The 288,358-nt window shown below is 41.4% G+C and overlaps 2 protein-coding genes and 1 long non-coding RNA gene across 5 annotated transcripts; 2 read left to right on the top strand and 1 right to left on the bottom strand.

The window, feature by feature from the left end:
• Window positions 1–9,048: 9,048 nt before the first annotated feature.
• Window positions 9,049–186,241, bottom strand: LOC122461270. Of its 3 annotated transcripts, none has more exons than XR_006283149.1 (4): window positions 186,035–186,241; window positions 115,072–115,214; window positions 10,359–10,447; window positions 9,049–9,122 (listed from the first exon to the last, which is right to left on the bottom strand). It is a non-coding gene; the product is annotated as an uncharacterized LOC122461270 (long non-coding RNA). The 3 variants fall into 3 exon arrangements; XR_006283151.1 differs by lacking the exons at window positions 115,072–115,214; window positions 186,035–186,241 and adding exons at window positions 111,614–111,615; window positions 113,379–114,163; XR_006283150.1 differs by lacking the exons at window positions 115,072–115,214; window positions 186,035–186,241 and adding an exon at window positions 18,169–18,313.
• Window positions 45,519–58,465, top strand: LOC119860772 (regulator of G-protein signaling 18-like). The gene is given in 6 exon segments (XM_038414882.2): window positions 45,519–45,965; window positions 46,681–46,782; window positions 53,113–53,137; window positions 53,139–53,175; window positions 54,430–54,596; window positions 57,405–58,465. Coding segments are annotated over 6 exon segments (711 nt in total). The 5' UTR covers window positions 45,519–45,846; the 3' UTR covers window positions 57,666–58,465.
• Window positions 186,242–274,863: 88,622 nt separating the features above from the next.
• Window positions 274,864–278,868, top strand: LOC119860721 (regulator of G-protein signaling 1-like). The gene is made up of 5 exons (XM_038414788.2): window positions 274,864–275,226; window positions 275,644–275,724; window positions 276,464–276,525; window positions 277,083–277,246; window positions 277,978–278,868. Exons 1-5 carry the CDS (start codon window positions 275,126–275,128, stop codon window positions 278,161–278,163), a joined length of 594 nt encoding a protein of 197 aa, XP_038270716.1. The 5' UTR covers window positions 274,864–275,125; the 3' UTR covers window positions 278,164–278,868.
• Window positions 278,869–288,358: the final 9,490 nt, after the last annotated feature.

Genomic DNA, 288,358 nt, shown 5'->3' on the forward strand with positions numbered 1-288,358 from the left:
CTGGAGGAAAAGGGATGTGTTCCCATAAACCAGGCTGATAGAACCTCCGTCTGGCCTCAATTGCAGTTTACAGTGTTTAAGAGAAGGCACAGAGCCCAATGTCAGATTACACTCAGGTCATTGCTTTGATGAAAAGAAATCGACAAGGCTTGTTCTGAAGAGACTATAACTACTGGGTAGATGAGTTTGTTATAATGCCCATAGACATGACTGAATAGAGATAAATAGAATCAAACTAGCTTAAAAATGGAATTTTATTTTAAATGCTGCCGAGAAAAAACAATTTAGAGAAAATATGTACCTTGTTAAACCAATTTCCAGCTAAGGTTATATTCAGCCTAATTCTCTTAGCATGTGGGGAATTTACTGAATCATAAGGAGGCAAAGTACATTTATCTCCTCACCTGTTTTAAAACAGAATGCCTGCCTTTACTCTCTGTTTAAGCAGCAAGACTTGCATGGCTACTCTAAAATTGGTTTAGTATGCCAGAATGCTGTCCAAACAAATGGCGTAGCACAGTTTAATGTAGAGAGGCTGAGATTTTTTCAAAGCCTCCTAATGGGAACTGTGAATCCAAATTTCTTCCTTTCAATGGGAACTGGGCACCCAAATCCTGTAGATGTTTTTGAAAATCTCATCCATCATAACTAGTTCTTAGTGGATTAGCCAAAAAGCATCTGAGGTTTGTCGGCAGGGATATACCCAAGCAGATGTTTTTGGACTAATGATAATACCCTTATCCTATCTCCAATTTGTTTTAGAGATTACATTAAATGTTCCTGGACCAATTATGTCTGACAGAAAAATTGCTGTGTCTCAAGCTCTATAAAAGGGTGCGGGAGAGTTCATAGTCTTTCAAGTTAAGCTAAAATCCCTTACCACCTAAACAGGATGATATTGAGGATACTTGTGAATGTTCCTGTTTCTGTATAAACTTGTTAGATATGTTATCTTTCCTGGTACTTTTAATATTTATTACTACATTATATTATTGCATCTTATTTTAAGTAATTTTTTTTCAGTAAATTAACAGGGGAGTTGTTAAACAAAAGATGTTTTTTCTCTTTTTAAACCTTTTGGCACAGTTATGAAAAGCTAAAATATCATATTGTGTACACTGTGATGTACAGTACATGTTATAGCCTCTCCATCATACCCTGTTATTCTAAAGGCACCTCAACTGAGATTCATAAATCTGTTTCTGTTGGCCTTGATCAGTATATATGACAAGAATGGCAAAACTTACTGACTCTCCAAGCCACATACAGTAATCTTCAGAAGTTTGAGAGCTGCAAGACAAACACAACCTGCCCCATGGGGTGGCACCTGCCAGGATGTGGGGCTTCTTCCCTGATGTGGTCACCAGTGGGCTACAGCCCCTAGTCCCATCACCCCACCACAGGGCAGAAGCCCCTAGCTTCCCACTGCCTAGTCTTGTAGGTAGAGAATGGGGGCAATATGATGGGGGGGCCTCTGGGAACTGCACTTTAAGTGTAAAAGATTTGTGTGCAGCTCACGAGCCACAATTTGGCCATGCCTGATATATGACCATTTCTCAGACACATCTTGGATGGCCTGATGCCAATTCAAGTTCAACATGGTTAAAGTTTCTTATTTTCTCTCCCAATGTCTCTCCCTATGACCTTCTACATTACTGTGGACAACAGCAGCCACCTATCCCTTAGACTCATAACCTCGGAATAATCTTCAACTCCTCAATCTACTTTTCCCCACACAGCCTGAAAATCTAGCCTTTTCGTTTTCCATATCAATAATCCACCTCCTACTCAATCTCTACCTCCTACTCCATGACATCAATTATCCTCACTCTGTCCAAAATACTACTGCAAAGATTACCTTCTGCATTACTTATTCCCCTCTCAAGGCTCCCCATTGCCTACCATTCTGAGTTCTTGCCCTCAAGGTCCTGCCAGAATTTCCTAGCCTACATTTCAGATCTCTTACTGTGTCTTCCTTCCACCCCAATGATACCAGATTCAATGCCACGTTTCCTGTCTTTCTCCCCCTAACATCTCCATTTTGACTTCAATACTCACAGTGCATAAAGTCATACATATAATTAGGTGTTTGCAGGATCAGGGCCAATGTTAATGACTTTTTTCTGTGTAATTTTTTTTTTGGTGGCTATAAGGATTGATTATCAAAACTTTCCCTCCTTCTTCTTTTCACATGATTTATTCCTTTTTATTTAAATTTGGCTACTTACTCTCATGTGCCATTCATTGATAAGAGTTCAACACAGTCAATACTGACAGTAAGCCTAGTAACTAGGGCATTCATCTGGAAAGTCCTCCACATGCATGAACCCCAATGTTTTATAAAATCAGACTCTAGTCTATCCTGGGGTATTCACTCCCTCTCCTGCACTCCAGTGAGTATGCATGACATTAGGTGGTGCTTCATCATTGTCATTGAACTTACAGAATGGTAGAAGTTCCATGTGTTTTCTGCCCAAGAGACTCTTCTGTCAATGAAAGACACACTATTCTCAACAGAGGTGCAGTGATGCCTTTAATATAGGAAACTTTCAGCTAACTCTCTCCAGCAAATACTCTGTTGTTACTCTTGTTATTATGTATGTATATATTAAACAAATAGTGATTGGTATAAGAGCATGTATTCAGCTTCGATTGGTAAGGAACAGACACATCTAGTTGTGTAATTAACCAAAAATTTACACAGTGATGAAAAGAGTAATTCAGAACTTATTGATGCATTAAATTCGAAGGAATGTTTGGGAATGTAATGGGTATTTAACAAGATGGCCACAGAAAGATAATAGGATAGCAATTAACTTTCTATTTAGGAGCCCAATCCTACAAACCTTTAGTTACTCAAGTAAGAGGTTGAACCTCAATTAGAGTCAATTTGACACCATATTTTAATTAACTAAAAAGAAAAGGAGTACTTGTGGCACCTTAGAGACTAACAAATTTATTAGAGCATAAGCTTTCGTGAGCTACAGCTCACTTCATCGGATGCATTTGGTGGAAAAAACAGAGGAGAGATTTATATATACACACACACAGAGAACATGAAACGATGGGTTTATCATACACACTGTAAGGAGAGTGATCACTTAAGATAAGCCATCACCAACAGCGGGGGGGGGGAAGGAGGAAAACCTTTCATGGTGACAAGCAGGTAGGCTAATTCCAGCAGTTAACAAGAATATCAGAGGAACAGTGGGGGGTGGGGTGGGAGGGAGAAATACCATGGGGAAATAGTTTTACTTTGTGTAATGACTCATCCATTCCCAGTCTCTATTCAAGCCTAAGTTAATTGTATCCAGTTTGCAAATTAATTCCAATTCAGCAGTCTCTCGTTGGAGTCTGTTTTTGAAGCTTTTTTGTTGAAGTATAGCCACTCTTAGGTCTGTGATCGAGTGACCAGAGAGATTGAAGTGTTCTCCAACTGGTTTTTGAATGTTATAATTCTTGACGTCTGATTTGTGTCCATTCATTCTTTTACGTAGAGACTGTCCAGTTTGGCCAATGTACATGGCAGAGGGGCATTGCTGGCACATGATGGCATCTATCACATTGGTAGATGCGCAGGTGAACGAGCCTCTGATAGTGTGGCTGATGTGATTAGGCCCTATGATGGTATCCCCTGAATAGATATGTGGACAGAGTTGGCAACGGGCTTTGTTGCAAGGATAGGTTCCTGGGTTAGTGGTTCTGTTGTGTGGTGTGTGGTTGCTGGTGAGTATTTGCTTCAGATTGGGGGGCTGTCTGTAAGCAAGGACTGGTCTGTCTCCCAAGATCTGAGAGAGCGATGGCTCGTCCTTCAGGATAGGTTGTAGATCCTTGATGATGCGTTGGAGAGGTTTTAGTTGGGGGCTGAAGGTGATGGCTAGTGGCGTTCTGTTGTTTTCTTTGTTGGGCCTGTCCTGTGGTAGGTGACTTCTGGGTACTCTTCTGGCTCTGTCAATCTGTTTCTTCACTTCAGCAGGTGGGTATTGTAGTTGTAGGAATGCATGATAGAGATCTTGTAGGTGTTTGTCTCTGTCTGAGGGGTTGGAGCAAATGCGGTTATATCGTAGCGCTTGGCTCTAGACAATGGATCGAGTGGTATGATCTGGATGAAAGCTAGAGGCATGTAGGTAGGAATAGCGGTCAGTAGGTTTCCGATATAGGGTGGTCTTTATGTGACCATCGCTTATTAGCACCGTAGTGTCCAGGAAGTGGATCTCTTGTGTGGACTGGTCCAGGCTGAGGTTGATGGTGGGATGGAAATTGTTGAAATCATGGTGGAATTCCTCAAGAGCTTCTTTTCCATGGGTCCAGATGATGAAGATGTCATCAATGTAGCGCAAGTAGAGTAGGGGCATTAGGGGACGAGAGCTGAGGAAGCGTTGTTCTAAGTCAGCCATAAAAATGTTGGCATACTGTGGGGCCATGCGGGTACCCATCGCAGTGCCGCTGATTTGAAGGTATACATTGTCACCAAATGTGAAATAGTTATGGGTCAGGACAAAGTCACAAAGTTCTGCCACCAGGTTAGCCGTGACAGTATCGGGGATACTGTTCCTGACGGCTTGTAGTCCATCTTTGTGTGGAATGTTGGTGTAGAGGGCTTCTACATCCATAGTGGCTAGGATGGTGTTTTTAGGAAGATCACCAATGGACTGTAGTTTCCTCAGGAAATCGGTGGTGTCTCGAAGATAGCTGGGAGTGCTGGTAACGAAGGGCCTGAGGAGGGAGTCTACATAGCCAGACAATCCTGCTGTCAGGGTGCCAATGCCTGAGATGATGGGGCGTCCAGGATTTCCAGGTTTATGGATCTTGGGTAGCAGATAGAATATCCCAGGTCGGGGCTCCAGGGGTGTGTCTGTGCGGATTTGTTCTTGTGCTTTTTCAGGGAGTTTCTTGAGCAAATGCTGTAGTTTCTTTTGGTAACTCTCAGTGGGATCAGAGGGTAATGGCTTGTAGAAAGTGGTGTTGGAGAGCTGCCTAGTAGCCTCTTGTTCATACTCCGACCTATTCATGATGACGACAGCACCTCCTTTGTCAGCCTTTTTGATTATGATGTCAGAGTTGTTTCTGAGGCTGTGGATGGCACTGTGTTCTGCATGGCTGAGGTTATGGGGTAAGCGATGCTGCTTTTCCACAATTTCAGCTCGTGCACGTCGGCGGAAGCAGTCTATGTAGAAATCCAGGCTGCTGTTTCGACCTTCAGGAGGAGTCCACCCAGAATCCTTCTTTTTGTAGTGTTGGCAGGAAGGTCTCTGTGGGTTAATATGTTGGTCAGAGGTGTGTTGGAAATATTCCTTGAGTCTGAGACGTCGAAAATAGGATTCTAGGTCACCACAGAACTGTATCATGTTCGTGGGGGTGGAGGGGCAAAAGGAGAGGCCCCGAGATAGGACAGATTCTTCCGCTGGGCTAAGAGTATAGTTGGATAGATTAACCTTCCACACAACCTTCCTCTGGCTGGACTTTACAAAAACTAGACAAGCCATTTACAAAACACACTTTGCTTCTCTACAAAAGAAAAAGGACACTAAGCTATCTAAACTACTATATGCCACAAGGGGCCACAACAATGGTTCCCGTAACCCACCCAGCAATATTGTTAATCTATCCAACTATACTCTTAGCCCAGCGGAAGAATCTGTCCTATGTCGGGGCCTCTCCTTTTGCTCCTCCACCCCCACGAACATGATACAGTTCTGTGGTGACCTAGAATCCTATTTTCGACGTCTCAGACTCAAGGAATATTTCCAACACACCTCTGACCAACATATTAACCCACAGAGACCTTCCTGCCAACACTACAAAAAGAAGGATTCTGGGTGGACTCCTCCTGAAGGTCGAAACAGCAGCCTGGATTTCTACATAGACTGCTTCCGCCGACGTGCACGAGCTGAAATTGTGGAAAAGCAGCATCGCTTACCCCATAACCTCAGCCATGCAGAACACAGTGCCATCCACAGCCTCAGAAACAACTCTGACATCATAATCAAAAAGGCTGACAAAGGAGGTGCTGTCGTCATCATGAATAGGTCGGAGTATGAACAAGAGGCTACTAGGCAGCTCTCCAACACCACTTTCTACAAGCCATTACCCTCTGATCCCACTGAGAGTTACCAAAAGAAACTACAGCATTTGCTCAAGAAACTCCCTGAAAAAGCACAAGAACAAATCCGCACAGACACACCCCTGGAGCCCCGACCTGGGGTATTCTATCTGCTACCCAAGATCCATAAACCTGGAAATCCTGGACGCCCCATCATCTCAGGCATTGGCACCCTGACAGCAGGATTGTCTGGCTATGTAGACTCCCTCCTCAGGCCCTTCGTTACCAGCACTCCCAGCTATCTTCGAGACACCACCGATTTCCTGAGGAAACTACAGTCCATTGGTGATCTTCCTAAAAACACCATCCTAGCCACTATGGATGTAGAAGCCCTCTACACCAACATTCCACACAAAGATGGACTACAAGCCGTCAGGAACAGTATCCCCGATACTGTCACGGCTAACCTGGTGGCAGAACTTTGTGACTTTGTCCTGACCCATAACTATTTCACATTTGGTGACAATGTATACCTTCAAATCAGCGGCACTGCGATGGGTACCCGCATGGCCCCACAGTATGCCAACATTTTTATGGCTGACTTAGAACAACGCTTCCTCAGCTCTCGTCCCCTAATGCCCCTACTCTACTTGCGCTACATTGATGACATCTTCATCATCTGGACCCATGGAAAAGAAGCTCTTGAGGAATTCCACCATGATTTCAACAATTTCCATCCCACCATCAACCTCAGCCTGGACCAGTCCACACAAGAGATCCACTTCCTGGACACTACGGTGCTAATAAGCGATGGTCACATAAAGACCACCCTATATCGGAAACCTACTGACCGCTATTCCTACCTACATGCCTCTAGCTTTCATCCAGATCATACCACTCGATCCATTGTCTAGAGCCAAGCGCTACGATATAACCGCATTTGCTCCAACCCCTCAGACAGAGACAAACACCTACAAGATCTCTATCATGCATTCCTACAACTACAATACCCACCTGCTGAAGTGAAGAAACAGATTGACAGAGCCAGAAGAGTACCCAGAAGTCACCTACCACAGGACAGGCCCAACAAAGAAAACAACAGAACGCCACTAGCCATCACCTTCAGCCCCCAACTAAAACCTCTCCAACGCATCATCAAGGATCTACAACCTATCCTGAAGGACGAGCCATCGCTCTCTCAGATCTTGGGAGACAGACCAGTCCTTGCTTACAGACAGCCCCCCAATCTGAAGCAAATACTCACCAGCAACCACACACCACACAACAGAACCACTAACCCAGGAACCTATCCTTGCAACAAAGCCCGTTGCCAACTCTGTCCACATATCTATTCAGGGGATACCATCATAGGGCCTAATCACATCAGCCACACTATCAGAGGCTCGTTCACCTGCGCATCTACCAATGTGATAGATGCCATCATGTGCCAGCAATGCCCCTCTGCCATGTACATTGGCCAAACTGGACAGTCTCTACGTAAAAGAATGAATGGACACAAATCAGACGTCAAGAATTATAACATTCAAAAACCAGTTGGAGAACACTTCAATCTCTCTGGTCACTCGATCACAGACCTAAGAGTGGCTATACTTCAACAAAAAAGCTTCAAAAACAGACTCCAACGAGAGACTGCTGAATTGGAATTAATTTGCATACTGGATACAATTAACTTAGGCTTGAATAGAGACTGGGAATGGATGAGTCATTACACAAAGTAAAACTATTTCCCCATGGTATTTCTCCCTCCCACCCCACCCCCCACTGTTCCTCTGATATTCTTGTTAACTGCTGGAATTAGCCTACCTGCTTGTCACCATGAAAGGTTTTCCTCCTTCCCCCCCCCCCCCGCTGTTGGTGATGGCTTATCTTAAGTGATCACTCTCCTTACAGTGTGTATGATAAACCCATCGTTTCATGTTCTCTGGGTGTGTGTATATATAAATCTCTCCTCTGTTTTTTCCACCAAATGCATCCGATGAAGTGAGCTGTAGCTCACGAAAGCTTATGCTCTAATAAATTTGTTAGTCTCTAAGGTGCCACAAGTACTCCTTTTCTTTTTCCGAATACAGTCTAACACGGTTGCTACTCTGAAACTTTTAATTAACTGTAACTGTCAAAGATACCTATTGGAAGTTAATTTCCAATCTGTATGGAAATTATATATAGAGGCTCAGATATATACTTCCTGAAGAGTATGGAAAACATACATGTATATTATGTGTTCATGGGAAAAGACTGTGGGGAGATAGGGAGGGGTTTTTCGCAATGTTGATTTTTTTAAAGTCAATAAACAGTACTTTACATATGTGGAAAGCTGTCCTTTTTGCTCGTGATTTTGTGGTTTTGCATAACCCTAATTCTCTTTCTTCATGGTCTACTATACCATTTTGGAACTTGCATGCTCCAAGTGAGAAGCATACCCAAGGCTACTTCTTAGCCAGCAAGTGGTGCCAGAGTAATAGGTATTCCATAGTATAGCTAAACTACCACCATACTGTGGGAATTCAAAGTATCACTAGCACAATCACCAGGATTTCGTCTGTGCCACATTCTTAGCATGCCTATGGTGCAGTCTGCTGTTTAACATTTATATAAAATTCCAACAACTGGAAACCCTCGAGTTTCCATTACACTAGCCCCACTTTTATCATTCTAAGCAACCATCCAAACAAAGATAGGATGGTTAAACTGTACGCTCCTGCTGCTTGTAAATTGGCATCTTTGAAACACCACTCTTTTAATCCAGGTGAGGTCTTGTTCTAGGGTCACTGAAGTCAACAGAAGTTTTGTCATTGATTTCAATGGGCAAAATATCAGGCCCATGAAGTATAATTTAAAAATGTACCCAAGCATATTCCTTTTGTAACTAGAGGCTGTATAAAAACAGAAATACATTTATATGGCTCAGCTGAAACAAGGCATTAAAACTGCACAGCATGGATGTAAGAAACTAAAGTCTGATATTCATCATATAATTAGCTTAACAGCTAGAATTCATATTTCAGCATCAGTAAATGTTTTCTCATTCTTGGACTTCATCTCCAGTAACAGTCAGCACCTTAAAACAATTAAAAAACTCTGGTCGAACAAATCTTCTAGCTTCTCAGCACTTATTTTTTGGACTCAATGCATCACCCACTGTTTGTCTCTCAATGCTTTATTGTTTAATAATCTTTCTTCACAGATGGTGACATACAAATTATATTAGGCCAATCTAAATAGTGCTTGGAATACAAATTTAAAAGTGAATTAATCAGATTTATGGAAGGTGGCAATGAGAGCATATGTCAAGGACACACAAAAGTGCCAAAGAAACTTCTAGTCTCAACCCACCCCTTCTGGCTTTTTGATTCCAAAGCAGGTGGGGAATCATCCAAGCAGATTGCATCTCATTGTTAACTCAATCTCATGAACTGCTTTCATTCAGTTAGGAGTAGGTCTTGTCAGTCTAGGTAATTATTTTAAGGAAAATCCAAGTCTTCATTCTGGTGTTTGGGAAGTAAAAACTTTCAGAAGGAATACAGATACTGCGGGAACTGTTTTTCTTTAATACAGTGACATTCACTGTTGTTTCTTCTGCTCAGCATTTTCCCCCACATGCTCAGGAATTTATTCAAAGGAAAGAAAATGTTACACAGACTTTAACATCAAGAAGAAATGTTTCTTTATTTCCATAGATGCAACTACATTTGTATGTGTCTTGAACGTCCATTATGTGTGCCATGAGCTTATAGAAGCTAAGTCAAAGAGAAGAGTTTTGCATCTAGTTCTGAACAACAGCAACTTTGTTGGCCATGTTTTCCTCTTAAAGGATTGAGTTCTATATGATATGTCCTGTATCCTGTGCTTAAGAGCTTTCCCTGAATGATCAGCTGTTTAACAGTTTCAGTGCAACATTGTATCAACATCAGCGGAAGTTCTTATACTAGGTAGCACAGTTCAGGACAACTGCACCTGTATTACCCCTCATGGTACACCAAGGGCATCACACTAGGCTCCTGGCTCCCCAGCTATCCCTTTTCTTGGGCAGAAACCCACATCTCTTTCCCTCCTAACAGGGGTTTCTTCCAGACTTCACAGTTCCCTGCCTTCATTGTGATAACCCCAGCAAGTCAGACTGCCTCAGCAGTTCAACATCTGCACTTTGCTTTCTCTTTGAAGCCTTAATCACTAGCAGTTGTTAGTTACCACATAGCCCTGCATAAGCAAGCACATTTATTCTTAAGGAGAAAGTGTTACAGAGAAAACATATTAAAAACCAATAAAAGCTCCTATACACATGCTAAAAACTTACTAGAGATCACCCATCAGTCTTATGGGGCCTTAGTAGGCCAAAGGCCAAAGGATTGGGGACCCCCTTTGACAGAAGAATGTGCCTGTCTGCTGGATGAGAAAGAAGGCCCTGAGTCAGTTTAAACTCAGGCTACATATCCAAAAGTCCTTTCTTTGTCTCTTGGTCACTGGATAATCCAGTTTGAACCAGTATATGTGAACTCTCCAAGTGGTGGTATTGCTCTGCAGGTCTTACTATTTGAATGAATTTACCTAATCACCCCGCACTGTTCTTAGTTCCTGGAGGACAGTTACCCTCCTCCACGGAATTTCATGCAATCCCTGGCCCACAATGGTACACAACTTAGTATGGTAAGATCTCCCAAAGATATTGCAGGAAATTGCCCTATCTGACACACAAGGCACATGGAACAGGGCCCAAAGCACATCAGATTCGGGTGTTAGTATAGTGTTGGGATGTTCAGTTAAGCCACTGCTGCCTCTGGAAAATGGTCCCTGAAAAGGCGATGTGCTGCCAATATTTTAATATGGCACATTGCTTCACACAACTTGTTGCTTCCTTAGCCCATGATAACCCCTGTGTTTCAGAGTGCGTGTGTTTGTAGATGGAGAAAGAAAAGGGAAAGAACTGGGGGATCTCTTCATTTGTTTTCCCATTTAACCATAACTCAGGACCATAACCAACACACCGCTGGGTAAACAAATGCATATTAGCTGTCTTTGACTGGAAATGTTAATATACTGTTCCCAAAAATGACTTCATATATTGACAGTATTGCACAGTTTTAAATTGGTGTAACTGGAAGAGTGCAGGAAGTGAAGAGCTAATATGTGGAGGATTTTTAGTGGGGAGACAGACAGGGTAGCATTAATATTTGGAAAGGGGGAAAGTGGCAGAGGCATCATCCTCTGTGAAAACTTTTCAAAAATACCTGACACCTGATTGTGACATAGAATCCTGTCGGTGCCTATTGGCAAAGGATTCACTCCTCTGAGTCAGCAACTCCTAATAAGCCTGACAAACTCGCTATACCTAATAGATTGTTTTCAGAGTATCTATCCCTAAAGACTGTCATGTGAAAACTTAAACGAAAGCCAAGATCATGCCGGTCATTAATATCATTGCATGAGATGTATATAGATGATATTTAAGGAGTTGTGTATATGTACTGGAAAATATATGAAAATATATCCTGAAAGTCTGTATTATGGCAGTGCTGACAAAAGGATTTCTTTCAGACTGGCAATGAGAGGTGTATCTTTCTGTCAAATGTAAATTAAACATGGTTAGCCAAATCTGCATATGGAGTAAACGGGGGATGGGAAGATACTGGAGACTAAACCTCAGTGAGTTGTCCTGTCTCTGGGGTGCAAAGACAATTAATTTGGGGATATAATCAGAAGGCAAAAAGAGCATCATTGTAGCCTTCACTGAGGAAGCAAAATGGACATTGCTTTTTGCATTCATGAAAGCTGAATCATGGCCATGTGACCTAGTGACACTGGGAGGTGCATGCAACCAGATCCATTTCCAAAGGCAAAAACTTTGCTCTTCAAAAGCATTTTTATGAGCCTGAGCCCTAGGGATGAGTCAGCTTTGGCAGGAGTAATTTAGCAGAATCTTGAGAGGGATCAAGCTGGAGGAATTTTAGTAAGGAACTCCAGAGAATCCCAGACCAGAACATTACTGGAGCTGCTAAAGATGCAAGTAGGAGGCAGGGAGCTGACATCTTCATTTAAAGGAGAGCCACTGGAATAGTCCCTACAGAGAGGAGCTATTACACCCAGTTGATGAATGAAATCCTAGAAACAAGACTGATGACCTACAGGTGATCTCTGATGGAAAGGTCAAATACACTTTCATTATCATTTATGTTTTTAAAATATTACTGAGAATTTCTGGAATCACTGCCTCAATTTGTAAATAACAGATGAAAGGGGAAATTACTACCCACCCGCTGCACTGACTGACCCAGATTTGTGCCATGTTGTTGTATTATTGTGAGCAGTAGCTAGTACAAAAGTTTGCCTGTAAGGTTTGTACTGGTGGTGGGAACAGAATGGTAGCATCCGAGAGGAGGGTCTCTGAGTTGACTGGCATGCAAAGATCATTATGGATCATGGAGGCCAAGGATAATGTATACCAAGGATAAGGTATTCCACTGTATACCCTACCATTGTTCTCAAAAGCAGCAGCATGCTATCTTACTAGCATCTTGCTAATGGCAGCATGTGCATAAGAGAGCTAGGTGCTTCTCCATGCTGCCCACTACAGATGGTTACTACCAGCATGGATGTTCAAATAGGTGGGGGAAATGGAAAGGATGAGACTATCCCTAATTGCCTTTCCTTGCTCATAACCTCAGGCAAGACACACAAACATTACCTATACAACAGCTTAGGTTCAGACAGAGAAGCCCATCAGTGGAGTCCGGATTCCTGAAAGGGGTAATGGAATAGATAACTTCACCTCAAGGTTTCAGAGTAGCAGCCGTGTTAGTCTGTATTCGCAAAAAGAAAAGGAGTACTTGTGGCACCTTAGAGACTAACAAATTTATTAGAGCATAAGCTTTCGTGAGCTACAGCTCACTTCATCGGATGCATTTGGTGGAAAAAACAGAGGAGAGATTTATATACACACACACAGAGAACATGAAACAATGGGTTTATCATACACACTGTAAGGAGAGTGATCACTTAAGATAAGCCATCACCAACAGCAGGGGGGGAAGGAGGAAAACCTTTCATGGTGACAAGCAGGTAGGCTAATTCCGCAGTTAACAAGAATATCAGAGGAACAGTGGGGGGTGGGGTGGGAGGGAGAAATACCATGGGGAAATAGTTTTACTTTGTGTAATGACTCATCCATTCCCAGTCTCTATTCAAGCCTAAGTTAATTGTATCCAGTTTGCAAATTAATTCCAATTCAGCAGTCTCTCGTTGGAGTCTGTTTTTGAAGCTTTTTTGTTGAAGTATAGCCACTCTTAGGTCTGTGATCGAGTGACCAGAGAGATTGAAGTGTTCTCCAACTGGTTTTTGAATGTTATAATTCTTGACGTCTGATTTGTGTCCATTCATTCTTTTACGTAGAGACTGTCCAGTTTGGCCAATGTACATGGCAGAGGGGCATTGCTGGCACATGATGGCATATATCACATTGGTAGATGCGCAGGTGAACGAGCCTCTGATAGTGTGGCTGATGTGATTAGGCCCTATGATGGTATCCCCTGAATAGATATGTGGACAGAGTTGGCAACGGGCTTTGTTGCAAGGATAGGTTCCTGGGCTAGTGGTTCTGTTGTGTGGTGTGTGGTTGCTGGTGAGTATTTGCTTCAGATTGGGGGGCTGTCTGTAAGCAAGGACTGGTCTATCTCCCAAGATCTGAGAGAGCGATGGCTCGTCCTTCAGGATAGGTTGTAGATCCTTGATGATGCGTTGGAGGGGTTTTAGTTGGGGGCTGAAGGTGATGGCTAGTGGCGTTCTGTTGTTTTCTTTGTTGGGCCTGTCCTGTAGTAGGTGACTTCTGGGTACTCTTCTCCACCCCCCACTGTTCCTCTGATATTCTTGTTAACTGCTGGAATTAGCCTACCTGCTTGTCACCATGAAAGGTTTTCCTCCTTCCCCCCCCTGCTGTTGGTGATGGCTTATCTTAAGTGATCACTCTCCTTACAGTGTGTATGATAAACCCATTGTTTCATGTTCTCTGTGTGTGTGTATATAAATCTCTCCTCTGTTTTTTCCACCAAATGCATCCGATGAAGTGAGCTGTAGCTCACGAAAGCTTATGCTCTAATAAATTTGTTAGTCTCTAAGGTGCCACAAGTACTCCTTTTCTTTTCACCTCAAGGTTACAGAGCTGGTTCTAATCCTGCTTATATTGGTAGGAACAAAAATATTGTAACCATCCCCATTGCAGGGAGTGTCTGTGAGTGCTGCATTACACCAGAATCCTAGATGATTGGCAGCATGTAGGGAGTACTACACACTCAGAAACCAGCTCTGTAGGCACTCCCCCTAGTTTCTTCTCCTTACTAGTGGTCTTGCAAAGTCAGGCTTGAGATTACAGCTGAGTGAATACTAAATAGGTCCAATTTTGTTGTCTTTTCTGCTTGCAAAACAGTTTGCAAACAAAATACAAAAGTCTCGAGTTTGTTATGCAACACAGTGAGCACATTTCTTCATGAGATGTTCCTTTCCCCCTCCCCCTCCATATGAATATCCTGTTAATACTACTTGGCAATTATTCCAAATGTACACTGGTTTTGTTAGCTGCATGTGTTGCATGTTGTAGTCACCATTCCTTGGGGCAACAACTTATGTAGCTCATCAATAAAGTGAAAATTGATCATTTCCCTTAAAAGTACAATAGGAACTTTTCTTGGGATGAACGTTCAAGCTTATTAGAGAGCAAAATGAGCACAAATATGGCTTGTGCCAAAAATCAAAATTTTCTTTATTACATTTAATTAGGATCCATGGAACAACATTTCCTCAGGCCTAATTGAGACACATGGAAAAGATTGTGCTGTTGCTGCTGTGTTGTACGATATCTAGTCAATGAATTAAATGTAGGGTTGCAGCTCTACAAAGCTGCTCTTTCCAAAATACACTAAAGTCACTTAAAATATCATTAAATTTACTGCAAACGAGTGTATTGGGCTAGCTTCACATTGGTATATTTGTGTATTGGTGTAGTTGCACTGAAGCCATTAGAGCTATGCAAATTTACATCAGATGAAGATCTGTCCCATTGCTGGTAAATATTCATGGTCATTAGTGGGGGAGAGAAAAGGTCATTCTTGAATCCTGCTTAAATTAATTCTTTGTGAAAAGATTTGAATTTGCATGCTTGAGTTGAGTCTAAATTCTGATATTGTGATGAAAGCCCGATTTCCTGTTTGCCCCAAAGTCCTTTTTCTCCTCAGTGGAGATGAGCTTCTTCGGCTTTTTATTGTTTTCTTTGAAACCTACTTTATTTCCAGTGTTCATGTAAAACAAGGACTCCTATCATGTGTGATTCCATGAATGGTTTTCAGGGGAAAAACAAATACCTTTGGCTAATTATTTTTAAATCTAGTGAGTTTCCCACAAGGAAAACATATGTGAAGCCAATGAGCATGTACTAACACCCTCTGTTCTTTTCAAAGTTATACGAATATAGGCAAAGGAGTGATTTTAAAATGTTTATTTGCTATCATGAAAGCAATAAAAGAAAAAGAAAGAGGGATTCCCTAAATCTCACTATAAATCCATATAATAAAACCCAAGAAAACATTTTCAATAAGTTGAAGCATAGTCTCTTCTCTTTTTGATATCAAACTCAAAGAGACAAATCAAAGCATGCATTTGAGGATATAATTTGCCTCACTGTGGTGATAAAAATCAGGGTAAAAAATTATAGTCTACTTTGGTATGAGGTCTGATATCTGTGTAAAACACTAATGCAAAATTTACATTGAAATGTGCACGGAAGCATTTCTGTCTCCATCATGACTAAGATGATCTATTCCACCATATAGTTGGGGACATCCTCGTTTATGGTTTCCCCAGTCTGAACAATACATGACAGTGTAAATTATGGGAAGATTATTAAACTGATGTTTCTAAACAAGGTGTTTATGATTATGTGTTATGAACATCTCCACATAGTACTAAAGAAAAATGCTCTTCTTCTTGCATTGAGAAGAGATGGCTGTGAACCAAAACTCCAGATCTGAATAATCCGGATCTTTGGGGAAGTTTGGAGTGTAAACAGGATCGAAATTTTACAGATGGATCTTATCTGTGAATTGGCTTGAATTAAAAACCCAGATCCTACCATGCCAGACTCTGGAAAGCTTTGCATGCAGATCTAAATGTTCATTGCAGAATAGTTATGAAAAAAGATCATACATAGAAACTCTACATTCCTCCTGTTGTAACAAATCCATGTGCTGCACACACAGATGTCTTGGAAGTCACCTAACGGGCCTTGGGGCTAGAACATAGGTTTGAAAAAGCAGACCCCTGCTCTCCTACTTTAACTAAAAGAGCAACTTCATTGCTTTTCTGAAGAAAAGTAGTAGCAGCAGTAGAAAAAATATATCTACAGTAGATTAGGCACTTTCTGGCAGTTCATATACATCAAAATGTCAGCCAATATATTTGCCTGCTGGAGTGCCTGCTAACAATTACATGCCATCAAGCAGAGGAGGAACATCATATGAATAGGACCACTCCTTAGCAATATTGATGGAAGGAAAAGAGGGTTGGTCCTATGTGAAGCAACACATGTGGCACTCCAACCAGCTGTGTCATCATCTATAAACATGAAAACTGGATGCAAATTAGCAAGAGGGTCCTGGCTGAATCTAGGATTCAAATACTTTTACTGCTTAAACTTCACCTGCTACATAAAAGAACCTTCCTCTATAGCTACGCTACCAAAGCTTAGATTGTGGTAGACAGCTATGCAATTTACCTTTATTTCCATTAATTCTCTATTTCCATTCAATGAACTTTGCTTTCTCTGAGACAAATTCCAATTAATATCTTTTTCTGTGAGCTATCTCCAAGAAGAGCTCCAAGGAGAGGCTGAAGACAACTGAGCCTCAACTTAAACCCAGCACAGGTTCTCAGTCACAGAGGTACATCTTTTAAGGTATTATTTATGCTTTAGCTGTTGTTGGATTGAAGCAAATAGAAAGCTGAAAGCTCCACAGTGAGTGCTGAGATTTGAGCGTTAATGGTGGTATAGTACAATAGAGCTGCTTAGGTGTAATTGAGAGCAAAATTTGGTTGGGAAAATACACTGAAAACAAATCACAAGGAAATAAAATGGGATGATGGTTATAGCACCATTGACTACATAGGATCAAACAGAAATGGTTGAATTCTTCATAGTACTGTCACTGTGATCTATAATTCTAAGTCCTCATTCTATTCCCCTACGCCCCATACACTCATAATCATGGGAGTCAACAGGGCTTCAGGGATATGACTGAGGGCAAAATTTAACCTCAGGAGGAAAAGGTAATAAACAGCATTGCAATAACCATGTACTAGGAAACTGGATAAACTGTTCATTTAGCAATACAATAAAAATAAAGCTTTAACAAAAATATCATTACCTGAAATGAAAAGATTAAGTAGGTTTCATTTGTATTTAGATCTAAAGATGAACATTAATTCCACTGTAAAACTATCTATATCTAGAGAGAGAGATCAACATTCATCTCTCCACTATACTGGTGCACACCCATTTGACGTCAATTGAGTTCACTTGTATAAATGAGAGGTGTGTTTGGACCTTAACTGACAACATTAACTGTAGTACCTTAGATTCTAGGTTATAATAAATAAAGTAGTTACAGCTATAATTCTTGTGTTGCTCCATGTACATAAAAGCACTTTGGGATTGTTACACTAAAATCTGATATTCATAATATTAGCAAAATCAGAGTTGAAATATTGCATTACAAGCCTTGTTTTTCTGGTACTTTTGGGCACTTTAGTAACTTGCCTGGCCATTTTACTTTTGGAATACATAACTAAAAATAGTTGATATTTTAGAGTGTTTCTATAGTAACAAAGAAAATGGCATCACACAATAGAACAGTTACAGACGAGTTTAATGTTGCCTTTAGATTGCCTACTCAAATCTCTGCCATAATACTTCTCCTGTTTTCTCGACTTTAAAGAAGCATGATGATATTGTTCCAGTCTGGGTCTTCTCCTGGCATGAAGGGACATCCACATTTAGGGCATATTGTATATAATGTATGCAACAATTCCAGCCAGCAATGTAGAAGATGATATGAAACTATACTCACAAAAATAATCCCCAGGGCAGTTGTTTCCTGCTGTTTTCCACACAGTCAGCACCAACACACATCCAAAGTGTCACAAGTCATAGGCATATAGCACAACCTCACTGTCTTAGCTCCTACACCCAGGGCCTGAACCAATGCCCATTGCAATAAACAGAAAGACTGCCACTGACTTCAGTGGGCTCTGAAGTTGGCATCAGCCTCACGTCTAACTCAATACACTGCAAACATTTTAAGAAGTCATCATAAGAGGAATAGAAATGTTTGGCCTGCCTAAAGGTTGCCACTGAAGTGGTCTCAAAACTCTGCACTAAATGTCAAGCAAATTTGGGGGTCACATTTCCCTTCCACCATTAATTGATGTTTTTTCTTTTTAGAGCAATAAGAGGACCACTAACTTTATGCAATAAATATTCTTAAAAAGATATATGTCTAAAGTCATTTTCCAAATAAACATCCCTGCTACTTTAGTCCTTCTGTTACTATTGGTACCTTGTTGCTTAGCATCACACACAATCATCTTTAAGGTAAAGACAGCAAATGCAGACATACAAACAAAGCGTGCCTTCCTCCATGTAAATTCCTTCCTCCCCTAGAGCTCAAATAATCTCAGGATATTATCCTTTGATAAAAGGAAAAAAGAACCAACAAGTGTCTAAGTCAAATGTAAAATCTATTCACTCAGAGAGACAGACAAACTTTTCATTTACAGCATTTTAAGCTTTTACCCTCTAACAACTTTTACCTTTTCACCTACAGTCTCTTCTAGTTGCAAGGAGGCCTCTCCTTGGCTTTTTGTATATTGTTTGTATTTTTTTTTAAATGGGAGTTCAATACAAGTTTCATGTAGAACACATATCTGTCATGTGACACTTTGTAATAGAAGCCCAAATTGAACCCAAGACAGGTGCTTCATTTTATCTGCAAATCAAACATTTAAAGACTTCTTACACTGAATTTTAGACCTTAGTCCATCCCATGCTTTGCTGCACATTGGGCTACCTTACACTGAATACTAGTAGTATATATAGCTATGGTGGAGCTTAGTGTATTCTTCATTAGTCGAGTTGTGTCAAACTTTTATTTCACCAATACAAGTACTGTAAGGCTCATTTTGGGCCTGAACTAAAGCCCATTGAAGTCAATGGAACTTCTTCCATTGTCTTCATTAGGTGGCCCTTTATTTTGTATGCCTCTATTTAGGTGGCTAAGAGACAAATACTGTGATTGAACCATAAAAACTGTATTTTTGGCCATTTAAGATTCCATCATCTACCACAACTGTGGGACTCAAAACAAAAGATCAGAGTTTTTCAGCCTGCACTGTACAGGACTTTAGATACTGCATTCCTGGGCTGGAGGGTAACACACTTCTATTTGCACTTTCATCAAGCATGGTCCAGTCCACATTTGTGACAGGTAACATACAGAAATAAGTAATATTGATAACTTCATGAATTTGTTTGTTAAAAGAGCACTGAAGCATAAGACAGATGTATAACTTAATTTATCCAGTAATAGCCATCAACTATTTAATATATAACCTGTGATGGGAAAGATTTACTCCAGTTCAGGCACAAGCTATAGGGCTCAATAATGTTACCTTACACAGAGCTAGAGCATAACCTAATATCATGGGTCAGCAGTGCACACTGTATACATAAGGAGAGGAAGGGGCTTCCCTGGTTTTCTGGATGTAGTAATGCTGCCATATTTGGTATTGAGATCCACTAAACCTTAGGTCACCTAACACTGCCACTGCCTGCCACTCTTGTTATACAGCCTCCCTCCACCCCACTGTGACCCTCTGTGTGTCACACAATGTACACTTCAGCCAAGCGTTCTGTTACTTATGGTTCTCAGTTGTACTGGTGACAAGGAGTTGTCTGGGATCAGCTGACCAATGCACCTCTCTCTGGGCACTGCATTCCAGACAGATGGTAGGTGCTCCAACTGTACTGGCAGAGCAGTTTACAACTGTCACAGTGCCCTTTCACTGGGACAACGTGGAACTCCTACATAGAAAGGTTATTTGCATGACCACCCCCTGTTGCAATGAATCTCCATCTCCATATGCATGTTGGTCCCAGCTCTGTCATTGGCCTAGTGCAGAAGCTGGGAATATGGCTGCACAATTCTTTCTGTGCAAACAGCACAGTTGCAAGTTTCCTTCATCCTGTGAGCATGTAGCTCATTTCCCTACACACTCTAACACACTTGTATAAGTAAGGTCATGGTTTGGCCTATAGGAGTGAAAAAATAATTCCCTTCACTGCAGGAATTTATGGGGGAAATTCTATGGCCTATATTATGCAGATCTGACTAAATTATCACAGTGATCCCTTCTGGCCTTATAATCTTTGAATCTACATTAATGTTGAATAGTCACCATGGTTAAAAATTATCCCTCTCTCCATCCTGCTGGGATATGCTATACAAAACTCTCTGCCCAAGAATAATTTCTTTAAAAAAAAAAAAGGCCCTACTACAAAGGAATTTTTAGAGACTGAAAATCCTGTGTGCACGTATCATTCAGGCACAGCTTTGTGGTTCTGAATGAAGAAGATTAAGGGCATTCATTCGCAAAGAGTCCCAATCACTTTCACTATTTTGAAGTGGGGAGAAAAAAGAGAAACTTTCAACAGAGGAATGCATTGACTAGTTGTGGCCTTTAATTCTGGATGCATCATTTTGGAGGTGCTCAAGTTCAGACACTTGCAGGTGTCTTATGCCTTGATCCTGCCTACAGAGGTTTAACTTTCCCCCCCAAGTAAACATATGCACATTTATAAGCATTTGTAGAATCATAAGGTGAGCAAAGTTCAGCAGATTATATATATATGTGTGTGTGTGTGTGTAAGTGTGTGTTTGCAGGATAAGGGTGTGATTTGGACATCCAAAAAACAAGGCACTTGAAATTGGATCCTACCTCTGAAAAATTCAGCTCCTTAACCTTTCTTCCTCAGTTTTGACTAGGAGGAGGATTTATGGGAGCAAGTGCCCTTGAGGGTAATCTTGTCTTCAAAGCCTATTCAATGCACAGTCTCTCTCCTTGGACTGGCAACAAGGGTACTAACTGTTGTGATGTTGATATGTGTTCACTGCGTACTGGACTGAAATTCATTTCACAAGGACAGCCATTAAATTGTAACAATTTTCAGTCATACGGGGCATGGTTTAAAGCAGACATTTAAATTCAACATTTTTGGTTAGATTGTTGAAAAATTACCATCAACTGTTAAAGTTTTTCTCTGTAGTAACTTTTTTTTAAAATCAGCAATGTAAACTGATGCATGATTGTCTTGTTTAGTCAGCAGACAAAAATACTGAGACAGCCAAAAGAAAAAAGGGGTGGGCTCTCTGACAGACAATGAAATTTCAAAATTGAAGTAAAGTCCTGTCTATCCTATGTTTCTTCCATGTTAAGGAACTCATTATATATGCTTTGTAAAAATGATTCTGACAGAGAAATGCGTTCCAGTTGGTAAGGGCAAGGTATATCTTTGTTTAAAAGTGCCTTAAAAAATGGGTTTTTAAATGTCACGCGAGGACACCAGTTAATCTTGAAAACTTAGTTAGAATGTTTTTTTTCACAAAGTTATACTGAGTCCACTCCACTCAACCCTGCAGAAATCCATTTAAAATGGCAGTCAAAATTAACTTGCCAGGTATACACTTTGAGAAATGGTAAATAACTTGAGCCCCAATTCAGCAAAACACTTAAACACATGCTTAAATTTAACCGTGTGGGAGATAACAGGATGTACTTAAGCATGCTTACATGCCTGGCTGAACTGAAGCCTCGGAGAATTATGAACCAAAGAACACATTCGTTTTCTTCAGAGAATCCACAGAGAGCTACCAGGGTTGCTCCAGGATCCAGGATGGCTAATTAGGTCATATTATCCCTGAGATCTTGCAGTAATGTAACTGAATGCAATGGTCGCAGAAGCAGCATTTGCCTTTATTTTTCCTCCTTTCCCCCCTCCCACCCCATTCTTTGTCCTGTGTTCTTACTTAATACGAAATAAAAAGATTCAAATATTAACACCAAAATCTAAAGGCTAAAAGCAACCAACTAAGTTGTCTTGATTTTCCAAACAAAAACATATACTGCCATTTAGACATTATAAAAAATACCATACAAAGAAAGAGAGAAGGAATAAGGGAGTTTGCTAGAAGCAAACAATCTTAAATTTTAAACATTTAACAGCTATTTCATTCTTAGCCATGTGCGATCGATGCTGCTCCTGTTTTTCCCTCTGCTCCTGCTCCCCACCTCTCTCTCCAAAGGTTCTAGAAAGATCAAGGGGTTTGTACCAGCATTTGATCCTAGACTTGGAAATCTACCAGGCTCACGGAGGAACAAGCCATGCACAGTGGCTGCTCACTGATATGGGTGGTCCTGCACACAGAGTCCCAACTTAATAGTAGCCCTGAAGAAGGACTTCCATAGGCTTGGGGAAGAAGAAATAAGTTGCAGTCACTGATCCTTCCCATCTACCTTCCATGCCTCCTGTCCAGTACAGTGCAAATAGTAGAGAGCATTTGGTCTTTCATGGACAAATTATATTCCTTTAGATGAAACCCAAACATCAAAAGCTGCGTACATTAATCTCCAGGAGTTTATTTTTTCTCTGTTTTACGACTGTTTTATACTGGATTAATTCCACTGACTTCAGTTACTCCTCATTTACATCAGTGTGCATGAGACAAGAATCAGCCCCCTGGCGTGCTCAGACCCTGAGAGATTAGCTTCTTCTTCAGTGTAATTAAACCTACTCATTATACAAGACACATGAACTTCTGAAGAAGAAAAATCTTAATCAAGATGTAATGTCGTTTCATGTCCCAGGAGAATGAGAGAAGGCTTGTTCAGCTTAACATCCCCAAAGCTTTCAAAACACTCAGATAACACTTATCAGTAAAATCAGCTCAGTAAAATTGACAGTAAAATACTGTCAATCAGTAACATGTTCTTTAGCGAAGGTGTTTCTGTAATTGTGGTACATTGGGAAAGGACAGCTTTAGTAAAACAATAGTTGCAGGCTTCCACTCTGTAAATGGTCAGCAATGATGTTGAAGCAAGCGTAGGATGAACAATTGTTTTTCATGATTTGCATTATCTAATTGAGCAAAAGTGCACGTTTTGCTTCCACATTGACAGTGTCTTCATCCTAGAAATAAGCTCTTAATGGTACACATGCATCATGTTTGGTATTCTTATTTATGACCCTGAGTTGCTAAAACATGGAATAAATTATATGCGAGAATACTTTCTAGGTCTACAAAAAAATAATAACAGTAATTTTCAAATGAATTCTGTAGTCAATATTTTTTCAGTACAACAAATATGTGTAATCTTTGTTTCATTTTTTCTGAAATGAATCAAGAATAGTGAATACATGCTTACTTCAAATAAGACCCAGAGCCATACTGATAATCTGGTGTAGGTAGACACAGCTCCATTACCCTCAATACATACTTCTGTTAGCACGAGAAGTAAATTTTGGTCCCCAGACTACAGAAAGAAAACCTTTGTAGCAACAGAATTCCATTCTTGGTATTGTCCCTGTGACCTGTAACTGTGAAAGGCTCAATAAAACAACATCAAATGACTATTTCAGATGATTTATACTCTTTAGCAGAGCTCTGTTTATCCTAAGGAAAGAGTTCATTAGGCTCAGTGAATCAAGAACGAAATGAATTCATGCTGAAATTCTTCAATTCTGGTGCTATGAATTAGTTCATGTAGCAGAAAACTAACAAAACTTGGACCATTGCAAAATGATTATTACACTCACTTGGTGAAGGTGACAAGTTCTTTTGATCAAGGATAGTGTCTTCTTATGTACTTGCACAGCACTGAGCCCATGGTGCTGTAATATTAATAAATTATGTTGATTATTCATTATGGTATCGTGATCCAAGTACATAGTGCCAGCTTTATCATTGTCTACTGCATTCAAGCGACTTAATGACAATCCTCTTGATATATATTTTGACCTTTTATATGGAAGAGTTAAACTGTTTCTGTACCAATGGATGGATTTTTAATTAGTACATTTTAGGTTTCTTGAATGAATTAATTTTGGCTACAAGATTGAAATTCATTAATCTTAAACATTCAGATGACCAAAACTTTGATCATAAGAATGTGGATAAACAAAGAATGATACAGAAAAATGATCTAACTGAATTGACACTAAGCTTCCAATTTGCTGAACTATTCAGAAGTAGGCTATTATATTATCTGTCTAGCCTTAATCATAATTTGTCTCTCCTTAATTTTGGTTTCTTCATTCAGTGTCTATGATTGTTTCAATTTGTTTCTCCATTTGCTGTTACTCCCGTATCATTCATTTATTTGTTTATAAAATTTAATTAAATGAAAACTTGGATGCCTACTGTCTATAGATAAGATGATTTATTTCTTTCCCTGTTTGTCTTTGTCACTGACAGGATTCATAGAATCATGGAAGTGTAGGACTGGAAGGGACCTCAATAAGTCATCTAGCCCAGTTCTCTGCACTCAGGTCACGACTAAGTAATAATTAGACCATTCCTAACAGCTGTTTGTCTAACTTGTTCTTAAAACTTCCAGTGATGGAGATTCCACAACTTCCATAGACAATTTGTTCCAGTGCTTAAGTACCCTCACAGTTAGGAAGTTTTTTCCTAATGTCCAACCTAAACTACCCTTTCTGCAATTTAAACCCAATGCTTCTTGTCTTACCCTCACAGGTTAAGGAAAAAAATTTTTCACCCTCCTCCTTGTAATAAACTTTTATATACTTAAAAACTGTTATGTCCCCTCTCAGTCTTCTCTTCTCCAGACTAAACAAGCCCAGGTTTTTCAGTCTTCCCTCTTAGGTCACGTTTTCTAGACCTTTAAGTATTTTTGTTGTTCTCCTCTGGACTTTCTCCAATTTGTCCACATTTCTCCTGACATGTGGCACCCAGAATTGGACACAATACTACAATTGAGGCCTTAACAATGCAGAGTAGAGCAGAAGAATTACTTCTTCTGTCTTGCTTACAACACTCCTGCGGATACATCCCAGCATGCTGTTTGGTTTTTTTGCAACAGCGTTACACTGTTGACTCATATTTAGCTTGTGATCCACTATAATTCCCAGATCCCTTTCTGCAGTACTCCTTCCTAGGCAGTCATTTCCCATTTCGTATGTGTGCAATTGATTGTTCTTTCCCAAGTGGAAAGCTTTGGAATTGCCTCATTTAATTTCATCATATTTACTTCAGACTATTTCTCCAATTCATCCAGATTATTTTGAATTTTAATCATATCCTCCAAAGCATTTGCAACCCCTCCAGTTTGGTATCGTCTGCAAATTTTATAAGTGTACTCTCTTTGCCATTATCTAAATCATTGATTAAGATATTAAACAGAACCAGACCCAGGAGCTATCCCTATGGGATCCCATTTGATATGCCCTTTCAGCTTGACTGTGACCCACTAATAACTACTCTCTGGGAATGGTTTTCCTACTAGTTATGCACCCACCTTATAATAGTTCCATTTAGATGTATTTCCCTAGTTTGTTTATGAGAAGGTCATGCGAGAAAGTATCAAAAGCCTTATTAAAGTCAAGATATACCTCATCTAACCCATCCAGAAGCCTTGTTACCCTGCCAAAGAAAGCTGTTAGGTTGGTTTGACATGATTTGTTCTTGACAAATCCATGTTGATTGTTACTTATCACCTTGTTATCTTCTAAGCGTTTGCAAACTGATTGCTTGATTATACGCTCCATCATCCTTTTGGGTACTGAAGTTAAACTGACTGGTCCATAATTCCCCGGGTTATCCTTATCCCCATTTTTAGAGATTGGCACTATATTTGCCCTCTTCCAGTCCTCTGGAATCTCTCCTGCCTTCCATGAGTTTTCAAAGATAATCACTAATGGCTCAGATACCTCTTCAGTCATCTCGTTGAGTATTCTAGGATATATTTCATCAAGCCCTGCTGACTTGAAGACATCTAACTTGTCTAAGTAATTTTTAACTTGTTCTTTCCTCGACTACTCTCTAATTTATGGTTGCAGGAGAAAATGAGAGACAATTTTTAAAATACTTTAGAACTTCTATCTCACTAAATTTACATCTGGGAAAGTATTGATCCCACAATACCCAATTGATTGTTTGTCATGTGTTTACTTGATGGGTATTTAGAATTTATATCTTTTGTGAATGGCAGGGAGCCCATAAGAATGGAAACAGACATTAAAATCCTTTGGCCAAGTGGCCCCAACTTTATTATACCTTTAACTTCAAAAAAGTTAATTGGTAAAGGTAATATGATCTGGCAGCAGCAAAAAGGAAGAAAGTAACAGCTGCCCTCTGCTGTTACTGACCTCTGTCCCTTTCTGTGCTCAGATCCAGAGAGCAGTCTTTCATGTCCTGGGTTTAACCCAACTCACATAGGCTCCAATCCAGCAAAGTACATTAATTCAATGATACTTCCCAAATGATTAAAGTTAAGCATGCATGTCAAGGTTCCTTCCCCACTCTAGGGTACAGATGTGGGGACCTGCATGAAAGACCCCCTCAGCTTATTCTTACCAGCTTAGTTTAAACACTGCCACCACTGAAGTGTTACACAAAGAACAGGGGAAGTGCCCACTTGGAAACGTCTCCTCCCCCCCCCAGGCACTACACCCCCTTTCCGGGGAAGGCTTGATAAAAATCCTCAACAATTTGCATAGGTGAACACAGACCCAAACCCTTGAATCTTAAGAACAATGAAAAACAATCAGGTTCTTAAAAGAATTTTAATTAAAGTAAAAGAATCACCTCTGTAAAATCAGGATGGTAAATACCTTACAGGGTAATCAGATTCAAAACATAGAGAATCCCTCTAGACAAAATCTTACGTAACAAAAACAGGAATATACATACCATTCAGCACAACTTATTTTATCAGCCATTTAAACAAAACCGAATCTAATACATATCTAACTAGATTGCTTACTGACTTTTTACAGGAGTTCTGACCTTGCATTCCTGCTCTTGTCCCGGCAAAAGCATCACACAGACAGAGAGAACCTTTTGTTTCCCCCGCTCCAGCTTTGAAAGTATCTTGTCTCCTCATTGGTCATTTTGGTCAGGTGCCAGCGAGGTTATCTTAGCTTCTTAACCCTTTACAGTGAAAGGGTTTTTCCTCTGGCCAGGAGGGATTTAAAGGTGTTTACCCTTCCCTTTATTTTTATGACAATGCATTTAAGTGGTTTCCTGGAGCGGGGCCATAAACTTAAGACCCTAGATGCCCTGCATTAGTCCAGAATCTACTCAGCTATGCCTCCAGCCTTTCTCAGGCTAAGTTAAGGTCATAGCCCCATGTGCACTATTGCATGGAGCAACCAGTGAGATTTTCATGATAATCAGACCCTCTTTGCAAATTGAGTTCAGAGCAGGCTGGTTCCTAATATGTGGAAAAGAAATATTACCCTAACTCCTGACCTCTGAAGCCACTTGTTAGTAGTGCTGGGATTAACGAATAATGAAGGACTGCTATTGGTTGGCAGGTATGTGGTTTACCCCATAATCCAGAGCTTACTCTGATAGCCAGCCTCTCCTTCATAAAGAATATACAGCAGATTATGGAGCGATAAAGGAAATTACTTCTATTAAACCTGAATCAGACAGGAAGTAAAACTGCCTCCATTTATATTTTGGAATATAGTTTATCTTGGTACTCAGATAACCTGTTGAACTTTCCTGGAATATTCTTCAATTCTTCTGAAGACCTGACACACGGTCAAATGTGACCCCTACTTCTTGTTAAATTATATATATATAATTTTCTCTGGTGAACTTTCTCAGGTATGATACTGAAGAAAAGAATAGAAGGGAAAGTAATTGGTAGCTTTAACATCCCCAAAAAGTTATCTTCATTTTGTGATGGAGAGAGATTTTTGAAGTTCATTTTATGTTTAGAGAGTACTAAGAGCTAGACAGACTGTTATTTCTGACATTTTTATATTAAAATTGTTGCTGCTCTTAAGAGAAATCACCATTATCCTCTCTAAACCTTAACACAGGTTGCACCAGACAGCTAACTATGCACTTAGGACATGAGTAATTCTATGAAACAGGGTAATTCACTTAATGTTTGAAAAATCAAGAAATGTAAAAGGAGTATCCATGCTCTAAATAGTCAGTACAGAAATAAACTTTCCCATTGTGTCAACCAAGTAATCTACACATTAGTGTCTTATTTTGTTTGAAGCTATAGTATAGTACTACTTCCACTAAATGCCTGATATAAAGCCCACTGAATTCAATGTGAGTCTTTCCACTGAGTTCAGTGGGCTTTAGAAGGGCCCTAGATGTGAAATATTGATTGGTTGGTGAGCACTTCATGTCACTGTTCTGTGTAAGACAAAACCTATTTGTAAACAGTGTGATAGCCAGGAAAACTGAGAAACTTCAGTTTCCTGTAGATAACTTGGCAAACTGATATGTAAACCACATATCTAGAACTAATAGGAGACATAGGCAATATAAATATGAGGCATACAGGAAATGAACAAGTTGAATACTTTGCAGACTCATTTTCTTATATTATTTTTTAAACATTTTTTAAAGAAAAGTGAATCCAGCTTTAGCATGTCCATATTTTCCGTTGCAGAACTCTTGGAAACTACAAAGGCAACCCAGAGAGTTTCAAGGACTAGTTAATTTGTATTATGATATTAAAACAAGTTGGCACACATTAGTTGTAACATACTGTCAAATTAACTTCCATGGAAGTTGTGAGGTGGAGAGTTTTAAATAAATAGGCTAAACATTTTAAATATTTCCAAAACAATGAAGTCTTTAAAAAAAAAGTTTTAAAAACCAGTGTTCCTTAAATCAAAGAAAGTATAAATCCAAGTGAGACAGTAATTAAGAGAGGAGTTTGATCAAGTGGATAAAATAGTGGACTGGGTAAAAGGATCAGCAGGTTTTCCTTTACAGGAGTTTTTATACAAACCATCTTGATTATTTACCCATAATAGTTATATCTTACAAATTTCATTCTCAGGTAGCCATGATGTATGGATTAATCATATAGACAGATTTGTCATTTGAATGAATCTCCAAACTCCATCACAACTGCTGACAGTTTCACCTACTTTCAGGATCAAAAAAAAAAAAAGAGATTTTCATGCTTTGGGCTCTGCCACCCTTATCCATATTGGGTAGCATCTTACTACCCAACTATTTACGAATACTTGCTTACTACTATGCACGTATTACTTACTATTTACTGCTTACTACAATGTAAGTAGTCCTGAGAAAAGCAATGGGGTCCTTTGCCTTAAAATACCCATAATCCAGCCCATATTCTCTCAAACTGGGTTTAGTAAAGTAAAGTAAAGTTTGTCCACAAACATCGCCTGAGTTTCAACAAAATGCAGGACCAGATGAGGGGTGGTTAGATGTTTCAATGTGAACATTTTGCACAGCTGTTTTTGAGATCCTTGGAAGAGAATGAGCAACCTATTATATTTTTTGTAAGTACCATGTAAATGAAGCAATGAAATTTTGCTTTCTTCATTTTAGACAACAGCAACAAAAGAATGTTTGTAAAATGAACTATGTTGAGTCAAGTTAATGCATTTCTTATATTAACTTTGAAGAATCCTGCATGTTAAGTTCCTTCCTTGTAATGAGTCTCTTAAGAGTTGAGCTATAGAAAATTACTGAATTACCAAACTGCAGCTTCTCTACTTGAGATTTACAATAAAATTATTTTCACTCTGGTATTGTTCCATGAAGCAAAAATGGGTTTTTATCTGAAGACAAACAAAACAACCATATGTTGGCTTTTCATCACTATCATATCATTATGAAATGGTTGGTCCAATTATAGTTTCCAAGAGTGAGTAAATTCATCATATATATTCATGATATTTTGATAAATTGTTGAAACATTTCCTATGAGCAGTAGAATTAGTTTCCCCAAGCAAATTCATTCTAAACATGTAATTTAATTTCTTCAGTTTCTGTTGCAGTAAAAAGAAAAGGGAATGTGTTTAAGATCATCCTTCATAACACTTTAAATGAAGGCTCTTATCGCAATCAGCAGTCTCTCTGTGTTCTCTCTTTAAGAACTCAGCATTTAATATAGTGTATGTGGAACATACTCTCTTGTGATATGGGACAACTTGGGGTTGCTTACTTGAAAATTTTCCCTTCTTCAAAGGGGTAAGTGCCCAGATCCTCAGTGTGGATCCTGTCCAATCGGACGTAGGGTACAGAATCAAAGTTGATTGGACAGCTGACAAGGGACTAGCTCCCACCTTCCAGAGACTCCCTCAGTTTTGAGAGGCTTCCAAAGCTCTCTTGGTTCTGCATTATGAAACAAACCACCATTCTCTGGTCCTGAACATTGCAAAAATAATACTCAACAAGAGAACATTCTGATCAACAAGAAAAAAATTAAACTACTACAGACAACTTTAATCATAAGTTAAACAGATCTCCCTTTTTCAGGGAGAGCCAAATCTGTGGACCTCTCCCTTTGAAGAAGGGAAAATTTTCAGATAAGCAACCACAAATTCTCCCATTCTCTTTTAGGGCTAGTTCCATAAATCCTCAGCGTGTGATTTTCTCAGCAGTGACAGACTTCCTAGGGAAAGAACAAATAATGTCACTGAGAAGAAAGATGTAGCAGCTGATGACTGAGTATTTATCTTATAAAACTTGGAAAATGTATGCAGTGATGATCGAGTTGCAGCTTTACATATTTCATCATTACAGCTTTACAGATTACATCATTAATGGTCTGTCCTTTCTGAGCCCATGATGCTGGCACAGCTTGTACTGAGTGAGCTCTGATGCCCATTGCAGGAGTGAGTCTTTTTGCTCTATGTTCCTCGGCAATGCACCAGTGTATACACCATAAGAAGGATGATTGACATGTCGTAGAACCTTTTTCTTGGATGAAATAAGACCAGTAAAGCTGCTTGTTCATTTGTCTGTTTTGATCTCAGTTCTTTTTAGATGAAACTTTTAAGACTCTACTGGCATCCAGCAAATATTACAGCTTCTCCTTTGCATGAGAAGAATGTAGACACAAAGAAGGCAATGAGATCTCTTGTGCTCAATGAAACATCAAATTTACTTTTATAATAAAAGATGGAATCCAGTCTCCAAACCACTTTATCTTTGAGAGACATGCAGCAGGATGGATCAACAAACAAAGCTCCCAATACTGACACCTTCTTGTTGAAGTGATAGCGATCAAAAGGGTCATTTTGATAGACTGGTAATACAATGAAACTGATTTCATAGATGTGACATGCCCCGGGATGCAATCTGGACTGTGGAACTGCTGTGCCCACTTTTCCTCTCCTGCCCAGGCTGTCTCCTAAACTGCTATGCCAGTGAGTAGCAAACTCCTCCAGGTTCTGTTCACTCAGCCATCAGCATGCAGAGGCATACCCAGCTAAGTTGCATGAAGGCTTTCCCAAGCCACTCATGAACTATGTATATAGAGAGAGACTAGGAAATTCCCCAAGTCCCAGCCTTGCACCCCAGAAATGTATGTCTTACACTGCTCAAGACCTTCTTGATCAACACAAACTCACTAATTAGTTCACCACTCCTTCAAAGGGCAGTGGCCACGCCCCAGTCTCTGTAATCTGAGCAGATCCCCCAAGCACTTTAGACAGTGCCCATAAGGAAACCCATTGACTTCAATAGGAACTGCACATGGTTCCAAGGAGTCACCCAGATGCATATCATTGCTGAATGGGGCCTCACTCAGTCCTCAGCACTGTCAGAATTTAACATATTGGCTAGGTGTACCTGATCATGGTTGTCCTACATACAGATTATGAAGCTTCTGGCACTGTCCAATTAATGGAATCCTTTTACTTAAGTGTCAGAGGCCTGTGTCTTTGGTACTGGTTAAAATGTCACTGATAACCAACGGAAGGGTGTCATCGCAAAAACATAGAGGATGATACAGTTGTTGCCCCAAGGAGCATATACTGTTGATGAACTACAAACATAAATGCAAACTCAATTATCATTAAGAAAACAATACCCTCCCAATAGCTCTTTGGTGAATCCAGCATTAATATAGTGCTGATCTCCTTGATTTGAGTCTGTAGAAAACCCGTTTAATACTGCTTTTTAGCAATCTCCACTCTAACTGTCTCCTGTGGCTAAAGTAATTTGGAGACAGAAGCAGCTGTAAATATAGGGCAATTATAGGATGAATTCTCAGTTCTTTGTCCAGTACCATTTTGAATAACATAATTTTAAGGAGAATCAACTACAGCATCCTGCACAACTGCTATATGCATCATTTCTATTCATTTAAGTAATCCTTATGCACTGATGGTGAATTTATGCATGGAGGGCCTTTTTGTAATTCCTAAATAATAACTATAATAAAATTGAAAGTTTATGCACACTCTCAAATTAACCTATGGGAAGGTTCAGAAAGACGTACTTAATGTCAGTTTAAGTTTTGGTTTTAAAATAACAGCAATTCCTGGCTGCTAATTGCATTCCTCTCAAAATCAGGAAGGTGAAGCAGACTGTTGAGAGAAGGGAGAAGAGAGAGATGGAATACACTGTCAGCCTATTCTCCTCAAGAGAGTTTCTTTCCATTCTTGTCATTGACAGTATAGCCAAGACTTGGTGGCATGAGAATTTTCAAGTCTTAGCACAACAGATGAATGTTGTTTCCTACCCTGGCAGATAAAACACACACACACACACACACACACACATCACTGAAAGTCAAGCAAGCCATGCAACTGGTACAAACTGATCTGAATGGAAGCAGCTGCAGGATCCCGCTGTGGATAAACCTGTACTGGTGATGCAACACAGGCACTGGAGTAAAGTAGGCAAAGTTAACATTTTGGCTGGCAAGAGGATAAAAACGATTAAAAGAAGGACTCAATCAAAACACAAATGACTCAAAGGGACTTCTATAATTGTTTATTCCACTGTACTCCCAGTGCCCAACTGAACTCATTCATGTAATCAGAGCTGTGCATGTACCTAGAGTGAATTAAAATTCTGCTGGTTTCAAAGCTGTAGCATAAAAAAGAAACATATGTTCAAATCAAGAACTTAAGCCACATATTCCATTACTAATGTTATCTACCAAATATTTTTTAATAAAGACAATGTTCTGGTCCTATGGAAATCAATTATAGTTTTGCCATTGCCTCTCCTGGTCCAACCCATTAAAATCAATGGAAAGACTCCTATCAAAATCAGCACATGTCCAAATGGACCATGATTTCACCCTAAAAGAGAGTCTTAAGGAACTTCCTGTATTTGTGGGATCCTCAGAAGCTTTTGCTTTGTCATCGGAGAAAGATTCCTCCAGATGAGGTCCCTTACAGTTCTATGATTCTATTTGGACCTATCCAGAATCTATGATCCTATTTGGACCTATCCTATACCTTAACAAGGGTATTTGTGCTCTTCTAGCTATAATAAACTATTAAGGAAACATTGCTTTGACTTTGCAGAGCTGACTTTGTGTTGTATAGCTTGAGGGCTTTTAAATAATAAGCCTCATTCACAAAAGGCTAATTTGTGATTACAATCTAGTGATTAGAGAACAGAAATGGTACACAGAAGATTTGGTTCTATACCCAAATCCCCCACAGACTTGCTCTTGTATGTATATGACCTTCAGCAAGTTACTGAATTCTCTGGTCCTGAAATTATCTATCTATAGAATGGATATAATAATACTTTACCCACCTTTGTATGGCATTTTGGGGTCCTTGAAATAAAGTTATTATATAAGCACAAAGTATTATCAGAAAGAAAAGGAGTACTTGTGGCACCTTAGAGACTAACAAATTTATTAGAGCATAAGCTTTCGTGAGCTACAACTCGCTTCATCGGATGCATTTGGTGGAAAAAACAGAGGAGAGATTTATATACACACACACAGAGAACATGAAACAATGGGTTTATCATACACACTGTAAGGAGAGTGATCACTTAAGATAAGCCATCACCAGCAGCAGGGGGGGGGGAGGAGGAAAACCTTTCATGGTGACAAGCAAGGTAGGCTAATTCCAGCAGTTAACAAGAATATCAGAGGAACAGTGGGGGGTGGGGGGGAGGGAGAAATACCATGGGGAAATAGTTTTACTTTGTGTAATGATTCATCCATTCCCAGTCTCTATTCAAGCCTAAGTTAATTGTATCCAGTTTGCAAATTAATTCCAATTCACCAGTCTCTCGTTGGAGTCTGTTTTTGAAGCTTTTTTGTTGAAGTATAGCCACTCTTAGGTCTGTGATCGAGTGACCAGAGAGATTGAAGTGTTCTCCAACTGGTTTTTGAATGTTATAATTCTTGACGTCTGATTTGTGTCCATTCATTCTTTTACGTAGAGACTGTCCAGTTTGGCCAATGTACATGGCAGAGCGGCATTGCTGGCACATGATGGCATCTATCACATTGGTAGATGCGCAGGTGAACGAGCCTCTGATAGTGTGGCTGATGTGATTAGGCCCTATGATGGTATCCCCTGAATAGATATGTGGACAGAGTTGGCAACGGGCTTTGTTGCAAGGATAGGTTCCTGGGTTAGTGGTTCTGTTGTGTGGTGTGTGGTTGCTGGTGAGTATTTGCTTCAGATTGGGGGGCTGTCTGTAAGCAAGGACTGGTCTGTCTCCCAAGATCTGTGAGAGTGATGGGTCGTCCTTCAGGATAGGTTGTAGATCCTTGACGATGCATTGGAGAGGTTTTAGTTGGGGGCTGAAGGTGATGGCTAGTGGCGTTCTGTTGTTTTCTTTGTTGGGCCTGTCCTGTAGTAGGTGACTTCTGGGTACTCTTCTGGCTCTGTCAATCTGTTTCTTCACTTCAGCAGGTGGGTATTGTAGTTGTAGGAATGCATGATAGAGATCTTGTAGGTGTTTGTCTCTGTCTGAGGGGTTGGAGCAAATGCGGTTATATCGTAGCGCTTGGCTCTAGACAATGGATCGAGTGGTATGATCTGGATGAAAGCTAGAGGCATGTAGGTAGGAATAGCGGTCAGTAGGTTTCCGATATAGGGTGGTGTTTATGTGACCATTGCTTATTAGCACCGTAGTGTCCAGGAAGTGGATCTCTTGTGTGGACTGGTCCAGGCTGAGGTTGATGGTGGGATGGAAATTGTTGAAATCATGGTGGAATTCCTCAAGAGCTTCTTTTCCATGGGTCCAGATGACGAAGATGTCATCAATGTAGCGCAAGTAGAGTAGGGGCATTAGGGGACGAGAGCTGAGGAAGCGTTGTTCGAAGTCAGCCATAAAAATGTTGGCATACTGTGGGGCCATGCGGGTACCCATCGCAGTGCCGCTGATATGAAGGTATACATTGTCACCAAATGTGAAATAGTTATGGGTCAGGACAAAGTCACAAAGTTCAGCCACCAGGTTAGCCGTGACAGTATCGGGGATACTGTTCCTGACGGCTTGTAGTCCATCTTTGAGTGGAATGTTGGTGTAGAGGGCTTCTACATCCATAGTGGCTAGGATGGTGTTTTTAGGAAGATCACCAATGGACTGTAGTTTCCTCAGGAAGTCAGTGGTGTCTCGAAGATAGCTGGGAGTGCTGGTAACGAAGGGCCTGAGGAGGGAGTCTACATAGCCAGACAATCCTGCTGTCAGGGTGCCAATGCCTGAGATGATGGGGTGTCCAGGATTTCCAGATTTATGGATCTCAGACTCAAGGAATATTTCCAACATACCTCTGACCAACATATTAACCCACAGAGACCTTCCTGCCAACACTACAAAAAGAAGGATTCTGGGTGGACTCCTCCTGAAGGTCGAAACAGCAGCCTGGATTTCTACATAGACTGCTTCCGCCGACATGCACGAGCTGAAATTGTGGAAAAGCAGCATCGCTTACCCCATAACCTCAGCCATGCAGAAAACAGTGCCATCCACAGCCTCAGAAATAACTCTGACATCATAATCAAAAAGGCTGACAAAGGAGGTGCTGTCGTCATCATGAATAGGTCGGAGTATGAACAAGAGGCTACTAGGCAGCTCTCCAACACCACTTTCTACAAGCCATTACCCTCTGATCCCACTGAGAGTTACCAAAAGAAACTACAGCATTTGCTCAAGAAACTCCCTGAAAAAGCACAAGAACAAATCCGCACAGACACACCCCTGGAGCCCCGACCTGGGGTATTCTATCTGCTACCCAAGATCCATAAACCTGGAAATCCTGGACGCCCCATCATCTCAGGCATTGGCACCCTGACAGCAGCACTCCCAGCTATCTTCGAGACACCACTGACTTCCTGAGGAAACTACAGTCCATTGGTGATCTTCCTAAAAACACCATCCTAGCCACTATGGATGTGGAAGCCCTCTACACCAACATTCCACACAAAGATGGACTACAAGCTGTCAGGAACAGTATCCCCGATACTGTCACGGCTAACCTGGTGGCTGAACTTTGTGACTTTGTCCTGACCCATAACTATTTCACATTTGGTGACAATGTATACCTTCAAATCAGCGGCTCTGCGATGGGTACCCGCATGGCCCCACAGTATGCCAACATTTTTATGGCTGACTTCGAACAACGCTTCCTCAGCTCTCGTCCCCTAATGCCCCTACTCTACTTGCGCTACATTGATGACATCTTCGTCATCTGGACCCATGGAAAAGAAGCTCTTGAGGAATTCCACCATGATTTCAACAATTTCCATCCCACCATCAACCTCAGCCTGGACCAGTCCACACAAGAGATCCACTTCCTGGACACTACGGTGCTAATAAGCGATGGTCACATAAACACCACCCTATATCGGAAACCTACTGACTGCTATTCCTACCTACATGCCTCTAGCTTTCATCCAGATCATACCACTCGATCCATTGTCTACAGCCAAGCGCTACGATATAACCGCATTTGCTCCAACCCCTCAGACAGAGACAAACACCTACAAGATCTCTATCATGCATTCCTACAACTACAATACCCACCTGCTGAAGTGAAGAAACAGATTGACAGAGCCAGAAGAGTACCCAGAAGTCACCTACTACAGGACAGGCCCAACAAAGAAAACAACAGAACGCCACTAGCCATCACCTTCAGCCCCCAACTAAAACCTCTCCAATGCATCATCAAGGATCTACAACCTATCCTGAAGGACGACCCATCACTCTCACAGATCTTGGGAGACAGACCAGTCCTTGCTTACAGACAGCCCCCCAATCTGAAGCAAATACTCACCAGCAACCACACACCACACAACAGAACCACTAACCCAGGAACCTATCCTTGCAACAAAGCCCGTTGCCAACTCTGTCCACATATCTATTCAGGGGATACCATCATAGGGCCTAATCACATCAGCCACACTATCAGAGGCTCGTTCACCTGCGCATCTACCAATGTGATAGATGCCATCATGTACCAGCAATGCCCCTCTGCCATGTACATTGGCCAAACTGGACAGTCTCTACGTAAAAGAATGAATGGACACAAATCAGACGTCAAGAATTATAACATTCAAAAACCAGTTGGAGAACACTTCAATCTCTCTGGTCACTCAATCACAGACCTAAGAGTGGCTATACTTCAACAAAAAAGCTTCAAAAACAGACTCCAACAGAGACTGCTGAATTGGAATTAATTTGCAAACTGGATACAATTAACTTAGGCTTGAATAGAGACTGGGAATGGATGAGTCATTACACAAAGTAAAACTATTTCCCCATGGTATTTCTCCCTCCCACCCCATCCCCCACTGTTCCTCTGATATTCTTGTTAACTGCTGGAATTAGCCTACCTTGCTTGTCACCATGAAAGGTTTTCCTCCTTTCCCCCCCCTGCTGCTGGTGATGGCTTATCTTAAGTGATCACTCTCCTTACAGTGTGTATGATAAACCCATTGTTTCATGTTCTCTGTGTGTGTGTATATAAATCTCTCCTCTGTTTTTTCCACCAAATGCATCCGATGAAGTGAGCTGTAGCTCACAAAAGCTTATGCTCTAATAAATTTGTTAGTCTCTAAGGTGCCACAAGTACTCCTTTTCTTTTTGCGAATACAGACTAACATGGCTGCTACTCTGAAAAGTATTATCAGGTAATTGAAGCTAAAGCAGGCTACCGGCTTATACATTTACAATAAAAACTGTAGCTTTCTGGCACAAAATAGGAATGTGCTCTATTAGCCATGTGTCAATCCTTCTTTTTCCTCCACACTAACTTTTCCTACTACTGGATAAGATTTGTCTTGGTTTCCCACATTAGCTGCTGATTCAACAGGAAAAGTGAAAATGCACCAATTAGCTGATGCATCATAAATGAATAAATTCCAGTAATTATATGTAGTTCAGTCCCTTTGGCCTTTTATGTATATTCCCAACACCAACAGAATTACTCAAATCTAAGCATATACTCACTGTCTAGCTAAACTGTGGTTAGCCTGGCTTCTAACAGTAAATGCCCAGGGGAAGTTGAGAGGAAGTTAAATTTTAAAACCTGTCAAATAGCTTGTATATGAGAAGATAAGGAATACAAACAAATTCAATGAAAGGATCCTCAAATGGGCCTTATCCATTGGAAAGACTTCCATTGATCTTGATGGGCTAAGGCTCAAGCCCTGTATGTATACTGGGGGGAAATCAGTTAGCAAGCTAAGCTTCTCACCCAGTTTCTTTAGTTTGCAGGTGATCCCTATTGTCTAGACTTCCTGAGCATTTAGTCAGATATGCGAAGTTACAAATAATAATAAGTGCTTTGCATTCTTGTCAAATTGCTATCTGGTGCATTAGCTTTAAAAGGCATTTCCCCCCTCATTTAACCTCCAGAATGTCGATAAGAAATCAATATTAAATCTTGTAATTGATGTTGTGTATGTGAAAAGAGAGAATTTCTGTTTTAGCTACAGGCCATTTCTCAGTAAGATCACTATCAGACTGAGACAAATGGGTATATGTGACACCTATCATACCCTGAATAGGGTGCTAAAATACCCCTCTAAACCAAATTTTCATAATTCGAAATCATATATGGTTAGGAACACAAATTAACAAGCATGCTGTCTGAATCTATCAAGTATTGTTAATAGCACATGTTCAGAAGTGGATTGATGTATTCTTCACATTTACTCAGTGAGCTTTGGTATTACATTCATTAAATTAGATTATGTGCAGATACCTTAAGTGTGCAAATGATATAAAGAAGATACCTGCAGAGGGCAGTTTGACACAAGGACTCAAGGATTTTAGTTACTCAAAACTTTTATTGAAGTCAGGTAAACAAAAGGAAAACTTTGGCTTCATGCACAATTATAAAAGGTAATAGGAAGGACAGATCTTAAAAGATATCCAAGTATGTGCCAGCTAATAAAGGGCTGAGCACTAGAGCCTGATTCATCAAGGTTTTTAAGAATATACCTAACTTTAAGTATGATAACAAGCTGGACAGATTTCAATCACATGCTTAATATTAGGCCTTGCTGAATCAGGACATAAAGATCCAGTCCAATGCCCACTGAAGTCAGTGGCATCAGAGTAATGGAATGTACATAGAATTTATTTTTGTAATGGTGAGGGTTAACCCTAGCTGGGTTCCCAAATACCAAATTGGCAAAATCAAATTGTATGAATCAAAGATTTTGGAGTAGTTGTAGGTCATTTAGGAGGTGAGAAGAGGGAAAAGGTGCACTAGTAGGAATGGAGCTAGCAGCTTTTGGAGGCTTAGCTAGATTAATGATGAGTCAAAGCAAGGTGAACAATTAACCGCACATAACATACTTGGGCTGAATAAACAAAACTGAACTCTTTGCCTGCCAACAACTGTGCGCTATTTTGGTTCATGAAAAGTAAGACATGGGATGTTGCTGGAGTGTTAGCCTCTGACTTATCTGTACCACAAACAAAACCCCATGAGTCTATTTCCTGTCAACTCGTTAAAACAGACACGCTAAATGCTGGTTTCACATGTCGCTTAACCATGCCTGCGTTCTTGATCTTCTTTGTGTATGCGAGTTCCCTTTTCTCCTGACGTACTAAACATTTGGTTTCTGTACTGTTCTTCTCCCTCTTCCATCACCACTTTATTTCTGTACCATAAGCAAACCAGGGAATATATATTTTCTATCCTTCACTTCTCCCCAGAAGATCAAACATATTTTGAGAGCTTATTCTGAAAACTGTCTGTTTTCCTAAGGCCTCTATTGAACAAAGATAGTGACCATCTAAAGGTGTTTCCAATACAATGAGAACAGCTGGTTAAGAACGGTCAGAGAATATAAAATACTGTGAATTTGGGGAAGTTTTGGCTCCATAAACCAGTCTGGTTATTGCTAACAGATATCAGAAAATATTTGATGCATGTTTCTGCATAGAATCTAGCCTTCTGCTCCTCCTCATTGCTGCTGCTGAGAATGACAAACACAAGAGCACAGAAGACCTGCCCACGTTTTCAGAAATGGCCTTTGGTGTTTGCGTGCTCAAATCCGCAAAGCTGACTTTCCATCACATTTGTGCCCTATGGATTCTTCATTGCTGTCGAGGCTGAAATGGCCCCCAAAGCAAGTTAGAGCAACCCTGAATTCTTATAGCACTCAGGATTATGTGCATACATCCTCTCACCCTGGAGTTTCCCGGGGAAAGCAGCATAGGGCCATTTACATCACCCTATGCAGCTTCTGTGCTAGGGGAATTCTGCCCCAGTGCCTTGCAACTCCTGTACAGCCTCTATCCACCACTAGAGCAGTCTATAATAGACAAAGCAGGAGCCAAAATCAGCCCCTATTATTTAGGGCAGAATATTTAGGGCAGAAGGGAGGGGAAGAAAAATGTGACAGAATTGCATTTTCACACTGGTTGGGCAGCTGGGGAGCATACATTGGAGCCTTTCAAAGGATGGTGGACCTGCCATTGCAGGAGATATTCCCCAGGATACTAGGTTGTGCCAGAATTCCTCCTGAAGCTCCACATATGGGGCAGCCTTTCCACAGCCACTGGCTGGGCTGCAGTTAACAAAATACAATCTGGGCTGTATACAAATTGGATATTTCATGGAGCTGGATTTTAATATTAATTTTCCATTAATGAATGCATTAAAAATAAGAGTTGATGGTCATTCCATGCTTTCTTTCAATAATTCAGAATGAATTCTCAGGAGCTGCATATTACAGTGCCATATACTGTACTCATGCTATTGGCATGCTTTACTAAACTAAAATTTTAAGACTCTACAATGTAACCTCCTTGCTCCAACTCATTTAAAAGTCCTTTGGGCAAGCCATTCAAAATATACCAGGGGAGAGAAACCAACACTGGGTTGGGCTTGGAACAGATGACTTAATGGGTAAGGCCACCAGAAAGTAATTCAGTTATGGATGTAGTTTGATCTTATACACCTTTCTTAAATCCATCCATATGAACTATTAAGTCTACAGTTGCCAGCATTTTTATTCATGAATTTAAATTACCATGAAATAAAATTGTGACAGATTAACATACACAAAGTATTACACAATCCTTAATAGGTGGGAAAGAGCTATGACTAATATTGCCTCAGAAAATTTAGAACAAAGTTTGACTTTTTTCGTGACAGGCAGAAACCATTACTAAAGGCTGTTATGTGGTTAAACGTAATTTACAATAAGCAGGATGTGATGTACAGACTAACACTGAAACTGGAAATACAGGTTAAAAATGTAACTCCCTCTCAAAGATTCATAAATATTAGAATATGGTTTCTAACTGGATATTTTCCACCCAACTTTTGTGACATACATTTCACATTAAGTACTTCTATGGCAATAAGCAATATGATGCAGAATCACAAAAGTGAACCTCTTTTTCTTCTCCTTTCTGGGAACTTTATATTCCTAATGGAACTATGTTGTCCTTTTCTCCTCACCACTTTGATTACCTCAGACCATTCCAACCCTGCTAAGGAGGCCTTTGGTGGACGTCTCTTCAAAACTCTTTACTGATCACATAGGCTGTTACTGAGTGATGATGAGGCCCTATCTTTTTCCCAAGGGTTGGCATGTCTCTACAGCACATGCAGCCCTGGTATTATGGGGACCAAGAGCATAGGACTCAGTGTTAAACCTGGCTCCATTGCCTGGCTGTCCAGAAAACTAGAAGTAGACCAATGAGCTCACACTATTGTGTAATTTTTAACTGTATCTTGTAGACATTTTTGGTAGACATGTCTCTTGATAACCTCCCTCTTTTGCTTTCATTCCCATGGGATCTGTTTTAGCTTAGACCGGGGTGAGAGGATAAACTACATGGTTTCACGTACTGCTACTGCTTGAGACATTTACTTAGTCTCTCTTCTGAAAAGTCACTGGAGTTTTACCTGATCATATATTTCTGTTTTTATTTTAACCCTGTTTAGCAAAGGTAGGCCATCACAGGACCTCTAGCAGAATCTCATCAAATCCTCCCCACATGATGGACTGCATCACAATAGCACCCTTGCCAAGGAGACTAGGACAAATATTCCTCCGAAAGCATATCAAAGTTACCTGAAGAGTTGCAAGGCTTTCTGTGCTGGATGTGGCAACCCTGTGACATGTCCAAATCCCACCATCGTTGGGAGTGAGAAAATGAGATAGGCATTGAACTTGGATCACTGACATGGTCATACAGAACACTATTTGCAAGCTACCAGGTGGCTCAAAGGAACGCTAACCTATAGTTGTCCCACATTGTGCTATGATCCTCACACAGCTCCCAAATTATGCAGTTCAGACCTATTCAGCAAAAAGACAACAGACCTTGTAGGAACACATATATGTGAATAATTTAAAACATAATTCCGTGCTTGTGCTTCTCAGTCAGTACTGAAACGGGGTCCTATCATGTGATTGAGGGGTACTGTGCTTTTTGGGGGTGATGCAACTTGAATGTGAGATAAAACCAAGATTCCCATGACACTATTTGAGAGAATATGGATGCTAACCCTGGCATCCTGGACAAATTCTAACTCAGGCAATGACATTCATCTGACCTAAATCCCCCCTGCAATTTAATTTATTTTAAGGTAGGCTTAACTTTTTCATCTAAGTTGTTTGTAGTTTTGCTGTGTTCTGCTAAACAGCTATTGTTTCACCCCAGAGACAGCAGCATTTTCATGGTGGATTAGATGATTTTTGTGAACTGTGTACAAGGAAAATTCTTGAGATCCTTGGGGATGAACTGTAAGATATTATCGCTATTATACTTTTAAATAGCATTTCAGAAGTAGTATGGTATTGCAGTAACATATATGTTTGTTCTTGCTCTAAGTGAATACTGAAGCACTTACATTATACAAAACTCAGGTAAATATTATAATATCAGATAATGTGGATCAATCTTTGATAATTTTCCAGATGTCTAAATCACAAAATGAATAATACCATAGTGTTCATATAAGCCAAGACACAGCCAAATAGAAGGTTGTGTCTAATCCCAGTCTACAATCTCAATGATTCAAACTACTACTGATAGCTATATTCTCCAATTACCTTCTTCTTAGCCAGTTCCCACAGCTTTGTTTTCAGGGTAACTGGGCAGTTTGTTCAGTAGGGAAGATGATGGTTGGTATGATCAAAACAAATATTCTGATGTAAATTAATGAATCAGTGACTATTTAATGACAGGATTTACTACAGAAAATGTTTTTCTTTTTTAATTGGTGTAGAAAAATATCCACTGGTTTAAAAAAAAAATCTCTCTGATTTCTTGTGGGTACTTCATGGTAACACACAGATCCATCTAACCACTTGCAGGAATATTACTAGTAAAAGCTCAACCTGGTTTAAATGGGTCACCCATTTGCCGGGGTTTTGTGTCATTTAAAGAAACTTAAGCAGAACTCACTTTTTTGACAGCATCTGGCTTCCAGGCCAGCTGTCCATGCTGCACTGCGGCTGAATGCACAACCAGATTTCTTTATCAGTTTAAAAAAAACACACATTTTCTAAGAAGTGTAAATAGTGTACTCACTCCCAAAGGAAATGATAAAAGCCTCAATCATTTAAAAGAAGATTGGACAAGACACTGGAAAATGTATAGTAGAGAACAAAGTGGGATGGGCAGGAGAATTGATTTGGGGGTTTAATAGGTCCTTTCCACCTCTAACTTCTGTGATACTATATTGGAATGCTTTGTTCCAGGCTTTTTCCAACATCACATTTTGATCAATCAACTATTTTTTCTTCTCTTCTGGTGTTTTCCCGCATGGTAAGTGCAGCAATCCATTTAATTGTATCTGTTTCAAAAACTATTTATGCATTTAAGTGGGGTTTTCTGTTATTCAGTAAACAATTAACCAGAACGGCTAATACAGACAGATATATGGGAAAGGGTTGGGATTTTCCAAACTGATTCAATGAAGCAATTGATACACTTATCAGGAATGCAGTTAACTGTTCAGTTGTATAAAAATCCAATTCCTGATCTGCCATAAGATTCTATGAGGCTTGCTTTTTAAAAACAAATCTAATTTATTATAGTGCGTAGATCAAGGGATTAGAAATTGAGTAAGAGCTTTTTACTTCCAGGTAACTAATTCACACCTGGACCTAGATGACTAGTTACCAAAATTAGTTTTCTAACCAGTAACTTTGGTGTCCATGTGAAACTGGACCTGAAGGACATGAGTTCACACAACAACAAATCACCATTGTAGTAAGTCTCAGCAGAAAAGCCCATGATTGTCTGAGCATGGAGTCTGAACATACTGCAGAGCCAGCATATGGAAGACTGTGCTGTAACTCAGCAGAGAATTTCACCTACGCAGGGCTGCCAATACAGTCTTAAAACCAAAAATGTCAAATGTAGGTGCCTAAAATTAGGCATCTAAGCTTATAGTTAGGTACTAAGGGTTGGATTTTTAAAGGCATTTAAGTGATTAGCTCCCATTGATTTCAATGGTAGTTATGATCCTAAATACCTTTGAGGATATGGGCATTCAGGTCCTACTTTTCAAAGAATCTCACCATCTGTAGCTCCCATTAACGTCAATGGATTTTGAGAGTCTCAACACTTCTGAAAAGTCACCCCAAAATAAAGATCTGTATTTTTAGGCATGCTGAGCAGCTCCAGCTTCTAATGATTTTAATGGGAGTTCTCAGCACCTCTGAGAACCACGCCACTTTCAGTTAGTAACTAACATGGATTTATGTGCCTAGTGTTAGGTTCCCAAGATGAAAAATATTGGTTTAGGTTTCTTTAAAATTATTCCAAGCGCTTAGATAATGTCATGTGTTATTTTGTGCAACACGGTGCTCCCCTGCAGACTTTACTTAAAAATAAAATTCTATATTTTATGAAAGTATTTAGGGGGAAATGATGCTGACAGCTAGCAAAATATCATGTTCCACAAGCATAACCATAAACTGCACTGTAGTAACTGCTGTATTTATCCTCCTGATCAACAGCCATTTGCAAATTTTTAATCTCACTTCCCTAAGTGACGGCTGTAAGACAGAACTCTGCTTGTGTACGGGCAGCTTTCATTACAGAGGAAGTGGAGAACCCCCTCTTTTCTGCTACCTGTTTTGGGCACCTATCAACTACCAATTGAAAAGCAACTCGGAGTCAGTTTCTGTTCATGAGTATCCTCCTAAACTGAAACATAACAAGGTACAATAATGGAACTGCTGCAAGTAAACTAGAGAAACATTTTGAGATCATTAGAATCCTTGTCACAGGAAGATGGAGAATCCACTGTTTTTATTTCCCCATCTAAATATTTCCTCTTTGAAGGAGAAGACCTATTGTAAAGTTATGAAATCCACAAATAAAGAGGAGACAAACAAAGAAATCAAGACCAGGTAAGTTCCAAGGTTTTACTGATACTCTCAAGTGTTCTATGTAGACAAGGGATTATTATTGCATAGTTGATAAGTGTGAATTTAAGGTACAGTCTTTTTATTTGTGACAGATATTTGTAAAAATTAATGAACTGCTAGACTGGAAATGTACACATAAAATATTCATTTACCAAGGGAATTTTTAAGGGCAAGAATAAGAAGCAAATCAAACAATATATCAAGCAAAACAAATAAGAAGAGGAGTTATTAAGGTGAAGCGTAGAGAAAATGCTTTTTGAAAATCTGACTAACTTTGATCCATGAACGTTTCTTTTTAGTAGCTACAATTGATGGGAGGAAAATCATTTTTCATCCTTTATTAAAAGTGAACAACAGAAGATGTTGACCCACTCTTACAGATTCATCAGCATTAACCCCCCTAAAAAACCTATCTTCAAAATAAATAGGGAAAAATAAGCCTGAAAATGAAGACTTTCATTACCCTTTTATACGTAAATAATTTGATATGCTTAATGTTTAAATATTTAAAATGTATGGAAAGATAAAGGAAGAAATTCATTAATCTGCATGACAAATAAAGAGAAATGGCACCAACATTAGTGTAATTGTGTGTATGAGGAAATGATCAACTATGCCGAGAGTAAAAATTAGTCAAAGAGGAACATTTTAAAACTTTCACAAAGGTTGCTTTAAAGCTGCTAAAACTCTCTTGCAGGTCTAAGGAAAAAAGAAATAGGCTGAGCCTTCTCCTGCAAAAGGCTGAATTCCATGAAAGTGTCAGTCTTGAGAAATTTGAGAACTTGACAAAAACTTCAAGGTGAGCATTGTAAAATATAAAGAGACTGAGAATTCCTATCAGAAAATGGCTGTCTCTGATTCGGCGTGTACATTCAAGCTTTGCATCGAATAATGCTTTTAAGATCTGTGTTATTTTAAAGTTTAGCATAATGCAATGCAAGTTATCTAACCTGGCATACATACAGTATATATAAAGTTTGCTAACAAAGAGTGTTTTTACACTACAGTGGGCCACACTGTGATACTGGTATTCACAGAGAACAGTACTTTAGTCCCCAGTAGTCCCATAGACTTCAAAAGGACTATTTCATGTATAAAGTATTATTCAGAATGAATATGATCATAATCTAATCCACATGTTTATTTAACTCTATGATACATCAAGTTTTCCTCAATTGGGGGAAGGGGGAAAAGTGCAGGGATGAAAGAAAATATACTGGGTACTCTTCATATCACCAATAATTTTCATGTAATCTAGGCCCAGTGGAATTTGTCCTTGTGTACCTAGTGCTTATGGGCCAGTTTATTTTTATTGTTTATTTTTTATATGTAGTACCAGATAGTCCCACCTTTATTCACATTGATGAGCACCTTAGTTTGCAAGTCACTGTACTGATTGTAGGGTGGCATGCTCAGGCCCTTTTGTAGCTGACAAACATTTCTGTTTTCTTGGAAATCTTATGGTTTCTGAGAAAGATCTCAATGAAATAATTTAGTGACCAATGACCCTGTTGACATAAACCACCAAGTGTCCTCATAAAAGCTCTGAGTTTACAGTATCATGCTGTACTATTTCCCTTACAAATCCTTAGCATGAAATGCAGGCTCCAACAAAGCCATTGGGAAGTTTGCCAGTGACTACAGTTTTGCCAGGGTTTCACCGGTTATTTGTTTGAGAATTGCCTCTGCAGCTCCCTACTATTGGGAAACCACAAAAACTCCATGGCCAAAAAAGTTCCATCCTTTCCACCACAGACAGTTTCAGAGCATCTAATGACTTCTATTTGTTTTTCTCTCCTTTCTTTTCATTTTTTTTGTTATTAATCCTAACCAGTTTGGACAAGACTCAGGCTTCCAGCAGTGAATAACATGCCAGGGAAGCTGTCCTCTTTTGACCAGAACACTGCCTGTTTGAGTAACTGCTATCTTCACCTTTCAAGCCCATACTGAGTGGGACAATGGGCTGACAAGTATCTTTATGGAGGAGGCTCTCAAGGCCTAAACTATGGTTCTGGGTCTATAACAAAGGTTCCCAGGGGGCTGAAACCTAAGCACTTGAATCTGTCATCTAGGTATTTGTAACTATGTTTACTACTATAATATCCAAGCATTTAAAAATCCAAAGACTAAAATCCAGCAAATCAATACTCTTCTTTCCATACAAGAATGGCAGAGTGATTCATTTGTTCGCTGGATTTGGGTGGATTTGGGTTTAGTTCCCCGTCTCCCCTTCGTTGTTGGTAAGAGAAGGCTAAGCTGAAAAGGTGAGTTTTGCACTTTATTCAGAGATCCAGGGCCATTCTAATTAATTGCAGAAGTGACCCAGATGCCTAGAAAACTTTTCCTACCACTCTTTTAAACTCCCTCCCCATGCACCTAAAATCATGCCAAGTCGGCAAGTAACAGGATGAGGAATAGTTTCCAAGCCATCTGTAGCTAGAAGGTTGCATTTTAGCAGCCACGACTATGTGGGTAGTGGATCACATTTGGGTATCTAATGTAAAGGGAACTGAGGCATCAAATCCTCTTCATGATTTATGGACAGAAAACCTCAAGAGAGGGCAATGTCAAAATAGTGGTTGATAGTTCTCCAAAGTGTTTCTCTCTTCCAATAAATAACACTATGTCCTTGTTATGGCCTAGTTATGGCTCAGTCAACTGCCTTTCATCCATGTGTTGATCTCAGGTAGGGATGACAGAGATGGTATTGTTTCTATTCTATGTGAAGTACAGCTGGTCAAAGTTTTCTAAAATTTCAGAATTTAGATGGGATATTTGTGTGTATGTATATGTGTGTGCGAGAAAATTCACCCTTTTGACTAGTTGTAGTATAAAGCTGAGTAAAATCCTTATATTGCTGGCATTTAGTCCATGTCTCATGATTTTAAATAGTAAGGGGAGAGAACTGGGTCTTACGGAACTCCACAGCTGAATGGCCTGATGGCCATGAAGATGCCCATTACTACCAAGCCAACTCAACATTTAACCAACCTGCTGCCCTAAAACATGGCAGAGCCTAACAGATCTTGGTGTCCATTCTCCTCAGGCCTCTCCTGTCAAAGCATTCATTGCTACTCCAAAGGTTTGGACCTGTGAGCCTTCTGGTTTGACCCAGGGAGTCCTCAGATCTGAATGACTTGTTCCATATCTAAACCAGCAAAAATGTAACCCACCATCTTTTGGCATTACTTGTGTTCTGGACTACATACTTGGTCTAAAGAAGTCTAGTTTATCTTTCACTATTACTAAGTCCCTTGAGCAGCTATAGCAACTTATCTTCCCCCTGACACAAACAGACATATAGGTCAAGGATCTGTAGTTTTTCCTACAACTGAAAGATTCCTTAAGGGCTCACTTATCTATTTCCTCCATTATATAATCCCCCCACTTCATTGGCCTTGCATTCAGTTCTTACAAGACTAATTTCTTCAGTGCTTGCACCTCTTGGGAACTGTTATGCTCTTTCTATCTAAAAATTACATATTTAGTTGCAATGACTCGCTCTAGGAAGGGGAGTAATATTTATGACAAAGCTTCCTTCAGTTTTCTAAAGAACAAAATGGTCATTACCCTAAATTCCTTCCATGTGACTGGAATTTCACCTCATCCAGTCTTTCTGAATCCACACAATTTGTCAGGGAAGCCAGACCACATAAACTAGTATTAAAGAGATTTAAGTTAGAAAAGGATCAAGCAATTTTGGAAGCCATCTCAGTTTTCCACACAGCATTTGGGACAAGGTAAAAAGACAGCCAAACTTTATTCTCTATTGGGAAGAAATTGGGTCCAGTTCAGTGTTGTAGTGGTAAAAAGAAGGGGGTAGACTAACCTAAATTAAACTCCATATTCCCCAAATGAGAAGTGGGCAAACTCAGTTTATCTAAATTTACTTTTGACTACACTATTGGTTCCAAGGCACTGGACTGGGAGTCAGGAGACCTGATTTGGTTCTATGTCCAGCTCTACCACAAATCTACTAAAAGAAAAGGAGTACTTGTGGCACCTTAGAGACTAACAAATTTATTAGAGCATAAGCTTTCGTGAGCTACAGCTCACTTCATCGGATGCATTTGTGGAAAAAACAGAGGAGAGATTTATATACACACACACACAGAGAACATGAACAATGGGTTATCATACACACTGTAAGGAGGGTGATCACTTAAGATAAGCCATCACCACAGCACGGGGGAAGGAGGAAAACCTTTCATGGTGACAAGCAAGGTAGGCTAATTCCAGCAGTTAACAAGAATATCAGAGGAACAGTGGGGGGTGGGGTGGGAGGGAGAAATACCATGGGGAAATAGTTTTACTTTGTGTAATGACTCATCCATTCCCAGTCTCTATTCAAGCTAAGTTAATTGTATCCAGTTTGCAAATTAATTCCAATTCAGCAGTCTCTCGTTGGAGTCTGTTTTTGAAGCTTTTTTGTTGAAGTATAGCCACTCTTAGGTCTGTGATCGAGTGACCAAAGAGATTGAAGTGTTCTCCAACTGGTTTTGAATGTTATAATCTTGACGTCTGATTTGTGTCCATTCATTCTTTTACGTAGAGACTGTCCAGTTTGGCCAATGTACATGGCAGAGGGGCATTGCTGGCACATGATGGCATCTATCACATTGGTAGATGCGCAGGTGAACGAGCCTCTGATAGTGTGGCTGATGTGATTAGGCCCTATGATGGTATCCCCTGAATAGATATGTGGACAGAGTTGGCAACGGGCTTTTGTTGCAAGGATAGGTTCCTGGGTTAGTGGTTCTGTTGTGTGGTGTGTGGTTGCTGGTGAGTATTTGCTTCAGATTGGGCGGCTGTCTGTAAGCAAGGACTGGTCTGTCTCCCAAGATCTGAGAGAGCGATGGCTCGTCCTTCAGGATAGGTTGTAGATCCTTGATGATGCATTGGAGAGGTTTTAGTTGGGGGCTGAAGGTGATGGCTAGTGGCGTTCTGTTGTTTTCTTTGTTGGGCCTGTCCTGTAGTAGGTGACTTCTGGGTACTCTTCTGGCTCTGTCAATCTGTTTCTTCACTTCAGCAGGTGGGTATTGTAGTTGTAGGAATGCATGATAGAGATCTTGTAGGTGTTTGTCTCTGTCTGAGGGTTGGAGCAAATGCGGTTATAATCGTAGCGCTTGGCTGTAGACAATGGATCGAGTGGTATGATCTGGATGAAAGCTAGAGGCATGTAGGTAGGAATAGCGGTCAGTAGGTTTCCGATATAGGGTGGTGTTTATGTGACCATCGCTTATTAGCACCGTAGTGTCCAGGAGTGGATCTCTTGTGTGGACTGGTCCAGGCTGAGGTTGATGGTGGGATGGAAATTGTTGAAATCATGGTGGAATTCCTCAAGAGCTTCTTTTCCATGGGTCCAGATGATGAAGATGTCATCAATGTAGCGCAAGTAGAGTAGGGGCATTAGGGAACGAGAGCTGAGGAAGCGTTGTTCTAAGCAGCCATAAAAATGTTGCATACTGTGGGGCCATGCGGGTACCCATCGCAGTGCCGCTGATTGAAGGTATACATTGTCACCAAATGGACACAAATCAGACGTCAAGAATTATAACATTCAAAAACCAGTTGGAGAACACTTCAATCTCTCTGGTCACTCGATCACAGACCTAAGAGTGGCTAACTTCAACAAAAAGCTTCAGAAACAGACTCCAACGAGAGACTGCTGAATTGGAATTAATTTGCAAACTGGATACAATTAACTTAGGCTTGAATAGAGACTGGGAATGGATGAGTCATTACACAAAGTAAAACTATTTCCCCATGGTATTCTCCCTCCCACCCCACCCCCCCACTGTTCCTCTGATATTCTTGTTAACTGCTGGAATTAGCCTACCTTGCTTGTCACCATGAAGGTTTTCCTCCTTCCCCCCCCTGCCGTTGGTGATGGCTTATCTTAAGTGATCACTCTCCTACAGTGTGTATGATAAAACCCATTGTTTCATGTTCTCTGTGTGTGTGTATATAAATCTCTCCTCTGTTTTTTCCACCAAATGCATCGGATGAAGTGAGCTGTAGCTCACGAAAGCTTATGCTCTAATAAATTTGTTAGTCTCTAAGGTGCCACAAGTACTCCTTTTCTTTTGTGAATACAGAGTAACACGGCTGGCTACTCTGAAACCACAAATCTACTGTGTGACTTCAGGCAAGTTACTCCACCTCTTCGTGCCTCAGTTTTTCTATCTGGGGATAATGAGACCAATTTCATTTGTACATGCTTTTAGCTCTGCAGAGGAAAACTGCTATGTGGTATGTAAGTATATTATTCAGAAATTGACTAAATATATTGATCTCCAGATTCAGACTTAGGACCAGGTCAGAGACCTGGTACAATATCGTCTCAGACCCTACTCCATTTCTTTTTTCAGAAATAAAATACAACCTAGCTGTGTGTTCAAAGTTAATCTACAAAGTGTTACAAAAGTAATTTTACAAATGGTTTTATCAAGAAATGTGAATAGTTGTCTCTATTGTCCTAAACAGTGGAAAGTTTGAGATCAATGAAAAATACATGCAGCTTGACATGTTTGATAAAGAATACATGGAGTTTTATAAAAAGAACCCAGTCTCTCAAAATAACATGACATTTGAAAAATGTTTGTGGTAAACAAACCAGGCTACGTGTGTTATTACCTTATGAGGCTATTGCCTTATCATGCTGTGGTGACTGTGTTCAAACTGGTTGTATTTCCTGTATTCTGTTAAAAAATAGACCATGGTAACATAGCCTCAGACTGATTGCAATCAAAATCACATCTCTGAAAGTTTAGCTACTAAGCCGTCATGTTTTCAAACTTAAAAGGTACTTGACCTGGTTTCAATTATGATCTTTACCCTTGCATGATGTAAATTTTCCTTAAAGATTTGGAGCACAATGCAAACAAGCACTCAAGACAGAATGCTCTGCTTTAAACATTTTCTCTAACAAGTGTTATTTCAAGGGCAAAACATCAACCAATTTTCTTGAAGTCTCTAGCAGAAAAAACTTCTTTTGTAAAGTAATCTAATCAGGACACCTTGTGCAATAAGACAAAGTGAGAGAAATAGCAGGTAATATATATTACAATACCTTCATAAATACACGAAACACACACTTCATGAGAAGCACTTTTTGTGTCTTGTATAGTGTGCCCCCTGAAGAAGCGGTGAGATTGGGGTGAATCCTTTGACAAACTGCTTTCCCAGAAAGGTTAGTAGTGTTTTCTTGATGGAAACTGACATTTTAGAGTTTTTTTTCCACCAAATGCATCCGATGAAGTGAGCTGTAGCTCACGAAAGCTTATGCTCTAATAAATTTGTTAGTCTCTAAGGTGCCACAAGTACTCCTTTCTTTTTGACATTTAGAGTAAGTAGTGAAAAGTCAAATAGATACTTGGAGAATTTGCCACATACATAAGGCTGGATAAGGCACCCTGAGGCTATTTAGGCTTTTATGGAGGTGTAGAAGGCAAAGGTTTGTCCGCAGATTTGGCAGGCCAGGATGGACGTGACCAAGGTGTTAATACCAATGTTTACATCAAATGCCATCTTTCATTGCAACATTGCTCAAATGTTCATGGAGGGCAAGAACAAAGGCCCAGGGATGGATATAGACAAAATAGACAAAAGTGGTCAGCCACCCATGACACATTTAATTGCCTAATGCCTGACACTCAAGTTACTGATAAAAGATTTGTTTCATTTCCTCCCTTTAAAGATAAATGCTGTACATAGCAAAAACCAGTCTTCCTGTATAGTGGTGACCATTACAATCTTTATAATTTTCCCATTGCAGGTAATTGACAGTAGTAACATTCCAGTTATTTCTGCACATTAAGTATATTTAATAAAGGGGATACCATGAACAACTTGGCAATGCTAATTATATGCAAATGAAAAAATTGTAAGGTTCTATTTACGTTATCTTTTAAACTATCTTCTGAATTAGGCTAATTTCTGGGAAACAGCCTATTTGTGAATACAATCAAGATTTAAATGGTATTTGAGGCATCCTAGGTCTGATTTAGAAGCAAAACTAAGGCCAAAATGGTCAATAATGGCCACATTTTTTGGGTGCCTCTGTCAATTTGTGACCACGTATGGTCTGTTTTTTTAAAGATTTTGAGCACCCATAGTTGCTATTAAGATCAAGAGGAGTTATGTGGGTCAGTATCTTTGAAATTAGGCCCTGTTGTGTCCCAAAGGGGCATCCAAAATCAGAGGCCATATTTAAAATTTATGCCTAAGCCTGATATCATTACCTCTGGACTGACTGCAAAACAATTAAATTGCACTTATTTGTGATGTAAAAGAAAAGTCTGTAATATGGAGATAGAGAATAGTTCAAAATGAGACCAAACATGTGTTGTTACATAATTTAAATAGAGGAACTATGTTCTAGTGTCTAAGAGGGATGGTCCTTTAATGCTTCTGTGAATTAACAATGCAATGCTCCCTTTTATAGCCGGACTGGATGCCTTTACAAGGTTTCTGAAAACTGAGTTCAGCGAGGAAAATATTGAGTTTTGGACAGCCTGTGAGAATTATAAGAAGAACAAAACATCTCATCAACTTCTTCCTAAAGCCAAGACAATTTATGAGACATTCATAAGAAAAGATGCTCCAAAAGAGGTACAGTAAAAACTGAAGATATACAGTTATTGATACAAGCTGCCTCTGATAGAATCTGTCTTTCATAAATGCATACACGGAATCATCATCCATTCAGCCATGAAGGTTAACATTTGATGAAGTTGCAGCAGTTTATCATGTGTACCTTGCCACAGGAATGCTACATCTTAAATATCAAATAACTGCTTGGAAAAAAGTATGGGACCCAACACCCACAAGAACTTTCTCTTTCTCTCCTCTCCGCTCCACACTGCCCCCATGTTATTCTTTTAACCCTACAAAAAAGACTATAGGGTAAATATGTCATGCTAGATAAAGGAATTTTCAAACTTCTCATTGCTATATATAAACATCTGATTTAACATCATGTTGAATAAATTAAGACATGTTGTCATAATAATGCACCCACCCAACAGTAACGGTCATTTGTCAAACACTGTTTTGTGTACGTTTAACTTTGCTTCTAGAACAGTAGAATTATTCTGTCTGCTAAACAGCATTACAGATTATTATATTGTTGAGATTTTCTGATGATTTCTTTAATATGCCAAATGAATAAACAAATCAATAAATTAAACATACCCTTCGAGGTAATAATTATAACATTTTAAGCAGAGAAAAGACCTGATTGGCATAGGTTTGGGATTTCTTTTTGTTCTATTTTTTCTGAAGGAATCTCTGAGTGATGAGTGTATAGTATGGTATGTTAAAGACAAACACATACAAGATACATTTGGGACTGATTCTCATTTACACTGGTCTGGAAGTGTAAAGGCTTTTAAAGTAGATGCAAATTATATTAATATATTAAATATATTAAATATATATATCAACTGTCAGAGTGTTGTAAAGAATCCTTCGTGTAAATGAATAAAATAATTATTTTCCCTGCACTAGCAGGAGGATGGACTGACTGGCAGATGATAAACTCCCACTAAAGTCAATGAGGGTTTGGGCCGAGTAATGACTAGAAGATCAGGCCCCTAATAGGCCTTTTGCATCTCTATTACCTATTATTCTATATAACAGATTAAGAATAGGTGGATTGCCTGTGCTCCTATTTTCTGTGTTCTTTTCTTATTGTTGGTAGAGGAAATGTTAAATGTTGACAAATCTAAAAATCATCTGCTGATGTAGTGCAGAAAAAGTATCACTGCTCAGTACAAGGAAGTGATTTAAAGAATGGTACAAATTAGGCTCATCATTCCTGTATGATCTTGGGGTTTTACCACTGCTCCTGCCAAGGCAGAGAACCTATTTGGTTTGGTCTATTCTCAAAGAGTAATGGCCCCATCCTATGAGATGCTGAGTGGTTTCAACACCCTTTACATTCTATCATGCAGCACCTATGCAGGATCAGGCCCTGCGTGAATCCAAGAGTTTTGAATTTTCTGAAGAGGAATATTATTTTGCCCAGTGTGCCATTATACCAACCGTTTGGGGTGAACCAAGCTATAGCAAGAACTATTGATACAGCATCCCTAAAAGCTCCCTTCATTTTATATATTGTTCATAGGTTATCTTGCTACACTGATGACCTGTAAGGGATGAACAGGAAGGAGGGAACCTAGAACAAGGTGGTGGAAATCACACATTGCCTGATAGTGTCATACTGACCAGTTAACTGATATGCTGTTACTTTGATACCAGCAAAGACGGATTGTGTTCTCCGCTATACCATCCCGAATGTGTTTGGCCCTGTGTATCCTCTTGTCATGCTTCAACCCAGCTGTTGAGATCAGTTGGGATGCTCAAGCTGACTGCCTGTAGATTTGTTCATTGGTGTGCTGAGAACTCTCTCATTAAAGAGCTCTCAATTTTGGAACTTGTTTCCACCAACAGAAATTAAGTTTACTGTCCAGCAGGGCATATTAAAAGGCCTTTTCTGAGAGGATAGTTAGGAAGGTTCTGAAAATTTGGGGACTTGGTCGTTTAATTATCATTAACTGATTTTCAGTTTTCACATACACACTATGTGTTAAAAGAAAAGGAGTACTTGTGGCACCTTAGAGACTAACAAATTTATTAGAGTATAAGCTTTCGTGAGCTACAGCTCACTTCATCAGATGCACTATGTGTGTTATATTTTGTAAATGCACCAAGAGGAATTTGAAAAATATAAAATAAATAAGTTACAGAAGACATTCTTGAAGCTGTATGGAATTTATTAATTTCTATCTAAACATAATCCTTATACTAATCCACCGCTCCATGAGAATAGCCAATAATAATATAATTTGTATTTAAGCTGTAACCGAGCTTGAATATGCCTTTTTTCCCTCCAAAGTAGTCAAAAATCCATTAGAAAATAATTTTGCTGCACACTTTAATCATTAGAATATTCTAACCTTCCTGTTACTAATGCTCCACAGACATGAAAGATTAAAACAGTATCTAGTCAATTTAGATGATATAAAGCTTTGAACCTGCAAGACTGAGTGTCCTTGATTCCAGTTGGCTTCAGTGGGAATTCAGATACCTCAGTACTTTGCAGGACTGGGCACAAAATCTCTCCGTGCCAGTATCAGCAGCAAATGTGCAGTGGGTACCATTAGTAAGTCAGCCCTAAACAAAAGGTACCGCCAAAAAGTGACATATTTTTGATTATCAGTTTTCCCCTGTTCTTAGTAGAGATCTGTGGTGATTCTTTGGTAGCAGTTAACAAATGCTGACTCAGTGGATTTCACAATACTTATATGCAATTAAAAGTATTTAGTAGAAAGTGGTTTTCCCAAGTTAAGTATTATTGTTATTAATGGCCATATATAAAATGAATTAATGTACTGCATGTTTTTTGGCCTTTTCCAGGTTAATCTTGACTTCCACACGAAAGAAGTCACTGCTCAGAACATTACTCACCCTACACTGGACAGCTTTGATGCAGCACAGGCCAAAGTCTACAGGCTGATGGAACAAGACAGTTACCCCCGCTTCCTGAGATCTGACATGTATTTAGACCTGATTAAGGGAAGGGAGCAGTCTGGCCATCCTGCTCTTAGAAGGCGATCACGCTCTTTTACCTTCAGTGAGTTCCAAGATGTGCAATCAGACTTTACCATTTGGTTATAAAAAAATTTAACCTCCTTGGATTCTAACTAATGTAGCAAAGTATAATACACAGCATCCTAAACACAAACCTTCAGCTGGTGCAAATGGACATAGATCCATTGGCTTCAATGGTGTTACATCTATTTACCCCACTGAAGGACCTGGCTCAGAAAGCTGTAGTCAGTGATTAATTTAACTTATTGTAAAGAGATATGCAGCATATTGGCAAGATGTGTTAGATGTAATGTATTCAGACAAGATATTATGCCTTTTAAACTCAACTACGAGAACGTACGAATTCTTTCCACAAAATCATATCTAACAGTGAGAACTTTAAACTTTATCTAAAAATATTATTTTAAAAAATTCATCCTCTCTCCTGGGTCCATCGTATTTAGAAAACATAATGTTGTCACCATCAAAGTCTTTACACTTATCGTTTGCACATAATTAATGTTACTGCAATAGTTCCTACACTAAGCACAGGTTTTTGTACCACAAGCACACAGGAACATTAATTAAGTAAAAGGAAAAATGTGATGATTTTTAACTACATATGATTTTTAACTATATAACTGAAGAATTTTAACTACTGCATATTTTAATAGAAAAATGCCTATTTAATTAATTTTATAGTACTACATTTTACGGTATTTTCTTATTCCATTTATCTGTTCTCTCTATTTAAATTAAGCTGTATAGTTTAGTCTTTGCACTCAAATATTTGTATTATATTATTTGCAGCTAAATGAACAGCAATAAAGGGACAAGACTAAGCAATTTAGTACGTCTTTATGTCATTAAATACCAAGTGGAATGAACTTTTAATTTGCCATTCATTTGTAAATTTTGTGTCATCCCAGCTTCTCTGCTAAACTTTGAGGGATAAATTCTGGCAATCTTTGGGATAACACGCAAGTGGGGATATGCTACAACTGAAAGGTCAGTGACATACAGGCCTCCATTCAGCAAAGCACTTAAGATCATATTAAGCACTTTAATGGGTCTTACACACATATTTTTAAGCATGTGTTTAAGTGTTTTGTTGAACTGGGGATGGAAGCAGGATTCATTTATACAGAATGTGGGTGGGTGTTACTCATCATGGACTTATAGCACTTTTGTCCCAAACACTTGCACCCTGACCATTACGTTCCACTTGGTATTTGCCCCTTTACTGGGGAAGTTCTATGGGAGACAGCATTTCTCAGAATTAGACCCAGAACATCTTTGACTGGGTCTCCCTTGCTGTATCGAGCTGCTGGTTCTGCCACTGTAATTCTTGTTTATGTGCAAAATCTTTCCCCTCATTCAAAATCTTTATTTAACCAAGTAAACTCCTTTTGGGGAAAAGTCTTCATTTAAAATAGGGACCTGGGCAAGGTGTCTCACTACTGCTTTGCATGACTTGCTGTAGTGGTAACTGGCAGCCTAGCATGAGTAGCCAACCTTCTTCTCTGATTCTGCAAACATGCACACAGACAAATGCATCTGATGAAGTGAGCTGTAGCTCATGAAAGCTTATGCTCAAATAAATTTGTTAGTCTCTAAGGTGCCACAAGCACTCCTTTTCTTTTTGCGAATACAGACTAACACGGCTGCAACTCTGAAACCTGGCATAAATAATTTAGAGACATAAGCAGTGCCATTGAAATGGAGGGAAAGAGAATGAATCTAATGTGATGGATGTTAGCCATGTTGCTCAATGCACTAATGGAAGGCACTCAAGTCCTATGATGATGAGGGATATAAGAACCTATGTAGAACAGAATAGAACCACTTGCTTCCAAGTTGTAATGGGTCTACTCACATCTCTAAAGTTACTCATCTGTTGAGGTGCTTGTAGGTTCAGAACCGTGGCTAGCATAAGACGAGGGCACAATACAAACGTAAAATAAATGGCCAATGAACAGATTCCTAATGAAAAATTATACTGATCTACTATATTAAGGAGCTTCTTTGAGGAGACAAGACAAGTTTTTGCAAAGCTAGTATGTCAGGGAATGACAGTGAAACCACTTTAATCAGTTGTCATTGAGAATAAGACCAGATGTTCATGGAGCCCATATGCTAGTAAGTGCTAAAGGTCTGATTTTTAAAGGTATTTTGGGTATTTCAATGGGAGTTAGGTGCTCAAACTGCCTAGGCACTTTTGAAAATCCCACTAGGCACCTATCTGCATCTTTAGGTGTTTAACACCTTTTTAAATCTGCCCCTACATTACTATGCCTTTTATTTTGAAGGGGTAATCTTAAGAATAAGAGTCAAGTCTTGTCTGAGTTTGAAGTAGGAGATCTTAATGGGGATGCAGTTCCACTTGTTAAATTAGGTCTCTACAGGGAAATGAGAGGAGAAAGGGAGAGTTTACCTTTTAAAATCTTTACTATTCAAGTCATCCTCACAGTCCCATCATTGGCATGTGTCAAGCCTTTTTTGCTTGGAGAATTCTGGTGAAGATATCTTGAAGCACAGGGCAATTCTTAAAATATTAAACATTGTTTTAGTTTAATAATTCAGTGACTACAGGATTTAATAAATGTGTGTGACTGGAATAATCAATCACCTTTCATGGAATTTAAGCTTTCATCTTTTTATTAACCACACGTGGTGAGGCAGGTTGGCCTCCTGAGGACCTGGAGTGGGAGGGCCCCTGCACTAAGCCCTGGTGAGCAGAACTAGGGCCTAGTTGCCCCTCCCCCAGGAAGTAGGTAGGAGGGGCAGGAAGTATAAAAGGTGCCCCAGAAAGCTCAGTAGGGAAGCGACCACCGGAGAGACCAGACACCTCCTGTGGCCTCCCGAACTGGGAAGCAGCGGAGGGTGCTGAGGGAGCAGAGGACTGGCCTGGGCCACTGCGGCTGCTAGCTGATTCAGACCTGGAGGAAGCAGACAACTGGCCCAGAACACCCGGACTGCCATCAGACCTGATCCTGGAGAAAGAAGACGACTGGCCTGCACCACCGATGGATCAGATCCCCAAAGACTTGTTTGCGGTCCCAGAAGCCACCGTCAACTTTGACCCCTCCTCACAGCAACAAGTACACCAAGAAGGGGAGTGTGGAATTGGCCCGGGGTAGCAGACCCCTATCTGGCAACAACGCTGACAGAGAGTGGGTCAGCGTGTTGTGGTGTGGATCCCTGCTGACCCAGTGGCAAAGCGCTTTGTCACTGCTAGGGCCATGGGCCGGACGCAGTGGAGTAGGTGGGCCTGTGTCCTCCCCTGCCACCCTAACCCAGGGGTGGAAGTCTCCCCTTCCCCACGCCAGAAGCCTGAGCCTCAGACTCTGGGTTGCCCACCTTGATCCAGGGCCTGAGCTAATTGACTGTTTATGTGCTGCTCAGTCTGCACACCGGCCTTAGCCCCAGACTCTTTGTTGCCCTGCCTTGATCCAGGGCGGGGGCCAATTGACTGTCTGTTTCCTGCCCAGCCTGAGCACAGGCCTGGGCCCCAGCTGCGAGTGGAGACTGCTTCGTTCCCCACAACAGCCAACATATCAGTGACGTAGTTAGGTGGAGTGGCCTCCCGAAGACCCAGAGTGGGAAGGCCCCGATGCTGAGTCACTACACAATCAAAGAGAAAAGGAGCAATTCTTGGCAACAGTTCTTTATGTTGATTACCAATGTAGGGTGTATACAAGCTGTAGAGCCAAGAATCTCTCACTGTCCACTCAGTAACTTTGAACCAAAATGAAAAATGATCCATTTAAAAGCTGGCAGGATGTAGCTTAATGACAGGATTTCTATGCATAAAATTACTGAACTTGGTAGTTATGGGTCAAAGTAACAAAGTTCGACACACACACACCCAGCCCCACACCCAGAGCCAAAATTTCCCAAGATTTGTAGATGTTCAACACTCAGGTTTTAATCGAGGCCTGTCTCTAATGCCCCATCTACACTGGCAAGTTTCTGCGCTGTAACTCCCGAGGTGTACACACTGCCAAGCCACTTAGTGCGCACAAACTGCACAGTTGTAGCGTTCTAAAAAAACAACCCAAACGAGAGACATACAGTTTTCTGCACCGGAGCTACAGTGCCAGTGTAGACGCTGTCGCGATTACAGCGTTGCAATTGGCCTCCAGGAGGTGTCACACAATGCCTGTTCTCACCTCTCTGGTCATTGGTTTGAACTCTACTGCCCTGCCCTCAGGTGACCAACTGTCATCTCGACCCCGTAAATTCCTTTGAAAATTTGAAAGTCCCCTTCCTGTTTGCTCAGTGATGCATGCAGTGGTCTCAGTGCATCTTTCCAGGTGACCATGCCTGCTCCACACACCAGGCGATCCCCTGCTTGGATCAATGCAGAGCTGCTGGACCTCATCGGCATTTGGGGAGAGGAGGCTGTGCAGTCTCAGCTGTGCTCCAGCCATAGGATTTATGATACCTACCGACAGATTTCACAATGCATGATAGAAAGGGGCCATGACTGGGACACATTGCAGTGTAGGCTAAAAGCGAAGGAGCTGCAGAACACCTACCACAAGGTGCGGGAGGCAAACTGCAGCTCCGGTGCTGCGCCCATGAGCTGCTGGTTCTACAAAGAGCATGATACTCGGTGGTGACCCCACTTCCACTGAGAAGGCCCCTGTGGATACTTTGTTGGCTCACTGCCAGGCAAGAGTGGACTGAGCCAGGAGGAGGAAATCTTGGACGAAGAGGGGAAGGGGGACCCAGAGGCAGAGGATTGCTTTGAGGCCAGAGATGCATGCAGTCAGGAGCTCTTTTCTACCCCAGAGGACCCTAGCCAGTCAAAGCAGTCGGATCTTGGCAAAGTGCAAACAGGAGAAGAGGCCCCTGGTAAGTGGATCTGATTTTGTGAATTGCTGAAGCAATTTGTTGGGGGCAGGAGGGTTGCAGAAAGCAGGCTTGTCTCCCACCACATGCCTATTCTGAGCAGTGGAACAGGCTGTTGATAGACTCCCTCACTTCATGGGAATCTCCCTCAGAGATTTCCAGGAAACTCTCATGGAAATACTGGGCAATCCATTGCCGCAGGTTCCACTGCTTTGTTTTTTGCCACATTAATGGTAACTTTCCCATACCATTGTGCCATCACAAGGGAGTGGGGGGCAGGCACCATTGCTGCAGACAGGCGAGCTGCATAGGGGCCAGGGTGGAAGCTGCAGACTTGGAGAAGACCCTCCCTTGATTCCCTGCTCACCCTCAGCAGCAAGATATTTTCCATAATGATCACGTCCTGTGGAAAGTGTGGGGACAGAAATGATTATCAAGCCCCCCCTACAGTGCTGGCTCTCCCCAAGAGCCATGTGCCCAGTGTATAGCGGGGTCTGGGAAGAGAGATTCACCCTGTCCCTCCCACTACTCACCATTTTGGGGGTCTAGCTCATGTGTACTTGCCTGGGGTCAGCCAGTTAGTGACAGGTGTGTGAGTGTTTTAAAGCACTGAATCAGTGTTGTCTGTGTTGCAAACAATACTGCTTCTGTAAAATGTTGCATTTAAACTTCACAGAGATGACCTTGGGAGGCCAGCCTCCCTTATTGGCGGCAGTACAGCCACGCAGAATTAGAAAGTGGCCAAGAAGAACTAAGGAGGACTTTCTCCATGAGGTTATGATGCACTCCACTGCTGAGAAATAGGAATTGAAGGAGTGGCAGGACAGCAGGAAGAGGGACCGAAAGGAGAATGCAGCTCACCAGAATGAAGCCATGGAGCAACTCTTAAACATTATGGAGCTCCAAGTGGACACACTCCAGGCGACACTAGCTCTTCAAACTGAGCAGCTCCGTGCCAGCTCTCCTCTGTAGTCACTGTCACAAAACTCATTCCCCATGCCTCCTCCTACACCCCATGCCCACCTCCAACACACAGTTATCAACCTCCTGGCTCCACTTTCTACCCGCAGCATTCCAGTCTTCCCTCCTCACAGTCCACCACTGTCCCACTACCCACTGCACTCAACACCCATCCCCCTCTGCAGTTTGGCCCTGCTGAAGTACAACACTAATCGCATTGTACTCCAAAGGAGAAGTTTGGGTATGATCCCTGGACATACATAAATCTGTAGCTGTCCCAGGACCACTCCTCCTCTAGAGACCTTCTCTTCCCTCATCCCCCTCTCTGCTGATGTATTTTTGTCATTTCACTCTCTCCTCTGGTTGTTGTCTTTTAATAAAATAATTGTGCTGGTTTAGAAGCAATCTTGATTCTATTAATTGAAAGCAAACGAAGCCCTGCAAAGCAACATGCAATTATATTAAATCTCCTTATTGCATCATATGCACCAGTCACCTCCTAGCATTACAAGTACTGCAATCTTGAGCATAGCAGCAAATATTAGTGGCTTTCCGCTTCAAATTGCTGCCTCAAGGCATCCCTGATCCATATGGCCTCCGTGCTGTGCCCCTCTAATAGCCCTGGTCTCTGGCTGTTCAATCTCAGCCTCCAGGCACTAAGCTTCTGCGGTTCAGCCCTGAGAGAAGCTTTCACCCTTCCCTTCACAAATATTATGGAACGAGCAGCACACAGCTATAAGCATAGGAATATTGTCATCGGCCTTATCCAGCTTCCCATACAGGCATCAGCAGCGGGCTTTTAAATGGCCAAATGCACGCTCAACGGTCATTTGGCACTTGCTCAGCCTGTTGTTGAACCGCTCCTTGCTGCTGTCAAGTTACCCCATGTATGGCTTCATAAACCACAGCCTTAAGAGGTAGGTGGGGGCTCCCAGGATCACAATGGGCATTTCGAATTCCCCTACAGTGATCTTCTGTTCCGGGAAGAAAGTGCGTCATGCACCTTTCCGGACCAGCCTGCGTTAATGTCCATGAAACGCCCACAGTGATCCACAAGCACCTGGAGAACCACTGAGAAATACCCCTTGCAATTAATGTACTCGGTGGCTAAGTGGTCTGGTGCCAGAATTGGAATGTGCGTGCCATCTATCGCCACTCCGTAGTTAGGGAAGCCCATTTGTGCAAAGCCATCCACAATGTCATGCACGTTGGCCAGAGTCACAGTCTTTCAGAGCAGGATGCAATTAATGGCCCTGCACACTTCCATCAACACGACTCCAACAGTCGACTTTCCCACTCCAACTGATTAGCGACCGATAGCTAGCACTCTATAGTAGCCAGCTTCCACAGTGCAATCACCACGCGCTTTTCCAGCAACAGGGCTGCTCTCATTCTCGTGTCCTTGCACAGCAGGCTGGGACGAGCTCGTCACATAGTCCCATGAATGTGGCTTTCCTCATGCGAAAGTTCAGCTTGTTATCCCAGATGTGCATCACGATGTGATCCCACCACTCAGTGCTTGTTTTCCGAGCCCAAAAGCGGCATTCCACTGTAGTCAGCACCTCCGTGAATGCCACAAGCAATCTTGTGTCATAGCTACTATGCATGGCGAGATCACTGTTGCACTCCTCTTGCCTTTGTAGTTTAAGGAATAACTCCACTGCCACTCATGACGTGTTGGTCAGAGTGAGCAGCATACTGGTCAGCAGTTCGGGATCCATTCCTGCACCCTGAAAGAGGCAGGGCGTGTAGTACACAAACTGTTGAAAGATGGTGCCAAATGCGGACAGAAGCACAGGGATTGCTGGGATGTGAAGCAATGCATGAGGGGGCACAGGGACTGGACCCAGGATGTCCCACGACCCCCTCCGCGGCAAGTCTTAGCAGCAAAAGAGAAAGAGGTGCTCTGTGGGATAGCTGTCCAGAGTGCACCGCTCAGAATACCGCTGCAAGTGCCTCAAGTGTGAACACACTATTGTGCAGGAAGATGACAGTGTGAACACACAACAGCAGTTTTCCTTCTGCACTCTCTGAGCAGTGCTGCAATGTCGCCAGTGTAGATGTGCCCTAATCCCTTAAAAACCAAACAGGATGATATTACAAAACCTTTATAATTAAAAAACTCTTAGCTGGAGAAGCAACAGTTATTTCAAAATGAAGTTTTTCAACCTGAAAGAAGAGGAAAAATTGCTATTGTAAATGAAGCATGTAGATTCTACATTGATTAGGTACAATGTTGATCCACTATGCCTCAGAGAGACACAACTCCCTTTAAGCACCCTAGTGAACTGTGTAAGCTGCATCATCTTGGCTGTAAAGGGTATGGACTAATGCTTGCCTGGTTTAATTAATTACCACCACCATCACCCAGGCCCATGCCAGAGCTCTGGCCAGAAGTTGGTGCACTGTGTCAGTGGTGAATGATGCAGTCACAAATTATTGTCATTTAACTGTGTAAGTACTAAGATACTGGCCATTTAGCCCTGGGTTTTCAGGAATACAGTGACTGTGGTGGTGATGTTGAGATAGTTATATGAAATTTTGCAGTAAAATCAAGTGCATGCCTTGAATTCACCAGTCTCCAATTTCCTATCAATGTTCCCACAAATTACCAATTGCATTATGCAGGTATATTTACAGTGCTAGTTGGAAACACTGAGGCTAGGTCCCTGTCTGTCTGTCAGGAGTCTGGGGAGTAAAGCAGTGCCTATGATGCTCTTTGCTGGTAAGCATAGCCCATGAACAATAATAATTAATATATAATATACTGTACCAAGAACTTTTTTAAACAAATCACTTTCCAGTTCTCTGTCATCGACCTCTATGGTCATTGACAAATAGTAATTATATCATATGCATAGTTCATATGTGAAAAACCCCAGGACAAGGGCCTGGGGTATAGATCAACAGGTCTGCCCTTCTGTTTTATAATTGCCTTAGCTGGTCATCAGCACATAAGAAAGGTAGAACAGAAAGAGGGATCTATCCCAAAAACCTGTTTAGGCTCCAAGGGACTGTATTTATATGGATACCAACAGTATAGGCTTGTCATTAAACCTTGGCACATGGGCTAGTAGCAGACCATCTTGCTTTGCTGCAAAGAAACAGTACATTGAAAAAGCAGAAAGTCTATTAGTTTTATTTCCTTCCAAATTGAATTTTGTTTTATCATCAAACCAATTTTGGCTACTGGCTTGAAATTTGTTTACAGCGAATATCCATAAAAGCAAAACTTCGTCACCCATGTGTTCGTAAGAAGTGAATAGAAAAAGGGTCATTAACACAGTGAACCAAATATTGATGTCTACTTTGCTAAGATGTTGGTAAATTAGTTTACTAATTGTTCATGCTGCTCTAATCACCAGTAGCAACCACTGTTAAATCAAATAATCAAGAGGAGGAACTAGCTGATACAAGAGGAATTTCACACTACAGGAAGAACAAGGGCTAGTTATGATACTAAAGAGAAAAGCCAGGTATCAGCATAAATCGGACAGAAGAAAAGATACCAAGGGGATAGGGTTGTGGAGCAGTTGCATCAAAATTCAGCCTGTTACAGACAGTTAAGAAAAAATTCTCTTAAAAAGTGAATTCTCTAAGGATAGCTGCATAAAAACAAGAGACAAAAGGAAGAGACTGTCCCTTCCTAAGGGAACGGAACCCCCACAGTAAGGGGCACCTGGGGTGAGGAAAACTCCACAGAGTTCCTTTCATGCAATTTTCCAACAGCTGTTCCAACCATAGGAATACAATTTGTCCCTCCTCTTCTCTTGCTGAAAAGGCACTGGGGTTTAGTTCCCCCAAATCCAAAGGCTCACCTGAGATTCACATTTGAAGCTTCTGCTAGGAGCACAGGACCAGCTGCATGAAGACCTGTGTCATCGCAGTTCTGAGGCCACTTGTCTCCCAGTTGTGTGGTCTCAATGAAGCCATATGAACAAGGGTTGCTTTTCTGGTCTCTGCTCTACCAGGTAAAGAGACTATCACAACGTGAGCTGTAGCTCACGAAAGCTTATGCTCTAATAAATTTGTTAGTCTCTAAGGTGCCACCGGTACTCCTTTTCTTATCACAACTTGGACTCCCTCCTCACCACACCTAATGCAGCCTATTATATTATTATTATTTGGTGAATTTATCACTGTTTGCCAGCTTAACTTATTTTATCAGCCATTTAAACAAAACAGAATCTAATGCATATCTAACTAGATTGCTTACTAACTCTTTACAGGAGTTCTGACCTGCATTCCTGCTCTGGTCCCAGCAAAAGCATCACACAGACAGAGAGGACCCTTTGTTCTTCCCCCCCCCCCTCCAGCTTTGAAAGCATCTTGTCTCCTCATTGGTCATTTTGGTCAGGTGCCAGCAAGGTTATCTTAGCTTCTTAACCCTTTACAGGTGAAAGGGTTTTTCCTCTGGCCAGGAGGGATTTAAAGGTGTTTACCCTTCCCTTTAAAGGAAAGTGCATGGTATGTTGCAGACTTTTCTTGTCAAAGTGATTTGCTAACTAAAGGAATTATGCTTGCCAATAAGTGCACTGAAGTTCACAAACTTTTCAACAATCCTTTGCTCATTTGTGGTGTTAGGTGGAAACTATGAGAAACATAATAAGTTTGAGAGTAGCAGCCATGTTAGTCTGTATTCGCAAAAAGAAAAGGAGTACTTGTGGCACCTTAGAGACTAACAAATTTATTAGAGCATAAGCTTTCGTGAGCTACAGCTCACTTCATCGGATGCATCCGATGAAGTGAGCTGTAGCTCACAAAAGCTTATGCTCTAATAAATTTGTTAGTCTCTAAGGTGCCACAAGTACTCCTTTTCTTTTTGATAATAAGTTTGCATAGTTCTGAATAAACCTGATGCTGGAGGCTTTGGCTGCATTTTAGTTTGAGATGTAGGGTTCATTCAGGTCTCAGAGATCAAGAAAAACTCCACGGATGGCAACGCAGCCTCTTGAACTGAAACAATAGATGAAAAGTTCACACAAAATCATGTGAAATGAAATAGCCCAGTAATACGCAGCAGCAGTGATAACCAATCCTGAAGGGAGTGGAAGCTTGATTTGAGGAAGCATCAAAGAGCTGAATTATGAAAACCTCATAGCTTTGCAAAATTAGGCTGTGGTTCCCATGAGAACAGAATTTAATGAGAAGTCCAGTACATTCTGCTTTCAGCTGAGCCATAAAAAAAAATGAGGAGTCCTTGTGGCATCTTAAAGACTAACACTTTTATTTGGGCATAAACTTTCGTGGGCTAGAACCACTTCATGAAATGTATGGAGTGAAAAGTATATTTATACCTGTCTACTGTACATGAAAAGATGGGAGTTGCCTTACCAAGTTGGAGGTGAGTGCTAACGAGGCCAATTCAATAGGCTTATGCGGCTCATTCCCAACAGTTGACAAAAATTCACTCTGACGACATTCACCCTTTCTTGTCAACTGTTGGGAATGGGCCACATCTGCCCATTGAATTGGCCATGTTAGCACTGATCCCACTTGGTAAGGCAACTCCCATCTTTTAATGTGCTGTACAGTAGGCAAGTATAAATATACTTTTCATTCCATGCATCTGATGAAGTGGGTTATAGCCCACGAAAGCTTATGCCCAAATACATTTTAGTCTCTAAGGTGCCACAGGGATTCCTCATTGTTTTTACTGATACTGACTAACACAGTTACCCCTCTGAAACCTATGAACACATACTTTCTTGCTACAATTCAGTACTTCTGCTTTCAGCCCTGAGCTGAACCCAGCATTGCAAAATGAAAACGGTAATTTTCAGTTTAGTTTGAACCTCAGTAAAAGATTCAGAAAGTTCTTTTCTTCTCCAAAAGCATTTCACCTACCCAACTTATTTTTCTTAGATTACTCTTCCTTTTGTACTTTTTAGCTCCTCTGTTACCTTCCTAAAGTCTTTTGTTGCACTTATTCTTTGAAAGAAAGACTAATATTTAGAAGATGTGCAAAAAAGAAAAAAAAACCCTCATTGCTAGTGAAGCAAAAGGAACTATTAACTTCCATTTTAGCTTGGTTCACAAGAAATGATAATGTTGGAGTTCAGCCTCATTTTATTTCTGTTTTTCAAAGGAAAGGCAATTTTTGCAGACAAACATTGGTGACTGAAGTCTTGGTATTCTTTGGCACTCTGCTATGGTCCTGCTTCTGCTCCCCTTGCTCAGGCTGAGTGGTACTTCACTCTGACAGCAGTCCCATTGATTTCAGTAGGACTATTTGTGGATCAACATATTCTAAACATCAGAAATGATGGCACAGGATGGCCCTAAACAACTGGCAAATAGCCAAAAATCTAATTAGCATTTTTTAGCTTTGTCTACCTTCTAGGTTTCATATTCTTCTAGGACACCAAGGAAAGTAAAATTTGCCTCCTTGTCTAATGACATCTGAGGTGACTTGGGGCTATTGCATTCTATACTATTTTTTCTATGACTGTAGATATGAAATAAAGTTATATTAAAAGTGGTACTATTTTCAAGAATAAATCAGCTTTTAAAAAGGAATTTCACAATTTTGCACAAAAACTATTTATATTAAAACGAGTAAAAATATGTATTGTCATATGTTTCAAATGTAAAAGTTGCTATTTTGGGAACCTGTTCTCACGGATAAAAATACCCGGGTAATGGAAGGCCTAGTTAAATTGTAAAAAAGAATGGTCATTTCATATCTACTCTTGGCTGCATAAACACATGTATTATTTTTATAAATCTACACACTGGCAAACCCTGCCTATAGTATATGCTTTTTAATAATAATACTTACATTTATCTAGGCCGTCGGGTGAAAACAACAATATTTGCGTGGTATGCCAAGACAAACTACTTAAAATTTAATGCTTCCAAAATGTAAATGTGCTATGTAAGCAGTTTACTATTGTAAATGTTATGGAATGTCAAGGCATATTAAAATAGATAGTGTGGATATACAGATTCCCTGGACAAGCATATCTGCCTGAGATATGTGGTATAGCACTTAGCAGATAAATAGATCAATGCTGTCAACTTTTTGAAAACCAAGGCAATTCCTATACATGATACAGCATGAGTGCCTTGCCACAACAGTAGAGAAATTAAGTTACTAATCATATTCCATCTTATTTTCTTCATACTTGCTTCTCTCTGTCTGCTAAGATCTGTTCCAGCATTTGTGGTGTTGCACAAGGGTATGTCTGACAGACGTAAAATTAGATGCAATAACATTTGTGTCTTTTCCTTCATTTCTTAGCATGCTTATAGCACAGCTTGGCTGGCTGGTTTTACAGCTGCTAGGCTGCCTGTAGATATATTATAAAGTGAAGATGCTCTTAGGTTCTCTTGCTTGTATAGATGGAAGCTTCCTTTAATTCATCATCTGATTAGAAAGTATCCACTCTTCATTGTTCCCATAGCTCTCAAAAGGCTATTCTGTGGCAGAAAATGAGTTTTCCACGAAAAACATAAAAAAATGCAGATATGAAATGAAAGGAGCTAAATATAATTTTCTGGGTGTTTATTTTTAAAGTATATCAAGGATGTATATGAAAAATAATCCCCTTTGCAGGAACAGGTTAACTTGTTTATATTTATATAAGTCTCCTGATTCTGCCATGTGATACATATGGACAAACGGAAGTCACCATCATTCATAGAAGAAAGGGATATTAGTTTGTTGTGCTTTTTAATTCTGATTGCTTAGTAACCTTATGCAAAATTATTGAAATATGTTATGGGCTCTGTTATGCCACCCTTACTCAGGATGAGTAGTGCCTTGCTGCCTTTGATTCTAGTGGAATAAAGTGTTACCCAGCATGAATAAGGATGGAAGAATAGCCTTACATCGGGGAGATATTTTTGCATGTAATTCCCAATCTATTATTAAACTTTCCCTCAGCTTTTTCAGTTTGAAAAGCAAAGTCACCCAATTCTAGTGGCAGTTCAGCTTACATGGTGATTTGCAAAGAAAGCTTGTAACTATACTTTTTTTCAGGGATTTTTAATAGTAGTTTTGTGCTCCACATGCAAAATACAGACATTATCTAACTGATGCAATCATGCCATCTAGAAGTTTGATTTCTGTTACCTAGAATTTATGTTGATAGATACCACAGCTAATGGATACGAGTCTTGGGTGAGAAGTGTGACATAACTGTGAAATTAGATTAAATTGTGCATGGGGAGTCTATAATATTGCTGACAGAAATCTCCACACCCACTGAGAGATCATCATGATCTTTAGTGAGTGGTGATGATTTTTATGAGCAGAACATTAAAAAGTAAGCTAAACTCAATGCTCTGTCCCATTAGACCTGGAGCATGAAAATAACAGTTAATGAAAAAACAAGCAACAAGTACAATATAACAAAAGACATCAGAATAAATTAGTTTATATTTATTATTGATAACTAGATGTATATATAATCTTGCCCTTCTAGATTCCAGGTGATCGATTTATCACTTACACCTTTGGTTTATTTTGTCTGAATGAGTAGGCAGTATAAAATGGAAGGTCTAGAGTGTGCAAAAAGCCCAGCTGTGCAAGTGTAATGTGAAACAAGACAATATGTTGAAAAGGGAAGTTGGTAGCACATCAGCTGCAAACATGCCAGTGAAACACCACATTTATCACTCTTCTTGCTCTCTTTAAAATCCCTTCTCTTGGAAATAATGCAAATAAGTTCTGAATGGTTTTTCCATTGCATATGTCTAATATCTGTTTTATAGCATCACTTACAAAAGCTAAAAGATATTAATATGTATTTATTAAAGATGGCACAAAAATGGAACCTTTCATCAAATTTCCCTTCTGAGGCCCACTCAACACTTACATAGTTCAGAGAAAATGGAACCAGGATCAGAACCACACTATGTTTTTGGCAATGATCAGCCACTAACTGCTCAGGTTCTGCATAACTATTAGACATGGTCAGAATATTTTGGATTAATGAAATTTCATATAAATACATCATTTGAAGAAGCTAAAATGTTTCACAGAGATGTATCAGTTTGGATGAAGTTTTGTCAGGAAGGTTTTAATGTCCAGGGCTCTCCAGTCACTTCTGATAAGAAAGGGTGAGAGAGACTCAAATCAAAAACTCAAGTTTTCAATCGGAACACTGACAATTCAACAAAAATCTCAATTTACAAAAATGTTGGAAAGGTTTTGCTTTTATTCCAATGCAAAACAAAAACCTTGAAAGTTGTTGTGGAACAGAATTCCATCTTCTGGACAGCAATTACCCTAGTTGGCCCATTTCAAACACTTATCTGTAACCTCAATGTATTAAGGCGACAAGATCTATGACACCGCGTGGAGATGTATTTTTTTTTGATCCAGTGTGTTGGCAGGAGATAGAACCCTGCATAGAACTGCTGACTCATGTTGTCATGTGCTACTTGTTAACTACAGACTATAAAAGGTAGACTTGAAGGAACTATGAGAGACACAGAGGTCCTGCAGGAAACCGTAGGAGCAGCCTGGCTTGGGAGGAAACTTTAGGACGAAGGTTACATGCAGTTAATATTATCTGGGTTACCATTAAAGCCATCCCACTGGAAGGATTGAGTTTGATCACATTCAGCATGTGTAGGCTTTATTTGGAGCAGGACAGAAACATCACCAGGTCGCACCACACTTTGGTCGTTCAGATAAATTGAAACTTTAATTTGAACCACCAACTCAACACTCAGAACTCAGGAAAATTCTCATTTAATTGAATTTCAAACCAAACCACTGAAACAGTAGGTTATTATTCCCTCTAATTCAAACCCAGAGAATTGCTGGCTCTAAACTAATTCCTGGGTTGCAGTAACCCCTAACAAGAGCCTCAGCTCCTATTTGAAAGATTCTGGCTCCTCTGGTTCTCAAAGTATTTCATATGAAAATTACAAAACCATTTGGATGTATGCTGCCATGAATGGGAAAGGTGGGTTTGGGCCTTTAGGAATTTATTTAATGTGAGACTTGTAAATCATGAATTCGGTGAAGACGAGAGAATATCATGTTGGAATTCCATTTTTACACCACTGAATACATATAGTAAAAAAAAAAAAACTATGCTCCTGTCATAGATTCATAGATACTAAGGTCAGAAGGGACCATTCTGATCATCTAGTCCGACCTCCTGCACAGCGCAGGCCACAGAATCTCACCCACCCACTCCTATGAAAAACCTCACCCATGTCTGAGCTATTGAAGTCCTTAAATCATGGTTCAAAGACTTCAAGGAGCAGAGAAGCCTCCCTCAAGTCAACCATGCCCTGTCTTTTTCATATTCATCTGTTCAAGCAAATGCTTATTTATTTCTGGCTTTAAAATAGATGATAGGTTTCTTTGGAGGCTGGAGAACAGGGTTATGTTTCATCTTGAGAAATATTTTGTGCCTTGCATGTTTGCCTAATTGCAGGCAATGGCGTAAATCTGTGGCATGCATCTCAAAAGTTTTCATTTTTCACATACAATAATAATCTAGATACAATATATTACTTTAACCAGAGTTTCATGATTCCATTACCTCAGCTCTGCTCCAGCATGAGTTATGGGGAGATCTTGGAAATCTCTTCTCTAGACAGTACAGACAAGGTGTGTGGCTACAGAAACTATAATTAATTACAGAACTTTCTGTAAGCCATTAGAGCAGCACTGTTGAAGTCCAAAGAAGACATTGTTTATCCCAGCCCCTCCCCCTACTCCACCCTTTCCCTCTCTTATGGTTTTCGGAGCAAATCCCAAGACTGATGGAAAATAAGAGAAACCTGAAGATAAATTGTGGATAATGATAATGATTCCAAATGTTGTGATTCATTAACCACAACCAAGGACCATTTTTTAAGTTTTCGTCAAACGTTGTTCCTCCATTTTTAAATGTGGAGAATTCTCTCAGAGAAGATATTTCTCTGGAGCAGAGAAATAGCAGTATCTTGAACAGAGTTTTGTTCCGCTTGCCTGTCCTTCCATCCTTTGTTTTGCTCCCACAAATGCACACAAACACTTATACCTTCACATTTTTGTTCTTAAAAATAAATAAATAAATAAATAAAATCTATGTGCCATACCTTTAATTTTAGTATAATATTAATGGACCTCTATAGGCAGTCATGCCAGACCCTTGGAAAAGACTACATATTATGAGTAGTTGAGGCTATAAAGGTGAGACGTGTAATTTAATATGACACAAATAGAAGTGGCTGGAAACAAATATAAAAATATAATCCAAACAGGTGTTATACAACCTTTCCCCACACAATTATGGTCACCATTAAAAGTTACCACAGTATGGTATCCAAAATGCATGTCTTTAGGACAGATCAGAAATGCATGTATTCCGGACAGAATATTGCAGATGCTACAAAGTGGAAAGAGCTGGTAAATCTTGGGGTTTTAATAGTTACCATTATCTAGCTCATTCCATGTATAGCTAATGCAGTACTGTATTTAGATGGTTAAATATTGTTATCCAGTTTTACAAATGTACACACAGAGGCATAGAGAGTAAAGAACGAGGTTATCACACTCTTCACTGAATTGTATCTTGCACTACAACTACTCCCTTTGAAGTCAATCTAGCTCTAAGGGCATATGTACACTGCAATTAGACACCCGCGGCTGGCCTGTGCCAAATGACTTGGGCTCATGGAGCTTGGATTAAGGGGCTGTTTAATTGCAGTGTAGACATTCAGGCTTGGGCTGCAGACCAAGCTCTAGGACCCTCCCACTGCTCAAGATTCTAGAGCCCAGGTTCCAGCCAGAGCCCAAATGTCTACACCACAATTAAACAGCCCCACGAGCCTGAGGTCCATGAGCCCAAATGGGTTTTTAATTGCAGTGCAGACATACCCTAAAAGACTTGGTCATCGTTATGCAACAAACAAAGTACAAACTCTAGGTCAGAACAGAGGTCTGTTGGACTGGATCCACTGCTCCACTTTGAAGGCAAGATTCTTCTGCCCTTACATATACTGAGTAACACCCCCCAATCTGAAGCAAATACTCACCAGCAACCACACACCACACAACAGAACCACTAACCCAGGAACCTATCCTTGCAACAAAGCCCGTTGCCAACTCTGTCCACATATCTATTCAGGGGATACCATCATAGGCCTAATCACATCAGCCACACTATCAGAGGCTCGTTCACCTGCGCATCTACCAATGTGATATATGCCATCATGTGCCAGCAATGCCCCTCTGCCATGTACATTGGCCAAACTGGACAGTCTCTACGTAAAAGAATGAATGGACACAAATCAGACGTCAAGAATTATAACATTCAAAAACCAGTTGGAGAACACTTCAATCTCTCTGGTCACTCGATCACAGACCTAAGAGTGGCTATACTTCAACAAAAAAGCTTCAAAAACAGACTCCAACGAGAGACTGCTGAATTGGAATTAATTTGCAAACTGGATACAATTAACTTAGGCTTGAATAGAGACTGGGAATGGATGAGTCATTACACAAAGTAAAACTATTTCCCCATGGTATTTCTCCCTCCCACCCCACCCCCCACTGTTCCTCTGATATTCTTGTTAACTGCTGGAATTAGCCTACCTGCTTGTCACCATGAAAGGTTTTCCTCCTTCCCCCCCTGCTGTTGGTGATGGCTTATCTTAAGTGATCACTCTCCTTACAGTGTGTATGATAAACCCATTGTTTCATGTTCTCATGTGTGTGTATATAAATCTCTCCTCTGTTTTTTCCACCAAATGCATCCGATGAAGTGAGCTGTAGCTCACGAAAGCTTATGCTCTAATAAATTTGTTAGTCTCTAAGGTGCCACAAGTACTCCTTTTCTTTTTGCGAATACAGACTAACACGGCTGCTACTCTGAAACATTGACTTCAATGGGACTATGTGAGAAGTAATGAGCATTCATAGAGTAAGGGACTATTCATTGCAAGTAAGGGTACTGGAATCTGTCCCTACACATTCATTAAATTCCCCGATATCAGATTTCAAATGAAAGGCAAGAAAAACTATGGACTCCTTCCTGTTTAGTAGGGATTATTGGGGTAGATGACCAAGGTGGGACCATCTTTCGTCTCTATCTTCTGTGAATCTATAAACAAAGTCATGCTAGTATATTTGGAATGCACCTGGAACTTCCTATTCTTTCCTTCTTAGCCTGTTGTATATGAAGTAATGTGTTGTTAATTGCTTGTCATATGGTGGTGGGCAGGAATACATGAATATAATTAATCCACACTCATTTTAATTCTTCACATATAATTATATTTATTGTTACACTTGATAGAGTATAACAGATTAACAGAAGTAGAGAGGCAGCATTAGAAATACTGAATGTGATTATAACATATTAAGAAGTAGCATGCATTCGATTTAATGAGGTTATCACTGAAAACAAAACTATTGTAAAACATAGAAAACATTGTTTTTCACTAATTACATAGTATACGGTATCTAAGTGATCTTATTTTCTGTTAGAACTGATGCCCTCAAGCAAACAAAGCACTTGTTATTGAATATGGCTCCCTAATTCTCTGGTTTGATAAGAAATTTATCAAAGCTATGTTCATCATTATAAATGGTCTTCATCTTCCATTTCCAATGTGAGGTGAAAAAAATTGTTTTCTCAGAGTGAAAAGGAACAAAACTGCAGTAGCAAATTATATATTATACAGAAACTGCACTAACATCCTTCCTCATTTTGAGAGCACTAGAAAACTTTTCCTTTTCTAAAGTTGTTTACTTTTATAGAACTCTTTGTGCTCATATTCTGAGTTTACTTTTTACCTCCTCCCATTTGTTTTCCTGATTTTTAATTTAGAGGGATGTGTGGTTGTTCAGCACATTGGTACTGTTACTCTGTTCTATAATGTTCTTATATTTATCAGTAAGTGTGCAGCTCCACAAGCATCTCTCATTTAGAAAAAAAACGAAAGGGATTTCTTCCTCAGCGTTTGCCACCGTGGGGTGATGAAAAGAATGTGACAAAATGCCTGAATGTTTTACTCACCCACTGGACAGACAATGGCTAATAGAATTCATGTATTTCCAAGATACACTAGTGTAGTATATTAGCTTTGTACTAAAAAGTAAGGGAGACTTAAGTGGGTTTTTCTTGTAAACTCTCCAGGGTGAGGAACTCATCTTCCTAATGCACTTTTTTTTTTTAACAGCACCCAGCACAGCTTGGCTCTGATTCTGACAGAGACCTTTTAGCATTAACCCAACACTAATGTCAAACAATAATAATAATAATGATTTCCGATGAAGTGAGCTGTAGCTCACGAAAGCTTATGCTCAAATGAATTTGTTAGTCTCTAAGGTGCCACAAGTACTCCTTTTCTTTTTAATGATTTCTTTGTGAAACTCAATTTTCACAAGTTTCTATCCATAGCTGAAAACAAACTTTAGGATCATTGGGTCAAAATTCAGCCAGCATTACTTGTGTTGAATAGTGTCTTACCCTGCTAGATGTCTCACTGATGTCATCAGTAAAGTGCTAGTGAAAGTGAAGCAAGTTATTTTATCCATAGAGCAGTGACAAAACAAGATGGAAAGATGGAAAGCACTCTCTTGGGTTAAACAGCGGAGATAATTAACTTTTAAAAGTAAGTTCTGAACTTACGGTAGTTACTTTTTATAACATTTTAAATAAATCATTAGCTCCTATTCACCTTCAGTTATGCACATCATAGGTAATATGTACGGGCAGTTTTAATACAAGCTTAGTCCACAGAGACTTCCTATGATGTCAAAACAAGTCACTCTACCATTAATAAAAAATGGTTTGGATAACGTAATTGTTCTTCTAAAAAATTCACAAAGACAAACACTTGACTTGATCCAAAGCCCCTGAAAGTTAAAATAGAAACCTTTCCATTAACTTCAGTGGGCTTTAGATGAGGTATGTTAAGCCTGCCCTGTTCCGTTCATATAAAGCACTACAGATCACAGAACCCTAAAGGTGAAAGATGTGAAAGTCTTGTTAGATCATCTAGCCCTGCTCTAGCCATTCTGAGATTCCTTTTATTGATACAGCTCACAGCAACACAGCCCTGAGACATTAGGATTTCATTAGTCCTGTAGACTGCAAGCATACCAGAGTTGAATTAAGATCTAATGATTTTCCACTGCTGTAAGAGAGGTCAGGTTGTGCAATTAAGAAAAAGGGAATTCTATCAGGCTATAAGTTTTATGTTCCTATTCCACAGAACAGTGTTAAAATTTCCTTCCACGTATGCCTCTAGTTTGAATAAACTTGTTTTCATTCCTTAACCTAAGTACTGGCCTGACTTCAGGCAATATCATGTTTGCAACAGAGGGCCCAAGAATATGAGTTTTGAGATTTCCTTCTAATGCTTTCGTGGTTCCAATGATGGCTCCACACACAAATCTGCAGATGGGTAGAAGCACCATTAACTCAAATAAAAATGCACTGGGGCCTGAATGGTTCATTCTGTCCTATGCAGCATCCTCCTGACTCCACTTCTCCAAGACACCATGCCCCCTGAAATCCTATCGAATATTAGTCCCGTGTAGTTGAGCAGATGGAACTCCATGGCTGAACAGAAGTGTCAGGGGATAGGTTTCAGGCTAGGAAGCTTGTTTTTTGAGAATGTTTACTTTTTCTATAGCTTTAGGGACTTTTCTCCTCTATTTTACTCTATTTGCTTGCTCAAAACTTCACAGCTATGGGCAGCATGTTTGGGTTGACCATATCTTGAGTCATCACAAAAGATAAAGATGCATTTTATTATAGATTTAATGGTATTTTCTGTCCATGCAAAGAACATTTACATGTGTGAGTCTCAACAGCATTACCAGGAGTTACCCCTAAATATCCTCCATTGACTGCTGGCAGATAAAATTGTACTTAACTATTTTAGGTTTCAGAGTAGCAGCCGTGTTAGTCTGTATTCGCAAAAAGAAAAGGAGTACTTGTGGCACCTTAGAGACTAACAAATTTATTAGAGCATAAGCTTTCGTGAATGCATCCGATGAAGTGAGCTGTAGCTCACGAAAGCTTATGCTCTAATAAATTTGTTAGTCTCTAAGGTGCCACAAGTACTCCTTTTCTTTTAACTATTTTATTCACTCAGTTATTTTGAAGTTCCACATATATTTTAAAATGAATCAGATTTTAAAGAGGACACAAAAAGGACACTGTAGAATATCACAGTGTAATTTCTGTTCAACCATGTGACATATTCTGCTTATATAGTCATACAAATTCAAAGTAAATTATTAATTGCCCATATTTTGCTCTGTTTTACAATACTTGTTTAAATAATACAAACCATATGTGAAAATTAGTAAATGAGGAAATTAACGATTGATCCTGACAGCTTAAAATTAAAAACAAAAGAGCTGCAGATATTATATGAATTTGCAAAGCAGTCAAAGCATCTGAATAATTTCTCTAACTATTTAAGTAAGGCCCCATATCCTCCAGTCAGACCCATGACATCGCATCCACAGATATAGGTGCCCATGTGTCAACGGGACTCTGTGCAAGCATGAAAATCCAAAGTCCCTAACAAATAGATCAGGCCTGGAGGGGTAAGAACTAATATTAACTCAGGACTGGGATGCAATAGCAGAGGTGTGTAGGGAATGTTTCATGTTGCATGACTCCATTATGACTGGTTCTAGCCAAAGATATTAGACCCACAGTTTTAAGAGAAAACACTTAATTTTGAAAAACCATTGACAACAAATAATATTCAAAACATATCACTATTTACCTTAGAAAAATTAAGCGTGTGGTCAAATTAGCTTTCATAAATCATGCCTCATTATGCATAGACTGAAATTCATCAAAGATTAATCATAAGGATAATAGGGAGATATTTTTCTCTAAGTTATTTTAATTTTAGAGAACAAATGCCCTTCCTATTTCATATCCTTTGTCATTAAAATTTTAATAAATAGTTCAGGTAATAATTACTGATCTTCCATAGAAAGCATCCCTAGTTTTTGTACTGTTTACAAGTGCAATAGAAAATAAATATGGAATAGAAGGGCCATCTATTCATTAAAATTCCATTGCATACCTCAAGTATCTATATTTACTACCTGTTCTTATCAATAATATGTTCCTATAATATTCTGTTGGCCTCACCTGAAGGCCAGTACTGTGAGTTGCTGAGTACACCTTTGGATACTGAGTCCTTCATTAACTCACAGGATTGGGCCCCTACAGTAAATAATTAATTTTTTGCCTTCTTCTTGTTATCTCCTTCCTACTTTCTGGCCTATCCTATTTTGTGGCACAATTTAAATCAAACCCCAGAAGAACTATACTGTACACATGCGTGGGATGACGAGATATCCGGATTTCTACCGGAAAAGGGATCCTGGTGGCTCCGGTCAGCACTGTTGACCAGGCTGTTGACTGTCCAATTGGCGGCGCCATACAGCGGGGCTGGCAGGTCCCTGCTAGCCTCTGCGCCGTGCAGCTCCCAGGAAGCAGCCAACATGTCCCCCCTCCGGCTCCTACATGTAGTGGCAGCTAGGGGGCTCTGCATGCTGCCCTGCCGCAAGCACTGCCCCCTCAGCTCCCAGTGGCTGGGAACAGGCTGCGGATAGGGCAGCGTGCAGAGCTGCCTTGCTGCACCTTTGTGTAGGAGCCAAAGAAGGAACATGCCGTTGCTTCCGGGAACTGCCTGAGGTAAGTGCCGCCCGGAGCATGCACCCCTCTCCTCCTCCCAGGCCCCAACCCCTTGCCCCAGTCCTGATCCCCTTCCTGAGAGTCCGGACTGCCAGCCAGAGCCCACACTGTCAGCCAGAGCCCTCCCCCACTCTCGCATCCCAACCCACTGCTTCAGCCTGGAGCTCCCTTCTGCACTCTCAACTCCTCATTTCTGGCCCCAGCCTGGAGCCTGCACCCCCAGCCAGAGCCCTCACCCCCTCCTGCACCCCAGCCCCCTGAGCAGCCCGATGAAAATGAGCAAGTGAGTGAGGGTGTGGAGAGTGAGCAACAGAGAGTTGGGGGGGATAGAGTTGGGGCCTCAGAGAAGGGGCAGGGCATGGATGGGGTCTTGGAGGATGGGCAGTGCAGGGGGAGGGGCAAGGCTGTTCAGTTTTGTATGAGTAGAAAGTTGGCAACCCTATACATGAGGAACACACTGGAAGCATTTGATGGAAAGTTTCTCTTTGCAACATTCCGAATCTGTTCTATATGAGGCAGCTTGATTAGGAAAACATTCAGCTACTATGGGCTGGATTGTGACTGCTCCAGGGAATTAGAGGGAGTAAGAATTTCCCCTACACCCTTGTGCCCTTATGGGCACTACACAGGCTTGGGCCCACATATGCAGAAATCGGGGGGTTACTCCCTACACTTCTTATTCCCTCCTTAGGGAAGGTGAGTGTAGAGTGGGTTGGAAGGAGGATGGAGATTGAAGAGAAACCTTAGCTCCATCCCCACACCCTACCATGGTGGTAAGTGGGTGGGTAGGAGTGGGGCTAGGAAACATGCTGCTCTTACAGGTCCATAGAAGTTTGCTATTCTTTGAAGCAAGGAGGAAACCCAGGAGGAAGTATGCCTCAGAGGAGTGTGCCTCCAAAGCATAATGCCTTCCAAGACTACACTTGGGATCATGCAGTTTACATATACCTCCTGCTGTCACAGGCTAGTCCTACGTGGTGTGTCTGAAGAAATAACTATAGAAAATCTTTGTTCTAAAGTGAGGAGAATACTTAGCTTTTGATTATAAGGAAACTATTCTTACATTTTTTATTCAGGATTTTGGAGCAATTATTAAATGACCCCAAAAGCATTAGGAGGATTAGAAAAGACTTTGTTTTAAGTCATAGGCTTTTATTATGATATTAATTATGATGATTTATTTGAATTACAAACTTTTCCTTCCGTAAGAACCCATTCTCTATGAATAAATTATATACAAGTGAAATGGAAATATTAAATCTTTAAGGCTTCATAAAACAAAATACTGTGGGCAATATTAATCCAATATATCAATCTACTAATGTTTGCATGATTTCGTGCTATTGTGAAACCAATCTTATTTCTAATTTGTGTTGCAGTTATTTTAGTAGAGGTCTGAAAAAACTCCATGGTCTTTAGATTCTGAAAGACATGAAGTCTCAATCTCTGTTTGTGTGGAATTAAAGGTACAATTGACATTGCTAATAAGAACTGCAGATATTAAGAGCATACATGACTGAGATTGCAAGGTTTTTAAAAGTGTCAAATTTAGCTGGCTCGCATTATTTGTGACTATTCAAATAACCGCTGGGTATTTGTGAAAGGCTTTGTGACTCTTGAAAGTTTCATGAATTTTAATACAAGTGATTATCATTCATTTGAAAATTCAGACCAAGGTGTTCATTCATTATTTCCTATTTCAGAGTAGCAGCCGTGTTAGTCTGTATTCGCAAAAAAAAAAGGAGTACTTGTGGCACCTTAGAGACTAACAAATTTATTTGAGCATAAGCTTTCGTGAGCTACAGCTCACTTCATCGGATGCATTTGGTGGAAAATACAGTGGGGAGATTTCTATACACACACAGAGAACATGAAACAATGGGTTTTATCATACACACTGTAAGGAGAGTGATCACTTAAGATGAGCCATCACCAGCAGCCGGGGGGGAGGAGGGAAGGAGGAAAACCTTTCATGGTGACAAGCAAGGTAGGCTATTTCCAGCAGTTAACAAGAACATCTGAGGAACAGTGGGGGGTGAGGTGGGGGGGAGAAATAACATGGGGAAATAGTTTTACTTTGTGTAATGACTCATCCATTCCCAGTCTCTATTCAAGCCTAAGTTAATTGTATCCAGTTTGCAAATTAATTCCAATTCAGCAGTCTCTCGTTGGAGTCTGTTTTTGAAGCTTTTTTGTTGAAGGATAGCCACCCTCAGGTCTGTAATCGAGTGACCGGAGAGATTGAAGAGTTCTCCAACTGGTTTTTGAATGTTATAATTCTTGACGTCTGATTTGTGTCCATTTATTCTTTTACATAGAGACTGTCCACTTTGACCAATGTACATTGCAGAGGGGCATCGCTGGCACATGATGGCATATATCACATTGGTAGATGCGCAGGTGAATGAGCCTCTGATAGTGTGGCTGATGTAATTAGGCCCTATGACAGTGTCCCCTGAATAGATATGTGGACACAGTTGGCAATGGGCTTTGTTGCAAGGATAGGTTCCTGGGTTAGTGGTTCTGTTGTGTGATGTGTGGTTGCTGGTGAGTATTTGCTTCAGGTTGGGGGGCTGTCTGTAAGCAAGGACTGGCCTTTCTCCCAAGATCTGTGAGCATGATGGGTCGTCCTTCGGGATAGTTGTAGATCCTTGATGATTCATTGGAGAGGTTTTAGTTGGGGGCTGAAGGTGATGGCTAGTGGCGTTCTGTTATTTTCTTTGTTGGGCCTGTCCTGTAGTAGGTGACTTCTGGGTACTCTTCTGGCTCTGTCAATCTGTTTCTTCACTTCAGCAGGTGGGTATTGTAGTTGTAAGAATGCATGATAGAGATCTTGTAGGTGTTTGTCTCTGTCTGAGGGGTTGGAGCAAATGCGGTTATATCGTAGAGCTTGGCTGTAGACAATGGATCATGTGGTATGATCTCGATGAAAGCTAGAGGCATGTAGGTAGGAAGAGCGGTCAGTAGGTTTCCGATATAGGGTGGTGGTTATGTGACCATCGCTTATTAGCACCGTAGTGTCCAGAAAGTGGATCTCTTGTGTGGACTAGTCCAGGCTGAGGTTGATGGTGGGATGGAAATTGTTGAAATCATGGTGGAATTCCTCAAGGGCTTCTTTTCCAGGGGTCCAGATGATGAAGATGTCATCAATGTAGCGCAAGCAGAGTAGAGCCATTAGGGTACGAGAGCTGAGGAAGCGTTGTTCTAAGTCAGCCATAAAAATGTTGGCATACTGTGGGGCCATGCGGGTACCCATTGCAGTGCCGCTGATTTGAAGGTATACATTGTCCCCAAATGTGAAATAGTTATGGGTGAGGACAAAGTCACAAAGTTCAGCCACCAGGTTAGCCGTGACATTATCAGGGATATTGTTCCCGACGGTTTGTAGTCCATCTTTGTGTGGAATGTTGGTGTAGAGGGCTTCTACATCCATAGTGGCTAGGATGGTGTTTTTAGGAAGATCACCAATGGATTGTAGTTTCCTCAGGAAGTCAGTGGTGTCTCGAAGATAGCTGGGAGTGCTGGTAACGTAGGGCCTGAGGAGGGAGTCTACATAGCCAGACAATCCTGCTGTCAGGGTGCCAATGCCTGAGATGATGGGGCATCCAGGATTTCCAGGTTTATGGATCTTGGGTAGCAGATAGAATACCCCAGGTCGGTGTTCTAGGGGTGTGTCTGTGTGGATTTGTTCTTGTGCTTTTTCAGGGAGTTTCTTGAGCAAATGCTGTAGTTTCTTTTGGTAACTCTCAGTGGGATCAGAGGGTAATGGCTTGTAGAAAGTGGTGTTGGAGAGCTGCCTAGTAGTCTCTTGTTCATATTCCGACCTATTCATGATGACGACAGCACCTCCTTTGTCAGCCTTTTTGATTATGATGTCAGAGTTGTTTCTGAGGCTGTGGATGGCATTGTGTTCTGCATGGCTGAGGTTATGGGGCAAATTGCTTTTCCACAATTTCAGCTCGTGCACGTCGGCGGAAGCACTCTATGTAGAAGTCCAGTCTGCTGTTTCGACCTTCAGGACCTCTCCAACGCATCATCAAGTATCTACAACCTATCCTGAAGGACGACCCATCACTCTCACAGATCTTGGGAGACAGGCCAGACCTTGCTTACAGACAGCCCCCCAACCAGAAGCAAATACTCACCAGCAACCACACACCACACAACAGAACCACTAACCCAGGAACCTATCCTTGCAACAAAGCCCGTTGCCAACTCTGTCCACATATCTATTCAGGGGACACCATCATAGGGCCTAATCACATCAGCCACACTATCAGAGGCTCATTCACCTGCGCATCTACCAATGTGATATATGCCATCATGTGCCAGCGATGCCCCTCTGCCATGTACATTGGTCAAACTGGACAGTCTCTACGTAAAAGAATAAATGGACACAAATCAGATGTCAAGAATTATAACATTTAAAAACCAGTCGGAGAACACCTCAATCTCTCCGGTCACTCGATTACAGACCTGAGGGTGGCTATCCTTCAACAAAAAAGCTTCAAAAACAGACTCCAACGAGAGACTGCTGAATTGGAATTAATTTGCAAACTGGATACAATTAACTTAGGCTTGAATAGAGACTGGGAATAGATGAGTCATTACACAAAGTAAAACTATTTCCTCATGTTATTTCTCCCCTCCACCTCACCCCCCACTGTTCCTTAGATGTTCTTGTTAACTGCTGGAAATAGCCTACCTTGCTTGTCACCATGAAAGGTTTTCCTCCTTCCCCTCCCCCCCCGCAACTGGTGATGGCTCATCTTAAGTGATCACTCTCCTTACAGTGTGTATGATAAACCCATTGTTTCATGTTCTCTGTGTGTGTGTGTATATAAATCTCTCCTCTGCTTTTTCCACCAAATGCATCCGATGAAGTGAGCTGTAGCTCCCGAAAGCTTATGCTCAAATAAATTTGTTAGTCTCTAAGGTGCCACAAGTACTCCTTTTCTATTTCCTATTTATTACTCACTGTTAGCGTTAAATGGTTCAGTCATCCACTCATATGGTAGAAACAGTACCAAGTGATTTAGGTGACATACCACACAATAGGAACAGTGGGTCTTCAGAAAGTATACGATCTCTGCTCATTATCAGCCAATATTTTCTAAGGCTCATCTTTTGAAATAAATGATAAATTAAAAAGTACAATCACATCTCTGATTTCCGTCCTTCAGTTTACAATAGACTCAGTCATCCAATCAGGTAGCAAAAACAATGCCATATAAGATGGATGATCAGTCATCCATCACACATAATCAAGTGACTCAAAGCAAAACAAATTGCACTCTTCATGAACACACTTTGAGTTTTACAAATTTTTCATATAAAATTGTTCAATGGGCACTTCATTTAAGACTACATGTTGTTTGCAAACACACAAACCCCCTAAATCTCTACATAAATCATCTGCTATAAATAGTTCATCCAGCTCCATTTACCAACCACTAATTTATGTAAATTATGACTAAAAGTAATTATCACCTAACCGCTAATCTGATGAGAATTCCTAGTTTATGTATTTTACATAAATTATGTTTACTTAAGTTGGGCACAAGAATGCTCATAGTGATACAATCTCAGGCACCGGAACTAACCTGCCCAATCTAGCTTTACAGTTCTCTATTGACTCAACAGATCGGTGATATTGTAGTTATAATGCAAAAACAGTAAAATTTTAATCTTTCTATGGACACTGAAACATCTGGAACTATTCATTAAACATGGCACTACTCAGTTTAAGTAAGGGTAGCATAATCTGGCCCTACTTAAATAGCCTTGTTTGTCTGTGCAATATATGTGTATAACATATCATCACAATATGATTGCACCAGATGAGAGATCTCCTTAGAAGAATTTAAGGTGCATCAAGGTCTCAGATGGTGTCTGTGATGCCATTTTAATGTGTGAATTAAGATTGCATTTTGGAGTGCATTGCAAACCATGTGATGAGAAATGAAATGATTCAAACAGAAGAGGGAGAAAGCGGGGGGAAGTGAGAGGACAGAAGAGGATCAGAGGGGCCTTACATCTATCACATGTGCACCATTTAGCATAAGCTGCTCAAACGGTAGCAGCAGCAGAATGCAAGGAGAGGAGGTGGAGAAGAGAATGTATAGATCAGGGATTGAGCCCACACTGATATGGGCTACTGTAGTGTTTAATACCTTAAACTGCTACAGTACTGAATACAGCTACAAGCCCGTATAGGCTTCAGCCTATAAAATTAAACAGGCTTTTGCAAAGATTTCTGCAATAAATATTCTACCTTCTATGTTACAACAGGTAAAATTCAGGTCAAACTCATCTTTAAAGTTTCTAATATCTATGCAGATTTTATGATAGCTCCATTAACTATGCTTCTGGTAAGTTTGCAAAGCCTGAAGCAGTTTCCATGGTCCCCGCAGAGTAAATTCAAAAACAACTGCAACATAAACACAGCAGTTATGGTTCTATGGGGCTTGTTGCAACTGTTTCATGTCTCTTCTTCCATTTATTACAGGAAAAATTATCAATAGCAGAAAAATCACAGCACTCCTTAACACTTGGGTATGTCTCTTAATTCAAAGCAGTTCTGAGTGAAACTCACTGGATTTGGTTCACAGAAGGTTCAGTAACATTTTTTTTAATTTGGTCTGTAGGTTTAGCGCCAACTGAATTTTGGTTTTGGATTTCAAGTTTGAATGAAATCAAACATTCAAAGAAAACTCACTGCATCCCAGTCACCAGACTTTTAGATCCCCAGTATGACGGGGAAAGGAGACAGTTTGTGCCTCTCAAAACTCAGACAGACTTACCTGGAACTCTGCTTGGATTCACTTAGAAGATTTGTGAACTTTTACGGTGAGAGTGAGAAAACTTTAAACAATTAGGTGGCTCTTGTGGTATGCTCTACTGATCCTACTATAGAAACTGACATGAATTAATCTCTGAGGGTGAAATCCTGCCCATTGACAGAAATTTTGTCATTGACTTTGGTGCGGGCATGATTTTACTGCATATAGCCAAGTTCTCTTGTGAGTTACAACAATGGAAACCTGGAGTGACTCTAAGGCAATGGAGTTATTTTGAATTTACCCCAGAGTAATTGATATGGAAATCTGGCTAATAGTACACATGGGAAAAGATAAAGGGGGAAAGGACCATTCACTAACATCCAGTTTAGTGAAATTGTCTTATTTAAACATTATAGTACAGATAATTAACTAAGCTGCACAGAGCAATATCACTCATAGTAACAATATTCTAATCTAAATGAATTTTGTGACAGAATCAGGGAACAAGAAAGTTAAAGGCATTTCAGAAGATGCATTAGAAAAGCACTCTTTCTTCCAGAGTATAACAAATATGCCTAATGGTTTACTAGAAAAAATGCAAAGGTAATTCAAGAAGCAATTAGATGTTGTCTTGGGAGAACTAATACATTAAAAGGAATGAGTTTTAGATGGTCATATTGCCACTACTCTGTCTAAATAGTACTATGTTCTTATATCTTTATCTTGGAAATGTCCCTAAACATCGGTTAGTGTTATAATAAAAAGTTGCTACGTAAAGTGCTATGAAGGTTTGAAGATCTTAACATGATTAAAACCTAATGTTGTTCACATTGTTGCAGAACAGTTAGATGATCTAGTCGTATTAGATGGAAAAAGCAATAAATGCAGTTATACAATATTTGAGTTTCATGTATTCATGCAGTACTACTAGATCTTATATACTTTTAACTAGAAAATTATATCCCCAATTTGAGAGGGTTGTTTTGCTTTATTCTGTTTCCCCCCACCTTTGTGGTTTAATGAAAGCAAATGTATCAATATTCAAGTTCAATATAGTATAGCAGCACTTGACATCAAAAAGACGATTCTGATAAATCATATGAATTCAAAAATATGCAATCTAGAGAAGATGATCATGTAAGGATCCAGGCTGGAAAAAGTTAGTACCCTGGTGCCTCCATGATGTTGATGTTTATTGCTTATTGATGCATGATGCTTATTGATGTTCCTCAGTACCTAGTTTTTCACCATATAAAATAAAATAAGAGCTCTAAAAAGGTGGTGAAAAACCTAACAGAATAGAATTGTACTTATTAATGTCCATAACCCTTAACTCAGAATTGTTAATATAAGCTAATTGCATTCATTACTCAGACAAGTACAAAAAGAGTTGTATTATAAAACTAAAGAACCTTTTAAGAATTTCCTCATGCATTCAGGCTTCTTTGTGTAACAGCACATGAACAAAAATTACCTTAAAGCCAGCACCACAGCTTGTCCAGGAGGATCAGTCCAATATAAGGAGAAACTTCTGGTGGCATGGAGCTACTACAACAGCTCCTACACCAATCTCACCAATATTGAGCCCAGTGTTGGGAATGTGGTTTGGAGAATGGAGTTGTTCAGGGTTCCCCTTTACACCAGCAATCCCCAATTACTATAATGGCTCGTTAGGGCTAATAACAGTTGGTGTAATTTAGGGCAATATACTTTGACTTATGCTGAAGCACGTGCCTGGTGCAGAGCCAGCCAAGATTGGAGAAGGGCACTGCTGGCTTATAACCACATTTGCATACATTCCTGAGTTGTACTTTGGCCTCAGCCGAGGATATGAGCCAAAACCTTTTTCCAAGAAAGAAGTAATATCCCCTTACTGAACATGGATGTACTTACAGGGACAAATCCTGATGTACTCAGGCAAAACTACATCTGATCCAAATTCTATTCTCTTTTACACCACTGCAAATCTGGAGGCAATTCAAAGGACTCTGATTACTTCAGTGGAGTTACTCCAGATTTACACAGATGTAACTAGAAAAGGAGTACTTGTGGCACCTTAGAGACTAACAAATGTATTAGAGCATAAGCTTTCGTGAGCTACAGCTCACTTCATCGGATGCATTTGGTGGAAAAAGCAGAGGAGAGATTTATATACACACACACACAGAGAACATGAAACAATGGGTTTATCATACACACTGTAAGGAGAGTGATCACTTAAGATAAGCCATCACCAGCAGCAGGGGGGGGGAAAGGAGGAAAACCTTTCATGGTGACAAGCAAGGTAGGCTAATTCCAGCAGTTAACAAGAATATCAGAGGAACAGTGGGGGGTGGGGTGGGAGGGAGAAATATCATGGGGAAATAGTTTTACTTTGTGTAATGACTCATCCATTCCCAGTCTCTATTCAAGCCTAAGTTAATTGTATCCAGTTTGCAAATTAATTCCAATTCAGCAGTCTCTCGTTGGAGTCTGTTTTTGAAGCTTTTTTGTTGAAGGATAGCCACTCTTAGGTCTGTGATCGAGTGACCAGAGAGATTGAAGTGTTCTCCAACTGGTTTTTGAATGTTATAATTCTTGACGTCTGATTTGTGTCCATTTATTCTTTTACGAAGAGACTGTCCAGTTTGGCCAATGTACATGGCAGAGGGGCATTGCTGGCACATGATGGCATATATCACATTGGTAGATGCGCAGGTGAACGAGCCTTTGATAGTGTGGCTGATGTGATTAGGCCCTATGATGGTATCCCCTGAATAGATATGTGGACAGAGTTGGCAATGGGCTTTGTTGCAAGGATAGGTTCCTGGGTTAGTGGTTCTGTTGTGTGGTGTGTGGTTGCTGGTGAGTATTTGCTTCAGGTTGGGGGGCTGTCTGTAAGCAAGGACTGGCCTTTCTCCCAAGATCTGTGAGCGTGACGGGTCGTCCTTCGGGATAGTTGTAGATCCTTGATGATGCGTTGGAGAGGTTTTAGTTGGGGGCTGAAGGTGATGGCTAGTGGCGTTCTGTTGTTTTCTTTGTTGGGCCTGTCCTGTAGTAGGTGACTTCTGGGTACTCTTCTGGCTCTGTCAATCTGTTTCTTTGGCACCCTGACAGCACGATTGTCTGGCTATGTAGACTCCCTCCTCAGGCCCTTCGTTACCAGCACTCCCAGCTATCTTCGAGACACCACTGACTTCCTGAGGAAACTACAGTCCATTGGTGATCTTCCTAAAAACACCATCCTAGCCACTATGGATGTAGAAGCCCTCTACACCAACATTCCACACAAAGATGGACTACAAGCCGTCAGGAACAGTATCCCCGATACTGTCACGGCTAACCTGGTGGCTGAACTTTGTGACTTTGTCCTGACCCATAACTATTTCACATTTGGTGACAATGTATACCTCCAAATTAGCAGCACTGCGATGGGTACCCGCATGGCCCCACAGTATGCCAACATTTTTATGGCTGACTTAGAACAACGCTTCCTCAGCTCTCGTCCCCTAATGCCCCTACTCTATTTGCGCTACATTGATGACATCTTCATCATCTGGACCCATGGAAAAGAAGCTCTTGAGGAATTCCACCATGATTTCAACAATTTCCATCCCACCATCAACCTCAGCCTGGACCAGTCCACACAAGAGATCCACTTCCTGGACACTACGGTGCTAATAAGCGATGGTCACATAAACACCACCCTATATCGGAAACCTACTGACCGCTATTCCTACCTACATGCCTCTAGCTTTCATCCAGATCATACCACTCGATCCATTGTCTACAGCCAAGCGCTACGATATAACCGCATTTGCTCCAACCCCTCAGACAGAGACAAACACCTACAAGATCTCTATCATGCATTCCTACAACTACAATACCCACCTGCTGAAGTGAAGAAACAGATTGACAGAGCCAGAAGAGTACCCAGAAGTCACCTACTACAGGACAGGCCCAACAAAGAAAACAACAGAATGCCACTAGCCATCACCTTCAGCCCCCAACTAAAACCTCTCCAACGCATCATCAAGGATCTACAACCTATCCTGAAGGACGACCCATCACTCTCACAGATCTTGGGAGACAGACCAGTCCTTGCTTACAGACAGCCCCCCAATCTGAAGCAAATACTCACCAGCAACCACACACCACACAACAGAACCACTAACCCAGGAACCTATCCTTGCAACAAAGCCCGTTGCCAACTCTGTCCACATATCTATTCAGGGGATACCATCATAGGGCCTAATCACATCAGCCATACTATCAGAGGCTCGTTCACCTGCGCATCTACCAATGTGATATATGCCATCATGTGCCAGCAATGCCCCTCTGCCATGTACATTGGCCAAACTGGACAGTCTCTACGTAAAAGAATGAATGGACACAAATCAGACGTCAAGAATTATAACATTCAAAAACCAGTTGGAGAACACTTCAATCTCTCTGGTCACTCGATCACAGACCTAAGAGTGGCTATACTTCAACAAAAAAGCTTCAAAAACAGACTCCAACGAGAGACTGCTGATTTGGAATTAATTTGCAACTGGATACAATTAACTTAGGCTTGAATAGAGACTGGGAATGGATGAGTCATTACACAAAGTAAAACTATTTCCCCATGGTATTTCTCCCTCCCACCCCACCCCCCACTGTTCCTCTGATATTCTTGTTAACTGCTGGAATTAGCCTACCTTGCTTGTCACCATGAAAGGTTTTCCTCCTTTCCCCCCCCTGCTGCTGGTGATGGCTTATCTTAAGTGATCACTCTCCTTACAGTGTGTATGATAAACCCATTGTTTCATGTTCTCTCTGTGTGTGTGTATATAAATCTCTCCTCTGCTTTTTCCACCAAATGTATCCGATGAAGTGAGCTGTAGCTCACAAAAGCTTATGCTCTAATAAATTTGTTAGTCTCTAAGGTGCCACAAGTACTCCTTTTCTTTTTGCGAATACAGACTAACACGGCTGCTACTCTGAAACAGGTGTAACTGAAAGTTGAATTAGTGAGAGTTTTGCCTGTTTAAAGACAGAGTAAGGTCTTTCAAGATTTGGCACACAACTATGCTGTACCCTATATACAAACAGAATGTAACCTACAAACACAGGCCAGATTGTCAGAAAGTGTAAATTTACATCACTCTATTGACTTCAATGGAGCTACAATGATTTACGTCCACCAAAGATCTGGACTTGTAAAAGGATAACAATAATACTGTGGTAATATCAGAATATACAATATAAGGTGTAAAAATTGATCATCTCCAAAATTTGCTTTTATAAATGTCTTAAAATATTAATTGCAATCAAATAAATTCATAAGATTCAAAGCAATTATTTAATGCATTTTTTAAATTATATTATCTGTGTAAGACATCATTAACGTAATAACTGTTAATTGCAAGTCCAAAGGTTAGCAGGTCATGGATTGCCAGCCCCACTGAGGCTTTCAGCAAAGTTTTCTTCAGCTTGAAGGGCCATTCAGATCTGCATTATGTAAAATCTCATATATTGATGGGCTTCAGGTTCACAGAACAAAAACATTGCTTACTTATCTTAGGAGCTATGATTTATAAGACAGGACAGAAACTCATTTACAATCTAATAAATCTATTGATGAAATTAAAAAACCCTATATTAACAGAAGAGGAAAACCAATGTCTAATGCATATTCATAATTAGCATTTGAAGTGAATAACGTATACACTTTATTTTGAAATTAGTAAATTACCCAAATGACTCATGCAGCTTGTGATGCACATTAATAATGAATGTTAATGTATTGCATTGGCCTGCATCTTTCAACCTCATTTTTGCAGAATTAAAGAGACATTTTATTTTGTATTTGCAGCGCATTGACTCATAAACTACATCTGCCAAATTTTGAGAAAGTTTTCACTATGTTTCTGCCTTTGATACTTTACAGGTTGTGCTGGCACAATCAATAAATTCTTTTTCTCCGAGGGCATATTTTTCAGATTTAATATGGAAAACTCTAGAATTAACCTGGCACAATTTTCTTGTGTGTGTTTGTCAACAAGACTATGTAAAGCACAGTGGTCAGAAATGTTATGAATTCTGTGATCAAGCAATATCCAAATGGATTGCCTCATGTATATGTAGATATACTGTAATAAGTTATATTTAGGCATGTGCTTATATTAAATTTCCATAATGGTAAATGACCTCCAAGTTCTTTTCTAACACCTGGTCCTAATTAGGTCTTGTGACCTATTGGGTCTCATCATAACAAATAGATTTTAAATATTTTCAGCCTGATTCTCTTCTCATTTGCCCCCACAGTAAACTATTTTAACTCCCAATTTACATAAGCATGAGAAGACCTTTATTTGAAATATACATGAGATATTTCTGGTATATGGGTATACAGATACAGCCTGGGGACTTGATGAGGGTAGATAATTTGCGATACTTTTTTTAAAAAATTCATTTCCAGCTTGTGCAAGGATTTCTACTGGCTGTTTCTCCCCTTACCCATACCTACTTCACTGGAGATAGTCAAGTACAGCTACAATATTTTGATGCATCCGTGTGCTGCAAAGGAAATGTACATGAAACTATGCATATATACTATACATATACTATACATATATACATACCATGCTTATATAAGTAGCCCAGAGACGTATCAAAGGTATGTTATTTCACCACCAGCAAAAGGTAGATGACAATGTCACTGATACCTTCTCTCAGGAGTTTTGCTTGAGGTATGTATCACTAATTTCCACCAGGCACTCCATACAAAGCGAGGTTGTAGGAGGAATAGTAAATAGGAGAGAACGGAGACAAAGTAGCTCCCTACTAAATTATTTTACAGCTTTTTACAAACATCTGCTAATTGTTTTTCCTTTCATTCCTGTGGCATGCAAGTTACACAAAATTCCACCTACTCACTGACTTGTAACGTATACCAACATTTATATGTTACTTCGAGCTTTGATATTTTGCAGTCAAGACTTTCAAATCTTGTGTGTCACACTGTAATTCAAATGGGAGTGCTATATAGCACAATGGTTCTCAACCTAGGGTCTGCCTGAGCAACTCAGTTTCGCAGGGCGCTCTGTGACCCTGGCAACTGCCCTGCTTGCTACCCCTTAACTCCAGCCCTGGCTTTTATATGCAGAAAAACAGCTGTTGTGGCACAGGTGGGCCATGCAGTTTTTATAGCATGTTGGGGGGGGCTCAGAAAGAAAAAGGTTGAGAACCCCTGATCTAGCAGACGGAGCAGGGAGCCAGGTCCTGTTACTGATTTTGCCATGTGACTTGCAATGTGAACTTGGGCAAGTAACAAATTTTCAGACATGTTCGCTAATTTTGTGTGCCTCAATTTTTGATTGAGCAACCCTAAGACAACATAGGCCAGATCCCTAGCTGGATTTCCTCTGGAAATCTATCACAACTTAGGGTCACATTCTAATAATTTTATTTATACTGAACAATTCCTTGCTGTATGAAGAGTCAACTTAATTATGAATGTCAGAATTTGGCCTTAATATTTCTGTGTTTCAGCTTTCTCATTTAAGAAAGAAAAGAAAAAAATATATAATAAGACCTACCACTGGTGAGTAATGAGGGTTAATTTAATTTGTAAAAAGTTTGTAACACCCTTTGAGAGCCTTCCATGAATGATACTTTATAACTACAAAATTACAATTCTTATATTTTTAATAATGTAATGCATATATCATTGTTGTAACATCAAAGATGTACAACAGAAAGATAAGTAGTGAAGGCTAGAAACTTACCAGGCTAGCATCTTTGGAGAGCTGGGTTCGAATCTTATCTTGGGTTCCAAGTAAAAACAAATTCAAATGTCTCATTTCAAAGGTTTCAACCTTTGTCTCCCCCAAGAAGGAGACCACTAATGCACTGGTTCTTTCTGACTCTGTGCAGTGCTATTTCTCAAACCACTTTAAAATGCAATACATTTATCCTCTATTTTATTTGCTTAAAAGAAAGACGAACAGCCACAGTAATATTTAAAAAGATAACATGATTAACTAACAGATAAGACACAGGTGTTTTCCCCTTGAGTTTGATTAATCTTACCTTGAGTTACTTTTTGTAATTAACAGCTGGACTGTTGCCATATACCTTGATGGAACTCCCCTGTTACGCAGCTAAAATGGTCCAGGTGCATGCTAACATTCCATTCACTCCAATGGAGCATTAATGGATGCTACAGCAGAGGAAATGTAGTGAAATTAGAACAGCAAAAGCACTGAAATAATGTAAAAAAGAGATTTAAAAATAAAACCACAGCAATGTTAACACTTAGTAAATGAAGGGGATTTTGTTTTGTGGTGAGTTCAGGGAAGTTGATGTGGCTCTCAAGCAGGTCATCATACATAGAAAAGTTTGTAATCATTAATCAACCTAAAGACAACTTTAATTTATGTTTCTTTTTTAATCAAATGCTTGTATTTCAAAAAGCAGCACAGGGATTACTGCCTACAGATTCTTATTAGAAAGATTCTCAGTGACTTCAGTAGGCTTTGGATCAAGTCCTGTTAACGTATTAGAGTCCTCTTACTTTTTGGACTTCTGATTGATGTGTTCCCAATGATACACAGTCCCTCCAAAAATTGTAAGTGACTACTCCACTATCACACATGAAAGAATTCATAGAGGTATATTAATTAAGGCAAGAGAGATAATTTGGACTATTTCATTTTACCACGTGCTAGGCAATAACACAAGAGGCTTCCCTGTTTCTAAAACGAATTCTTCATCAGAATTCTTCTGATTCTTCATTTAGAGAACAATTTTATAGAGCTGATACAACTGCAGCTAGCATACAGACTGACTTCTTGGTGCCTCTTCAAAATTCTTCCCTCTCTCAACTTGTTTTCCTCCCTTCTGTTGTATCCTGGGGGGCAGTGGTTTTAGGAAGAAATCACTTGAGACACAGAGAGCTGTGAGACATGAAAGCAGCCATTTATTTTCACACACTGAACTAACCAAGCCAGCCAAAATTGGCTGGGCTATCCCCTAATAATCCAACTCAGTTGCCATAGCAACAACAAGATGCTATTACCACGACAACCAAACACACAACATATTCCTCCCCCCTTCATAAGGACATCCCCTAAATAAAACAAACACTAAACTAGAGAAGGAGGGTAGACTGCCTCCATTCCTGGCTAAACCCCGGGGATTATTTTGCCCCATAACCGTGGATTCACTCTAGCTAAAGATCCAGCCATTGAGGAGGTCTTCTGTCTCTAGGTGGATTACAGTGAACTTTTGATGTTGTTGTACCTGAAAGTACCTTGGGCGCAGGCCTGACAATGGGCTCAGGGTTCGTAGCATGAACATGTGAGGAGGTGGTATCAGCTTGTTCCGGGCAAGAGGTATCTCAGCTGCTGGCAGTAATGGAGGAGAACAGTCAGAACCAGGTGATTCTTGATTTGGTGTCTCACCAGAAGAGGTGAAGTCAGACAACCCAACTGAAGATGTGTCCTGAGGACTGGCATGACCTGGCAACAGCTGATCTACATGTCGCCGCCAGCTGAGATTCTCTGTAGTCCAGACTGGGTAGGAAATAGGTCCTGTTTGAGCAATGATGATGGCAGGGACCCATTTAGCTCCAGAAGTATAATTCCGAGCCAAAACTGACTGTCGCAAGCTAAAGGTTCGGTCTTTTGCTCTGGGTGCACGTCTGCTGACTTGATATTGCTGCTGATGTTGCACAATTTGTCTGGGTTCAGAAGATTTCAGCAGATCAAAGCAAGTGTGCAGTTGTCGTCCCATCATTAGAAAGGCTGGGGATGCCTTGGTCGTAGCATGAGCTGTGTTTCTGTAGGAAAGTAAAAAGGTGTCCAGATGCTTTTGAATGGAGTGTTGTCCCCTTGCTGATTTCAAAGCTCGTTTCATTGTCTGCACAAATCTTTCAGCTAATCCATTGGTGGATGGATGATACGATGCTGAAGTGATGTGGTGTATCCCATTTACCTTCATAAAATTTTGAAACTCCTGAGAGACGAATTGTGGTCCGTTGTTGCTTACAAGTTGTTCTGGCAGACCAAAACAACTAAAGAGTCCCTGTCGTTTTTGGATAGTACTCTCTGCAGTAGTGGACTGCGTTATAGAGTCCACTACTGGCCATTTAGAATGGGCATCTACCACCACCAAGAACATGCTTCCTTCAAGGGGGCCAGCAAAGTCAACATGACTGTGTTGCCACGGGTTTTCAGGCGAGCCCATGGATGTAGGGGTACCCACTGGGGTGCATTCCTGATACCCTACATGACATACAAGCTCTTGCCTTCTCTTCAATAGCACTGTTCAATCCCGGCCACCAAAAATAGCTTCGTGCAATTTCCTTCATGCGCACTATTCCACAGTGACCAGAATGTAGCTGTTCTAACATCTGTGATCTCAATGGTGGTGGATAATGACACGTCTCCCCCACAACAAACAACCAGATTGGATCGATAACTCCGTCCTCCTAGACATGTAGGTAACCAGTGTGACGGGACAAGGCCAGATGGCTATGGAAGAGTAGTCTTATTGGGATCCGGGAAGTGGGCGGGCAAAGCCCGTCCACTGCTAAAGGATTCCCCCCAACCTAAAAGGGGGATCCACAGGACCTAGATGCCCAAAAAATTCCGGGGGACAACTAATAAAATAACAGGGATAGGAGTGCGGTAAAAGGGTCAAATGAAGGGAACCGGATGGGGACACTGAGCAGAGAACCCCGGACAGCGCCCACTGCTCCTCAAAGGCGTCAAGGGAGTCAAAGGACACCGTCCAGAGGAACTCTGCCCGGATACGTGAACGGACCGAGGATCGGAAATAGGCCCTACAGTCACAGGAGACTCCATCGGCCAACCTCCTCACTCTGGTTTTGTAGATGGCCATTTTAGCTAGGGCCAGGAGGAGGTTGACCAGGAGATCCCGTGACTTTGTGGGGCCACGGATAGGGAGTGCATAAATGAGAAGGTGAGGGGAGAAGTGCAACCAAAAACGTAATAAAATATTGGTGAGGAGCCGGAATAGGGGCTGCAGCCTGGCACACTCCAGGTATACATGTGCCAGGGTATCCCTCACGCCGCAAAAGGGGCAGGTGTCTGGGATTGAAGTGAACCGTGCCAAGTACACGCCCGTGCTCACGGCTCCATGAAGGAGCCGCCAATTGACATCCCCGGCGGGCCTTGGGACTAAGGTGGAATATAGGCTGGCCCACCGGGGCTCCTCACCCTCCAAAGGTGGCAGGAGGTCCCGCCATTTTGTATCGGGGCGGGACACGAGGGTGCGGGCGTGAAGGCTGTGGAGCACAAGCGTGTAGAGATGTTTTCTTGGCGCGGTTTGAAAGCAGACCGGCTGCATCTCGTGCAGCCGGCTTCTAGTGAAGGGGTGAAGGGATCGGTTGGGTCCACGGGGCAGGGGTCCAATTAAGAGGTCCGGCGGGCCTGGGGTAACGGGTGGGCGGGGCGTGCCCTCGTGCAGGACCCGGTCGAGATAAACCCGAGCAGTGGGCGGCAAAGCGGCCTTCACCTCCTGAAGTATGCGCCGGGGAGTACAAGGTCTGGAAAGCCCCATGCGCTGAGCGAAGGTTAGGGGATCCAGCCAGTCTCCCCGGTCATAGTCCAGGAGGTCTCCGACTCTTATGACCTCTGCCAGGACCAAACTCTGGCGCACGGAGTGGGACTCTGCCACCTGCACACGGAGCTCGGGGTTGTGTAGCAGGGGCTCCGCGAGGAGATCTGCCCCCTCGGTGGCCGCCACGGACTTGCTCGTTGTAAAGAGTTTCCAGGTCCGGAGGAGGTCCTGGTAGAAGACTGGCAGCCCGGAGAGGTCTCGCGGAAGACCTCTCGGATGGAGATAAAGGAGCTGCTGGTCGTATTGGAGCCCTCGGAAGCGGCGCAAGAAGGCGTGCGCCAGTATACTCCACGCCGGAATACCTGCACCATAAAGGAGCCTCTGCAGGGTCTGGAGGCGGAAGACATGGACCTGAGTAAGCAGACATTTTAGGCCCTTCCCTCCCTCCTCCACAGGTAGATGGAGAACCCCTGCAGGGACCCAGTGCAGTCCTGACCAAAAGAACTCCAGAATCGATGTCCGGAGGTTGGTCAGGAAAGCCGGGGCCGGGACCAGGGTGTTGAGCCGGTACCAGAGCATGGACAGGACTAGTTGATTAAGCACTAGCGCTCTCCCTCGAAGGGAGAGGCACCGGAGTAGTCCTGTCCATTTCTGGAGCCGCTCTATCACCCCGCCCTCTAAATTCTGCCAGTTCTCCGGCGGAGAGGGATGCGTGGCAGAAAGATAAATGCCCAGATAGAGCAGCGGACCTGTGCTCCACCGGATGGCCTGAAGCGCAGGTGGGAGGGAGCTCGCCTGCCGCCAGTCCCCTACCACCAAGCCACAGCTCTTGACCCAGTTGACCCGCGCAGAGGAGGCTGCTGAATAGATGGCCTGGCAAGCCTCCACCCACACCAAGTCGCCCGGGTCCTGGACCACGAGGAGCAAGTCATCAGCGTACGCCAACAGGACCAGCCACAGCTCCGGCTCCCGCAGCACCAACCCTGTCAACCTCCTTCGGAGGAGACAGAGGAAGGGCTCGATCGCCAGAACGTACAGCTGGCCTGAGAGGGGGCACCCCTGCCGTACTCCTCGCCCGAAGCTGACCGGTTCGGTCAGGGTCCAGTTGAGCCTGACTAGACACTCTGCGGAAGTGTACAGCACCCGGAGAAAATTCACAAACCTGGGTCCGAATCCAAACGCCTGCAGAGTGCTCAGGAGATACCCGTGATCCATCCTGTCGAACGCCTTCTCCTGATCTAAGGACAGGAGGGCGAATGACAGAACATCCCTACACCCAAGTTCCAATAGGTCCCGGACCAGATATACGTTGTCGAAGATGCTGCGGCCCGGGACGGTGTAGGTCTGGTCTGGGTGGACCACGTCCGCCAGCACGGACCCTAGCCTCAGGGAGATGGCTTTTGCCACGATTTTGTAGTCCGTGCTGAGGAGCGAGACTGGACGCCAATTTTGTAAATCGCGGAGGTCCCCCTTCTTCAGCAATAAGGCCAGCACGGCTCGCCTGCACGAAAGAGGGAGGACCCCGCTCTGCAAAGACTCGGCCCAGACGGTGACTAGGTCTGGGCCCAGGACGTCCCAGAACACGCGGTAGAACTCCACGGTCAGCCCGTCCATGCCCGGAGATTTATTGGTGGGCATGCAACGGAGGGCTTCTGAGAACTCGGTCAGAGTGAGAGGCAGCTCTAGCCGGTCTCGGTCGCCCATGCTGACCGTCGGGAGCTCCTCCCAAAGCACTCTGAAAGCGTTAGGATCGGTCGGATCCGGGGAGAAAAGGCTTGCGTAGAAGGCTCTCGCCCTCTCGCACATCTCCACCGGATCCGTGAGGGGGGTGCCATCTTCTGTCAGTAGGCAGATGATATGTTTCTTAGCCCCCCTCTTCTTCTCCAGGGCGTAGAAGAAGCGGGAGCCGCAATCCATCTCCCGAAGGAGACGGATGCGGGATCGAACACAGGCACCCCGGGCCCGATGGTCTTCGAGGGTCCGGAGCTCCTCCCGCTTCTCCCGGCATGCTCCGCAGAGGGGTGGATCCTCGGGGCTGGCGGCCAGACGCCTCTCCAGCTCTAAGACCTCCCGTTCCAACTGCTCTATCGCCGCATCCCTCCATCGGCTGGCGCCCCGGGTGTAGTTACGGCAGAAGAGCCGGGCATGCACCTTCCCTAAGTCCCAGCACCGCCGCGCCGAGGGAAAGGCATGCCGCTGCCCTCGTCAGGCCAGCCAGAACTCCCGGAAGGACGCCACGAAGCCCGCATCCTCCAGCAAGCTGTTGTTAAAATGCCAATAGGCCGGCCCCGGCCTCTCGGCGCAGAGGGAGGCTGTCACGGTGGCTATCTGATGGTCAGAAAATGGGGCCGGCCGCATGCTGGAGGAATGGGCTCGTGAAAGATGAAAGTGTGATAAATAAATGTGGTCCAACCGCGAGTGGCACGACCGATGGGCCTCCACCCGGACAAAGGTGAACGTGGAAGTGTCATCCGGGTGGTGGTCGCGCCAGACGTCCACCAGGGAGTGGCGTTCGACTATCTCCTGGAGGACGGCGACGGCGGCCGGGCTCTGCTCGGTCCCCGAGCGATCCCGCTCCTCAAGGGTGATGTTAAAGTCCCTTCGCAGGACCAGGCACTCCTGAGGATCCAAGGTGCCGAGGAAGGCGGACGCCTGCTGATAGAATTGCAGCCGCTCCGGGCTCGCTGCTGGGGCATAGATGTTGACGAGGTTGACTACGAGCCCCTCCATGTGGACCCGGAGGTGCAGCAGGCGACCCGGCACAGCCTCGTCGACCCCCAGCATCTCGGGCCGTAGGTCGGGGGAGAACAGGTTAAGGTGGTACGCCACTCCAGCCGTACAAACTGTGAGGTGGCTAAAGTAGACCATGTCCCCCCAATCCAGCCGCCAGCTGTCTTCGGCGGTCGGATCCGTATGGGTCTCCTGCAGGAAAACCACAGAGTACCTCCCCTCTCGAAGGAAGGAGAGCACCTGGGACCTGCGGAGACCCATCCTACAGCCACGGGTGTTCAATGTTGCGATGGTAAAGGGTGCCATGAGGACGGCTGGGGGGGATCCTCACCGGCAGGCATGCTTGTGGTTCCCGGCGGGCCGCGCAGCAGTCCGTGACCCACCCCGTAGGGGAGTAAGGAGTCACGGAAGTGGCGGACCCGCTGATAGGCCGCGGCGCCCTGCCTCCCGGTCCTTTTACCCTCCCCCATGAGGGCTCTTGGGGCCCGGAGGATTTGATTAAAGTACCCCCATCGCTGGAGGGCAAGCTGGACTTTGTTGCGGGAGCCACGGACATCTTCTAGAAACTCCCGCAACTCCTCTCGCAGCGCATGGGGGGCTGGGGTTATGGTCTGGTTACTCCCCAATGGGGCCCTTGGTACAGCCCCATGGCCCACCGAGACGGGCAGACAGGGTGCGGACCCCCGACGGGGCTCCTGATGGGTTGACCTGAATGCTGGGGCAATAGGGGGCGGCGGAGGGAGGATAGCAGCCCCTGCTGGGTCAGGACGGGTAAACAAAGGACACTCCCTGGGAGTCATCTGTTGGAAAGGGGAAGGAGACAGTCCCAGGGGTGGCAATAATATCTCGGGAGGTGGGCGGGATAAGGGCAGGGGCAGGGGTAGAGGTGAGAGTCTGGGTCGGGAGAGGGCTCTCACTGATGCCGGGCGCAAGCTCTCTGGTGGATTTGGCAGCCACGGCATCAGGAGGTGGACTTTCTTCTGTAGGGTCCTCTCCCGGGAAGGGGGTCGAATGCTCCTCACCAGCGAGGGATGCCCCTGGTGGCTAAGGTTCCAGCCATGTGGCACTGGCCGTTGCCTCAACTGGCTCGGCGGCTCTCAGCGGGGTGCCCTCTGCAGCCGGGTTGATGGAGGAGTCCAGGGGCTCCTCGGAGGTGGGAGCAGAAGCAACGGTTAGGGGGAGAGAACAAGGGGAAAGGGGGGCTGGAGTGAAGTCGCCCAGATCGAGGCCCGCTGGCATAGGATCGTCCTCCCCCTGGGTGACCGGAGTCAGACCCAGGGCCTCGATCTCCTCATGTATAGACAGGAAATTGTTTTCCGCTACCCTGGGATTCTCCCCGCCGGCACCTGACGCGACGGTTACTTCGGGGCACACTGGGGTTTCAGATGGTGCCTCGGGGGTCTTGGAGGGGAGGGACTCCCGTGGAGGGGAGATACTGCCTTCCAGTGCTGCCACGTCTTCCCCAGCCGGCTCTGGTGGATGGAACACACCCGTGGGTAGAGTGGAAGGCTCGGCATCCGTGCCCCCCTTCCTGGTCTTCTGGGGGGCCTCCACGTCAGATGGGAGGAGCGGAGCTCGAGCCTTCCGCTTGCCCCGCTTCCCCTGGACTAGGGCCCAGCCCTCCATGGCATCATCCAGGGGCTGGCTAGCAGGGGTTGTGTCAGGGGGCCGAGGCGATGGCTCAGGGACTCGAGGGGGTAACGGTGGGGCAGCACAAGGGAGGGAAGATTCCCCTTGGGGCGGGCCCTCTCCCATGCTTGGCGGTGTCCCTGCCGCACCCTCCTTCTCAGGCCTCGCCAGATTGCAAACAGCGGGGGCGGGGTTCTCCCGCTCGTCCGGGCATAGTCGGGGAGGTGCCCCTTGGGCCTGAGCGGAGCAATGGTGGACTGTGAAGGAGGAGGGGCGGTTTCGGGCGCCGGGCAGCCAGGGGCGTCGGCGATGACGGGGCCGGTGCCCTGCCAGGGCTCAGGGGTCCTGGATGCCCCTCCTTCCCAGGCCAGGGGGCAGTCCCTCCGGACGTGCCCCATCGCCCAGCAGAGGTAGCACCGGGCCTCCCCCGTGGAATAATGCACCCGGTAACGGGCCCCCTGGTAGGGGACTAGGAAGGACCCTTCCAGTGCCTCTCCGTCGCGCGCCGCCAGCGGCAGCTGAAGCTGCACTTGCCGGTGGAAGGAGAGGACGTGACGGAGGGCGGGGTCTTTGCAGCCCAACGGGAGAGGGCTGATGACAGAGATGGGCTTCCCCAAGGTAGAAAGGGCGGGTAACAGGGAGGCATTGGGGAGAAAGGGAGGGACGGAGGTTAGGACCAGGCGGACGCCCAGTCCTCTAGCGGCTCTAAGGGGACGAACACGCCCCCCACCGCCAGGCCCTTCTCCACCGCCTCCTGGGCGGCGGCCTCCGATGCTAAGAAGAAGACGACCTTGCCATACATTTTGGAGGCCGCCACAATGGCCATGGGCCCCACCACCCTCCGCAACGCCCGCACATAGGTCTCCACGTGGGGCGAGGCGGGCACCAGGAGGCAACGGACGCCGTGCTTCCTGGTCATGGTGGGAAAGGAGCCCCGGCCGCTATAGACGGTAGCGGAGGCGGTGGGCTGGAGAAATGACGTAGCGGGAGGCGGGGGGGCTGCCGCCACCTGGGCGTATGCTCTGGGGGCCGGGGGAGGGACACCTGCAGAGCTGGTGGAGGGAACAGCGGGGAGGGGCGCCCCAACTGGAGATGGGGCCGGGGCATTGGGGGCAGCCCTTGCCATGGAGGGCCTGGTCTATTTAGCGGGACCCTTCCCCTTCTTCTTCCCCTGGCCCTTCCCGCCGGCTGGGGGGACTCCCCCCAAATCTGAGGGGGTGAGAGACGTGGCAGAAGCAGAGGTCACCCCGGTGCCCGTCGCTGCTGGTGCCCCAGCGGGGGCGGTGGCAAATGGTTCGGCAGCGGAGGTAGAAGCTTGGGGGGGTGACGGAGGGGTAGGCGGGGGAAGGGGAGCTCGGGCTGCTGGAGGGGTCTCACCCGTCTCATCCCCCGCCATCATGAGCAAGGAGGGAAGGGGGACACCAAAAGGAGGAGGGGAGAGGGGAAGCAGGTCGACCACTCCTCCCCGCTAGGCTGCAGGCAGGGGAGGAGGGCGCCAAAAGGGGTGGGCTGGACGGGGGGCAATCAGGGTTAGGGGTCAGTCACCGAGTGGAAGTCACAAGGTGGAATTCCGGCTCCTCTTGGTGCACTACGGGGGGGGGGGATACAACAACATTGAGGGTGCAGTGAAGAGGGTTGCAACTAAAAAGGGGAATTGCATGGGAGGGGGCATGGGCACACGGAGCGAGGGCCTAAGCGGTCTGGGGGTAGAACAGGGAAACCAAGGGGCTAGCTTCAGAGGCTGGGACGGGGCAAACAAACAAAGGCTGCAGAAGGAAATGGGAGGGGCAGGTAAACAAACTGAAGCTAGTAAGGGAGGGCTGGAGCAAAAGAGGAGGCAAAGCAAGTGGCAAATGGGGCAGGTAGTAAAGGGCAAAGCTGGGGGTTAGGCAGTCCGGGGGGGGGCAGATGTGCCCATGTGCACTTGCACAAGTCTTTGTTAGCTGGCTGCTGCTTCTGGCCCAAAGGGTGGAAATAGGGCGTGGCAAGCCAAGCAAGCAGCTGAGTCCAGAGGCAGGAGCTGAGGAAGATGGTATACAGTCAGTGGGGGTGGTGGAGGGGGCAGCGGTGCTGGTAATAGTGGTGGGGGTTGGGGGGGGACACACAGATGGATCGGGGGGCAGCTCCACGCCACACCCCCTGTGTCCCTACAAACACAGTCAAAACCCCCACCACAAGAGCACAGTTTGAAAATTACTCAGTCTTAGGGCCCCCTCCACGGTGGACTGCAAAGTCTCTAGGTGTTGCCCCACTGGCAGATGATCCTTTTCTTCTCCTCCTCGGGCTTCAGCAGCTCTAGGCAGCGGCCTCTGCAGCAGCAGCAGCTCCAGGAACTCCAGGTGGTGGTCCAGGCAGGCAGAATGAACCCCTCTCAGGTGGTGGTGGTATCCACAACAGCAGTGGCTGGGGTCCCTCACTCCTCCTCTCTGGGGAGTGGGCTAGCAGCCCCCTCCCCACCCCAGGGCTGCAGTTGGAGCAGTAGCAGCACCCAAGAGTGGGGGGTCCAGCAGCCAAGTAGCAGAGAACGGGGGGGTGGGTGTCTGGCCCAGCCAGGGGAGCAGCTGGAGCAGCAGGGAGAGCTTAGAGCCTAGCAGCAGGAGTAGCAGCTTCCTACCTCCCTCCAAGCTAGAAGGCTATGGAAGAGCAGTGGGAGATAGATATATTAGCTCCAGACTAAACAAATCCCTGGTACTAGGATAAGTGAAATGGCAGCTGCTCCAGGTCAATTAAAACACCTGGGGCCAATTAAGAACTTTCCAGAAGGCAGGGAGAATGCTAATTTGATTGGGACACCTGAAGCCAATCAGGGGCTGGCTGAAACTAGTTAAAAGCCTCCCAGTTAGTCAGGTGAGTGTGCATGTCAGGAGCTGTGGGAAGAAGTTGCGCTGTTGGAGAGGCTGAGTAGTACACACTATATCAGGTACAAGGAAGGAGGCCCTGAGATAAGGGTGAAGTGGAGCTTGAGGAAGTGAGGGCTGCTGTGGGGGAAGTAGCCCAGGGAATTGTACATGTCATGTTTCTAAAAGGTCAGCTACCATAGCCGATACTATTAGGGTCCCTGGGCTGGAGCCAGGAGTAGAGGGTGGGCCCGGGCTTCCCCCTCCCCCACCTTTGCCCCTGATTAATCACTGAGACTGGGAGACAACAGAGACTGTGCAAGAAAAGATAACTTCTCCTCACCTCCCTCGCTAGCTTATGATGAAAATGGCTCAGTAGACTGTGACCCTTGTCTCTAGAAAAAGAAGGGTTCCGTGGAGGGTCACAGTGAGTCTCTGAGGCTAGTGAAATCCGCCAGGAAACACGGGACCCACAGAGGCATGGACAGAGCTTTGTCACAACTGGTGTCAGGGGTGGGATTTCGTTCACAGCGTGGCGGAAGAAAGAGGTTTTTTTTTTAAAAAAAAAAGTGCACTGGGGGTTTGAATTTTGGTTTTGTTTTGGTTTTTGTTTGTTTGCTTTGTACCACAATGGAGGAGGTGGTAAGATCTCTGGTACAAGCCATGGCAGCCCAGCAGGAGGTCACCCGGGTTCAGGCAATGGCACAACAGGAGTCTATGCGGCTACAGCAGGAAACCAATCAATTATTGATGAGCCAGGCGACCCAAGATCGTGCTCTCTTGAGAGAGGTTGTGGACCAGCTGAAAATCCTCACCACCCAGGCCCAGGGGTCCGATGGGATGCAAAACCTGAGGGCCACTGGTTGTCTGCCAGAGATGATGTCAAGAGATGACTTAGAGGCATATCTCTTCTTATTCGAAAGGACTGCTCAGCACAAGGCGTGGCCCCAGGAGCAGTGGGCCAGCATCCTCGCCCCTTTTTTGTGTGGAGAGGCCCAGAAGGCCTACTTTGACTTGCCTGCCACAGATGCCACTGACTATACCTGTCTGAAGGCAGAGATCCTAGCATGAGCAGGGGTAATGGCAGCGGTAAGGGCCCAGAGGTTCCATGAGTGGAAATACCAGGAGACAAAACCGCCAAGGTCCCAGCTATTCAACCTCATACACCTCGCACAGAAGTGGTTACAACCCAAGGTGTGCAGGCTGGAGGAGATTTTGGAAACCCTGGTCATAGACCATTACATGTGGGGACTGCCACCAGATCTCCGCAAATGGGTAGGCCAGAACGATCTGTCCACATATGACAAGATGATCACATTGGTGATGACCCGACTACCCAAGGAAGGCCCCTTTCGAAGCAAGCACCCGACCCCAACCCTGGAAGGTTGGGCAGCCAAACCCCTGGGGAGTCCTAGGTGGAAGAAGGGGGGGGGGGGCGTAAACCAGCGGGGATCCCAGAAGGAAGGGAGTGGGGGAGCCCCGGGACTAAACACCCTAACCCCTGGGATAGGGCAGTGATTGAAAGCAATTATAGATGTTATGCATGTGGGGAGTGGGGACACGTAGCAGCACAGTGTCCCAGCACCGAGGAGCCTATGCAATGTAACTTGGGGGATTGGGAGGTGCCATGCTCCCTTATCCACCTTGCAGGGATCGCATTAGCCCCGCATAATTACACCAGGCCAGTGAGGATAAATGGGGCAGAGTCTACAGTGCTTATGGACTCTGGGAGTGCTATCACCCTCATATCAGGTGAGCTGGTAAAAAATAGTCAGCTGCTACAAGCCAAACGCCTCTGAGGCTAGCGAAATCCGCCAGGAAACGCGGGACCTATGGAGGATAGGACAGAGCTTCGTCACACCAGGTTGGGTCAGACTGGAGAGGTTTGTCGAGATTTTCCATGCATCACCAGGTCCATAACTTGGGACAATACTGGGTCAACACGAGTTGCCTTCTCTATCTGAGTAGCAGTGATGGGTGTATTCTCTACGTGTTCAAAGTGGAAGATTTCCTTTTGGGCAGTATCTTGATGTTTGACTGGCAAAGGCAACCTTGAGAGACCATCTGCATTGCCATGCAGAGTGGATTTCCGATATTTGATTTCATGTGTGTGCGCTGAAAGTAACAATGCCCAACGTTGCATAGGAATAGCAGCTAATGGAGGAATGCCTGTGTAGGGTCCAAAAATTGTTGTCAGAGGTCAATGGTCTGTAAGAAGAGTAAACTTCCACCCAAACAGGTACTGATGAAACTTCTGAATTCCAAAAACGATTCCCAATGCCTCACATTCGATTTGGGCATAGTTAGTTTCTGCTTTGCTTAAAGCAAAAGCAATAGGTCTCTCTTCTCCTGAAGGCATAATGTATGACACGACTGCTCCCACTCCATAATGGGAGGCATCTCAGGCCAATTGTAGAGGTAAGGATGGATCAAAGTACATTAGAACTTCAGAATTTAGCAATGCATCTTTAGCTTTGTTAAATGCAACATTACAGGCTTCGGTCCTTTTCCAGGTCTTGTTCTGCCCAAGGAGTTTGGTGAAGTGGTTTTAGCTGTGTCGCTAACTGTGAGATTAACTTTCCATAATAGTTCAATAGTCCTAGAAACGAGCGCAGCTGGCTAACATTTCGAGGTGGGGGAGTCTCCACAATAGCCTTAACTTTTACAGGGGCCTTATGAAGACCCACAGCATCAATAATGCGTCCCAAATATTCAACAGAGGTCTGGAAGAATTCACACTTGTCTTTGCGGACTCGTAGGCCATACTCTTCCAGTCTTTGTAGGGTTGCCTCTAAATTCTTTAGGTGATCCTCTTCATTCCTTCCAGTGACCAGAATGTAGTCCAGATAGCACTGAACTCCTGGCAAGCAACACAAGATTTGGTCCATAGCCCTCTGGAACAGAGCGGGAGCAGATGTTATTCCAAACGGTAGGTGACAGTATCGATAAAGCCCCTTATGAGTCACAATAGTCAACAACTCTTGGAACTTTTCATCAACATGCATCTGTAAATACGCTTGACTCAGATCGATCTTACTGAACTTTTGTCCCCCAGCCAGGCCTGCGAAAAGGTCATTGATGCGGGGAAGCGGGTATTGCTCTGCACACAACACCAGGTTGACAGTGACTTTAAAATCACCACAAATCCAGAGGGAGCCATCTTTCTTCACTATTGGAACAATAGGAGTGGCCAATGGGCTATGGGTAACTGGTATTAGGACTCCATTGGTGACCAGGCGCTCCAGGTCTACTTCAACTTTCGGCCTGTGTAGGGAGCCAGGGTGGCTTCCCTCCGAACCAGAGGGTAAAGAGCCACCCTCTCAGCCTGAGTGGGCGGGGCCAGACCAAGCTTACTCCAATCCCTGGAAGAGGAGGGGTGAATAGGAAGTACAAAGGGCGGGGCCCTTTGCCCAGTGAGGGCAGCACCAGGGAGGGAGACAGACACAGGCTGCTGGCTGTTCCCTCAAGACCCTGCTGCCAACCCAGGGGAGTCCCTGGGCCAGGAGAAACCTGATCTGGAGGAAGAACTGAGGTGACCAGGACTGCCAGCCGCCGAGTACCCAGAGGACCTGGAGAGGCCAGGCTGTAACCCAGGCCAACGTGAGCCTGACACAGAGCAGGAGCTGGAGCTGCCAGCAGCTGAATACCCGGATGAGCTGGAGGGACCGGAGAGGTCCGCTTGAGAGACTGGGTAGGAAGTAGCCCAGAAGCAGAACTGCACAGTGTGGTGGGTGTATTTGGTCAGCGTGGTGCGGATGGTTCCCTGCTGACCCAGCGGCGGGACCCTCTCCTCCCACCACTGTCAGGGCCCTGGGCTGGAACACAGTGGAGTTGGGTGGGCCTGCATTCCCCTACCCCGGCCAACCCGCCTTGGGTAGCAGAATCCTGAAAGCTGCAGACTCGTGCCAGCGCTCCCCTGCCTGAGGGGCGTGCTGCAGACTCTGGCCGGCACACCTTCTTTGCCAATTCCCCAATGACCGAAAGGTGTGACTAAGGCCTGCCAGTGGGACAGTAGCTCTCCATCACCGCCTAGAGGCTTGGTCCACCGATTGAAACCTGTCACAGCCTGATAGCATATGGCACAGTTCGAGCTTTCAGATGTTTTGATTGACTGTCAGGTTTAATGTTCAATGTCACAGTGATTCCCTTCATACTTCCCAGATCCTCTCCAAAAACAGCAGCATGTTTCCTTAGTGTAGCGGTCAGACCGGTTTCTTCTTTAATCATTTGGTGCACTTCTGCCCAGTTCAGCTGAATCTTCCCAAGCCAAGACCTACCCATTAAGGCTGGGTAACTACCTCTCACCACAAACAGTGGTAATTTAGCAGCCTGTCCATTGAGCTCCACCTTAACATCAATAGTGCCCAACATGGGCACAGCTTCTCCCATATATGTCTTCAGAACAGTTTTTGTTGTCTTAAGCGGAAGATGCTGTAGCTTTTCTTTATACACAGTCTCGGAGACCAGCGAAATGGATGAACCGGTGTCCATTTCCATGCGTATAGGTTTGCCGTCCAACAATGGGGTTACCCAGTATTCACGTGAGCCCACTGCCAAAGACAAAACATGCAGTGGCACTTCTTCTTGCGATGAGGTGTCACCTTGGTCATCCTGGGTCTGCTCTAGTATATGCAGTTTCCCCTTTTCAGTTGGCCAGACCACAGGCCTCTTTTTCTTTTGTTTACAGGCATACTCAATGTATCCCTTTTTGCCATAGTGTCAACACAGCAGGTCCTTACACCAGCATTCTGATGCCTGGTGACCCGGCTTACCACAGCGGTAACATTCCTGACTCCCCACAGTTTTTTGGGTAGGTTCTTGTGACACTTTTTGCACCCTAGGGGATGCACTGATGTATTGTGCTTCCTTTGTAGCCAGTTCCATGGAGACTGCAATGTCAACAGCCTTCTGTAAGGTAAGCTGAGCTTCTGTCAATAGGTGCTTCCATATAGCTTCACTGTACAGGCCACGCACTAACTTGTCACGCAGGGCATTATTTAGTATCTCCTTAAATCACAGTGTTCTGCTAGCCTTTTTAAAGTTGCTACAAATTGTACAACTGTTTCGTCTTCTTTCTGGTCTCTTTTGTGGAACCTACATCTTTCAGCAATTACCAGTGGTTTGGGGGGGAAAATGGGACCCCAGAATTTCCACAATGCCACTGTAAGATTTTGTCTCAGGCTTAACAGTGTGTAGTAAGCTGCGTAGCAGGGAGTAAGTTTTAGCCCCCACAACACTTAAGAATATTGGCACCTTCTTCTCTTCTGTAAGGTCATTTGCAATAACAAAAAGCTCAAAACACTCAATATATACTGCCATTGCACTATATTCTCCTCAAAAGGTTCCAAAGGCCCTGTAAGTGTAGCCATGGTTTTAGTTTTAGGTTTCACAGTCAGTGCCAAAAAGCCAGTTCTCATCCCCTTCCAACAGCTAAAAGATTTTGGTAGTTTTTTTTCTTTTTCCTTGACTTCTACTTCCTTCTGTTGCTGGGGCAACACAGGGATCCCATCCTCGTCACCACTTTGTTGTATCCTTGGGGGCAGCAGTTTTAGGAAGAAATCACTGGAGACACAGAGAGCTGTGAACCATGAAAGCAGCCATTTATTTTCACACACTGAACTAACCAAACCAGCCAAAACTGGCTGGGCTATTCCCTAATAATCTAACTCAGTTGCCATAGCAACTACAAGATGCTATTACCTCAACAACCAAATACACAACACCTTCCAGGTTCCATGCAGGTTGGTTCCATGCAAGTTGCTGCATGCACAGTCCTCGCCGATGGTACCTTTGAGTCCTCTGAGTGCAACTTGTATAAACAGAGACATAAAATTACACATTTTGGGTCAGAGTCTCAGCTGGAGCAAATATGTGCAGCTCCACTGTATCCAATGGAGTTATATTGACTTACACTAGCTGAAAATCAAGACCTTTATTATTGCTATTGTTATAAAAAATGAAAACAGTTTTTAGTTTTTTTTAAATATTGATGAAACAATATGATGTATGAAAAATAAACCAATCACCCAACTGTGTCAACACATTAGATAAATGCTTTTTCTTCCCAAGCAAAAGACCAGCTTCCTCAAGTCAAAGTGCTCATAATCAGAAGTAGCAGTCATCAGACACCTTTTATTTCATTTCCAGTGTTAACAGTGGAGAGTCTGGCTGTTCCCCAGGAAGGCCTTCAGAACTCTCATTTTGTTCCCTGGCAGCACTAGCCCCAGTTAGAAGTTTTATAATCTAAACAAACAAGATATTACTGGTACCTATTTATGTATGTATGTTTTTCAAAGATAATTATTAAGTATAACTGAGTCCACAGCCAACCAATACCAGGAGAGCTACTGTAACAGCAAAGTCAAGGTAAACCCAAGGGAAGGAAAGCAGAGTGTGAGAAGATAAAGTAGAATGACATCATTGTTTAGCACAGAGTCTTTACTTGAAGAGGATGCTTTTACACATAGAAACTGAAGCCAGAAGCCAGTGGCTTCAAAAATAAAATTACCTTTTGAGACTTTGATCTCCCCTATTTTATATCTATTGTTTAAAGGAAGTTTTAGTGCCTTCGTTTAAAATAAACATAAAAAGCTGCTTAGATTTTGTTTTTCTTGAATCATTCTTCAATAGGGTTTGTGTTTAAACAGACCACAGAGAAGGACAGTTCCAGCTTTGAGAAATAAACCCATAAATACAAATGCTACAACATGTCAGGCATAAATAAGTAAGCCACAAACATGGCAGACCACAGCAACCATTAAGAAAACTTCCTTCCAGTTCCCACATTAATAACAATTATACAGATCACAGAAATACTTATACATTGAGACTTGTCCAAAGCAACAGGAGCCACGAAAACACCCTACCTCTCTAGAGAACATATTCCAGCAATCTAATGAACTCACTGTAAAAACACAGTTATGTTTCAGATCTACATCTATTAGAAAGAAAGAAAGAAAGAAAGAAAGAAAGAAAGAAAGAAAGAAAGAAAGAAAGAAAGAAAGAAAGAAAGCAAGCTCAGATGATAAGGATGAAAAACATACAATAGAATTATACTTCCTATGTTGAAGCACCAAAGTGTCTAGGGTACCAAAACAATGCCCATGAATGGGGGGGAGTCAGTTGGAATGTAAATGGCAGAAGGTATGCATATGGAATATCCCTTAAACATGAATATTGTATTCAGCAGGTGAATTTAACTTAACAAATAAACAGCATATGCATTATTTTAAATTTACAAACTAAAATGTAGTTCTTCAAGTAAGGAAGGAGGGGAAAGACTAATAGTTTTTTCCCAACTCTAATTATGATGATCATATGGTCCTAAATTGAATCCATAGACTGAATATCAATGTAGCTTGATAGAAGTGAATGTGAAATAGATGCAATATGAATTATTTCATTCAGAAGAGTTCATATATATTCAATCTCTGTCCTGTCTCAACACAATGTCTACAACCTGAATACTGGATGCCTTCTATTAAGTAGCTGAGTTTTCTTATCTTTTATTTTTTTGTTCTCTTCTTTCTAAAAAGCCAAATATTCTTTTTAGTCCGCTATCATAACTGTACACTGTCATAACTCTGCATATGAACTAACCCCTCCCCTCAGTGCAGACTTACTGGAAGTCTGTGATGCTTTTATAGTGTTCAGGAAGCCTTAATCTATCAGAGTAAAACCTTAACCTTGCAAAGATTTATGCACAGTGTTTAACTTTAAGCATGTGAGTAGACCCTCGAAGAGGTCTATTCTCATGCTTAAAGTTTAGCATGTGCAAAAGTCTTTGAAGGATCAATGCTGTAGTGATGTAGCAGCCCTGTGCTTAGCAAAGCTATACAGATATTATAAAACGTTAATAGAATTTGCTCCACCATAGTTGCACAGCTTTTGAGTCTGCTTTCCTTGAACATTCAGGCATTTGGGTCTCACTGCCACAAATGTTTGCACAGAGTAGTTTTCTAGGTTCCATGTCATCTGATCCATGCCTGATCAGATAACCACAGAACTGAAACAATATATCATGACCCAAAATCACTACTAACCAATGATAGTTTGAATATTGAGTATTGAATACTCAGAATTGTCCATGATCAGTCTACCCAATACATTTGGGAGGAAAAAAATCATCGAATAATTTCAAATAAATCTATGGGAATCACAATATGCTTGTGGACATTCTAAAAGCAGAAAAAGAAGATAAATCCATTACATACATTATTTGCTCAATAGACCATGTAATCCAATTAGATGTTACACGTACCCATTAGCTACCACTGAAATGTTAATTTTTCCATTACATTAACACCATTTTCCCCAAAATATCAAAAGATTAAGGTTAAAGGACTAGAGTTCCCAGTAAGTTTTGCTTTAGAAATTCCAGCCATTTCACTGGATAACTATTCAGCCTACAAAATGAGCTAGTAGTCCAGTGCAGTTCTAAGTGGATGTGTGGTATTAATTTCACACTCTCACCAGAATCTAAGGACTGAATTGGTAACCAGGCTTATCGTCTTACCTTCTGGAGGTGGCCCCTTCTTCAGAATAGGCTACAAGAAGACTGGGGAGGCAATGAGCTTCTACAGACTCTGTCCATACTGTCTGGTCTTGTGGATTGAGGATGCCAGTCTCCAGAGCTCTCAAGAAAACACATTTTTCCACCTTTAAATTCACAAAGAAAACAGCTTTTAACCAAGAATTTCAACTCCAACACTTTTGAACTTGCCCTGTGGGCAGTAAAAGAGTTGCTAATATCAGAAATGTTTTCTTGGCTGTCTTATTAGCCAGCCTGAAAAATTCACACACTATCAATCCAACAAACCTCAGTCATTACAGACTCAATATTGTAGCAACATTGAGCAAAATTAAAACTTCTGCTGTAGCTTCCACAATAAACCAGGATGTTCAATGATATAACTTGCATTTGTAGGTAAATAATTAGCTCAGAATAATAATTTTAAATTAATGTTTTTGATTGGCAATTTAATTTTTTATTAGACTAGATTGTTTTGAATCAACCAACATATCTTGTGTGCAGAGTTGTTGTAGAAGAGCTCTGTGTAAGCTCCAAAGCCTGTCTCTCTCACCAACAGAAGTTAGTCTACTAAAAGATATTTGCTCACTCACCTTGTCTCTCTTATGTATCTTAGGCATTTACTCATTTGCATTATTGGGAAATTATTTACAATACCCATTTTCAAGCATTTAAAGAAAAAATCCTCCCAGAAAACCCTAAAAATGTAATTCGCCCCTTCTTTTTGTGTTGGGGACCTTTCCACAATAAAATATTTTAGCATGAAAATTTCCTTAGTGCAACCACCAGTGTAGCTGTCTCAGAGGAACCCTAAGGTGGACACAGTTCCATTGGTTTCTGGTGGCTTTCAACTCCATTGACACAGCACGGTGATTCACACAGTAGTAAAAATTCTGAAGGTTGCCAGAGGCTTATCTATGCCAATGCTCCCAATGGCACTACCACTGATGTAGCTGAACTGGTGGTAGCACTGGTGAAAATATTTGCTGCACTTCCCTAGTGGACACAAGGCCGTATATGCTATTTTGAGTAGGGAAGGGAATGCTATTTTAAGCCTCTTTCTACCTCAGTTTCTCAGATTTCCTTTAATACAAAAGAGCAAGTTTTTCAATAGGCAAAGTTCCAATAGTTGTGAATATCATGGGAGAGAGGATTATTTTGCCAAATAAATGTCTTATAAAACAGCTCACTATTCTCTGAACTTTTGCAGCTATCTTAAACAATACTCTCTCAAATGGTGAGCAATATATAAAGAGGTCCTAATTCAACAAGGTACTTAAGCACATACCTAACTTTAAGTTACAAGTGGTCCCAGTGAAGCCATTAGGACTATACATGAAAATAAAGTTAAGCATGTGCTTAAGTGCCTAGCTACATCTGGCCCTGACTGCAGGAAAATGGTCCACTGAGGAAATACCAGCCTTCTACTATGAACTTTGATCATTTGGCAGTGGTAAAGTTCTGTTGCTAGGATTTTTATTTTGTTGCTCAAAACTAGTCTGCATTTGTTATGTTTACTGACTTAAACTCTGCTCTCTACTGTGATAGGGCCTGAGTCATCTCTCAGTGAGAAGGGTAATAGGGACAGAACACAAGTGGTAAGAGAAACTATACAATAAAGAATGTTTTTTTTCCCTTCAGAAGCCTATTCTCCCTTCATTACACTCAAGAGAGTCCAAGTCAAGACACGTTAAAGAGGCATTATTTTCTTAGTCAATTTATCTGCCTTTTTCCTCTTTCACTTTTTGAAGCAGTCACAATAACAGTCATAAGAACATATCTCCCCTCATTCGTTTCCAAAAAAATCAGTGAAATGACCTTGTTTTGAAAGTGACCTTTCACTTGAGCAGCCCAATTGGCTCTTCCCACTTCTCAAATGCTAATCTCTCACATGCTCGCTGGTGCAAATTTTAAATTTTCTGCAGGCTCACTCTTCAGTGTGAGCCTCGTAGGCATAATTCAGTCATCCAGAGCAGAGTGCCACAACAATGCGGATGGCAGAAAATATCTCAGCTAAAGCTCCTGGGCCTCAAGAGACTTGTTTGTACATTTCACTAAGGCTCGCTCTTAGAACAGACTCTGCAATTTTAACAACTGCTAAAATTGTATGCATCTCAGGGATCTTTTTTTCTATGCAAACAAGGAGGCATCATTAAAAGAGAATGAAGTGTAAACAAAAAGACGTGCATGGGACATTTCTGAACAAAGTTACAGGAGGTCTCCTGTTTTAAAGGAAACTTCATCTATTTTCCTCGGCAGAATAGCCTGAGAGTAGAAAAGTACTTGTGATCATGAATGTGCTATACATAAAACTGCATCCTGCATTAGTACAGGTATTACCATTGCATTAACATTAATAAAATGTTTAAGAATTATAAAAAACTGTAGTGCTGTCCCTAAAGGTCAAATCCTGGTTCTGACTGTGGGCTCTAGAGGGCCTTTATGGAACAGCTCTGCCTCAGGGGTGCCATGGAACCACACCATCCTAGTGGGAGCTACAGGAGTAATGGTATCTCTGGGAGGGGAGAATGGGTGGAGTGCAGCTGCTACACTTCCTTTGAAGATGGTACAGCATGTACCTCCCTCCTCTGCTCCAGTGTAGTGAGTTGTGCAAGTAAATCGAGGCACACACACAGATACATGCTTAATGATGGTTATTTGCAAAGCTCCAGCAATCTGCTCCACATTCTGATGACTCAAGCACTCCACTAACTTCTAGCAGTGCTGGATTTTTCAAATTACGGTACTCCAGTAGCCCTGAAGGAACACATCATTGCATTCCTTCCCTATTGCTTTTACAAACCCACCAGAGGCAAACAAACATAAACCTGCATTGTTTTGTCCTCACAAAAAGCCCAGTAACTATTATAGTCATTTATATACTTTCTCCTCTGGCCTTATCCTTACTATGGTCACATTCAACACACCAGAAGTCCTCTTATCTCAAATGCTTTTAAATAAATCTGTATTGTAAAAGTATCTAATGGCCTACTAAGTCTTGGATTCCGTTTACTGTCATAAGTCTTTTGGGATTCTCTGTGGCTTCATGCACCTTTTTTCTCCATAAAGAACTCTCTTCCTGATGTGATCTGCAACAAAAGGCAGGATGTATCTGTCTTCCTAGATCTGCCTTTTCTCTGTTTATTGTCAATGCACAGCCAACAAGTTTTATCGTTCCTTTGCAAATCTTTACCATGACAACTGCACTTGCACTCAGAAGTCCAGATTCCATGCTGCAGTGCATCACTGGGGTGAAGTGGCCTTAAAGCTGTCATAACTGGCAATGGAAAGATCTCCCCAGTGTAAGGCAATCCTGTGGTGGCATAGTAGCTCTAGCTTATGTTTTCCCTGATGCCGTCATTGGGGGTCAAGACAGGAGCAAAGGGGCATGGGCTGGGGCTTCCTTATGCCCAGCTTCCTTCAGACTCTGCTTATGTATGCAGGTGAAGCAGCTAGACACGCAGCCAAACCAGAAATAGGGGAATTCAAAAGTGAGCTCTATGCCTCCTTCACACAACTCTCCTGAGATGTGGTGTGCAGTTTTTGGTGTACTCCACTGTCTCTCCTTGCTAACAGAATTTATCTTTCATCACAGAAGCATGGCTGACTAACAACAGAGTAAGGCCCACACAATTTGTTTCTAAAAATTAACACTGAACAATTACATTTCTTATTCTGTATGGGAAAGAAAATATTAAAAGCTCCAGTGTGCCTCCAAGTTCAGAGCTCTCATTTACAGCATTAGGAGCTCTGCACAAAGAACAAAAACTTAATCTAGACTTAAGACTTTTCTTTTGATGACTAAACAAGTTCCTTCTCCCTAACTGATAGTATTACCAGTTTCCTATCTAGACTGTGCTACAGCCAGCTCGCTCTCACCCTATCTCAGTGAAGCACTGGTAAAGCAGAGTAACTGTGCTGCTCACATCCTCTGAAAGAGAGAGACAAAGCTTATGTAGGTCAGTAATTTGGGGCACTGCAGCCCCAAACTTCTCATATGTTTTCTCAGGGGTGTCACATACTTGTTGAGGAGTACACACACAAAATAGCCATCAGTTCAGCTGAGCAATTTCCCAATATTGCATTCTGGGACCTCATCAAGAGGAATTAAATCACCGAACAGGGAATCTATTCAGCCCTGAAAGCTTCTGTAGGCATGTTAACAGTGCACCTTGCAGCCAACTCTTTTAAACCTAACATATTCAGAATAGACGCCTCTTATTTGCCCACTGAGAGAGAAGATCACTGACTCAGAAAATAAATCCATTTTCTTCACCATACCCGTGTCTCAAACCAGACTGAACAGGGTCAAGGAAGTCAGAAGGCTCCAGATTCCACCAGCACTGCTTTACACGTGCCATTACCACATAGGGAAGGTATAAGACCAAGTGGTAATTGGGGAGACTGTAAACATCAATTAATTATATTTTGTGCAGGGACTTAATCATCAGTTAAAGAAACTGATCCCATTCCCACCAAAATGGAGGCATTAGTCCTAGATTCCTCCTGCTTACTTCCACCAGCTATGATTAACACAATGGAACTCCTTCGGCATTCAGAGTCTTGGTAAGTGAAACCAGCTGTATATCATCCAGAAAGACAATGCATTTTTCCCTGTTGGTATGAATCTGCACCTATGCAAGCAGACAATCCATTATTAATGCAATCTGTTCTTATCTGAGGAAATATAAAATTCTCTATAGGCCAAAAGAGTTGATCATTTCTGAGAGGAAACATCCCCAATTCCCCAAGCTGCCCACCACTCACAGCAATCCATTACTCTAGACTTCATGCATGCTAAGAGTTGAAGAATGCTTTCTTAGACTCCACCATACTTTTGTCATAGCTTGCAAGCACTCCCTGTGCTGCAGTCACTGAAAAACTCTGAGCTGAACAACAGCCAACAGCATTAACCTACTCCCCGTATAACAGATCATCTGTAAAGCAATGTGACATATAAAGACAGGGTAATGAAGGAGGATATTTAGGAGCCACTGCATCAATGTCTAAGGACAAATGATCATCTTACGCTCTGACTAGACCATTAGTACAGTGCTTCAATGGCCACACAGAATTTTCTTTCAGATTTCTGTAACCCAACAGGGTCCAGCAGTCTTCTCAGAAAGATCTCAGCTGAAAGGCCATAAGCAAATAGACTCCTCCTCACTATCATCAGAAATATTCCTCATCTTTGTTAATATATTTTTCATTCACAGGTACTGTATTGAAAGGTGTTAAAGGAGAGTGAATAATAAATAGATTCCTCTTCCAAATGCTTTGGCTCACTTTAATAGTTGGATAAAAGTGCTGCCAAAACTGAACTGTATTATAAAATTGACAAAACATATTGCTACACAGATATTTTCCACTTTAAGAATATGCTCTGTTTCTTACAAGCCACTTAAAGCAACTCTATTGTGCAATCAATATGTTACTACAATAACAGTTTAATCTGATGTCAGTTTGAGCTACCTGGGCAGATCAAGGGCATTCATTATATGGTCCTAAGTTTGTTCCTATTTCATAGAACAAAAGAGTAAACAACCATATAAAGTTGACTTCATTGAGACACTGCTATTTTAGTCCCTGCGCTCTCCTGAATTCAGGGACTACTCCCTGGTGGCACCAAGAAGTGTTAGACAACCTGCATAGGAGACAAGGGAAAGTAGTGATGTTAGTTGGCCCCCTCTCCACAATGGCAAATAGAACTGTCTGGACATGCAGCGTTGGCAATACTGCACTCTCGTATAGAGTAAAGCAGAATCCACCCCCCACAATCTTCAGAGGGATTGTTCCCTTCTCATAAGGTTTTTTGCCAGACTGCCTAAAAATAAATACTAATTGTGAATTGCTTGCATTGCACTACAAGGCATGTCCATGTTGCAAAGATGAAAAAGGACTTTACACCAAAGAAAATGCATATTCTGAAGTGTGCATGTTATAATGGAACTTTTATATGATAAATATCCCAAGGGTTTTATTTTATAAGTAATCCTTAAATCCATGGGGCATGTGCATTTATAAAACAAAATTACATCAATAAAATTGCACATGCATGCATGTAACAGGTGAAAAATGAGATCAATTCAGTGTACATTTCAAGTTTTTCAGCTAAGTTTTAACCCTGTTAAAACTGTAATATTGCACAAGATCATATTATAATCAAGGAAAATTCCCTGTCCTATCCTTTTCTAAATTAAGGTCTTCACAGAAAGTGAAACCACAGTGCTCAAATGCAGATTGAAATTAGCTCACTGAACTAAAGTGATTGACTAATACCTGTTAGATGCTCTATTGATTTTCCTGATAAAGACAATCCTGGCAAGATACAGAACAAGTAAATTGTTTACATATTCCTATTCCCAACCTGTGCTGTATGAGAAATTATCTGCAGGATACATTTAATGTAAAAGTTAATTGTAAGCATATATACATTTTGATATGTAAACAGATATACATGGTTAAGAGTTAATTATTAACATATATACATGGTAGTAGTTACAAGCTTTCTACAATAACAATGAGCCAAATCTTGAGGACTCTACTCCATTATTACTCAGTCCTCACCTGGGTGTACTCCTATTGGTATCAGTGGAATTTGCCGACATAAGAAATGAGTGAAAACAAAAGGCCATATTATGATCCCCATACTCACACTAAGTAGCACTTCAGCAAGTAACAAGTAGTCCCACTGAACTCAATGGGTTGATGCCAGCAGAAATTCTGGTCTCACATGGTTGAGATGCTACCTACTTCCTCCTTAAAACTAACACAGGCAGAAACTAATCTTTGTAACAGGAAAAATGTCATTACATTATTCAAAAATCCTTCATAAAGAGATGAAATAGGAACTTTTGTTTTCTCTTTCTTTCTTCTATACCAATTCATGAGCCACTAGTTTACTGTTTTTGTTATAATGCAGAACATGTCGCTTATTTGCTTAGATGGCTCTTATTGATCAGCTTTCATTAAAAAAAAACCATTAAACCCATCCAAGTAACCATAATACATTTTCTTGGACATTTAAAGCAGTTTACAATAAATACATTAAAGGAAGCTGGTCCGTGAAAATCCCAAATTATGTGTCCTGTCTAATTATTGACCTTAGAACCCATTTAGAAGAGATCATTTAAAAATCTGTATTCTTAGAAGAAGAAAAAACTCGTCTCACATTATACCTCTTTCTGTCTGATTTATAAAATGTTAATTAAGAGCCTAGAGAAACCACAGCAGGAGTCAGAACTGCTGAGCATCTTTTCCTTCTAGGGTATGCTCAGAATAATGTGAATTAGAGCACTAGATACTGAAGCTAATAAATGAAACACAACATATTGTGTCTACTTTTTTGACTTGTGGTTTCATTTCAAAGACAAGTTACTTTCCCAAATGTGCACACAAAACCTGGTCCTGAGACAGTAGCTGTTGAAAATTATTTTCTTCTCCATTATTCAGTTTTTTCCCTCTCATGTAGGACTGGTAGATTCTCATAAGAATAGTTTACTTCTTTGTTAATTGCTATATTTCTGAATATTCATTAGCCGTATTTTAATAATTCATAAAAACCTGCAATTAGCATCAATTTTCATACTTATTCTGTTAGATTTAGCTGTAAATTAGGCCTCCTGGAGTTGTTTGCCTTTGTATCTGTTATTAGTTTTCCAGAACGTTTGTTTTCAAATGGTGATGAAAGACACCTCTCTAGGAAACAGCTACACACACTTCCAGTTGGGATTTTGGTAGCACTATAACTACTCCATCATGGTGCTAGTTTGGGTGTCCCTGAGTAATAACATAAAAGTGAGGAGAGAAATTTCTATACAGTCATCAAAATCAGGGTTGATACAGAAGGGGAGCTACAGGGAAATCCAATTCCCCTTGTTACATTTAATTAATTCATTTAAATATCTGCTGTAAAAGAAACAGAGAAGAATAGTTACACTGCTTAAGTATTTTAAATTCAAACCATGATCTATATGCAGCATCTTAAGCTGACTCATTGGAAAGACAAAAAGAAAAGGAGTACTTGTGGCACCTTAGAGACTAACAAATTTATTAGAGCATAAGCTTTCGTGAACTACAGCTCACTTCATTGGATGCATTTAGCTTATGCTCTAATAAATTTGTTAGTCTCTAAGGTGCCACAAGTACTCCTTTTCTTTTTGCAAATACAGACTAACACGGCTGCTACTCTGAAACCTTTCATTGGAAAGACAGGTTCTGAAAACTTATATGAACTGTGGAGACCCTAGCAATAACTATCTCCCTCCCAAAAGCTTATCACAGTCATATTAATTAACAGAAGTCAGGCAGTTTAGGACTGTGGCATGCAAGTGGACAGGAAAATAGGAGCACAGGATTCAGGATATTGGCTCAGACTATTTCTCTATTAGTTGGTTATCCTCCCAACTGCTCACTACCCCGGCATATCCAGCTATCTGATGCTTCCAGGGAAGATGACAAAAATCTGTATTTATACTCCCAGAATGTTGTGTACTACTGTACATACTGAAGAAAAAAATGTTTATTCCTGATCCCTATGACATCAACTGCCTTATGCTTTGAAACATGAGTTTTGATTACCCAGTTATTTTCGTTTCCACAGATTTGGGAAATGTTTTTCATTTGCAACCCTCCTCCACTATTTTGCAGCTGTATTACTTTACATGTGATCCTACATTTTTTATGTGTACCTTATTTTTTGCCCATTGAGCGTTGAACTCTTTTACAGATAATATACTGAATTACTGGATTTGTTTCTCTGATCCCAATCTCTGATGATAGCTATACAAATTGAAATATTATAAAAGGTGTAAAGCTATTAACTTTCCCACATCAGCTGAGATTTTCCTCTCAAAAGAGTTTCCACAATTTTGAGCATCTAAGGCCATACTGTCTTCTATACTGTCTATGCAACATTTTAAGCCTTTCTTCGATCCCTGTGAAAGGACTTCCATAAGGGTTTCGCAAAGGGACAGCCGCTGTCCATGGCAGCATCCTACCACCAAACCATAAACACTTCAGTGGATAGGTTAATAATGTTCCTATCAGAATAATTCACCAGAACGACCTCACTGCCCTGTGAATCTAACCCCTAGAAATAAGTTTGAAATAAGTGACTGGGGGGAAAGCTCCTGGCCATATGACTTTGTAGGATCTGTATTCCCAAAGGGTCAGAAGGGGGTGGAGGAATTGGACATTAGCTCAAGACATAGAGGCTTCTCCACAGATAGCTCAGGTTCCCACTGCTCCTCTGAGACCTGTATAGACATCGACGGGTGGGGTCAATATGTCTTGGGGGAACAAAGCACACCCTTTAGTGGAAGAATGAGAAGAAAACTGAACACATGCAAACATACTGAGTTTCTTGCTCCTGTTGTGAAGGTAGATGGAACCTTTAATATTTCTGAATTCTTTAATCATGACAGCAGAGGTCCCAACTTACAGAGCTGATGGATTTTGAACTAGCATAAATTACTTTGGACCTCGTGACTTCAGTACATTTATAAGTTTTAAGTCAGGGTATTTTCTGAAGTACTCTTTCAGTAAGAGATCTAAAATAGAAAACCTATTGTAGGTATCTTGATAATATTAATGATAATCTCTCACTATCATATTCAATGACATAAGCTTCCACAGGTTTCAGAGTAGCAGCCGTGTTAGTCTGTATTCGCAAAAAGAAAAGGAATACTTGTGGCATCTTAGAGACTAACAAAGTCTCTAAGGTGCCACAAGTACTCCTTTTCTTTTTGCGAATATAGACTAACACGGCTGCTACTCTGAAACCTGTCATTATGCAAGGCACTGAATTTAGCCGTATGGAGTGGAAATCTATCAACTTCATGAAATGCTCAAATAAATTTATTAGTCTCTAAGCTTCCACAAAAATCTTCAGAAAAGCTAATATGAGAGCATTCTGTTTTATTTCATATTTTAATGGATGGTGTGTTGAATAATCCTTTATTCTAAGAGATCACCTTCTGATTACATGAAACACTTTAATGACACAACTAAATATGTCAAATGCCTCCTCCTCCACTTTTTAGCTGAAGTAGGGCCAAGGCCAAATACCTTAAGAAAAAGAGAGCTGAGCAACTAATTCACAACTAATAGCTTATTCAGCACATTTAGACTTTTTTCTTCGTCATCTTAAAGAACATTTGGAATTTGAATTATGTTGCAAAATTGTGATTGGTAGAATAAGTCATATGATACTGTTTCTGTTTCCTGATTGGTTTGTCACTGATACACAAGCTAACTACTACCTTCACTCTACACAAGAGTGTGCTGAGACTTCTCACTGAGGAACTTTGTAGTGGGCAGGGAAGGAAGGCATGAAGGCTTCACCTGGAGATGCCTACAAGAAGGGAATAGCGTATTGAGGTTCTCCCACCAGAAGGTTAGGAAAATGTAAACAAGCAATGAGTAAAGGATCCATACTGAGCTGAGTCTATGTAGCTCCAGTACAATTATTATCTTGTAAAACAGGGCAGACACTTAAGTGATAACCTAATAGAGAATTAACAAATATAGTGCCGTACAGTAATTAGATAGTAAAATTTCAATAAACATCTTAATAATCATCTGTATTTAAATACTATCAGCTACATTGTCAACCTGTTATTCCCCCTGGTAAGTGTTTATTTATGTGAGTAAAATACTGACTTCACCCAGTGGACAATGGGTTCACAATCTGGCCCTTTATGAATATTCAGCCAAATCTTTTATAAATGAAAGAAGGTACGTGTTTGTAAAGTACAAAATAATTCATAAATAATATTTGAAAAATTCTTCTTATAACACTAAGTGATTTTTGTAATGGTGAAATGTGCTGGATTGACAGCAGTGGACAGTGAAGTCTACTGAATCAAAAAGCATCTTTAGCATGGATAGTATAAGCTTTTCCTATATCACCTTGCCAACACGCTATATCCCTTCTCTGGGCAGTACATTCTCTAAGCACCATCAGGTCTTGGGCACTCTGACTCTCTCTGGTTGCAAACAATGTCAAGTACAGTCATGATCACTGTAATGCCCACACATTTACTCAAATTTAACCTCCAACTAATAGATACATGTATCTGGTTATGTGGCTAGAACCCTTCAGCTCAATATGTTTAATACAGCTATATTTTATCCATTCATGGATGAAACTCTTTATTGCTGAAGGCCTACACAGGGCCCCACATACTCCTTAAGCCTCATTTAAGTCCTTAAGGCAGAATATAAAGGTCAGGTAGAGTCACTCATCATTGATGTGACTTCACACTAATTGATCAAGGAGGTAAATATTTATTTATCATCACTATAATTTTAGTGGTAGAATAATAAAAACATATTATACTTTCTGGTACTGTAGCACAGAATGCTCTAAAGTACATTGTTTCATCAATGGCACTGAAAATGCACATCAGAACATTGTTTTATCAACTGTATTGAATATATTATTTCTCAGATATATGATGTGTCTGGATGAAGGATTAATTAAGAAATGGAGTGGAGTGGTGGGACAAGCTGACATACAAACAAAAGGCAAAATTAAAACTGATGGACTCCTTTGGCCATGCAGCAGATTCACATACTACACTTCTGAAAAAAGAACAGGAGTACTTGTGGCGCCTCAGAGACTAACAAATATATTAGAGCATAAGCTTTCGTGGGCTATTGCCCACTTCATCGGATGCATAGAATGGAACATATAGTAAGATTATATATATGTTGGAATTTACCATACAAACTGAGAGGCTAATTAGTTAAGATGAGCTATTATCAGCAGGAGAGAGAGATTGCACGTGGTCAGCATCTTCCTTTCTACAACACTAAAGAGATTGATTATGAAGTATTTAATTTGGGGAAAAGCATATATCTTCAAAAATTCTGGGAAGTTTAAATCAGTGAGATTCTTTTAGACCACAATAGTCACAAATTACTGGCAGTACCTTAATAAAAAGATATTGTTACAAATGCTTCCTAAAGGTGACATTTGAGGGGGGAGAATATTTCTCTGGAGCAGAAGGCGGCTTTTCTAAGAGCCATATAACAAGATGAGCATTTGCTGCAGCAGGTTTGATTAGATAGCCTGTCACTGACATCTATTGGCAAAATTCAGAGTCAGGAATTTTATGTCAAGTTAAAATGAGTTAAAATAGAGCCAAACTTTTAGACCCAGATCCTCAGGTGATATAAATCAGCATAGCTCCATTTAGTCAATTTACATCTGGTGAGCATCTGTCCCTCAGTCTCTTTATAAATACAAGTCATGGTCCTGCCAGTATTTACAGACTTAATGAGACTTCTTGCATGAGTCAAGTTCTAAATATGCATAATGTTGGAGTAACCTAAGAAACCTCTTCCACACAGTTCCTCAATAACTCAGTTTGACTCCAGTCTTGTTACTCAGGTTCCTTTATTTGGCCTACAGCAATGTTATGCTGAGTTGATCAGTCCTCATACATAGAGGGTGGATACAAGGTACTACACACACCTAAAGTTACAGAGAAAACCCCTTCCTTTACATAAATGTACACATCACATTACATTCAATACACATTGCATCATGTTTTGGGATTGGCTTGGTTACTTTGCAGGAACCAATCCCTGTACAGCATGCTCTGTCCATGCACCATCTCCATGTTCTACTTTACCTAAACATTCTGTTTTCAGCCTGCTGATCTAGTTACCTCCCTAATCCAGTCTTCCAGGAAATGAGGCCTCCCCCCATGTTTAATTAGTCATGGCAAGCCAGGCCTACATTTCACTGCCTTTCTTTTTCTTTTATATATATATATATATAAAATTGTTTTTATTTGCATTACATTTTTATTTTTGTGCTTTAAGTTTATTATTTAACAACACATTTTTAAGATTATAGTAGTTGTACTTATTTGAACTATTATAATTACTAGGCTAAAGTATGAACTGAGGGGTGCAAGCTTACCTTCTATGTGATAGCCCACCAGATTGTGATTTTAAATTATAAGCTTGCTTTGCCTTTAAAGCATTGTTTTTTATTTTAATTTTGCTTTTATTTTAATTACATTACAAAAACTGGTACAAAATTTTTTATTTATTACCATGGGGGTGTTAAGGTGTGAAACAGAACACAGGCCAATTAAAATACAAAAAGTCTGGGTTGGTACAAAAAGTCAGGTGGGGAAAATTAATGGGGCCGGTGGTGAAAGGGGGACAGTCCTAAAGGCAAGGGAGGGAGACAATCACTAAGAGACAATAGGTTGCTTCTCCTCATTAGGGTCTCAGCATTCCTCAGCTCCCCGGATTTAGCCTAACACAGGGGCCATGTGAATACCGTTTCAGCTCTGTTCCAACATTCCACTCTATCCACCAAAACTAAGAATGGGAACCTAGTCTGACAGGTACTGCAGGTCAAGATGATCTCCTGTTTACAGGGTCAGGAAGGATTTTTTTCCCCCATGGGCCAATTGGTGAAGGATCAGGGAGGTTTTTTGACTTCCTTGAAACACCTTCAAGCCACAGTGGGTTAAGTAGGAACAAAATTAGTACCTAACTGAGGTACTGGGGTGTTGTTTATTCATCACAGCCACTTTCCAATGCAGTTAAGAGAATAAACTGAACGGTTCTCTGAAGTAAAAGACTGGAATTTTGGTTATGGGCCTTGGGCTTAAGTGATAGGGCGAGAGCTTGTGGCCTTCATGGACTGAGGTCAGATCTTGTGCCCCTCACAGGCTGAGGTCGCCCTCCCCCTGCTGAACCCTCTTATTTCCCTCATGAGGAGAGAGTGTTAGGACTCTGAGAGAGCTAATTTCTCGGGGGGGGGGGGGGTGAGGGTAGGCTAAGGACAACCTACCCCATGTTATGTTACCCCTCTTTATATAGTAAAGAGCCCTGTAACCCTGGTGTGAGTTCTGGGTTATATGGTAAGAAACCCTACCACCTCCACACTGGTTAATATTGTGCAGCTCTTTAGCTGTTGCTTCATTACTGAAAAAGGTATCCAGGGTCTTTTCCAACTATTCTGATTTTGGACATCCTTTTAGTCCCTATTTTTATTTATTAATTTATATTATTTTTTTAAAAAAAAATGTTAAAATTTTTAAAAGCATTGAGATACCAAAAGGGTTAACTAACAAAATTAAGTCTGCCAGGAAAACACTGGCTGCTTCTGGATAGATTTTTAGCAGCCTCCAAGATTACTATACAGTCAAGCTACATTTGAGTTGATCACACTCAAACATAGGATCTGGGTACAGTGTATACCACACATCCAGAGTTACACAAAAACCCTCTTCCTTTTTATACATTTACACATCACATTACATTCACTACACATTGCGTCTCATGTTTTGGGATTGGCTTGGTTCCTTTGCAGGAACCTATCTCTGTACAACATGCACTGTCTACACACTGTCCATGCTATACTTTAATCATTATCTAAACATTCTAGTTTTCAGCCTTTCGATCTAGTTACCTCTCTAATCCTAATTCCAAAAAAAAAAAATGAAGCCTCCCCCATGTTTAACTACTCATGTCAAACCAGGCCTACATATAAGTGTGTGCAGGATTGTGCTCCCACTTCCAAGCTGCTCAATTTAACAATAGTGGAAATAAAAAGAAACAGGCACAAATTTAAACAGCTTCTTTCATTCAAATATTAATCTAGTTTGTTATATTTGGAGCATGATTGATTTCTTTTTAATTCCTGAAAATGTTGACAAGAAAAAACAAACAAAAATATTTGTCAACATTGAAGGGTTAAAATCCATGCTGACGTAATAACCTGGTATATGGATTTGTGTACAGGCCCAAAGTCCAGAGTTTGGTCAAGAGGTCAGAGGCCCAGCAATAGCTAAGAGAAAGCAGAATAACCAAAGATAACCTTGCTTTTGCTAAGATACACCTGGTCAGCAAAACGCCAGATGCTGGGGGCAATAATTGTGTCTTATTCAAAGTTGCAAATAGAACAAAGAAGCCCTGTGTTAGTTTCTTCTGTAGGGAGATGTTCTTCCCACACATCCAACCTTGAATTTATGAAAAGGCTGGAACATGTCAGTATAAGATATGGCCTCCTCTCACCTTCCTTTCCCAGGAACCAATGCCTGCCTTAAAAACACAAATAAGCAACTTGAAAGACCATCTTTATTGCCATATACTTTCACCGTTTCTTTGCTTTTACCCCTAGATATGTATCTGTTGGACAATCCAAGGAGCTACTTCATTCCTATGGACCCCAAATTAAATCCAACATATATTCTATAGTAATACATTTATTAAAGTACTAATTAAATACTAAATGTTAATTTGTTAACATTGAGACCATGGGCAGAGACATTATGTAACCTTTTGACCATTGGCTACTGTGCTATCTTGTCTTGCAGCTAGACCTATCTGGGGGTGTGGGACTGCCTACCCCATCACTTTCCCTGCCCATGGAAAATCCATATATTCCATTGTAATCAATTAATTGACGGTGTCTCTGAGCCTAATAAGCAAGGTGAAACTCTGTCAGTGCTGTAAATAATAAACTCCTATGCTTGACCTCTACACAGTGTGGATTTATGTCTTTCAATTTGGGGGCTTGTCCGGGAGTCAAGCTTCTGAGCTGATTGAGGATCTGAGACTAAAATCCAAAAAGGAGGTGAGTATGTTTCCTTTACCACCTCATTAGGCCAGGGATAGAAGTCTCTCATCCCCTTCAGACACATTTTGTTTCCACTTTTAAATTTAAGTGTGAAGGAACCTAGACACGTGTAGTCCAAGCAAAGGGGTTAAATAAGGGTACCCATTGGAAGGGAAGACGAGTGCAAGAGACTCATGTACTGTTTAAATTAAGGGGGTGTTATGGGGGACTTGGATAAACCACCAGCAAGCGATTGGCCATGAGGTAAGCCCAGGACTGGCTAGGTATGCAAGCAGTAGGCAATGCAAACTGGTGGTCCCATTTCATCATTGCATGTAACATTGCAAGTCCTAGGGGAGTGCCCCCGACAGGCATGTGACTGTCGAATAGCACAAAAGTCTCAAACCAATAAGGCAGGGAGCTGTGTGTAACATAAGACCGTGTGCCAGTTAACAAGAAGGGGACGACGTCCCCATCAAGGCTGTGGAACTTGAGACCATAGCATAAAAAGGGGGAAAGGTAAATCCCCATCAAGGCTGTGGAACTTGAAACCATGGCATAAAAGGGGGAAAGGTAAATCCCCATCAAGGCTGTAGAGATTGAGACTACGGCATGTAGAGGGGAAAATGTAAGTTCCCAAAAACAAGGTCAGCAGCCGGGTAAAAGAGTAAAAGCCCATGGCATCATTAGGGGTGGCGACAATCAGCCCACGAGAGTATTTGGAATATAAACATGTCAAAACTCGACAGACAGCAGCTAAAAAAAACAAACTACTCTGCAGCCGGACCAGAGGCGAATCTGGTTACTTGGTAAAATAATCAGAAAAGTGACAAAACAGACAAGTCAGTAATAGTGTTATTAAATATACTCAACGTAAAAGAAAGAGAAATTGCTACTTTAAAATCTGAGAATCAGGCTCTAAAGGATAAGAGCTTGTGCTTTAAATCATGTAATGGTCAAGAAATTGGAAAAGATCCAAAAACAAAAGAACTACATTCACCATACTCGGGACACATGCCCAGAGCAGGTGCGGGAGAGCCCACTCCCGGCATTTGTCAGCCAACTGCACCACTGGTTAACTATCTAGGGAAAAACTCAGCAGCACAAGGCAAAGGGGAGGAATCAGAACCTCCTCCATACATTTCTTCGTGTGAAAGGCCAAATTTGGGCACCCCCAGAGACAATAAAGGGGCGTCACAAGGATTAATTGTCTCAGGGGAGCAAGTACAGCGTATGGCTCCAATCAAAACGCAGTTAAGGAGGTTCAGAAATGTTAATGCGGAGGGTGAACCAGTAAGGGGATTCAGGACAAAAACAACTGAAATCTACTGTCCCTTCACCCCCCAGGAAAAACAGGTGTTACTGTCTGATTAACCCAAACTCAAATGAGATAACAAGAACACTGAGTTCTGGGACAAGCTGGATGGTCTGGATGAAATACACGGCCTCCATAGGAAGGATGTTCACATCCTGGTCAAGTGTAAATGCCCCAGGGATGTGTGGGACAACCTAGAAGATAAATGGAAGATGGGGCACTGGGCTGAAGATCATAACCCCAACCCTGCGGGAGGGGATCAAGCTGGAGAACCAGAGGAATTCCAAACCCAGAGGCAGACACTGTAACAGAATTTGCTGTTCTAGGAGCCCAAACCACCAACTGGGGGGCTCTGCAATCGGTGGTTCAGGAGAAGGAGGAGTCTGCCATGTCTTACGCTGAAAAGAAATGGAATGCATTCTGAGCTTATTCAGGTCTGGAGAATATAACATTCCGAGACCATGATGTATTCCTCAAAATCCTAAAGCAAGGGCTATCTGCAGACCACCAAGTGGTCCTGGCATTAGGCATCTCAGTGGAAGAGACATACTCAGCAGTAATGAAATGGGCCACAGAAGTAAAAAAAAGAAAAAAGAGGAAGATAACAGCAACCACCCCCTCTGAGGAAATTACAGCAGTTCATGCAATCAAAACCACTACCTGCTTCACGTGCAATAAGCTTGGACATCTGGCACATCACTGTAAAAATAAAATCAAAATATGCAGTAATTGTAAAGGGAGCAGCCACTTAAAGGAAGACTGCTTCTGCCCCGGGGGTGGTAAGGAGGGCCAGTGGCCAAACAAACAGAATAAACTTGATACAACTAGCACCCAAGAACAAGAAAAAAACAAACAAATCCAGGAGTTGCTCAAACTCCTGGCTAGCAAATAGGTATTAGCGGCCTCTGTGGCTGGAACCGAAGGCGACCCCAGGATGTTTCTTAACACACGAGTTGGGGGCCAACCATGCAACATGTTAATAGACACAGGAGCCTCGGTATTGATAACCAGCCAAGATCTCCCCCTCACCCGTCGAACCATATAGATTGAAGGAGTGAAAGGGGGAAGATTAAAAGCAACCCTAAGCCAGCCAGTAGAAATAGAATTTAAAGATATAGTCACAGCCCTGGTCTACACTAGGAGTTGAAGTCGAATTTAGCAGCGTTAAATCGATTTAACCCTGCACCCATCCACACGACAAAGCCCTTTTTTTCGACTTACAGGGCTCCTAAAATCGATTTCCTTACTCCACCCCCGACAAGGGGATTAGCGCTGAAATCGGCCTTGCCAGGTCGAATTTGGGGTACTGTGGACGCAATTAGATGGTATTGGCCTCTAGGAGCTATCCCAGAGTCCTCCATTGTGACTGCTCTGGACAGCACTCTCAACTCAGATGCACTGGCCAGGTAGACAGGAAAAGGCCCATGAACTTTTGAATTTCAATTTCCTGTTTGGCCCGCGTAGCAAGCTGCAGGTGAGTGCAGAGCTCATCAGCAGAGGTGATCATGATGGAGTCCCAGAATCGCAAAAGAGCTCCAGCTTGGACTGAATGGGAGGTACAGGATCTGATCGCTGTATGGGGAGAGGAATCCGTGCTATCAGAACTACGTTCCAGTTTTCAAAATGCCAAAACATTTATCAAAATCTCCCAGGGCATGAAGGACAGAGACCATAATAGGGACCCGAAGTAGTGCCGCGTGAAACTTAAGGAGCTGAGGCAAGCCTACCAGAAAACCAGAGAGGCAAATGGCCACTCCGGGTCAGAGCCCCAAACATGCCGCTTCTATGATGAGCTGCATGCCATTTTAGGGGGTTCAGCCAACACTACCCCAACCATGTTGTTTGATTCCTTCAATGAAGATGGAGGCAACACAGAAGCAGGTTTTGGGGACAAGGAAGATGATAATGATGAAGTTGTAGATAGCTCACAGCAAGCAAGCGGAGAAACCAGTTTTCCAGACAGCCAGGAACTGTCACCCTGGACCTGGAGTCAGTACCCCCCGAACCCACCCAAGGCTGCCTCCCGGACCCACCAGGCAGAGAAGGGACCTCTGGTGAGTGTACCTTTTAAAATAGTATAGATGGTTTAAAAGCCAGCATGTTTAATGATTAATTTGCCCTGGCATTCGCGGCTCTCCTGGATGTACTCCCAAAGCCTTTGCAAAAGGTTTCTGGGGAGGGCAGCCATATTCCGTCCACCATGGTAGGACACTTTACCACTCCAGGCCAGTAGCACGTACTCAGGAATCATTGTAGAACAAAGCATTGCAGTGTATGTTTGCTGGCATTCAAACAACATCCGTTCTTTATCTCTCTGTGTTATCCTCAGGAGAGTGATATCATTCATGGTCACCTGGTTGAAATAGGGTGCTTTTCTTAAGGGAACATACAGAGGTGCCCATTCCTGCTGGGCTGTTTGCTTGTGGCTGAACAGAAATGTTCCCCACTGTTAGCCATGGGGAGGGAGGAGGGGCTAGCCATGCGGTGGGGGGAGGCAAAATGCGACCTTGGAACAAAAGCACTTGTGCTATGTATGTAATGTTAACAGCAAGGTTTACCATGAAAGAGTGTAACCATTGTTCTATAAAATGTGTCTTCTTAAATACCACTGTCCCTTTTTTTGACTCCACCAGCTGCATGTGTTTCAAGGATCACAGGATCTTCTCCTTCTCAGAGGCTAGCGAAGATTAGAAGGTGAAAAAAATGCACTCACGATGAAATGTTCTCTGAGCTCATGCTGTCGTCCCACACTGACAGAGCACAGACGAATGCGTGGAGGCAGACAATGTTAGAGTGCAGGAAAGCACAAGGGGGGTTCATCAAGGAGAAACAAACAGAACTTTCACACCATAGCCTGGCCAGTCATGAAACTGGTTTTCAAAGCTTCTCTGATGCACACTGTGCCCTCCTGTGCTCTTCTAACTGCCCTGGTGTCTGGCTGCACGTAACCAGCAGCCAGGCAAATTTCCTCAACCTCCCACCCTGACATAAACGTCTCCCCCTTACTCTCACAGATATTGTGGAGTGCACAGCAAGCAGTAATAACAGTGGGAATATTGGTTTCGCTGAGGTCTAACCGAGTCAGTAAACTGCGCCAGCACGCTTTTAAATGTCCAAATGCACATTCTACCACCATTCTGCACTTGCTCAGCCCGTAGTTGAACAGCTCCTGACTACTGTCCAGGCTGCCTGTGTATGTCTTCATGAGCCATGGCATTAAGGGGTAGGCTGGGTCCCCAAGGATAACTATAGGCATTTCAACATCCCCATCGGTTATTTTCTGGTCTGGGAATAAAGTCCCTTCCTAAAGCTTTTGAAACAGACCAGAGTTCCTGAAGATGCGAGCGTCATGTACCTTTCCCGGCCATCCCATGTTGATGTTGATGAAACGTCCCTTGTGATCTACCAGTGCTTGCAGTACTATTGAAATGTACCCCTTGCAGCTTATGTACTCGCCGGCTTGGTGCTCTGGTGCCAAGATAGGGATATGGATTCCGTCTATGGCCCCACCACAGTTAGGGAATCCCATTGCAGCAAAGTCATCCACTATGACCTGCACATTTCCCAGGGTCACTACCCTTGATATCAGCAGATCTTTGATTGCATTGGCTACTTGCATCACAGCAGCTCCCACAGTAGATTTGCCCACTCCAAATTGATTCCCGACTGACCGGTAGCTGTCTGGCATTGCAAGCTTCCACAGGGCTATTGCCACACACTTCTCAACTGTGAGGGTTGCTCTCATCTTGATATTCTTGCGCCTCAGGGCAGGGGAAAGCAAGTCACAAAGTTTCATGAAAGTGCCCTTACGCATGCGAAAGTTTCGCAGCCACTGGGAATCATCTCAGACCCGCAACACTATGCGGTCCCACCAGTCTGTGCTTGTTTCCCGGGCCCAGAATCGGCATTTTACTGCATGAACCTGCCCCATTAGCACCATGATGCCCACATTGGCAGGGCCCGTGCTTTGAGAGAAGTCTCTGTCCACGTCCTCATCACTCTCGTCACCACGCTGACATTGCCTACTCGCCCGGTTTTGCTTTGCCAGGTTCTGGTGCTGCATATACTGCTGAATAATGTGTGTGGTGTTTAATGTGCTCCTAAATGATCTGAGCGGGCTCCATGCTTGCCGTGGTATGGCGTCTGCACAGAAAAAAGGCGCGGAACGATTGCCATTGCTTTGATGGAGGGAGAGGTGACTGAGGACTTGGCTTACAGGGAATTAAAAATCAACAAAGGGGGTGGCTTTACATCAAGGAGAAACAAAAACAACTATCACACAGAATGGCTCCCTCAAGGATTGAACTCAAAACCCTGGGTTTAGCAGGCCAATGCTCAACCCACTAAGCTATCCCTCCCTCTGGTATGTCAGGTAGGATTTAAACTCCATTAAAGTTTTCAAGGTGCCCCTGACAGACCTCACCAAAATGATTGTTGGCTGTTGAGGAGGGAGGGAGGGGGGAGCAAATGAATACAAAACAAATCTAGTCTATTTCTTGTTTTGATCCACTCAAAACTAGATGACTTGCTAATTGCCAGTTCAAATGAAAAGGATCCACTCCATCTATCTTTTACATCTTTGGCTGGTAGCAGATGGTGCAGTAGGACTGCAAGCCATCCACATCTCCTGCCTGCATGGCAGAAGATGGTGCAATAGGACTGCTAGCCATCCTCATCTCCTGCCTGCTCACCATAAGATGGTACAATAGGACTGCCTGCAGGACTAAAGAGAATGACCTGATTGAGTCACTCCTAATTTAGTCCCTGAGCCCATGTCTGCCCAGGCGCTCCTGACCGACCTTACCGAGGTGGCCAGGAGCACCTCGAACACGATGACGATGGTTTTCAGGCCTATTGCATCGTCTGCTGCCACAAAGCAATGGCTTGCTGCTGCTGTGTAGTAATGCAGTACTGCGTCTGCCAGCACCCAGGAGACATACGGTGATAGTGAGCTGAGCGGGCTGCATGCTTGCCGTGGTATGGCGTCTGCAAAGGTAACTCTGGAAAAAAGGCGCAAAACAATTGTCTGCCATTGCTTTCACAGAGGGAGAGAGGGAGAGCCTGACGACATGTACCCAGAACCACTCGCGACAATGTTTTTTGCCCCATCAGGCACTGGGACCTCAACCCAGAATTCCAATGGGCGGCGGAGACTGTGGGAACTGTGGAATAGCTACTCACAGTGCAACATCCCGGAAGTCGACGTTAGCCTCGGTACTGTGGAAGCACTCCACCGAGTTAATGCACTTAATGCATTTAGAGCATTTTGTGTGGGGACACACTCAATCGACTATACAAAAACGATTTCTAAAAAACCGACTTCTATAAATTCGACCTAATTTCGTAGTGTAGACATACGCACAGTCAGTCAAATTTGGCTGGGGAGGGAGACACAATTTGCGGCATAGATCTCCTTCAGGAGCTCGGGGAAGTAATCAACCCCAGAGCTAGCTGCATTGAATGGGCCAGAGGGTCCAAACAGGAGAAATTATCTCAAAATAGAGCCATGATTGCCAGTAGTAAAGCAATAATACCAGAGTGTGTGTGGGGGGGGAGTCCAGTAGAAACACTGTGTTCCCTTCACCCTGAAGTGTGGGCAACAGATAAACAAGATTGTGGGCTAGTAAACATGAAGCCCATATCTGTAGAAGAGTCAACTCATAAAGCCCACAGGCAGTACCCAATTAAACCAGAAGCCTTAGAGGCAGTTACAATTATAGTCACTAATTTAGAATCTAAAAAAGTAATTAAAAAACCCCACCTCCATAACTAACTCCCCAATTTTGCCTGTCTGGAAGCCAGATGGGACCTGGAGGTTAACTACAGACTACATCCACCTTAACCGGGTGACTCCAAAGGCACATCCTGTTGTGGCAAACCTCGCCACTATCCTTAATTTGCTAAAACCAGGACTCTCAGTATTCTCAGTCCTGGATATAGCTCATGGATTTTGGAGTATTCCCCTAGCAAAAGAAAGTCAGGAAAAATTTGCATTTACAGTGGGAGACCAGCAGTACACTTGGACCCGAGTACACCAGGGTTTCCATAATTCTCCCTCTATCTTCCACAGGGCAATGGCAAGAGTAATAGCACAAATGCCTTTGGAAGGGGATACTGTAATATTGCAAAAAGAAAAGGAGTACTTGTGGCACCTTAGAGACTAACAAATGTATTAGAGCATAAGCTTTCGTGAGCTACAACTCACTTCATCAGATGCATCTATGTTTCGGATGCGGATGTAATATTGCAGTATGTAGATGACTTGCTAATTGCCAGTTCAAATGAAAAGGACCATTTAAAAATGCTAAACAGACTGTTTATATATCTTTGAGAGGCAGCATTTAAAGCTCAAAAGAAAGCTCAATTGCAACAGCAGCAGGTTTTATATCTAGGGCATGACATCACAGGGAAAGAAAGCACTCACAGTAGACAGAAAGCAGGTGACAGTTAAGGAAGTCCGGAAGGTGCTGGGACTCCTCAATTTCTGTATAACATACATTTTGGAGTACTTTGGAGTACTCAGAGATGGTAGAGCCAGTTCAAAGCCTCACTAGAGGAGGAAAGCCTGCAAATGAGTTAGTAATATGGGGCACAGAACAAGAGAAGGCATTTATAAAAATCAAACAGGCTTTAACCTCTGCCACCAGGCTGGGTTTACCTGATATGGGAAAGCCGTTCCACCTTTACTGCAGCCATAGTGAAACTCAATACTCAGCTGTATTAACACAACTTCAGGGAGATAAGCAGCATCCAGTAGCATACCTTAAGACCCCCTGTATCCCAGGGACCATCAGAGTGCGTAGCAGCTCTGGATTGTGCTATGTGGGCGGTAAAAGCTTGTGAATCATACATCCTGAAGGGAAATTAGTGTTACATACACCCCGTACACTTATTGATCTCCTTAATACTGGGTGGCTAAGATCTGTAACAGATGCCCACAGAAGTCAGTGGGAATCAACATTGTGCTAGCAAAACCCCAACTTCTCTATAATAAGGGATAAAGGAATAAATGTAGCTAAATGTCTAAACATAGAGGGAGAGGTACACAAATGTTTTATAGTTAGGGAAGAGGAAGTGTTGGGGAGAGTTAAGAAGAGCCATTAGAGAATTCAAATATAATTCTGTATGTAGATGGATCAAGAAAGTATAAAAATGGAGTGCCACACACCGAATGGGCAGTGGTACTCAGTGATGGGACAGTGATAGCGTCAGGTCAGATGGAAGGATCAAAGTCAGCACAAGAAGCGGAGCTAACAGCCCTCACTGAAGCTTTGAGAGTGGGGGAAGGCAAGAAGCTCACTGTATACACAGACAGCAGATATACAATCAGAGTAGTACATGACTACATGAACGTGTGATCACGCAGGAGTTTTACAACAACTGGCAAGCCAATTAATAATATGGAGACAGTTCAAAGAGTAATAGAAGCTGCCAAACTACCATCAGAACTGGCAGTAGTAAAGATAAAAGCATATAATAAAAATCTCAAGCGAGGAACAAAAAGGAAATTACTTGGCAGATAAACAGGCCAAAGAAATTGCACAAGCAAGTCCTATTAAGGTTTGTGCAGCTGTAGTGCCCGAAGAGGAAGTAAATTTAAAAAAAATATATATGCAACCATAAGCCCAGAAGAAAAAAGTAAATTGGAAGAACAAGGCTGTGTGTATAAAAATCACCTCTGGTATGAGCCGGGGGAGGTGGGGGGGAGGAGCAGGTAGCCTTGGAGTGCATATGGGCTCTACTGCTCCATGCCATCTAGCCTCCAGCTCATCTGGGGTGGAGAAAAATGAGAGCTGCCCTGAAACACTGGTGATAGCCCTCTATGAAAAAAGATGTTTTACTATTTTAAATCAGCATCTGTCAATACTAACAATGTTTCCACAGTGTCTCCACAGGTAAACAAGAGAAGGTGAAGGAGGAAGGACTGAAGGGTGACCAAGACAACCTCCAAGGTGGCTTGGGAGGAAGCACACAGACCGTGATACTAGAATTTGTGTGGGATTTTGTGGAAAGAAACCAAACACTCATGAAAGATTATGTGCCAATTATACTGACATGGTACCAGTGGAGGTTAGGCCTGTTAATTCAGAATGGGGCTTACCACTTAAAGCACAGACAGAGGTATCCCCAAAGGCATGGCATAAATTTGTTAAATAATGGCCCAAATTAGAATGCCTATGACTAATAACAATTAACCAAGTTATCAGAGACAGAGTGGAACCACCTGACTGTGTGTCATGCCCTGTACAAATCCCTGTTCCAGAACCAGGATTGGTAATGATAGGACCAGCACTACTGGTCCTCACCTCGGTGGTATTCCACACTTCAGGGTTGACGTGTGTATTCCATTAGAGGAAGTGAACAGGCAGTGTGGTTAGTGGTTAGCCAGTGGAGGTTAAAGCAATGATCATGGGCAATGCCATCTCAGGTGATAAGGTCCCCTGGGGATGGATCTGGGTGCTGTTTTGTCAAGTTATGTGAGGAGTGTCTATACAATAAGCATTCAGGCCTTGAATGAGAAGAAATGTTACTAGCCTAACAAACCAAATTGATGAATGCTTAACCAGACAGAAGAGGGGATTACTAGATACCCTTGCAGGATGGTTTGGTGCAGATAATTCTGTTGGCCACACCTATACCATAGCATGCCAAGCTGAGAGGAGGGACCGACTTGAATCAAGGCTGGCAGACACTGTAATCTCTAATGCCCGGGGAGGATTGGATACTAATAGGGCCAGCCAATTGATCCTAGACAGCTTGAAGAATCTGTCCATCTCTGTATCCACCTCATTAGATATAACAAAATACCTGGGTCAAGAAGTCACTAGCCTGCTAATAAATGGTACTAAAATGAAGGCACTAGAGGAGAGTTGTTGGAGAGCAGGACAAACTTTGGCCATTACCACACAGGGAATTGTAACCGATCTCCTTGACAGCCAGTCCACCCAGCTCTTATAGAGGTGGCCATCACTGAAAAACTGGTGCATATGGAGCTGGTCCAGATGAACTGTACCTACTGATGTGTGACTGCCCAGAACCACTCCATCGAGCTAAATGGAAAGCTCTGCCCCTCAAGGCATCCATCCATGTGCATGACAGTTCCCCAAAGGGTAACCCTGACTGTTGACGGGACACGGCTCCACCGTACTCAGCCAATGATGGGTAACCTAACATGGGATACAGAATGGCACTATGGCAGTAAGTATTTAGAGGAGGGTCTACAGGCCCTGCAAGCAAAGATCGAGGAGTTGGTGGCCAAGGCCCAGAGGCATATTGGGGAAGGCCGTCTGAGGTACACCCTGATAGGGGAAACTGTGAAACAGGCCGATGTGAAGTACTCAAAGGCGCAGAACCAGGCAGTGGAGGTTAAAGCAATGATCATGGGCAATGCCATCTCAGGTGATAAGGTCCCCTGGGGATGGATCTGGGTGCTGTTTTGTCAAGTTATGTGAGGAGTGTCTATACTGACATTCCTAATGGTATTGGTGCTTTACTGGTGACTCTGAAATAGACTGGATACATTAAAATTGGTATATTTGACCTGATGGGTTAGGGAACCCTAGGTCAAGAGGAGGGACTGAAGGGTTAAAATCCATTGCTGATGTAATAACTTGGTATACAGATTTGTGTACAGGCCCAAAGTCCAGAGTTTGGTCAAGAGGTCAGAGGCCTAGCAATAGCTAAGAGAAAGCAGACTAACCAAAGATAACCTTGCTTTTGCTAAGATATGCCTGGTCAGCAAAATGCCAGATGTGGGGGGCAATAATTGTGTCTTATTCAAAGTTGAACAAAGAAGCCCTGTGTTAGTTTCTTCTGTAGGGAGATGTTCTTCCCACACATCCAACCTTGAATTTATGAAAAGTATAAGATATGGCCTCCTCCCACCTCCCTTTCCCAGGAACCAATGCCTGCCTTAAAAACACAAATAAGCAACTTGAAAGACCATCTTTATTGCCATATACTTTCACCGTTTCTTTGCTTTTACCCCTAGATATGTATCTGTTGGACAATCCAAGGAGCTACTTCATTCCTATGGACCCCAAATTAAATCCAACATATATTCTATAGTAATACATTTATTAAAGTACTAATTAAATACTAAATGTTAATTTGTTAACATTGAGACCATGGGCGGAGACATTATGTAACCTTTTGACCATTGGCTACTGTGCTATCATGTCTTGCAGCTAGACCTATCTGGGGGTGTGGGACTGCCTACCCCATCACTTTCCCTGCCTATGGAAAAATCCATATATTCCATTGTAATCAATTAATTGACAATGTCTCTGAGCTTAATAAGCAAGGTGACACTCCGTCAGCGCTGTACATAATAAACTCCTATGTTTGACCTCTACACTGTGTGGATTTATGTCCTTCAAACATTTTCCATGGAAAGCGGTTTTCCTGAAGAAGAAAAAAAATTAATTTGGTCAAATTCCAATTTTCCATCAAAAAGAGTTTTAACTGAAAATTTTCAATCAGCCCTAGTCAGCTCTAAAATTCTTAGACCAATTAAAAAATTTATTTGCACTGAATATTTGCAAGTATTTATTTTAGGGGGAAAAAAACCCTAAAGCTGGCATTGTGCTGTTTTGTTTGTTAGTTTTTAAAAAAGCTTTTGTAATAGCTTTTTGAAGATTTGTCATTAAAATATCTGGTGAAAGTCTTTGTATGACCATCTCTCAAATACAGTAATCTGCTCTAAAATAAACACCTTATTTTATTCCATTCTATATGATCAAGTCCTAAAATGCATGGCATCTGGGAAGAAATCTACTCAGCTGGATATCACAAAGGTTCAGCCCACAGTTTCATGAGCCCCTAGGTTTGTCAGCTATGAAACAGAGGTAAATAAATGTATTAAATTACATATTTAAAGTCCCATATAATGTTTGTTTGTGTGCATGCACACACACACACAATTTTCAGGCTTTGGACTCAACATTAAGCCTGAAAAACTGTGTTTGTTCTTATTAAAATCTCCGTATATCATGGGCAGCTAAATTATTTTATTAACCAACAGTAGGGAATGTTTGAAGATTAATGGAACCTCATCCTGTGATAACCTAAGAACAAGACAGAGATCTCCATCTCCCATTAATAATGAAGGACTTTGATCATTTGAAATTTCCCAAAAGCTTTACTGTGTACTGCCCATATATGCCCTTTCTCCAAGTGTTCATGGCTGGATCACCTCACACTCACATGGTAAATCCCACAGGGGGAGCTCAGTGGAGGAAAACTGTGTGGATGCTTTTACAGATTCTTCCTACTGGATAAGAGTGGAATATAGGACACTCCCTGGAGAGTAAGCCGTGGAAAATGCTCACAAACCCTGCAGATTCCTGAGGATAAGCGGGAAGTCAGGGCCATGTATGTAGAGACCCTGTACCACAATGAGTAACTCCCTTTGTGCCAACTTAATAGGGATTCCCTGTTGTGAAGGGGACTCCAAACAACAGGTAACACAGCCCCAGGCTGTAATAACTTTAGTTTGTGAGCAGTGCTGTGTTCAGTGTTTCAGGGGGATGGAGGGTGGACCAGACCCTCTCATTCCTCTTCACTGACTCCTCCTCCTGCAGGGATCTTCAGATCACCACCGAGGATAATACAGAAGAAGGGTGGATCAATACCATACAAGTATCTGATTTCACACAGGAAGGAAGTGATGGGCACACAGAATGTCCCTCCTTTGCATGGTTCGGGGGGCAGGAGGAACATTCCACCAAAATAAGGAGGGTAGCAAGTCTGCAGAAGCTGCGCTGTAGGAGCATGTAGAGAAGCAAGTGGCCACGTGGGATGTTCCTACTCCCCCATGTCTTTACATATCCACTTACCCTCCCTCAACAAAACCATCTCTACAGGAGAAGCAAGGGGGGGGCCAGGAGGAGATAGGGAAAATCCGTGCTAAGTGGCAGTTCCCTTCTCTCAGCAGGTAAAGTCTATGCAAAACTAATGCTGCCTGAGGCACTATGCATTTCACGGTTAAGACTTCTTAGAATCAAAAAACTCTTCCATTAACTCATTTCCCTCTTCATGGTTTTACACAGTAGAGTAGCTCTCATTGGCCTATATCTTATATTTCTGGAGTTTTCGTTTTTGTTCATTTGAGTACTAAATATGTACTTCCATTGTGTACAGAAATATAAAAGAAAAGGAAACCTTGACCGGCTAAGATTGTGCCTGTTAAACAGTTATGCTATAGATTAATTTGGACCAAGCTGTCTGTTAAGAGCTGATGTAAAAAAAATAAAATAAAAAAAAATAAAAAAAAAATCTGAAATCTCCCCGGATCTCTTTCCTCCTCACCTCTCTATCAAGGTTTGTACCTTCATTATTCTCCCTGAGGCTTACAACCCAAGATTAAATTTTTTTCCTCTTATGATTCAGCCTCCAATCCCAGGCTCTCCACACAATCTCCCTCCTTTCCATCTATCCCAATTGCTAATAGTGTGGTCCATACCTTGATTGAACTTGCCCTAGCTCATTATCTTCTCTTTTCAGATTATTTGCCTCTCATATCTCCAAACTAGCCAAATGCCTTAGCTAAAATAAAGAAAATCACTCATCTCATGATGGTCTGTCTTGACTTCACTCTGAAAAAAGGTGTGTTCTTAACTCAAGTTAACTAACATGAGGCAAAATTCGAGGGAAGACAGGGCAGGTTGTAGTTTTCACTTGAGTGAGCAGGTCAATGTCAGAACACACCAAAGACAAAGCCTTTATGGTTTATTTTCCAAGATGTATGTAAAGGGACATGAGTAAGAACCCTTCCTCACCCCACCCACCCACCCACACACACCCTGCACAGACTATTGGTTCTGGGCCCACAAGAGAAGTCAGGAGTTACATACTCAGTGCTCTTTGGCTCTGGAGCACTTGGATGGGGAGGGGCAGGGCATGGGTGGAACCCTTGGCTTTGCTCTCCCATGTATTAGCTACTACAGCCTGGGCTGTATAGCCCATCTATAAGGTACTACCCCTGAAGCAAGAGGGAAGCAGGGAAGGAATTATGGCTCAACAAGGTGTCTAGGGAATAAGACACAGCTACTCCTGGGTTGATGTAGTTTTCATCTTGCTCAGAATTATCCCTAAATGCACATTCTGGCCCTAAATATTTGTATTGTGTTGAGGTTCCTGTGCAAATTGCATGTATTGTTAAATGACATCCTATATAAACAACAGTGTATATATCCTAGGCATTAGCTGTGTTGGCATTTTGATAGTTGAAAGTCAATGAGAATTCTGAAGGACATGTTTTCTTGTGAAATTTTTCAAATTCCTCTTTTAAAAATGTGTTCAAAGAAAAAGTATTTTGAAATTGTTTATTTTATTTACACACTGAGAGAATGCTACTCAATATTCTTGAAATATTTTACTTGAAACCAGAGTTCTTTTCATTTGGCTTTCAAAACATTTTACCTGAAGGACATGCATTTCTTGAGTGCAAAATAAGAACTCATTTTCCTATGCAAAAGTACTTTGTGACATACTGAAGACAGGCAAATTATGCCTACAGAAAAAAAAATAGTTTTCTAAGTTGACCTTGCTCTTCTCAATCTGTGCAGTGCAACTGCAATGTGGAGATTTGCACAGTGTTTTGACAAAAATGTATTTGAATGGCACATGTCATGTGGCTCCACATTGCTAAGATGCTAACTGTGTCCTGAGCATCTAGTGCCTCTTTACTTTTCAATGGCATAACAAAGGCAGTGAAGGTCTCATGGTTCACTTGATCAGTCGGGGCAAATAGAACATTTCCTTTAATGTGAATCATAGACAAAAACAAAAATCTAAACAACCCTGGGTATGAAATAAAAATTGGTCTGACCCCAAATGGCCACTATTATGTTCTTATGAACTATTGGTTCATAAATTTAACATTATGTAGATACTGTACATTATAAACAGGGATTATTCTCTTTCATTATTTTCATACTATTCTACTAATAATAAAAATAGTTCTTAGAACAGTTGGGTTCTGCTTCACAGATAATTTCAGTAAAGTCCTTTTCTAAAAAGTATTCATTAAATTCTGAATAGAGCAAATACATGACAAGGATTGTTAATGTTATTCTTCTAGGTTTTTGGATTCTAAAAGTAAATAAATTTCATATTACTGGTTACTTTTTCATAGGATAAATTGATTAGAATTAACTTTGTCACGGTACACATAAGAGCTCTACTATAATAATGTAGCCATATTATCTACTATGATATTTGTGACATATTAACATGTGACATGCTCAATTGAGGAATCACAGGATCACCAAAAAAAGTAACTGAAAATATTCCACATTGCTGTTTAGCCTGAAATGCAATCAGATTTCTGCTCCTGAGTGCATTTCTAAAGCATAATCAGATACTGTACTACATTTGATAAAATTATGGGAACTTCTGATGGCTCTTTGGCAGCCTATGTGAATTGAGACTAGGGTCCCAGTGGTGCTGAAACTGGGGGTGTTGCTGCACCCACTGGCTTGAATTAGTGATAACAAATACTATTCCCGTGGGAATTCTGCGCCACTGCACATGCACAGAATTTCCCCCGGTAGATTTATTTGTTTCCCCCTCAGAAAAATGACTAACAGGGAAGCCACAAAAGTAGTCACGCAACCCTTCTCATCAGTATGTTTTGGGTGCCCCGGACAGCCGGCAGAGAGGTAAATCACTATGGGTCAGGGATGGGAGTGGGGAAGACATGAGTGGTGGCTCCTACCCCGTGCCGAGCTCAGCTGCTAGTCCCGGCTAGGCTGGGGAGGGGAGGACTTCCTCTTCCCCTGCATGGCATCTGGGGTCAAGTCAGACCCACCCCCAGATTTATCCCCAGGCTGTAGGACAGTCTGCAAACTTCTCCACCCCAGCACTTCCTGTACCCATCGCTCCTCAGCTGCAGGGGGAGGGATCACTATACAGGGAGCTGCTCCCCCATCCGTCCAACCCCCGTGCATCCAGAACCCCTCATACACAAACCTTCCCACCGAGCCTCACCCACCCCACACCCAGAACCCCCCCACACAAGAGCCCCACTCCTCCTGAACCTGGACCACCGACGAGTCACCCACACCTGGATCCCCAGCCTACCAAGCCCCAACCAGCCGCACCTGGATCCCAACCTCACTGAGCCCCACTCCCCCAGCATCTGGCTTCCCTTTCTGAGCCCCCCACAATCAGACCCCCAGCCACCTTCTCCTGGATCCACCCTGCAGCATCCCATGACCGTTGCTCCCAGAACCCCACAACAAGCCCCTGGAAATCCAGATTCCCCCCGCACCCAGATCCCCCACTGAGCTGCCCGTACCCAGATTGTTCCACACAGAACCCTCTCAATCGAGACCTGGATCGCCCCACACTAAGCCCCTCCACTCTTGGATCCTGCCTTGCTGAGCCTGCCTGCCCACACCTGGTGCATGTAGCACAGAGGGCTGGGCTCTGGGGTTTTTCTGGGGCAGGCTAGTTACATGCACTGTGTCAGGGTTGGGTGCAGCCTCATCCTACATCCATGTCCTGGGGAAGCTGCACAGTGATCTCCTGCCAGTACGCTGTGCTCCCTAATGCCATGCTGGAGCCTCCACATTTGACAAATAAAATTTGCAGAATTTTAACATATTGTATGCAGAATTTTAATTTTTGGAGGCAATTTTTAATTTTGGCGCAGAATGTCCTCAGGAGTAAAACACCTCCACTATAAAAATTGTTCCAGCACCTCTGCCCAGTCCAGTTCCTGGTGGAGCTGCACCTACTGCCCTAAACCACCACCACAAATGGCACGGTTGCTGGCAATCAGAGCAGGGTCAAGGACTAATGGGCTACGGATTCTGAACAATCCTTTCCACACCGGAGATGTTCCTCCACAATCAGGGCTGAGGCATTTCACACACTGGCAGATAAAATGGGGAGGCTTTCACTGTGCTGCCCCTGCTAGATCTGTGGAGTGAATAAAGTACTTTATTCTCTAGAGCAGTCAATCAGGCACCACTCACCAGCACAAAATACAGTATAAAATGTAACAGTAATCTGATTATATACAATGTTGTTAAATAATTAGTTGTACGCTATACAACATGTTCATGGTTATTAGCATCTCACCATGGCTGCTATGACAATTTGCTGTGCAATTAATTTCATTCACTGGAATAGCCTTAGTGATGCTTGAAAGGTTTAAAAACTATGGAAAATCATGTGAGGAGAAAGAAAAAAAAATGTAACATTTCTAAATGCATTTAATTCCAAAATATCCAGGCTATCCGATCCCTCATCTACAGTACATGCTCAACTATGTTCCTTCCGGGATTTGGCTCTTCTTCCCAGGCTTCTCTGGCTATATCCAATATGCCAGAGGGGAGGCGCCAGTATAGTAGTTTGAATGGAGAGAAACCAGTGGAGGCTTGTGGAATCTCCCGGATGGCGAACATAAGGTAAGGCAATAGGGTATCCCAATCTTTCCCATCCAGCTCATCACTTTCCTGATCATGGCCTTGAGGGTGCTATTGAACCTTTCCACAAGGCCATCTGTTGGTGGGTGGCATACAGGGGTCTGTAGAGCTTGTATGTGGAGCAACGAACAGAGATCTTTCATCAACTTGGACATGAAAGGTGTCCCTTGGTCAGTCAATACCTCCTTGGGTAGCCCAATCCTGGAAAAGATGTGTACTAGCTCCTTAGCTATTGTTTTGGAAGCCATGTTGTGTAGGGGGACGGCTTCCAGGTATGCATAGTCTAGTACAACAAGCACATGTTGGAGGCCCCTATCTGTCTTCTCTAGGGGCCCAACCAGATCCAGGGCTATGTGTTCAAATGGTACCTCTATTATTGGAAGAGGTATCAAAGGGGCCCGCAAGTGTGGGCAAGGGCTATGTAGCTGACACTCTGGACAAAAGGTGCAGTATCGCCGGACATCTTCGTGTACTCCTGACCAGAAGAACCTCCACAGGATCCGTGCCTGAGTTTTCTCTACCCCTAGGTGTCCTCCAAATAGGTGACTGTGGGCGAGGCTCAATATGGCTTTTTGATGTTTTTGTGGCACCACAAGCTGATGCATCTTTTGCTCCTGCATTTGCACCATGCGGTACAGGAGATCTTTCTTCACTATAAAGTAAGGTCCTGGACCTTCCCATCCATGGGTATCCCATCTATCTCAGCCACCTCTTTCCTGATGTTATCATATCTAGGGTCCTCCACCTAGTCCCGCCTGAAAGTGTCTCTCCCAGGACTAAGCTGCCTGAGCTCCAAGGGGCTGGCTTCTGCTTCCTCCAGTGGCTTGTCGCTGTCACGGCTGGAGCCAGCCTCCGGCTCACCTTCCATGGTGGTAGTTTCTCTGCTCATGTCCATCTGTCTACTGGGGCAGTCTTCTGGCGCTGGGTCAGGATCCGGGTTCACAGCCTTCCTCTTTTTTTGTCTAAAGAAAAGGAGTACTTGTGTCACCTTAGAGACTAACAAATTTATTAGAGCATAAGCTTTCGTGAGCTACAGCTCACTTCAGCAAATGCATCCGATGAAGTGAGCTGTAGCTCACGAAAGCTTATGCTCTAATAAATTTGTTAGTCTCTAAGGTGCCACTAGTACTCCTTTTCTTTTTGCGAATACAGACTAACACGGCTGCTACTCTGAAACCTGTCTTTTTTTGTCTGGGTCTTTTGGGGGCTGAGAACAGATCCTGAGAAATCTCAGCAAACATCGGGGGTGGGGGTTGACATTCCCCCAGCGACAAGTCACTGCCATCAGGGTCCCCACCTCCCTCCAGCCTCTGTGGGAAGTAAATCAAACCCTGAATAGTCCCTCCCAATGACTACAGGATATGGGAGTTTAGGAACTATGCCCACTGTCACCTCAATGGGGTTCCCCTGAACCTCTATCTCCACTGGGATGGTGGGGTAATGGCTCACGGCCCCATGTACGCATGTCACTGCTATATGTTTGGCTTGTAGCAGTAGGCTACTTTTTACCAGCTTACTCAATATAAGGGTGATAGCACTCCCATCGTCCACAAGCACTGTAGACTCTGCTCCGTTTATTCTCACCGGCCTAGTGTAGTTATGCGGGGCTAATGCAATGCCTGCAAGGTAGATAAAGGAGCACGGGACTTCCCAATCCCCCAAGTTACATTGCATAGGCTCCTTGGTACTGGGACACTGTGATGCTATGTGTCCCACTTCCCACATGCATAACATCTATAATTGCTTATAATCATTCCCCTATCATGGGGGCTAGGGGGTTTAGTTCCAGGGTTCCCTCCACTCAGGCCAATCCCTTCTTTTTGGGGTCCCTGCTGGTTTTCAGCCCCTCCTTTCTTCCACCTAGGATTCCCCAGGGGTTTGGCTGCCCAACCTTCCAGGGTTGGATGCTTGCTTCAAAAGGGGCCCTTCTTGGGTAGTTGGGTCAATTTCCTGGCTGTCATGTGTCTTTCTACCAGAGTGATCATCTCATCATAGGCGGATGGATCATTCTGGCCTACCCATTTGCGGAGATCTGGTGGCAGTCCTCACATGTAATGGTCCATGATCAGGATCTCCAAAATCTCCTCTGGGCTGCACACTTGGGCTGTAACCACTTCCACACAAGGTAGATGAGGTCGAATACCTGGGTTTGTTCTTCTGGTACTTCCATTCATTGAACCTCTGGGCTCATACCACTGCTGTCACCCCAATTGTGCTAGGATCTCTGCCTTCAGCTGTGTATAGTCAGTGGGGTCCGTTGCAGGCAAGTTGCAGGCCTTCTGGGCTTCTTTGCACAAAAAAGGGGCAAGAATGATGGCCCACTGCTCCTGGGGCACATCTCACACTGAGCAGTCCTTTCAAATGAGAGGAGATATGCCTCTATGTCATCTCCTGACATCATCTTTGGCAGACAACCAGTGGCCCTCAGGGTTCGCATCCCATCGGACCCCCGGGCCTGGGTGGTCAGGATCTTCAGCTGGTCCACTACCTCTCACAAGAGGGCATGATCTTGGGTCACCTGGCCCATTAATAATTGATTGGTTTCCTGCTGTAGCCGCATAGACTCCTGTTGCGCCATTGCCTATACCCAGGTGGCCTTCTGCTTGGCTGCAGTGGCTTGTATCAGAGGTCTTACCACCTCCTCCATTGTGGTACAAAGCAAAACAAAAACCAATACAAAACCCCAGTGCATTTTTTTAAAACCTCTTTCTTCCGCCACTCTCTGAATGATAATTCCACATCTAACACCAGTTGTGACAAAGCTCTGTCCTTGTCTCCATGGGTCCCACATTTCCTGGTGGATTTCGCTAGCCTCAGAGGTACACTGACCCTCCATGTAACCCTTCTCTCTCTAGAAGCAAGGGTCACAGCTTACTGAGCCATTTTCATCATAAGCCAGCAGGGAGGTGAGGAGAAGCAACCCTCCCTCACACAGTCTCTGTTGTCTCCCAGTGTCAGTGATTAATCAGGGAGGGGAGTGGGGGAGCCCAGGCCAGTCGCCTACTCCAGGCTCCAGCCCAGGGACTCTAATAGTAGCAGCTATGGTAGCTGACTTTTTGGAAATAGGACGCGTACAATTCCCTGGGCCACTTCCGCACAGCAGCCCTCACTCAATATTTCCTTCATTGTTACTTCAGGGCCTCCTTCCTTGCACCTGATATGGATTTGTACTGCTTAGTTCCTCCAACAGCATGGCTTCCTCCTACAGCTCCTGACACGCACGCCTCACTGACTAATTTGGAGGCTTTTAACTAGTTCCAGCCAGCCCTTGATAGGTGTTCCAATCAACCTAGCTGAAGCCAATCTCCGCTGCTTTCTAGAAGGATCTTAATTTGCCCAAGTGTCTTGATTAACCTGGAGCAACTGCCATTTGGTTACCATGGTGCCAGGGATTTGTTTAGCCTGTGGCTAACATACCTGTTCCTCACTACTTTACTATAGCCCCATCACAATAGGTAAATTGGAATATGCAAATACATTGGAATTTTGTAGTTTTTGCCTATTCCACACAGGTTCTATAAGACACAATCTTGAAAATCAGCTCTTCACATCTAACCAAAAAGTTTTAATTTCCTTTTGATTATATTCTCCCCCCTCCCTTTTTTTACCTTGTGCCATCAACATAATAATGACTCTTTAAATTCATTCTCCAAAATTTCTTCAAGTCCCATAAATTTTGTAATAACCATTGCTACTCACAGCAAAAATGTAAAAGATAGATATTTTCAATAATAAAACCACTTATCAATGGTTTCAACAGTGACTATTGATTTTGGGTGCCTTTGTTTTTGGTGTTCAAATTGAGAGACCAAGAACAGGCTCAATTTTCATGAAGTGTACAGCCTCTACCTTCTGGAAATCAGTGTGAGCAAGTGGTGGATGATCCGCAATCTGAACATTATTGATCCAAATTATTCAGCAATGAAATTTATAAGTTTGAAGAAAATCAGGATCAGTTCACAAATGTGTCTAACCACACAAATCCACAATTTTTAACAGATGTTATTTGTAAACAACAATAGGCTGGAGCAAGCTCTAACCACCACTGGAACATTTCTGTCACTTTCATTTAGTCAGATCTACAATAAAGGTACAGAAAATAATGAAACTGGGGAAAAAATATAAAAGCAAAAGAGTTACTGTAACAGATCTAACCATTGTCCAACTTGGGTGGCATCCTGCCTACAGCAATGACCAATCCCTTATGCTTTATGGAAAAGAAAATGCAAAATAGGCCTTAAGTGAGCTAGTTTCTCACATTTCAAAAGGGTCATTGAAGCTTGTGACTTTATGGAGAGACTGGGTGGCTAAAGTTATGCCCTTAAATCCACAGTGTGGACAGAGTTTCCAAGCACAGATCACTCTCTTAAGCATGGTGTGATCTCAGCATCTCTGATAAAAACAGGCCAACTTTCATCTAAATACAGTGGATCACATCCTCAGCTGATGCAAATCATCTTAGTTTGATTGAAGCCAATAGAGCTACATCAATTTATTCTAGCTGTGGATCTGGCCTAAAGTTTTAGTTCTTGATTTGCAAAGTTAGTCCATCTTCTTTTGCTCTCCACTCCCATCCCTGACTTGATACACATTGACACACCACCACATACTCCAAGTACACATTAATAAGTATTGGCAGATTTAAAACTTACTTTGAATCCTGAAAGCTTGATTAAAGACAGCAATTCTGCAAGCATAGAGAAACCTGTTCACCAGACCTTAAGTCTCTGGGGAACAAGATACAGGAGCTACTCTGGTTCAATTAATTTTACTTAAGATGACCTAATTTGGTGGACTGTGGATGCCCACTCACATTTTTGACTTAATTTTACTTCTTAAAATATATGCTAAAGTTAGATTGATAATTAACAATGAGACAGCCTAGATTCAGGTAGAACATATAACAATGCATACATAACTTTGATGTGGCACACAATTAAGGGAAATGACCATAGTTTTTAAAAATGGTGAAATATACCCATTTACTATCATCAATAACAGCAGTATCACCATAGCGCCAAGGAGCGCCTGTCATGGATCAGGACCCCATTGTGGTAGGTGCTGTACAAACACAGAAAATGACAATTCCAGTCCTAAATAAACAATCTGGTCATATATGTTTCTGTTATTTAGCTGTGATATTCAAACTGAAGTGTATAAAAGATGCCAGAAAACACTATTATGTTAGGAATTGTATAGCTTGCTCAGATATAAATAGCTATTCTTGATAGGTGAAATTCACCCACATTGGTCCTATGTACCAATTAAGACCTCAAAATAGGGCTTATGTGGGATTTGGTACACAGGACATGTGCAGATCCTTTGAACTGGGATGAATTTCACCTCATCTGATTTACCCATCAGCCATTTTTACTATGCCACCAGAATTATTTTTATTTATACAGATTCCCTGATTAGTGAAGTCAATATGACACCATTTTATTTTTCAAAAAAATAAAATCATCATCTATTTGGAAGACTCCCTACATTAAGTATACCTGCCATTGCATCTGGACCACTAAATATCACTATTCATTAATATACAGCTCTGGATCAAACTTTTTCAGTTCACTGCTCGTGAGAAGGCATTCTTCAGGTGCTGTGCCATGCTACATGTAAATGCATTAAGAAAGTAATTTTTAATGCTTGAGCAGTTCTGTCATCCTGCATGACTTCATTTCACATCTCATCTTGTATAATGTTCTAGCTTCTTCCTTTTTTCTCTTGCATTTAAAGACTTAGAAAACTTCTGCAGTTGTATTCAACGTCTTTTGCTTTATTTCAAAAGATATAGAGAAAAATTTTCAGAGGTACAAAACACATGTAGGTGCACAACCCTAATTAGACATCAATGGAAGATAGATGCCTAACTCCTTTTTGTGCTTTTGAAAATCTTCCCCATGAAGTATATGTATTGCAAATATGTATGCACCTGAGATTGTTCACACACATTTAACACTTCAAAAGCACACTCTGCCCTCCCTGAATTTAATAGCTTAATATCCAAACTATGACAAGCTAACCATTTAGCATCTTTTCATGAAAAATATTGATTGTTGGAAAGCTAATTGGTCAAAAATAAATACATGTACAGCTTTGCAGAGTTTCCTGTTTGCAACCTGGAAAAGGCCATCCAGGGATCACAAATCAGAAGATTAGAAAACCTAAAGTGGACAACAAATGACAAAATCGATTGAAGGAGTTGTTACTGCCTGATTCAATGGAGTACTCTGACTTGATGACTTCCAGTCTTCTTTATAATGTTAAAAACAGTGAGCTATTCCAGCAGTAATTGACAAATTAAGAAAAACTCATTCTCACTCTGTCAGAAAATTAGACTTGTGACTATTTACAGGTGCCTAGCCAGAAACCATACCCATAAATGCTGTTAAGGGTGACTACCATATTTTTCCCCTTCTCTCACCAGAGCCTCAACCTGGAACTAGAGTCACTCAGGATTTAAAGTAAATAAAATTTTGTAAGCCCTCCAATTGGAAATAGCTAAAGCTATTAGCACTGTCAGCATGTTCCTTGTACTTTAAATAAAAAAGGAACCAAAGTTTTTGATCCTCTGTGACTGGACTGCCCTTGGTTAATTACTGCCATATGGGGTGCCATCGATAAGGGGGGGGAGTTTAAACAGAATAAGCACTACAAAATGACATATCAGATCTTTTGTTCTTATTTGTTTTGCCCCTTCTAGAAACAGAAATATGTTTTTTTCATAGAGCACTGTACATCAAAAATATGTCAGTAATGTCAGGGAATGGACTACTTAGACTTAAAATCAAACTCTCTTATCAGAGAAAGGTTTTTAGATTTAGTTTCACAAATGGCTTTTTTACTCAGCCATATTTTGTTCTATATCTGCCACTTCACAACACTGCTGTTGTGATGCTACTACTTCTGCCAGCTAACATAAAAAAGAAGCTTTAAATCAATACAAGCAATTTTACAAAGTGTACTTTTCTTTCAAAAAGCCTCTGTTCTAGTCCATAATCTACTGTGTGCTCTTTTTGAAGATCCTGTAAAGAGGATGCCTGCTAGATTTGCTTTCAGATTTTTTCCGTTACAATTCCAAAGCTACATTTCTGCCTTTACACAAAATTAATTCTGTCCTTTTCCTACAGAGTAGGGCTGAAGCTACTGTAATGAGAATTTATTTACAATGTAAAACAGGAATCAGATAATAAATAAAACATTAATTGTGACATGATTCTGAAACCCTGACAGTCACATTGAGCTTACTTACTTATTCACACAATTCACACAGTTAGTCCCACTGAACTCAATAGAGTTCAGACACACACACACACACCCTTGATAAAGGTTCAAACTCCAAGGTCCTGCATGGCAACCCAAGCTGTGTGATTAGTCCCACTGAATCACACACTTGGGTTGTTTGCCTATATAAGTATTCTTTAATGTGAATAAGGATTATACAATTGCTTTTTTCCATTCTGGTGCTCTGTTAGTGATATTTTTAGCAATTGTATCTTTAGGAAAGAAATACAGCATACTTAGTATAAAGAAAGAGAAAAATAAATATAAAGGAAAATAGTAATGCTTAGATGTAATAGAGATTATAATCATTTAGGTATGCACTATATGAATAAAATCATCTCATGCAGTGGCCTAGTACAAGGCCTATACATCATTTCATTTCCCATTTACACACTAGTTGAGAATTTAAGTGGTACCCAGGCCTTATGTTAGCCATCTTGCCAGGGATGCACGCACCTATTAAGACTATATGAATGAAACTCTGAACTTTTGAAAATACCAATACAATAATTACATGACTGGGGTCTCTTCATTATCATCATCATTATAGCAAAAACGTGCTGACAGTGTCCCTTGTGTTGACATACCTTTGTGACAAAGGAAGTGTTACTCTGCAGAAGAATGACTGAGATATGAGGTGCTTAAAATGAAAACCCCTTTTGCAACAGTGAAACATTATGGGAAGCTGGGGAAATGTGCTCATTTTATTTTTTTTTTAATAATTTCCAGGGTACTATCTGTGCATGCTGTAAATAATTATTTATTGAGTACCCCCAGTGTGGTTGGGTCTGTATAAACAAAAAGGAAAATACTGTCCCTCCCTAAAAAGATTACAGTCCATATCAAACTCTACACTTTGTTATATACCTGTTAAAGGTCCAGACTTGGGTCCCTGTCCTTCACATGAGAGCAAGGGATGAAAAGAGGGAGGAGATCTTGAGTGACAGGTGTCATTTTTCTCCTATAAAACAGTTAACATTAAACTGATTACCACTTAAATTAAATCAATCTATTGCTAACAAAAATGTCATTCTAATAGATAATGAAATACTCCAGACTGTAGTCATTCACCTGCTGGGCAACACTTCCCTTCTCAGAAACTATTGGGCAGAGTTCTTCTCTCTGATCCCTTTCTCCCAAGCACTTACTCCTTACATTTACTGTTCATCTTTGTTTAGCTGGATAGTAGCTCTAGTTTTGCAACATCCTGTGTCAATTTCCCTTTGAGAATACCTTCAGCGTGTTTATTGCATTCATTTTAATTTTCTTCAAAGATTAACAATTCTCATTAATTTTGTTATGTAATGTTGCAGCTGTTTGCTTAATTATGGATCATTTACCAAAAATGATTTAAACAATCATTAAGGACTTACACATTTTTGCAGACAAAGTGATTATTTTATTAAATGTTATTTTAAAAATGTTGGGGGTAATAATGCACTTTGCCTTTTGATTCGTTTTCCAGTAACTTACCATTTACAGGGGGCATCCCCAACTTTTGTGTAAGATCAGTAAGATTTCCTGTAAAGGTTTCTATCATGTTCTGTTAACATTTCCTGTAGTTACTGAGCAAAGAGATTGTAAGAAACAGTTCCACACTGTGAGCAGAAATCACTGGGCCAAAATCAGTCTCCACTTCAGCTGAGTTTCATAGATGTAAATGAGGACAGAACCTGGGTTGAAGTGATTTTTTTTAATCACAATGCTATGCTTCTGGTATGAACGCTTCTGCTCAATAATTACATAAAAAATACATTGAACAAAATACAGACCTTTCTATTGTCTGTTTGACCTGATGAAAGCTTTTGAGATAATCAGCTGGCCTTGTATTGGGCAGGTCTTCGGTCCTGAGAAAATTTAGATGCCTGGATAAAATGGCTATCATTATCCAGCAGCTGCATAACGGCAGGATTGGAGAAGACTGTACAGATGGATTATTCTCCAATTCTTTTGACAATCTCAATGGTGTTAAAGAGGAGTGCTCATCTCATCACTATTTCGACTTTTCATTATTGTCAACAGAATTATCTTATTATGTGCTCTCCATGCAGAGTATTATCATGTTTGAATGCACAAACAAAAGGAGACAGAACTCTTACTAGAGGGCTAGATCTCGATTCACCTGTATGATAAGACTGTCTAGCTTAACCGGCCAGTGTGTAAGGGAAGACTTAGGTGACATAGAGCTAACATAGTAGCTCCTACACCACTTCATGAATCTTGTGCTGGTGGCCAGGATTGGGGATAGGGAAAAGGAGACATGGTCATAGAATCCCAATGAGTCACTGTATTCTATTGTCATATCAATAACCAATTAATTTTATAGCAGCCCTTAGGCTGTTCTAATTTATGTTGGAGTCTGTCCCAGGGCCCAGACAGCTCCAAGATCAGAAAGGAAAATCATCACACAGACCATCCCTTCCCTCTCCCCCAACCCCCATACTCAATCCAGCAGATTCCTGACAAGCACCCCTCAGAGAGATCAGACAATTGGAAGGCTAGTGTGTGTGGAGGACTGTGCATTTGTATCTCTCTGAAGAAAGCCTGCTCATAGTGAAATCTCATTCTATTTCCTCTGCAAACTTCGGTTTGAGAACTAGCATTTCAAACACTGCCATATAGCTCAGCCTGCACCTAAATGCACAGTGAGCAAACATTAGGATTAATGGCCTAGTGCTAAATAAAGCGACAACATTTACTTGCAGTTCACTGGAACTGTTCTCCCCTGTAGTGTGCTCAATAGATGGCTTTTGTAAGTCATGCATATATAAAGCTAGCTCTACATTTGATCATGTACATATTGTGTATGGAAGAAGCAGGACATTTATGCTGGCACAAAAATCTCACCCTATCACATTGTGCAGAAACATGGATGTGCTGCCAGTTTAACTTAAAATGCTAAACAGCTTCCATGAGAGACATCTCCCATCATTCAAAGTGAAAAAGAAAGAACCAGATAAAAGTACTAAAGCATATTGGTCTCCACAGAATGAAAGTAACATTTATGGAGAGCAACTTAGAGCTTGCCTACATGGCCCCGCAGTGCAGACTATAGGAGGATGAGCTGCAGCAAAAGCTAAAGCACTGCACTATGACTTCCCCATCTTGACCATGCTAGCGAGAACTCAATGTTACTAATTCACATTAATGTAGTCCTGTATGGAACAGGACTACATTACTGTGAACTAGGTACGCTTTTATTTTCCGCTAGCAGAGCCATCAGATTAGCACGTGCGCGCTGCAACTCACATTCCTTTTTCTGCAATGTGGAGCCATGTAGGCAAGCCCTTAGACTGTTAAAGTCCTAGAAATTCATGAAAATTGTATAATAAAGCAAATCTATGAAAAACATAAAACTAACACAGGAATTGCTTTGAAGGTATTCTCAAAGGGAAAGTGCACTTGCGTAGCATTGACACAGGATGTTGAGAAACGAGCTACTATCTAACTAACTAACTAACTCAAGATGAACAGTAAATGGAATAAAAGTGTTTGGGGGAAGGAAGCCATAAGTGTGATGATTGTGAAAAAGTATCAATGACAACTGAAATAGTCATATCAAGTATATTGGGCCTGTTATGTACAGTTTTAGTACCAGTACAACTATGTCAGTTGAAGTGAGATTTTACCCCCGACATAGTTACATTAGTACAACTCCTAGTATGGATGCAGTTATACCAATATAAATGTGCTTCTACCACTGTAGCTTATTCCCTTTCCCATATGGAAATAAACTATACCAGTGGTGGGCAACCTGCGGCACACAGGCCGCATGCTGCCCATCAGGGTTATCCAATTGGGCACAGCCCATGTCCTTATTCTCTATGCACATTTTTATCACATCATTTAAGCCGGTATCATGCTTTTGACACCTAACACATGATTTTTAAATGTTTAGGATTGGCAATACTGATAACTGTAATCAAAATTTGGTCCCTTGTCTCCCAGAAGTCCTTGAAGAAAACATCACTGTGCTTGTGACAATGGAATAAGATATGGAGAAACTCCTATATAAGCTTTGGAATATACCAATATTAACTTTCTGAGTTGCTATCCCTGCGCCGTTCACACCCAAGAACAGAGCTTCAAGGCGAGATTCCAAAACACTTATGTGTTTGTCTGTTTTTAGTACAACATTTTTAAAAATTTATTAAAAGTAAGCTTAATTTTTGAACTAAACATATAGGTATTCGAAAGCAAAAGAAAATCCTTGTTTATCCATATCATTTGAATACTTTCCTTAATATTTTTGTGTTTTCCCTAACTACTGTCTAACTCTCATTTTCTTTATATATGTATACGTAAAGGTTCAAACTCACCCCTGCGGCGCCTCTTGCTGGTAGTCATTGGGAATTAGCTCATCTAGCCACCGGAGCACCCTCTGCAGGCCAGTGATCCACCTTACCGCTGGCCCCCGTGTTCCTCCCAGGACCCGGATCCCCTTTCTCTGGGGTGCTGCCCCCCTGGCAGTACCTCCACCCTCTCAGGTTCTGGGTCTCCCCACCCTCTAACCCCACCTTGCCTAGTCTGGGCTACTGCCAGTCCCCACTTAGCCCCTTAGATCAGGAGCAGACTGCAGTGTATACACCACTCATCACAGGCAAGGGAGTTTGGGACCTGCTATCTCCACCTACCGATGGGCTGCCCCTCTGCAACCCTGCACCTATTTGGCCTGTAGTTAGGCCTGCAGCCTGAGGCTTTCCAGGCCGGAGCTCCCAGCACCTCTGGCCCTTCCCTAGCCCTGCTCCAGTCTGGGTGTCCTGCTCAGCACCTTGCAGCCAGGCCCTTCTCCCTCTACAGGCAGAGGGAGAATGACTGGACTCCTGGCTCACAGCCTCTTATGGGGCCAGCTAGGCCTGATCGAGCTGGCCACAGCTGCAGCTGCTCCCTTAATGGGCCTGGGCTTTTCCCCACAGCCCCAGCCCTGTCAGGGCCGGAGCAGGTAACCACCCCGCTACAGTATATAACACAAAGACATATTGCAATGATTTTTTTTTTACACCAATAGCCTGTGGGAACCAAGCTGCTTTTTTCAAACAAACGAAATACTTCAGAATACTCTTTAAGCTCACTAATGAGCCACTATTTATATGGTCTTGGGCTGATAAAATTGCAAAGAATTTCTAGACAATGTTGAATTTTTAGATTTTATAATTATTTTTTCATAAGCTTTTGTTGGTGTGTGTGATACATTTGCATTTAACTTGCATTGCCATCAAAATGACAAGAATCTACATTTTCTTATCAATGAAAATATCTAGTATCTTTGTGCTGAGGATCTTGTTAAGTATTGCTGAAGTACTTAATACAAATTCAGTTAGCTAAAGTAATTTTTAAAATTTTGAGATCTTAAATTTTCTTGAATAAACCGACATTAAGAACTAATAAGGTTTTCAAAATATTTAAGTAGTTCTAAGGGGAATATTGAATCAAACTTCTCAAAATACTAAACTAATCTCTCCCAGGGTAAGTTATTTAAGGCCATCTTACAGTTACCCTTTAAAAGCCAATACAATAAAACTTGTCTCAATTGATTTTCCAGGATACCAGCAAATATTGGTTGCCTAGCAGAATCTGTCTTTGAATAAAGGTCAACCAAAATTGTACTGGAAACTGCATAATAGTACTTTGAAGTGCTCCCTAATGCAGGGAGTTACTTATTTAAGACAGTCCTTAGTGCAGGTCTCACTTGATTAAAAATTACTCAAAACAATGTTAATTAATTCATACAGCTCATATGCGCAAGAAAACCTATCACTGAGCATTCAGCTGGGCAGAATGAATAGGGGATGACACAGCAGGAGAGCATGAGGAGAGGAGAGGAGAAGAGAAGGAAAGCAGTCTGCAGACCAACATGTTCAGAGGAGTAGGGGACAGAGAGACCAGCAGGAGGACAGAGAAACGTATAAGAGGAGGAGGAGAATCAGGCAGTATGAAGAACGTGCAGGGAAGCTTGGGGATAAAGAACAGAGGGAAAGGAGAGAGAACACGAAAAGCAGAAGGAGACAGTGCAATTAATTTTTCCAGAAAGAAAATACACTTATAGCACCATTGAAAAATACATCAAGAGTTTATGTCGAAAAGAGATGTATTCCGAAAGAATTGCTGTAGCTGCAACTGGGATGTTGCATGATCACATTACTAGTAGTAGAAGTAGTAGTAGTAAAACTAAATACTTATAATTATTACAGTACGCAAAGGCCCAAGGCCCCATTGTTCAGGATGCTGTACAAACACACAAAAGGAACAATCCTGTCTTGGAGAGCTTACAATGAATTTGGAAAAAAATTGGCACAGCTTTGTTAGTTGCATGCAATATAGGGTTTGTTTGTTTTGTTTATTGGGGCTAGAATTAGGTAGGAAGGAAGTAGGAAAAGGAAAGAGGAGCAAGAGGAACAGGCACAGCTTGCCACCTTTCTCTCTATGATTGGTAGCAACTGATAGCAACAAGAGTTCAAGACCAGGAAGTGACCCACAAGATGATGTCTCTGTGAAGATGTTGCTCAGAGTATAAAGAAAGTTTGAGATGTTTCCATCTAAACCATGTTTAATTAAATAGCTATTTCTTGCACTGGGGGGATTAAATTAGGCTGGCCATGATCAAAAACAAGCCATGATTGTGAAACAGAAATAATTTGAAAGAAAGTGGTAAAAACAGAATGTCAATTTGCAACCCGCTGTTTGGTTATTTGCATACTAATTGTAATGTTCCTGCTGTCATATTACCTTCAGCTTGAAGATCAGTCAGAAAGAAAAAATCTGCATTACCTGTGACAGTCAGACAGTGGAACGAAAAATGCCAGTGAAGTGAGTTGTTGTTTATGGCTATTTTTATCTGAGAAGATGTATGGAATGGGACAGCTGACGTCTGATTAGCCTGGACAGTTTTTATTTCCTTCCTCATTTATAATTAATATGCTGATTTTCGTCCTTGGGGCAAATTCTGCTCAAGATACTCATGAGAGTAATCCAACTGAAGTCAGTAAAATCAGTCTGAGTGAAGCAAACAGCACTACTCTCAGGAGGAAAGTATGCAGGATTAGGGCCATTCTTTCTGATTTGCCCTGGTCTGTCATTCTGCTTCCCCATGAGATTTGAAAGCAGTTATATATTCACTGAACTTCCCACATATTTGTTATATATTTGATTAAAGTTGTTACATTTACTGATCCAATTTCTCTGCTGGCATAACTCCACCAAAGGGAGCAAAGAGGTGACAGGCTCACAGATTGTCTGACAATTGACAATGTCACAATTTCATATAATATATTCTATGGTTTTGATTTGTGTTTTAATATATATTGACTATATTTAGATTCCATTTATATATATGCAATTTTATTTATTTTGTGTGCATTATTTTGCACAGTTATGATGCAACTAAATTGACAGCTACTTCAAAATAATGCTTGCGATTTTATAGTATCAATGCACTAACCTTATAGAAAAGCCTCTGAAAACAATGGCACTTGAATTATAACATATTAATGCTCCCATGTTGCATCTTGATAAGTATGCAATTAATGAATACTATTATTGTCTGTAATATACTTCCATATCTCTGTGTGGATTAGAACTCACAAACTCCCCTGTGCAGCTCAGTACTAGCTGTGAGAACCTAGCTCTCAGGGAATATTTAAGAATATCAAATATATTTATAGTAATCATGACTGAGTCAAAAATTTTAAAAAGCCCCTCAATATATTATTCAGAATGAAGAGTTTGACCAGTTTTAGCCATTACTAGCTGTTTAGTGTCTGGAAACATATATTTTTAAGTCAGTATGTATAGTATATATAGGATATATATAGGAGCATCATGATAGGAGCATCAGTCCCTGCTAGGGTCAAGGACTGGCATAAAGAATGTTCCTTAGATGATTTCAGAACAGATTTGTCAGTCAAACAAGAGTATCATAAACTTCACATTAAAGGTTACTATAAAATGTCCAATCAACCCTGAAAGGATCTGCCCTCGCATTTCTACTCCTCAGAAAGAAGCAGCATAGAATTCTTGATTGGGTGTTATGCAGCTGCAGAGGAAAGAGATTCCTCCCCATTAAGAATTATGAATAGCCTCCATACCTGATAGACACAGGAGGCCGGCAGTGCTTTGGTGAGACAACAATAACCAAGTCTAATTTTAGCTGGACTGAGCTCCTGTCCTCATTAGGACCATAGCTTCCTGGTCTAAGCATGAGGTAGAAAATAACTAGACTTGCATATTTGGAACCTAGCTGGGTCAATTTAGACCCTTCATTGTTCTGAAGAAAATGAGTGATTTCCTTTCCCAATTTACTCTGTGGGAGTCTTTTGGATGAGGACATTGTTACCAATAATCTCCTCCAACTCACATCTCCTCCTTGGTCTTTTGATTTCCCACCTAGAGTAAGTCTTCGCTGCATAGTTAACCCAGGTTCCTACCAGGTTTAGCCCAAACTATCTTACCATCCACACAGAAGAACCTCTGACCAGGGTTTGGAGGTGCTTAAACCCAGACTAGCTTACCTAGAACCTAAGCCCCAGCTATACCTCAGGCTGGAAACTGCCCACTTTGCAGTAAGGACATAGGCTAAATCACTCAAGTGCTGATAGTCATACAATCCCCTTCCCACAGTTCTCTGGAAGGACATTTTGTGTCTCCCACAACTGATATAACTGACTGGGAAAGAATACGAGAGAATCACAGCACAAAGAACTGTGAGATGTGTTCCCTGACACACACAGGCAAGTGCAGAAACGGTGAGGATATAGTAACACAGTTTGCTATAGAGGTGCTCACACCCAGCTTACACTAACCTGGGTGCTCAGAACTGGGTGCTAATCTTGGTATTACGAACTTCAAGAGATCAAAAATCCTGAGTCAGTTGCCCAAAAAATCTTGAGATTTTTTTCTAAAGATTATATTGTGGTTTAGATTTTTAAAATATTTTTAACACACCTCCCTTCCTCCCAGCCCATACCTTGTGTACGTGTGACAGATAGTATTGCCCATTATCCCAGCTATATCGGGTACAGTGAATTCGGCCACTGCTGCATGAGCTTGCCACATCTGCCCATCCCCAGCACAGAAATTACTTCTGCCCCCAACCTCCAAGACAATCCTGTCACCCAGTCCCCTCCTCCCATCAATTCACCCCCACTCCTCCTGGGGTTTCTCACACACACACACACACACACACACACACAGGCTTGAGGGAGCTGCAGCAGGGTCCCTTCCACTCATTCCAGGTGTCAACACGGGATGAGTGTGGGGTGGAGTCACTCTGCAATTCCTTCCCTAGGCCTCCCACCATCCTGGGGGCAGGACCCATCCCCACTTTAGCCACTTGAAGGGTTGGGAGGTATAACCTTCCCAGGGTTGGGGGAGGAGCAGAGGTGTTGTGCCATCCTTGTTGATCCCAGGAGGGAGTGGGGATTAGATAGCAGAGCTACCCAGAGCTACTGGGTTCTTTAGCTCCCTGCTTCACCCTCCCCTCTGTGAGACTGGCTTTGGGTTGCTCAGGGGAGGTGGAAAAGAAACGAGGTCTTCCTATAGCAGCTCTGACTGGTTGCTCAGCCCAAGGAGGTGGGCAAATGGGACATGCAGTGAATCAGATGGGGGTTTTCAGAGAGTTAGCAACTTTGAAATCACGCAGGTTAACTGTGCACTGAAGATATACTCCTAGTGTTTGCCAGCAGTAGCCTAGTATCAACAAAAATCAGTGGGATAAAACACCTCTGTCCAGACTAAGCCAGAGAAGGGTATAGGTTCAAGAAACTCATCACCCTTCAGCACCTTTCCTTAGAGGTGAGGAGGTTTTCTTTTCTCCTGTGGACATGAGAGTGAAGTTACCCAAAGACCAATAATATTAACGAAATTTGTAAATAATTTTTACAAAGAAGGAGATAAAATGGAATTAAAACAAGCTGTTTGCTTAACATATCTTGATTTACCCTTCTGATAAGCTAAACCAAATATGGCCATCTCAGCTTAGCTACAGAGGTAAAAGAAGTATTTTATATGACTAAAGAGCAAGTTCCTGCTCTGACATCTCTTTGTCTGTGAGATCCTGCTGTTGTGCCCAGAGGGAGGTGAGTGACTCCCCACCTCACTCAGCCAGTTTATTAAACCCCACATCTTAGTCAGCTTGTAGGTCCAACAAGCCCACCTTGATCCAGAGCACCTACCTCAGCTTTGCAAACCAGTAACCTACACAAACAAGAGAATTTGGACTCTCTGCTTTCTCTAGGAGCCACTGAGGATACCAAAACCTTTTAACAATGCCAAATAATTGCTTTTGAAAGGCTTAAGAAACTAGCTTACATACTTCAGACACCAGATTGCACGTCTGCCCCAGACAGTTTCTGCATTGTCCTTTCAAATAGGCAGATTGGCATTTTGCTCAGTACAACACACTTCTCCCACTAATTTTTGGTTATGAACTATGAATTAGGGTATGAGGCCTAGCTCCGCTCTCATGATCGTTAAAAATTGAGCCTTTAAAAATGTCATGGAAATTTTAGTAAGAGTTTTCTCTAGTGCATGTAACCAAACTCCTCCTCATGCCAATGTGATTCTGTGTGCTTGTGGTTTCTCTTAATCCTAGGAGTCGTCTACTTCTTGAGTTCACCAAGATTTTTACCTTGAATTTATTAACTCAGAACAATTCCCACTTGAAAAGGCTCATACTGACACTCCCCAAATCTTTGTTGTCATTTACCTAGGCTGATCCCTTGGGCAGGTCACAACCATTTGCCATTTGCAATCAATTAACTAATAGAAAAATACTCTGAGGCTATGTCTACACTTAAAATGCTACAGAGGCACTGCTGTAGGGCTTCACTGTAGACACTCACAACAGTGACAGGAGGGGTTCTCCCATTGCTATAGCTAATCCACTTCTCCGAGAGGCAATAGCTAGGTTGATGGAAGAATTCTTCTGTTTACCTAGTGCTGTCTACCCAGGGCATCGGGTCAGCATAGCTATGTCTCTCAGGCGTGTATATTTTCACACCTCTGAGAGGTGTAGCTATGTGGATGTAAATTTTCAGTGTAGATCAGGCCCAATTTACACATATCCTCATCTTCACTACACATAGCGTGGTCTTCACTGGGGGGAAAATGCTATTTTAGACAAGGAAAATTATAGTTTTAAAATTTTAGCTGATTGAAGAAAACCCTAAAGTGTTAAATCTACAACTTGCCTTGTCTATGCTAAGATTATAACATTTTGGTTAACCAATAATCCTTTTTTCCTAGTGTAAACATGGCCTCAGTGTAGACTTGGCCATACATTTGAGTGGCACAGTCATTCCACTCTGTATATCAATATGTAAAGCACATCTTGATGAAATGTTAAAATATAAGTGATAGGTGGCTTAAAATTATCTAACTAGACAGATTGTGCTATAAATATTGCTGTCCAGTAAAATCTTCAGAAACTGAACATTTAAAAAAAATGGAGCCAGCCTAATAAATAGAACATATAAACAAACAACCACTTGACTGCTCTGCATCGGATACCCCCTAGGGTGGAAAATTTACATAATAATGGGTTTTATTCATTGGAGAAACAATGGATAACAGTTCAGGTGTGCAGCAAGTCTGTTTTAGACCATATGCCACATGCACCAAGTCCGGAAGGAAGGAAAGAGCACTTAAAATTATTAACTAGTTTGGAAAAGATCTTATTCTGCCCTGACAGGTTCCTAGATTTAGATACATCAGCCCAGAATTGAAATTTTATTGAGTAATTGTAATCTTGTGCTTTCTTAGAAATGGGAGAGGGGGAGCCTCCAACACCAGTGGGAAACAAAAAAGACAGCTTATTACAGTTTTAACAAATACTTAATCAAAACCTTGTTAAGAAGCAAAACTATGAACGGATCCAGATATTTATACTAGTAAGAAACTGAGAAATAGCCCATTTATCACACCATTGCTAGTGTGATAACCTTTTAGATAATTTTAGTTATTGCAAGCAAAAAGTGTCATATAAATTAATGGTTAATCCATTCAAAGTTGAGAAGAAATCCAGCACTGCACTACAGAACAGACTAATATCTCTCCTGCACCTTTATTATAGTTCAGCCAATTGCAAACATTATTACTACTGTCTCCTAGATTAATAATCAAGTTGCCAGTGTCAAATTACATTCTACTTTGCAGTACTCTATGGTTATCTGTACGCTAAAAAAAGTAAGACTTTCTTTTAACCTTTTACTGTTTGATATATAATGCAATGCTGTAAGTTACTCATCTTGCTTCGTTAATGAGGTGATGATGACATGTTCCAAGCAACAGAAAAACTAACATAGATGGCATAGGCAAAAGATCACAATGTTATTTTCAAGGGTAGATGGTGTTTCCACAGGTCAACCCCAAGGAAACAATGGCATGGTCTGAGACTGTGGATACACTACTGGCAAATAAAAGTAAGAAGTACTGTAAAAACATATCTACTGACTGTTTACCGGAGGTCATGGAGAGCTTTGGCACCAACTTCAGTGGGAGCAGATTCCAGCCCAGAGATGTTATAATTATATGGCAGTTTGATCTGAATATGACACCTATGGTTAGTTTTAAAAATTACTAGCATCATTTAAAAAAAAATACACAAATTAGAACCTCACTGAAGAATCTGGACCTATTAAGATTATTTCAATGGTGTTGCTCCGGCAAAATGGAGGGCAGAATTTGGCCAACTCTTACTTGAGTGTCCTCCACTTTGACTCCAGTTTTCCTATCCAAGGAAATGGGAGTTTTCTGCAGTTATAGTTTCACACCTGAGTATAGAAGAGTTTCTCTACATTTACAGGATTAGAATAATGCAGTAGATAAGTAGTCTGTTGCTGTCCATTCACTTGTGCAAAAAATATTTTAAACAATGGCACCTTGAAGATCTGGGAGTATATTCTCTGGAGATGTAACTGGTGATTCATGTTCCATATTAACTACAGGGGTCTGATCCAGGAAACAGTTATTCACATACATTGTCTACAGGTGAATAAAGGCTACTCACGAGTAAGAATTTACAGGGTCAGGTGTTAAGTTGGTCAGAAAGATGGTGTAAGTGCAGTGGTTAAAGTAGATTCAGACTGGGTGGGGAGCAGTGGTGTAGCACTCCAGCAAGCCAGGGAGAGGAGAGGGGTTTTTCCTCTGATTTTAGCAGAAGGGGGAGGTATGCTATCCTCATTCACCTTACACACACACACACACACACTCCCTGTGTAAGTTTTAAAGTAGCCTAAATTCTGCCAGCTTGGAACTTTGCAATTATGCAAATTAAATACGTCTCCATTCAGATGCCCAGAAGTTAAAAATAGAGCTGGTAAAGGAGGTGAGGCTGGTCTTAAAGGGACAGGTCAAGGGAAAAGTCCTACTCAGGTGTGTAGTCAGTGGTGCATGTGGCCAAAAAGTGACTAGGATTAAGGCACCAGATAAAGCAGCCTTCCCTACCACTCACACATTAACTTACATCTGCACCATAGATATAATTAGATGATCACATACTATTTCTCACATAATATGAGGTAATACCACATCTTTTTTTGCTTCCTACAACCTACAAACTTAGCTATTCCCGTGGAATTCTTGGTTTTGCTCTCTGGGCAGTATTTGGTTTTTTTAGGCCTCTCTGACAATGAAAATATTGTAGAGAACATCGTGTCTTCATCATAGGGCCGGATTCTCATTCGCACAGTGTGACAGTTCTACAGGTACCCAGGACTGAGAGTCACCTTGTTACTCTCCTGCCTCCAGAGAGAGAGAGAGAGAGAGAGAGAGAGATTTGCTTGTGCTTAATTGGGTGTTGGCTTCCTGACACCACCAGCCTGCTAGCTACCCAAAATCTCCTCTGGGCGATGTCAGCCATTACTCTGCCTTGCAGGACAACAATAGGTGCACCCTAGTCCCCAAGTCCCTTTGAAGCATTCCTCTGTAGTATAGGTTTCAGAGTAGCAGCCGTGTTAGTCTGTATTCACAAAAAGAAAAGGAGTACTTGTGGCACCTTAGAAACTAACAAATTTATTTGAGCATAAGCTTTCGTGAGCTACAGCTCACTTCATCGGATGCATTCGGTGAAAAATACAGTGGGGAGATTTATATACACACACAGAGAACATGAAACAATGGGTTTTATCAGACACACTGTAAGGAGAGTGATCACTTAAGATGTGCCATCACCAGCAGCAGAGGTGGGGAAAGGAGGAAAACCTTTCATGGTGACAAGCAAGGTGGGCCATTTACAGTCCCTTATCCATTGAACAGTCACTGAAATACCAGGTCTTCTGTCCCGAAGGGAAGAGTGTACAGACCAGCAGCTCTGTTGATTTCACATCCCCCTCTTGACTTTGTATGTAGATATGTAGCCATTGTGTTAGTTTACATTGCTTAACATGCTGGCATCGAGACAGGTCAATAAACATCTTTTGTGTGACAGAAAGCCTGTTTGTCAACTGCCTTGTTACAGACTTTAAAACACATTTTCATTATACATACGTAACTCCTTACATATACCTGAACATATATTTCACAATATTGATGACCAGTGTGACCCTGGCTTTCATTTAAGACTTTACATGATAGTCTTTGGTGAACCAGAATGTACATACCAGGATCAGGATATTCTTGTAATCCCCTTGCTAGATGGCACAGAGGGGTTTATAGGTCACAGGATCCTTTACGTAGTCAAAATGATGTAAATGTAAGGACTTTTGTAGAATTGAGATTTAAGCTGTTAAACCCTTAAAGTGATATATTCTGTTTTTCCTAAGGTCTTTCTTGTAATACAATGCTTAATGTATAGTAAGCAGCTATGTACTATTCATTTTCTTTTCAATCAGTCTTCCGCAGGTGCCATTGAAAGAACAAGGAAGTTATATCACAAAGACAACATAGGCCCTGATCTTGCGAACTCACAAGCTTCAATTTATACACTTCAGTAAGACTACTCACATGCTCACAGTTAACCATATAAGTTAACAGGATTGAAGTTTTCCAAGATAATTTAGGTGGCCTAAATAGACCAATTAATTTTTCCTGTTACTGTTATTTCTAAACTATGCTCGTAAAGTAGCCATACATCCAAAGAGAATCTTGTCTTAACTGCTCACTTTACAGCAAAGTGGAAAGAAATCTGTGTATGCTCCGTGCATTGATATGCACTGGTAACTCCAACCAAACCAATTATCTTTGGAACATGCAAAGGCACTTTTCTTCTGACAGGGCTATTTCCACATCAACTTTAAACCCCAAGCCATTGTGACTGTTGAACTTTTCAAAAATTACTTACAAGTTGTTGTTTTTTAAACAAGAAAGGATGTTTTCCACTCTCCTTGCCCATCCTTTATTGCAGTTGAACTGATTTTACTCAACCCTCCCTTCCAGTCATCCTGCCTGCTCCTTTCTCCCCAGTTCATCTTCATGCAGAGATAGAACAAAAACAAAACATTCAGCCAAAAAGGTGAAAATTTAGGGAAGTTATCAGTGACTGAAAGCAAGAGGATAGGCTGGAAACAGTTAACTACAGGGGTCACTCCTGCTACATTTCACCCATACATTGGCCTATGTTGTTCCTGGGTTGTGTGGTTTTTCATGGGGCTCCTTTCTTTGGTGGCTTCTTTGTATGGCAGGTGGAAGAGGGTTTTTTTTGTTTGTTTGTTTGTATTTTTTTGGCCTTAGTTCCTCAGGATTTAACGAATGCCTGTCTCAAAAGGTACACGCTGTGTCAAGCAGCAGCTTTCCAATTGGTCTCTGCAATTCAGATCATACACCGCTCCTAACTTATCAGTCAATGTTTCTGGCCATCCTTTCCCTTGGCCCAGGACCTGATTTAGTACAGATAATGAGAGGTGCTATGTGCTATCTATACAGAATAAAAGACAGCGCTTGCCCCAAAGAGCTGCCCTTTTTGTGCCATCTTGGCTCTTCCACTGGTTGTGACTTAGCAGAAGGATTTATTTTGCTCTCACTGAAATTAATTGTAAAAGTCACATTGACCTCAGTGGGAGCAGGATCAATCTAGAGTTCTGTAACAAGGAAACTACTGGTAGACAAAATTCCCATCTTCATTCCCATCTCGATGTCAATTTCAATACAAATCCGGTACAGCTTTCAAGAACATAATGAAATTCTCTGTGTTTAAAGTACAGTTGCCAGATGGAGTTTTCAACTGAAAGGCATAAAATCTTAAAACTTGAATTTAAATTGCATTCTTAAATATTCCCTTTTCATTTACATGGACTTTAAATAAAATTACAATTTCACTCTCCCCAAATAAGTTTTCAGTTTCCACAGACTATCTCAGGATCAGTCTGAAATGGATTTCCTGAATGGGAGAAAATTCTTTTCAAAGGACAAGATATGGAATACAGGATTATTACTTCTTATCTGTATTACCTAGTAGTACCTACAGGCCCCAACCAAGATTAAAACTCCACTGCAGTTGGTACTATAGAAACATACAGAAAGAGAGACTCCAAACCCAGGAGTTCTTGTCAACTAAATAGAGAAAATGAACTGTGTTGAAAAGAGTATGATGGCAATTTCCCTACAGTCTATCTGCTTGTGGAAGTGAGGCTGCCTGTAATAAATGTGGCTGCCACCTCCCACAGGCAAAATGGCTCCCACTCTAGACAAGACAGTTAGGAAATGGACTGTGAGGTGCATCAGAGACCCTATAAAAGGTTCATATGCAGAATGTGGGAGGAGCAGGACACTGGCAGGTGGGGTGGGGGAGAAGCAGACTTCCTCTGCAATTCTAATGAAGGGTAAAGGGAGGCTGAAGAAGGTGGAGTGATAGTGATGGGGGTAGGAGAGAGATTAGATGGCAGCTCCCTCATGTTAGGGGTGGAGGAGGGCAAGAAGAGCCCTCTCCGAGTAATCAGGGGAAGGACACATTTTTGCATGTGTCTCTAAGGCTGAATTTTGACCCTTAAAAGCTCTCACACACTTTGGGGGCAGGTGACATCCCCCTAAAGCTTCAAAAACCCATAAGGCACATAAAAACCCTCACAAATTATTAGTTTACAGCATCTCATAATTATTTAGCCAACCTCATGATTTTTGAAAGGTTGGGGTTAGCAATAGTGGCTGCGCATTTACTTTTCTTGGCTTTTCATTGACTATATGCTTCTTTATGATACAATAAACTATATTCCTTCCACAAAGTAAATTAAAATTAAAGCTACTGGCTACTATTTGTTCATTTCCTTTAACAGAGATTTTTGATGTGATGAATATTGAAACATTCCCTTTGAAATACTCCTTCCACAATGTTCAATTTGATCACAAAAGAAAATGTTTTGTGTGAATGAAGAAATATGTGAATTAATTATCTTATGAGGTGTGCTCCCTCCGTGGCCTTTGCACTGATCCCTCTGCTTTTGATAGTGACAGTGTTTTGAATGTCCTGATGTCTTATGACTGATCAAAGCTCTTTTATATTATTATTATTATTATTATTATTATTACAAACAAAATTACAAAAATGATAGGCCAAATCCTATAATTTTTGTCTTGCTGAAGTCAATGACAGTTGCAGGTACTCAATACCTCTGAATTTGGAGCATGAAAAACATGAGTGAAATTATCTAGCTGAAACTGCAGATGATAGCAAAAAGGATATTATTATAATTAAATGCTGGTAGCGCCAAGTAGGAGTAACTAAATGACAGGGTCTCTAGTTTAGTACTTATCTGCTCATGAATCCCCCTTTTTAAAAATTATTTTATGACATGTCCTTTCTTCTGCATGAGATAAAGTAACACTCAGACTTTATTTTTTTAAAAAGCAAAACAAAACATTAAAATGTCCTTTAAGACTACATTGTATATAAAGGTCCTTCATTTTCAGTTTTTACCCATTTTTCCTGAAAAATTCCTGGGTTTAAAAAAAATTATTTGACTTTTACTAATTTTCACCCAAATTTTGGACATGCCAGAAGTCCCTGGCCCCAACTCCTCAATCTGGAAGGAGAAATGGTGGCTTGGTCCCTCCATGCAGAATCCCTGCCAGATGGCACAGTGTGCCGCTGCAGAGACGGATATTCTGGTTGGTTGCGCTGCTCTGAAGTTAGTAAGCAAAATGAGCAGGGAGCTGGGTCCTGGCAGCAAAGACCACCTGACCTGATCTTTGCAGCAACAGGTCCACAAGGAACAGAAGGCTTTCTTAACTGCTGAACTGTGGTGAGTAACAGGCACCTCTTCTCTGACGCCCCCTGTGAGTACTGAGCACCCCTTCAACACCCTCTCTCCTCTGGTTGCTGCCCCTTGTGAGTACCAGATACCCTCCTCCCCTTTGAGGCACTTCTCTCCTCTCACCCACTATCCCCGGGCACCACACCACCTTATGCTCCCTTCCTCCTCCGGGCACCCCACAGTCCCTGCCCACTGCCTCTCCTGACACTGTTCCCCTCCAGACATTCCCCTACCACCTGCCTGCTGCCTCCCATGAATACAGGGCACCTACCTTCACTGAGCAGCCCCTGCTTGCTGCCCCCCTTGAGTGCCAGATGTAACAGAATGCTAAACCGTATTATATTGTTCACTAGGAGGTGTCATGTGTAACATACTTTCATTAAGCTCACAACAGCCATCCTTTCTAGCAGTGCAATAGAGTATCTTTTAGGGAACACATCTCTGGTGTGGCTCTCTAAGAAGGGAACTCTGTACCCAGTCCATATCTGGTGCAAGAGTCTGACATTCTAGTAGCAGCCCTGCAGCCTACTCAGTACAAGAAGCACATGACATTGTGTCAGAAATAAAGGTAGTCTAACTGGTGCCCGAGGAGAGTACAAATAGAAGAAAATTAGCAACAAGGTTGCAAACAGAAAGAACAAAGCAACAAATATTGCAGGATCAATCTAATCAAGAAGCCACTCTTCAGTGCCCCAGAGAAATTCTGTTTTCAAAGAACTTTAGAATGGACAGATTGGAAGCAGTACTTGCAATAATTTGAACTTCTACAAAACTCCACCGGAAACTGGAGATATTCAGGTATCTTCTTTAATTTATGCTATGGGGAAGCAGGCAAAGCATATCTTTAAATCTTTTCCCTTTACCGAAGATTGTCACAAAGATTATTATGAAAGGGTTCTGTATGTGTTTGATTTCATACTTTACACCTCAGAGAAATGTGGCTTATGAAAGAGCATGTTTTCACCAGAGAATTCAAGAACCAGGAAAAAATGTTGACCTTTATAAGAATTCTGCATACATTGGCTGAAAACTCTGATTTTGGGACTGCAAAACACGAAAACATCAGAGACAGACTAATCATTGAACCTAGAGATAAAACCATTTCACAGGAACTAAAATTAAAGACAGATTTAAATCTACAAACTGCTACTCCCTTAGCAAAACAGTCTGAACTAGTCAAACAGCAGAAGAAGAGGCAGGAGCAACTTGAAAAACCTGAAACTAGCTTAGAAGCTATAAACAGACACACAATGAGAGCTAAAAATCATTAATATAGAAACCCTGAGGCTATGAGGGAGTCCCAGGCTACCAAGAATTTCAGACTAAATGCAGAGGATTTGGAAAAATTCATAGCTTAAGATGCATGTCATGCTAAACATGAAATATATAATAAATGCACAAAATATGGACATTTTGCAGCTGTTTGCATACCAAGGCAGTCAGGGAGTTGACTAATATTTCAGACAATCAAAAGCCATTGTTTCTGGGATCTATTACATGTGGTGACACATAGCCTGCCTGGAAAGTGAAACTGAATATTCATGGAAAGATTATTAACTTTTAAATGATTAAGTATTAGATGTAACCATCCTCTCAAAAGGGACTTAAAATCACCTATAATCTCTCCCAGAGCTGAAATTAACTGACTAGCTTGACTAGCTCCGGAGGTAATCTGAACTGTATGTGCCACCACAGAAACAATTTACAAAGACAAAAGTTTTGCATTCAGAATGTACATGATCAAAGGATCAAAGACCAACAATCTTCCCAGACACATCATGGCAGTCATGATGGGCCTAGTGAGAAAGGTGTGAGAACTGAAAATATTTGGAGATATTGGGCTTTTAAAAGGAGATCCAGTACAAATAACCTTAAAAGACAATGCTGAACCATATATTGTACATATAACTTGCAGGATTCGTATCCCGTTGCTTCATAGAGTAGAAACTAGATTAAAGAGAATGGAGCAGATAGGCATTATTGAGAAAATCTGAACGAACACCATGATATGCTTTAGTAATCCTGCTTATAAAGAAAAATGGAAAAATACAAATCTGTATGGATCTTAAAGATTTAATTAAACAGTTGTGAGAGAAAAACAGATCCTCCCACAATGGATGACTTCCTCCCCAAAGCAAAGGAGCTACAGTATTCTCCAAACTGGATGCCTCAAACAGAGTCTGGCTACTTCCTTTAGCCAAAGAGTTCTAAACTGGCTATATTCATCATACCCTTTGGGAGATTTTGCTTTTGAAGATTAGCTTTTGGGATTACCAGTGCACCCGAAATTTTCCAAAGAAAGATGGCAGAACTGTTAAGAAACACAAATGAAGTTGTAGTTTTCATGGATGATATTTTAATATATGGGTCCTTTGATGGAAGAACACAACAAAACCCTTAGTAAAGTTTTAAGTCTAATCAGTCAGTCTCGACTGAAGCTAAACAAAGAAAAAATCATTTTCCAAATATCTCAAATTGAGTTTTTAGGACAGACAATGAACCAAGATGGAATCAGTCCTAACTCTGAGAAAGTAAAGCTATTTGAGAATTGAATGCACCAACAAATGTACCTGAACTGAGACGTGTACTGAGGATGGTAAATTACTTTGGTCGATACCTAGATGACCTTTCTATAGTAACAAAACCACTGAATGAACCTTTAAAATCCACATCTTTGCTATGGGGGTCAAATCAAGAAATTGCCTTCAGAAAGGTAAAAGAAATTACCTCAACAGCTCCAGTACTCAATACTGTGATGTGACCAAACCCACAGTGGTCAGTCAAAATGCAAGCAGCTATGGGGTAGGTGGTGTATCATTACAACAACATGGATCTGAGTGAAAGCCAGTTGCATTTTGCTCTCACACACTCATAGAAGCAGAAAAACTATATGCACAGATTGAAAAGGAGTATCTGGCAAGCCTAGGATATGTGAGAATTTTTACAAATATCTGTATGGACTGGATTCTTTTACACTGATAACAGACTAGAAGCCACTTGTAACTCTCATTAATGGAAAAGACTGGGATCAAGCACCTCTGTGATGCCAGCATCCATCAATAACGTTAATGCAATTTAACCCAGTTGCTACATGTGTTCCTGGCAAAAATCAGGTAGTAGCAGACACACAGTTCCAGAGCCCAGCATCACCCGTGATCTTGAAGATGATGTAAGGGCACACATGGATGCTCTGGATAAGAGAGTCTCAGTATCAGAAAAGAGATTACACCAGCTACAAAAAGCAATCTTGGCAGACACGCAGCTTCAAGAAGTTTTAAGTTACATTAGCTACTTGGGCCAGCTGGCCTTAAACAGCATGAAGGAAGTGACAGGAGGCTAGTTTGCAGTACATGGACAATTAAGCGAGCCAGATGGACTAATGATTAAAGGCGATTACACTGTAATTCCAAACAAAATGAGAGGTGAAATCCTAAACCTCATCCATGAACAACATCAAGGATTAACTAAATGCCATGAGCAGGTCAACCAGTCAGTGTGGTGGCCGGGCATCAGCAAAGACAAAGAATAAAGTGTCTGTATGTGAAAGCTGCAGAACTAATAGACCAAAACAATACAAAGAAGCTTTAATAAACCCTCCTTTACCCCAGACAGACCTGGGAAGAGAATAGCTGCAGATATGTGTGATTTCAGAGGACATCATTACCTGGTTGTAGTAGACTATTTTTCCAAGTATATAAAAATAATGTATTGAAAAGACATAACATATCACGGTGTTATTGAGAAACTGAAGTGCACTTTTGCTCATTTCAGTATTCCAGAACAACTAGTGATGGACAACTGACAGCAATTCATACAGCAGAATTCAAATCATTCTGAATGATATATGATTTTGATTGTATTACTAACAACCTACAAGTGAATGGAGAGGCTGAGACTGCTGTACAGACAGCCAAGAAAATCCTGCAACAGGAAGATCCACATTCCTTGCTCTTCTGAGCTATAGATCAACACCAATAGCAGCTATTGGATATAGTCCAGCACAACTCCTGGTGGGAAGAAAACTCAGAACTACTGTTCCAACTTTGGAAGAGAGTCTATCTCCAAAGTAGCTGGACAGAAAGAGAGAAGCCAAATCAGATAAAAAGGCAAAAAAGAGCTTCCAAACAATTTCATAACAGGTGACTCTCAGAACTACCAGATCTAGAACCTGGCATCCGTGTTTGTGTCAAACTGGATGGAGAAAAAGGATAGACAATTCCAGCTGTCATAAAGAAAAAGAATTAATTACCCAGATCATACATCATTGAGACAGACAGTGGAGAGTTCAACAGAAACTCAACATAATATTGACTTCGCTACCAGAGACCACGTCTCACAGAATATCTCAGAACCAACCCTGAAATGTTTTAATGATGCTCAGAGACTGATCTACAGTCTCATGGCCAAGGACTCTTTCCCTAGGTTTCTAAGGTCAGAAGTTTATAAGGAACTGGTAAATAAGCAACAGAATGGAAACCAGAAAAGATGGCTCTCATTTTTGTGAATAAGGTAAATATCAAAGACACAAAAGGATTATGAATCTACTCAATTGCAACTAAGTATAGCATAATATATTGTTAAAATGATTATGCACACTACATACAAGAATTCCCATTTGGTTTTGAAATACAAATGCACTATACTAAAATGAACAACAATATTACTACTAACAGAGTTTGTTGGGAATTTTTCGATGAAATGTTTTGCAGCAAAAATGCTGATTCATCAAAACTGAAACTTTCCCTGGGAAAGTTTGTCAACTCAAATTTTTTTTGAAAAAGGTACAAAATTGTTAGTTTGAAATGACTTTTCATTTTGAATTTTAAGCTTAGTAGGACACAAATAGAAAAATGGATGAAATCAAAACAAACCAAATATTTTTGGTCAGTTTTGATTGACCCTAACCAAAATTTGGGAGGATATTTGGATCAGGAAAATTTTCAATATTTTGACTTTTCATCTCAATTGAAGACAGGAAAATATTTTCAAATATCAAAATTTTTTGCAGGATTGAAAAATGTTTCCTGGATAGCTCTAATTTATGATTTTACTCCAAAAAGTTTAAAAATCTAGTAAAATATTTAAGTTCATTAAGCCCTCTCAATTCACCAACATTCTGTCTGAGGTAGCACCCAAACCTGAAGAGGACTACTTGCTCAACACTGGGAGCAACCTGGATAGAAATTTGTTGGGGAGAAGGTACAGACAGAACTGTATAAAAACATCCAACATATTATCTATAATTAAGAGCCTGTATAAATCATGATTTTATGGACTACACAGAAATTGTAAAATTAGCTCAATACTGCAATTTTTCCAAGGCATAAGTAACCATCCCTGCTTTCACCTCCCTGATGAGGCCAGGGGGTCATGGAGTAGTTAGCAGAGTAGTTCCAGAAGGAAGATGGGCAGGGAATAGACCAGATGTATCCCAGAAGTGGGTTGTGCACGGGCCACTCCTATCCTGGTGTGTTCCATGCTCAGCTCCAGTCCAGGCCCCCACTGCTGCTTTCTGTCCAGCTGGCAGGAAGAAGGGGGTGGTGCTGACAATGCAGTAACTAGGAACCCCAGCCCACCCCACAGTAGCCCCCACAGGCTCGGGGGCAGACACCAGAGCGCTGGCTGGCAAGGAGCTGAGACCAAGATCCACTCCCCTGCTATAACCAGCATAGTAGCCGGACTTGCTGCTGTTTGAAACAGGAGCAGGTATGTGAGGGGGCCCTGCCCTACTGGGGTATAGATATTGGTCTCAACTCCTTGATAGCTGGTGGGCCTGTGGGGGGCTGCTGTGAGGTAGGGCAAGCCAGGTTTCTGAATCACCAGGTTGTCATCACCGTCCTCTCTTCCCACCAGCTGGACTGGAAGCAGCAATGGTGGCTTGGGCTGGAGCTAAGCATGGTGTGAGTCAGACCCAAATTCCTGTCCCGGGCCAGACCAGTCAGAGCCACATGGTTCATCTGTACACCGAGTTGCCTCTCACTGCTCATCGAGGTGGTGTTTGTCATCCTGGCCATTGGTGTCTCAAACCCCGGCCCACCCTCCTTCCTTCCCTCCTGGGACAGGACTGGCCACAACTTCCCCACCACCACCCTCCAGGATGGGATCAGACTCCTAACTGCCCAAAGGCAGCTGTGGCCTTCCTGCTATTGGGAAAATTGAAGCAGTTTGGAGGGAGGGGGACTCAGCAGCCCTGCAAACACTGTGAAATACAAACATTTACCGATAAGGCTACCATGAATTTAAAAATAAAAATCAGCAATTTTCTCAGGACCTTATCTATAATTAGTGATCCAGATCCTCAGTCCTCTTAAGTCTACTTTGTGCCACTCATTTTGTAAAGTCAAAAATAGTCATACAACATGTTTAAACAAAAATAATTATATGTGTTTCAAAATACAGCATGTTACTAAAGTGTATATGTAAAACAATGTGAATCCTTGTGATAGGTTATCCAAATTATTTCCAGAACAGGATACATGATTGTTTGCCTTACGATAACATATTCTGATATTATCATTACTGGCAACAATTCTCCTATCAGCTCCCTCTTACTGAATGCATCCACACATTCACCCACATGATCTTCAATGCTAAAATGAGGTCATGTGCTACTGGAGGAAAGGAAGGCAGTGACATTACAATTATGAGCAATGTTATAAAGGCTGAACCCTGAGCCTATCCCAAATAGTGAGACTGGAAGCTGGCAGGTGCTTAAGTAGCAGAAAAGCTGCATTGGAGGATGCAGAACCATTCTGCACTCGACTAGGCTTCATGACCCTCTATACGACCCCTATCCTTGGTGGAGGGGGGTGAAATATTTGTGTAGCAAAGGACCCACAAGGTTTTCCCCTGCTACAGTCTATCTATGTCTAATCCACACACCCAAATGGTGGGCACCCTTTATGTGGCCTGAATCCCTGCTCCTTTGGTACAGAGGTCATCAGTTCTGCTAGAAGGACACCTTGTATGATGTATTCCTAAATTAGCATTAACTCAGTTAACCCAATAAAACAATGGTCAGGACTGTTTTAGAGTCTGGAGTTTTAGAGTCAGAGTACACACCAGACACTGTTATACTAATGAGATTATTATTAAAATAGGGACATACCAGTTGAATGTTAGATAGTTATTTCAGCTCTTACATTCCCTTCCCACAAAAACAAAACAGTCAAAAAGCATCACAGCTTTTGAATTACAGAGCTTCCTACCGCCATTAGGAGACTTTGTCTACCACCATCACACTGCGAGAACCCATAGAAATGCAGACAGCAGAAGCTAGTGATTCCACAAGAAATCATTACCTCAGCCCCAAAGATAAACATTAAGTGCACAGGTTTCAGAGTAGCAGCCGTGTTAGTCTGTATTCACAAAAAGAAAAGGAATATTGTGGCACTTAGAGACTAACAAATTTATTTGAGCATAAGCTTTCGTGAGCTACAGTTCACAGTGCACAGAAGGTCTGTGATATGGCATAATATATTCCAAATAATTTAATGGTCCACCTTGAAAGTACATGAGATAGGTGTACTACAAAATTATGTTTGAATTAGAATATTCTCTGCATTTTGTTTGGTATAAAAAACTACAATTAACTGTACTGTAATGATTATTACTTGGGCATCATCAATCCAGCTGGGATTTCTGTCACACATTATTGCTGTTTATAGTACAGATTTGATAAACTACACATCAATACTTGAATAATATATGAGCAAATATACCTGAATGTTTCCAAGCAGAGCAGATGGTGAAACTGTGCTTAAACAGAACAGAGAAGGTTGCATTAATTTTGTGCGGGAGTATGTACTGTAATGGATTTTATTTCCTGGGGGTCTTTTTGCAAGAGGTAAAAATGAGATTGAATGCACTCACAGCAAACATGCTCACTGATAGTTTAGCAAGTCTGTTGTTTTAGCACCTGTATATTTAATGTCCTGCACTGTATCTAGATTAAAATAATCTGCATCTGCCTACCAGGAACAGTCCTCTTGCTATTCCCATTTTTTTCTGCTGGTAATGATTGTTTAATTAAACATGCTTGTAGCTTTCACATTTTAAAAAAGAGGCAATTTCAATCATTTATATACGTTACATATAAGAATGTTTTGACGTTGAATTAATATCACCAAATCCTTTATGAATTCTTTTCTCTCATCTTTTTATTGTTTTTGTACATTTAGAAAAGTAGTTTATAAATGGTGGATAATATATATTGTAAATGATAATGAGTTATGGATAATATTTAATAAATAGCTGCTTTCTAACAAGCTTGTATTAAGAACAAATGAAAATTTCATTATATGCTTGTCTAATGTTCTCTGTATTTATTTCATTTTAATTTTTCACTGACGATCTCACTACTTTATTAATTGTTTGGATGGGGAAGGAAATAATTGTGTGTGCAGTTTTTATTAATTATTAATTTCTCTTCTCCTTTCCAAACATGTCATGTGCACCAAGCACCTATAATCGTGCACTCAAAAGTCACCCTGCCAATTTTCACTAAATTCTTGTGATAATGTGGAGAATGCAGACATGGAAAAAAATATATGTTCTATTTCATCACAAAAATGGGTTTTTAAAATGTATCAATTTAAATATGGATTTGCTACCATTGAGCATATATGGGCTGGATTCTCCAGTGTATAATTTTCATTCTCAGTGAAAAGAGTAGGAGGAAGCATGTGAGGGCAAGTTTGGAGGTAATGCACAGTAGACGCAAGGATATAGAAGGGAAAGCTTCATTACACTTGATCCTATACCGACATAAACCCTTTATGGCCTGATCAGTGATGGTAGAAGTTGGAGCAGAACAAGGGAATGTCCTTGGGGCCAAACAACCAGGGAGCAGAGAGTCAGAGCTAGTTCCTAACAGCAACCACTGCCCACTACATCCTAGCACAGCTTGGATGTAATGAAGAATTTGGACAATACATGTTCATAGGAGCACAGAGACAAGGTAGGTGAGACAACATCTTGTATTGGACCAACTTCTGGTGGAAAGTCATTGGTGGAAAGTCATTATTGAACAAGGCACCTAGGCATCTGCTTAACCTTAAATATCTGAGTAGCCCCCATTAACTTAAAAAGTTGGTGGAGCAGGGATTGTTTGGGTAACAACAAACAGCTTCAAAAGGAAGAGGTAGACAGTTAGCCAGAATTTGGGTACATGTTTGCTCAGGTTTGCCTGGTCATCAACTAATCCATATTTTCCTCTTCGTAGTTTGAAATATTCAAGACACAGAGACGAATCCTGTTGGCCCTCTTCAGACAAGTAGTCCAACTGTCATCAACAGGGCTATTTATGTTGTTAATATCAGGTGGATTTGTCCCATAATGTTTTCATCCACAATATCTGAAAATACATTAAGCCATGCAGGGATATGCATAGGCTGTTGGTACAATCCTCAGGTGACTACAGGTTTCAGAGTAGCAGCTGTGTTAGTCTGTATTCGCAAAAAAGGGGGTTTTTTTCTACCGAATGCATCCGATGAATTCGTGAGCTGTAGCTCACGAAAACTTATGCTCAAATAAATTTGTTAGTCTCTAAGGTGCCACAAGTACTCCTTCTCAGGTGATTACAGATATACACAGATGCAATTTATTACTATTATTGTATAGCTAACTCATTTTTTCTGGGGGTGTTGGAGATATGCAAAGTGTTTTTCCACTATGAAAAACAGTTCATAGTTGACGACACAAGGGTAAAGTTTTAAATACCATTTGTTTTGAACATATTTAGTGTTACATGATTTTTAATGCTTGTTTATTTTATTTGAGGTTACATAAACTATTTAAATTCCTACTTCTTTCCCCCACCACCCATTTCCTCTGGTGCACCATCAGCAAGTCTGTGGCCCAAAGAGCCATTTTCTATTTATAAAACTAAATTAGGGATCCCGTTTAGTTTTAACAATAGGAAGAGACACTGAAGTAGCCTGGAGGCCACATGGAGCTACCCAATGAGTAGCCTGGGTTGGGGGAAAAGGTACAATTTAAAACCAACTTCCCTGCTGTTCTTCCCTCTACCCTATTGCCCCCATCTATTTTCCTCCTTTGCCTTATCTCCCCTTCTTTCACAGTGAAGTTTAACTGAAAAGCTACCTGGCCACTGATGTTGGGGTGCAAGGAGGAAGTGGTGGTTTCTCTTTGAAGTCCCATACCTAGTGCTCCTTCTGCAATGATACTCCAAAAAGAAACTGTAGCTTCCCCCTGTAGCTCAACGCTGATGCGGAACAATTTCCAAGGCCCTAATCCAGGGCTGGACTTACCCAGACAGCAGCCATTAGGAGCCAGCAAGCAATCAGCATAACTGTACTGAAACAGCAAAGCTGCTATTTGCTGTAGAGGGGCTTATCCAGGGGATAGTTACATGATTTTTTTGTTCTGGCTCTGATCCTGAAACTCATTACTCAGAAGGTAGAACTTCCACTGTCTTGAGTAGGGGTTTTATTTAAGTATATGATTGCAGGATCAACTCCCCATTCTTATCAGGAAGAATGGGAAATTGAAAGATTTTGCTGAATGATGTCAGGGGCTTCAAGACAGAAAGAGAAGACAAGAGAAGGATGTACAAGACTGGGGGTTAAAATGTGGCACAATACAAAATTAGTACATAATACGCTTGCGATTGAATTATAATTGCTACAATAAAGTGAGAACTTTTTCAATGGAAATCCACAACCAACACACATACCATGATTGACAGTGTAAGTATCATCAACGGACCAGATCATTCTTAGACCTTCATTTTAAACTATTAAATTTACACAATAAAGAATCAGTAATGGGTCTAACTGAATTCAGACACATTCATAATGTTTTACCTGAAATATAGAACAATTAAAATGTGAATGGTGATTACAAAACTCACATGTAGTATAATAATACTAATTCGTCTATAATCCCTTAATTAAAAATATATTCTACTGATGGCCTGTGTTATGAATTTGGTGTTAAACAGGCCTTGCAACAATTTTACAAATTAATCCTTTTCAAGTCCATCATATGGGGTGGAAACCTGCATGTTGAAATAAATGAATCATTACACATTCATGTGTAACCAATAATAACTGGGTCTCACAATTAATTCATTGTAAAAACACTCAAAGCAATATCTGGCTATATAAGATGCAATTAAACTCAAGTATCTAACACATATTAAAGCACTTCCAAGTTCTGAAAATTCTCATATGTAAATAACTTATGCATCATTAAAGATAGGACTCCTAGAGGCAAGGGAACGTCTAGCAGAATATTATCAGACCTTAATCCTAATTTATGATGAAAGTGTTTGAAATCTGCATTAATTTACAGACATTATTTTGTTGTCAACAGATAAAACCTTAGGAGTATAGTCCTACCATCCTATTCAGGCAAAACACCCATTGACTTAAAAATGTTCCTAAAACTTTTTTTTATGTTGTTTTATGTGCAATTTGCAAAGTAAATCATTTTTATAATAATCAGTACATCGCTACTTATACAGACAGTTTTCAGATAAGAGGCAAAATCAAAGGGAGTTTTATTTAATTAAGGTCTGCATAATTTGGCCAAAGTCAAATATATTGCTATATTTCTGCCCTGGATATAGTGAGACACATAATGAAAGAATAAACTAAAACTGAAAGAAATGCATGTATAGTCCCAGATATTCTTTAAGATATAAAACTTCGGCTTTATACTTTTACAACATCAACTCATCAACAAAATTCATAAAAAACACAAACAAGTCAAATAAGTTCCTCGCTCACTAAGATATGATAAATAAATTGGCATAGCCAAAGTCTGTAGAGGTAGGAACAGGCACTGGATTGCAAATCAGGAGATTTAGGTTTAATCCATGGCTTTGCCATAGACTTCATGTGACCTTGGACAATTGCTTAATCTCTCTATGCCTTATTTCCCTATCTATAAAATGGGGTGATTACTTCCTTACTTCACAGAGATTCTGTAAACAGAGATTGATTCATATTTGTGAGGCCCCCAAATACTACAGTGAAGGTCATATAGGCAGGTTGTAGACTACTCAGCTATGGTATCCCTGTTCCACTATTTAGATGAAACATCCCAATCGTCAAGGACAGTGAAGGTTTGAAATACTGACTGTAAACTCTTTGGGGAAAGGATCAAATCTACTTACACGTTTGTACATCATCTAATCCAATGGAAAGTCCACATTTTGGAAACATGGCAACAGCTACTGCACCCCAATCCATGTCCATTTTCTATTGCAGAAATAAGAACGTTTTTCTCCATGCTCATTGTGACGCTAAAAATCACATTTGCATATACACACACAGATCTTTGGGAGAGTCTCATAAAATCTTGTTTCAAAATGTGCCAGCATCAGAGCAAAAAATCCCAGAACACTGAATGATCTGCACCCTGCTTCATTGTTTCCCCCAGACCTAGATATTTTCTACCAGTGGCACTTCCTGAAACCGTCAGTTCAATAATGTGACTGATTCAGGGAACATGGTCTCAGGAATCAGATGCCTGCAGCCACTTCAGTTTCTCAAAAAGAAAAGGAGTACTTGTGGCACCTTAGAGACTAACAAATTTATTAGAGCATAAGCTTTCGTGAGCTACAGCTCACTTCATCGGATGCATTTGAAGTGAGCTGTAGCTCACGAAAGCTTATGCTCTAATAAATTTGTTAGTCTCTAAGGTGCCACAAGTACTCCTTTTCTTTTTGAGAATACAGACTAACACGGCTGCTACTCTGAAACCTTCAGTTTCTCAAACTCTCTCTCTCAAAGGAGCTCTTCCTGCCCAAAATAAGTCTAACGGCAAAATTGGTGGGATCGAAAATATCAAATGAATGTTTTCCTTCTCTAATTCCAAGCAGACAGCTACTGGAATTTCTGGATACCTAGTGGTTTAAACTTGCTTAATAAACTGCATCATGTAATGAATTTTCTTCCTTGTCCACCCAGATATACAGAGGCTTATATTCTCTGCTGAATATATTTGTTGCCATTTTAATTAATGTGGATTTTCAATTAGTATTTCCCTGATCATGTCAGTATGATCCTTACATAAGCTAATGCTTTGATTATTTGATTAGAGAAAAAGTTTTGAGTGAAACTAACCAATGAAAAAGTCTGTAAAAGATTTAAGAATAACTCAAATTAATGCGAACAATACTGGTATGGGTGTCAAGGGAACCAAATAAACCAAATAATCAGCTGTAAACATGTAAGGTAAATCCCAATAAGGACAACACACATAGTTCATTATGACTCAATTATACTCTGTGTCTGTCGATATGCTCTATCTAACACACTTCTACAGGAATCTCCAAACTGTGTTTTTTGCATACATTAGTAGACCTCATCCAATGCCTACTGAAGTCACTTGAAAAGCTGACATTAACTTATACAAGCCCTAGATCAGGCTGTAGGTGCATCATGTATAGTCCAATGTCTTTCAGAACAATTAAATAAAATTACTATTATAATAATTTGCCTGCCTGAATTTTTAAAATTAATTACTTCCTATGACTCCTAGTCAACAGGATACCATTTCTCTGACCTGGGGAAAAAAATAACCTTCTTTACGTTGCTCAGGTTTAGTCATTTGCATTTAAAATGAATTATACTGAATTTTTCCTCCCACTCTAGGCCTGTTTGCATTTAGGTTTGCATGCAAGTTATATTTAGTTCTGTGAATAATTTCCACATTTTGCATGACAGTGCTAGAAACAAGCAAGCTACGTTGTTTATAAAATGAAAAAAATCCCCAGGGAAAAATATTTTGCTAATGCACTGATTACTGCTTTTAGCAACACCAATATCTTCATCCCCTTCTAGAAACACAGGATCATAAAGAGGCTGCAACAGCTACTTTTTATTAAACCATTTCAAACAATTGGACCAAGTGTTATGCACAGTGTTGCCATTTCCAGCAATCTGATCATGAATCTCAACAGATTTAGTGTTTTTATTAAAACCTCAGCATCCAGAAGCAACAGACTGCATGAAAATCTGACTTTTTTTTTAAGTGTCTAGCCCTGATAGTTGGAAAAAAAGACCTGAAAACATTTACTCCCAAATATGGAATTTCCACCTAAAATTACACTTGTTTGAACTGCAGTATGGGCAACATTTAACCATGGTCCACCACCAAACTTAAGTTCCATTATCCTATAACCATTCAGGGAGGGGTAGAAATGGGAACTTTATGTCACTGGAGTGGAGAAATTTCCAACCACCTAATTGGGAACACAGGACTTGCTTTTAATACTATAAGGCTTTAAAATAGTGGACATTAAAATCACAGATTTATTCATGGAACAACATGGGTCAAATTTTTAGAGGGTGATAATATATTACCATTTTTCTTTTCCAAAGCCAAGAATCTCAATCTTGCTACCAAACTGGCCTACCTTTTCCAGAGGGTTATGAAAAATAGTAATAATAAAACTTAGTTTTCTAGAAAAAAAATTCTGTAAAAGATATGCTATATTCAGATTATATCATGGTATAAAATGCCATAAAAGTTGTGAAGCTAATTTCAGATGACCTACCTAACTCATATATGGTTTCACCACTCAAGAGTAAGGCGAGCATCCCAAACAAGTGCTGATTAAAAATTCATAACACCAAACTACCATTCCATATATGTGCACACCGTTTTCTTTAATTCATAGGTCATCTCCATAGTAACCATCCAGAATGACAGAGACATGTACACAATTGGAATGCAAGAGAAAATCTAAAATACTCAAAATAACTTTCTTTGCTCCACATTTTATGAACTTGTAGATATTATCTGAATGTAACAGGCAGTCAAGATCAACAATTCAATATTTAAAAATACATGAAGTCTATTAAAAACAAACAAGACAGAAGTAAAAGTTGTTAGCTGAAAATATCACTTTTTAAATGGGTCTCTGACATTGCTTCTTTTCTGCTTGTTTTAAGTTATACCGTTGTTATAACTATTTTTGTAATATCAACTCTGGAACAGTGGTTCTCAAACTGTAACTTAAAGAGCACTTGCTAGCCACAAAGTGCTGGGTCTTCCTTATTTCCCATTACCAAATTGTATTCACAACGCTGCTTAGTGTGTGCGGGGGGGGAGGTTTATGTCACTCAAGACCCTCCCACACCTCCACAAGATATTTATGAAGCTTGAGGACGATCGCTGTGGAGAGCAGAGCTTCTGCCAGAGGGCATGGGCCCATTGGCAGCCATTCCCTATTCACTGGCTTGTCTGCCTGTCTGTTGCACCCAGAGGTGGCCTGTGTCCCTGGAGGAAGAGAGTGAGGGGGGGTGGGAGGAGAATGTGCAACAGAGCCTGGAAGCTGTGGAGGGAATGGGGTAAGCTGTAAGGGATATTGACCCTCCTCCACCAGCTGCCCAGCACCGTGTAGGGACAAGCTTGCTGCCATGCCAGCAGAGAGGAGTGGGATAGAGTGGGGAGCAGCAGCAGCAGAGGTGGGGAACAGTTGGGGTAGGAGGGTATAGGCAGCACCCCCGGCAAAGGCCCCAAGGACTCAGAGAGAACCCTGGATTCCCATTGTCAGCGCACCCTCATTCCCAGAGAGACTCAAATTCATTGACTGTCACTTTACCCAGCCACAAAGTTCCCCATCCCCAATGACTATCATTTTACACCCATCCCCAAGAGAGGCTCCAAGCCTGACCAAATCTCACTTCACAGTCACCAACCCCAGAGAGCCCCAACCTCACTGAATCTCCCTGAACCCCCAGCCCTGTATCTTCAGATAAACCCTCTAAACTGCAGAAAGCCTAAATCCCAGAGATCTCCCAAACTGCAGTGCATTTCACCCTATGCCCAGACCCTTAACACTAGAGATTCCAAACCACAGTGAGTCTCACTGAACCACAGTGCCCAGAAAGACCTGCAACCCCATTGAATGTCCCTGCACTCCCAAACACCCCCAAAGACCCAACAGCCCATTGAAACTCATTGCATGCCCAGGCTGCTGTCCCCAGAGACCCCCCAACTGCACCAAATGTCACTGCACCCCCCAACCCCAGAAACACCCCCCATGCACCATTAAATCTCACTGTACCCCAACCCCCAGCCCCAGACATCCATGCAAATCTGAGAAGCCCCAATCCTAACTGAATTTCATAGGACCCTCATCCCCAGAGAGATCCCAATCCCAAATGTACCCCAGCCCTGTACCCCCATAGAGATCCTCCAAACCTCACAGAATCTCACTGCACTCCCCATAGCCCTTTCTCCCAAACTCACAGGATATTTTTTAATATTTGCATGAGACCTGTTGCCTGATTTTTTTAAAAAAACAGCATAAATATAAATAGCTTCTTGAGCTAAAAATACATATATTACATAAATGCATTAAAAGAAATTTTGCATTGTGTGTATCAAGTAAACAAACATTTACTTGGACTGTGATTATGAAAGACCTCCCACTTTTTTCTGACCCCTTCAAGCACTGATTACAAGACTTGTTTTTCCACGTAAGCAATTGCTGTAGTTAGTATAGGATGTCATACAATCTTGAATGGGATGGGAGGTTGGCTATGGGGCTCTCTGTTAAGGCATGGTCCATACTATGAAAAGTTCCAAAAGCCTCTGTTTCACATATAATTTCTTAATCACAAGGAGCCCAATCCTGCATTTCTGCACCCTTTAACTCTCATTCTTTCAGTGGAAGATCTGGGTGCATACTGGATGCAGAATTGTATCCTATGGGTGAAATTCTGGCTGTATCGAACCCAATGACAAAACTCCCATTGACTTTAATGGGACCAGAATTTCATACAATGTATCATTCATTTTAATTAAACAGGTTAAGATGGGGAGGTGATAAACTTTCACTAATAATTAAGACTGATCACAAAAATTTCCATCAAAAATATTTTTCAAAAGAAAATTGCATTTGACTTCAACTAAACAAATTATTTTTTCCCACACAAGGTGATTCCTTTCCCCAGAACATTTTGAGTTTTCATCAAAAACATTTTAGCAGAAAAGGGTCTTTTCTCCCCCTAGGAAACATTTTCTACAAAAATATTTTTCAACCAGTTCTCTAATAATCCATCTTGAAGAAATGTAAATGTACCACAAAAAAATTGGAGTCATAAGAAAATTTATTCCTTATGTAAGATACCAAGGCAAGCTACTATGAATAGTTGAGCTAATTTGCTATTTAAAACATCATATTCCGTACAGAAGATGTATCATCAAATGTAGAATGACTAGACTGACATCAGGAAATCTCTGAAATGTTTGATTTTGTAAAATGATACTACTTAAACTGGAGGATGACCAGAAGCAATGACACTGATTGATACAAGGATTTTAATGCTTTTAGTGCTAAGATTTTTCAAAATTCTATGCTCTCTCTGTGTATGTAGGCTTTTATATTGCACTCATCACTGTAAAATAACTTTTCTTCCTGCAAGTGCACTGAAAAATCTGTGCAGCATTATCACTTGCCTTGAAGTATTATCAGCCATTATACTATCTGTACAGTTTAAAATTTGTTTGAATTTAATTTTTAGAACACATTGACTGGACTTTGCTCTAACTACAATCATTTTGCCTCTTAGAATGAGATAAAATGGTAATTATGAAACACCTTGTATTTACTGAATTTCTTAACATAGCTGAGCCCTTTAATGGAAAAAAATGAAGTATGTATGTTGTTATTAAACAACATAATATAGGTTCTTGTGGCATGATCTATTTATCTCTTCATTTTCAAGGATAAGCACAACATTTTTGGACTAGGCAAACTTATTAATCCTGGGACCTTTTATATTCCCATATATATTTTACCTTTCTGAGTGAATAAATATCACCTATACTGTGTTCTGATGGAGGAGTCAGCATAAACTCTTGGCTCAAACTAAGCATTTTCTGCTCTTTGTGTTTCTTTTCAATTAGTTCTTACACTAGAGTTTAAGAACAGCTCTGTTCATTCTGTGCAGCGATGTTTAAGACCCAAATCTGGAGTACTCCATTAGCTTTGCTAATTTAAACCACATTTTAGCCTAAATTCTGGAACTACTGAGTATTTGAAAAACAAATTTTTCCACCAAATGCATCCGATGAAGTGAGCTGTAGCTCATGAAAGCTTATGCTCAAATAAATTTGTTAGTCTCTAAGGTGCCACAAGTTCTCCTTTTCTTTTTTGCAAATACAGACTAACACGGCTGCTACTCTGAAACCTGAAAAACAAATGGATGCTTTCTGGTTACAATCACTTCTTGGATGTGGTAACCCTTCAAGATAGGACTGTCAATTTAAAACAAAAAAAAACATTAATTAAAGCAGAAAAAAATAGCCATCAATATGTTTGGGGTCATCCCCCCACAAACTATTAGGAAACGGATTCTAACATAAAATAAATAAAGGAAATTCACACAGAGGAAATTCACCGTTATTATAGATCATATTGGTGGAATTTTAAAAAGTGCTCAGCATTGGCCTAATGCTGTTTCCATTGAAATCAATGGTAAAACACCTATTGACATCAATGGAAGCAAAGTTAGGCCAATGCACAGCGGTTTTTGAAAATCTCTCACGGGTCCACTAATGGACTAAGCAGTAGAACAGAGTAAAGGACAGATTTTCCAAAGAGCTCAGCACCCACCTCAATAGGGATTGCTGGGTTTGGAGTACCGTTGTAAATCTGGGTACTTCATTAAGGTGCCTAAATGGTGGTGGACTCTGAAAATCTGGCCCCAGATGTGGGTACTGAGCACTTTTGAAGATTGAGCACTCAGACTTTTATATCCATTTCGCTATTTTATTCTCTAAGATGGATATCCACATTTGCAAAATATTACATTAATTCCCCATGTACATCAGGTTCCTCTGCTTTACACACACACAGTCCTCTCTAAAATCTACAATGGTTGCTTCCTTCACATCATCAGACCTAATGTTCAGGCTTCATGAACATTTCTAGATCATGTATGTTTGGTTGTTTTTTTAAAGGAATTATTGAAGTTGTGCTAGATATTTATATTCTTCTCTTGGACTGCTTATAAAAGGATTTCTTTTGTCTGAAAATATAGCTGTAATAAAATAATGTGTATCATGTTACTAATAATTCTCTTTATTGATTGGTTTGACCTCTTTCTCCTCCTGCATATTTTATTTATACATATTCAGGAGTTTGCAGAGAAAAACATACAAATATAAAAGGAAACATAATAAATAGGAATGAAGGCTTCAGAAAGTTGCCCTTTCCACACACATATCCAAAGACAGAAATTAGCCATGTTGATTAATTTGAATGAAAAAGTCTTTTTAGGGTGGCATGATCTCCCACATTCATACTCCAGTCATTTAGTTCCAGATTCTACTGTTTTCAATAAAACTGGCACATAAGAGAAAATGTTAGACTTGCTGCAGAATCAGAGAAGGATAAAATACCAAACTTCCCTTTTTGAAAGCAAAAACTGTAATAAATGTGACACACACAAACATGCTCAAAAGAAACTGAACTTTATTACCTGGCCCCAATCACCTGACACAGATTATGCTACAAAAGATTAATACTCTATCATATCGCAAGGGTCAGCATTCACAGACTCCAGTGGCTATTGTTGCCAATCCCCAGCAACACAAATCGTATTTAATTAGTCTGTAAGTCAGAAACCATGTCTGTGTCTAGTAACCTCAGTGAAGTCTCTCCTTTGTGCTCATTATAACCAGCCCCGTCTCTCCTTCACCATGAGGATCACTATGCTCACTTCATATTCTGCCCAGTGCAGGCTGAAAGACTGTTAATCCCAAAGCTAAAATAATGCACATTGCATTCATGCTGCAACTAACATAGCTAGCCCTTGGAATGCTGCAAGTCTCCATTCCCGCTCAATCCCCAATATGTGATGAAAATTAAAAAAGAGTTAAGGGGACTGTGTGTGCAAATGCATCTAAGTATTCCATTCACAATAAGGTGAGAGAAAAATGTTGGATGGGTGAGGGGAGGGGATTTTTGGGGAATGTTTTCCAATAAAATAAAAATTTTCTCATCATTGTATTGAGGATCTTGAATGAGGTGGAGATTTTGTTGTTGTTGCTCATGATCTTTTGCAGCAATTTTGTGAAATTTTGCCATCATTCAAAATGGTCACCATTTCCCATTAAAGAGTGAGGTAAGGCTGTCCTCAGCTAAGGGGGCTATCATTTCCTTCCACCCTTTAATGTGGGAGTAATGTTTCTCCTATTAAAGAAGGCCACCATCTCCCATTGTTTCCAAAGTGAGTGAACCCCAACTGTTCTCAGGGAAAATGGCTCTGTGGTTTGGAAATGGGACTGGAAACTCTGAGAGGACAAGAGATGGGTGCAGGTAGGAGACTGAGGGGAGGTACCAGGGGAACCTGGAATGCAGGAGGGAGTCTGCATGAACTGGGGAATGTGGCGTGTAAGAAAGACTGAAGGGATGCATTAGCAAGGCTGAGGGGCAAAAAAAGAGGGGGAAATGAGGGGAAAGGGGCAGAGAAAATGAAGTGAAAGAGACTGCAAGGAGCACAAATTAATGTGGACTTGCAAGTGGGGAGCATAAAACTGAGATGAAGGGGGCATGAGAGTCAGGAAACTTAATTGTATAGTGAGGTAGCTAAGAAGAGAATGAGGTAAGAAAACAGAAAGGACGGACAGAATGGCAGCTTCCCGTTCAGTGATTAGGAGAGGTTAAACAAATTCTCCTCCAGCAGGCTGCAGAGAGGCCACATTTTTTATGGACGCATTTAACACTGATCTTTTTGAACGTGAAATACTCCAGTGATGTTGCCCCTCCCCCTTTTATCCACAGTCTCACACTAGTAGTTGCTTTTCCTAAAGCCCCAGCTGCTGGAATCAGGAAATCGCATATGGATATTTGCTTTCATTTAAAAAATAAAGTTTCTAGCTTTCATAATCACAAAGCAAAACTTGAACTCGTGAAACAAGTGGATCTTAAAGGCTCAGAAACCAGAAAAGAAATAGTATCAACCCTCAAAACTTGTTATTTTTAATCTCATAATTTTAAAGCCAATTTCATGGTTTTTTGAGGTCTGAGTTATGACTTTTGGACATTTGGGGTTGGCAATACTGTTAATCACACATAAATTGGGGGTTGGTAGCTTCCTACTAAAGACTAAATATCAGAAGGCAAGTAAAAAATAATGCAATTTTTTTCCAATGTTGTTTAAAGTCTCATATGAATTTGAATAACTGGGGTTGGCAATGTCGGGGTAGAAGTACGCAAGGCAGGCACATCACAGAGGATTTTCGTACTAACATCTGCCCTGGTATAGGAAAAAGAGATAGATGAAGCAGTCACCCCAGACAGCATCAGTCCCTTACACTGGTCCTGCAGCAGGATAGAAGTGGATGAGGCCAGCATTTCAGAGGACTATGAGGTGAGGTGAGTGAAAAAGGCACCTCACAGCAGCTTTGACCCTGCAGCAAGTTAGATTAGGTGAATCCGGCACATCATAGGCAGAGGGTATGTCTGCATAGTCTACATCTTCGAAACTGGGCTGATGGACTCAGGGTTGCAGGGCTCACACGAGTGTTCTAAAAATAGCTGCATAAATAGCTCTTTGAAGTTGCAGCTCAGGCTAGGACTTGGACCCTGACATTCACCTCCTTCCTACCTTCAGAGCCTGAGTTCCAGCCTGAATTGCAATTTTTAGTGTGATAGCATGGTCTGTCAACCCCGGCAGGGAGGCTCACTACCACAGGTTGTGTAGACATACCCTGTGCATTCTGTAACCAGCCCCGTTCCAGCAAAGAGGTCATGAAGTCATTCCTGTTCTGTTGCAGAGGAAGCTGAGGGATGTACCCAAAAGAGGTCTGCGATTAGCCTTATAGCAGGGTAGTCATAAGTGCATCCCACAAAATGACCATGCTTTGACATCAGCTCTGGTCCAGCAATCCAGGAATTTCACAGTGCCTTTCATTCAGAGGTAGTGAAATCAAAGCTGTTTTGTTATTGAAACTTGCTTTGGCCGATGACTAGAATGTTTGGGGGAAATAAATTGTTCTCCTTTTCTTACCAAACAGGATTTGTTGTATGTAAACTTTTCACACGCCTCCTTTACATATATGGATTTATAGACAGTATTGGAGTACTCACATCAACACAAATTCACTTAGGATTCTGAGTAATAGTATTAATTCACCATATAATCATTTGGAGGTCACATTTATTATGATAGGAATTCAGCTGTAATTTAACATTAGCTAGTGACCACTTGAAAAGAGTGTTATCCTTATTTCTGAAGCTAACTTTCAGTTAAGATTCCCTCACTGCATCTAAATCAGCATAGTTATGTGCAAAATTTGTTCTTCTTCTGCACTCTTAAAAAAATCAAAAATATATATAAATTATTTCTCTCCGGGCCGCAAATGTCACGTTATGCAAATTTGCAGACATATTGACAGCACATAACTATTTGAGAGAGTCTAATATAAACTAGGAACTTGGCAGTTATGACTTGCATCTGAAAAAAGGGTGCAAAGGGGTTCATTAATGAAACAGTTAAAGCTGTATCCAGGGGTGAAAGTAAGTTAGAGGACTTACCGTTACGCCGGAGTCCTGAGCAGGGGGCATGGCCTAAACCGGAAGAGGCGTGGCCTCAACCGGAAGAGGCAGGGGCTTAAATTCCCGAGCCCTTTAAAGCTTGATTTAAAGGGCCAGGGCTCCAGCTGCGGTAGTGGCGGCTGGGAGCCCGGGGCCCTTTAAATCACCCGCAAGCTACCAGCTGCAGAGGTGGCTGGGAGCCCTAGAGCTCGGGGGTGATTTAAAGGGCCCAGGGCTCCAGCTACCGCAGCGGAGCCCCGGGCCCTTTAAATCACTGAGGACCCCTGGGGGCTCCCGGCTGCCTCCGCTACCCTGGGCTCAGGCAGCAGGGCTCAGGCAGGGATTTAAAGGGCCCCTGGGCAGTAGCAGCAGCTGGAGCTCCAGGGCCCTTTAAATCCCCGCCAGAGACTCACCTCTGCTACCCCAGGGCTCGGGCAGCAGGGCTCAGACCGGGATTTAAAGGGCCCCGGGTGGGGGGGTAGCAGCGGCTGGAGCTCCGGGGCCCTTTAAATCGCCCTGCTACCCCAGGGCTTTAAATTGCCCTCTCTGAAAGCCGATCCTGGTACGGCGCACCAGCTCTTACCGGTACGCTGTACCGGGGCGTACTGGCTTACTTTCACCTTTGGCTGTACCCCATTGTGCCTAGGTAGACATGAGCAACTGAGAATTTCCTTTTGTTAGCTTTCTCACAGCCTAAACTGCCTATGTTCTTTCTGTATGTGTTGCATTAGTGAATTTTCACTGTAGTTCTAATGTGTTGCTCATATGTCAGAGGCCTGCAAACTGTAATGAGTCATGACTTGCTTGCTTTTATTGCATAGTGCTCTTCCCTGGCCATCCCTGTGAGAAGATTTGTAATGCTATTGTTCTTGGCTCATCAGGTATTGGTACACTCCTTGTTTAGTATGTACTGTACTGAATTATAAAGCTAATAACTGTACCAATTACAATCTTTAAAATTCAGTATTCTTTTCTGAAAATGCATACCAATTTCAATAAATTGCCAAAAGTAGCGGTTCCTTGTGAAGAAAGACAATGTGATGAAGTGAGGAAAATGGGCAAGGTGGAAGATATGAAAATGGTGGATAGCCAATGCTTCCAGGGTAATGATGTTTACCATGGAAAATCAAAAGGTATATTTTGGTTAACAGGGAGGCTGTGATAACATAGAGGGTGCCATATTTTATGGGCAGCACCATGACTGTGGCACAGAATGCAGCAATGCCCCTCTGCCATGTACATTGGCCAAACCGGACAGTCTCTACGCAAAAAAATAAATGGACACAAATCTGACATCAGGAATCATACCATTCAAAAATCAGTAAGAGAACACTTCAGTTTCCCTGGTCACTCAATAACAGACCTAAAAGTGGCAATTCTTCAACAACAAAAACTTCAAAAACAGACTCCAACGTGAAACTGCAGAACTGGAATTAATTTGCAAATTGGACCCCATCAGAGTAGGCCTGAATAAAGACTGGGAGTGGTTGGGTCATTACAAAACCTGAGCCTAATTTCCCCATTACTAATTTCCCCCTGCTGTTACTCATACCTTCTTGTCAACTGTCTGACAGGGGCCACTCATTACCACTTCAAAAGTTATTATCCCATCTTGGTATCCTGCTGTTAATTGATTTGTCTCATTAGACTGACCTCACACTTGGTAAGGCAACTCACATCTTTTCATGTATTTATACCTGCTCCTGTATTTTCCACTCCATGCACCTGATGAAGTGGGTTCTAGCCCATGAAAGCTTATGCCCAAATAAATTTGTTAGTCTCTAAGGTTCCACAAGGACTCCTTGTTGTTTTTGCTGATACAGACTAACATGGCTACCATTCTGAAACCTTTCAAAATGCAGAAGAACCCTCATCCAAATATAAGGAGGCCACCAACAGCATGAAACTCCATTAAGAGACCATTTGGGCAGAGGACTATGCACTCTGGTCTCCCAAACTCCGGAACACAGGCTGTAGGAGGCTAGCCAGCCAAAAGACAAGTGCCCCAGTTCTAACAAAGAAGTAAGATGAGAGAGATGGAGAGGTTGAGGAAGGGTTAGGGAAAAGTTATGGAGGGGGACAGAGAGAAAGGATGCCAATATATTTAGGGCTAGGCACGTTCACTAAAGAAACTAAACTTATTATTTCAATCTTCATCATGCTGTAGATAAAAGGAATTTTCTTCATGTTAAGAGCCCACTCTGAATCTGAATATCAATCCCGCTAAGAAAACAATTTTACATGTTTGTAGCAAAAGCTATGCCCTTTTGTGTATGATCCTAAAATCTAGGCTTCTAGACTGGTAACCAGAGGTGCCATCTGGTCACCACACTGGAGGCCATGACATGCGCTGAAAACAAGAAAGCACCTCTGATTGCATCAGCTCTGAATGCTAGAGCCATTAAGATTTCCTTTAACTCTGAACCTAACTTCAATGATTTCTTAGCCTTTTTTGGCAGTCTGGCTGCCAAACTGTCAGTCCAGGTTAGTACTGCTCTTTCAAAACATCTTCCTCTGATGGCTTCTAGTGCGGTGAAGAAGCAGCCTCAAAAACATTCAGCTCAGTGATACTGCCACTGAGTGGTCATTGGTTTCTTTGAGGAGAAAGTCCTCTTCCCATGGGATAGCAGAATCTGACTAGTGATGAAACTGCCCTGTCCACTTTGGGAAGAGAGACACAAAAATCTTCTTTGCTATGGTGTATGTTGCAGAATTTTTTGGAACATTCAGTCAATCTCATAGACTTTGCTAGTGTTTCCCGTTTGGTCTTAATTATTTTTTCCAGAGACACAATGGTAATGTGATGAGGAAGATGAAGAACCAGCAGACATAATTCTATTCCTTTTATTATGCTTCTTCTTTCCATGTATGAAAACCTTGTGAGCAGAGCCTTTAGCTCTGGCACCCTCTGGTGACAAGTCAGATGAACGTCTTCTGGGGATAGCATAGGCCAGTCTTTTTCCTACATTTCCAAGGTAATTTCTTGCACCCTTTTTAAAATTTTACTCCTATGGGGAGATTGGGAACCAGAGTCAGATGAGGAGTCCTACGAATCTCTTTTGCTAACAGACATCCCTTTATCTTTGCTGCTTTGAGAATGGATAGAACGCCTCTGAGCTGCTGCATACAAATCCCAAGACGGTAGCCTCCAAGGTAAAGGTGGTTTTCACACCAAATCCAAGAGCTCCCTATCCTAAGAGGGACTTTATTCCTGAGGGGAGATTCCCTTCTTCTCTCCTCCATGCAGAATTCCTGACTTCCTCTGGGGCTCAGAGAAACAAGATTGAATTGCCCAATATGAGGAAAGGAAGGAGGCAGGTGGAAAATGATGAGACCTGAGTTGCAGGAGGGTGCACACCCAAAACAGTCTCACTGGCTGCTCTTTGCTATGCTTTTGATGGATTTAGCCAGTGCCATTTACGGCTTCCCCATACCAAGCCACTGCCCCTTGATGTAATCACCTCTGGCTGCTGAAGGGCTCTCTTCATTTTCCTGCCATTCTTCAGGACATTTGCAGCCTGTCAGATTGCCCGTTGGTGGAGAACTCCTGGGAAATCAGCTCCAGGCCAAAGTGAAACCCTTCCAATCCAGTGGTAGTGGCAGCTGGAGTGTATAGGGCACAACCCTCTCCTTCTGCACCCCCTAGATGGGAGGGTCAGGCCAGATGGCCAGGGTCTGTGGCAATGTCAGCACTACCTGACCCATCTTGCCGGGATACAAAGCTGGGGGGGGTGGGGCGGGCTCAGTGGCAATTCCAGACAGGAGACAAACTGCCTCTTCAGGGTTAGGTTATTTATTTAGAATCCTCTCTCTTGCAGCAGGTGCTGGATTCCACCACGCTGCCTGCAGCACAGAACAAACCTGAGAGGGTCACTGGAAGGTGAGCCCTGAGAGAAAATTTGCCATTTCTTCGACTATCCTGCCCACAATAATCCCGGCGGTAGCCATTTATTCTTTGAAATACCAGTGCAAGCAATACTTCCACAATAGACATGCATTTCATGAAGACTCAAGCATAGGCAAAGGGACCTATGTTGCACTGATGCTCATCAGTTCCAATGCAGAATTTAAGGAATTTCTTGTGTGAATCTTGAATAAGAAAAGAAAATTATTTAGCTAATGACCTAGATGCATATTATCTCTTATTGATTAAAAGTTAGTTATCTAATATAGGCTGAAATCACCTGTTCTGGGGAAGCCCATTTTGTCTCTTTGACAGATCATGTCAAAATTAAGATGCAGATAACTAAGAGAATCTTCTTATGATTGACATAGAAGTGTGATATTTACTAGTCAAGTTTTTTTCCATTCTAAATTGGTTGCTAATGACCACAGTCCATCCATCATCCCAGGACATAGTAAGCTTTAGAGATGTTCATGCCTATATCTGTACTACAGTTTGCTAATAAAATAAAAATGGAAATATATATCAAACAACCTGTGCCTGATTGACTGAGTTTTGATTTATTTATGCTTATCCAACCTATCCAGGTTGTTTCCCAGCAGGTTTAAATATAATTCCAGTATTTTCTCAGATTCTGACTATTGACATGTTAAACCTGGAGTCAGTGACATGAATGGATCCAAATTGTCTATATGTAAGAAGCCACACACTGATGGAATGCAAATAGTCTTGTTGAAAATCTGAGATGCCAGAAATACAGTTAGGTGTATGACTTAAACTTTCACTTTTTAATCAGGTGGAGGTGATGTAAACTTAGGTAATAACCATTCTACCTATGAATTATCAAAAAGCCTGAGGGTACGTTGTGGTTTCATGCTCCTCAGTAAGACTAGATGTCTGAAAATGTCATATCCTTGCCTGGGGACTCTTAAGTGCATCAGTTCAAATTGTAACCCTTTGTCTAGTGAAATGAATTTGTTCTTTTGAAAGCTGAGGACATCAATCATGAACATCTCAAAATGGCAAGTAAATATTAAAGCCTCTATTCTCCTCTTTTCCACTTTGCTGATATGTTTCTAAAGGGTGGAAGAAAGTTGCTGAGCAACAGAACCCTCTCTGGCCAACTCCACAAGCATAATCATGCCTATGTCCATAACCATAAGCTGAGAATAGATAACTTCCCTTCTGTTTCACCTAGAAAAGAAAAGTTTCCTTATAAGATTTTATGGAAATTGTCTGCTTTTTCTACTTTGCTACCTGTAAATACAAGGTTTCATGCCTATATCAAGGAAAATTCTTCTATAGAAGGGGAATAGTGTTTCATATAAGGCGTCTTAAGCGTGATACCATCTACAAAGAGGCCTATATCTCTGACATCATTAGTCATCTTGAGAAAGAGGCCATGGAGCTGATCTTGAATGACTTCATGCCCAAAAAAGAAAATTGATTTCAAAGCTAAACTAAGCTAAGCTATGGGGTTTAGTTCATTGGCAAGCTCCCAAAAACATACCCAACATAGCTGGATTTGCAAAGCACCACAACAGAAAACCAATTCAAACAAATATTCAGAAAGTACAGAGAAGATATTCAGTGAAAGCATTTTTCCTTTATATAATTTAAATACGAAAACTAATTTATTAAGCAAAATGTTATGGGTATAGAGGAATTTATTTTAGCCCAACTTCCCCGGTTGGGAACTTAATCAGCAGGTTGAATAAGTGGAAACACTAGATACTCAGGAGGAAATTTTCAATGGTATAAATAGGAATAAGATTTGGATGTTTGTACTACCCTTTGTGCCTTTCAGAATCTCCCCTCACCCAGCGTAAGAGCAAGCCACCTCAGATTCTCTTACCATGCCTACTTTATTTACCTAAAGAATACTGCTTATTTTAAAAAATATGACCAGGTTTCTAGGATGGAAAGAGTGTGAAAATGTGGGTGGGGGGGAAAGGGGGGAGAGAGAGAGCAGAGTCAGCAGGCTTTGTTCCAGGAGCAGCACTGGTAAAGTGCTATATTCACACACACACACACACACACACACACATTCACTGTCTTCATTTCACCAGCTTTTGAAATCTCAAATCATAATTCTTACATATTAAAAGTACCATGACTCAGTCTTTCCCAACCATATGGAACTAAAGCCAATTAATATTAACCACAAAATTGTTAAATATTGATCTAACTCAGATTGCAGCATTACTTCCGACCTCTCCAAAACAAAATATATTATTACTAGGCTGTCGATTAATTGCAGTTAACTCATGCAATTAATGCAAAAAAATTAATCGTGTTTAAAAAAATTAGTTGTGATTAATCACAGTTTTAATTGCACTGTTAAGCAATAGACTACCAATTGAACTTTCAAGTGACGTGAACAAGAAGCAGGCAGCATTATCTTCTGCAAATGTAAACAAACTTGTTTGTCTGAGCGATTGTTTTTGAATGCAGTTATTTTTTGTACATAATTCTACATTTGTAAGTTCAACTTTCACAATAAAGAGATTGCACTACAGTACTTGTATTAGGTGAATTAAAAAATACTATTTCTTTTGTTTTTTACAGTGTAAATATTTGTAATTGAAAATAAATATAAAGCGAGCACTGTACATTTTGTATTCTGTGTTATAATTAAAATAAATATATTTGAAAATGTAGAAAACATCCAAAATATTTAAATAAATGGTATAATATTGTTGTTTAACAGAGTGATTAATCATGATTAATTTAATTTTTTTAATTGCACTATTAATTTTTTTAATCACTTGACAGCCCTAAGTATTACAATGATAATCATGATCAGACTTTTAGTCACCCTAAAACTCAACAATTGAAATTAATTATTTTAGTAGAGTCTACTGAAACATGCCTAGAGCAAAAGGTGTATTTAACTCTATCTTTATTATTTGTAAGGAATTCTCAAATTCTAAGCTATGAAAAATAAATCGAACTTTTCTCTTCCAGCCTTAGCCTAACTCCCCTTTAGCTTTGCTCCTTCGCTTGCTTATTCTGTGACCCAGAGCCCAGTGTGAAAAATAAATGCTCTGTTTAACACAAACAAATAATTTAAAATTAGAAACTTGAAGTGGACTCCCTGCTCTTTTCTTCCTTGGTTTATGGAGACTGGGGAAAGCAGTTAGAGTATAATTTTCAAAAGCATCTATACAATATAGGAACCTAAAGTTTGGTCTACATTTTAAACTTGTATCAGCAAAAACCACACCCCGGACTGACATAGGTATGCTGCCCAAACCCCCACTATAGACACAGCTATGCCAACAGAAGAGTGCTTCTGTAGGCATAGGTACTGGGAAGTGTTGTGCCTGCATATATGCACTAGGGACTATGTTCACAAAGCTATGTTTACACTATGGACCCAAAATCTCATTTTCAAAAAGAATCAGATTTTACAAAGGCATTTAGGTACCTAAGATATAGGTGACTTACCAAAGCATCTATTCTGCATCTTTAGTCTTTGACTTTAAATGAAACGTAGGGCTGGTCTACACTTAAAACCTAGGTCAACCTAGCTACGTCCCTCAGGGCTGTGAAAAATTTTGTGCCCTGAGCACTGTAGTTAGGTGAACCGAATCCCTGGTGTAGATGCAGCTCGGTTGATGGAAGCATTCTTCAGTCAGCCTAGTTACCATCTCCAAGAGAGGTGGGTTACCTATAGACAGAAAAACCCTTCCATCAATGTCTGAAGCGTCTACTCTATGCCACTACTGCAGCTGTAGTGTCAACATATCCTTAAACTCCTAAGTGCTTAGCTCAGTTTTGAAAATGGGACTTAGGCTAAGCCACGTAAATGCTTTTATAAATTTCCCCTGTAAATCCTAAATTAGATTTATGGTGTTATTCTGTTATCCCATCCCATCATCTCTCAAACACACACTTTCCCTTTCAGCCTCACATTTGTTTTCTGAATAAAAAATCTTATTAAATGGATCTGGAAAAACAGTTTTGTAATAGATCCCTGAATTAGGTTAAGTTTGTTCTAAACTGCAGATTCTTTCAGAAACTCCTGGTTCACTAAAAAATTTACAGATTATTCAAATGAATTCATAAAATGAATGACCAGCACCTCCCATTCTTTTCTGCTTAATTTTGGGTGCCTAAATGGGAGGTGAATGCTTCTGAAATTCTGGACTTAGAGTTTCAAGTAAATCTGAGCAGAATTTTGGATGCTAGGAGGGATTTCTCCTTTCAGGTAGAAAACAGGTCAGATTTGCTGACTTTGCATGGTTTCAGAGCCATGCCAGCCAAAGCCACTTTTCATCATTTCATTTGGAATTTTGAGCTCTTGAAATAAACTTGCTGGGTGTGAGCTCATGTGAGTTGAAACCAAAAATAGTCAACAGTGTCTCTTGCTAACTGAAATTGCTGAGTTTCACACACAGCCGTATGTTTAAAGTCATTGTAGACCCTCCAGATCAGCATTTACCCCTTCCCTCTATTTTGACTCACGAATGAGTCTTCTTTTAAAAGAAACTACTTAGACCCTAACCCTGTACTTGGGTGGATTCACCCCTGTGCAAAAGGCCAGCAACAAGGACTATTCACCACTTAAACCCTGTATTTGCTCTCAGATATGTGTACTGTATCCCACACAGATCTTACTGAAGTCAATAGGAGCCTCAAAATATGCATCTGAGAGCAGAATTTGTCCTTTAATACGAGGTGTGAGGCCCAATTTTCTCAAATTCTTTTGATCCTGCAATCTTAATCCACATTCAAAATATGCCATTGATGTCAAGTAGGAATTCCATGAGCGTATAAAGCTGCAGGAGCAGAGGTCTACCTTTTGTCCAGAAAGAGCCATTCAGCATAATAGTTTTGCAGTTTTATTGTTCATTTTTCCTTTGTCTAGTTTCCATGTCCCTTTTACCTATGCTTTTCTCTACTCATGTCTACACACTAATAATGTGGTTACCCTCAATTTATGCTACTTCTTTAAAAATGTGTAAAAATTGCATCCCATGCAGCCACACATTTTCTATCCGTTCAAATAGAAGAAAAAAAAAACTCTAGCAATGTATGTCCTTGAGTTATTATTTTTCTTACTCATACAGTCATGAAATGTTCCTCTTTATCTCTATACTGAGCACTTATTTTTATGTTATCTGTATCTATTTGTGCACATTACTATTACTGGGTTTTATTGTGAAGTCATAGTCTGCACTCTAATTAATTCCTGATGTACATGTTAATCTTTGTGCTAAACCCGCAATTCCCACTTTAGCAGAGGCTATTGTTAAAGGCCCCGGCCTGCTGCTGCATTCCCTGTTACATAATGATAGCCGTTTGGTTACTTGTCTTTTTATAAACAGTATATTTTCTGGTCCTAGGGCCATCCTGAAAGTACAATACTTTTCAGTTCTCAATCTCAGCAAAGTACTGAGGTATTTCAACTCCTGTATCTAGAGGGAGAAAAATAAATCCACAGTATCTGCTATGAGATCATGGTGATTATTTCTCTCATTATCAAAAGATCATGTCTCTAATTTTGTGGGGTAATATACAAAGCTATTTCCAGATGACACTATTTCCTCTGTACTCATTGGTAAGGTCCCTTGAGGGGGTGCATAAAGCCCCAAAGCAGTTTAACTCACAAGTCTGCTGTGCCGGAAGACAAGAGAACCAGAGAGCCTATGCTAGGGAATTTTGTAGTCTCAGGCCACATGGAAGTGTCTATTGTTCACTGTAGAGGATGGAATATGGAGAAACTGATAGTGTGGGCAGATTCAATGCACTGTGCAGTTCCACATAGCCACAAACACACAGGAAATAAGCTGCATCCTTCCCTATATTCAGCAGAAGCTAACCATGACCAGGCTGTGTAGATATTTATTTTCATTCAGCACTAACAGGGAAAATACTAAACCACTATGAGAAAAGCCGTTCTTGTGGTTTCTCTAGCTCAACTGGAAACAAGAATTACTCAGACATGTTGCAGAAAACCCTATTCTCACAAGTTTTTAAGCCCAGTTTTGCCATGTTAGTAGATATGGATCATTCAAATGATCAACTTTTGACGTTTGTCTGAACCAAACTGAGCCTCCAGAACTTTCGATGTTCACCCATCACTAATATAACTTTGCCCCCTATCCTGGGTCAGAAAAGGAAACAATTTTTAGGCCAGATGCTCAGCTAGTGAAATAAATATGGCTCCATATAAATCAATGGAGCTACACCAGTATATACCAGCTATGGAACTGCTTCATGGTGTTTCAAAATTCCAGCAGTCCTGAAGGAAGGGAATGTGCATCAGGGAAAGATATTTTTATTGTTATTTTTATTTTTACAGTAGCTCAGTGTCGTTCAGTATAATTTACTTTAGAAGGCAAAAAAAAATTAAAAAGTACACAATAGGTCACATTTCAAGGCTCCAAGACTATATAGCACATGTATACAGTGATACCAGACAGGAGGGTCTAGTTTATTGCTTTTCATATAAAACTGATAGAACAACACTTAGCTCTTATAGTGGACAGCGACTAGGACTCAAAAGCTCTGGATTCGATTCCCAACTCTGCTACTGATTTCCTGGGTGACCTTGGGCTAGTATCCCATTGACTTCAACAGGCTTTGCATCAGGCCCTTGTAGAGGATTTTTCATGTAATAAAATATTCCCCTGTGTGTGAATAGATAGTAGGTATTCATATTTGAAAGCAGTAATGAACTTGTATTTGATTACATTTACAGTCCAACATAATTTCTAGCACTTCATTTCTCAGTAAAATGCCTCCTTTATAAAGTGTTTGGAGATCTATTGATGAAAAGTTCTACATAAGAGCTAGGTATTATTATTACATCCAAACACCCACTTTTGCTCTTCCCATTGCTTACTGAAGCTCACATATTGGTATGGAAACTTCTGTATTCCTAGTTTATAAAAGAAAAATGACACTTAGGTACAAACAAGATTTTAAGTTACATAGAAAAGAAAACAGCTAACTTTCCTATTGTATTACTTCAGGCTACAGCACTCAGTTTACAATAATACAATCTTAAAAGTTCTGTTTGTAATGTTTATCAGCTTCCTTAATGTCCTCCAACTATCTTCTTACGAATTCATTGGTACCTTAGGATGTCTGTTTTGTTTTTTCAGATAAACTTATAATAAAAAATATTAAACTTAACAATGTTTTCCCCTCTGGCCTAGCTCTTTATAAACTCTCAAGTGTGCAGTGCTCTGAAGAATGCAGAATGTCATTGCAGCCTTTAGTCTCTAATTATTTTCATGCCTATCATTCCTGTTTTCTACATCAAATATAAAGAGTGGAATTACAAAAAATGATGCATAGTTTCTCTTATTTTTAAAGCCACAAGACTATTCCATATGAACTCTTTGACTACGTAGCTGAAGAACATGCACATCATTTATGAGGGAATTTCATTCACTCATCTCAGAGAGGAACACAGTTTCCTACAGTAAACACTACTTTTCTGGCTTATTAAGTTAGTCCATAGACTTAAAAAAAAAAAAAAGCTAGCTCCAAGAGTGCAGCTAATTCAGAGCTTTCCAGAATGTTATTTTATTAAGTTGCACCTGGGACTGATAGCTAAGGACATAGATAGCAAATGGTCTTACTCCCATACTTCAACACAGAAGTACAGATCTTCAGTTGTTAATGGCTGTAGTACAACAGAAATCGATGGAGCTGCATCCATTGACACTGGATGAGGATTTGTCCCAGATCCTGTAACTCAGAAATAGATGAATTAGTTTGGAGGGGAGAAAAAGATATTCCCATCACCTCCACACACAGCTAAACCCTTCAACTGTTTTCAGATATTCTTGACCCAGTCCCAGGAGGGAAAAGATGTATGTGAAGTTCTATTCATGTCAGCTCAGTTAAGTACTAAAAATTACAGTGCCTGTGATGGTGCCCAAACTCTACTGAAGTCAATGAAAAGTCTCCCATTGACTTCAGAAGGCTTTGCATCCGGCCCTTGTAGAGGATCTTTTGAGTAGTAAAATATTTCCTCTGTATGTGGGTAGATATTAGGTACTCATGTTTAAAAGCAGTAACAAACATGTATTGGATTAAATGTAGTGGTTAACATAATTTTAACACAAAAACGTGTAGAATCTAACACAGTTAGAAGCCTACTGAATATCTGGATTTTGGACAATTGTCTCATTGCCGTTACTTCAAAACTATCTTGTTGCCACCCCAAATAAGTTAGTTTAGCTCAACAAGTACCCTGACAACACAGGGTTGTCACTTGAGAACTTTGAACAACTCTTGAATACCTTATTTTTCCCAACCCTGTTGGTAGGTACCCATATTTCCCTCTGCTGAAAAGAAACCTGTCTAGAAGACCACTTTGTTTATTTACCTCAGTGGTAAGAATCCCCCACTCATTTAAGAATAGAAAGGAGATTTTTCTCCACTTCTAAGTGTCACCACTAGATTGCGCCAAACTCCAAACAAAAATCATGACAGTGGGCTGCAGATTCAGTTTATTGTATGTAGGCACTAACCATGCAGAACCAGCTGCGCCTGCAGAAAAGCCAGAAAAGCTACATCTTAGGTTACTGGATCTATGACAAGCTTCCCTGCCCTTCTTGGAGAGAGAGGAAGTTAGGATTATTGGGACCATAAAGCAGTCCTAGTAATGGGAGGAGAGTAAATGCAAAAGCTTTTTGTGATGGTGACACCTACCAGGTGACTAGGAACTGGACTAACGATTGCATGTCACCTAACAGTGTGGCTTCCACAGCCACCACAGATTTGTGCCTCCTTTGATCTGTCAGTGTATAGATGGAAGGTGCTCTCTCCCATTGTCAATTCTCTCAGCCACCCAGTTCCCAGCAAGCTAAACACATTATTAAACAATACCTACTCTGATCTGTCAGCAATAAACTTATGGAAATTGAATAAATTAAATACAAGCCAGGATGGCTGGAAGAAGAAAAAAATAATCTCAGAATTACAGGATAGCCCATTTTAGTTAGTGGAGTACTTATTTTCAAATAATGTTTTCTTCATGATTCATAAGAAAATCCACAGAGATAAAACACCTCATTTACTGGAGAATTCGGTAAACAACAGCCGCAGTTACATAGCAATTCATAGGAGTAAAACAGAACACATAGTCAAATTACCCATCTAAACTTCATGATGCACATAATTCACAATTATTGCTAGCCTAAGATGCAGCAAAATTCTTAAATGTATACTTTTAAGCTTTGAGAATCAATTTATAGTGGGCTATATATTTCTGTACCAATGTATTTCTATGACTAAACCATTTATAATTTGATGAAATTACCTAAAACATTGGTCTTTTTTGGTGTGACTTTTCCTTTCCAAATGAAATATACAGTTGGTAAGTAGCTCAACCTATTTAAAATAGCTGACTTACAATATTTGGAAAGAAATGTGAAATTACCCCTTCACAAAAAAATGAAATCAGCACTGAAGGGAAAAATAACCTTGTAAACATTATTACACGTATATTTTAGTTTAATTCCTAATGTTTATAATACAATAGCTATAAAACATTACCAGTTAAGGTAGCACAGAAATCTGTTTTGCTGATATTGAATTTTGGAAGAGTTAGAGTTTCTGGTTTGATATATTTAAACCGTTCATTTTAGAAAACTTATTAAGCAATATGATATATCAAATGACTCACTCAAGACAAATATTCTTCATTAGTTTCATGAGAAGTTACAGAAGCCCTTAATTTCTTGTCACTCTCTAAATAAGCAAGTGGATCAAATTCTGCCTTAATAAGCTATGGTTTCAATGGGAACCTCACGTATGCACTAGCAGAGAAATTTGGGCCAGAATTAATAAATCCACAAACTCCTAGCCTCCAAAGCACAATACAATTATGTAAATGTAAGCCTTAAAACAAGGTTCCACAAGGACATCGGAGTCCATCTATGTCGAGTTCACTGCAGGATCAAGGCCTACAGTAGCATTCACCATATCCTGGTAATCATCACATTGGAGATACATAAATAAATAAATCACAGATCTAGGAAATTCTGACATCTTACCAAATTACTAACACAGAACTTATTGTGCTGTGTAACTTAAGTGCTACACTTTTTGATGTAAAGCAAGCCCAACCTAGCCCATAGTTAGTGATAAATTTGATTTTAGTAAAGCATCTGGAACAGAGTTTCACCCAAACTGACTTTCAAAATTAGAAATGATTTGAATAGGAATATCCTGTGGATTGAAAACTGGCAGATGGTCATATAAAAAAGCATAATGATAAAAGGAAATGGATAAGCATGAGAAGAAGCATGTAACAGCTACTGTGGTGATCAGCATAAGATTCTGTTTTACCAAACATCTTCATTAACTATATGGAAGTCAGGGTAAACAGCATGTAAATGAAATCTGCTAATAATAAATTGGGAAGTGCGGTGAACTTGAATGAGGACAGAAAAATAATACCTGGAGAGAATAGAAACGTGCAGAAATAGCATATGAGATTCAGCTTGACAAACTGCAAGCAATTACAGTTGGAGGAATATAATATAAAACAGATATTAATTGGGACGGAAACACCTAGAAATCAATATTGCTGAAAGAGAATTCGGTACTGAGAACTGAAAATGCTGTCTATTCTCCAGCCCCGGATGCCTTACATGTAAAGAATAATCATATTGTTTCAATCAAAATGCCCTCCTTTCAGCTAAAAAGCAAGCAACAAAGCCACCCAGCTCCTCAACAAAAAATCCAGCACCTGCTAAACCAGACCAAAAATATTTCAAGTTCTGAACAATCATGCTGAGTTTAATCCCAGGAATTGAAGACAAAATCAGATTGTCCAAATGCAGAATAAAATGTGACCTCTCAGATATTTGAGTCCCAGACTAATTAGGACTTCTATAGACTAAAAGGAACTCAAATGTGAAATTGCAGAACTACTAACTGTAGTTTGTAACCTATCATTTAAATCAGCTTCTGTAACAAATGACTGGAGGATAGCTAAAATTATGCCAATTTTAAAAAGGGCTCCAGAAGTGATCCCAGCAATTATAGGCCAGTTAGCCTGATTTCAGTACTGGGCAAACTCATTGAAACTATAGTAAAGAACAAAATTATCAGACACATAGATGAACATAATTTGTTGGAGAAGAGTCAACATGGTTTTTGTAAAGGGAAATCATGCCTCACCAATCTACTAGAATTTTTGATAAGGTCAACAAGCATGTGGACAAGGGGGATCCAGTGGATATAGTGTATTTAGATTTTCAGAAAGCCTTTGACAAGGTCCCTCATCAAAGACTCTTACACAAAGTAAGCTGTCATGGGATAAGAGGGAAGGTCCTCTCATGGATTGGCAACTAGTTAAAAGATAGGAAACAAAGGGTAGAATAAATGGTCAGTTTTCAGAATGGAGAGCAGTAAATAGTGGTGTCCCACAGGGGTCTGTATTGGGACTAGTCCTATTCAACATAGTCATAAATGATCTGGAAAAAGGGAGTAAACAGTAAGGTGGCAAAATTTGCAGATGACTACTCAAGATAGATAAGTCCCAAGCAGACTGCAAAGAGCTACTAAAGGATTTCACAAAACTGGGTGATTGGGCAACAAAATGGCAGATTAAATTCAATGTTGAAAAATGCAAAGAAATGCACATTGGAAAACATAATCCCAAATATACATATAAAATGATGGGGTCTAAATTAGCTGTTACCACTCAGGAAAGAGATCTTGGAGTCATTGTGGATAGTTCTCTAAAAACATCCACTTGATGTGCAGCGGCAGTCAAAAAAGCAAACAGAATGTTGGGAATCATTAAGAAAGAGTTAGATAATAAGACAGAAAATATCATATTACCTGTATATAAATCCATGGTACACCCACATCGTGAATACTGCGTTCAGATGTGGCCACCCCAACTCAAAAAAGATATGCTGGAATTGGAAAAGGTTCAGAAAAGGGCAACAAAAATGATTGGGATATGGAATGGCTTCCATAGGAGGAGCAATTAATAAGACTGGGACTTTTCAGCTTGGAAAAGAGAGGACCAAGGGCGGACATGATAAAGTCTATAAGTTCATGACTGGTGTGGAGAAAGTAAATAAGGAAGTATTATGTACATCTTCTCATAACACAAAAACTCGGGGTCACCAAATGATATTAATAGGCAGCAGGTTTAAAGCAAACAAAAGGAAGTAGTTTTTCCACACAATGCACAGTCAACCTATAGAACTCTTTGCCAGAAGATGTTGTGACAGCCAAGACTATAACAGGGTTCAAAAAAGAACTAGGTAAGTTCATGGAGGATGGGTTCATCAATGGCTATTAGCCAGGATTGGCAGGGATGGTATCCCTAGCCTCTGTTTGCCAGAAGCTGGGAATGGGCGATGGGGAATGGATCACTTGAAGATTACCTGTTCTGTTCATTCCCTCTGGGGCAACTGGTATTGGCCACTGTCAGAAGAGAGGGTTCTGGGCTAGATGGACCTTTGGTCTGACCCAGTATGACCATTCTTATAGCTCTACCTACCTGACACTTTAACTTGCCCTCAGAAGTGAGCAGAGCATCTAGCCCTAGTGTTACCAGCTGAGGTATTTCACAGCCTCTCTCTACAAGGTTTTCATGGAAGATAATCTGGAATATTGTATTGGAATATGCAGCATCTCATCATCAGAAAGGCATTGACAATCAGGCAGACATTCAGAGAACAACTACAAAAATGATTAGGGCAACGGAGGGATTGATTTATGAGGAGAGATTAAAAGGATTAAATAGGTCTACAGTAGCTTTGCCATGATGAAAGAAATGTGGAAACTAATTATACAATTATCTGAAGTATGAAAGTATCAAGTATGGAGAGGAATTATTTAGTGTGTTGCAATGGAGAGTATAAACAATGAAATCCATATGCAAGTAAAATTTAGGATGATAATCATGAAATTTTTCTGACTGGGAGATCTATTAGCCTTTGGAATACTTTCCCCAAGGAAAATTATAGAATTCCCATCATTTGGGATCTCTGGAACAAGCAGTAGAAAAAAATGTGCTATAAGGAATAACCCTTCACTAGAATGGGGAATGGACTATAGTAACTAATAAATCTCTTTTGTCTTTAAATTTCTCTTGGCCTGATCCTGAACCCATGAGTGCAAAGGCTCTAAAGATGAGCAAGAAGCTTGTAGTTATTGCCCAGAAGGGAGAAAGTCACAGTTTTCCTCCTCTACAGACCGCTGAATATCCTGTGCAATAAGAATAGAAGAAATTCAGAGCACTGGAGTGAACAAATTACTTAACAATTAAGGGGGCACGGTCACTCTTATCGATGAATCCTGCATACCCACTACAATATTCACAATGAACTGACAAAAACATTTTCCTCTCATGATTTATCAGTAATTCAATAGACATTAAGAGAATTCTCCTTCTTTAGGTCCTGATTCAGCAAAGCCTTTAAACACCTGCTTAGCTTTAAGCACCTGAATAATGTTATATCTTGTCATTATAGCACACTGAAGTCAATGGGACTATCCAAATGAAGTCAATGGTACTTAAAGTTCAGCACGTCCTTAAGTATTTTGTTGAATCACAGCCTTAATGCTGGCTATTGCAGTGGCTATTTCAGAATATGATGGACAGTATCACTTGCTACAATATTCTATGGGAGTGATACAAAACACTGAATTTTAAGTAATATTTCCAGAGTGTTAAAAGTTATTGGCTTTACATTATTTTAATGCAAGGGTATTCCTTATATCCATGGCCATTTCATATTACTCCAATTTGCAGAGCTTGATTGTTATTATTTGGTATTTGTAATCTTTCAAAAAGCTGTGGTACCACCTTGTGGTAGCTTTTCAGATGACAGTAACCATGATGTCTAAGACTGTGTGAATTAAACTTTAAAAATGGTATTAAAACAACTAAAGGTTGTTGTGATCAGAGTTTTGAGCTGGCTTGTGAATGGGCTAGTTTTCTCTCTATGGAAAAATGTTTTTCTGCTTTTTGAATTATTAGAGGCAAGTCAAACAAAATGGGAATTGGGTCCCTAAGCTTCTCTGGAAAGAAAAGAATCACACCAGTGTGTAATTTATGCATGTGAGAAATCCAAGTGAGTTGGGACTATTCAGCAAAGAGTTGCTTGTGCCCAAATGTTAGAAGGATCAGGCTTGCTGACCAGATAGAAGAGAGAGAAAAATCTGATTAGTAAAATATTCACATCCAATTGAGGCTGGCTACCAGTTCACTCACTTAAGAAGCTTTCCTTTATGCAAGAGGGATTGATCAATAAACATTCAAACAGATAAGACAAGAGGGAAAGCAGTTCTGCCCTCACTTTCTCTAGGAGCACCATACCAAAATGGATGCTAGAACAACAAAAAAAGAGTTTTAATAATGCACACAACAGACTCTCCGTCTCAGAGGGAATGTTTCTCCTCCAAATGCCCTCACTTTCAGTAGCTGTTTAAGAGAGTAACCCCACCACAACATTCCAAATGTTTCAACTTGTCATATTTTCACATTCCTTTATCGACCACATTTGCAGTTTACCTCAGTCCACCTAATGAGAGCTGCTTGATAATTTTTTCTTTTTCCATTTCAAATTTTTAGCAAACACATTCTAAATGTTTGCACAGGGATTGTTTTACAGTTATTAGAATGTTATCTAGGGACATGCACTTAACATATTGGGGGGTTGTTGTAAATTGTGTTAGCTTTATTTAGTTAGAGCTATTGATTCTGGGACTGTTAGGATTCTCATACAGTTAATCTTCCAGGGCATATTCACAGAAACGCTTTACATTAAAAAAAATGCTTTTTCTTTTACATGGGATATTTGCTATATTTCCAATTTTGCCACATTCATTTATGCTGAATAGTACCTGGGGTCCAAGTAGTATCATTAAAATCAACAGGACTGCTTGTAGATAAAGTGCAACGCTACATATACAACCATTAGAGCAAATGGACTTGTAGTAATTTATAGCGGATATATTATTAGTGAGTACTGAACTTCCAAGGTTGAGCGGTTCTATTCAAATAAGCATCTACATTTATACAACCTTGAGTCATGCACGCACTCAGTAATGCAGAATTTTGGAAAACTATTACTAGGCTTCACTGAGGACTCTATATTCAAATAATGGAACACAGAAAGTCTATTAGAGGCTACTAATCAGTGGAATTCTTAAAGAGACAATATGTTCCAGGTCAGCATGGTTAATATAAGGTGTCTGCACCGTATAAATATAGGAATTTTAATCCTCCCAAGGGTGCAATTCAAACAAAGATGTTTTAATCTACTGGGTGACCAAGGGGCTAGCACAAATTATGCAACCCTTCAACTCACAATATAGGGTATAAGTGATACATACGCCTTTTGCTGGTCCTCTGCACAAGAGTGAATTTCATCCAGGAGAAAAAGCCATATCATTAGCTAGAATATATGCAATAAAATACTTGCTTTCTAGATACAGTGTATTTTGGAAATGTTAATAGGATTAAATGTGTATAGGGATGCAATACTGATTGTTCTGTGTCAAAACCATTCAATTGTGAGATGGAGAATATCACTATTCAACAATTTTCCTTTTATCATATTATTTAATTATCACCTCCTGTTAATTGAAAACAATACAATGGAATGAGAGGGCACTGAGAATTCAGTTAAGTACAAAAAGATTGTAATCCCATTTTCACTAAGATAATATAGAATTAATTCAAGAAATGGACTCAGATATTGAAGTCAATGGGGCTACTCACATTTCAGGTTAAGCATGTGTATAAGTGTTTACAGGACTGGATCCCAAAAGGTGCATGAACTATCCTATTTTCCTGCAGTACAGACTCTAAAAATCCTTTCCCCCTCTGAACCTCAGATGAATTCTAGGGAGAACAAACAAAAAATAACAACTTTTGAAACTTCTAAGTTCATATTTTTAGCAAATATGATTCTCAACCACTTCATTGGGAACAAGAATAGACTCCATGAATGAATGAAGAAGAAGGTAATGTATTATAGATCTAGGGCAACATTTTCAAAAGTATCAGAGTGACTTAGGAGCCATTAGTCCCATTTTCAAAAATGAGTTAGGAGCCTAAGTCCCATTTAAAACCATTAATAAGTCACTAGGGGCACTAATTAAGTTACTGAATAAATTGTCTTATACATTTTTCTACCCTCATCATCAGCTAAGGTTGATCATAACTGTTGTCTCCCCCCCCCCTCTTTTTTTTTTAAAGAGAGAATTTCCTTTGTAGTGGATAAGGCATAGGACTGGGAGTCAGAAGTCTTAGATTCTAGTCCCAGCTCTGGTACTAATTTTCTGTGAACTTGTTTACGTCAACTAACCAATCTGTGCCTCAGTTTAAATATCTGAAAAATCTGAAATCTACTCATCTTTGTAAAGAATTTAGGGCCAGATTAGAAATTTTTGAAAATCCCACTACGTGACTATCTGCATCTTTAGGCTCTAAATATATTTTAAAATCGGAGATCAATTTTGAGATCAATGGATACAAAAAGTGCTAATGTAATGTCCCCTGGAGATACTAGATCACCATTCCACCATCAAACATTTAAGCAGGGGGACTGAGATCTGTGAATTGGCCCCATAATTTTTATCAACATATATAAATAAATTTAAAATTTCTGCCTGCCTTCAGGATGTTAACACACTCATTGATATGGAGGTTCCTCAATTCCAGTGAATGTTCCAAACATTATATTTAAGGAAACTTTATATTTGTGAAAACTTTGATCCCTCATGCCAATCTCTGCCTTAAAAAGCAAGATGTTCTAAACTGGTAGTGACATCTTTTGAAGGGGTGTAGTATATGTGAAAATATATCCATTTCTGTTACAGAAGCCAGATTAAGTGTTTCATGTTCACAAAAGAAAGGATAACCATCTGAAGATTTTTGCATCTAAAATCACTGGAGTTACACCAGAATAAAAGTGAAGTAACAAGTTGGAGGGGAGAGACACAGGCAATGACTATGATTGAAACGATGACTTTAGCAAAAGGAAAACTTTCAATACTAGAACCAAAGAAAATGGAGACTTCAGACAAGAAATTTCAGACAAAGTGTGCAAGCTGTGGCAGACAAAGCTCATTGATCTTCATTGAGCAGAGGCCTATCTGCATAGAAAAAGGTGAAGATTAGAGATTCTTTGAAGAGCTTAATTGTTAGATCAAATCTTGCAGGACATGTACAGGACCAAAGGCCATGACATGAAAGTCTAGAAGCAGGCAGCTTTTTCTGTTTCCCTACAGAGCTCTGTTTTGTAACCTTCGCCTCCTTAGATTTACCCTTTAAACCAGGACAGAGAGACTTTACAAATGGAGGCACAGAACATAGCACCACACAGAATGGAAGCAGTTGTACCATAGTCCCTTCAAACAAAAGGCTCTAATGTATTCTCCACTGGATCCTAGGGGGCAATGGCACTTACAATAGTAAAGTGGCCCTCTTTGACCTAAAAGGTCAAAGAATCTTATGGGAATCTTGGAATCTTAGGGAAAGAGCTACATTTATTCCATGTTTTGGTCAGAATTTATACAGTATAGCAGAGACCTTTGGAGTAGATAATTTCCTTTACTGAGCAGTCACCACATTCTCCAAAGAATGAAGCACAAAGGGGAAATATCTTCTTTGCTTTTTATATGTTATGGGGGAACATTATGGGGACTCAGAACCCTGACTCCTCTGCTAAGGACTATCACTTCCTTATCTGCTTTAAGAATAAGATTACCACTATTCTAGATTCTGAGTCTGATTCAACCTATAGGAAGCGAATGGCAGCAATTTCAACCATGCAGGTGGAGGAAACCTCTCAGGAGGCTCTTGGACCTTTGAATCTTTTTTTAAACACAGGTAAGGAGCCAGAAGTGGTCAGAGATGAATTGGAGCAGTTAATCATGTCTGGGATTGGGACCTTGTTGCCAGGTGCCTCTGGGTGATAGATGGTGGAGGAAGTTGGCTGGCAATGGAGCTAGAACCTGGTCTTGTGTCAAAGTGAAAACTCCACAGACAGCCTAAGGAACAGCTGGGGGGCTGTACTAAGAGAACACAAGTGACCTAACTTTCAGAAATAAGGGTTGTGTGCTGTTGGTGGACTAGGGGTGACTAGAAATGAGGATGAAGGATTTGACATCCTGGCAGCCACACAAAAGCAGAATGGATCTCCTCTGGCCAGAATCCTCTGACTCGGCAGCCTCTACCTTTGTCCACGTCCATTGCAAGACTGGGACTGTAGGACACCCCTCATCTCTCTCATGTGACCCAGCCAATCAATCAATCTCATAACAACCAAGAATTATCCTCTCCTCATCTTCTCAGCAATCATTCCTAGTCTGCACTATGAGGTGCAGAATCCCTTGTGGCTTTAGGGATTTATGCATGCATGCCAGGGAATGGGTCACCAGAGGCTGAAACTCCTACATCTGCAGCCCAGGCCTGTTTCCAAAGTGCCAGTGAGGATGGTGGAAAGGAAAGGTGAAGGTGTGTAAGAGGTGAAGGTGTGTAAGAAAGGGAGCTGCCATTAAATCTGAGAGTCAGTGGCCTAAATTTACCCTCAGAGAGTGGCCGAGAGCAATTGTCTACTGTGACCCAGATGCAGTAAACTGAGGCTAAGATTCAGTTCCAGGTCTAACAGAGGAGAGCACTCTGCGTACCAAAATGGACAATTGGCCCTGGTTAACCCATTAGTCAGATCCCAAACCAAAGAGTCCCTTCCATTTGTAAAAAAGGGTAACCTACAGTTATGTTCACCTAACACTTCCCATTACAAGTCCCCGATATCTGTTCCTTATAACTTCACCAAACTTTAAACATTCAGGCTGACATTTTCCATGTTGGGTGTCGGTCTCAGACTGATTTTTTCTTATTTTGTTTTGTTTTGTTTTTTTTAGTTTCAACTAAAACAGTTCAGCTATTTTCAAGAACAAAATCAGGGGAAAATACACTGTTCTGCCCATGCTAAGAAACTTCTTACAACCATTTTATTGAGAAACTCTGGTCCCTCCATGTTTGACTTGAAGTTTGACAGAACAGTCTCTACTGGTGTCAAAGATGTGTCTTTTGCCATTCCCATGAAAATCTGACATAGCTATGAGCAAATTTAGCATAGCTATGAGCCTCTGAAAACTCTCAATTTGCACCAACTCAGTATAGACTTGTTAGAGAATGGCTGCTAAATTCACCAAAGATTCCATCTTCACCGAGCATGGTCCAACCCACGGATACTGGGGCTTAGCAGTACTTTCCCTGCAATTTCTCCTCCTCGTTGCCAAGGGCAAGTGTGGGACTGAGCACAAAAAACGAGAGGGAAGAGACCATCTCTCCTGTGCTCTCAGTGTTTCTGCCACTGGTGCCTGCAGACTGGAGGACACAGAGGAAGCAGCCTGCATTGAATGCGCACGGGTTAGAAACAGGGGTGGTGGTGAGTTATATGAGCCTGCGGTGCCTGGGCTCCAGCAAATTCAGGGCCCGGGGCCCCAGCTCCACCAATGTTCGGGACTGGGTCTCTCCCCTGGCCCTGCCTGCTGCCCCCATACACCTGCCCCACCTGCCACCCCTGCGTGCCTCCCCCGAGCATCCCTGCCTGCCCTGGGCAGCCCCTGCGGCTCCGCGCTGCGATCACTCGCCAGCTGCTGCTGGCTACAAGGGGAGCGGCGCCAGGGGCAGGCTGAGGTGGCTGCTGCACCTGCGGAGGAAGGAGGCACATGGCCGTCCGTCTCCCCCCCCCCCACCAGGCAACTCCAAATCGACTCCAACGGGGTGGGGGCTTATCCTGGCTGGAATTCCTGAGCAGCAGCCTGTGTGGGCTTGGATGAGTGTCGTGATGGGGGGGTCGGAGGGGCCCCCTTCCCCCTCCCCCCCAGAGCTCACTGCTATTGGTGGGGAGAGGAATGGGGAGAGGGATAGGGGAGAGTCCTCCTCTCTGGCCTCCCACCCCAGCCCCAGGGCAACCTGCTTGCTGCACCCCAAACTCCTCATCCCTGGTCCAGTCCCACACCCCCTCCTGTACCCCAACCCTCTGTCCCAGCCCAGAACCTGCACCCAGCACCCAATCCCCCTCCCAGAACCCACACCCAACACCCCGTATTCCCTCCTGCACCCCAACCCCATCCAAGCCCAGAACCTGCACCCAGCACCCAAACTCCCTCCCAGAGCCTGCACCTCTCCCACACCCAAACTTCCTCCCAGAGCTTGCACCCCAAACCCACTCCCACACCCAAACTCCCTCCCAGAGCCGTAGGTAAGTGTGGGGGCTGAACTTGGACCCATTCTGGGCACCACCAAAACTTATACAAACCTGACACCCCTGGTGAGAAATGGTGGAGTCAGGGAGAGAACAGGAGCCAGAGCATGGGAAGATTAGAGGGGGAGGGGGTGGGGGTATATAGGTACTCATCTGGAGGAAGGAGAAGCCATGGAGCAAGGACACAGGAACAGGACATGGGACCAAAGGATCTGTAACCTCTAGACACCAACCAGAACCTGGAATGGAAACCATGATTTACCAAATTCCTCTGCTGTCAGGAAATAGCTGTGAAACTCAGTGGCAAAATGTGCATCTTATCCCTTTTAGTGGTTGAGCTATGTAGAGGATAACAGCCTATAACTGCTACCAGCCACTTTGTTAGTTTAAACTATAAAGGTTAGTGCTGTGGATCTAAAGGTCTGAACACTGCTGTTGACCTAAGTTACAGTCCAATATGGTCACACATGATAAAAATTCTGGTTTCTCAGGTTTGTTTTTTTTAAAATAAGGAATTACATTAAACAACTCCATTAAAAGAAGTGAGATTACAAAATCAAACACTCAGAAATTAGGAAGTGCCTGAATTATGGTTGCTGTATAAAAAGTTGTCATTATTTTATCAGGTGCAACCACTTTTAAAAAAGACAAGTAAACTGGCTCTGTGAAGGGAATAGAATTTTACGTGAATAATTTTCCTCATGCAAGGAAGCACTCCCCAGCATGAGTAAAGGTAGCACAATCTAGTCTTTAGTAAGAGAAAATCCTGTTATCTGGATTTGATAGTCTTCATTTGATCAAAATCAAAGTATTTCTATCTGATTTACCCTATACTGCATTTTTAGATTTTACAATCTTTTAAAACAAAATTTAGTTAGAGTGCCTGATATATTTGCATTACTATTAACATACAAAAGAATCTGCATTTTGTTATCAACAAAAGTATAATCTCCTTGCTGAGGACATTAAATATTGCATCATGAAATGTTTCAGAGTAGCAGCCGTGTTGTGTAGTTCTCTTTTAAAAGAAGTGATAAGAAAATGTTTCTCTCTCCCTTTAATTTAACATTCTTTTCCCTTAATATGACATTTGCTTCTTCTTATGATCATTTACCCCTAGATTGCTCTCAAATATAATCTTAATGTTCTAGAGGTAATCTGGTTTGTGTATTCATTCACCTGACTTCTAGTTGGAGGTACGGCACATTCAGAAGACTAGCAAGCTAAGGGTCGAGTGCTAGTGCTAAGAATCCAAAGAACATAATGAACTCAGGTCGACTGCTCCTAAGGTGGGCTACAGAACAACTTATAAAGGAACAACATATGAACTTTACCATTTTTTTACCACTAGAAAATTTAAGAGTTCTGTAGTTTTTGTTTTTGTTTTTTTACTATGTGCTCTTACCAATCTCAATATTCTTTAATGAACAGGGCAGGGTCAAATGCAAAATAAATGGCTATCTGCACCAGGAAGAATTTCACCCAATGTGAAAAGATAAAGCATTAAAAGCATGCTCTGTTCAACATAATATATGTATTTGGGGACTGTTAAGAGTTAGATGTCCATAGAAGTGCAATACCAATTGTTCTGTGGTGTAGTCATTCAGTTGTGAGATGAGTGATATCCCTATTCAATTAGTTTCCATTGTTGGTTTATTTAATTAGTTATGACCACCAAATAACTCTCCAAGTTCAAAAGTTCCAAAATTGTCTTAATGCAAATCAGATCCTTCTGCCTCTCCCTGGGGCTGTTCAGCCTGTAGCTCCCTGGTAGGAGAACCTAGTCCCATCATTAACTCTGGGTTCTGTCCCAGGGCCCTGTACTGCACAGCTAGGTCATCTTCTTTACTCTTATTACAGTTTTCCCTTTACCACTTCTGGCCTCAAAAAAATGTCTTTATTTCCCCTTCCAGGTCTCCCAGTCTCTTCCCCATTTGATCAGGATTACTCCCGGGACTCCCTGCCTGGAGAGCTTTCCTCACTCCTTCTGCTTTGTTATAGTTATGGCTACAATTTAGTCACAGGTATTTTTAATAAAAGTCATGGACAGGCCATGGGCAATAAACAAAACTTCATGGCTGATGACCTGTCTATGAAATATTAAAAATACCTGTGATTATTATCGGGGCGGGAGGGAGTATTGGGGCCAGTGCTGGGGAGGCATCTGGGGGAGTGCTGCTGGGGAGGGGGGCGGTGCCCAGGACCAGTGGCACCAGCTGCCTGGGCCACTAGACCACGTCTGCTCCGACCAGCTGGCCGATGACTGCTGCCTGGGTCCACTGGAGCAGGGGCTGCTCCAGACAAATGGCTGGAGACTGCTGCCCATGGCTGCCAGAGCAGTGTCTGGTGTGGCTGTCCCCCGGGCTACTACAGCAGCGGCAGGTGTGGCTATCCCAGAGGCCACCTGAGCAGCTGGCCCCCTAGCCAGCTACTTGGGTGGCCCTGGGGTCAGACACACTGGCCCCTGCAGAAGTCACCGAGGTCATGGAAAGTCACGGAATCCATGACTTCTGAGTCCTCCATGACAGACACGGAGCCCTATTCATGATCCCTCCCTCTCTGGGCAGCTTCCTTTCTGACTCTGACTCAGGGCCCCCATAGGAACATACTTGCTCCTTACAGTCTCTTCCCTCTCACTCTTTCCCCAGTTGAGCCCTGTCAGCGCTTAAACCGGGCTCCTTTTATACAGGAATCACCTAATTCCTCACAATCAGGGTTGGCTTAGCCACAGGCTCCCCAGCCCAGACAAGCCACCCTGTTACACTGTCAAAGGGAGAAGGTGTCTTTGATGTCCCTTATCTTACACAGACTCTTCTCTCCTTGAATAGTGACATTATGCCCCCTTTCAAGCAACACACACTCTTCTACTTCAAGCTCACCCTGCAGCAGTTGTGCCTCTTTCCAATACTGAGACCAATGATGATGTCAGACAGGGTCAACCAGGCCCCAGCACTTGGCAACCAGTACAACCTATTCCATCACAGAGGAGCACACTGCGGAACCCATCTTGTCACCTCTCAGAGGAGGAACATCTCAAGGAAAGGACAGCACCAACCTAGGAAGTCTGATACATGATACATATGCCTAATCCGCTGCTTAAAATCACCTTTCCAAACACCAGAAGCAAATGCAGATGGGGAAATGGAAAAGGCCATTTAGATTTAAGCTGAGGCTGATTAATGCAAGATCTGTGGTCAATAAACAGCAAACAGTAAATGATTTCTTGTGCTATGAAGCCCCTAATATAGCCTCCCTCAATTAGATCTGGCTGGATGACACAATTTTGATAGAATTTATTTGACCAAACCTACTAAAAACTCATTTCCTGCTTTACCTCCTTGGGATTTTGACAGGTCATCTATGTTCCAAGCCACACAGCTTGTCCCATCTTGGACATGGCGTTTGGATTAGATTTCAATATGGAAGATAACACAATCAAACCATTGTCTTGGACAGAGCATCACCACATTTGTCAAGGCTGATTCTCCACTCTTGCACTTTGAGTGCAGAAGGATTCTAAAAATCAATACTGGCCACTCCAGGCTGGTATTAAACTCCCAAGGTTACAGCTTCTCTCTGACCTTGGATGGGTAGATGTTGCCACCAGGCAAAGGCAAAAAACCCCTTTGAGCCCAGGAAGGTGCACTTGGGAATTGCTCTCTGTGAGGTACCCTCAAGCCCTTTCACCCCCGCCCTGCCCCCCAGGAAGAGCTGAGAAAGAAAAACAAAGGAAATCAGCTGTTGCCAACAGCGAATTAAACAACATGTACACAAACCTCTGAAGACACAAAAATCCAATCCTGTTCTTAAAAAAGATAAATTTTATTAAAAAATAAAAAGAAAGAAAATGCATCTGGAACATAGACTATTGCTAGTTTTTAAAAAAGAGTAAATATAATAATTAAGCATCAAGAATGGTTTTCTTGAGGTCCAGCTTAAAGGTTACAAGCAAAACAATAGCACCTGGGCTTAGCACAGAGGAGTCCACAAGCCATAAAGAAAGAAAAGAGATAAACCTAATCGCATCTTCCTAGACATTCCCTTATCTACTTACATATCTGGGGTTTCAGATAAGTAGTTTGGAGGTACGATTTGATGATTTTTCATTCCTGGTTTAAAGCTTCTTGCAGCATTACTGCTCTGTGTCTCCTCTCTCCGGAGAACAACAGACAGACCAAGGAAAAGTTTTTTCCCAAATTTAAAAAGTTCTAGCCCTCGCATTGGCTCTTTTGGTCAGGTGCCCACTTTCTTCCTTTTACCTATGGGCTTTTTTAACCCTTTACAGGTAAGGCAAGAGAAAACAGCTACTAACAAGGATTTTGTAGCTAACTGGATGGCTGGGTGTCCACAAAAGGGAGCTACTCCCCCACCCCCTTTCACTTATCACAACATTCAAGTAGTAGTCAGGGATTTCCCAGCTTCCAGAAAGCTCAAAAGCCACAAGATCATGGTCCACATGCACACATGCTTATGTAACCTGAGAAATTCCAAACCATGCTAAAGGACAGCATCACTCCAATTAGGTTAAGGAGTTGAGGACCTGGTGAACTATTATCATCATACTCTATCTACACCAATGACATTCTGACCTCCAAATGGCCCCTCCTACGTCACTGACCACATCTGGTTCTCAGACAGTGTACACCAGATGAAGAGAGAGGGATGCAAACTTGAGCATCGGTATAAGAATACCAGGCTGAAACCTACAGACTTTCTCCAAGACTTTGCGGAGTCAGATTACAAGCCAAAAGAATTTTCCTCCCTACCTCCTTAGAAGCTGCCAAATCACACCCTAACAAGTTACTCAGGTTGGCAGAACCCAGCACCAGGCTCTGTGAAGAATTATCCTATTGTGCTGAAGAGACCATCTACATTTAAGAAGACTTATCAGATGCATGGATCTGATCTCCCTATGCTGGCCAGAAAGCAGCATACCTTCATTCCTTGAGTACAGCCCATTTACAGCTCGTAAGTACTAGAGTAAAGCTGAGCAATTCAAGTGGGCATGAATTCTAAGGGCTGGTTCGAGACAGGACAGTCCGCCATAGGAGAGGCAGGTATTATTATTAGAGAGACAGGGCGCCATGCATACAAGCACAGGGAAAGAGCCAAAAGTAACAGAGGCTTTGTCTATATAATTTTTTTCAGGAAATCTAATGTCATTCCCTAACTCTGGGTGGCACTCCACTCGTAATGGCAATGGTGGGGATGAAAATAATAGAGGGGGCAGGGAGCATTGGGGAATGGGATTATGAAAGGAGAAGAGAGATGTCTGATTTGGAGATGGAGTAAAAGAGAAGAGGAAAGATAGGGGATGCTTCCAGAGGAGGAAGTCCCTGAAGTTAGAAAAATGGCTGGGTAATCATAGACTGAAATGTATTCCCTACAGAGACACAAGTATGGCACAACCCTGAGCAGCTGACAAAAGCTACTTTGCCATGGTATCTGTGGCACAATTGATTGAAATCTCTTGTGCAATGCATTGGCTTTACCACAGATGCTGAAAACAGCAAGGAAAATTCATTTAAAGCTGCCTTAGCAGTAATATGCAACATATTGTTTATCATATCCACTCTGCTTTCCCATGCTGCCTAAAACACCAGTGCAATATGCATGATGCATTTTTCTTCCAAGAGCTCCCCTCAAAGAGTAAGTGCTCTAATTTGGGCCACGAGACACCACAGCCTTACAACATATCAAAGAGGTTGAATCCCTGTTTTACAAAACTCAACCTTAATTATAGATGGAGACCTGAGAGGTGTCTCTATAATCAAACAGCAGGGAAAACTACTGGTTAAAGTGATAAATATGTTAAAAGGAGTCATAAATCAGACTTAAGAAAAATTTTCCATGTGAAAGCAATCAGGTAAAGGAACTATGTGTTAGTTCCTTATATGAATTAGTAGGGTGAACCTCAAAATATTTGGGTTTGGTTCAGATAACCTCATCAATTGCCCTGAACTTTTTGTCCTCTTTCTCTTACGTCTTTCTCTTGCTGCCCAAGTTCTTGCGCAGAGGCTTCTTCCAGTTGTCTGCCTCTCAGCAACACTATAGGGGGATGGGGACACTTTGCAGGCCTCTTTCCAACATGCAGAATCTTGTTCAGAGAGGCTCTTCTACCAGGTCCATGGCCAGACTAACAAAAGTGGGGCACTGGCAATCAAGTGGAATACTAGGGCCAGTATAAATATCAGCTAATCTCTCCCGCTGATACTATTTCTCTACAATCCTCTGGTTGGTTCTCACCTTCTTTGTCTCCAACCCATAACTACCATAATTCTATGATTTCTTGCTATGTAGGATGCCTGCAGACGTAGCCCCCACATCACCAAGCCATTTCTGGGGAGGCAGAAGGATCTACTGCATGTTTCTCTTAATACTACTTTTACTTATCAGTTCTCCAAGTGATTTCCTCGTCTGGTGACAGGGTCAGTACTAAGAAGTTAAGCCCAAGAGCCTCTAATTCATCTAACTTAGTGAGTTTAGTTCTCTTCCTCCACCACAAACAAGATTCCATGTAGGGGAAGAGATATAGATTCTTCCAGCAGAATATGACCTGTTGTGTCCTACTTCTCAAGAAGAGTTGGGGAGGCCAAGGGTACAAAGGCATAGGCACCAACTCTGTGGGTGCTCTGGGGCTGGAGCACCCACAGAGAAAAATTAGTGCTCTGCACCCACCAGCAGCCAAGCTCCCCTCACCCCCAGCCCCACCTTCTCCCCTGAGCTTGCAGCGTCCCCACTTCTCCTCCTACCTCCCAGCACTTCTGGCCCAGCCACCCCCAAACAGCTGTTTGACAGTGTTAGCACACTCCGGAAGGGAGGGGAAGGAGTGGGGGAAGAGGTGGGGCTGGGTCAGGGATTTGGGGAAGGAATTGGAATCAGGGAAGGGCAGGGACAGGGCTGGGGGCAAAGTGGGGGTCGAGCACCCAGGGGAAAGAGGGGAAGGAAGGCCCTTGGCCACAGGAACTGTATTCCAGGATACTGCCCCTACACACATACACATTTGTTCAACACCTCCCCATGACATATCCACTCCACACGGTGATTTCAAGATAGTGCTGTCATCACCAGGGTCTACATTCCCTCCTTCCCTGGTGATGATTTTAGCAACACCACATTAGAAAGTCTTTTGTTCTTACCACTCAATAATGATTTCATCATAGTTAACACACTAATGTAGTGGTTTTTTGTTTCATTTTTCTGAATTAAATATTCTCAAACTTGCATCTCATAACTATATGTTCTGTAATTAATCTATGTTATATAATTTATTATGTGGGGTTCACCATATAAATAGGCAACCCATAATGTGATGTATAAAATAACCCCAATCTGTTAATGAATTCTACGTGTTAACAGATGTGAGAATAAGGTAAACATAAATATTTTTAAAGCTAAACCAAAAAGCATGTGTTTTATATTATATGCTAACAGCCACAGAGGGAGATGGAGGGAAAACACATTCCCAAGGGAACTGACCTGAGAGGGAAGAGCCCTGTTGCTTGAATTCTGTCCTTAGAACCAGACACAAAAGCAGCCCATTTTATTTTAACTTAGAATATATATTTTGAGGGGATATAGTTTGAGAAGCCCTCTAATCTTTAATAATCTCTAGGGAACAGCGAACTTCAGATAAACTTCATGGGCTGTTCAACACAAAAGAAATTTTTTCAGTTGTAGGCAATCCTACGCTGTCTTCTTAATACCCACCAGCAGAGGTCACACTTACTCTTCAAGGTCATTGATACATGCTTTCAGCCCCACACTGAAAAAAAAATGATAGTGTCTCACTCTCTGACATGACACTGTAATCTTCACTCCCCAGCCGCTAATTCCATCCACGAGAATAGCTGCCTTTCCTTCCTCCATCCTAAAGGGATGGAACTTCTTTTGGACCAATAGTTTAACGATCAAATCCCAACCAACGGTCACTTGCCTGTGGCAGGCTAGGTTCAGCTTAGTTGAACAAATCATTTGTCTAGCTCTAAATGTAACTGGAAGCTCACTACCCTTTCAAAGTGTATGTATTCCCTAACTTATAAGTGGAAGTTATGTGGGGGTGAGGAAGGATGAACTGGAATTATTCATTAGGTACAGTTTGAGTGCAGCTATTCAGACAATTCAGTGCCTAAACGCTCGCTGAAGTGACAGCAACAAGGTTTGTGGCAGCTTTCATGTCTCAATTTGAACAGACAGCTTTCTTTACTCTCACCACTAGAGGGTACATTTGTATCACTGAAAATCAGATATCCAACCAAACCACATTTGGATAAAACCTTGGATTCCTATTCATGGCAGGTAATGTCTGAATGAATCTCAGGCTGTCTCTACAGTACAGCAGGATCAACACAACTGTGATTGATGCACCAGGGGATGAGTTAGAGGGTCTCATGAAGACCTGCTAAATCAACAGCAGAGCACTCTCCAGTCGACTCCGGTACTCCACCGGGAATGAGGGGAGTAAGATAAGTCAACGGGAGAATGTCTCCCCTCAACCCAGCACGGTGCAGACACCGCAGTAAGTCAACCTAAGCTACATTGACTCCAGCTACGTTATTCATGTAGCTGGAGTAGTGTAACTTAGGTAGATTTACCGTATTAGTGTAGACATAGCCTCAGATGATCAGCTCAGTCCTGCAGTCTGTACTCAGGCAAAACTCCCACTGAAGTCCGTGGAACTTTTGCTTGAGTAAGAACTGTAGGAATGGGTGAAGTATACTTGTCTCTAGAAGAAATACTTCAAAACAAATTTCTTATGATGGTGCCCAATGAAAACAAAGAGCTGGGGAGGGAAAAAAGAAACTTGTATGTACAGCTCTATAGAAGTGTAAAATCACACACAGCTCTAATAAGGTGGTACAAAAGCAAGTTCTATGTCTTTCCTACATATGGTATCCAAAATGTTTTCAGATAATAATTAAATATTAATAGCAGAAGTGGAAAAAAGATATAGGCCGACTGTTTCCAGCTGAAATCTGAATGGAGATGCAAGTCAATGAGAGAGAGAGAGAGATAAGAACATTGTTGTAGAATAAGGCACCACACTAACTACAGTGAGATTCTTAGAGGGAAAGTGTGAAAGGAGCAGGGAGATGGGCAGGAAGAGATTGCCATCATTAAAGTGGAGATGTAGAAAGAGAAAATATACTGAAATAACAGGATGAAGTGGGGTTGTCCAAGAAGGTAGGATTGTGGCAGCTTTTTTCTTTGAATTTCCAAGTGTTTGCAGGTTTAGGTCAGTTCTTTAATATTATTCCCTCACTACTTATCTGGTCTTGTTTCTCTTCAGAGTTGTCTGACCTCTCCATTCCATCAACAATGCTAGCCTCAATCATCCATTTGTCCACTTCTCGCACAACCATCCTCATCCTTTCTTCTATGCTACCCCACACAAGTGGGCTATCATCCTTGAACTAGTTGCAAAGACTGTTTGGATCTTGCGTTTTGGTTCAGCCCTTCTCCAATTCTTATGAAAAGTTTACATCCTATGTAAGTATAATTGGGTTCAAAAAAGAATTAGATAAGTGCATGGAGGATAGGTTGTGTCAGGGATGCAAGCCCAAGCTCTGGGTGTCCCTAAATCTCTGATTGCCAAAAGCTAGAACTAGACAACAGGGGATAGATCACTCGATAAATTGCTCTGCTCTGTTTGTTCCTGCTGAAGCATCTGACACTGGCCACTGTTGGAAGACAGGATACTGGGCTAGATAGACCTCTGATCTGACCCACTATGGTCATGCTTATGTTCTTAAGTTACTCAGGGCTAATCTACACTAGAATCACTACAGCGGCATAGCTGTACCAGTGCAGCTATATGACTGTAGTGCTGCTAGTGCAGACATACTATAATGACGGGAGAGAGTTCTCCATAATCACTCCACTTCCCCGAGCAGTGGTAGCTATGTTGGCAGGAGAGCTTCTCCCTCCCCAACATAGCACTGTCCAAATCAACACTTAGGTTGGTGTAACTTATGTTGCTCGGGGGAGGGGGAGGCTTTTCCACATGCCTGAGTGATTTAAACTATACCAAAGTAAGTTGTAATATGTACAATCCCTAAGAATTTGAACAACAAATATATGACCCATAAAAGCACTTGCAAAATGAAAACAAAAAGAGAAAACACATTGTTTGAAAATGGCAATTTAAGTGCATATTTATTATCTCTTTATGGGAGCTCTGGTCTTCTTCAATGTAATGCTTTATATTTGAAGAAGTTTGCCTTATTCAAACTTCAGCTCACATATAGTTCTATTCTGGCCTCTAACTATATCGGTCAGTAAAAGGTAAAAAGGTGTTCACTTGCAGTAGAAATTACTGATGGATGAGCCAGTTTGGATAAATACATACATCAGCTCAAAACCTTTACCTAATTTCATGATCAACCTTGAACCAAACATTTTGAGGGTCTGAAATATTCAGCTAAGGTTTCTTGCACACTCTTACATCTGGTTTCCACCTGAGCCTGGAAACTGAAGCACTATTACTATGAAAGCAACAATATTTTCTTGTATTTATGTATGAGATTGGAAATGGACATGCCAAAATAGCAGATATTTGGGTAAATGCAACAAGAAGGCAGATTAATATTGAGTAATATAGAATAAAAACCACATATGAATGCTCTTGGACCACCTCAAGTGCTCCCTAGCTTAGTGTCAGTTCTTCCCACCAGTCTACCCATCCGTATTTTCTTCCACATCAATTCCTCCATGGAGGCTCCGAAGCCTCAGTCCCAGGGAAAAGATGGAGATAAAAGATAGCACATTGGCAGTGAGGGAGCATTGAAGAAACAGCATAAGCCCCTTTTCTATAGAATTTAAGCTTATAGGGGACCTGATGGGACTTATTTGCTTTTAACTATTTCTTCAGTTTTAAAAGCTGCCCTTTAAAGGTCATCATCATTATGTTACCAATAGGAGAATCACCGTCCATTATTATGGCATACTTAATTTTACACTAAGCAGGTGCTGTTACCCAGTGTACCGCTTACATTCACCTCTTGAATTATCTGCTACATACTTTATAAGGCAATGTTGACAGTAGCCTTCAAAATGTTTTTAAATATTCATTATTCATGGTGGCAATATACTGTGCTTGATATTCACAGTCACGTGAATAAGTTATAACTTGTGTATCCATAAGAGAAAATATATTGGCCTAGTTAAAGTAACTCATTATCATACATATTGGAGGTTTAGACTTAATATGGTATGTTCTTATTTATCATTTTGATCCATGAACCTGTAGTATACTATGCTATGTGTCATGTCCTTAGGAGAGAGGCCCAGTTCAGCAAAGCACTTCAGCTTATGCTTAACTTCACTTTAAACAGGTTAAGTGCTTTGCTGAAAAGAGGTCTGAGAAAGAGCGGGAATTTGAGGTTGAAAAAAGGTTGCTTGACCATCCCCAGAAAATTACAACCTATTAACGCCAAACTGAAATTTGGATTTCTTCTGAGCCTATAATAGAAGCCAGTTAATGTATTGGCTCTGAAATAGGAAGTCTTCAAAAGAGAAGGTAGGTCGAAGCTCCCTCTTCCTTCCTTTATTCACTTTCTCCAGGATATAAGGACAATAACTGGATAGATTATGCTGCCCCAGAAGCTTTATTAAGTATATTTCACACACAAAAATAATCTTAAAAGAACTTCAAGTTGCAAAGTCAAACACTCAAAGGTTATTCAAAGGCTAGAATTAAGGTTGCCGTGCAATGTTAATTCATCCCCTTTGCACATATGCATTATGATATAGTCTTTAATTATGTGATCACATCCTTTTTTTCCCCAAGATGCCTGGTTTATTCAGTGCACTGGCTAGACCTGCTCTGGGGATGAATCAGAATTATCTAGTGAAGGAGACTGTTGTCTGTAGGAGCTTGTCTTGACTACCCGGAGATTGACGCTGCTGCAATCGATGTAGCAGGTGTCGATTTAGCGGGTCTAGTGAAGACCTGCTAAATCGATGACAGGGCACTCTCCAGTTGACTCCGGTACTCCAGCTCCTTGAGAAGATTAAGGTAAATTGACCAGAAAGAGTCTCCCATCAACACAATGCAGTGAAGACACCATGGTAAGTTGACATATGCTACGTCGACTTCAGCTACATTATTCATGTAGCTGGAGTAAAGTAACTTAGGTCGACTTACTCTGGTAGTGTAGACAACTACTAGGAACATTGCTTCTTGTATTGCAGAAACTGGAAGGTGTGTAGTGAATGAGACAGGGATTACAGGAAAAGAAAGAAAGGTCTCATGGTTAAGAAAGTTGAATGCTGTCCTGGAGAATGGATTTCTATCCCTGCCTTTGCCACAGAGTTATTGTCTGATGCTGAGCAGGTCACATACACCACATTTTTTGTACAAGTGGTTGCCAATTGTGTGTTCCTTACTTATTTTCAGGATGTGTGATCCTGGGAGCTGATTTGCAGAAGTGCTGAGCATTCTCACATGCAATGGCAGTCAAGGGGCGCTGTGCTTTGAATGTATAAAGTGCTATCTAATGCTAATTACTCTGAAAAATTAGGTTCTAGGCATCTCAAATTGTGCACTCAAAATTAGTGGATACTTTTGACCTTAATCTCTCTGTTTCAATTCCCAGTCAGTGAAATGGAGTGTTGTAAGGATAAATTTAATTGATAGCTGTGAAGCACTGAGATATTATGGTGATAAGCACCATAGAAAAGCCCAGGAGCAAAATTAATAAGTTTGTCTTCAGAGCAGGGTTTAAACAGCGTGCAATCAATAAGACATTGACCTTGAATGTCCTTGAACAACAAGGATAAACAAAAATCCTGAATAATTGATCAATCAGTGAGCACCATCCATCCTGTGCACTGAATGAGACAGGAGTCCTGGGGGGAGGGGAGAGGAATATGTAATTAAAAACTATATCATAATGACATTTCCTAGCAGTTGACGGCAGCCTTAATAGTGGTATTTTAACATGGGGGTGGGGAGACAGGAAAGGGGGGATTGTGTGTAATTTCCTAGATTTAAAAAAAAAGCAAAATGAAAAAAATTAAAATGGTAGTTTGACATCATATTGACACCCACATGTGTCATCGATAGATTTGGACCTTTTAGATCCACAGCAGATATCTGCATCATTTGAGTTAGGATTAAAAAACATATTTTTAAATGATCAATTTGGGCTCATTTGTCTTCTGATTTCTGAGCCCCAGGAACCAACAGACTTCTTGCATCAACCCCCCCTCCCCCACTGCCAAATGGGAATCAGCTGCCAATTTTCAGACAGAACTTTCATTGGTGAGTGAGTTTGCAAAAGTTTTGGGGTAAGATGTTGTCAAGGTTCCTTCCCCACTCTGAACTCTAGGGTACAGGTGTGGGGACCTGCATGAAAGACCCCCTAAGCTTATTCTTACCATCTTAGGTTAAACGCTGCCACACCAAAGTGTTACACAAAGAACAGGGAAAGAGCCCACTTGGAAAGTCTCCCCCCAAAAAATATCCTCCCAAGCACTACATCCTCTCTCCTGGGGAAGGCTTGATAAAAATCCTCACCAATTTGCATAGGTGAACACAGACCCAAACCCTTGGATCTTAAGATCAATGAAAAAGCAATCAGGTTCTTAAAAGAGAATTTTAATTAAAGTAAAAGAATCACCTCTGTAAAATCAGGATGGTAAATACCTCACAGGCTAATCAGATTCAAAACATAGAGAACCCCTCTAGGCAAAACCGTAAGTTACAAAAAAACCACAAAAACAGGAATATACATTCCCTCTAGCACAGCTTATTTTCTCAGCCATTTAAACAAAACAGAATCTAACGCATTTCTAACTAGATTGCTTACTGACTTTTTACAGGAGTTCTGATCTGCATTCCTGCTCTGGTCCCGGCAAAAGCCTCACACAAACAGAGAGAACCCTTTGTTTCTCTCCCCCAACCCCAGCTTTGAAAGTATCTTGTCTCCTCATTGGTCATTGTGGTCAGGTGCCAGCGAGGTTGTCTTAACTTCTTAACCCTTTACCACTTAAAGGGTTTTGCCTCTGGCCAGGAGGGATTTAAAAGGTGTTTACCTTTCCCTTTATATTTATGACAGATGTCAAGCTCTGCTACAGCCCATATATGTTTTGCATTTGCAGACAGAGACCATACAAGTCCCAGTGGTGGCTAGGAGAATTTCCCTGGCACAGGCATTGCCTAAGGTAGTTGTGGGCTGCCCTTCACAGGCCCCCGGCAAGCCCTTGCCTAGAGGTCACAATGGAGTTGGGGCTGAGAGCTGGAGGGAGCACGTTAGAGGCAGCACAGGCCTTCTGGACAGCACAGTCACCCTGGAATAGGCTGCCATGACTTAGAGCAGCTCCATGGGTAATCCAAAATCATGCTAGGGGCCATGTTAGCCCTTGGAGCAGCCCAGAATTGGGTGAACACAAAAACAACTTAGCCCTTCCTCCTCTAGGACTGCACGTTCGGAGTTGCATCTTCCACTGTGAAGTTGTTGGTTTTTGTGTTTGTTTTTTAATTAAAAAGGCTTTTCTTGTTTGTTATTTTCAATGTATCTGAATTCCCTGCTTCCCCCACCCCTGCCCCTAATCTCCTCACTTCCCTGCCTAGCAATGAATTTGCAAATGTGTAGCCTCACATCCCTCTAACTATAGATATGCCCTGACAGTTGCTACTGCCTCTTCCTTTTTCTGCCTATCTTCCTCCCACCCCCCATTCTCCTCTGTTGTTGTTGTTTTTTCAATTTAAAGTTGACTGGTATCTTGAGATACCCATTCCTCTCCCTCCCCCCCCCCATCCCCCACTGCATGGTATATACAGCTCAGTCTAGCTATGAGGTTGTGCGTCAGTTTGGTGTTTGGCCTTTTGTGACTAGATTGAGTACTAAGGGAGCAGGAAATAGAAGTGTGGACCATCACGTTGTTTGAGTCTGCATGCCTGCTATACATGTGTGATACTCCCACGGCTGTCTGTAGTAAAGGCTACCACAGAAGCAGAGAGGGAAGGTGACAGCTTTCAAAGGAAATGTCTACTGCTTTACACAAAGCCACACAGCTCCTTTGAAAGCTGCCAGGGGGGTAGGTGTAGATTCATGCAGCTTTTCCCTGTATCTACTGCTCCCCTCTCTTGTCCTCCTCCCTCCACCCAAACAAATCCAGTGCATCTTTCACTCCCCCACACCCAGGGAAGTACACTTCCTTAGTTAGGACACACTGGAGTTCATAGTACAAATCTGGGTCTGAAGCTCTTTACTAAGCCTTCGTAATTAGAGCTGGTCAGGAACTAGTTCTGAATAATATAAGTTGTTCATTTAATCCTTTATGAGTAGTAAATTATTCATGAAGGGAACGTGATTTCTGCAACAACAAAATATTTTTTTAAGCAGAAGTATGTGCTGAATAGTTTTAACAAGTAACTTACAGTGTGTTGGTGGGTTTTTTTGCATAACTGTTAAGTGTTTCGGTGTCGTTATTCCATGAGTTGTCTGATTGACTACCTAAGACAGACAGAGCTCTTTCTGCTCCCTTCTTGAATGGCTGAACTTTTTTAAAGGGAGTGAGAAATTTGGAGCTGCCTGGTAATAATTTATTCATACTGTATGTTGGCCTGGTTATAGAAATGCTTACTGTATGAACATGTTGGGTTAACTCAATAGAGGGCTTTCTGACCCAAAGATGGCTCCAGATAGATACCTCTCCAGTGACACTGAAGAGTTAAGGGACAACGCCACCAGGCACAAGATCCAACTGTGGGTGTTTGAATCAGTTAGGCCTACATAAGTTACCATCATGGGGTAGTAAGACTTTTGATAAGATAAACAGGCATGTAGAATGGTGGTTGTTTTTAAATCCTTCTTCTTTAAAGCTTTATTTATACTGTTCAAAAAACAATATTTTTGTTAAAGAAAGCAGCTTGATCACTATACACCATTGGCCACAGATGCCCAAAAGGGAAGAACTGAAGGTGCCTGAATGTATTTGGACCTGCAGGTAATAAGGGTTGATAACGTAAGGTACTGTAGCCCAGGTCCTGCTCTAAAAGTGGGAGAATTGCAAAATTCCACCCCCAAGGTAGACATCAAGCTCTTACCCAAAACCTGAGAGAGGGATGCATTCAGAGACACCAAAAAGGGGACAGAGGTGCATCTAGTCCCGGTAATCATAAAAGAGGAATAATGAATGACAGATAAATTCATTATAAAATTGGTGACACACTGGGGATTCTTTAATATTTTCAGACACAAGGTAGTCATCTGAATACTCACATATAGCATACAGATCATAAACTCAGCACTTTTATTCAGAAAAAGAAAGGGGGAGGAGTTGTTTTTTAATTTAACCAACTGCTCTGATGAGAATTACTGCGTATATTTTCGTTGCTGGGTTTTAGAACTAATGAGATTCCATGCTATTTCATCTCCCCCTTGAAATTAACTTTCATCATCTATCGTCTCACCCATTGCAAGGTGACAAAAGTCTGAAAAGATCAGGATTCCCTAACCAAAAAAAAAAAAAAAAAGAAAAAAAAAAAAAAGAAAAAAGAAAAGAAAGGAAACTTGACTAAAGCATTCACATTTTGAAAAGTGCAATGAAAAAAGCACTTTCCAGTTTACCTTGTCATATAACAGTGGTCTCTTGATGAAAGTATAGGACCGTAAATTTTGAACCAATAAAAATACTTCATACCACATATGCTTACTCTGTAAACTTGCCACAAGAGATCATACTGAAAAATATTGTGAACAGATTTTAAAAATGAATTAGACCCACTGACCATTAAAACAGTGCTCAAGGTTAAGCTATGATAGGGATAATTAAACAAACAATGTTTCCTAATAAACTGACTCCTGCTAAGGTCAACAAGGGATCCACCTCCTGCTCTCCCTCTACTGAACTATACATTATGCATTATGGATGGTTTACCAAAAAAAAAAATTTTTTTTTGAAGAATCCGGTATTGATAACTGGACACCAGTCCTCATGGGTCATCATCAGATGGCAAATGCTATGTCCTATAGAATTATGAACCTAACCCAGACTTTCTTGTACTGTTCACATAGGGAGGTGTTATTGCCACTATATAAGAGTGAGACCATTACTGGAATACTACATTTGAAAAAGGATGTTGACAAATTGGAAAGGGTTTAGAAAAAAGTGCTGCAAGAATCATTTGAGGCATGGAAAACCTGCCTTACACAGTGAGAGAATAAAGAAGTTTAACATGTCTTTCTAAAAGATGCTTTAGCTCAGCCAGAAATGATGGGTTTGATGCAGGTTTCACTTAGCAAAATGCTATAGTCTGTGTTATGCAGGAGGTCAGACAGCATGATAATGGTCTCTTCTGGCCTTAAAATCTCCGACTCAATGATACGCAATGATACTAGCATGTTTTATGAATGTTTGCAAACACCATCCTCAGGATTTTATTAATCCTTTCCTCTCTGTTATGCATTCAAACTATTATACAGCCCAATGCCTTTACTCACATGAATAGTCCCACTGAAGTCAGTGGAACTACTCATGTGATTATAACTACTCACATGCATAAATATTTATAGGATTGGGCCCAATTCATAAGCGTAGCTTGGCTTCTATATTTGCAGAGGGGGGCAGCTCCAGCCAGGCCAATGTGGTCACACATGGAGGGCAAATTCCACACATAACCAAGGCTTGCAGTTTGGAGGGGCAAAGCCCCCCCATAATCTGCCCCAAACTACGCCTGTGGCCCCATGTCTGTTTCTCCATCGACAAATCAGGGATTTTTAAAACTTCAACTGAGCATATTAAATCACCAGCAACAATGTGCTAGAGATGAGAAAACACAGAGCACCAGGTGTCTTGAACTTTTATTCTGCAATATACCCTTGTTGCTATCAACAAGTATAGGCAACATTAAGCTTCTGGCAGTCATACTATTTCATTGTCAACAAGGTTTGCGTGAACTTGAAAAGCATACCAATTGATTAATGTTCTTACTGAAGGACCATTCCTGGAATTGTTACATTCTCCAAGCCCCCGCTGAAGTCAGTGAAAGGTTTGAGTGTGCAATCATTTCAGCAGGCTAATTAAGACGTATTAAAACAAGTTAGTTTACCCTCTAGAAAGATCATAACGTCTTTGAGACACTGATTATTTGGGGAGAGGAACAGAGAGATAGATATTATTTTATTCTAAATCACTGAAAATGGTGGGCCAGATCCTCAGCTGGTATGAATGAGCATTTTTCTATGTATGTAATTATTTCTTTTAACTACCTTTTTTATAAATTACACACACACATATACACACACACAATCTTTTAGCAGATTAGCCTCTGGCTAGGGTTTTTACATTAAACTTCAACTCATTTCTTGCAGTTCTGTGTGATTAAGCATAATTTATAACTGTAGTTTTTACATACAAGTGAGTCAGTATTAACATCTAATGAACTCTGTGGCATGGGGGAAAAAAAGACAATTTTAGTATTTTCAACCATGATACTGCCCAAGATTTAGCTATGGTTAAACCTAATCCTGAAGTGTTTTCCTACAATGTCATCAGGTGTTTGATACAGAGTACAGAATAAGAGTTGTAACCAACACCACCCCTCTTTTTATATATATATATATAATATCCATCTATGGAAGTCTGGACTTCATCAGCAGGATATACAAATGAAAAAAGTATAAAGAAGGCCATGGCATCCTCTATTTTACATGGATGAGATACACATGCCTGACCTTAACCCAGATTTGGGGCATATATGTCTCTGTAATCAGGTTTATTGTAAAAAGGTGCTGAATACAGTCTTAAACTGACAGTGTCCTTTTAGCATATTATGAAGATCAGACAATTAAATTAGACTGACCAAGCAAGTTATGCTTGATTTTATGCACAGCCTCACTATCTTGTTTTTATCCACTGGCACAGTGCTGCTGGATCTGGGTTTACAACTAAAGAGGCAGGTATACATTTTTTAAATGCTACTAAAAATATTAAATTCTTTCTATTAATATTAAGTTTTGTAAAACCTAACAAAGAAAGAGAGAGACTTCTAATCCTAAAATGACTACATTAACCCTTTTGTTACTGCAGATGTTTATACATAAATGCACATGTTCTAAGAATTCATTTGATTGGGCAACTTGAAAATGCCACAGGGAAAATACTCTCAGGATTAACATAAATTAAAGTTGTTAAAGTAATTCCCTGAATAGTAATTGCACGATCAATAAAAATGTGTACATATTGAAATTAAACTCACTATTATGCTAAGATATTCAGCATAAACTGCACCCAACAGCACTATAAGAAAAAAACAAAAGACGTATGCTTCATAAAAAAACAACATGCAATATTATTAAAACTATTAGAACAGAAAGGACTTAGTAACTTTCTGTTAAAAATATTTATGCAAGGGGAGACATGGTGGATGTGTCCGGATATGGGTCTGTCTGGGCAAGAACATGTGGTAATGTGGGACATGCATCTTGAACATAGTTTTTCAGACAGTTTGTCCATAACTTCCTTTTGTAGGTTTCGTCTTTTCTATACAGTTGTTCTCAGTGTAGTCTCTATTTCCATCTTCAAAGATAGACTAATCAGTCAGAACTTATTACTCAGTTCAAATATAATTTATGATATCATGTTGAGATAAGAAAAGCTTTATAGGCAGAACAGCTCTATTAGATCATCACCCTTAATCTGGGGCAAAGTAAGATTAGGTATAATCATTAGTGGCAGGGCATCTTTATGTTCACCTTTTAAATAAAATGAAAAAATTCAAACGAACAAGGACTGTAATGAGTACACCACCACGTGAGGTAGCACTGCACATTGTCCAAAGGGAAGCTACATAACGGAGGGTAGATCTACATTGCAAAAAACAAACAAAAGCACAGCAAGAAGTCTCAGAGCCCAGGTAACTGACTCAGCCTCAGAAGGCTCATGTTGTGGGGCTAAAAACAGCAGTGTAGACATTCCTGCAAGGCTGGAGCACAAGCTCAGAGACCCATGGCTCCAGCCCAAGTGGAAATGTCTACACTGCTATTAAACACTCACAGCTGGCCCATGTCAGTTGACTTGGGCTCACGAGGCTTGGGCTGCGGGACTGTAAAATTGCGGTGTATACATATGGGTTCAGTCTAGAGCCTGAGCTCTGGGACCCCACAAGGGGAGAGTGTCCCAGAGCCCGGGCTCCAGCCTGAGTCCAAACATCTACATTGCAATTTTACAGCTCTGCAGCCCAGGCCCCGCTAGCTTGAGTTAGCTGCCATGAGCCAGTCATGGGTGTTTAATTGCAGTGTAGACATAGCCACTTACTTTTAGTCTCATAGCACAAGCCCCTAGTACCCGAGTCAACTGACCCAGGCTCTGAGACTCACTGCTGTGTGAGGTGTTTTTCTGTGTAGACTTAAGAAGAAGAAAATCAGCTTCTATCTTTTAGTCATCTAAAGAGTAATTACAATAGATAGAAGAAGAAATTTAAAGGCGATTGGGTGTGTCTGATGTTTTTCTAGATACCACAATGTAGTGACCTATTATTCTCTGAGATGCAAGTCATCTCTCTTATCTAATGCTGCAAGAAATCAGTATTGGTTAGTTGTTCACCCTCTAAATTAAATGCATGGAAAGATCCAGTAGATATTAAACCAAATATTTTTGAGGGATTTACAAAACTCAGCAGTTTCACTTCACAGTGATTTGTGCAAACGTTTGCTTCCCTTTTGATTCACATGGATTTGTATTTAACAGATTCTGAGGTTGGTTTTGAGTCTGGGGACTGGACAAATCCAGCATAAAGCAAAACTCAGCTAAAACCTCCACTTTCACCTCAGGTTCATGTCAAGGCCATGAGAAAAACCACATTTCACAAAATCTAAATGAAACCAGGAAATCAGCACAAGTTTGCTCAAAACTGGATATCAGTTCACTGTAAATGTTCTTAACCCTCAGCTGATTTAATTTTCCAATGTCTCGGGAACACCTGGGTTTCCTTAGCAACTAGTCAGGAGCAAATAATTTCTATACTTTATTGTTTAGGTTGATGCAGGTGCCTTCTGCATCCCTCCCTTCCTCAAGTTCCTTTTCAGGATTACTGGGCAATGGTTCTGTTTAGAATTCTCCTCCCTCTTCACCCCTGAGATAGTAGATGACACAAGAGGTCACTGAGGCCATTGCTACATTACTACAAAGTTATGTCAACCTAAATTCCATTGGCATACAGCCACTACAGTTAGTGGGTGTGAAGGGAGAGACCCTGAAGGCCGCAATGGCAGCAGCTACCGATACAACACACAGAGGTACCGTTGTCAGCATATTCATGATGGGAATCGAAGTTTAAGATGCTGAATTTGCTCCCCAAAAGTTGTAAGCACTATATTCTCACTTCTGCTTGGGATTGATTGAGCATGGCACCAGTCATGACCCCAGCCATGGGGATTATGGCCCTCCGGGGGTTGGGGAAATTAGGACGGAATAGCTCAGTTTCATGATTCTAGTTGTATAGGGCAATGGAACTGAATACTGGCTCTGTTTTCCACAGGTGGTGGCAATTTTAGTTGTGCTCACTCCTGAGGGTAACATGCAAAGAAAGCACAGCTGCTGTTGGCATCTGAGGGCACCCCAGGCCTGTATGCTGCTAGCCTGTCTACTGCAATAGTGCCTGCTGAAGAAATTATTGCTGAGCAGCATCCTATCACAGCAAAATAAGGCAGCCCTTCCCAGAAACCTTCAGCACAGGATTGCAGAGTACCTTCATGAAAGTTTCATCAAGATCTCTATGGAGGACTCACTGGATGTCCTGGTACACAAACTGCTCCATGTGCCACCCTCCCAACCCCACAAACTGCCTAACCCTAGAAGAGAATGAAAAGCAGATAGCAATACTACCTCTCTTGTTCCACTACTTCTTCTAGTGTAGGAGCAGGATTTTATAATTGTACTATAAGAATAGAGGTACTAATGTATGTCTTGATTTCATTTTACCAGCCACCCTTTTTGAATAGCAGAAAGGAATGACCCTCTGGACACTGGTAGCAATGCATCTGACAAACTGCCAGTGTCTGTACTGATGCTAAGGCAGGGACAGACCAGAACAATCCTTATGACTGATTATGGTCACCCTTTTGTTTTAGGATAAGTTATATGTCCACTATGGTTTCCTATATGTATTACAAATTAGGCACTCTAGTTAAATATACATTTCTTTGTTTTAAGGTTTAGTAAGTAAAAGACAGCATCTTGTATTGTGTCTATGTTAAGGATGTCAAACAGTGTCAAAATAAACTGACACTGTTTGTATTCTCAAAGGCCTCTGTAAAAAGACTGTTTGTGTGAATGAGGAATGTATGCATCAGGAAAAGATAAGGTCTGAAGATAAGGCCATTGTTATAGCCAGAAGGTCAAGGAAAAAGGAGTAAAGAGACTTAATGACACCAGAAGATCATCATTAACGTGCATCCATAATGAATGAAGGGCAAATTGACTACCCTGAGGTGAAGGCTGGCACCCCTAAAGACAGGACAATTGATTAAATCGGAACTAGGACAGGATAACCCTCTCAGAGGTGTTTAAGAATGTTTATCTCAAAAGATACACCAATTAAGGAGTAAGGTGTCACAAACTGACACAGCAAAATCCATAGACTTCAACAAAGCAAAAGAACTATAAGAACATGGTGCTTTGTCATGGGATTTGGCGTTCGTCTTGCCACTACTCCAGGAGCATCGGATCGCGACCGACAAAACCCGGCTCCCCTCAGTGACCAATCTGGCTGGCCACTAGATTGATCCAGACTGGTAACTATAAAAACATCAACTGGCAGGACTGTGTGCATGATGTGTATGTGTGTGTGACTTAAAAAGCATATGCTAACTCTTGTATTTTCAATAAATACGGCATATTTGCCTTCTCTCTTATAAAAGATCCTGTGTGCTTTGGATAGCATAACATTAGCACAAGAAAAAAAATGAGTAGATCTAAAGATGTGTCCTGCTACTATGGGGGTGCCATCCCTGTTATTTCAAAGTAAACCGCCTACAGTAACTCCTCACTTAACGTTGTAGTTAAGTTGAATTTTTCGGAACATAAGTGAAACGATGTTAAATGAATCGAATTTTCCCATAAGATTTAATGTAAATGCGGGGTTTAGGTTCCAAGGAAATTTGGGGGGGGGGCAGACAAAAGGCATTATATACTGTACAGTACTGTACTGTGGTTGGGAAGTGCCCCTGGCTTACCCCAGACAGGGACAGCCCGCTGCAGGTAAGGACGCGAGGAAGCACCTTCGCAGCAGCAGTGGTAGCTTACCCGGAGAAGAACAGGCACCGACTTTGCTGGGGGATGCTCCAGGCTCTCCTCTTTCCGTCCCCACTCCACACCAGGCCCACTCTTCCCACCCCCACTCCACCTCCTCTCTGGAGCACACTGCATCCCCGCTGCTTCCCCCACCACACCCTCCCAAAAGTCCTAGGCACCGCCAAACAGCCGCCAAAGGCGCTTAGGACTTTCTGGGAGGGAGGGGGAGGAGTGGAGACGCAGCGCGTCTCCACTCCCCGCTCTCCCTCCCAGAAAGTCCTAAGCGCCGCCAAACAGCTGTTTGGCAGTGGGGTAAGCGCTGGGAGGGAGGGGCAGGAGGTGGAGAAGAGAAACTTGTGCAATGCTCCCTTGTAAAGTCACTGCTCTTCCACAAAATCTTACAAGCAGTGGACAGAGCAGGCAGCCAAATGACGTTACAAGGGAGCATTGCACAACTTTAAACGAGCATGCTCCCTAATTGAGCAGCGACGTAACTTTGAAACAACATTAAGCGGGAGGACGGTAAGTGAGGAGATACTGTATAGACGTTGCTGTTGGGGGATGGTCTCCACCTATGATGGCATGCAGCTCTTAGCAAAAGTGGCAGGTCTGTGGCTTGGCACCGGATTGATTGTTGGTCTCCTTGACATACCTGCTGCAGCTCCTTTGCTCTCATGTGGCCCTGTTCATGGTCTCTGTTGTAGCCCTTCTCCTGCAGCTCCCGGACAATCTGCTCGTAGATGTGTCTGAACAGCCTCTGCTCCCCACAGGCCTAGGCAGGAGCAGGTCTGGAGTGTGCAGCTGGCATATTCAGCTGGGCAGCTGCACTGAACAAAGGAGAGAGGCTCAGTGGGCTTGCCAAGCCCGGCAATGGGGAAAAAGAATTTCAAAAAATGTTGGTTTCAGAGTATCAGCCATGTTAGTCTGTATTTGCAAAAAGAAAAGGAGTACTTGTGGCATCTTAGAGACTAACAAATTTATTTGAGCATAAGTTTTCGTGAGCTACAGCTCATTTCATCGGATGCATTTGGTGGAAAATACAGAGGGGAGATTTATATACACACACAGAGAACATGAAACAATGGGTTTTATCATACACACTGTAAGGAGAGTGATTACTTAAGATGAGCCATCACCAGCAGCAGGGGGGGAAAGGAGGAAAACCTTTCATGGTGACAAGCAAGGTAGGCTATTTCCAGCAGTTAACAAGAACATCTGAGGAACAGTGGGGGGTGGGGTGGGGTGGAGGGGAGAAATAACACGGGGAAGTGGTTTTACTTTGTGTAATGACTCATCCATTCCCAGTCTCTATTCAAGCCTAAGTTAATTGTATCCAGTTTGTAAATTAATGCCAATTCAGCAGTCTCTCGTTGGAGTCTGTTTTTGAAGATTTTTTGTTGAAGGATAGCCACCCTCAGGTCTGTAATCGAGTGACCGGAGAGATTGAAGTGTTCTCCAGCTGGTTTTTGAATGTTATAATTCTTGATGTCTGATTTGTGTCCATTTATTCTTTTCACTGAAAAAGCACAAGAACAAATCTGCACAGACACACCCCTAGAACCCTGACCTGGGGTATTCTATCTGCTACCCAAGATCCATAAACCTGGAAATCCTGGACGCCCCATCATCTCAGGCATTGGCACCCTGACAGCAGGATTGTCTGGCTATGTAGACTCCCTTCTCAGGCCCTACGTTACTAACACTCCCAGCTATCTTCGAGACACCACTGACTTCCTGAGGAAACTACAATTCATTAGTGATCTTCCTAAAAACACCATCCTAGCCACTATGGATGTAGAAGCCCTCTACACCAACATTCCACACAAAGATGGACTACAAGCCATCAGGAACAGTATCCCCGATAATGTCATGGCTAACCTGGTGGCTGAACTTTGTGACTTTGCCCTCACCCATAACTATTTCACATTTGGGGACAATGGATACCTTCATATCAGCGGCACTGCGATGGGTACCCGCATGGCCCCACAGTATGCCAACATTTTTATGGCTGACGTAGAACAACGCTTCCACAGCTCTCGTTTCCTAATGCCCCTACTCTACTTGCGCTACATTGATGACATCTTCATCATCTGGACCCATGGAAAAGAAGCCCTTGAGGAATTCCACCATGATTTCAACAATTTCCATCCCACCATCAACCTCAGCCTGGACCAGTCCACACAAGAGATCCACTTCCTGGACACTACGGTGCTAATAAGCGATGGTCACATAAACACCACCCTATATCGGAAACCTACTGACCGCTATTCCTACCTACATGCCTCTAGCTTTCATCCAGATCATACCACATGATCCATTGTCTACAGCCAAGCTCTACGATATAACCGCATTTGCTCCAACCCCTCAGACAGAGACAAACACCTATAAGATCTCTATCATGCATTCCTACAACTACAATACCCACCTGCTGAAGTCAAGAAACAGATTGACAGAGCCAGAAGAGTACCCAGAAGTTACCTACTACAGGACAGGCCCAACAAAGAAAATAACAGAACGCCACTAGCCATCACCTTCAGCCCCCAACTAAAACCTCTCCAACGCATCATCAAGGATCTACAACCTATCCTGAAGGACGACCCATCACTCTCACAGATCTTGGGAGACAGGCCAGGCCTTGCTTACAGACAGCCCCCAATCTGAATCAAATACTCACCAGCAACCACACACCACACAACAGAACCACTAACCCAGGAACCTATCCTTGCAACAAAGCCCGTTGCCAACTCTGTCCACATATCTATTCAGGGGACACCATCATAAGGCCTAATCACATCAACCACACTATCAGAGGCTCGTTCACCTGCGCATCTACCAATGTGATATATGCCATCATGTGCCAGCAATGCCTCTCTGCCATGTACATTGGTCAAACTGGACAGTCTCTACGTAAAAGAATAAATGGACACAAATCAGACGTCAAGAATTATAACATTCAAAAACCAGCTGGAGAACACTTCAATCTCTCCAGTCACTCGATTACAGACCTGAGGGTGGCTATCCTTCAACAAAAAAACTTCAAAAACAGACTCCAACGAGAGACTGCTGAATTGGAATTAATTTGCAAACTGGATACAATTAACTTAGGCTTGAATAGAGACTGGGAATGGATGAGTCATTACACAAAGTAAAACCACTTCCCCATGTTATTTCTCCCCCCCCACCCCACCCCCCACTGTTCCTCAGATGTTCTTGTTAACTGCTGGAAATAGCCTACCTTGCTTGTCACCATGAAAGGTTTTCCTCCTTTCCCCCCCCCCCACTGCTGCTGGTGATGGCTCATCTTAAGTGATCACTCTCCTTACAGTGTGTATGATAAAACCCATTGTTTCATGTTCTCTGTGTGTGTATATAAATCTCCCCTCTGTATTTTCCACCAAATGCATCCGATGAAGTGAGCTGCAGCTCATGAAAGCTTATGCTCAAATAAATTTGTCAGTCTCTAAGGTGCCACAAGTACTCCTTTTCTTTTTTAAAAAATGTTGGGGGGCTTTCAAGGGGAGGGCCAGCTTCTGGTCTGACATCTGCACAGGGGAGATAACAATGGTGACCAGAGCGTTGGGAGACAGCTTCTGGAGGCCAGTACTGGTTGACATAAGTAAAAGTGTCTATACTGACAGGACTACACCACTTGGGATAGGTGGTGTTATTTAAGTTGGCATAGTGGGGCACTTACATTGGTGGGAGCCAAATGTAAGTGAAGACACATGCACAGCTAGGTTGACATAAGCTACCTTGTATTGACCTAACCATGTAGTGGAGACCAGGCCTGAGTGGCCCACATCAGGGGGCATTCAACCCCAGCACAGAGTATGCATGGAATGCAAAACACTGGACACAGTTGTTAAACTAGATCGAAACAGGAAAGAAGCTCTAGCTGCACCAACCAAAGAGGATGGGTAGAAGAGTGCTACCTAGCCATGCCAGGGAGAGGAGGGGAAACTCTCTTTTTAGTAGAGGATATGGAACCGCGCTCCCCACCATTCCCACTTATCCCTGACTAGCCCCTTTTCCCCTGCAGAAAGCAAGAGTGTATCTGGAGGTGGGAGCAGTGCCTACAGGTTTTGGGAAAGAAGGGATGACTGGGGATGGCAACCTGAGAAAGGAAGTGGGCTGTACGAATGGAATCAGCCAGGCCTGCTAAACTTCTCCATGGGTTCTAGCCAAACTGCTTACAAAGCCCGTGTGCAGTCTGAGCAGCACAAACACAGTAAATACTAAATCCAGGATGGACAATTAAAAATTACTCCATAATATCCTGTGCATAATGGAGTTGAATGTAGAACTAAACTCACTGACCATACACACCACCTCTTGACATGCCACCTGTTAATATAAATCTACATTAGTCTTCTTCTATAAGACATTATTACTCCCTCAGGCCATCCTTTGAAATATATATTGTTTGAAATATGGAGTTCACAGATTTGGCTTTACTATGTACTCTCTCCTTTCTTAATCCAAAAACTGAGACAGACAATGATTTTTGCAAATGCTCAGAAAGGAGGTTATGAAAATGAAGATTATAATTATTAAATATTGTTGTTTATCTCTACCATGATAGCACTTGGAGGCCTTATCTGAGATCGGAGCCCCATTGTTCTAGGCATTGAACAAACCCATAGTGAAACAGCCTCTCCCTCTCCCACACCCACCCCGCCATCCCTCAAGAATTTACAATCTAAATAGACAAGGCAGAAATAAGGGTAGGGAAAATATTATTCCTCCCCCTCCCACATTTTATAGATGAGGAATTGAGGCACTGACAGACTAACCATTGTCCAAGATCACACAGGAAGTCTGAAGCAGAACCAGGAAATGAATCCCTGAGTCCTAAACTAGTGCCTTCACAAGACCATCCTTCCTCTCTACATTGTTAGGGATCAATCCTACTTGATCTGATCATTCCAGAGCATGCTCACTTTTTCTACCTGCCCCTAATCCAAAAAAAATATAGCTAATTCTATGTTTCCCAACCTCTGAAATGCAGTGAGTTCCCTCTTTTGCTGCTTTTATCTCCGATGCTTGTTCTACTTCATTCTCTTGACCTCAGTGATCTCACTACTATGCCAATGATCTCTACTGATTACATGACTAATATCCAGATTAAGATCCAGTGATGCACTAAAATACATATCTGCTATGATCATCTACTCTACCACCCTACATGCCTTAAACTTTAAGGAAGTAAATCATCATCAGCTGGTGAAAAATCTTATCGGTAAAATATCCCCATGTGAAGAGCCAAGTAATTACACCAGCTGGGTAAAAACCAACCAATTGTACTTGAAATTGAAACAAAAAATGTTTTCTATAATCAGATTGGAAAGCTGATCTGCTGTTTTACTGCATGTCAGGATCTACATGGCAGTCTTTTCATAAACTTCCCAAACTCCTTTCACCTGCTTTGCCACTTTTGTCCCATGCATAGCTGTGAACCATGAATGGACAAAGCTTACATTCAGTTGCTGTTAGAATAATAATGTTCTGTCCTATGAGCAAAAGAAGAACCAAATGGAATGACCTATGTCCTTTCATGAAAAAAGCAGAAGTACAAAAGGAAATCAAATTCACATGACTGGGAAACTGAAGTGTTCTACTAACAATGGTTTTAACAGATTGTTCCATGCTGAAAACCACCATTTGGAACAGAAACCTGACCTTCCAAGACAAAAGTATCAGTCCTTTGCACTTCTTTTGTGAATAATGACTGACTCATGTATCAGATGACAATGTTCTGAAAATGTCAAAGTATATACAGGAGGGTTTTTTTGTTTTGTTTTTTTGTTTTTTTAACACTTTGTAAAGAGGAAGTTGAGATCAGCAAAGGATTCACCCAGAACCATCTGAAAAACAGTGTGAAAGATGGTGCTAGATTCATAGAACTTGAGGCCAGAAGGGACCATCATGGTCATCTATTCTGACCTCTGCATAATATAAGCCCAAAAATAATTCCTAGAGCACATCTTTTAGAAAAACATCTTTAGTGCAACTTCATATATCAAACCAGGGCCAGCAAAGTCTAGCAGATTTGGGACTGATGCAGAGTACACAGCCCACCTCCCTTCCTGCTCAAGAATCCTAGTCAGTTTCAACAAAATATCCAGCTATCCCTATGCCTAGTAACTTCATTTCTTACCTTCAGCAGAAGTCATTTACGTTTGGTGAACTGTCCCTTTGCAAAACTATGTGAAGCGACCAGTAAAAGCAACTGGGCTCCACTTCTGCAGCACCAGGAGGCTGGAGCAGGGTGTCCCGAAGAATCCCTAAGCTTATAAACAGTGTTCGTTACCTAAGGGGTACCCCACACAGAGCCTTTTATAAATCTTCAAACTTTTTTTTTCGCATGGTGATATGATTACACTTTGGGAACCAAAATGTTTAGGCTCTAAAAATTGGTGCACAAAGCCCCTGGCAGGACCTCCCTCATCACCACCACCTTATTTTGGGTGATATGGAAAACAAAGGAAAACCTCAGCTTTCATTTTAAGAACAGAAAGGGCTAGAAACTGCCTTTTCCTTTGTGAAGCAACCTAGAAAATATAAACCCATGTAAACAGCTCACTAGAGCTGAAACCCGCTACTATTGATTCCTAACAACCTTGGGGTTCCTGTAGGTTCTTGACACAAGGAAGATTACAGAATTAATTAATGTGTCTACATGTGGTGCTGACAGTCTGAGCTACTAATTATGGCACTAGGACCTGCAGCTGCACCAGCTCCTATGGCCACAGAGAGGAGCAACTAAATAGTATGAGATACACCCTCATCTAAGGGACTAGACAGTGTTAAAAACAACAGACAAGCATTCTATTCCTGGCTCTGACCTTGGCTTCTTCTGTATCATGGTTAATTGATTAGCTTTCTGCCTTAATTCCCCCTGCTTATCAAATCGGGACAGAATTTTCCTACCATAGAGGAAACTTGTGACAGTTATTTGTAAAGCACTCTACAATTCATTAGAAGGCACACAAAACCCACCAGGCCTGGGGTCCTGCCAGACATTTGTCTCTTGGAATATATTTTGTAATGCTGGTAGTTCTGCACAGACGCCATCATAAGTAGTAGGGTTCACTTCTGCAGAAGGAACTGGGGAATGGGAATGTGGAGCAGCTAAAGATATTTCTCTCATCCCTCATCTTACACACATACACACACACACACACGAGTAAAATAAGTCCTATACATTCAAAATGGATCCCCAAGAATCATCTTGATTTCCCCCAGATCCTGAGGATACGCTTGTACTTAGCAGTTAGAGAATGGTGGAAAGGAGTTGATTATGTTTTGGGAGTAGGGGAACCAAAACTTATTTCACAGACCCACCCAAAAATACTAAATTTTGAATGGCTTCCCTTCTTGCCAGCCACCGCAAATAGAAACTGCAGGTCCAAGTAGAAACTGCAGGTCCAGGTTACACAAGCTGAATGCCACTGTTTGTTCTCCCCTAGTCTCGATGTTCCTTCTCATTTTGGCAGTAAAATTAGAGAGTAATTATTTCCAAGTTTTGATCTGAACTCAAATAAATATGTTCATGCACCTCTTGGTTTTCTGACACACTCCCACAGTTAGCATATCTGTCACTGCGGCTATAAATAGAACCTCAGAAAAATGGAAGTTTGCAAAATGAATCACTGTCTCGAAATAATTTCTCAAACATGTTTTAAACTTCCTTCTTGTACATTTTCTTAGATGCCTTTATACTGTACTTTTAAGGGAAATCCCAAGAACAGTATGTATACATCTGATGATATTTTCAGGGAAAGCTGCTGTGAATATGGAGAAATTCTGGACTAAATTCTGTGGTCAAGTTAAGAAGAAAATGTAGCCCTCCTCTAAAACCCACTCCTGCTCCCACTGAAGTCAGTAGCAGGATCTCCACTGATCTCAAATGGAGGAGGCTCTACCACCACCACTTCTGAAGCACAGGTCTAAGTTGTAGTTAAGAGAAAAATTTCACTCATCTTTAATTTTTGTTACCCCTTCTCCCTGCATTTCCCACCTCAGCACTCTTTGTTTGTCTCATTTATCTGTTATTGTCTTATGGACTGTAAACTCTTTAGGGTAGGAACTACCATTTTCTTTATGTTTGCACAGTGTCTACCACAATGGGACCTTGACCTGAATAATCTTTAGGTGCTACTGAAATATAAATGTTGAATAATCATAAAAAGAATGGAAAGCTGAGCCATTGAGAACAAAGTATAAGCACACACTGCAAGTTGTCAGGTGGATTGTTCTTCTTCTCCCTTTTCTTTCTTTCTAATATTTGTGTTGTTTATTGGATTATCTCAGCCTTTGCCTAATTTTATTTCTTGACCATGTGAAAAAATGTGCCATACATTCAGGACTTGTGGATGTTAGGATCTTCTGAGAAGAAAGCCCTGAAGTTTAGCACTTGAGAGTTCCTGCTGAGTTTGACATTCTCTTGTTTTACCCTGAACTCATAAGTAAGAAAAAATTACAAGGAAAGGAAACAGGTGTGATCATGAGCCAGTAAAGGAAGAAAGCATCATTCACAGAAATATTATTCACAGACAGTACAATGTACTGAAACACATGGCTCTTCTTGAAATGAGCCTACAGAGCAGTATGTTGGGAGACAACATTTTAATGCAATAATATACTAGGACAGTTAAATATGATACATGAATAGTAATATTGTGTGGTCCATGATTATATTTTTCCAGTTATTTTGCTTTGTGACTGGAAATCTCAGCCAGCCTTGTGCCTTGTTAGATCACAGTTCCCAAATATTTATAACGTTCCATAGCAACATACAGCAAAACTAAACCTGATGACAATGGAGTTCCACTGGTTACTCACTGAGCGTAAGACGAACCCAAAGAGAAGGGGCATGGCTTTTAAAACACATACCTCACTACAACAGCAACCAAAAAAAAAAAAGTCTAGGAAAAAAAACCCAGGAGTTTTATACAGACCATACCCTAGCATCTCTAATGCGTTTGCCTGCCTCATTTGGTTTCTCTCTTGCGCATGCTCTAGTATTAATAGCATCAGTTAAGTTCTGGGTTATTGTTTGTATGAAAGGCACAATACATAATTAGGATGTACTGAATTCTCTTCTAGATCAGACATGTATCTTTATGCCTTTTCTACTTTTTAAAGCCATTTTTGGTGGCCATGGCCACCCATTTGTATCACTCATCCTTAGTCCATTTCAGTAAAATAACTTTGTCTGTGCTTTTTATAAATACCAGGTGAGGTGCTTAGGAAGAACCCTGGACAAGTTTGGCCAGCATTGACTGGTAATTAGGATATGCCACGGTTAGCAAAATACAACCCTAATACCACCGAGTGCCTATCTGCTAAAGTGTAATGTATTGCATAAGAGGCGCCTCTCAAATTTGCTGCACTAAAATACTACTTCCACATCTTCTACATTCCCACCATTATCTCATTTTAGGGTACTTTGAGGCTCTGCCACCCAAAGAAACATGGGCCACATCATGCCCAGATTTAAGGAAAAATCCTCAGTGATTTCAACGGGGAATCAGCTTAAAAGCAGATGCTATGATATTGCCCTTTGTTAGATCTGGCACAGGAAAACAACAGTGGGTCAGGAAAAATCCTGCCATTATTCGCTTACAAATGTCAGGTAATTTCTATGCCATTTTCCCTGACTATTTGTATCTCTCTCGCCAGCACAAATGAGGCCTATTTGTTATTCAGCTCACAATCCCTTTTGCGGTTCAATATTGCATTTGAAATCGATGAAGTGAGCTGTAGCTCACGAAAGCTTATGCTCTAATAAATTTGTTAGTCTCTAAGGTGCCACGAGTACTCCTTTTCTTTTATCTTTACTCAATTATTCACTTTACTTTCAGCCACAGAGAAAGTCTGAGATGGCCTTGGCTCCACTGTGTTTTCACTTTCTAGCAGAACAACAAAAGATTACATTTAGGGTACATCTACTCAGCAAAACAAAATATAAAAACCCTGTGGCAGCGACCGTTAGGGCCTGGTTCAACTGATTCCGACTTGTGCTCATGGACTAAAAATAGCAGTGTAGATGTTCAGGCTCAGGCTGGAGGCCAGACTGAGAGACCCTTCCCCCTCGCTGGATTTCAGAGCCCGGGCTCCAGCTCAAGCCTGAATGTCTATACTACAATTTTTTAGCCCTGCAGCACAAGCCCAAGTCAGTTGACCCAGGCTTTCAGACTTGCTGCTATGGGTCTTTTTTTGCTGTGTAGACATACTCTAGAAGATTTTTAAAAAGTAGGGTAAGAACAAAAGAAAGCTACTCATATTCACAAGAAAAATCTACTTTCTGGTTAAGGAAATGTCAGGCTTACTTTGATATTTCCTAAGCCTGAAAACCATTTATTCCTTTGTATACCATCCACTCCCACACTTTAACACTTAGGGACAGATTCTCAGCCAGTGTGAATCAGCAAAGCTGCTTTTACTTAAATTCATAATTCAAGAGGCTTTACTACCACTAGTTTGGTTTATTTTTAAATCAAACCAGGTTGGAGGCTGTACTGGATATTTTATTTAAAAAAAATTAAAAATGAGCAGATCGAAACAGAACAAATTTTTAGGCTTCACACCATTAACAAATCGGTAAATGTAACTGATGATCACTCAGATTAAAATTGGCATGAACAACAAAATCATACCTGAAAAATCAAATCATCCTCCGTTTCCTCTTTAAAGGAAATTAACTCTTCGCAGGCCTAGAGCCTTGAGAATGTAATCTTATCCTAAACAATACAAAGGAAATGATACTTATGTTTTATATAAGTCAACTTATACTGTACAATATTCTTAGGCCTTATTTTTTCAGCATCTAGCTATTTTACCACCACTGAGGCCAGTGCTCCCGTCTGTCATTAAATACAATACATTTCAAAGCAACTGTTTAGGAGTTTAAAAAAAGCATAGGATTAAACGAAAATTTTGAGTAAACTGTATTAGATAGAGGATTCGTATGTTTAAAGGCTATTTTAAGTAGCTTCCCTAATAACACATTTAAATGAAGAACTAATAGTTTGACAACTGATAAATCCAAAGACCAGGTTTTTAAACATCTGCTTCAGACAGCTTGTTATTGTTCAATATACATGTAAAGAAAAGGGATAGTCTTCCAAATAGCTACGTGACTTTAAAGGATCACTGAATATATATTACGTTATTGATTTAGAATTCTCAGTACTTCTCTCACATTCTAGGCACTTACATATGTTCATAAAAACCTCTGATTTGTGTTAGTAGTGAGACCATGTGTTATTAAAACAGACAGAATATTAAAAGCTAGATTCTTAGCCTTCTGTCTGGTTCAGGGGCATAGCCAGAGGTGAGCCGCAGCCTACCCACTTAGCATCCAGGCCCACGCCCCCAGCGCCAACTCTGCTCCATCTCTAGCACTTACCCTGCTCTGCCCACCCACACCATGCTCAAGTTGGGCAGCAGGGCTGAGGGCTCACCACACTCCATCCACCCGCCAGGCAGAGGGTCAAGAACTCGCCCTGCTCCACCCCTCCAGCTCTCCAGCTAAGGAGTGGGGTCGGTACACAGGGGCATGCCCATTTCCTGGGTGGAATGCTGGGCAGGTGGGATGGGGGTAAGCCCCCACACCTTGACCCTGCTCCTGGCTGGAGCACCGGGTGGAGTGGAAAGAGCCCCAGACCCCACCTCCGGGCAGGAGTGCTGGGCGGAGTGGGGCGGGACAAGTGCCCACGCCCCAATCCCGCTCCCTTGGTGCATGCAGGCCCCTGACCAGAGTCCACTGACCCCCACAAGGCCATCTGGAAGGGATGAGGGGAGGTGGACCTGATCCCTCCTGCCTCCCTCTCCTGCTTCCACCCACGCAAAGTTGGGGCCTACCCAAGTGTCCCATCCTGGCTACGGCCCTGATCTGGCTCCTTTTGCATTGTTCAGTTAGCATAGACAGGGCTGTCCTTAGGATTTATTGGGCCCTATGCCGTATTTTTAAACTGGTGCCCCTATGCCCATCTTGCTCTTAGCAACACAAGCATAAGCTTACAGTATTGGAAAACTTTCCCATATGCACTTTATTAAAAACAGTTTAATTGTGCCACCTTCACCCCAACCCCTGCACTTCCCTCCCACCTGCATCCCCAACCCCAGCCTTGTGCTGCCAGCACGCCCTGCCACACTGCCCCCCTGCTAAGTACCCCTCACTCCCTTGTGCCCAGGAATCCCTATGCCCAGTCTCCCTTCACCCAGGGATCTCCACCACAGATCCCTATGCCCAGCGATCTCCTCCCCACAACCCAGCACCCCTCTCACAATCTCTCCCCCTCAGCTGCCCAGCACCCCATATTCCTGAGGAAATTCAGCATGTAAAAAATGTAATTGTGTGCACAATATTTTAAAATTCTGCACATTTTTTCAATAAATGTGGAGGTTCCAGCATGGCAGTGGCAAGCATAGGCCACTGGCTGCATGGAGGTGGGAGATCACCCTGCAGCCTTCCCCCTCCCAGGATAGGAACTTGACAGTGAGATACCTCTGTGTGCATGTCAAAAGGCCACAGGGAAGCGTTTTACAGGATGGCTGGGATGTCAGATTTGAATGACAAAAAATCAAAATAGATTTGAATGACAAAAAAGAAATATCTGATACCAATGGCTGAGTCCAGCGCCCATCCAGGCCCTTGCCTGCCACCTTTCTGGGCCATCAACTCCCAAATTGCCTTTCATTCTCCCTAAAATAGAGCATTTCCCTCTAATCCTGAGGAGTAATGAGGTGCTTGGGATGTGCAGTTTAATAAGAAAAGGAATTAAATTCAGGGACCAGTCTTTTTTTCTGCACAGATTTACAAACCTGGTTGCCACACACAGCTCAGTGGGATTGTACTGGGTATAACTCAGCACACAGTTTCAATAATGCTTTAACAGTGGGACTGGAGCTATAACCAGCCAAGTCTCATTTGAACAGTGGTTCTTGTTTTGGATTATTTAAGGCAGTTTTTAAAAGGTCTTTCCCATGGGTGAGGAAGAACGTGCCACATTCTTGAAGAGACCTTTAAAATCCCACTCAGCTCTGCACTATTTAGAACGCTCCCTTGTTCAAATGCTACCAACTTGAGAGACAGCCCTGGAGATACTTGGATCCACAAGAAAAAAAAATCATGCCCCTTTTCCCTAAATAAAAGTGTTCAGCTACTCCAGCCTTGACAAATGCAAGTCCATCTTCCTCCCCAGCTAAGAGGTCACCCCCTCCCTTGCATTCTGCAGCCCTGCTCGCTGCTTTTCTGCTCCAGGTACATCACCCTCCTCCTTTTGTTTTAGTATCAGTTTCCTCCTGTTGACACTTGAATATTGTGAATGGGCAGGAAAAGCAACCACCACCTTCTTTTATTTTCCTTCAACTTTCCCTCCTCCCCAGCCAGGTTGTGTGTGTGCGCCTCTCCCTCTTCCCAGCCCACATATGCTGCTGATTCCTGCTGTTGCCCCATATTTTCAGGTGCCCTATACAGCCATATATGCTGTGTATGTCTAAGGACGACCCTGAGCATAGAACAGAAAATCTTCCTGAACAGGGAAGCCATGCCACCTACTGCTGGACCCCCTTCCTTAGCCAGAAGACCTATCATTGGTAGACCAGGACATGGAGCAAGAGGGAGCACAGCCAACACATCATGCACTCTGGCAGTCCCTAGGAGACCATTACCTCCTGCAGTTTAGGGCAGCCTGACATCACACAGCAAGTCAGTGGCAGAACTTGGACTAGAACCTCAGCTTCCTGAAACATGGCAGGTTTGCCTTGCTGGGACTCATACAAAACCTTGATTTCAATTTTGATTATTATGGTTTGCACCTTAAGTTTTCCTTTGAGTTCCAGCTTCAAGTTAACCTCAAAATTCAAAGGAAACACAGTCACAATGACCGATTTTCACCTGATTTCACATTGAACATGAAAAACTACAAAAGTAAAGCTCACAAGCAGAGGGGAATTCCAAGCTTACAAGCTGGAAGTCTGCATTACAGAAACAAGTAGGCACTAGTGTCCTTGTTGGCAGTTTCATTGGAAAGCAGCAGATAAAGAATGAAAGCCTGAATTACACTCTCACCTCAGAGTATGTCTATGAAACACTGATGAGGAAATGGGGAAATCAGTAACTACAAAGCCAGTGTTTTAACTATTCTACACCTAAATAAAAGGACTTCAGTATCCAAACTCACAGTGGGTACAATGTGATCACTGAACACCACACAACTCTTCACTACACGCACCAGACAGAAGTTATAAGTTGTCCTACAAGTGAAGAGTTATAATGTGACTTTGAATACAAAGGCTTGAATCTCCCTTGAAGTATAAGGGCCACATCTACAAAGATATTTAGGTACCTAAAGATGAAGATATGGGTCTAGTGAGATTTACTAAGATGCCTAACTCCCATTGAAGGGAAGAGTCTACACAAGGAGGACAGCATGCGATAATCAGTCCACTGTTGCTCAGACCGCACATTCTCACACATTAGCCAGGTTTCTGGAGGGATATCTTGCTCATTTGTAAATCCCATCTGAAATGCAGGCATCACAGCACAGACCTGTGTGGCAGACTGGTCCAGGAGATGGAGATGTCAGTCATATCCCAGCCTTCTCCCTACAAATGGTCTGTGTCCATTTTATGACTAAGTCATAAGGAAGAGAAAAGGTTGTTTTTTCCCTTGTGATGCTGCTGACTAGAGGTGTGCTCCCCCTGCACACACAGGTGCAATGCAGCAATTAAATGCTTGCCAGACTGCAGTGAAATGCTGGCAAGTGTCTGGAACTCCCCATAATGCATGTGTTAGGATATAGGCCGGTCTGTAAAGGCCTATACTTTAAGAATTTAAGTATATGTTTATCATTTAGCAAGTTATAGAGGTATAAAAGAAAGAATCTATGTAAGGGCCTTCTCTCACTGACAGTCTGAGGCCCTGTTCTTAAGCTAAGGCCTTTGGCTAAGCAGTGGGAGCAGTAATAAGCTGGGAAGCGTATGGTCACATCCTCACATTCCAAACTAGTCATATTGAAATAAGGCAATCTGGGGCTATTAGAAAGGTGATCCGATCTATCACCTCCAGAGAAAGAGAAGAGGCTAGATGATGTAAAAGGAAATTTAGTTTGATAGTTTTCTGTTTGGTAAGAACTCACTTATCAATAGACATAGCTGGGAAACCCTTATGTCTTTATAGATGTAGTTGTAAAATCCTCACTTCTGTATTGTTTTGTCATTATAGTTCTCACTTTGCTATTGTTTATTTGCATGGTCTCCGTCTGGCTCTGTGATTGTTTCTGTCTACTGTATAATTAATTTTACTGGGTGTAAAGTAATTAAGGTGGTGGGATATAATTGGTTAGCTAATCATGTTGCAATATGCTAGGATTGGTCAGGTAAATTTCAGTAGAATGATTGGTTAAAGTATAGCTGAGAATATTACTATATAAATTGGGGCAAACAGGAAGGAAGTTGGGATTTGAAAAGAAGGAAAAAGAAACTTGGATTTAAGCTTTCTGGAAGTTCACCCCAATAAACATCCAATTGTTTGCACCTTCGGACTTCGGGTATTGGTGCTCTCTGTTCATGCAAGAAGGACCACGGAAGTGAGAGGGTGAAGGAATAAGCCCTCCAACAACATGCTGGACCTGTACTTCAAAGGACCTGTACTCGACCAAAGAGGTTCCCGACTGCCACTCTTCCCTATCACAACAGGAAAAGATCCCCCAACACACCAGTAGATACTAGACCCAGCCCGCAAATGCAATTTAAGTTTCCCCTTTTCCTCTCTTCCCTCAGCAAGCATTAGATCCTCTCAGCAATCTACAATGTCCAGCATTGGACTCCCTCCCTCCTAGAATCCCCTTTGTCTCTCCCAAGGTGAACATTAAGTCCGCTCCTATTTTTCATAGCAGCACCACATCACATCCCAGCACCTCCGTCCCTGACCCCAGAACCCCAGCAGCATTTCCTTTAGTGCCCGAGCAACAGCATGCTTCTCCTAGCAACCCCTGTGGAAGCAATCTCCCTGGATCAGCATACTGGCTCCAAAGGCATTGTAGAAGCATCTGCTTCACTGTGGGACAAAGAGCGGGTCTGAAACAGAATGGGTCATAGCATTTAAGGCCAGGAGGAACCATTACATCATCTAATCTGACCTGCATATCATGAGCCACCAGTACCACCCAGCACTCACACTAAACCCAACAACAGAAATGAGACCAAAGTAAATGAGACCAACTGGAGACTAGATCATTATGTGCCATGGGAAAAGAGTAGGTTGGAACAAGGTGCATCAGAATGGCAGGTAAATGATGAAATGGGATATACCCAGATAATCCTGGCAAGAAACCTGCACCTACATTCTGCATCAGAAGGGGATGGAGGGGAATAACAGGGTCACTGCCAATCTGACTTGACGGAAAATTCCTTCCCAACCCCACATATGGTGATCAGTTAGACTTTGAGCAGGTGAGCAAGAACCAGCCAGCCAAGCATCTGGGAGAGAGAAAGCTTGTTGCCTCCTTGGAGCTCTGGCCTATCCCATCCAGTGTCTCATCTCCAGCCATGGCCATCCTTGATGCTTGAGAGGAAGGAGATCAAAAACCCTCCTAGAATACACCACTGCAAGTCAGGAGAGAATTAGGCCCAATAACTTCAAGAAGAAAGCTAAAAGCCACACTTCTAAGTGTGAAATACTCAGCAGACTGCTCCTCACATAACCCTAGTGCCTGTAGCACCTTATTGCTTAATAGGACACCAAAAATAATAAAGGTATTGATTCTGTGATCATATTTCTGTGTGCAAAAAATGTGAGCTATGCAATCAGAAATGCTGTCAGTTTCCCAGCTAGTGCGTGATGAATACATTTCCTGCACTGCAAATCATCAGACACAGGAAGCATACCATCCATGCTCAGAAGATACTGTACTACTCATTTTTTTTCATCCAGGTGTCTCAGTGTGGCTGAGAACCAGAAATCCCCTGATTTCACAGAATTAAAACAGTTATTTCAGATGGAAAGCCCCAAAGTGAAAAGGATCTGACTTCTAATAAAACAGTACAAATTTATTAAACTGTAATGAGAAACAACCGTGAGAGAGGAGCGTTACCAGGTTTCTGTAGGTCTTAAAGTAAATGAAATGTACTTTAGCAATATCAGGAAATATTATTCTATGATTTATACTGACAGACCTTACAGGATAAACAGGGGTGTTAACAAAATGCCTTTATTATTAATACCCCTTCATATTAGTCTGTATGTTATAAAAAAATAGTTGATAACTATACTTTTATATACTTCACTGCATTTTTATTGAAGGATAGCCCATCACTTCACAAGCAGTAATTAATGATGACTCACAACCACCATATGAGGAAGATAGAGAGAGGTGACAGTCTCATTAAGTGACATTCTCAAGGTCACATAGGCTTTAATCACCCCTCCTGTGAAAAAATTCAGAGGAGGGCATTGAAATGAAAGAAAATTCTGTGGTAAATCTTTTTACAGATCTTAATTCCAATGAGTCCTCATTGAGAGCAGGGAACAAACAATGTTTCTGTCCCCTAATATTGTGCAATCCACACACAGGAAGTCTTTGGCATGGACACACTCTTCCTCTATGTAAGCAGGGGAATAGTCCCGCTCTTGTGGGGAACTTTCCTTTCTTCTGCACTACCCCGGTGAAGTGGGCTAGCAAAAGAATCTGAGTCCTTGCTCCCGCTTCCTTTACCCAGTGGCCTCCCTGCCCTTGAGGACTCCCCTTTCACTCTCCTGTCTGGCAGAGTCCTCGTAACCCCAACAAGGCTGGGTCCAGGATTCCTGGGGGCTCAACCCCCAACCCTGCTGTGGTCGCCTAGGACAGGGGCTAGGTTGTCCCCACTCCGGGGTTCTCTCTCTGCACTGGGCACTTCTTTGACCTACTGACCATTACATACAAGTTAAAGCAAATGCAAGTTATTTAATCAACAATTAATTTTAAAAAGAATAAGGAATAATGGGAAAGGTTAAAGGAAACACATCAACTCATTCTATGGCAGGGAACATCACAAACAGTATCTCTGGAATGTCCAGGCAGTTCACAGTCTGTTCCTCGTAAGTCCCAGGCCGCCTTCTCCAGTCCTGGCTGTGCTGCAGGGATGCTGTGGGTTGGATACTTGCTCTGGTGGTGGCCACATGCCTCAGGCTTTAAGTGGTGGGACCCTTCTTTCCAGCATCGCCCCCGTCCTGTCGGGGTTATGATCCAAGCCTGGCCTGCAGAGCCTCTTGGATGAGGCTTCTCCATGTGCTGGGCCCATTGCCCAGGGTCCCCCTCGCTCTCCCAGCTGCTCACCGCACCCAGCTCCGGACTGCTTCAGCCCCAGCTCCAGCTGCACCACTCTGTCTCTGCACTGCTCCTGCTGCTCTGCCTCCAGCTCCCTGGGCTGCTTCTTTGGCCCCTCTGGCTCTGGTTGCTACAGCTCTGCTCCCAGGGCAAGTCTGCTCTCTCTGGGCTGTGCCTCTGGCTTTGGGGCTGCAGCTCTGCTCCCAGGACAGAGTCTGCTCTCACTGCATCTGGCACAGCTCAGCTTGGGCCCCTGCTTTCTCCTTAGCTCGGCCCCACTCTGTCTGACCTGGGCAATTCCAGCTCACACGGAGGACGGGACCTCCCTGGTGTCCCGAGTCCCTGATTAGCCTGCCCACCCTGTCATTCAGGCTGACCTAGAGCATTGGCCTCTCCCCATTGTTCCTGGGGGCTGTCAGTCTCAGGGTCCTGATTCCCCATCGACTCTTCTCCCCTTTTTAGTACTGGGAGCTAGCCAACCAAAACACTGAATGTTAGTAAGGGGGAAACAGTCCCCTTACATCTACAGAGTCTCCAAGCACACCCTTCACCCTTTGCCAACACAGCTCCAATGGTTTCCCCACAGATACCTGCCCTCCCTCCTTAAAATGGGGTGTTCCCTCTCACAGATGGGGCCACCGATAAGGTTATACAGATTCCAGCTGAATTACCTTTTCCAAATATTCTCCATGGAGATGGTGAGATGAAAATGTGTCCACCCCAACCCACCTATTCTCCTTCCCCCATATGGAGACTGAACTCTGAGAGCCCTTTGTGGATTGCCAAGAAGCAGAGGTCGATACCTTGGAGATGATTGGGCTTCCTTCCACTTGGGGCACCAAAGATCTGCCTGTAGAATTATCCTTCTGCAGAAGCATCTTTGTGAAGCAATCTTGCCCAAACAGTGTAAATGAAAGAGCTGGGGATAGAGTTCTAGATGACTGTACTCTGAGTAACTGACTGTAATATAACATGATTTGAAACACTAAGATAATTAAAGTTTTTATGCAAATGACTGATATACAGTCTGAGGGAGGCAGATTAAATGCACCCAAATATTTACTATTTTCAATTGATAGTGTAAAATAATTCACTTACATTTTGGTCTTTGTTGAGATTTGATATTATCCTATTCTAACTATACTTTAAAAACAACACTAGGACTTTCAGACGTTCTCAGCATTGGCTTAGCTCTGCACCCACTAAGGTCAATGGTAAAACTTCAATGGAATTCAATGGGAGTAGAGTTGAACCAATGTTGAGAATGTCTGAAAAAAATCTCTCTCTCTCAGAAATGGATTTGCTATTCCAGATCAGTCCATTGGTCTATCAAATAAATATACTAGTAATTGGTCTATTGAATGCCATCAGTTCTGACTACATCATTCTTTGGAATACTGAGATAGTTTCAATATATATAAGTTTCCAGGGATGTCTAGAAAAAAAATTAAATTAAGATGTGTGTTTTCAAAAAGTCTGAATTTTAGAAAAATCTATTTCCCAGCAAACAGATTTGTATGCCTCAGATCAAGAAGGATTCATTGAATAGTTTGAAAGGAAATAGATTACCTTTCCACAGTAACGTGTTTTTAAAAAAATGCTTGGAGTTCTTTCTAGGTTTCAAAAAGATAGCACAACTTTCATTTAATCACATGTTTAGTGTTAAGCACATATGTAGTCCCATTGACTTCAATTACTTCAGTAGTACTGCTCATATCCTTCAGTGCTTTGCTGAATCAGAGCAGGGGTTGGCACCACCATGTTGTACAATGGACACTTGACAAAATTACCCTACTTAGTGGTGAACATTGAGGGGAGTTATGTCATTCAGTCATTATTTTTTGAAAAATTACCACAGACCTAAAAAAAAATTTTTTTTTTTTACACCATGGACATGTTGTTGATCCCTGAAACAGAGCCTTGTATCCAGTTACTAAGGCCTCAGTCCTGCAAACATATAGGCACATGAGTAACATTACTCATAGGAATAGTCCTATTCAAATGAATGCTACTACACGCAAGCATAAAGTTACTCATTTGTATAATTGTGTGCAGGACCAGGACCCAAGATTTCCAGTTATTACTGGGCTCCACCAGATATAATTAGAACCTTGAAAACCAGGGATAAAATCCTGGCCCCACTGAAGTCAATGACAAAACTCCCATTGATTTCAGTGGAATCAGTATTTTACCCCAGAGGGCATCTGCAAGCTTCTATTAAAAAGAGCAAAATTACTAAAGTAGATTGGATTGGGATTAAGGCAAAAATAGCCAGGATCTTCTGGATACCTGAACAATAACAGGCGCACCATCTTGTTAACTTTTATGCTCTAAAACATTTGCTAAAACACTAAGTTATTTAAAAAGAAAAGAACTATTTCCTCTCGTGCAGAAACTAGTTTCTATTTCCTTGAAGTGCCTCTCTTGAGAGAAGGAGCCATCTGCATCTTATCTCTTCAGATCATGTAGAAGACTGCTGTATTTCAAAGAAATCACTTGTTTTCATAGCAAGGTTAAAACTCTGCTTCTGTGATTGGAGAGGATTTTCAGGAGCGCCACAAAACATTAGTTTCAACAGAAAGCCTCTCTGGGCTCAAGGGAACAAGGCCCTTCAATCCTTGGTGCCATCTGCCCATTTGACTCACACTCCTCAAATTTGACCAGATGCAAGTGTGGGAACGAACACTTTTGATTAAACAAAATTTAGCATGTAAGAACTGGAGTGAGACCAGCAGCGAATGAGAGTGGGGTTAAGGCTAGTTTAATAAGTGACTTGAGAAACAGCAGGAAGTACAGAGAAAGAAGGAAGCAAGAAATAAGTTTGAAATAACTTACACTAACTTGTAAGAGTTAAAGAGTTCACGGAATTTTCTTCTCTTTTCACTTTAATTTAAATTTGCGTAGTGTTGTAATCCTAAAGAAATGCACTCTCTCTCACTCCCCATAACTCTCATACACACAAACAAATTTCATCAGCTCTGCCCCATTAGCAGGGAGTCACAAAGCACAGCACCAGTTCATAGGAAGTTAGAATACTAAGAAGTATCTGCATTATTAATGGGACCCAAAAACCCTTTTGTTTTGAAATTTCTTCAATTCAAACTCAGAAGAAACAGCCCAGATAGACGAGATTACTCATCACATGCACACAGGAGATTTGAAATCTCTAGTAAATAGAAAAAACAGATTATAGTATGAATGACAGCTGGATCACTAGTGTTGCTGCTAACACATTCTCCTACTATCTTCTTACTGGACTGGGTTGACGCCAATGATTACCGAAGAGGTCCGTCTCCTAAATCTAGTTGTGTGGAGAATGATCAATACTATTATTTTAATAAGCCTTGCAAAACAGTCATGAATTTAATAGTTCAATCTCAAAATCTACTTACTATTCACTGTAATGATGAGGATAATGAAAAAAGTAAGGATGGTTTAATTGTCTACCAAGAAAGCATTACACAAACAGTAATTAATGGTGCCTCAGTTACCCTACAAGGTACATACAATTATTTTATGGGTAAATTGAGGCATGGAGAGATGAAAAATCTAGGCCTTAATCACCACTGTCATGAACAAATTCACAAGAGAGCAATAAAGAGAAGGGAAGCACTTCACAAACTTTCACTCGGTTTATTCCAAAAGGGTGCTGGGTTTGATCCCATCACTGAATGGGCTGAGATTCTATCCGGACACCCCAAGGAATCTGCAAGAAGCAAGGATACTTCCCTTGGAGATGAATGTGAAGGTAGAATTCTGCATAGGTAAAGTAATTAAAACAATTAAGAATAGGTACCACCTTATTTCCCACAAATCTCCAGCAGGCATGCTTGCTTAATCAGAACAATATTTTTAGTTTAGGAAACACCACATAGAAATGTCCTTGTCCAGCTACGATCTACAGAGGCAGAGCTTAGATGAAGTCTCATCCCCCCACACCAGCATCCATCTTACATTATTATTTTCCTGTCATTCATGGATTCTTCAAGGTATACATTTCATATCCTTGGAAAAATATTTGTTTTTTAAACCCATTTCTTTAGAAGACAGTGAGATGTATCAACTGGCTCTTGGAATGACTTCACCCACTCTAGGCTCATTCAGCTTCAACTGCTTTGGGCTCTGGAGTGATTAAGCTCTGAATCATCTCCACTTTCAGCTGCCTCCATTCCAGAGAAGAAAAAGTGATTCAAACTCTGGAAGAAATAAAAAAAAGTGAGGAAAACACCACACTGAGACAAAAAGGGGTGACTTGGGAATGAGAGTTACTCAGAGGAGGAAAGTAGTTCAAAGAGGAGTGAATGATATGCATGAGGCTCTGAATCTCTCTTATAGAATCACAGAAATGTAGGACTGGAAGCAACCTCAAGTAGTCATCTAGTCCATCCCCCGCACTAAGGCAGGACTAAGTTTTCCTAGACCATCCCTGAAAGTGTGTGTCTAACCTGTTCTTAAAAGCCACCAATGACAGGGATTGCACAGTCTCCCTAGGTAACCTGTTTCAGTTCTTAACTATCCTCATAGTTAGATTTTATTTTTTCACCCTAATATCTAACCTACATCTCCCTTGCTGCACATTAGCAGATTTCCTTGTCCTGCCTTTGGACCATGTGGAGAACAATTGATCACTGTCCTCTCTATAAACAATTTCTTGCATATTTGAAGACTTATCAGGTTCCCTCTCAGACTTTTCTTCTCTAGCCTAAACATGCCCAGTTCTTCCAAGTTTTCCTCATAGGTTTATGTTTTCTAAAAAACAAACAAACAAAAAAAAACCTTATTTTTGTTGCTCTGCTCTGAACTCGATCCAATTTGTCCACTGCTTTCTTTGTTATGTTGTCTAGTAGACCACTGAAGACTTGACATATTGCATTAGACTATTTAGCTACTATCAACTATTTTATACTTGAAGTTATTTTAGGCCCCAATTCTCAGATCTATCTGATCTGTGTTTGGTGTAGGACCTGAGGAAAGGCATAGGGCAAAGTTCGTTTAACACCATGCTTATACACTCCATGTCCTGAAGTGGACTAGGAGCAAGAGCAAATTAGGGCAAGCCTTTCTCCTAATTTCACAGGATCCAATTTTCCACTTCCTTGCATAGCCATTGACAACTATGCAAAGTGGGTGACAAATAACATTAAATCTGAATGGTTGCATTTGATGCCCACTTTACATAGGGGTGTGTGTGCACGTATGTGTGTGTATGCATGAGCGCTGATGATTCACAAAAAGGAGAATCAGGCCCACTGATTTTTGGGACTGGAGATGAGTCTCGGATGAAAGCTAGAACGGGCCGTTCAAGGAGCCATTCAACATCTTTGATCAATCAACCTAAGAGGTTGCACCAAACAGTTGCCTCTTCATTCCTCTGATAGCCACCAAGACCCTCTCTCTCTGCAGAAGAATTCTCCTTCTTTATCACCATGACCTCTCTACCTCTGATCCATTCACAGATTTGCTACTAGATCCCCTGACCTTCCTACTCCAGTGGAGTCACAATCTCTAATGGTGATACTTGTAGCCATCTCCAGCCAGGCATATGATCTTTGAGAAGGCTGCCTATTTAATGATAGAAATTTTTCTGATGAAGTGAGCTGTAGCTCACGAAAGCTTATGCTCTAATAAATTTGTTAAAAGGTTAAAACTCTGCTTCTGTGATTGGAGAGGATTTTCAGGAGCGCCACAAAACATTAGTTTCAACAGAAAGCCTCTCTGGGCTCAAGGGAACAAGGCCCTTCAATCCTTGGTGCCATCTGCCCATTTGACTCACACTCCTCAAATTTGACCAGATGCAAGTGTGGGAACGAACACTTTTGATTAAACAAAATTTAGCATGTAAGAACTGGAGTGAGACCAGCAGCGAATGAGAGTGGGGTTAAGGCTAGTTTAATAAGTGACTTGAGAAACAGCAGGAAGTACAGAGAAAGAAGGAAGCAAGAAATAAGTTTGAAATAACTTACACTAACTTGTAAGAGTTAAAGAGTTCACGGAATTTTCTTCTCTTTTCACTTTAATTTAAATTTGCGTAGTGTTGTAATCCTAAAGAAATGCACTCTCTCTCACTCCCCATAACTCTCATACACACAAACAAATTTCATCAGCTCTGCCCCATTAGCAGGGAGTCACAAAGCACAGCACCAGTTCATAGGAAGTTAGAATACTAAGAAGTATCTGCATTATTAATGGGACCCAAAAACCCTTTTGTTTTGAAATTTCTTCAATTCAAACTCAGAAGAAACAGCCCAGATAGACGAGATTACTCATCACATGCACACAGGAGATTTGAAATCTCTAGTAAATAGAAAAAACAGATTATAGTATGAATGACAGCTGGATCACTAGTGTTGCTGCTAACACATTCTCCTACTATCTTCTTACTGGACTGGGTTGACGCCAATGATTACCGAAGAGGTCCGTCTCCTAAATCTAGTTGTGTGGAGAATGATCAATACTATTATTTTAATAAGCCTTGCAAAACAGTCATGAATTTAATAGTTCAATCTCAAAATCTACTTACTATTCACTGTAATGATGAGGATAATGAAAAAAGTAAGGATGGTTTAATTGTCTACCAAGAAAGCATTACACAAACAGTAATTAATGGTGCCTCAGTTACCCTACAAGGTACATACAATTATTTTATGGGTAAATTGAGGCATGGAGAGATGAAAAATCTAGGCCTTAATCACCCCTGTCATGAACAAATTCACAAGAGAGCAATAAAGAGAAGGGAAGCACTTCACAAACTTTCACTCGGTTTATTCCAAAAGGGTGCTGGGTTTGATCCCATCACTGAATGGGCTGAGATTCTATCCGGACACCCCAAGGAATCTGCAAGAAGCAAGGATACTTCCCTTGGAGATGAATGTGAAGGTAGAATTCTGCATAGGTAAAGTAATTAAAACAATTAAGAATAGGTACCACCTTATTTCCCACAAATCTCCAGCAGGCATGCTTGCTTAATCAGAACAATATTTTTAGTTTAGGAAACACCACATAGAAATGTCCTTGTCCAGCTACGATCTACAGAGGCAGAGCTTAGATGAAGTCTCATCCCCCCACACCAGCATCCATCTTACATTATTATTTTCCTGTCATTCATGGATTCTTCAAGGTATACATTTCATATCCTTGGAAAAATATTTGTTTTTTAAACCCATTTCTTTAGAAGACAGTTTATGCTCTAATAAATTTGTTAGTCTCTAAGGTGCCACAAGTACTCCTTTTCTTTTTGCGAATACAGACTAACACGGCTGCTACTCTGAAATTTTTCTGTGATATACTTCACATCTCTGCCATTCCCCTCTTCCTCAACTTGGATGCAGCATTAGCAAAACAACCTGGTAGGTTTTCTGCCAGGCACTGCTGCCATTAGAGTGCATTGCAGACTTAAGACCATATGTCAGTTCAGCAACAAAATGACCCAGAGAAGAAGCTATTTAAGCTAATGGACCTAGAAATGAGGATTCCAAAGAGTGAGGGGACTGGGAGCAAGGCTGAAAGAAACAGCTGGAGGCTTGCAGAACTGGGTAATATTAGAAGAGTTGTAGCCATGCAGCTAAAATCAGATTGTGGCCCAAGAATGGTTTTAGATTTAACCTTTACTCTTTCAAGTCTCACTTCACATTAAAATACAAACATAACAAAAGGCTTTTGCAAAATTTACCATCAACATTCGAGTATATGAATAAGCATTCGCACAGACAACCCAAACTGTAGGTATGAAATTACCTTGCTTTGCATGCTCTAATATTGGCTTCTTTGTGAATGAGAATGGTCTGCAAGTGCATCTGTAGAAACCCACTGAACATATAGATCAAAATAGTCGGACTGTATTATGAAAAAAACATAAAATAATTGTTGTCATTCTATCCTTAATTCACGTTTTGTTTCACAGGTATGCATTTCTGTGTTATATGTGGTTCTGTAATAATGTGAACCACAGGATGAGTTGAGGAAAGGAAAACAATGGCATAGATCCTCAACTGCTGTAATTCAGAGTTACTCCACTGTTTTCAGGTTACACTGATTTATGCCTGTTGAGGATCTGTCCCAGGGTTTTCCGTTTGTCCTTAATCCATCAGATTAGCCCTATTGAGATCCATGGAGCTACTCTGATTTACACCAGTGAAATCCCCCACAAATCTGAATCCTGTTTCTGACAGACCCTATTTAAGCTCTTTCCAATATATTCATTTTATATCATTTAACTTACCTTGTTGGTTTAACCATTTAAAAATATTTCCTTTGGACTTGGAACCCAAATGTCAAGAATCTGTGGCAAATTGCCAGTATGATTATGATGGGTCCCATGCTTCCTCTTCTTGGGGGACGGGGGGAGGTTTTAGGGTAAAGTTTCCTACCCCTTGAACTAGGTATTTACTATCCCACTAGTAACCCAGAAAAGGGTAGTGGAGAGGGAGGGACCCAGACCCAGGCCCGCCCTCTATTCCAGGTCCCAGCCCAGGGGCCCTAGGGATAGTGGTAAACCACTTGAACTAGTGCTTCCTTCCCCTGGGCTACTTCCCTCTCCGGCTCTTCAGTTTGTGGGGCTTCCTACCCTCTCTCTCTCTCTCTCTCTCTCTCTCTCTCTCTCTCTACACAAGCTGGGTGTCTCTTTACCTAGGGTCTTGGTCTTCTAGACAGCCACAGCACTTCTCCAAATTCTCTTCTACTTCAACTCCTCCCAACTGCTCTCTGTCCCAACTCCTTCAAACTGCTCTCTACTCCAACTCCTTCCCAGCTGATTGAAGGGGGGGGGTTATCAGATGACTAGCTTCAGGTGCTCTAAATTAATTTATAGAAACCTTTCTTCCCTTTACAGGGAATAAGGCTTCTCCTCATCCTGGGACTTACATATGTCTCCTATATCACCCTCCTGCTGCCTTCTAGCCATGCAATCCTATAATGAAATGTTTGGGGGGCTGGACTATATCTTTCCCTCAAAGCTTAAGGTTCCTCTCATGCCCTTGTTCATAGTGCTACTGACAAACTCATTCTTTCATGCACCATCATCCAGTATCACCTCAAGGTTGGCCAGCCGTGTGTAACAAAAAGAAGTTCCAAGACCAGGTTCCAGATATCTTCGCAAAAATACCAGAGAGAAGTGGGATTATGAGCACTTCAAACCAAATAGGAAAAGGCTCTACATCAGGTGTATGTTGGTCTAATCACAAAATCTCCAAAATATTTTGAAACTGTTTCCTCACTAGTTCCTGCATCAAAGTTTCTGTTACAGCTTCCTGAAAATTCCTTATAGTTTTATGGTGATACCAGCTACTGGTTCAAGGATTTTTCTAAAGAAATGCCCTAATCAATTCACAGCATCAACTATGAAATAGCAAGACTAAGTCATCAGCAATGATCAATGTATTTCTATCTTAGGATTTCGCACTGCTGCCCCTCTCTGTGGCATCTGAGCCTCCTTTACATAAAACAGAATGAGAATAAAAGTTCTTCATTTCCTTGTTATTGAAGTACAGCTTTGTACCAGCACTCAAAGCTCAGTACTACAAAACAGGGACATACTTGATCATTAATATTTCTGTTCAAATATTTTTAAAATTGGATACAACAAATAGATTTGCCAAAGAAAGCTATTTCAACTGTGAGTACCCTTGACAAGCTGAAAAGTTACTTGAATTGCAATTCTGGTCAGTACTGCAGGTCTGAATCATCAAACCATTTAAGAAGTTTAACCATTAATTTATTAAATCAATTTGTCAATTAATAAAATAAAACATACATAAAAAAATACTGGCCCCAATTCCCTATTCAAAACAGTATAAATGAGAGGTAACCTCATTGGGGTCAATGGAGTTACACTGGTGCAAGTAACAGAAGAATAAGGTCCATTATTTATTCAGTTGAATATATGACGTAAAAGGGTTATTAACATGGTCCTTGCATTCTAGGGTAGGGAAACAAACCAAATAAGGATTAAAAGGTCCAGTTTTAACAAGTTCCATCTCTAAAGATAAGACAAAATTGCTATGTTCCCCTTGTTTGGAGTGGGGAAATTGACTGATCACTAGCCAAGCTTAGAATGGGGACTCAGACGTAAAAATAAACAAACTAGTTTATTTTCTCAGCAAGGACAGCAAACAAATACCAGGCCTGAGTCCTCTTCTCAAAGCCATAGAGCCAAGCCTGGTGTTGTGTTTGTACCCATCCATAGCTATAGGTTCATAATGATGCCCCCAGTTGATTCAGCAAAGTGCTGAGAACTCCGTCATGATGCTGATTACCTTCAGTTGCCACCAACTCCAATAGAAGCTGAGAAGTTCTGAGCACTCTCAAGAGTGCTAAGCATCTTACAAGACCAAGCACTTGGTGCTTGATCTCCTGAGTCCAATTCGGAAACATGGATACCTCAGTCAGATGTCCCAGTCCTGCATTTGGACACCCAAGCCAGCAAGTAAACACAAGGAGGAGTCATTTACCCACTTAAGGGCAAGTTTGAGTATCCAAATGTGGTATTTATTGTCAACTTCTGAAAACTGGGCTCCACGTGTTTCCACCTGGCCCCCATACTGACCTGATGCATTTATTTTGTAAGCTACAAAATTCTCATAGTACTTAAGGAAAAAAATCCAGCAGCTAGAGAACAAATGGCTTTATTATAAAAACAATTTTTTTGCAAGTTAACAACTCTTCCTTCCTTTTTAGCCCTGGGTGGGACTAGAGAGTTTGAGAGCATTTAGTAAATAAGCCTGCCTCTGTGGACTTCATTGTTTACTTGATAATGTGAGCACTAACTGCACCACAGGAAGTATTCAGCCAGAAACACTTACGCAATTGCCAACGTTCAGAGGACAGCCGAGCTGCCATCATCCTGACACGCTCAACATGCAAATTAGCTCTCAAACATCATGTCTGCATGCTTATATCAACTACTGCGACCTAATTTTCATTCAGACTGTATCCTCAATACCACACTCCTGTAGAGCAATTTCAGAGAGGTGAGCAAGCTCTCAGTAACTGAGATCTCAGGCAACCTGGTCACATTATCCACTAGTTACTAATTAGAGCTCAAAGTACATGCAAGGTTTAAGGAAAGGAAACAGCTGAAACTTCCCAGAAACCCCAGATAGACAGCAGCTTTCAGGGGTTAACTGAAACACACAGAAGTTTCCAAATCAGCATTCCAAAGAGATAAATGAAGGAAACTCTCACGTCTCTTGGGAAAGAATGATGACCTTTCCCCTGCACCCATGGAGGTTTCTGTAATAGCAAAACTAGTGCAATTCTGTAGTGAAAGGAATGAGGTCTGACTTAAGGTATGTCTACCTGCAGCTGGCTGTGGGGATATATCATTGCAGTGTAGACATCCAGGCTCTAGGACCCTGTGAGGTGGGAGGGTCCCAGAGCTCAGGCTGCAGCCTGAGCTGGAACTTCTACACCACAGTTAGCCCCATAGTCCAAGCCCCAGTCAGCTGGCATGGGCCAAATGCAGGTTGCAATTGCAGTGTAGACGTTTCCTAAGGGAACCTCTGCAAGAGTTATACAGCCCTTGCATGTTCTGAAGCTCAGTTCTATGGGAATTCCCTGTGTACTAGCAGGGATTTAGGGCAAAGCTGGTGAATCATATCAATCATCCATTTTCCTCACATAATGGAGATACAAGCCATAAAGGTTACTCCAGTGTTCTAGCCCAGAGGCACTCCTTAATTACTCAGATTGTGTACTCAGTTTTGGCCTAAGGCAGATATTTTAGGCAGAGAGTGTGTGTAGACTCAAAGACAACACAACCTTCAGAACAGGACAACGGAGGCAATCTTCACACAAACATAAGGGCTACAGACATTTTTAAAATGAAATCTGCAGAATTCCCCCTGACTAGGCAAAGTTCCTATTCACCATGAGCAAGCAGACTCAAGCCCTAATCCCAAGTGTTGAAAATACAGAATTTTGAGCAAAGGCAAATCACTTCAGTCAGTGTGTTATATGTTTACTTTGCCTTCTGCAAACAGCAATTGGTACAGCAATTTAGAAATAACCCTGTCACACAACTGGAAATGGAGACACCTATAAAATATGGCTTTAGGTTTCTACAAAAGCATGGTATAAAATGTAATAATTGGATCAAATTTACTCAGGACAACTCTCAAGACCTTTCCTATAAAAGCCAGTATGAAACACTTCCATATTTTAGACCAAGCATAAACAAACATATTGCAGTACTGCTCACAGTATTCTAACACAAGGTGAAATTAACATAAATAGGTTGTAAATAGTGTGCTACATATGGATGCAGAACTCTGATGTTAACACAGGATGTTTTCTAACTTCTTTCCTTCTGCTACCTTGTGACACCAGTATATGCCATTGTACGTAATGTATGCAGTGTTAGCCCTGGGATATTAGAGAGACAAGGTGAGTGTGGTAATATCTTTTATTGGAGCAGAGACTGTCAATGTGAGAGAGAAACTTTGGAATTTACATAGCTCTTCTTCAGGTGAGACCTTCAGACCTGAAGACGTTTGTCTCTCTCACCTACAGAATTTGGTCCAATAAAAGATATTACCCACCTCATCTCTCTAATTGTATTTAACGGATATAGCTGATCCATCCCATAGTATAGAGGTGCATTTTAACTAGATGAAATGAACCTGGAACATCTGGAAGCACATTTAATAAAAGTCCCAAAACATACTCATAACAGACTTTTTCAAATCACCAATCAGATGTAGACAAGATTTTTTTGTGCTTTTTCAAGTATTACTTATACTTTTTTTTGCCTCACAAAACAGACCCAGTCTCATCCGGTTCAGTCTTCACCACAAGACGAATGCTGTCTGTTTTCTTTTTGAAAGACACACGTCACTGTGCACCGAAAAAGGGGAACTTCCACAGCTTGCGGTTATGTTGCATGATAAACAGATCTGTTCACACCAATTCGAGAAGCAGCTTGGATCAATAAAAGGCAACAGGCACCACAGGCAGCGAGCAGACAATTGCAGCTCTCAGGACTATTTCTTCAGAAGTCAACCCCACATTGAGACTAAGCAATATGCCAGGATTATTTTTTCCTCACAACCACCCAACCGAACTGAAAGAAGCAGACTGCAAGCTTGGAGAAGGCAAAGTTCATAAAAGGAAGCAAAAGGCTTTGTAAGTATATGTGACTTACTATCAAATGAAAATGTGTTTGGAGTGAAATGAACGTTAGCAAATTGAGAATTCAGAACTAGTGCCATTTCAAAGAGTTCACCCACAGCAAAGCATATTCTGCATAGCATGTTCAATGCTATAAAATGATAACGTTATTATAACAGGGCTTGAATGGAAAGGGATATGGATGAGCAGTTCCTAAGTTAAATAAGTTGAATATAAAAATGAGTGGGTAAGAAAGAAGGAGCAACTGCTTGTAATTACTTGCATAAGTATCTCATTGGCATCAACTGTGGAAGTGAATGATCTGGCCCTAAATGTTTACAAGTCCTAAGACTTTCATACAGAATGCTACCTAACTGTAACTGTTTAACCAGTATCATCCATTCATTACACATGTCTGATCATTGGTTTCAGTGGTGCAGATCTGAAAAGCTATTTGAAGTCCATGGTACCACATCTTGAAACTAGCATCAAGTCTAACTCCAGAAATGTGACGTAAGTACTAGACTCTTAGAAATACATAGTAATTATGAACTAAGGCTAGATTGCCATATTTTGTCCTCACAAACAAGTCTATTAAATTTTCACTCATGTGTAAAGTACATGATAACCATAAAATATTTCTAAGATCAAACTAATTTCAATTTCCTAGTTACAAAAGGGGGTTTTATAAATCGGGCATCACCACACAGAGGGTATCAATGGAGTTGAAATATTTTTTTTTGTTTTCCTTTTTTCCATTTCCTTTTTAATTGTTTATGGGCAGTTCAGTGGTGCTCATCACCACACCTATTCATTAATACTTCACTTATATTATTAATGAATTAAAGCCTGACAACACCTTTGTGAAGTAGAGAAATATTACCATCCCCATTTAGAGAGAGGGATAACAATGGCACACATAGGTGAAGGACTTGCCCAAGGTTACTGAAGAAGTTAGTGAGTCTTGGAAAGAAAACCAGGTCAATCCAGGACTTTAACCACAGACCCTCCATTCTCCTTTTATTTACTTCAAAAACCTGCTGCTTCTTACTTGTCTGAGTTAAGGGGCAATAGCATGCCACCAATTTCATGCAGAGTCCCCCAGAGATTTTATGAGCAAACAATGCATTTTCATAATATTGAATAATCAATTGTATTCTTTAAGTATTCCTAAGAGACCATTAACCAAAATAACTAAACAGTTAACATTTTGTTTCTTGCATTAAGTATTTTTTTCTTTTGGTCACCAAAGGCTTTCTGCAGAAGAGGTGATGCAGTGGTCCCAGTCTTTGGAAAAGCTTCTTGCCAGCCAAAGTAAGTGTATTTTTTGATCACTACTACTTTCTTATGTTAATCTAGTGAGCTTTCATGCAGACTAAACAAATCTATGAAGCTGTAGCATTCTGTGAATAATGCTAAAAACAATGTCCAATAGCCTTTCAGTAATTCACATCTTCACAGTCACATGGCTACCGATTGTAATATATTGCCTTAACTTTACAGCCCATCCTTTCCATAGGCACAGTGCTACTCCCACTGACATAAATGGAAATAATCTCATTAAATTCAATGGGGTTGGATCATATTCCACATGCCCACATTACTCCAAATAATGCAGATAAGAGCTATGTGTGCACTTGGAGCCAAAGTCAGACCATACAGAGAAGAACAGACTCCCACTGACTTCAGTGGCCTTTGGATCAGACCCTTCATTTGCAGTGCGCCACAATACACACACACACACACACAGTGTATTTCAGCAAAATCTTATTACTGTAATAGGAGACTTCAATGAGACATTTATTTTATCTTCCCCAATTTAAGTTATAAATATAACATTATAACTGATTAAGTATTTCTGTTTGCTGTAGGTGGTCAAGGTGCCTTCAGAGAGTTCCTGAAGTCAGAATTCAGTGACGAGAACATTGAGTTTTGGCTGGCTTGTGAGGACTATAAGAAAACCAAGTCTGATCACTTGCAAGACAAGGCAGAGAAGATTTATGAAGAATTTGTTCAGATAGATGCAGTTAAACAAGTAAGTACAAGTTAATCTGTACTGTGTTACATATGAAAGATTATGGGAGCTGATAAGGGATAGACATGAGGCTATACAAGGACAGATTCGTCTTTAATCAAACAGAAAGAGAAGTCATAGGTTCTTATGTTTTCATTATGTCACCTTCCGCCATACTGTCTTGAGCAGTGAGCTCATCAGGTGAAAGTAGTGCTGGGGATTCAACAGATGGCACTCTTCCCCCTAAATCAGTATTGATTTGAGCAAGATGTTAAGAGCCAGTTCTGCTGATGGAGGCGTTGTCACTTGAATGAGACATGAAACCAGTCTGGATCATTTATGGTCCTTAAAGATTCAAGGACACTTTGGAGAAAAGTAGAAGTGCTCGCATAGGCCATATTCCAAACTAGATGCCTACATTCTACCAAAAAATGCTCCTGCAATTCTAATTGGATATTTTATTCTTCACTTTCTGTCCTAAGTTGTTGTTACTCATTTTCTGATTCCAGAAGTGGCTGCATTGCACTAATGAATGGCAATTCCTGTGTAGCATTTGTTTACCATTTTTTTTTAAGTTCAATCAATTTTGAATGAAAGGCGCTATTTCAGGATAGATTAATTTTTGTAGCTTAAAGAAACCTTGGACAAAGATTTAAGACTGAGAGTCTGTGTTTCAAGAAGATAAAATGACAAATATAATGGCAACAAGTATTTTTTTAAAAGATATTAACAGTTTGATTTTCTCTTCCTAGATCAATATTGACTATCATACAAGGAAAGCAACAGCTAAAAAGGCTCAAGACCCAACTTTCACAAGTTTTGACGAAGCCCAAAAAACTGTATATGTGCTAATGGAGCGGGACTCATATCCTAGATTCTTGAAATCAGAAGCCTACCGTAATCTTTTAAACAAGCTTCAGGTCAACAGTGTTAAGTGAGCAGTTTGATGCCAGAAAGTCTGAGGGTAGACTATGCATGTCAGTTAACCTACAGCAAAGGGGTCCTCCTGAGCAACTGGGGCTCAGTGTAGATAAGGGAAACTTCATTCTCTGAAGTGCTGGCGGAAGTGCAGATAGACGATCAGACACGATAAAACCCAACCAGATGAAGGCACCCAAGCTAGGTTTCCAAGCCTGATAGAGTGGGAAGGGGGCGGTCGAGGGGGAGACCCTCTCCCCTTTATGCCACTAAACTGAAACTGGATACATAGTTATTAATTAATTGTATCCCACTGTGAATTCTGACATATTATTAAATCCCACAGGACAGACAACAGTTTGGAAGTGCTAGGATACTACCCTTTATCTGAGCATGATGGGTAAAATAATTGATATGGGAGAAAAAATACATTTAAATTGTCAATTTTTGTACTAGCTACAGAAATGCATAAAACAGACCAATAAGCCAATTGAGAACTTGTCCAGGCTATGAAATGTTAATAAATGTGTGCAGTTCTGTTGGATTGATTAAAATGTATTATAAATGTGACAACTGAGAATAGGTTTATTTTAAGTTATATAAGCTAGATATTACTATTTATGTATTAAGCAAGTAGGTATGTAGCACATTTTTACTATTTAATTTATTGCAAAGTGTGAAATAATGACAAGCAATTCCTAAATTAAAGTTACGTGACAAAAGCACCGAAATTCTATGGTCGCTTTTCCTCTATCATAAGAAGGTTTTGACACCTGAATTGAGGAGGTAAATATTGAAGCACAGCCATCTCTGTTATAGTCTGAAACCTTTGTTCTAATATTCTAATTCTTTCTAGATGCCCAATTCTTTTACACCCATTTTACACTGGCATAACTCCATTTACTTCAGTGGAGATTATCCTGATTTACTCAATGTAAAATCAGATTCAGGCTTAAAGTTCCTTCTCATTTTTGCACTTCCCAAACCTTAACAGTTAAGTCTTTCAACAACTATTGAAACAGAGATGAGAGAAACCATCTGAGCAGAACTGCAGAATTCACACCACATTTCACATTGTTAAATATTCCAGACCACTCTTGCTTACTTATCAAGAGTGATAGTAACTGGTGAGGCTGACCAGCAAATCCCTGCAATGTTAGTGCTACAGAGTCTTGGTAGATGCTGTGACAGAGTCTAATTTATAATACCCATATTAACAGTAAAGGTCATTTACATTTCATTCTGAATCTTGTATTAAATTTGCTCTATAAAATGTGTCGTGCTACAGGCAGATGAACACCAAAGTGGGCAATGATTACTGGGGAGGGGGCCAAAGCAGAAGATCAAAGTCGTAATCTTACTAAGTAATTCCAAAACACGATTACTATCGGATCCAGAGTTCAGAGATTTCATGATGGTAAAGTTTATAATGAAAATAAATAACCATGAAAACGGTTGCCAATGAGTTCTCTCCGTGCCCAGGATAAAATCTTGTGCTTCCCTCCCTCGCAGTTTTTTTTATCTCACTGTTTCAGTTTTTCCGTTTTCCAAAACAGCACAATCTTAGACTCTGGGTTTGACTCACACTGCTGAGACCAGGGGGTACACACCCATTGCCTGTGCCAAAGAGAGCAGAAATAACTTGGCCTTAGTCATTATTTTGGGGAGAGCAGACTGTGTTTACAGAACCACCCCTTGGGGAAGGGCTTTGGGGGTCCAAAGGAATAGGAAACAGGTAATTTTCAAAGTAAAATAACCAAAAAAAACCCAATCATCAAAATTGATAATTGGGAGAAGCAATTAGATAGTAATTAATAATTAACTGCTTCTCACATGACTAGTTCAAGAAAACCAAATCAAAGAATGGAATTATTGATTATGTTCATCAATGAGACTGCTCCTAAGGGGTAAATCAGAAAATTCACCACAGATTCTTCTTCCTATACACGAAGGGATGCCCCAAAATAAACCATCAAACTTGAAACATGTATAATAAAAAATGTGAAAAGAAACTAACAATTCGATCACAAGGATTATGCAAATGAGATAACTATAGGGAAAGAAAGGTATATAAAATGAATGATACAATGCAGCAATACTTAAAGCAACTTCTTAACAAGGAATTCTTAAAATATAAAGTAAATTAAAACTATATTGAATGGACTATTATAAAACAGAGTATAAAATTCAAAAAAGCTTGAGCACCAACAACAATGGTATTCATTTAATTACTTAGGATACTAATAGCATCAACAGGTTGTTTACATTCATTAAGATTCACTAGCAGCTAAGCATTATCATCATAAATCAACAGCTAAACTTAAAGAAATATATCAAGTATAATCTTCTTGGACCAGATTACAATAACTATAATTCAATTTATTATTAAAATATCTTATAATCAAATCAAAACAATTTTGATTAAACTAGATAGGTGGATTAGGACAATATAATTGAAAGTAGTGTCAGGTGAAACAAAATCTTGCAAAACCATTACTACTACTTTTACTGTTGGTTTAAGAATATAATACTCTGAGGGGTAAGCATGATTCTATAGCTTGAAATTAAGCAGTGTTTAGACACACATGCCAAGTCCAAGTGTGTTACTGTGACAACTCTTCTTGTTCCTTGCCCTAACCCCATCCAATGCTGTTTGCTCTACAAGTCCTCTCCCTCCAAAACGTGCTGTTCAGTACTAGAATCTCTATCACACCACATATCAATAGGTTTTCCTTTATGACGTGCCACAGCTACTTCTTGGATTGGCCTCTTTTTCCTTCAGTCTTGAACTGTTGGACTCTTACTCACCTAGTTGTCAGGACAACTCTTTACATGACCAAATCATCTGAGCCTGCACGCCCTCTTTTTTTTTTTTTTTTAAACTTATGGGTGTGACTTTGAGCATGTCTGTAACATACATATTCCACACTCGGCCTTTCTTGCTTACACACGCTCATCCATCTCAACAATTGCTTTTCTGTGGAACAGACCATTTGCTTGTGTTTCTTCTTTGTTGTCCAACACTCAGCACCATACGCTAAAACTGGATGAACCAACATTTTATAGACTCTCTCTTTTACTCACTGGTATCTTTCTTTCTCTCTCTCTCCATATGATCCAGGTATTTATTATCTTAGCTCTAATTTCATCCTCCATTTCTGCATTTTCCTGGATTCTGGAACCCTGATGCTTGAAACTGTGTTACTGTGAAACTTGTTACTGTGACAACATAGAAAGCAATGATACAATAACTACATGCACTGTGACTATTTCAATGAACACTGCAGGCTGAATAAATTACCTATAGGTTTGATGGAATTAGGCTAAAGTTTAGAAATGGTGAAAGACAGTAACAGAGCCTAAGCAAGTAGTGGGTACAGTTGAAGTTTGAATTCTAGGCAAAGTAAATTGTTTAGAAAACTTGAGATAGATATGAAGGAGATACTTTTGTCATTCAATTAATTTGCATAAGAGACTTTTAGATACAGATTTCAGAGGAGCAGCCGTGTTAGTCTGTATCCTCAAAAAAAAGGGAGTACTTGTGGCACCTTAAAGACTAACAAATTTATTTGAGCATAAGCTTTCGTGAGCTACAGCTCACTTCATCGGACGCATTCAGTAGAAAATACAGTGGGGAGATTTAAATACACAGAGAACATGGAACAATGGGTGTAAGGAGAGTGATCAGGTAAGGTGAGCTAATACCAGCAGGAGAGCAGGAGGGGGGAACCTTTTGTAGTGATAATCAAGGTGGGCCATTTCCAGCAGTTGACAAGAACATCTGAGGACCAGTGGGGGGAATAAACATGGTGAAATAGCTTTACTTTGCAAAGTAAAACTATTTCCCCATGTTTCTTCCCCCCTCGCCCCCTCACTGTTCCTCAGATGTTCTTGTCAAGTGCTGGAAATGGCCCACCTTGATTATCACTACAAAAGGTTCCCCCCACCCCCCGCCCCGCTCTCTTTGGCTGGTAATAGCTCACCTTAAGTGATCAGTCTCCTTACAGTGTGTATGGTAACACCCATTGTTCCATGTTCTCTGTGTATATAAATCTCCCAACTGTATTTTCCACTGAATGCATCCGATGAAGTGAGCTGTAGCTCACGAAAGCTTATGCTCAAATAAATTTGTTAGTCTCTAAGGTACCACAAGTACTCCTTTTCTTTTTTTAGATACAGATGGTCACAGACAAAGTCTGCATAATATATAAAAAAACGAACACCAGCAATATTCAGAAAAGTAATTAAGGAACACAGGACTCTTAGTATTTGAAATAAGATAAACCAGTAAAAATTTAAATTAAGTCATCAGAGATAAAAATAGAAAGAAGGCTACTGTAGAGTGTAACATATCAACACATTAGATAACTCTGTAGTTTGAAGTGCACTGAGCAGCCAACTCCAGTAGAAAGGTATTTTAACTGTTAAATGAAAGTCCTCTTTAAACTTGGAATAAGGTTAGGAGATAAGGAATGGACTTTTTTTGTAGATATTCAATGTATAGATTAGAAAGGAGAAATTTAACATATTGAGTGTAAGTCAAAACTAACTCAGTTAAAATGAGAATAGAGTTTATTTAAAGAAATTAGAGGCATTTCTCTCACAGAAGCTGACAGTCTCTTTGTAAAGAGACAGAATGGAGGGAGATTTGCTAACTGTGTACAGTAAAGTAATTCTAGAAGTGGTTCTCAACCAGGGGTCCAGGGCCCCCTGTGGGGGGTCCATGAACAAGTTTCAGGGAATCCGCCAAGCAGGACCAGTGTTATACTTGCTGGGGCCCAGGGCAGAAAGACAAAGTCCCACTGCATGGGGCTGAAACCTGGGGCTCTGAGCCCTACCACTTGTGGCTAAAGCAGAAGCCTGAGCAATTTAGCTCCACGGTGCCCCCTGTGGCATGGGGCACTGGGCAATTGCCCTGCTTGCTACCCCTTAATGCTGGCCCTGGCTTTTATATGCAGAAAACCCATTGTTGTGGCACAGGTGGGCCATGGAATTTTTATAGTATGTTTGGTGGGCCTCAGAAAGAAAAAGGTTGAGAATCCCTGCTCTAAAAGATTTAGACTTTGGAACTGAAACTTAGTTAAGTAATCAGACCAAAGATTTTAATGTTAGTTCTTTTAAGCAATAAGCCAGATAATATAGTAAGGCAAGTGAAGTGAAGCTACCTCAACACTACACACAAGGTGTGAACAATAATTCTGGCAGTTATAGGTGACAGCAATGCACATCAAAATTCACATCAAATCAGTTTTAGTTACAATGTTGTCAGATTCAAATCCTATAGCTTTGTCCGGTTATAATCTTTGGAGAAAGAAAAGGAGGACTTGTGGCACCTTAAAGACTAACAAATTTATTTGAGCATAAGCTTTTGTGAGATGAAGTGAGCTGTAGCTCACGAAAGCTTAGAGACTAACAAATTTATTTGAGCATAAGCTTTCGTGAGCTACAGCTCACTTCATCTCACAAAAGCTTATGCTCAAATAAATTTGTTAGTCTCTAAGGTGCCACAAGTCCTCCTTTTCTTTTGTGGATACAGACGAACACGGCTGCTACTCTGAAACCGATCTTTGGACAGTTTTTCCCCATCCTTAAGCTACTATAAGGCTCTATTTCTTTCCTACTTCTAGTATAATCTTTCTTTGTGTTCATATGGAATTAGGATATGTTAATATCATCTATGGATGTTGTTACACTTATTAATATGGGATTTCAACTCAAGGATAATGGTCTGGATTCATGGAACACAAATCTGAACTACAAAGGAGTTCAGAAATCTAGAAAGGCAGCATTTTCATGGTCCGAAGATGAATTCTGGCTTCCTTCAAAGCACAGAAATTCCCCATGGAATTCCCCCTTGCAGTAAACACTGACTTTAAAAATCTTTCCTATGCTGTAAAACAAAGTGGGAGTTCTCACCCTTCCTTTTGTTGTCTAAGTCTTTGGAGTGGTGATGATTTCTTTTTAGTATTTTTGACCTTCGGGAAAGCACTTTCTTTCCTCTGTCTGCTTACATTTGGGATTTTTCGTCCTTCTAAGGTTCCAAAACCCAGGTTCTTGTCTATAAAGGATTTTAGTTAAAAGAATGCCTTGGAGAGCAAAATCACTGAATACTGCTTACATGAACTCAAGGGCTCTTCTTGGATTGGGAAACATCAGTGTTTGGAGTCTCAGGATTTATAGTGGAGACTGGCTCTCTCTCAGTTGAAGAGAATCAAATCTCTTAGTGGAGAGAGAACAAATTCATAAATGGAGAGAGAACTGGCTCTCTCTTAGGGTTTAGCTGCATCACCAACTGGAAACGTGCTTCCCAACTTGGGTAGACTGACCCACGCTACCTCTGTTCGAGCTAGCACACTAAAAATACACCAGCTACGCACAGGAGGTGACTCTGGCTAGCTGCCTGAGTATGTATCCCATGCTACACTGCAGCTGGAATGATTTAGTTGATGATGCACAACATTAACTAGAATCTATGTTAGTCTCTCTTAGGAGTATTAGTTCTATAGGGCTAGCAGGAGTAAAAGCGAACTTTTATTACTAAACCTAGCAGAGGACTTTGAATACATACAAGGGGCATTTTCAGTTTCTTTTCTGACCATAACTGCATTTAAATACAATATTTATTTACAAGTTGTAGGCTGTTGCTATCATAATTTTGATCTCAGTTTGTATGGGACAGAATTGTTATCTGTGCAGGCAAATCACGTGTTGCTTGTAAATTGCCTTTTTAATAACTTCTGGGACAATGGTATACCATCTGTAGGCTGCATGCCACCAGCTGTCCATGCAACATTTCCTGGTGGTTCATAGAGCTGCTTCTGGTCTGAAGGCAAAACATCTCTTAGTCTGTAAGAAGACACCTCCTTTCAGCTGCGGCCCAGTCCAATATGCTTAGAATTTCCAGAAACAATACATACATTTTTTTAATAAAGTCTTTTAAATAAAATTTTAAAAGCCTTGTGTATTTGATAAGTGAAATCTGGCCATACCAGTGCTAATGTAGATAGAACTTCATGAAATAAACATCTACATTGCAGCCCCAAACCATGCGACACTCAACTGATAGAGATCTATCAGGTGTTCTTACAACTACAATACCTACCTGCTGAAGAAACAGATTGACAGAGCCAGAAGAGTACCCAGAAGTTACCTACTACAGGACAGGCCCAACAAAGAAAATAACAGAATGCCATCACCTTCAGCCCCCAACTAAAACCTCTCCAACGCATCATCAAGGATCTACAACCTATCCTGAAGGACGACCCATTATGCGCACAGATCTTGGGAGACAAGCCACACCTTGCTTACAGACAGCCCCCCAACCTGAAGCAAATACTCACCAGCAACCACACACCAGAACCACTAACCCAGGAACCTATCCTTGCAACAAAGCCCATTGCCAACTGTGTCCACATATCTATTCAGGAGACACCATCATAGGGCCTAATCACATCAGCCACACTATCAGAGGCTCGTTCACCTGCACATCTACCAATGTGATATATGCCATCATGTGCCAGCAACGCCCCTCTGCCATGTACATTGGCCAAACTGGACAGTCTCTACGTAAAAGAATAAATGGACACAAATCAAATGTCAAGAATTATATCATTCAAAAACCAGTCGGAGAACACTTCAATCTCTTTGGTCACTCGATTACAGATCTAAAATACTTCAACAAAAAAAACTTCAGAAACAGACTCCAATGAGAGACTGCTGAATTGGAATTAATTTGCAAGCTGGATACAATTAACTTAGGCTTCAATAAAGACTGGGAGTGGATGGGTCATTACACAAAGTAAAACTATTCCCCGTGTTTATTCCCCCCTGCACTCCCCACTGTTCGTCAGACGTTCTTGTCAACTGCTGGAAATAGCCCACCTTGATTATCACTACAAAAGGTTTCTCCTCCCCCCCAACTCTCCTGCTGGTAATAGCTCACCTTAAGTGATCAGTCTCCTTACAATGTGTATGGTAACACCCATTGTTTCATGTTCTCTCTCTCTCTCTATATATATATATAAATCTCCCCACTGTATTTTCCATTGAATGCATCCAATGAAGTGAGCTGTAGCTCACAAAAGCTTATGATCAAATAAATTTGTTAGTCTCTAAGGTGCCACAAGTACTCCTTTTCTTTTTGTAAATTATCATAGTGGTCATTTCTGGCCTGAATCTGTATATCCAGCTAGCTATAATTTAAATGCGAAGAGTGAAATTCACACCAATGCAGAGGACCAACCCACTTAAAGCCTTTAAAGGGAGGCTAAAATTTATGCTGAGAACCTTGCATAGCCCTTTTGCATTGACATATATTTTAGCCTAACATATATGTCCCTTCTTCCAGTTGCTATGGCAGAAGAGCTAATGTACTTTTTAAGAATTGTAGATAATTTCTCCATTAAGCGTGGGATAGTACAGAATAGGCACAGTTTCCATACTCTGCTTTGTAACATAGTGTTTTGGAAGCCTCTGCCACATCTTGGTGTCACACATCCCACAGTTGTGAAACCACTGCTTGTGTTCAGGGTGTGGGTGGGCGGGCAGAAGGAGGTTAGTAATAAATTATGGAATGGATTTGACTCCGTGCATGTACAATTATAAACAAACCCACAGATTACAAAAAGTACTGATATTATTTCATTTAATCAAATCAAATCCTTAATCTTTTGAACCATTATATTTGCTTCCCTTTTTTTAAATTCAGAGTATGAGATCTCCATCCAGGCAGTATTCCAAAGGAAGAATTCATTGCAAAACACAAATATTATGCCCTGCATATTGGTAAATTATTGGTCTTTGTATGGGAAGAATTCAACACATTATTAATTAATTGTTGAGGTTGTGCCATTTAACTATTGCTTACGGACATTTGATTTTTATTAAACAGATTAGTATAGATGCAACTCTAAATCACATTCAAATATTTCAAGCCTCTTGGACTTTTTTAAACAACAAGCTTTGTATAGCCTTGCTATAGCAACTGAAATACAATACAAGGGTTATAACAGTATAACAGAGAGTACTCTGCGTTTTTGCAGAGTTTATTGCTTACCAGAACATGACAACGTTGCTAAGGAAGCTGCAGTGGGCTGGAATATCTCTGGCATGAGTAGACTTTTAGAGATGGATCTCCTATGTGCAGTAAAAAAGCAAGAATAATTGAAGTGAAGGATTTAGAGATGTATGAAACACTGGTTTGGTCAGCAGGGGCACATGTGAATGTTTACTTTGGTTTTGAACATTTCTCTTTTCACAGTGAGTGTTGGGGCTTGAGCAAAACCCAAATGTAAGTTCAAAATTCTTACACACAGATGGAATTTCCCTGGTTTTGTGACTAAATCAGCAATTTTGAATGTTTTTTTATAAAATTTTGAGTTGGCCCATCCTGGATTGAATGTTTTTTTTTTAAGCCATAGTCAGTTTTGATTAAACTGATTTGAGGCTTGAGTCTGTAACAAAACCCCAAACCATTTGAAAGAAAAGGAGTACCTGTGGCACCTTAGAGACTAACAAATTTATTTGAGCATAAGCTTTCGTGAGCTACAGCTCACTTCATCAGATGCATTCAGTGGAAAATACAGGGGGAGATTTATATATATAGAGAACATGAAACAATGGGTGTTACCATACATACCGTAAGGAGACTGATCACTTAAGGTGAGCTATTACCAGCAGGAGAACGGGGGGGGGGCACCTTTTGTAGTGATAATCAAGGCAGGGAGCCTTGCTGGGCCATTTCCAGCAGTTGACAAGAACGTCTGAGGAACAGCGGAGGGTGGAAGGGGGGGAACATGGGGAAATAGTTTTACTTTGTGTAATGACTCATCCACTCCCAGTCTTTAATGAAGCCTAAGTTAATTGTTTCCAGTTTGCAAATTAATTCCAATTCAGCAGTCTCTCGGAGTCTGTTTTTGAAGTTTTTTTGTTGAAGAATTGCAACTTTTAGGTCTGTAATCGAGTGACCAAAGAGATTGAAGTGTTCTCCGACTGGTTTTTGAATGTTATAATTCTTTGACGTCTGATTTGTGTCCATTTATTCTTTTACGTAGAGACTGTCCAGTTTAGTCTGACTTCCCACATAATATTGACCAGTATTTCTCAATTGGTGTTGGGAATGGGGGAGTGACTCACACCTTTAGCCTTCAAGGTCCAGTGTTCTCTGTCAACATCTTGTAGGCTTATCTTTGATACAATTTTTACATATGGTATAAC

The sequence above is a fragment of the Dermochelys coriacea genome, chromosome 8 (assembly GCF_009764565.3).
Source record: "Dermochelys coriacea isolate rDerCor1 chromosome 8, rDerCor1.pri.v4, whole genome shotgun sequence".
NCBI classification, from domain to species: Eukaryota; Metazoa; Chordata; order Testudines; family Dermochelyidae; genus Dermochelys; species Dermochelys coriacea.

Coding starts and splice junctions, on each gene's coding strand:
- LOC119860721 (XM_038414788.2), top strand. CDS start 275,126: ATGCCAGGATTATTTTTTCCTCACAACCACCCAACCGAACTGAAAGAA. Junction 275,725..276,463: donor TCTAACTCCAGAAATGTGAC/GTAAGTACTAGA, acceptor TGGTCACCAAAG/GCTTTCTGCAGAAGAGGTGA. Junction 277,247..277,977: donor AGATAGATGCAGTTAAACAA/GTAAGTACAAGT, acceptor TTCTCTTCCTAG/ATCAATATTGACTATCATAC.